Source organism: Schistocerca americana, chromosome 9, assembly GCF_021461395.2.
Source record: "Schistocerca americana isolate TAMUIC-IGC-003095 chromosome 9, iqSchAmer2.1, whole genome shotgun sequence".
Taxonomy (NCBI): domain Eukaryota; kingdom Metazoa; phylum Arthropoda; class Insecta; order Orthoptera; family Acrididae; genus Schistocerca; species Schistocerca americana.
Window position 1 is genome coordinate 47,111,259 of NC_060127.1, and position 288,358 is coordinate 47,399,616.

The 288,358-nt window shown below is 45.1% G+C and overlaps 1 protein-coding gene and 3 non-coding genes across 4 annotated transcripts; 1 reads left to right on the forward strand and 3 right to left on the reverse strand.

Moving 5' to 3' along the window:
• Positions 1 to 3,836: 3,836 nt before the first annotated feature.
• Positions 3,837 to 241,159, reverse strand: LOC124551055 (open rectifier potassium channel protein 1; the record flags this gene model as incomplete). The annotated part of the gene is made up of 10 exons (XM_047125930.1): positions 238,906 to 241,159; positions 107,333 to 107,515; positions 82,685 to 82,806; positions 78,621 to 78,849; positions 73,864 to 74,126; positions 59,801 to 60,092; positions 48,216 to 48,393; positions 39,978 to 40,154; positions 16,734 to 17,025; positions 3,837 to 4,058 (listed from the first exon to the last, which is right to left on the reverse strand). Coding segments are annotated over exons 1-10 (2,100 nt in total), but the record flags the coding sequence as incomplete, so codon positions are not given.
• Positions 241,160 to 262,252: 21,093 nt separating this feature from the next.
• Positions 262,253 to 262,357, reverse strand: LOC124551537. Its single transcript, XR_006967898.1, has one exon. It is a non-coding gene; the product is annotated as a U6 spliceosomal RNA (small nuclear RNA).
• Positions 262,358 to 269,166: 6,809 nt separating this feature from the next.
• Positions 269,167 to 269,240, reverse strand: Trnat-ugu. The gene has a single exon. It is a non-coding gene; the product is annotated as a tRNA-Thr (tRNA).
• Positions 269,241 to 269,670: 430 nt separating this feature from the next.
• Trnat-ugu lies at positions 269,671 to 269,744 on the forward strand. Its single transcript has one exon. It is a non-coding gene; the product is annotated as a tRNA-Thr (tRNA).
• The last annotated feature ends 18,614 nt before the right edge of the window (positions 269,745 to 288,358 follow it).

The following is a 288,358-nucleotide window of genomic DNA, read 5'->3' on the forward strand; positions in this document are numbered from 1 at the left end:
CTCCCTAAGAAACCTTCCAGCACCTGACTAAACGTATGCCTGCTAGAGTGGAAGCTGTCATCAAGGCCAAGGGTGGACCAACAGCATATTGAATTCCAGCATTACCGTTGGAGGGCGCAACGAACTTTTAAGTTCAAAATGGTTCAAATGGCTCTGAGCACTATGGGACTTAACATCTGTGGTCATCAGTCCCCTAGAACTTAGAACTACTTAAACCTAACTAACCTAAAGACATCACACACATCCAAGCCCGAGGCAGGATTCCAACCTGCGACCGTAGCAGTCGCGCGCCTCCGGACTGAGCGCCTAGAACCGCGAGACCACCACGGCCGGCAACTTTTAAGTCATTTGCAGCCAGACGTCCTGATACTTTTGATCACAGTGTACGTTTTGCTGTGAATACTTGAGCCGGCATTGTAGGTGACAATGGACTTCTACCTGGCCATCTGAATGGTCACCTGTCATTGAGGCTCGTGCAAAGAGTTCTACTCGAGTTGTCGGAGCATATACGCTCGGGTGTACGTGAGAGACGTGGATGCAACATGACGGCGCACCACCTCACTTTATTGTGGATGTCCGCAACCATCTCGGTGGTGTATTTCCTAGTCGCTGATTGGAAGGGGAGGTCCCATTCCATGGCCTGCGAGATCACCTGACCTGAATCCCCTCAATTATTCGCTATGCTCGCGCCGAGTGACCACGTGGTTTAAGCCTCCATGTCACGGTTTGCGAGGCCCCTCCCGCTGGAGGTTAGAGTCCTCCCTTGGGCATGGGTGTGTGTGTGTGTGTGTGTGTGTGTGTGTGTGTGTGTGTGTGTGTGTGTTGTTCTTAGTACAAGTTGAACTAACTTACGTATTGAGTTAGTCTAGGGACCGATGAGGCAATGGCCTTGCTGCAGTGGATACACCGGTTCCCGTGAGATCACCTTAGTTAAGCGTTGTCGGCCGTGGCCGGCACTTGGATGGGTGACCATCCGGCCGCCATGCGCTGTTGCCATTTTTCGGGGTGCACTCAGCCTCATGTTGCCAATTGAGGAGCTACTCGACCGAACAGTAGCGGCTCCGGTCGAAGAAAACCATCATAACGACCGGGAGAGTCGTGTGCTGACCACACGCCCCTCCTATCTGCATCCTCAACTGAGGATGACACGGCGGTCGGATGGTCCCGATGGGCCACTTGTGGCCTGAAGACGGAGAACTAGGGACCAATGACCTCAGCAGTTTGGGCCGTTAGGAATTCTCATACATTTGAAAATTTATTTATTTATTTGGTGTGGGGATACCTAAAGTCACTTGTGTATGAGACCCCAGGGGATAGGGAGATGGAATTAGCTGCCATAATTGCAGCTGCCTGTGATGTGCTTCGAAACAGACGAGGTATATTTGTCAGGGTGCGTCATTGAGGTTGACAGCCGTCAGTTTCAGCACGTTTTGTAAGATACAGAACAACTGCTACTTTACTTGTATCAGTGATGGTATTTGCAGTTAACTGTAACTAATATAAATACAAAAGTACACAGTAAAGTGATTATATTTCTTTTTATCTCCTTAAGGTTTCTTCTCTGACCCCAGGTTCCCTACCTCAAACGGTTCAGTGGAGCATCCTCTATATCTTTTTAAGTTTTTGCACCCCGTATACAGGGTGGTCCATTGACAGTGACCGGGCCAAATATATCACGAAATAAGCGTAAACGAAAAAACTAGAAAGAATTAAACTCGTATAGCTTGAAGGGGGAAACGTGATGGCGCTATGGTTGTCCCGCTACATGGCGCTGCCATAGGTCAAACTGATAACAACTGCGTTTTTTATATAGGAACCCCCAGTTTTTATCACACATTCGTGTTGTACGTAAATAAATATGAATGTTTTAGTTGGACCACTTTTTTGGCTTTGTGATAGATGACGCTGTAATAGTCACAAACATTGGCTCACAATTTTAGATGAACAGTTGGTAACAGGTAGGTTTTTTTAAATTAAAATACAAAACTTAGGTTGTTCCAGTGTGATATATGTAACTTTGTGAACTTATCATTCCTGAGAGCGCATGTTGTTACAGTGTGATTATCTGTAAATACCCCATTAATGCAATAAATGCTCAAAATGTGTCCGTCAACCTCAATCCACCTGTCATGAAATATGCTATTCAATACTTGGTGGGTTACTGTATGGCGCGGCATTATGGGAGGAAGGATAATTGGCCCCCATTGTATCAATGGCAATCTAAATGGTGCAATGTATGCTGATTTCCTACGTAATGTTCTACCGATGTTACTACAAGATGTTTCACTGCATGACAGAATGGCGATATACTTCCAACATGATGGATGTTCGGCACAAAGCTCGCATGCGGTTGAAGTGCTATTGAATAGCATATTTCATGACAGGTGGATTGGTCGACGAAGCACCATACCATGGCCCGCACGTTCACCGGATCTGACGTCCCCGGATTTCTTTCTGTGGGGAAAGTTGAAGGATATTTCCTATCGTGATCCACCGACAACGCCTGACAACATTCGTCAGCGAATTGTCAATGCATGTGCGAACATTACGGAAGGCGAACCGCTCGCTGTTGAGAGGAATGTCGTTACACGTATTGCCAAATGCATTGAGGTTGACGGACATCATTTTGAACATTTATTGCATTAATGTGGTATTTACAGATAATCACGATGTAACAGCATGCGTTCTCAGAAATGATAAGTTCACAAAGGTACATGCATCATATTGGAAGAACCGAAATAAAATGTTCAAACGTACCTACGCTCTGTATTTTAATTTAAAAAACCTAACTGTTACCAACTGTTCGTCTAAAATTGTGAGCCATATGTTTCTGACTATTACAGCGCCATCTATCACAAAGCGAAAAAAGTGGTCCAACAACATTCATATTAACAGAATGAGATTTTCACTCTGGAGCGGAGTGTGCGCTGATATGAAACTTCCTGGCAGTTTAAAACTGTGTGCCCGACCGAGACTCGGGACCTTTGCGTTTCGCGGGCAAGTGCTCCACCATCTGAGCTACCGAAGCACGAGTCACGCCCGGTCCCACAGCTTCACTTCTGCCAGTATCTCGTCTCCTACCTTCCAAACTTTACAGAAGCTCTCCTGCGAACCTTGCAGAACTAGCACTCCTGAAAGAAAGGATATTGCGGAGTGAAAATCTCATTCTGGAAACATCCCCCAGGCTGTGGCTAAGCCATGTCTCCGCAATATCTTTTCTTTCAGGAGTGCTAGTTCTGCAAGGTTCGCAGGAGAGCTTCTGTAAAGTTTGGAAGGTAGGAGACGAGATACTGGCAGAAGTGAAGCTGTGGGACAGGGCGTGAGTCGTGCTTCGGTAGCTCAGATGGTGGAGCACTTGCCCGCGAAAGGCAAAGGTCCCGAGTTCGAGTCTCGGTCGGGCACACAGTTTTAATCTGCCAGGAAGTTTCAACATTCATATTTCTTTACGTACTACACGAATATGTAATAAAAATGGGGGTTCCTATTTAAATAAATGCAGTTGATATCCGTTTGACCTATGGCAGCGCCATGTAGCGGGCCAACCATAGCGCCATCTGGTTTTACCCCTTCAAGCTAGACGAGTTTCGTTCTTTGTACTTTTTTGGTTTGATGCTTATTTCGTGAGATATTTGGCCCGGTCACTATCAATGGACCACCCTGTATAAAGTGTGACGGTTCGCCTGTGAATGAAATGGAAGGCGGCGTCGGAGATTGTGGCAGATGCGCTCGGCTTGCGACCCGACGTACGTACCTTGAGCGGGCGTCGGCCAGAGCGAGCCGCGCCGCAGGTGGGCAGCGGGCGGCAGCGTCGGCGGCGGGGGCGGCGGCGGCGCCGGCGCCGGCGAGTGCAGCGACTGCAGGGAGTGGTGGAGCAGCGGCGGCGTGAGCGACGCGGTGCCCATCTTGCGCCGCTTCCGGCAGCCCGGAGACTCGTCGGCGATGCCGGCGACCGCGAACCGGTCGTGCACGGAGGAGAGCGCGCGCAGGAAGTCCGCCAGGGACGTCTCCTCCAGCACGCTGCCCATGTGCTCCGTGTGGCCGCGGGCCTGCGCCGCGCCCTGCGCAACAGCCGGCAACCCTTCAGCGACCTTCACCGGCGGAGGGTACCAATCCAGACCAGCCATTCGGGACGGACTGGCTTTCTCTCGTGGGAGAAGGTAGGGTAAGGTGACGAAGAGTCTAAAGGTCTCCGTAAAGCATTTTGTCAAACTTAACTTTATCAAATATTTGACTATATACATCGAGGTTTGACGCGTTTGTCAAGCACCGATCGTGTTTGACAAAAGGGGAAGGTAGAGTATAGTGACGGTCTAAAAGCCCCCATAAAGCATTTTGTCAAACTTTGTCAAATATTTGACTGTGTACATTTCAGTTTGACGTGTTTGTCAAGCACCGATCGTGTTTGAGAGGGGAAGGTAGGGTAAGGTGACGAAGAGTCTAAAGGCCCCCGTAAACGATCAAGCATTTTGTCTTTGTCAAATATTTGGCAGTGTACATTGCAGTTTGACTTGTTTGTCAAGCACCGATCGTGTTTGAGAGAAATTGTGATTGACAAAAAGTTTGACAAGACGGCGAACGCCGTTTCTGTTAACGTTTCGCCACATTTGTTTATTAAAAAATTCTTTCATTGTGATTTACCTTGCTGTAACGTGAGTTTCCACTACTATGAAAACTACAATCAAGTATGAAAACAAAATAACACTGACAATTACCACAGTGGTAAAGCTATTATATCTTCCCCAGCAATACACACTGAAGATATGATATGGGTTAATAATAGCTCTCTCGATGTTCCAGATGTGAAATTTTTTTTATAATTATGTCAACTACCTAATCGCTCGTAGTTTCATTTCACAAAGGACAAGTCATCAGCGAGAGCCAGTGTACAGAATAAAACAGAATTTGTAGGCCATTCACGAGAATGATACTAAGTTTCCCAACGATTTTGACGCTAGTATTTGCTAGCAGTGGGCTTTCAATTCTAAAAATGAAAATACGGAGAAAAAGAGAGCGAATCTACAGGAGTGTGTGATGTGTTCCGTAAATAAATATATTTTGAAACAGCTCAATACACATATTTTCACATGTATAACCTCTTTTTGTGGTTACCAAATTGGTAAAGTACTGTCTTAATACTTAAGCCTAGTATCTGCAGCAAAAGCCTTGCTGGGTATATGAAATTATCATATAAAAGGTAGTCAACTTTAAATTACTAATGTGTTTGTAAGGTGTCAGGCAAATCCAACACCTTCCATGAAAAACTCTGACATGATAAGCAAATCCAGTAGTATGTCACATAGCTCCGAATAAATCGTGACATTAAATTAACCAAAGTAATACGAGTAACGAGTGAGCAAATGGAATACCACAGCTAACACAAGAATGCCTAAATGCATGTCATACCTTCCCACCGTGAGACAGACGCAGTTCCGAGTGGAGAAACGAGAACAGAAGCCGAGAGCAGAACCGTGTTCAGCTGGAAGGCGCTACGATAAGGTACGAGACACCCACGTCACCAGCTAACCGCTAGGACCCCCCCCCCCCCCCCCCCCCCCGCCCATGTTAAAAGCTAGAGCCCTCCAGAAGAACAGTATAGATCTTACGATAACACTAAAAGGATCACCCCAGCCGCAAGTTTTAGCGTGAGATTTTTTCGCGTCTCTATTACGTCAGGACCATCCCCCAGCCCATGTTAAAAGATAGAGCCCTCCAGAAGAACAGTATAGATGTTACGATAACAACAAAAGGACCACCCCAGCCGCAAGTTTTAGCGTGAGACTTTTTCGCGTCTCTGTTACGTTGCAAACTTTAAAAACATTGCCCCACCACGAAAAGTATAACGTTTCTCATTAGATAGACAGAATTTTTGTAGGCAGAGCTTAAGGTTAACATTGAGACCCTGATTGGTCAGATGAAAACACAGCCAGATAGTTTTTTTAAATCAGCTTCGGAAAATTGTAGTAAGGAGAAGTAAGGAGAGAGTTGCTTCCGAGACGGCGAGGTAAGCGGAGCTGTGCTGCTCGCCGCCCCCTGACGAACACCGACAAGGTAATGAATGCACGCGATGCCGCATAACAGCGCATAAAGCTTCACTCAGAACTGCAGAAGTCTCATCTGTTACCCCCCCCCCCCCCCCTTTTTTTGCGCAATACTAGTGTCGATCGTCAATTAATGCTCATGGTGTCCACATTTGCCACTTGAAGTAAAAATCTGAAACGCGATGATTTTTCTGTTATGTAGTTATTGAGAAGCCACATCAGCCACTGTAATTTACGACAAGTTAGGTAAGTAATTAAAGATAATTGAGGGTCACTGTAGACCATTTTGTTAGTTTTCTCTTTTGTGAAACTTAATTTAAACCTAGATTATAGATGTGATATTGCATAGGTTATCCTTCGATCCATTGTAGAACTTGGAAACCCATTCAGGGAATATTCATTCACATTTTTGTTGAACGCAGTTGGTTTTTACCATCCTGTATTAAAACATTTCCTTTTATCAATAGTGCAATTTATAAACAATGTTTTGTGAGTAGAATAGAATTTACAATGGTAAACTTTGCTTTTTCGACGTTGTTTTACCAGCTAACTAAAAATAGGAAAGCCTTGAACCCCTTCTACTAAATTTAGTTAGTATTAAGATTATTTTACAGGGAGTGCAGTGGAGCTGACGCTGAAATCATTAAGTATTTGGTTATATCATCGCTAGTCTCACTGAAGTCTTCTGAACTCTGCATGTCATGTGTGGTCTGGCGTCTCCTTACCAGCAACAGGTCCCAGGTTCAAACTAGTCAATTCCCTAAAAAACACGCTCAGAGCGTCGTTGCGCGAAAGTGGTAGGGAGGCACGATATAGAACCGACAGACACCACGCAGAATGTTAGATGTTAAGTCAAAAATAAAGTAAAATTTGGTTCCCTTTCAATCTTAGTACGGCGTTTTCATTTCCTCTAAGTGGAATAAAAACACGCAGACAGTCACTGACCATATGTTTTGATTATTTATAGAATTTTTCTGGGTTTGTGACGGCACCGTCAATATGCAAAACCACCCACGCTTCGGTCACACTGAAGAGCCAAAGAAACTGGTACACCTCCGTAATATCGTGTACGGCCCCCGCGAGCACACAGAAGCGCCGCAATATGATGTGGCTTACACTTGACTAATCTCTGAAGTAGTGGTGGTGGGAACTGACACCATGAATCCTGCAGGGCTGTCTGTCCATAAGAGCACGAGGGGGTCGAGATCTCTTCTGAACAGCACGTTGAGGCCATCTCAGATATGCTCAATAATGTTCCTGACTGGGGAGTTTGGTGGCCAGCGGACGTCTTTAATCTCAGAAGAATGTTCCTGGAGTCACTCTGTAGGAATTCTGGACGCGTGGGGGGTCGCATTGTCCTGCTGGAATTGCCCAAGTCCGTCTGAATGCACAATGGACGTGAAAGGATGCACAGGATCAGACAGGATGCTTACGTACGTTTCACCTGTCAGAGTCGTATCTACATGTATCAGGAGTCCCGTATCACTCCAATTTCACACGCCCCACACCATTACAGTGCCTCCACCAGCTTGAACAGTCCTCTGCTGACATGCAGGGTCCATGGATTCGTGAGGTTGTCTCAATACCCATCCATATACGTCCATTCGCTCGATACAATTTGAAACGAGACACGTCCGTCCAGACACCATGTTTCCAGTCAGCAACAGTCCAATGTCTGTGTTTATGAGCCCAGGCGAGGTTTAAAACTTTGTATTGTGCAGTCATCAGGGGTACGCAAGTGGGCCTTCGGCCCCGAAAGCCCATATCGATGATGTTTCGTTGAATGGTTCGCACGGTGACACTCTTTGATGGCCCAGCAATGAAATTCTTAGCAATTTGTGGTAGAGTTGCACTTCTGTCACGTTGAATGAATCTCTTCAGTCGTTGTTGATCCCGTTTTTGGAGGATCTTTTTCCAGCCTCAGCGATGTCGCAGATTTGATGCATTACCGGGTTCCTGATATTCACCGTACATTCGTGAAATGGTCGTACGGGAAAATCCCCACTTCATCGCTACCTCGGAGATGCTGTGTCCCATCGCCCGTGGGTCGATTATAGCACCATGTTCAAACTCTTGATAACCTGCCAGTGCAGCAGCAGTAACCAATCAACAACTGCGCCAGACACTTGTTGTCTTACATAGGCGTTGCCGTCCGCAGCGCCGTATTCTGCCTGTTTACATATCTATGTATTGGAATACGCATGTCTATCTATACCAGTTTCCTTGGCGCTTCAGTATACTACGCATGAAGAGGTTACGAACAAGATCAATGTTTTACGTTTACTGCGACATACAAGTGGAGTGGAATGAAATAAAAGAAACCGAAGTTCTCCAGTTTTTCCACGGACGATGTGGGCTATATACTCCCACATTCCTGTATGTTAATGACCCGTCATTAGAGGACCAAGTAGAAGAGAATAAATTTTCGCACACTTGTGTCTTCTTTTTCAATGTGCGGGTGAAGTAACGCTAAACATGTTGTTATACGTTTCACTGTCCATCCATAATTTTATACTAGCCGATAAGGCGTGGCGCCTTATATAGCTCCTGTCTAGAGCCTGTGTATTGGGAGACGGACTCAATGCGTGTACAGTGACAGATGGTCCGAAGTGGGTTCAGTCGAGTACGTAGTTCTAGTTTTCATCTGCTAGAGGACAGTAGTGCTCAAATACATTGAAGAAACAAGTCAAGAGAATGATTTTGTGCATTGTTATGTTTATTTCTTGAAGGATTTTTGGTTTATTTACAAGAGCAGTTGAACGGAATGGACAGTGTCTTGAAAGGAGGATATAAGATGAACATCAACAAAAGCAAAACGAGGATAATGGAATGTAGTCAAATTAAGTCGGGTGATGCTGAGTGAATTAGATTAGGAAATGAGACACTTAAAGTAGTAAAGGAGTTTTGCTATTTAGGGAGTAAAATAACCGATGATGGTCGAAGTAGAGAGGATATAAAATGTAGACTGGCAATGGCAAGGAAAGCGTTTCTCAAGAAGAGAAACTTGTTAACATCGAGTATAGATTTAAGTGTCAGGAAGTCGTTTATGAAAGTATTTGTGTGGAGTGTAGCCAGGTATGGATGTGAAACATGGACGATAACTAGTTTGGACAAGAAGAGAATAGAAGCTTTCGAAATGTGGTGCTACAGAAGAATGCTGAAGATAAGGTGGGTAGATCACGTAACTAATGAGGAGGTATTGAATAGGATTGGGGAGAAGAGGAGTTTGTGGCACAACTTGACTAGATGAAGGGATCGGTTGGTAGGACATGTTTTGAGGCATCGAGGGATCACAAATTTAGCATTGGAGGGCACCGTGGAGGGTAAAAATCGTAGAGGGAGACCAAGAGATGAATACACTAAGCAAATTCAGAAGGATGTAGGTTGCAGTAGGTACTGGGAGATGAAGAAGCTTGCACAGGATAGAGTAGCATGGAGAGCTGCATCAAACCAGTCTCAGGAATGAAGACCACAACAACAACAACGTTTTTACAGTTTTCTATATGCTTTTAGTAGTGTGAATGATGCGTGAATGTGGTCTAAAGTAAATATGTAGATCATTGTTCTACTGATAAACGCTGTACGAACTAGCGTGAGAAACATTTAAGAGAGTGTGAATGCAGGCGATGGGGAATTTTGCATCATAATATGTTCAGTACGTTTATGATAAAAGGAAAGCTAATTCGAGTGCAAATGAAAATAGTTAATAACGTAAAATATAAACAAAATATCAGAATGTTAAATATTTCTAATGTTCTAATGTGTGTGAAATCTTATGGGACTTAACTGCTAAGGTCATCAGTCCCTAAGCTTACACACTACTTAACGTTAATTATCCGAAGGACAAACACACACACCCATGCCCGAGGGAGGACTCGAACCTCCTCCGGGACCAGACGCACAGTCCATGACTGCAGCGCCTTAGAGTTAAATATTTATTTCGGGAAAAAGTACAGGTCGAAAGTGTGTTATTTGTTGATTGGTTAGTCATGAAAAGCGCGGACTAACGCGGGAGAATAATGCTTTTTTGTTGCCCTTAAGGAAAATCGACCAATCACAATCGAGTGTTCTTCGTGCGTCTTTTCTCCTGGAGATAGAGAATGCTTACAGCAGTCTAAAGTAGTTTGAGCCCAGCCTTTCAATGGTACGGCCGTGTGTAGTATGAGCTCCGAAGGAAGTTGTAATTCGCAGAATGTAGTTCTCCTACATGTTTCAAAAGTGTTTTAAAGTGAAGGCTTATTTATTCCGGTGATTTTTTTTAGAAAGTATGGACTTTTTAAGTAATTTTGTGTATGAAAAAAGACAGTAATCCTGCATGACATATTGAGCAGATCGGTAACTAAAAAGTCACTAGACACCGATAAACTTGATAGTATGGCGAGCATTTTCAAAATGGTTCAAATGGCTCTGAGCACTATGGGACTTAACTTCTGAGGTCATCACTCCCATAGAACTTAGAACTACTTAAACCTAACTAACCTAAAGACATCACACACATCCATGCCCGATTCAGGATTCGAACCTGCGACCGTAACGGTCGCGCAGTTCCAGACTGTAGCGCCTAGAACCGCTCGGCCACTCCAGCCGGTTGATCATTTTCATTTAAGAACAATCGGTCCTTAGTAGCTGCTAAGATTTCGGGAAATACGTTACCATAAACTTGCTAACGTGAATGAAAGGGATTCTGCATGACTGTGCTAAGATTACCGCGGGCTTGGCAGTGCATGTGACCATTATCAAGGTTCAGAATATACCGAATTTTACCATTATTTCCACCTTTCATACAAAATTAAGACTTTTCCCTATTCTTGGAACAGTTACATTGTCCTGGTGCGAGTTGCAGTATGGTAGGTTTCTGCTCGGCTTTCCTACCAGCGATCTGCTGCAACGAGTTCACAGATAGGTGGAGGTAATCTACATCTACATGGATACTCTGCAAATCATATTTAAGTGCCTGGCAGAGGGTTCATCGAACCACCTTCACAATTCTCTATTATTCCAATCTTGTATAGCGCGCGGAAAGAATGAACACCTATATCTTTCCCTACGAGCTCTGATTTCCCTTATTTGATCGTGGTGGTCGTTCCGCCCTATGTAGGTCGGTCACAACAAAATATTTTCGCATTCGGAGGAGAAAGCTGGTGATTGACGACGAAAAACGCCTTTCTTTTAATGATTTCCAGCCCAAATCCTGTATCATTTCTGTGACACTCTCTCTCATATTTCGCGATAGTACAGAGTGTGCTGCCCTTCTTTGAACATTTTCAATGTACTCCGTCAGTCCTGCCTGGTAAGGATCCCACACCGCGCAGCAGTATTCTAAAAGAGGACGGACAAGCGTAGTGTAGGCAGTCTCCTTCGTAAGTCCGCTACATTTTCTAAGTGTCCTGACAATAAAACGCAGCCTTTGGTTAGACTTCCCCACAACATTTTCTATGTGTTCTTTCCAATTTAAGTTGTTCGTAATTGTAATACCTATGTATTTAGTTGAATTTACAGCTTTTAGATTAGACTGATTTGTCGTGTAACCGAAGTTTAACGAGTTCCTTTTAGCACTCATGTGGATGACCTCTCACTTTTCGTTATTTAGGGTCAACTGCCACTTTTCGCACCAGTCAGATATTTTTTGTAAATCGTTTTGCAGTTTGTTTGGATCTTCTGATGACTTTATTAGTCGATAAACGACAGTGTCATCTGCAAACAACAAAAGACGGCTGCTCAGATTGCCTCCCAAATCGTTTATACAGATAAGGAACAGCAAAGGGCCTATAAGACTACCTCGGGGAACACCTGAAATCATTTGTGTTTTACTCGATGACTTTACGTCGATTACTACGAACTGTGACCTCTCTGACAGGAAATCGTCAATCGAGTCACATAACTGAGGCTATATTCTATAAGCACGCAATTTTACTACGAGCCGCTTGTGGGGTACAGTGTCAAAAGCCTTTTGGAAATCCAGGAATACGGAATCGATCTGAAATCCCTTGTCAATAGCACTCAGCACTTTATGTGAATAAAGAGCTAGTTGTGTTTCACAGGAATGATGTTTTCTAAACCAATGTTGACTGTGTGTCAATAGAGCATTTCCTTCGAGGTAATTCATAATGTTCGAACACAACATATGTTCTAAAATCCTGCTGCAAATCGACGTTAGCGATATGGGCCTGTAATTTAGTGGATTACTCCTACTACCTTTCTTGAATATTTGTGTGACCTGTGCAACTTTCCAATCTTTGGGTACGGATCTTTCGTCGAACGAACGGTTGTATATGATTGTTAAGTATGGAGCTAATGCATCAGGATACTCCGAAAGGAACCTAATTGGTATACAGTCTGGACCAGAAGACTTGCTTTTATTAAGGGATTTGAGTTGCTTCACTTCTACGTTACTCATGTTGTTCTCGATTCGAATTCTGGAATATTTGCTTCGTCTTATTTTGTGAAGGCATTTCGGAAGGCTATGTTTAGTAAATCTGCTTTGGCAGCACTGTCTTGGATAGTATCTCCATTGTTATCGCACAGAGAAGGCACTGATTGTTTCTTGCCGCTAACATACTTCACATACGACCAGAATCTCTTTGGATTTTCTGCCAGGTTTCGAAACAAATTTTCGTTGCGGAAACTATTGGGGGCGTCTCGCAATTAACTCCGCGCTAAGTTTCGAGCTTCTGTAAAGGATCGCCAATCTTGGGGATTTTGCGTCTGTTTAAATTTGGCATGTTTGTTTCGTTGTTTCTGCAAGAGTGTTCTAATGGACTAAAGTAACCGCGCCGCCGCACTGCGTCCACGGTCTGGGTGCGTGAGCCCCACACCACACACTGTCCTTTTCCCTTCTGTTTTTGCACAATGAAAACTGCCAGGCGCCTGCACAGGTAGGGTCTGCCACACAATAGCAGTGTGACCACACAGATAGATTACAGAGCCTGTGTACAGAGAGAGTGGCCATAGGTGAAGTTGCCCGTGATTGGTTGATTAGCTTTGGCGCCATTTTTCTGCCAAACGTCTCTCGCGCTTCCTATGTTCGCCGTGCTTTTGAGTTGAAGTTCAGAGGCCTTTTGGAAACGATTAAAAGGTATTTGAATTATTGAGAGGCTTGTTATGCGTTGTGCATGCATGTTCGATTTAGTTGTATATCGTTTTTAGTACGTAATTAGCGTTCGGGATCTTAAATACGAGTTGAAATAATGAAGCGTTTTGTGATGAAGTCGGTAGGCCTACATGTTTGAAGGAAACACGTTACTAATTGTACAGTATTGTTTTTGATATCTATAATTCGTTCTGCAGACGTTCGTAAACGATGCCAGGTTGTGATGCATTTGGTTGTTCCAATAGAGGCGAAGGTGGATTTCGCACGTTAGCATTTCCACGCAATGAAGAAAGACGAAAGCAGTGGGCAGTTTTTTTTTAAAATATTTTTAGTCACGCAAAACAGGTAGGCCTATTACAATATCCTGAATTTTTAAGCTCTTATTTCTTTAACAGTTCGTGCACACTGGTAGCATCACAAGCTTTTCTGGAGCCAATATCTGACGTCCTTGCTGGAAACGGAAAGTTACTGTAATTGTTGTGTCATGCTCATTCGACTTTATAGCGTCAAACTTTATTTCGTTCCGAATCAGAACACTAGGCATTATTTTGGTTTCAGTATTATTGCCTGACTGTTGACGCAGGCAAGTTGTAAGCACGTTTTCCGCAGTAGTCGTGGTTGCTGGAACATTATTCGTAGCAAATAATTGTAGGTACTCTTGAAAGTTTTTAATAGGCGTACTTACTGTGGGGTACAAGGGATACGGTAGTTTTCTTGTTATATTTGGTCGTTATTGCAGTAGCCTACATTTAACATTACTTGATATTTGTAATCTTTTTCGTTTGTTATCTACAAGAGGTTCAAATGGTTCTGAGCACTATGGGACTTAAATGCTGTGGTTATCAGTCCCCTAGAACTTAGAACTACTTAAACCTAACTAACCTAAGGACATCACACACATCCATGCCAGAGGCAGGATTCGAACGTGCGACCGTAGCGGTCGCGCGGTTCCAGACTGTAGCGCCTAGAACCGCTCGGCCACCACGGCCGGCTCTACAAGAGGTATTCAGTATATATCTATATACAGGGTGTTACAAAAAGGTGCGGCCAAACTTTCAGGAAACGTTCCTCACACACAAATAAAGAAAATATGTTATGTGGACATGTGTCCGGAAACGCTTACTTTCCATGTTAGAGCTCATTTTATTACTTCTCTTCAAATCATATTAATCATGGAATGGAAACACACAGCAACAGAACGTACCAGCCTGACTTCAAACACTTTGTTACAGGAAATGTTCAAAATGTCCTCCGTTAGCGAGGATACATGCATCCACCCTCCGTCGCATGGAATCCCTGATGCAGCCCTGGAGAATGGCGTATTGTATCACAGCCGTCCACAATACGCGAACGAAGAGTCTCTACATTTGGTACCGGGGTTGCGTAGACAAGAGCTTTCAAATGTCCCCATAAATGAAAGTCAAGAGGGTTGGGGTCAGGAGAGCGTGGATGCCATGGAATTGGTCCGCCTCTACCAATCCATCGGTCACCGAATCTGTTGTTGAGAAGCGTACGAACACATCGACTGAAATGTGCAGGAGCTCCATCGCGCATGAACCACATGTTGTGTCGTACCTGTAAAGGCACATGTTCTAGCAGCACAGGTAGAGTATCCCGTATGAAATCATGATAACGTGCTCCATTGAGCGTAGGTGGACGAAACTAAAATGAGCTCTAACATGGAAATTAATCGTTTCCGGACACATGTCCACATAACAACTTTTCTTTATCTGTGTGTGAGGAATGTTTCCTGAACGTTTGGCCGTACCTTTTTGTAACACCCTATATATATATATATATATATATATATATATATATATATATATATGAAAGAAAGTCGTAAGCAGTTGTTTACTTGTGAAATGCAAAAAGTTTGAAGACGTGACAAGAAGTACTAATACGTCTCACACTTTTTGCATGTCATAAGTAAACAACTGCTTACGACTTTCATTCATCTGACGTAATACAGGTACGTTAAATCTTTAGCGCTATGCACTTCCGATACAAAACAAATGCTATACACTATATTTTTTTATTTACGTTAGTTTCGTTGCAATATGTCTAGTAAACGAACTTTAAAGGAGGTAAATGCAAGTAACGAATAATTTTTAAAGCCACTGTATCAAATTTCCCTGTGCTGTACGTAGTAGGCTACTATGAGTATATTATAGCTCTAAAGAAGGGCATTTAACGAATTATTTCGCCATATTGTCTTGTGCTTTTGATTCGGTGAGTGTGTACTCCACTACTCCACTACTGACCATTCAAAAGTCCCGCGCGCAGTTTGGCAGAAAAATGGCCGCCGTATCGTCCGGTTGGCCACACTCTCCCTATACAGGCTCTCTGACAAGGGAACCTCCCCATCGCACCCCTCTCAGATTTAGTTATAAGTTGGCACAGTGGATAAGCCTTGAAAAACTGAACACAGATCAATTGAGAAAACAGGAAGAACTTGTGTGGAACTACGAAAAAAAAAGCAAAATATACAAACTGAGTAGTCCATGCGCAAGATAGGCAACATCAAGGATAGTGTGAGTGCAGGAGCGTCGTGGTCCCGTGGTTAGCGTGAGCAGCTGCGGAGCGAGAGGTCCTTGGTTCAAGTCTTTCCTCGAGTGAAAAGTTTACTTTTCTTTATTTTCGCAAAGTTATGATCTGTCCGTTCGTTCATTGACGTCTCTGTTCACTGTAATAAGTTTAGAGTGTCTGAGTTTTGCGACCGCACCGCAAAACCGTGCGATTAGTAGACGAAAGGACGTGCCCCTCCAATGGGAACCGAAACCATTTGATCGCAAGGTCATAGGTCAACCGATTCCTCCACAGGAAAACACGTCTGATATATCCTATACGACACTGGTGACGGCATGTGCGTCGCATGACAGGAATATGTTGTCGACCCACCTAACTTGTACACTTGGCGAATGGGTAAAAAGATTCTTCTACCTTGCCCGATTTAGGTTTTCTTGTGGATGTGACAATCACTCCCAAAAAAGTGATGAAAACATAAGAGTTTGTCACATAAACTGCAACAAATGAATGCAACAGTTTCACAGTCGCACGGTTTTCCCTGTGCTCTGTCAAAACATATCTTTTTAACGTTTTCAAATTTTTCCCGTTGAGGTGTAGCGCCCCAATATTACGGCGCAGTTACCTCGCATCGGACGAACGGACGGACAGATAATAATTGTCTGAAAATAAAATATTAAACTTTTCACTCGAGGAAAGACTTGAACCAAGGACTTCTCGTTCCGCAGCTGCTCACGCTAACCACGGGACCACGGCGCTCCGTAGCTCACAGTATCCTTGATGTTGCCTATGTTGTGCATGGACTACTCAGTTTGTATATTTTGCTTATTTTTTTCATAGTTCCACACAACTTCTTCCTGTTTTCTCGATTGATCTGTGTTCAGTTTTTCAAGGCCTATCCACTGTGCCAACTTATAACTAAATCTGAGTTGGGCGCGATGGGGAGGTTCCCTTGTAAGATAGATCGGTCAGCGGCGCACTCTGTGGGAAACGGCAGGGGGTTGGCGACTTATTTGCCTGGAATGAGTGGGTTAAAGGGCAGTGGGTGATAGCTCTTTATAAGCGGGAGAAGGGGTACTCACGGTGATGGTGACGTACTGCGGCTCGGGCATGAGCGAGCTGCCACGCCGCATGGACAGCAGGTCCGGCGCAGGCAGCGACATGCGCTTCAGCAGTGACGGCCTGGGGGCGGCGCGCGGCTCGCCGTCGACGTCCGCGTCGTCGGTGTTGCGGCGGCCCTGGGCGCGCCGCAAGCGCTGCAGCCACGCCCGCGGCGCCTGGCTGAGGCGCTGCAGCGGCGTCTGCGGGGGCGGCGCGGGGGCGGTGGCCGGCCGAGGCAGCGAGTCCTCCTCCTCCAGCGGCGCCTTCTCCGGTCTGCAGACACGGATGTAGCTAGCTGACCAACTCAGTAGTATCCACACAGTGTGAAGGCCCCCTCTAATGATCAAACACGTCAAATTCGCTATTCTGTATCCACGGCCGGCCGGAGTGGCCGAGCGGTTCTAGGCGCTACAGTCGGGAACCGCGCGACCGCTACGGTCGCGGGTTCAAATCCTGCCTCGGGCATGGATGTGTGTGATGTCCTTGGGTTGCTTAGGTTTAAGTAGTTCGAAGTTCTAGGGGACTGATGACCACAGCAGTTAAGTCCCATAATGCTCAGAGCCATTTGAACCATTTGTATCCATGCTGTTATCAAACAAGCGCACTGACATACCAAACAAAGTATGTCAAACTTCCCTTCCGAAGCAGCTCTTTCACTGTGCGTATTCTCTAGATTGTCGCAAAGATGACAAAATGGTAGATGTCGAAATAGATGACAGAGGGATAGAAAAACAATTACAATCGCTCAAAAGAGGAAAGGCCGCTGGACCTGATGGGGTACAACTTCGATTTTACACACAGTATGCGAAGGAACTTGCCCCCCTACTTGCAGCGGTGTACTGTAGGTCTCTAGAAGAGCATAGCGTTCCAAAGGATTGGAAAAGGTGTAAGTAGGCTGTTTCGGTTTTTATATTGGTAACGCTACGTAGCGCTCTGTATGAAAATCACTGGCTGTGCTGTGTGCAGTCTGTGGCTGGTTTGCATTGTTGGAATTTGCTATTGTAGTGTTGGGCAGTTGGATGTGAACAGCGCGTAGCGTTGCGCAGTTGGAGGTGAGCCGCCAGCAGTGGTGGATGTGGGGAGAGAGATGGCGGAGTTTTGAGAGCGGATGATCTGGACGTGTGTCCATCAGAGACAGTAAATTTGTAAGACTGCATGTCATGAACTGATATATATATATTATGACTTTTGAACACTATTAAGGTAAATACATTGTTTGTTCTTTATCAGAAGCTTTCATTTGCTGACTATGCTTATCAGTAGTTAGTGCCTTCAGTAGTTTGAATCTTTTATTTAGCTGACAGTAGTGGCGCTCACTATATTGCAGTAGTTCGAGTAACGAAGATTTTAGTGAGGTAAGTGATTTGTGAAAGGTATAGGCCATTCTTTTGTAGGGATTTTTGAAAGTCAGATTGCGTTGCGCTAAAAATATTGAGAGTTTAGTGTTGATCAGAATAAGTAAAGAGCGAAATATCTGAGTACGTTCAGTTCTGCTCAGCTGTTTGAAAATCAAATAATGTAAGGGGTTTACCAGCACAGTAATTCAATAATTTATCTAAGGGGACGTTTCAAAGGGCTCAGGTCATTCCCGTTTTCAAGAAGGGACGTCGAACAGATGTGCACAACTATAGACCTATATCTCAAACGTCGATCAGTTGTAGAATTTTGGAACACGTATTATGTTCGAGTATAATGACTTTTCTGGAGACTAGAAACCTACTCTGTAGGAATCAGCATGGGTTTCGAAAAAGACGATCGTTTGAAACCCAGCTCGCGCTATTCGTCCACGAGACTCAGAGGGCCATAGACACTGGTTCCCAGGCAGATGCCGTGTTTCTTGACTTCCGCAAGGCGTTCGATACAGTTCCCCACAGTCGTTTAATGAACAAAGTATTGTGTGATTGGATTGAAGAGTTCCTAGATAACAGAACGCAGCGTGTATTTCTCATTGGAGAGAAGTCTTCCGAAGTAAGAGTGATGTCAGGTGTGCCGCAGGGGAGTGTCGTAGGACCGTTGCTATTCACAATATACATAAATGACCTTGTGGTTGGTTGTTTTGCGGAAGGAGACCAGACAGCGAGGTCATTGGTCCCATCGGATTAGGGAAGGACGGGGAAGGAAGTCGGCCGTGCCCTTTGAAAGGAACCATCCCGGCATTTGCCTGGAGCGATTTAGGGAGATCGCGGAAAACCTAAATCAGGATGGCCGGACAATGACCTTGTGGATGACATCGGAAGTGCACTGAGGCTTTTTGCGGATGATGCTGTAGTAGTATATCGAGACGTTGTAACAATGGAAAATTGTACTGAAATGCAGGAGGATCTGCAACGAATTGACGCATGGTGCACGGAATGGCAATTGAATCTCAATGTAGACAAGTGTAATGTGCTGCGAATACATAGAAAGAAAGATCTTTTATCATATAGCTACAATATAGCAGGACAGCAACTAGAAGCAGGTAATTCCATAAATTATCTGGGAGTACGCATTAGGAGTGATTTAAAATGGAATGATCATATAAAGTTGATCGTCGGTAAAGCAGATGCCAGACTGAGATTCATTGGAAGAATCCTAAGGAAATACAATCCGAAAACAAAGGAAGTAGGTTATAGTACACTTGTTCGCCCACTGCTTGAATATTGCTCACCAGTGTGGGATCCGTACCAGATAGGTTTGATGGAAGAGATAGAGAAGATCCAACGGAGAGCAGCGCGCTTCGTTACAGGATCATTTAGTAATCGCGAAAGCGCTACGGAGATGATAGATAAACTCGAGTGGAAGACTCTGCAACGCTCAGTAGCTCAGTACGGGCTTTTGTTTATGTTTCGAGAACATACCTTCACCGAGGAGTCAAGCAGTATATTGCTCCCTCCTACGTATATCTTGCGAAGAGACCATAAGGATAAAATCAGAGAGATTAGAGCCCACACAGAGGCATACCGACAATCTTTCTTTCCACGAACAATACGAGACTGGAAGAGAAGGGAGAACCGATAAAGGGACTCAAAGTACCCTCCGCCACACACCGTCAGGTGGTTTGCGGAGTATGGATGTGGATGCAGATGTAGATGAAGCCGATAAGTAAACTCCGAGACAAAAAAGACGACGCACCTCAAAGGAATTATCTGATTGGGACGGAAACCGGTAGATGTGATGTACAAGTACACATAACCAAATGAGTACAACTGCAGAAACATTGGATGATTTACTCAAGAGAAAGAGCTTGACAAATTGAGCAAGTGGGTAAAGCGTTGATCCGTGTCTGCCCGTTATGCCAGCAGTTTTTCGGCTTTGCACTGACTGACACAGTTGTTGGACGTCCTCATGCCAAACTCTGTCCAACTGGTGCATTATGTCGTTAATATCCTGAGCTCGTTGGTGGGCCTTACCCATAATGCTCCAAACGTTCTTAATTGGGTCTGGCGACCTTGCTGATCAAGGCACCGTTTGGCAAGGACGAAGAAAATCAGTGGATGGTCGTTATATTTCTGAAATGCAAGCCCAGGATGGCTTGCCATGAAGGGCAACAAAACGAGACGTAGAATATCGTGGATATAGCACTGTGCTCAAGGGTGCCATGGATTACAACCAAAGAGGTCCTGTTACGAAAAGAAATGCCACTCTGGACCACCACTCCTGATTGTCGGGCTGTATGAAGGGCGACCGCTGTCCGAGGCGTCTCCAGACCCCTCTTTGCCCTGCAGTCTCGTTGACTGCAGTAGGATTGTCTTCATTGATGAGTCTCGCTTCGAACTGAGCCTTGATGAGCAGCAAAGATGTGTAGAGATGCCTCTGACAGTGGTGCGATACCAATGTAAGAGCCGCCCACCATAAGGCCTGTCAAGTGCTGGGTGCCATTCCTTTTCATAGCTGGTTGTCATCTGTGGCACCCTAACAGCACAGCAGTAGGTCTACGATATTCTACACCCCGTTTGTTGCCCTTCATGAGAAGCCATCCTGGGCTTACATTTCAGCCAAATAGTCCCCACCTGTATACAGCGAGAGTTTTTACTGTTTCTCTTCGTGCTTGCCAAACCTTTCCTTGGCGAGTAATGTCGCCAGATCTCTCCCCAGTTGAGGACGTTTAGAGCATTATGAGTATTGTCCTCCAACCAGCTCGGGGTTTTGACGATCTACCGCCCCAATTAGGCACAATTTGGCACAATATCTCTCAGGAGAACATCCAACAGCTCTTCAATCAACGCCAAGCCGAATAACTGCTTGTATAAGCACCAGAGATGAACGAACGCATTATTGACGTGCTATGCTTGTGAAGCTCTTTTTCGTGGATAATCATACATTTTCCTGGAACTGGATTTTTTTCCTGTTCATGTGCATTGCCTCTACCTATTTTTCTCCCACTTTTTCTCTGCTCTATACTGTACTTGCTTGACTCCCAGCCACATATTATCGTAATAAAATAAGAGAAATCACAGCCCGCTCGGAACGATTTTGGTGTTCACTTTTCCCACGCTTTATTCGAAAGTAGGCCGGTAAAGAAATGGTTCCCGTGAACCCTCTGTCAAGCAACTATGTGTGAATTGCAGAGTAGTCATGTAGATGTAGATGGAAGAAATAAACGTGGGCATAACAGACTCGTTATCAAACGACACTGAAGGGATGGATGACATTCCTTCAGAATTTCTGGAATCAATTAGGGAAGTGGGAAACTAACGATTATTCAAGTTACTCTGCCGGCATTCCAGAAGACGGCAAGGACAGGTAAATTCGATAACTGTTGCATACCTTCTTAAGAGACTAAGCATCCAAGTAGCTGACAAGAATAATGTGTAGAAGAATCTAAAAGAGAATAGAGAATGTATTACATGAGGATCATTTTGGTTTGAAGTCTTCTTTCTTCCCTGCTGTTCTACTTGTAAAGCGAAGGAATAACGACGAAACTAAAAGAAAGATTCTGGAATGGGATTAAAACTCAGAGCGAAAGAAATGTAATGACAAGGTTTGCTGATGATATTGCTGTGGCAAGAGAAAGTGAGTAATATTTTCGGGACGTACTGAACTGTCTAATGAGCTCACATTATGTTATGAAGAGTAGCAAGGAATTATAGTGAGTGATTAGCTTAACATAATAACTGGGAACCACGCAATAGATGAAATGAAGGAATTCTACTGCCTTAGGAGGGAGACGTGTAACAAAGAGGACATAAAAAGTAGACTAGTAGGGGCAAAGTCGGTGTCTCAGGCCAAACATCGGCTTTAATCTGAAAAGTAAATTTGTGGCAAGGTTCATCTGGAGCATAGCATTGTGTAGTAATGAATTATGGAACGTAGGAATACTGGAAATGAAGAGAAATGAAGTGTTCGAGATGTTATGGTATTGAGAATTAGGTGGCCAGATACAGTAAGAAATCAGGAGGTTCCGCTAGGAATTAGCTAGAAATGGAACATATTGGAAACACTGACAAGAAGAAGAGATGACATGACAGGGCATACGAGGTGTGTGAAAAAAGTAATGAGAGTAACAACACTGCGAGAGATCTGGCAATGCTGTGTTGTTCTGCTTGTGTAGGCCGGTGTATTCACCCCTTCCAGAAGTTCAGTCCTTGTTACAGCTCTGTGCAGCCATCACGTGATTTTCGAACGCACCATCAGTGAAGTTATGTTTTTGTTATGTGTTAAGAAGATAGAACAGCAGAATTTAGAGCAACGTTATGCCATCGGCTTTTGTGTTAAACTTGGGAAATCCACGAGAATCACTTTTTAAAAGGTGAAACACGCCGGCAGGGAACATTCTCGATCAACATCAAAAGTTTTTCGCCGGCACAAATCATTTATAGGAGGCTGAGAGAACGTTGAAGATACACCACACTCACGATAACCTTCAACTTCAAAACCCGACGAAAATGTTGAACTTGTGCATGCTCTTGTGATGTCAGTCCGACATTTAACAATAAGGATGATGAGTGCCCTGTTGAACTTTAAACACTTTCACCGTACATTAAAATGTGACTGAAGTTTTGCACATACGAAAGATTTGCACCGAAATAGTGCCGAAAAACCTCACAAGTGAGGAGAAGAACAATCGAGAAACGTGTGTTGACCGTCTTGCGAGGACTGCCAATGACCCTGTGTGGTTCGGTCGTGTGATCACAGGTGATGAATCCTGGATTTTTGAGTGTGATCCTGAGAAAGCGGCAAAGCGAGGAGTGGTGCACTGGAACATCTCCTCGACTGAGAAAAGCTCTAATCAAAGTTCAAAACAATGCTGCTTTGTTTTGACAGTAGGGGTATTGGGTATAACCAATTTGTTCATCCAGGACAAAATATCACCTGAGTGTTTTAAAAAAGATGTCATTGAAACGCTAAGAAAAAGGGTGAATAGAGTGAGACCAGACGCTGCAGCCAAGTTGATGCTGCAGCATGACAACACTCCATGTCACGTGACCGCTTCCCTCATGGAATTTTTGACCTCAGAAGGTATTCATGTTGTACCAGAGCCTCGCTATTGAGCTGATCTGAGTCCTTGTGACTTTTTACTTTTCCAGAAATTGATTAATGATTTAAAAGGACGCCATTTTGGGAGTCTGGAGGATATTCAAAAGACTCTGACAGACGTGTTAAAGGCCCTATAACTTGAAGCCTTTCAGCGCTGCTGCCAAGCCTGGGAACGAACTCCGCCAGTGTGTAGTTGCCGAAGGGAATTACTTTGGAGGGGACAATACTGTAGAATGAAAAACCCTTTGTTAGATAAAAAATCAGTCTCATTAATTTTTTCGCACACCTCGTATGTTACGGCATCAGGGAATAATTTCCTTAGTAGGAGAGGGAGTTGTGGAGTGTAAAAACTGTAGGGGATGACAGAGACTGGAATACATTCAAACAACAACTGGGGTTCATACCACTTCTAACTGCAAATACTAATCATAAACCCATCCAGGCCATTTTGTAAATTACCCCTCTCAATCACGTGTTCCATTTCCATCATTTCAGTTACTATAATTTCTCTTGTTGTGATAAAAAAATTACTATGTATAATCACAGCTGCATCACTCACCTGCTTAATATCACTATTATATCTTATCTATTTGTAATTTATGGCCTATTAAAGATAGGATTGTTTTGTTCAGTCATATCTTTGGAATATGTCACCAAAGTTATTGTTCAATGATTTTCTTCTATGTACAACTGTTGCAATTTGTTTTTAGTTCGTTAGTTAATGTGTCACCAGTTTTATCGTGGTTAAATGTTACATCGCATTTAGACTGAAATAACCTTGCTTGTTTTATTCTTGTTCTAATATTATCATTTTCATCTCTGGAAATTGAGATACTCTGTAGCTGCACTTGTTTAAAATCTTTGTTTGATCCAACAAAATTTCACTGCACCAAATACTCATCTTTTACCCGATGATGGAGTAATAGCCGAAAACCGCTTCGTGTAACAAATAATAAATAAAGTCGAATATTACACCAGTGTTGTGTTTGTTTCATTGATAATGTACAACATATTCTACTACGAAGCGACGGAACAGTCAATCGATGCAATAACTGAGGAAGTTGGGCGGAAGTACTTCTCTGAGATGAAGACGTTGGTGCAGGTGAGGCGAGCGGCATCAGAAGAGTGAAGAACGCAGACCATACATACAGTGTGTTTGAAACTCTTTGCATCAAACTTCTGGGGTGATAGGTCACTATATGGGAACAATTTTGTTGAAGAAATAAATGTCGTTGAAGCTTCACAGCGATGATAAGCATGTTTTATTACTTGTTACGCCACTGATAGGAAGCAGGGCAAAGCCATGCTGCAACGTCCTAATGCGTTGTGAGTTGCCTACAGTCTAGATATCTGCTCAGTATAAAAGATGGAAAGACGAAAAAAAATTAAATTTAACTTATTCTGCCGTTTGTTCTTCGTACAAAAACATCATCATAAACGAAAAGCACTATATTTCTTATATTCTACAGGATTAACTTATCGAGTAAACCAGTTTTCAGCTCACAAGGCCATAGTCAGACTTCAACTGATTGTTGCCGCCAAAGAAGTTACAATGTCTGTAAACAACATTGGGAAAGACATTATACATCTAGATTGAGGCACAAACTCAAAGTAAGTGAAATCTTTGACACTGTGATGGAAATACAATTTAAAAGGTAAAAATCTGAGCGATAGATAAATATAAAAGGAACAAACAGGAAAAATATTAATACTGAACTGGAAAACTGTGCCTAATTAACAGTTTACATTAATAAACAAATTCATTAAAATAAAATGAAGTTAGTACTCGATGAGACTACTTGAAGAGGTATTAAACATGGCAAGTTATACGGAAACAAAATAAAAGAAAGAATTAACAGTTAGAACTACAGAATATATGGACTACACAGGCACACCTTGTAAAAGAAAAGACAAGAAATCAACAAATACGGGAAAATGGAGGAATATGATGGAACAGAGAGAATGGGAAGCAATGGACAACAATGACGATTTTGTGAAGATTAGAAGAGAGGAAGTATTAAACTGTGTTTCGTCATTTAAGATTAGATTGAAAGGACTGTGGGCTAGATGTTTGTAGTCTTCCACCATTTCCTGCAGGTTGCGTTGGTGGCCTTTGTTTGCTGGACACAGCTAAAGTCTGATGATAGCATTGTAAGCCGAAAACTGTCTAACTCAATAAATTATAGAACATAAACAATAAAATAACTTTTCTGCAGACTCCTAGAACATATTCTCAGTTAGAATATAATAAATTTCCTTGGCAGGGAAAAGCTTCTGTTCAGAAATCATCGTCGTCTTAGAACGCATCGATTGTACGAAACTGAGCCTGCCCTTTTCTCAAATGATATCGCGTGAATTATCGATGAAAGGCAACAGACAGATTCCATATTGCTACATTTCCGAAAAACGTATGACACAGTACCCCACTGCCGGCTTTTAACGAAGGTGCCAGCATAAAGAATAGATTCCCAGACGTGTGAGTGGCTTGGAGCCTCCTTAAATAACGGAGCCCAAAATATAGCCCGCGGCGGTAAGTGTCCATCGGAGACAGGGGTATCGTCAAGAGCCCTCGAGGGAAGTGTGGTAAGACAGCTGTTATTTTGTATACACATAAATGATCTGGCAGACAGGGTAAGCAGCTGCTTGCTGATGATGATGTGGTGTTGATGTGTATGGGAAGGTGCCGTTGTTGAGTCATTCTGGATGATACAAGATAACTGACGCAAAATTGCTAGTTGGTGTGATGAATGGCAGCTACTTCCAGAGGTGGAAAAATGTAAGTTAATTCAGATGAGTAAGAAAAGTAAACCTCTAATGTTCGAATACAGCATTAGCAGCATGCTGCTTGGCACGGTCATGCCAATTAAATGAGATAAAGATATCATGTGAGTTAAATGAGACAGACATTTCATGTACCAAAGTTTTTCTTTTTCTTTTCTAACAACAATAGCCGGCCGGAGTGCCCGTGCGGTTCTAGGCTCTACAGTCTGGAGTCGAGCGTCCGCTACGGTCGCAGGCTCGAATCCTGCCTCGGGCATGGATGTGTGTGATGTCCTTAGGTTAGTTAGGTTTAATTAGTTCTAGGCGACTGATGACCTCAGAAGTTAAGTCGCATACTGCTCCGAGCCATTTGAACCATTTTTAACAACAATATTGGCCTCTTCAAAGCAGTTCCTTTCGGCAGCTATACACTGGCGGAGTCGTCGTTCCCGGTCTTTAAAGCAGCGCTGAAAGGATTCAAGTTGTCTGTCAAATTCTTCTGAATGTCCTCCAGAGGCCCAACTGACGTCCTTTTCAGAAATTTATCGATTTCGGGAAAAGAAACAAGGTCTCAGATCAGTTGAATACAAGAGCTGTGGAACAATAGGAATGCCCTTTGAGATCAAAATTTCCGTGATGGAAGTGGCCGGAACCGCTCGACTGCTACGGTCGCAGGTACGAATCCTGCCTCGGGCATGGATGTGTGTGATGTCCTTAGGTTAGTTAGGTTTAAGTAGTTCTAAGTTCTAGGGGACTGATGGCCACAGATGTTAAGTTATATAGTGCTCAGAACCATTTGAAGTGGCCTTGTGATATGGGGCCTCGTCATGATGCAGCATACACCTGTCTGCAGTGTCCGTTTTTAACTCAGCCTTTTCCTGAGTCTTTCAAGGACATATTTGTAAAACATTTGGTTGACAGTTATCCTCGAGGAACAATCTCACAAGAGCATTCACACGTTCGATGTTTTCGTCGGTTCTTGAAGCTGAAGGTCTCCCTGAGTGAGATGCTTCATCGTCTTCTCAACCTTCCATAAATGCTTTGTACAGAGAAAAACTTGTGCTCTTGATCAGGAAGGTTCTCTGCACGTCCGTTTTAACTTTTTAAAAGGTGACGCTCATGGATTTCCCAAGTTTAACACAAAACATAATGGTGTAACGTTGCTCTAAATTCCGCTGTTCCGTTTTCGTAACTCATAACAAAAACACAACTTCACTGATGGCGCTCTCAGAAATCACGTGATGGTGCCAATGGGTGCGGTAACACTGTACCCAGAATCCCCTGTTTGTGAGCAGTAATCTGTTCACAGATCAGGCTGGATTTACCCGTGACGGTATTTGTAACTACCATAACTGTCACATTTGGGCCGATGTCGATCCTAATGCAACACACGTACCACGACATCAGCAGCGTTATTCGTTGAACGTCTGGGCCGGACTGCTCGGAGACCGCGTAAAGCGACCACACTTCCTACCACTGAGACTAACCGGACAGCAGGACATGCGGTTTCTGAGGACCGGGCTTCCAACTGTACACGATAATGTCCCACTGAACAAACGCCTCAACGTGTGGTTCATGCATGACGGTGCTCCAATATTTTTATTTTCGGGTGCGCCGGTTTCTAACTCGGATATGTGATTAACTTGGGAAAGGTATAGGAGGGTCTGTGCCATGGCCTCCGAGATCTCCAGATTTAAATCCCCTGTATTTCTGTGTGTGTGTGTGTGTGTGTGTGGGGTCATGTCAAAAGTCAGGTGTACGCTACCGAGGTCAGGTCTCTTGAGGAATTACGCTTGCGTATTGAAGCAGCCTTCGAGCATTTACAGAGTTCCCCAGGACTGCCCGAGAGGATTCGCATTCAGACGCATGGACAACATTTCGAACACCGGCTTTAACGTTTAGAGATGCCATGGATTCCTAGACACTGATGAACTACAAAAGAATACATGTTGTATCCCGACAGGGGTTGATTTGTGGACCCGTGTTTATTGGAGCTTTTTAGCTATTTTTGCCCCTTACTTTCCACGTGTAAATTATTGATTGACGGCCTTGCTGCAGTATGCAACGTAATGCGACTCCCATGCGCATGGACATGAAGGCAAGAGATTAATATGGCACTTGTTGAGTTTCCGACGCGTGTGCCGTAAACGCGGAAACGTAAACTCCCATGCGTTCAGTATCTTAATAAAGGCCATGAAGGATGTACGATTCGTTTCGTACGATAACGTGCAGCAGGCAGCTAAGAATTTGTTGACGCATCAGGACACTGTGTATAACAAACGGGTAGCTTCAACGTTATGCATCGGTGAGATGATTGCCTCACTGCTCAACGATATTTTGCCCGAATGGCATATCGTTTCTGGACTGTGCGGCCTTCGAATCGACACGTCTTCATCAGGATACCTCCTAATATTCTGTCCTCCTTTTGCCCGGCGATGGCGTGGCATGGACTCAACAAGTCAGAAGTCCTCTGCAGAAATATTCAGCGATGCTTCCTCTGTAGCTGTCCGTAACTGCAAAATTGGTGCCGGTTTGGAATTTTGTGCACCAACTTCCTTCTCGATATGTCCCACAAATGTTCGATGAGATTCATGTCAGGCAACCTGGGTGGCCAAATCATTCGCTCCAATTGTCCAGAGCGTTCTTCAAACCAATTGTGAACATTTGTACCGGCCGCTGTGGCCGTGTGGTTCTAGGCGCTTCAGTCCGGGACCGCGCTGCTGCTACGGTCGCAGGTTCGAATCCAACCTCTGCCGTGGATGTGTGTGATGTCTTTAGGTTAGTTAGGTTTAATTAGTTCTAAGTCTAGGGGACTGATTACCTCAGAAGTTAAGTAGCTTAGCGCTTAGACCCATTTGAACCACTTGTGAACATTTGTGACGCGGTGACATGGCGCATTGTTACCCGTACAAATTCAGTCGTTGTTTGGGAACATGAAGTCCATGAATGGCTGCCAGTTGTCTCCTAGTAGCCGAACATAGCCATTTTCAGCCAATGATCGGTACAGTTCGACCACAGGATCCAGTCCATTCCATGCAAACGCAGGCCACATCATAATGCAAGTAGCACCAGCTTGCACAGTGTCTTACTGACAACTAGGATCCATGGCTTCGTAGGGTCTGCACCACACTCAAACCCTACCGTCAGCTCTCACCAACTGCCATCTGACAAGGCCAAAGTTTTCCAGTCGTATAGGGTCCAACCCTCGACAATGTAAAATGGTGCGACATGCTTGAAATTCTTAGAAAAAGACAGGTAAGCTATAGGGAGAGTCAAAAGGGAATAATGAAAGGGGACGACCAAGAACGAAGTGCACGGATTAAAAACGGTGTAAGACTGGGATGCAGTCTTTCCCCTCTACTGTTCAAACTGTACATCGAAGAAGCAATGATGGAAATGAAAGAAAGGTTCAGGAGTGGAATTAAAATTCGAGGTGAAAGGATATCAATGTTACCATTCACTTATGACATTGCTATCCCGAGTGAAAGTGAAGAGCAATTACATGGTCTGCTGAGCGTAAATGAGTACAGGACACGGATTGAGTCGAAGAAAGATGAAAGTAATGAGAAGTAGCAGAAACGAGAACAGCGAGAAACTTATCAGGTTTGATGGTCACAAGGTAGATGAAGTGAAGAAATTCAGCTACCTAGGCAGTAAAATAACCAATGACGGACAAGTAAGGAGGACATCAAAAGCAGAATAGCAATGGCAAAAAGGGCATTCCTAGCGAAGAGATGTCTACTAGTATCAAACATAAGCCTTAATTTGAGAAAGGAATTTATGGGAACATACGTCTGGAGTACAGCACCGTAAGATAGTGTAACACGGACTGTGGGAAAAACGTAACAGAAGAGAATCGAAGCATTCGAGATGTGGCGAATGTTGAAAATTAGGTGGACTGATAAAGTAAGAAATGAGGAGGTTCCCTGCAGCATCTGCGAAGAGAAGAACATGTGGAAAACGCTCACAAGAAGAAGGGACAGGATGATAGGACATCTGTTAAGACATCATGGAATAACTTCCTCAGTATTAGCGGGAGCTGTAGAGACTAAAAACTAAAGGGGAAGACAGAGAATGGAATACATCGAACAGATAATTGAGGAAGTAAGTTGCAAGTACTATTCTGAGATGAAGAGATTAGCACAGGAGAGGAATTCGTGCCGAGCCGCATCAAACCAGTCAGAACACTGATGACAAAATAATAATGAAATAAAAAAAATAAAAAAATAATAATAATATCCAACCGATATGGTCACGAGCCGAGGAGAGTCGCTGTAGGTGACACCCCGTTAGCAGAGGCACTCGTGTCGGTCTGCTGCCATAGCCCAGTAACTTGCTTATCTTTTACCACTGACAACTGTACGCAAAGGCCTCTGTTCTCAGTCGTTAAGTGAAGGCCGTCGGCCACTGCTTTGTCTGTGGTGAGAGGCCGTGCTGCCATTTGGTATTCTCTGCAAACTCTTGACAATTGTGGATTTCGGAATTTCGAATTCCCTATCGATTTCCTAAATGGAATGTCCAAATGTGTGTTAATTTCTAAGGGAAAAAACTGCTGAGGTCATGGGTCCCTAGACTTACATACTAACTTATGCTAAGAACAACACACACACCCATGCTCGAGGTAGAACTCGAACCTCCGGCGGAAGGGACCGCGCAGTCCGTGACATGGACCCTCAAACTGCGCGGCCACTCCGCGCGGCGGAATGTCCAACTACCATTCGGTGTTCAAGGTCAGTTAATTGCCATCTTTTGGCCGTAACCACGTAGGAAACTTTTCACATGAATAAACAAAGTAAAAACGGCAGATCCGCCAATGCACTGCCATTTTATACGATGTGTACATGATATTATTGCTATCTGTATATCTACTACACTACTGGCCATTAAAATTGCTACACCACGAAGATGACGTGCTACAGAGGCGAAATTTAGCTGACAGGAAGAAGAAGCTGTGATATGCAAATGATTAGCTTTTCAGAGCATTCACGCAAGGTTGGCGCCGGTGGCGACACCTACAACGTGCTAACGTGAGGAAAGTTTCCAACCGATAACTCATGCACAAACAGCAGTTGACCGGCGTTGCCTGGTGAAACGTTGTTGTGATGCCTCGTGTAGGGAGGAGAAATACATACCACAACGATTCAGACTTTGATAAGGGTCAGATTGTAGCCTATCACGATTGCGGTTTATCGTATCGCGACATTGCTGCTCGCGTTGGTCAAGATCCAATGACTGTTAGCAGAATATGGAATCGGTGGGTTCAGGAGGGTAATACGGAACGCCGTGCTGGACCCCAACGGCCTCGTATCACTAGCAATCGAGATGACAGGCATCTTATCTACCTGGCTGTAACGGATCGTGCAGACACGTCTCGATCCCTGAGTCAACAGATGGGGACGTTAGCAAGAGAACAACCATCTGCACGAACAGTTCGACGACGTTTGCAGCAGCATGGACTGTCAGCTTGAAGAACACGGCTGCGGTTACCCTTGACGCTGCATCACAGACAGCAGCGCCTGCGATGGTGTACTCGACGACGAACCTGGGTGCACGAATGGCAAAACATTTCTTCGGATGAATCCAAGTTCTGTTTACAGCACCATGATGGTCGCATCCGTTTTTGGCGACATCGCGTTGAACGCGCATTGGAAGCGTGTATTCGTCATCGCCACACTGACGTATCAACCGGCGTGGTGGTATGGGGTGCCATTGGTTACGCGTCTCGGTCACCTCTTGTTCGCACTGACGGTACTTTGGACGCTACATTTCAGATGTGTTTTGACCCGTGGCTCTACCCTTCATTCGATCCCTGCGAAACCCTATATTTCAGCAGGATAATGCACGACCGCAGGTTGCAGGTCCTGTACGGGCTTTCCTGGGTACAGAAAATATTCGACTGCTGCTCTAGCCAGCACATTATCCAGATCTCTCACCAATTGAAAACGTCTGGTCAATGGCGGCCGAGCAACGGGCTCGCCACAATACGCCAGTGACTACTCTTGATGAACTGTGGTATCGTGTTGAAGCTGCATGGACAGCTGTACCTTTACACGCTATCCAAGCTCTGTTTGACTCAATGCCCAGGCTATCAAGGCCGTTATTACGGGCAGAGGTGGTTGTTCTGTGTACTGATTTCTCAGGATGTATGCACCCAAATTGCGTGAAAATGTAATCAAAATGGCTCTGAGCACTATGGGACTCAACTGCTGAGGTCATTAGTCCCCTAGAACTTAGAACTAGTTAAACCTAACTAACCTAAGGACATCACAAACATCCATGCCCGAGGCAGGATTCGAACCTGCGACCGTAGCGGTCTTGCGGTTCCAGACTGCAGCGCCTTTAACCGCACGGCCACTTGGGCCGGCAAAATGTATTCACATGTCAGTTCTAGCATAATATGTTTGTCCAATGAATACCCGTTTATCATCTGCATTTCTTCTTGGTGTAGTAATTTTAATGGCCATTTGAGTAGCTCCAACTGCCATTCCACATTCAAGGTCTGTTAATCCCCATCGTGGAGCTTTAATCATGTAGGACAGCTTTTCACACGAATCATCTAGGTACAAACGACACCTCCATCAATCCACTGCCCTTTTATAGCCTGTGTACGCGATACTACCGGGATTCTTGTCATCCCACACATGTTCACTGTGAAAATTTACAATTTGATCACGTTGAAATGAAGCCTCATCCGTAAAGAGAACATTTGCACTGAAATGAGGAGTGACACATTGTTGGCTGATCCATTCGCAGAAGTGTACCCGTGGAGGCCAATCAGCTGCTGATAGTGCCTGCACACGCTGTACATGGTACGGAAACAGCTGGTTCTCCCGTAGCTCTCTCCATACAGTGACGTGGTCAACGTTACCTTGTACAGCAGCAACTTCTCTGACGCTGATATTAGGGTTATCGTCAACTGCACGAAGAATTGCCTCGTCCATTGCAGGTGTCCTCGTCGTTCTAGGTCTTCTCCAGTCGCGAGTCATAGGCTGGAATGTTCCGTGCTCCCTAAGACGCCGATCAATTGCTTCGCAAGTCTTCCTGTCGGGTCACCTTCGTTCTGGAAATCTGTCTCGATACAAACGTACCGCGCCACGGCTATTGCCCCGTGCTAATCCATACATCAAATGGGCATTTGCCAACTCCGCATTTGTAAACATTGCACTGAATGCAAAACCACGTTCGTGATGAACACTAACCTGTTGATGCTACGTACTGATGTGCTTGATGCTAGTACTGTAGAGCAATGAGTCGCATGTCAAGACAAGCACCGAAGTCAACATTACCTTCCTTCAATTGGACCAACTGGCGGTGAATCGAGGAAGTACAGTACATACTGACGAAACTAAAATGAGCTCTAACATGGAAATCAAGCGTTTCCGAACACATGTCCACATAACATCTTTTCTTTATTTGTGTGTGAGGAATGTTTCCTGAACGTTTGGCCGTACCTTTCTGTAACACCCTGTACTTGTCCAATGAATACCCGTTTATAATCTGCATTTCTTCTTGGTGTAGCAATTTTAGTGGCCAGTAGTGTATATCCACCCATGAATTTTCTCATCTCAGTATTTGTGATTCGCAGTTCTCGCTCCACAGTAGATTATGCCCTTCCACATATGCAAAGGAGTTCACGAACAACGTGCAACATGAGTTCGGAGCCACGGTAGGTAACTACTCTGCGGAGCTAATCTCTAAGATTCAGTGAGGATCATTGCGATTGGCCTACTCAGACGCCCTTCACAGTGGAGAGAACTCTTTGATGAGCCGACTACTACTTAATCCCTACGATAAGCCGACTTCTAGTTAACCGCCATCCGTCAGGCGCCACACGGACAGCCATATCGTCGGAGATACTGTCGGAAAGTAGAGCACTTGTAAACGCATTCGATAAGTTCTTGGCGACACAGCGACACTTAATTTTCCATCAAATGGATTCTTATAAAATCTAAATGAGCGACTCATTATTCGATCAATGCCAAAGATACGTGAGGCAGTATATCCGGTGCCCACATCTTCTGAAATAGCGTCGCCACGCTACCATCCACCTACACTGGATACCGAATTGCAGATGATTTTGCATGTACTATGTTGACTTAGAGACAAATCTTGACTTAGAGAAAGCTTTTGACATTGTTGAGTGGAATACTCTCAAATTCTGAAGGTGGCAGTGGTAAAATACAGGGAGCGAAAGACTATTTACAACTTGTACAGAAACCAGATGGCAGTTACAAGAGTCGAGGGGCATGAAAGGGAAGCAGTGATTGCGAAGGGAGTGAGACAGGGTTGTAGCCTCTCCCCGATGTTATTCAATCTGTATATTGAGCAAGCAGTAAAGGAAACAAAAGAAAAATTCGGAGTAGGAGTTAAAATCCAAGTAGAAGAAATGAAAACTTTGAGGTTCGCCGATGACATTGTAATTCTGTCAGAGACAGCAAAGGACTTGGAAGAGCAAATGAACGGAATGGACAGTGTCTTGAAAGGAGGGTATAAGATGAACATTAACAAAAGCAAAACGAGGATAATGGAATGTAGTCGAATTAAGCAGGGCGATGCTGAGGGTATTACATTAAGAAATGAGACACTTAAAGTAGTAGATGAGTTTTGCTATTTGGGGAGCAAAATAACTGTTAATGGTCGAAGTAGAGAGGATGTAAAATGTAGACTGGCAATGGCAAGGAAAGCTTTTCTGAAGAAGAGAAATTTGTTAACATCGAGTATAGATTTAAGTGTCAGGAAGTCGTTTCTGAAAGTATATGTATGGAGTGTAGCCATCTATGGAAGTGAAACATGGAAGATAAATAGTTTAGACAAGAAGAGAATAGAAGCTTTCGAAATGTGGTGCTACAGTTGAATGCTGAAGATTAGATGGGTAAATCACATAACTAATTAGGAGGTATTGATTAGAATTGGGGAGAAGAGGAGTTTGTGGCACAACTTGACTAGAAGAAGGGATCGGTTGGTAGGACATGTTACGAGGCATGAAGAGATCACCAATTTAGCATTGGAGGGCAGCGTGGAGGGTAGAAATCGTAGAGGGAGACCAAGAGATGAATACACTAAACAGATTCAGAAGGATGTAAGTTGCAGTAGGTACTCGGAGATGATGAAGAAGCTTGCACAGGATAGAGTAGCATGGAGAGCTGCATCAAACCAGTCTCTGGACTGAATACCACATCAACAACAACAACAACATGTTGACAGTTGTTATGAGTTTTTTTACATATTTGCTGATAAATTATGATATCGCAATCAAGTAATAAAGCTGTAAGTGCAGGAAACGAAATGGCGTGTCCAAACAATGCATCTGACAATAAAACCATGAACGCTGTTAAACAGTGGTCTCGTTATCTGTTAAGAGGGTGAATCAAATATAAAGAGCAATTTTTGTTTTGCACGGCTTTTTGTAAACGGAGGGCGGCGCGATCTCTGCTCACTGTCACTGTCGTTTCTGAAAGTGAGTGTTCTCTGCAACTAGAACGTTTTGGCACCGTTTCTTTTGTCAGATTTGGAATACCAAAGCCAGAGGTAACCTCGTTTGTTGCGCAACGCATCGTAGACGCCTTTCTCTCAACAGAGGTCGTACAAATGGTCCGAAATTTTGGAAACGATTTGCGGCACAGTTCGGGGACAGCATCATGAGGAAGATTTAAGTGCACGCGTAGTGCAAACAGTTTTTACGAGGAGGAGAAACAGTTGAGAAGGCAGCTCAGCGACGTCGCACGAGGACCAGCGTGACTGAGTGGAGTATTCGCATTGTTAGCCAACTTACTAAAGACGATCGCCGAATAACAGTTGCGGAAACTCCTACTGAGGTTCGAGTAGGCTACGGTGGTGCTCAGGGGATCATTACTGACAACCCTGGATATTGGAAAGTGTCCGCAAAGTGGGAGCCTCATTCTTCTCACGGCAGAGCACAGTTTTTCACCATCTAGAGGTTTGCAAGCGACAACCGATACGCTACCAAACGGAAGAAGAACAGTTTTTGCACAGAACTGTGACCTAAAAGGGACAAATCTGCACCCATCAAAACTAAAAATCATCTCACTGGGGGAAATGTTCTTGCAACGGTATTTTGATATTTAAAGGAATTCTTTTCATCAATTTTCTCCGTGAACATCGTATTGTGTTCGCTGCGTACTATTGTACTATTGCCAACTTCTGGAACAAAACGTGCATTTAGTCAGAAAAAGGCGCTCGTTTCCAAACCGGGATGTGGGTCGTGCTTCATGACAACCATCGACCTCAAATAGCTGTCCGAACTCAACGAAAATTTCAGGAACGCTTCTGGACCACACTAGAACATTCTCTCCATAGCCTACACTTACCTCCCGGCGATTTTCATTTGTTTGTGCCATTAACGGAAGTACTCGGATGACACAGGTTTGACAACGTTGGCATTGTCGAAGTCTCCGCGCGCAACTGGCTGCGGTCACAGCCACGTTCATTTTACGAAAACGAGTTCAAGAAACTACAGCTGGCGCAGGATACAGTGGCTGACGCGCAGAGTGTCTAACATTCGTCCAAACCGCTGGGCGAGTTCATTCGTTTGTCCGAAAGGGGAGGCCGACAGTGTCTGAAACCTTTCGGCCAGTCGGCGGTGATACAACCGAGGCGCGTGCCCTGCGATCTTTCTCAAATGATTTTACAGAAACTATTTGGTAACAAAAATCAGTTTTGCGTTACTTATTGCTGGTAAGTCAGGTTGATGATAACGTGATCATCAACTCATATACGGTCATAGTTATTGTGATATATATGGGTTACTAAGACACGGCGGGAAATTCGGAGAAGTTTGCAATGATAAATAGCAGTCGCTATGATTTTGCGATTGGTGAAAATTACACTACTGGCCATTAAAATTGCTACACCAAGAAGAAATGCAAAGGATAAACAGGCATTCATTGGACAAATATATTATACTAGAACTGACATGTGATTACATTTTCACGCAATTTGGGTGCATACATCTTGAGAAATCAGTACCCAGAACAACCACCTCTGCCCGTAATAACGGCCTTGATAGCCTGGGCATTGAGTCAAACAGAGCTCGGATAGCGTGTAAAGGTACAGCTGTCCATGCAGCTTCAACACGATACCACAGTTCATCAAGAGTAGTCACTGGCGTATTGTGGCGAGCCATTTGCTCGTCCGCCATTGACCAGACGTTTTCAATTGGTGAGAGATCTGGAGAATGTGCTGGCCAGAGCAGCAGTCGAATATTTTCTGTACCCAGGAAGGCCCGTACAGGACCTGCAACCTGCGGTCGTGCATTATCCTGCTGAAATATAGGGTTTCGCAGGGATCGAATGAAGGGTAGAGCTACGGGTCAAAACACATCTGAAATGTGACGTCCACTGTTCAAAGTGCCGTCAGTGCGAGCAAGAGGTGACCGAGACGTGTAACCAATGGCACCCCATACCGTCACACCGGGTGATACGCCAGTATGGCGATGACGAATACACGCTTCCAGCGTGCGTTCACCGCGATGTCGCCAAACACGGATGCGACCATCATGATGCTGTAAACAGAAACTGGATTCATCCGAAAAAATGACGTTTTGCCATTCGTGAACCCAGGTTCGTCGTTGAATACACCATCGCAAACGCTCTTGTCTGTGATCCAGCGTCAAGGGTAACCGCAGCCATGGAGCTGATAGTCCATGCTGCTGCAAACGACGTCAAACTGTTCGTGCAGATGGTTGTTGTCTTGCAAAAGTCCCCATCTGTTGACTCAGGGATCGAGACGTGGCTGCACGATCCGTTACAGCCATGCGGATAAGATGCCTATCATCTCGACTGCTAGTGATACGAGGTCGTTGGGATCCAGCACGGCGTTCCATGTTACCCTCCTGAACCCATCGATTCCTTATTCTGCTAACAGTCATTGGATCTCAACCAACGCGAGCAGCAATGTCGCGATTCGATAATCCGCAATCGCGATAGGCTACAATCCGACCTGTATCAAAGCCGGAAACGTGATGGTGCGCATTTCTCCTCCCTACACGAGGCATCACAACAATGTTTCACCAGGCGACGCCGGTGAACTGCTGTTTGTGTATGACAAATTGGTTGGAAACTTTCCTCGTGTCAGCACGTAGGTGTCACCGCCGGCGCCAACCTTGTGTGAATGCTCTGAAAAGCTAATCATTTGACTATCACAGCATCTTCTTCCTGTCTGTAGCACGTCATATTCGTCGTGTAGCAATTTTAATGGCTAGTAGTGTACATAATATATTGCTGCCTATGAAATTTAGCTAACATATCGAATTTTTCTTTAGACTTAGGTGGAGTTCTCTATCTATCATCAATCTCGAGAAAACTGATCTGATGTAGCACACTGATTTGTGATCACACCGCACCAGCGATAAAGACGGACTGAAATATCCACAACATTTCTCACATTTCATGAACAGTTTGATATTTTGGAAAATGATAGCACACAAAGAGGAGAGTTCCTGAGGGTATTTTTGGTCTGTCGTTGCAACTACAAAAATGCGTGTTTTTTTTTCACCAGACGTGTTTCGCTTTATTGAGTTAAGCATCATCAGTGGTCTGTGATTAAGTTATTCACATTTTAGGTCGAAAACGGTTTGTTCAAATGTGTGTGAAATCTTATGTGACTTAAGTGCTAAGGTCATTATTCCCTAAGCTTACACACTACTTAACCTAAATTAGCCTAAGGACAAACACACACACCCATGCCCGAGGGAGGACTCGAACCTCCGCCGGTACCAGCCGCACAGACCATGACTACAGCGCCTCAGACCGCTTGGCTAATCGCGCACAGCGAAAAACGGTTCGTTAAGAATAGGTTGATTTGTACTTACGGTGATTTTTCAACTGATTTCTCGGTTACAGCGGGAAATGCAGACTGCTAGCACATCTATGTTTTCTGTTTTTGACTCTGATAAATTTCGCTCGGTAGGGGGATGAGGAAATGGAGAGAGAGAGAGAGAGAGAGAGAGAGAGAGAGAGGAGGTGGGCAGAGAGGGAGGGGTGGAGAGACAGAGAAATGGGGAAGGAAAAGATGAGCAGATGGTAGGGGCTGTAGGAGGTGGACAAAGAGAGATGGACTAGTAGAAGGTTGGGAAAAATACATACTCCGGCTTTTTTTATGTAAATAACTGTTTAACCGATGGGCGCAGCTAGTCGTTAAATGAATTTCTGCAATGATCCGGAGAGAAAAGTCGACAGACAATCCCTGAACAAAGGATGCACAATTTCGTTACAATCTGTTGCTATGGAGTAGAGCTACTTTTATAACCAATGCATTGCCGCGTTGTTAACTTCCAGAACAGAAGCAACAAACTGCTTTTCAAGTTTTTACTAAGTTTAATGAAGGCGATGTTGGGCTGATATATTCGACGATGCCCCTTGGCTACACTGACTAAAGGATTCTTCTAAGAAATACCAAATTAAGGTATATGCTCTTTCAATAGTTGATCCATTTATACATGGTTGCAGGTTATCCAAGTCTGCACAACGCGATCGCGTATTTAAGATGTATTTGTTCTGTTTTCTATGCAGATAACCTGAAGATGACTAAATAAGGCGAAACGCGTCTTTGAAAAATAAAAAACTTAAATTGCGACCAAGACTGTTTTTAACCAATACAATATGTCCACATAATACAGGAAGAGGGTATTTTGGCGGTGCTAAGTTCCTTTAGCGTCACGCTGCTGAGGTCATTCGTCCCTAGGCTTACACACTACTTAATCTAACTCAAACTAAGTTACGCTACGAATAACATACACACACGCACACACACACACACACACACACACACACACACACACACACACACACACACACATGTGCCCGAGGGAGGTGTCGAACCTCCGACGGGGGGAGCCGCGCGAACCGTGGCAAGGGGCGAAAGACCACGCGGCTACCTTGCGCGGCAGTGAATTTTGTCTTGTCGCATCTGCCTCATCAGGAAGTGTGAGTATTAAAGAGAGTGTATTTCTTCTAGGTGCTGTGAGAGAGAGGTAGCAAACTGGGACTCACATGGCGGACTTCTGGCGAACGAGCTGGTGCACCCACTTGGAAGGCGGGACACCGCCCCCAGTCCACGTCCACTCTGCGTTGTAGCCGCCGCCCCCGGGGGCCGCGCCGCCCCACGCCGGGATCCGCGCTTCGCTCGCTGCCCGAGCTCGGAACTTCGGCGCCGGCTTGGCCACGCCACTGGATGTGGACGAAATGGTAGTTTCTGATTAATCCTCATCCATCTGCTAACTTCATAAAATGAATACTGCATTATTAGACATAAATATTTCATAGGAAAATAAATAAGCTCTAATGCGCTGTCATGTTGTAAAAATTAAATTGAACATACAGTGACTGATGAGTGCATCGTGTTCCACAATTTGCGATGACCCCAAGTGCGTGGGGACTGGACCAGTGAGGAGTCCTCTCTCGGAATGAGAACAGATCCAGTCTGAGCAGTGATGCTAGATGTACTCTCATACGGAACACACAATGCACTCAGGGACACTGTCTAACATCATCGTTTTGTTTGCCCAGGTGTTATGATGTGGGGAGGGATAATGCTGTATGGGCATACCTATCTTTGAACATAATACACTCATCGGTCACTGTTATTGTGACATTGTACTCCTTCCCCATATGCGTCTTTTCAGAGCTGTTTCGGTCCCTCATTTCTATGGATCACAATGTGCGACCGCATCCAACAGCCCAGCCAGAGGAGCTCTTTGAATAACTGCAATGGACTGGGCTTCCCGTTCCCCCATCGAGCATGTGTGGGACGCGTTAGAGAGCCGTACTGAAGCATGTGCACGTACACCAGGAACCATCCACCAGTAGCCAGTCGCGCTGGTGGAGGGACGCAATGCCCCTACACCATGGTGGTAGCCAGCATGTGGGGACGCTGCAGAGCACGCACTGCCATCCGCGCGATCACACACCCTATTAAGACCGATGTCCCCCTTTTATAATGTCCTGGGACCATCATAAATTGCGATGATTAAAGGACTTGGAAGAGCAGTTGAACGGAATGGATAGTGTCTTGAAAGGAGGATATAAGATGAACATCAACAAAAGCAAAACGAGGATAAGTCGGGTGATGCTAAGGGAATTAGATTAGGAAATGAGACACTTAAAATAGTAAAGGAGTTTTTCTATTTGGGGAGCAAAATAACTGATGTCTTCAGTCCTAAGACTGGTTTGATACAGTTCTCCATGCTACTCTATCCTGTGCAAGCTTCTTCATCTCCCAGTAACTACTGCAACCTACATCCTTCTGAATCTGCTTAGTGTATTCATCTCTTGGTCTCCCTCTACGATTTTTACCCTCCACGCTGCCCTCCAATGCTAAATTGGTGATCCCTCGATGTCGTAGAACATGTCCTACCAACCGGTCCCTTCTTCTCGTCAAGTTGTGCCACAAACTCCTCTTTTCCCCAATTCTATTCAACACCTCCTCATTAGTTATGAGATCTACCCATCTAATCTTCAGCACTCTTCTGTAGCACCACATTTCGAAAGCTTCTATTCTCTTCTTGTCCAAACTATTTATCGTCCATGTTTCACTTCCATACATGGCTACACTCCATACAAATACTTTCAGAAACGACTTTCTGACACTTAAATCTATACTCGATGTTAACAAATATCTCTTCTTCAGAAACGCTTTCCTTGCCATTGTCAGTCTACATTTTATATCCTCTCTACTTCGACCATCATCAGTTATTTTGCTTCCCAAATAGCGAAACTCCTTTACTACATTAAGCGTCACATTTCCTAATCTAATTCCCTCAGCATCACCCGACTTAATTCGACTACATTCCATTATCCTCGTTTTGCTTTTGTTGATGTTCATCTTATATCCTCCTTTCAAGACACTATCCATTCCGTTCATTTGCTCTTCCAAGTTCTTTGCTGTCTCTGACAGAATTACGATGTCATCGGCGAACCTCAAAGTTTTTATTTCTTCTCCATGGACTTTAATACCCACTCCGAATTTTTCTTTTGTTTCCTTCACTGCTTGCTCAATATACAGATTGAACAACATCGGGGACAGGCTACAACCCTGTCTCACTCCCTTCCCAACCACTGCTTCCCTTTCATGCCCCTCGACTCATAACTGCTATCTGGTTTCTGTACAAATTGTAAATAGCCTTTCGCTCCCTGTATTTTACCCCTGCCACCTTCAGAATTTGAAAGAGAGTATTCCAGTCAACATTGTCAAAAGCTTTCTCTAAGTCTACAAATGCTAGAAATGTAGGTTTGCCTTTCCTTAATCTATTTTCTATGATAAGCCGTAGGGTCAGTATTGCCTCACGTGTTCCAACATTTCTGCGGAATCCAAACTGATCTTCGCCGAGGTCGGCTTATACCAGTTTTTCCATTCGTCTGTAAAGAATACGCGTTAGTATTTTGCAGCCGTGGCTTACTAAACTGATAGTTCGGTAATTTTCACATCTGTCAACACCTGCTTTCTTTGGGATTGTAATTATTATATTCTTCTTGAAGTCTGAGGGTATTTCGCCTGTCTCATACATCTTGCTCACCAGATGGCAGAGTTTTGTCGGGACTGGCTCTCCCAAGGCCGTCAGTAGTTCCAGTGGAATGTTGTCTACTCCCGGGGCCTTGTTTCGACTCAGGTCTTTCAGTGCTCTGTCAAACTCTTCACGCAGTATCGTATCTCCAAAATGGCTCTGAGCACTATGGGACTCAACATCTTAGGTCATAAGTCCCCTAGAACTTAGAACTACTTAAACCTAACTAACCTAAGGACATCACACACACCCATGCCCGAGGCAGGATTCGAACCTGCGACCGTAGCAGCCTCGCGGTTCCGGACTGCAGCGCCAGAACCGCACGGCCACCGCGGCCGGCGTCGTATCTCCCATTTCACCTTCATCTACATCCTCTTCCATTTCCATAATATTGTACTCAAGTACATCGCCATTGTATAGACCCTCTATATACTCCTTCCACCTTTCTGCTTTCCCTTCCTTGCTTAGAACTGGGTTTCCATCTGAGCTCTTGATATCCATACAAGTGGCTCTCTTCTCTCCAAAGGTCTCTTTAATTTTCCTGTGGGCAGTATCTATCTTACCCCCTAGTGAGATAAGCCTCTACATCCTTACATTTATCCTCTAGCCATCCCTGCTTAGCCATTTTGCATTCCCTGTCGATCTTGTTTTTGAGACGTTTGTATTCCTTTTTGCCTGCTTCATTTACTGCGTTTTTATATTTTCTCCTTTCATCAATTAAATTCAATATTACTTCTGTTACCCAAGGATTTCTACTAGCCCTCGTCTTTTTACGTACTTGAGCCTCTGCTGCCTTCACTACTTCATCCCTCAGAGCTACCCATTCTTCTTCTATTGTATTTCTTTCCCCCATTCCTGTCAACTGTTGCGTTATGCTCTCCCTGAAACTCAGTACAACCTCTGGTTTAGTCAGTTTATCCAGGTCCCATCTCCTTAAATTCCCACCTTTTTGCAGTTTCTTCAGTTTTAATCTACAGTTCATAACCAATAGATTGTGGTCAGAGTCCACATCTGCCCCTGGAAATGTCTTACAATGTAAAACCTGGTTCCTACATCTCTGTCTTACCATTATAAAATCTATCTGATACCTTCTAGTCTCTCCAGGATTCTTCCATGTATACAACCTGCTTTTATGATTCTTGAGCCAAGTGTTAGCTATAATTAAGTTATGCTCTGTGCAAAATTCTACCAGACGGCTTCCTCTTTCATTTCTCTCCCCCAACCCATATCACCCACTATGTTTCCTTCTCTCCCTTTTCCTACTCTCGAATTCCAGTCAGCCATGACTATTAAATTTTCGTCTCCCTTGACTACCTGAATAATTTCTTTTATCTCATCATACATTTCATCAATGTCTTCATCATCTGCAGAGCTAGTTGGCATATAAACTTGTACTACAGTAGTAGGCATGGGCTTCGTGTCTATCTTGGCCACAATCATGCGTTCACTATGCTGTTGGTGGTAGCTAACCCACACTACATTTTTTTTTATTTATTATTAAACCTACTCCTGCATTACCCCTATTTGGTTTTGTATTTATAACCCTGTATTCACCTGACCAAAAGTCTTGTTCCTCCTGCCACCGAACTTCACTAATTCCCACTATATCTAACTTTAACCTATTTCCCTTTTTAAATTTTCTAACCTACCTTCCCGATTAAGAGATCTGACATTCCACCCTCCGATCCGTAGAACGCCAGTTTTCTTTCTCCTGATAACGACGTCCTCCTGAGCAGTCCCCGCCCGTAGATCCGAATGGGGGACTATTTTACCTCCGGAATATTTTACCCAAGAGGACGCCATCATCTTTTAACCATTCAGTATAGCTGCATGCCCTCGGGAAAAATTACGGCTGTAGTTTCCCCTTGCTTTCAGCCGTTCGCAGTACCAGCACAGCAAGGCCGTTTTGGTTAGTGTTGCAAGGCCAGATCAGTCAATCATTCAGACTGTTGCCCCTGCAACTACTGAAAAGGCTGCTGCCCCTCTTCAGGAACCACACGTTTGTCTGGCCTCTCAACAGATACCCCTCCGCTGTGGTTGGACCTACGGTACGGCCATCTGTATCGCTGAGGCACGCAAGCCTCCCCACCAACGGCAAGGTCCATGGTTCATGGGGGATTACAACAGCAGTATGTGGACCAGCGTTATCCTGTTGAGTATCACACTCTGGGATGCTGTTCATGAGTGGCAGCACAACAGACTGAACCACCATCTTTCATCAGAAAACACAACAGAGCTCCACCCTGCTCTCCAATAATGTCTTGCTTGACAAACTAAAGAGGAAAATGGAGGTGGCTTGGAGTCAGTGAAATCTACGCTACAGGGCATCTGGCTCGGAGCTGTCCCTGAAATAACCGATTTGTAACAGTTGACTGTGTCACTGCGGTGCCAACTGCTGTCAAATTACTGCTGTAGGTACAGTATGATGCACCAGAGACATACACTGAACATGATGATCTTACTTCTTGGTGGAGCCACACGGCCATACGGAGTCCAGACTTCTTTCAGCTGTACAATCTTGCGACTGCTGCTACCAGCAGTCATGTGCAGTGGCTACATTCCTGCCAAGACCTTCTACTGTATCACAGAAGGAACAGTCAGCTACTCGTAGCCCTACTACACGATCTTGTTCAAACTCACCACCAGCCTGATGTTGATAATGGCATCTTTGTCACCTTAAAGGCATTGTTGACTAACACATCTGACCACATTCAATCTCAAAGCTAACTAACGGTCGCGACCCTTACAGCGTGTATTTGAAGCAAATCTGATTTGCATCTTTCAGATGTAGAGCCACGCCTACCAACTTTTCCTTGTCACACAACTCTTTCGTAGTGTTGCAGATTTTTTCCCCCCAGTGTATATATGGTCGACGTTTCATCGAACTACGTTACTTTCTAGTGACTCATCATGTGAAACTTACTTTACTCCATCAGTTTTGCACACCAGTGCATATTAAATTTCTAGTATTTTGCTGGTTAGAGGCGAGATTTTGATAAAACTGTGCCAATGTTCAACACTCTCCCTTACTTAGGAGTGACCCTGTATGAGACGTCTAATGAATCCTGAGTTGTAAAACAGTGTATTCTCATTTTCCAAAACTTTGACCTGACTGACTGATCCGATTTTAAAATACACTGAGGTCACAAAAGTCGTGGGATACCTTCTAACATCGTGTCGGGCCTGCTTTTGTCCGGTGTAGTGTAGCAGCTCCACGTAGCATGGACTCTACAAGTCGTTGGAAATCCCCTGCAGAAATGTGCAGCCATGCTGCCTCTATAGCCGTGCACAGTCACATGTTGCCAGCGCAGGATTTTGTGAACGAACTGAACGCTAGATTACGTTGGGTGGGATTCATGTCGGGCGATGTGAGTGGTCAACTCATTCTCTAGGATTGTCCAAGTCGTGCTATCACATTTAATATTTGGACTTTTATAAAAGTCTGGGTAGAACTGTATCCTTATCTCCTTGCCCTAAGATTAAAACTAACAGTACATGCTATTGGAATATCTATTGTAGGATAAGATGGAAAGAGTTGCGTCTTTAATTAACATCCATACCATTTACCCCACCCTACTTGTGTGATTTGAATAATTACCATCAAATTAGTGGTCTCCAAGGCATTGTGCATTGTCATCCATAAAAATTTGTTGCCAATGGTGACCAAGTAGCCGAACACGACCAATTCCAGTCATTGATCGTTTCAGTTGGACCAGAGGCTCCAGTGAATTCCATGTAAATACGGCGTACACCATTACTGAGCCACCACCAGATTGCAGAGAGCCTTGTTGACAACCTGGGTCCATGGCTACGTGAGCTCTGCACCACACTCGAATCCTATCAACAACTCTTACCAAATGAAATCGGAACCCATCTGAGCAGACCGCTGTTTTACAGTCGTATAGGGTGCAACTGATGTGGTTACGAGACCAGGACAGGCGCCGCAGCCGACGTCATGCTGTTAGCAAAGGTTCTCGCGTCGGTCGTCTGGTACCACAGCCCATGAACGCCAAATTTCGCCGCACAATTCTAAAGGCTACGTTCGCCGTACCTCCCACGTTGATTTCCGCGGATATTTCACGCAGTTGTGCTGGTCTGTTACAACTGATAACTCTAAGCAGGTGCCGACGCTCTGGGTCGTTAAGTGAAGTCCATCGGCCGCTGCGTTGTCCATGGTGAGAGGTAATGGCTGAAGTTTCTTATTGGTGTTATATTGTGGGTTTCGGAATACTGAATTCCCTAATGATTTCCAAAATTGAATGTACCATGCATCTACACTACTGGCCATTAAAATTGCTACATACGCGAAATTTAACAGACAGGAAGAAGATGCTGTGATATGCAAATGATTAGCTTTTCAGATCATTCACACAAGGTTGGCGCCGGTGGTGACACCTACAATGTGCTGACATGAGGAAAGTTTCAAGCCGATTTCTCATACACAGATGACCGGCGTCGCCTGGTGAAACGTTGTTGTGAAGCCTCGTGTAAGGAGGAGAAATGCGTACCACCAAGTTTCCGACTTTGATAAAGGTCGGATTGTAGCCTATCGCGATTGCGGTTTATCGTATCGCGAAATTGCTGCTCACGTTGGTCGAGATCCAATGACTGTTAGCAGAATACGCAATCGGTGGGTTCAGGTGGGTAATACGGAACGCCGTGCTGGACCCCAACGGCCTCGTATCACTAGCAATCGAGATGACAGGCATCTTATCTGCCTGGCTGTAACGGACCGTGCAGCCACGTCTCGATCCCTGAGTCAACAGATGGGGACGTTTGCAAGACAACAACCATCTGCACGAACAGTTCGACGACGTTTGCTCCAGCATGGACTATCATCTGGGAGACCATGGCTGCGGTTACCCTTGACGCTGAATCACAGACAGGAGCGCCTACGATGGTGTACTCAACGACGAACCTGGGTGCACGAATGGCAAAACGTCATTTTTTCGGATGAATCCAGGTTCTGTTCACAGCATCATGATGGTCGCATCCGTATTTGGCGACATCGCGGTGAACGCACATTGGAAGCTTGTATTCGTTATCTCCATACTGGCGTATCACGCAGCGTGGTGGTATGGGGTGCCATTGGTTACACGTCTCTGTCACCTCTTGTTCGCACTGACGGCACTTTGAACAGTGGACGTTATATTTCAGCTGTGTTACGACCCGTGGCTCTACCCTTCATTCGATCCCTGCGAAACACTACATTTTAGTAGGATAATGCGCGACCGCATGTTGCAGGTCGTGTACGGGCCTCTCTGGATACAGAAAATGTTCGACTGGCCAGCACATTCTCCAGATCTCTCATCAGTTGAAAACGTCTGGTCAATGGTGGCCGAGCAACTGGCTCCTCACAATACGCCAGTCACTACTCGTGGTGAACTGTGATATCGTGTTGGAGCTGCATGGGCAGCTGTACCTGTACGCGCCATCCAAGCTCTGTTTGACTCAATGCCCAGGCGTATCGAGGCCGCTATTACGGCCAGAGGTGGTTGTTCTGGGTACTGATTTCTCAGGATCTATGCACCCAAATTGCGTGAAAATGTAATGACATGTCAGTTCTGGTATAATATATTTGTCCAATGAATACCCATTTATCATCTGCATTTCTTCTTGGTGTAGCAATTTTAATGGCCAGTAGTGTAATTTCATGTGCGGTGAGCTGCACCAGGAGAACTCTGGACTGGTGAGTAGAGGTAGCGTACGGCTGTAGAGGGGGACTCACCCGCCGATGCTGAAGCCGCCGACGGTCCATCCGGAGCCGCGCCAGCCGCGCTCAGAGGCCAGGATGTCTTCGTCGCTGAAGCCGTGGACGCCGCCGCCGCCCGTCGGCTCCCTGTCCGCCGGCTGCGTCGCGTCCGAGTCCGTGTCGCTCTCCGGCGAGTCCAGGTGGTGCGAAGACGCTGAGACAACGACGAGAAATGTGCTCAAAATGCGTTCAAATGTGTGTAAAATCTTAAGGGACTTAACTGCTAAGGTCACCAGTCCCTAAGCTTACACACTACTTAAACGAAATTATCGTAAGGACAAAAACACACACCCATGCCCGAGGGAGGACTCGAACCTCCGCCGGGACCAGCCGCACAGTCCATGACTGCAGCGCCTAAGATCGCTTGGCGAATTCCGCGTGGCCAACAACGAGAGAGCCGTCCCAACATTACTGGGCGTTACAACAGTTGTGAGGGTTCGTAGAATGGCTGAGGTGCTAAAATCTTTGTGAAGCACTGATCAGAAACAAAATACACTGAAAGAAACGATTACAATTCTAAAAAAATTGGATGATTTATTTAAGAGAAAGAGCTTTACAAATTCATCAAGTCAATAACGCTACACTCATCCTGAGGAATATCGTGGCAAATTGTGTCCAATTGACAGGTTAGATTGTCAAAATCTCGCTGTAGTTGGAGAGCCCTGCCCGTTATGCTCCAAACTTTCTCAATTGGGCAGAGATCCAGCGACCTTGCTGGCCAAGAGAGGGTTTAGCAAGTACGAGGCGTGGTTTTTTAAGTAAGTACCATTTTGAAATAAAAAAAACGTGCTAAGATATCTCAATAATTTTATTTTTACATGAAAGCCTGTACCTTAATCTACGCACTGATGTCATTACTGTCTGATTCTTCCTTGTTTACGTTGTGTACTGAGTGTTTAAGATGCCTCCGATAATCGTGAGTCCCATCGACTGTGAAGTACGGGTTGTTGTAAGATTTCTTAGTGCTAAGGGCCTAAAAGCGATCGATATTCATCGTGAGATGTGTGCAGTTTACGGAGAAAACATTGTGGGTGATGGAATGGTAAGAAAGTGGGTGAGAGCATTTAAAGATGGCCGCACAAATGTGCATGATGAACAACGGAGTGGGCGTCCTTCGGTCGTTAATGAAAGTTTTGTGCAGGAAGTGGACAATAAGGTGAGAGAAAACAGACGCTTTGCGATTTCCGCCTTGCCGGATTACTTTCCTAATGTTTCTCGTAGTGTTTTGTATGACATTGTGATCGAGCACTTGAATTACCGAAAAATGTGCGCACGTTGGGCACCGAAAATGTTGACGGATGTGCACGAAAACTAAACGTTTAGACAGTGCATTGACTTTCCTTGAGCGGTACCACAACGATGGTGATGATTTCTTAAGCCAAATTGTTACGGGCGATGAAACATAGGTGGCCTGCGTCACACCAGAATCAAAGCAACAGTCCATGGAAGTTGAGCAAGGGCACCGCTTTGCTGCAAGACAATGCCCGTCCCCATGTGGCGAATCAGAGCAAAGATCTGATCACATCTTTTCGATGGAAAACTCTCGATCATCCTCCGTACAGCCCCGATCTTGCGCCCGGTGACTGCCATGTGTTCCTGCACTTGAAGAAACTCCTGCGCGGTCAGCATCTTCAAGACGATGACGAAGTCAAAACAGAGGTGATGCAGTGATTAACAACTCAGGCGGGAGACTTAAATGAGGAGGGTATTCAAAAATTGGTACAATGTTATGACAAGTGGCTCAATATTGACGGAAATTATGTCGAAAAGTAGATTAAGGTACAGGCTTTCATGTAAAAATAAAATTATTAAGATATCTTAGCACGTCTTTTTTTAATTCCAAAACGGTACTTACTTAAAAAACACGCCTCGTACAAAGAGAAGTACTAGGAACGCTGACCAAGTGTGAGCGGGCATTTGCTTGCTGAAATGTAAGCCCTGGCTGGCTTGCCATGAAGGCCAATAAAGCGGGCTGTAGAATATCGCTGGCGTACCCCTGTGCTGTAAGGATGGCATGGATGAGAACCAAAGAGACGCTGTTATGAAAAGAAGTCGGACCCCACACCATCATTCCTTGCTGTTGGGCCGTATGACGACCAAGTCAGGTTGGTATCCCACCACTGACTGGGCCATCTCCAAACACGTCTTTCGGCTGTAATCTCATTCACTGGAGTAGAATTATTTACTTGCATGTCTGGATGAGCAGACACTGATAATGATATAGAGCGATCCGAAATTAATTTGAAATAAATTCGCTGAATGCGAATAGCTTAGCCTCAGATGTGTTTGGTAATAGATGTAATACCTGCTAGTGGCATATGAAAATTTGTGCAGGACCAAGACTCGAACGCTATCAAATGGTTCAAATGGCTCAGCACTATGCGACTTAACTTCTGAGGTCATCAGTCGCCTAGAACTTAGAACTAATTAAACCTAACTAACCTAAGGACACCACACACATCCATGCCCGAGGCAGGATTCGAACGCCACGCGGTTCCAGACTGAAGCGCCTAGAACCGCACGGCCACACCGGCCGGCTCGAACGCAATCATCTAAACCATTAGGCTATCCATGCACACCTCCCAGACTGACCCAAACTTCCATATATCATACTGTCTACATCCCTATACCATAGCCTCCTAGATTCATTTTGGGTGGCTGTATATCGTCATCAATGTTTGCTCATCCAGACATGCAAGTAAATGTTACATTCCGGGGCAGGCAAAGGATATCATAGGCCTCGTTTCCTTATTGTCTCCTTCTGTCTGATTCGCCTAATGCTTAAGATGACCACACGCTAAAAATGGGAAATCTGTGCTTGAGTTCCGATCAGGCACAAATTTACACATGTCTCCAACAGGTAGTACATCCATACCTAGCAACTGAGGCCAAGTTACTTGCATTCAGCAACTTTATTTCGAATTGGTGGAGAACTGTCTAGTGATGTCCACCTTGATAGGAGCCCTGACGACCAGTGAAGGTGTTTCTGGAGACACCCCAGATAGCAGTGGGATATCATCTGTCATTGACGATACAGAGCGACTGATTTGGAGGAGGAGGAGAGGTTAATGTCATTGAGGTCATTAGGGATGGAGCCCAGGCTCGGATAAGGGAAGGATGGGGAAGGAAACAGGCTATGTCCTTTCTAAGGAACCATGCCAGCATTTGCCTGGAGCAATTTACGGAAATCACAGGGAACCTAAATATGGATGGCTGGACCCAGGTGTTAACCGTCTTTATCCTGAATGCGAGTAGACTACTAACCACTACGCCACCTCACTCAGTCCAGCTGAGTTGGAGAGATCAATCTCGTTATACCTTGTAACAGTCAGATGGAAGGCTTTGGGTCTGCCGATTTCACGGACAATTATTCCACAAACTATTTGTCTTTTAAGTAATGTGTGTTACATACTGCAACATATTCAGAAAGTTAAGTAAGGCATACACTTTATTTATCTGTATGGCGTGCTTCTCAAAAGTTACTGTTCGACAGAAGCAGTATGTGTCTGGAATTTGACTGTAGCTTGTTTCACACTAGAGTCTATACGTATACGTAAGTCGTTAGTCGTTACTTTTATGTGCATTGTTCCTGTGAAATTCATAAGTTGCTATTAGATGCAACATACAGGCTATCTGTTACGATGTTCATACTGAGTGTTTCAAAAATGACCGGTATATTTGAAACGGCAATAAAAACCAAACGAGCAGCGATAGAAATACACCGTCTGTTGCAATATGCTTGGGACAACAGTACATTTTCAGGCAGACAAACTTTCGAAATTACAGTAGTTACAATTTTCAACAACAGATGGCGCTGCGGTCTGGGAAACTCTATAGTACGATATTTTCCACATATCCACCATGCGTAGCAATAATATGGCGTAGTCTCTGAATGAAATTACCCGAAACCTTTGACAACGTGTCTGGCGGAATGGCCTCACATGCAGATGAGATGTACTGCTTCAGCTGTTCAATTGTTTCTGGATTCTGGCGGTACACCTGGTCTTCCAAGTGTCCCCACAGAAAGAAGTCACAGTGGTTCATGTCTGGCGAATAGGGAGGCCAATCCACGCCGCCTCCTGTATGTTTCGGATAGCCCAAAGCAATCACACGATCATCGAAATATTCATTCAGGAAATTAAAGACGTCGGCCGTGCGATGTGGCCGGGCACCATCTTGCATAAACCACGAGGTGTTCGCAGTGTCGTCTAAGGCAGTTTGTACCGCCACAAATTCACGAAGAATGTCCAGATAGCGTGATGCAGTAATCGTTTCGGATCTGAAAAATGGGCCAATGATTCATTTGGAAGAAATGGCGGCCCAGACCAGCACTTTTTGAGGATGCAGGGACGATGGGACTGCAACATGGGGCTTTTCGGTTCCCCATATGCGCCAGTTCTGTTTATTGACGAAGCCGTCCAGGTAAAAATAAGCTTCGTCAGTAAACCAAATGCAGCCCACATGCATATCGCCGTCATCAATCCTGTGCACTATATCGTTAGCGAATGTCTCTCGTGCAGCAATGGTAGCGGCGCTGAGGGGTTGCCGTGTTTGAATTTTGTATGGATAGAGGTGTAAACTCTGGCGCATGAGACGATACCTGGACGTTGGCGTCATTTGGACCGCAGCTGCAACACGGCGAACGGAAACCCGAGGCCGCTGTTGGATCACCTGCTGCACTAGCTGTGCGTTGCCCTCTGTGGTTGCCGTACACGGTCGCCCTACCTTTCCAGCACGTTCATCCGTCACGTTCCCAGACCGTTGAAATTTTTCAAACAGATCCTTTATTGTATCGCTTTTCGGTCCTTTGGTTACATTAAACCTCCGTTGAAAACTTCGTCTTGTTGCAACAACACTGTGTTCTAGGCGGTGGAATTCCAACACCAGAAAAATCCTCTGTTCTAAGGAATAAACCATGTTGTCTACAGCACACTTGCACGTTGTGAACAGCACACGCTTACAGCAGAAAGACGACGTACAGAATGGCGCACCCACAGACTGCTTTGTCTTCTATATCTTTCACATCACTTGCAGCGCCATCTGTTGTTGAAAATTGTAACTACTGTAATTTCGAAAGTTTGTCCGCCTGAAAATGTACTGTTGTCCCAAGCATATTGCAACAAACGGTGTATTTCTATCGCTGCTCGTTTAGTTTTTATTGCCGTTTCAAATATACTGGTCATTTTGCAAACACCCTGTATTTACATGGTCACATTTACTTATCATAGTGTATCAACGTTACAGGGTAAATGTGTTCATGGGAATTGTATATTTGAGAATCTACGAATGAGACTGTTATACCGGGTGGTTATAATTAAACTTTCCCTGTTTAACACCTTATAACATGGAAACTAATTACTGTACGAGGACCAAAATTGGTAGCATTAATGTCCAGGGTATGGGGTGCACGAATTCCATGTATAACAGTGCTATGATCGATTTCCAACAATGGCCACCAGGTGCCGTGATCAGTCATCGTCATTCATAGTCTGGCGCACCTGACCAGTCGGACTGCACTTGTTGACATGTAAACATGAGCTTGGACAAATGCAGCAGGACATTGTTGGAGAAATTATATTACCAAAACAACAGTATTGCTGCAGCTGCACTTCGAGAATATCGCCGGCTGAAATGATTACGGAAGGGTCGTCTTTCTCCACCTACTGTGCGGAGCATGGTGAAGAAGTTCGAATTAACTGGAGAACTGGGTGTCGGTCCACGAAGAGGCTGACGACCACTTGCACCACGGGTGGTGATGAAATCGCTGTTGCTATGGCAGACAACGTTGCGCGGAATTCCCGATCGTCAGGCAGTGGGCGTGCTGTGTCACGACAGTTGAACATCCCGTGGTTCACTGTATGGAAGGTGCTTTGCACTGTTCTCAAATGATATCTGTACAAGATCCGTATTGTACAGCAGCTTGAACCACAAGAGGCACAACGACGTGTTGACTTCGCTCTCCACTTTGTCGCAAGGGTTGAAGTTGATGAGGGCTGGCTCTCGACCATCCTATGGACAGGTGAAGCTTATTTTCCTCTGACAGGTGAGGTGTACACACAGAATTGGCGAGTGTGGGGATATTCATCTCCATTCATTGTGCATAAAGTTCCTCTGTATGGTGAACGAGTCACCATGCAGTGCGACTTCAGGGCTACACTCAACATTGGCCTATTCTTGTTTTGAACCAGTTGGCGCTCAAGGACCATGGGAGTGCAGTGTGACTGGCCAGCGTTACTGCGATATGCTTCGCCAGCACGTCATACCCGCCCTACAGGTAAGAGATGCATTTAGCTGAACAGTTTTCATGCAAGCCGGCCGAAGTGGCCGTGCGGTTAAAGGCGCTGCAGTCTGGAACCGCAAGACCGCTACGGTCGCAGGTTCGAATCCTGCCTCGGGCATGGATGTTTGTGATGTCCTTAGGTTAGTTAGGTTTAACTAGTTCTAAGTTCTAGGGGACTAATGACCTCAGCAGTTGAGTCCCATAGTGCTCAGAGCCATTTGAACCATTTTTTCATGCAAAATGGGGCCCACCGCGCAACGCTCATTAAGTTGACCTGCCTCTCCGGAACACATCTGGGAGCGATCGAATCGTCAGCCGATCGTTTCCAAATGCTTGGCCTGCACGATCACCTGATGTTACTCCCTGTGATTTCTGGTTGAGGGTCTACCTGAAGGACACGGTTTACCAGGCAAACATTCACACATGAGCTGATCTGAAGCGCAGTATATAAAGAGAGGTAACCAGCTTACCTATGGACCTGCTTCGTTCTGCCGTGTAGAATGCAATCCTGCGTTTTCAGACTCTTCTGTGTGGCATATTGAGCCCATTTTGCAGCGGCAATGGTGCCGGCATGTAATGGTATGATGTACCATAGCAGCACACTGCATATGAGGCAACGGGTGAGTCGTGGCGCCCCGAAAATATTCTAAGTTGAGAGTTGGCGGCCACTGCTCGGGCCGTTTGGCAAGGCGCGGCTCCTTAGCAACCACATGGTGCCGCACATGGTGCCGCATAACGGCCGGACCACGTGGTCCATCGAGCACATGGCTGGGAATTCCTTGGTGACGCTATGCGCCGGGAGGGCCAAAGATGGCGGACTTAGTGAAACCTTAATGGCAGACATTTCACAGTTCGTATAGAAATTAGTAGTAGCCAGATGAATCATGATACCTCAAAAAGAAACATGTACATTACTATTATCTGCACGACAATTCTGATGGTGTAATCAGATCTTCAATATCTTTATTAGTTTAAAGTTTAGTATCTGACTGTAAATTATACAAGTAACGCCCAGCTACGAATTTCCAAAATCTATACGGGCCATCCGATTTCGTCGATCTACGTGTCGTTAGAAAGCTATTAGTGTAAACCTAAATTGGTATGAATTACAGGCACGTAACTTGAATAGTACATGAGTTATTGGAGGTGAAAGTGACCGATTACTATCGATCGCACCAGGCCATAGGTACTCCACAGTTACACGAAAAAACGGTAGCAGCATGCTTATAAATATATTTATTCATCTATGTCTTTGTTTATGTCCGATATATACTATTCATGAAGAAATTGGTTAAATATTTACTGTGTTTTAGGAAGCACAGAGACCTTACGCGCCGGCCGGAGTGGCCGAGCGGTTAAAGGCGCTACAGTCTGGAACCGCACGACCGCTACGGTCGCAGGTTCGAATCCTGCCTCGGGCATGGATGTGTGTGATGTCCTTAGGTTAGTTAGGTTTAAGTAGTTCTAAGTTCTAGGGGACTTATGACCACAGCAGTTGAGTCCCATAGTGCTCAGAGCCATTTCTTTTTTGAGACCTTACGCTACTGGCCTACCTCTTGTTGCTATTCCTTTGATATACCAGGTGATCAAAAAGTCAGTATAAATTTGAAAACTTAATAAACCACGGAATAATTTAGATAGAGAGGTAAAAATGGACAAACATGCTTGGAATGACATGGGGTCTTATTAGGGGAAAAAAAACAGTATTGCTAGACACATGAAAGATCTGTTGCGCGCGTCGTTTGGCGATGATCGTGTGCTCAGCCGCCACTTTCGGCATGCTTGGCCTCCCAGGTCCCTAGACGTCAGTCCGTGCGATTATTGGCTTTGGGATTACCTGAAGGCGCAAGTGTATCGTGATCGACCGACATCTCTAGGGATGCTGAAAGACAACATCCGACGCCAATGGCTCACCATAACTCCGGACATGCTTTACAGTGCTGTTCACAACATTATTTCTCGACTACAGCTATTGTTGAGGAATGATGGTGGACATATTGCGCATTTCCTTTAAAGGACATCATCTGTGCTTTGTCCTACTTTGTTGAGCTAATTATTGCTATTCTGATCAGATAAAGCGCCATCTGTCGTACATTTTTGAACGTTTGTATTTTTTTGGGTTCTAATAAAACCCCATGTCATTTCAAGCATGTGTGTCAATTTGTACCTCTCTATATACATTATTCCTTGATTTATACAGTTTTCATATTTATACTGACTTTCTGATCACCCGGTATGTTTATTTAATTTGTTTTTGCATCTAATAATGTGTGTTAGAGCGTGTCTATGGTCCAGTCGTAGCAATATTAATTTAATTTCAAGTTATTTAAATGTAACTCCAGTATTTCGTATGTGTTTAAATACACTCCTGGAAATGGAAAAAAGAACACGTTGACACCGGTGTGTCAGACCCACCATACTTGCTCCGGACACTGCGAGAGGGCTGTACAAGCAATGATCACACGCACGGCACAGCGGACACACCAGGAACCGCGGTGTTGGCCGTCGAATGGCGCTAGCTGCGCAGCATTTGTGCACCGCCGCCGTCAGTGTCAGCCAGTTTGCCGTGGCATACGGAGCTCCATCGCTGTCTTTAACACTGGTAGCATGCCACGACAGCGTGGACGTGAACCGTATGTGCAGTTGACGGATTTTGAGCGAGGGCGTATAGTGGGCATGCGGGAGGCCGGGTGGACGTACCGCCGAATTGCTCAACACGTGGGGCGTGAGGTGTCCACAGTACATCGATGTTGTCGCCAGTGGTCGGCGGAAGGTGCACGTGCCCGTCGACCTGGGACCGGACCGCAGCGACGCACGGATGCACGCCAAGACCGTAGGATCCTACGCAGTGCCGTAGGGGACCGCACCGCCACTTCCCAGCAAATTAGGGACACTGTTGCTCCTGGGGTATCGGCGAGGACCATTCGCAACCGTCTCCATGAAGCTGGGCTACGGTCCCGCACACCGTTAGGCCGTCTTCCGCTCACGCCCCAACATCGTGCAGCCCGCCTCCAGTGGTGTCGCGACAGGCGTGAATGGAGGGGCGAATGGAGACGTGTCGTCTTCAGCGATGAGAGTCGCTTCTGCCTTGGTGCCAATGATGGTCGTATGCGTGTTTGGCGCCGTGCAGGTGAGCGCCACAATCAGGACTGCATACGACCGAGGCACACAGGGCCAACACCCGGCATCATGGTGTGGGGAGCGATCTCCTACACTGGCCGTACACCACTGGTGATCGTCGAGGGGACACTGAATAGTGCACGGTACATCCAAACCGTCATCGAACCCATCGTTCTACCATTCCTAGACCGGCAAGGGAACTTGCTGTTCCAACAGGACAATGCACGTCCGCATGTATCCCGTGCCACCCAACGTGCTCTAGAAGCTGTAAGTCAACTACCCTGGCCAGCAAGATCTCCGGATCTGTCCCCCATTGAGCATGTTTGGGACTGGATGAAGCGTCGTCTCACGCGGTCTGCACGTCCAGCACGAACGCTGGTCCAACTGAGGCGCCAGGTGGAAATGGCATGGCAAGCCGTTCCAGAGGACTACATCCAGCATCTCTACGATCGTCTCCATGGGAGAATAGCAGCCTGCATTGCTGCGAAAGGTGGATATACACTGTACTAGTGCCGACATTGTGCATGCTCTGTTGCCTGTGTCTATGTGCCTGTGGTTCTGTCAGTGTGATCATGTGATGTATCTGACCCCAGGAATGTGTCAATAAAGTTTCCCCTTCCTGGGACAATGAATTCACGGTGTTCTTATTTCAATTTCCAGGAGTGTATGTTTGTGAGTGTACGTTGGTTTGAAGACATGGCGCGAGCGCTGTAGACAATCGGGAGACTGGATGGAAGCGAGTTCGGGAGAGGAGGACACTGGGCAGTTCTGGAGGGAACGGCACCGGACACTTGTGACGCCATGTGGGTCACAGGAATATGTTGTCGACCCACTTAACTTGTACACTTGGCGAATGGGTAAAAAGATTCTTCTACCTTGCCCGATTTAGGTTTTCTTGGCTGGCTCTGAGCACTATGGGACTTAACATCTGACGTCATCAGTCCCCTAGAACTTAGAAGTACTTAAACCTAACTAACCTTAAGGACAGCACACACATCCGTGCCGGTTGCAGACTGAAGCGCCTAGAACCGCACGGCCACACCGGGTGGCTTAGGTTTTCTTGTGGATGTGATAATCACTCCCAAAAAAGTGATGAAAACATAAGAGATTGTCACATAAACTGCAACAAATGAATGCAACAGTTTCACAGTCGCACAGGTTTCCCTGTGCTCTGTCAAAGTCACACTGTTTTCCCTGTGCTCTGTCAAAACACATGTTTTTAACGTTTTCAAATTTTTCCGTGTGTAGACTGTCAAATCCTGCATATGTCCAAGCAGATCTGAACATGTCCTGGAATTTTGGAGAGCGAAGTTGATTATGTGTGAGTGCCTGAACTTTGATAATTGTCTGAAAATAAAAAATTAAACTTATCACTGGAGGGAAGACTTGAACCAAGGACCTATCGTTCTGCAGCTGCTCACGCTTACCACGGGACCACGGCGCTCCGGAGCTCACAGTATCCTTGATGTTGCATATCTTGCGCATGGACTACTCAGTTTTTATATTTTGCTTATTTTTTCATAGTTCCACACAACTTCTTCCTGTTTTCTCGATTGATCTGTGTTCAGTTTTTCCAAGGCCTATTCACTGTGCCATCTTATAACTAAATGTGAGGGGGGAGGGGTGGGGGTGCGACGGGGAGGTTCCCTTGTTAGTTGAGGGCCACACCAGCATTTCATACTATTGTTTGAAAGCCGGCACCCATTTGCTCGACATTAATGCTACCAGGTTAGGTACTCATACAGTAATTGGTTTCCGTGTTCTAATGTGTTGTAATGTGTTAAATAGGGGGAAAAAATGGTTCAAATGGCTCTGAGCACTATGGGACTCAACTGCTGAGGTCATTAGTCCCCTAGAACTTAGAACTAGTTAAACCTAACTAACCTAAGGACATCACAAACATCCATGTCCGAGGCAGGATTCGAACCTGCGACCGTAGCGGTCTTGCGGTTCCAGACTGCAGCGCCTTTAACCACACGGCCACTTCGGCCGGCTGTTAAATAGGGAAAGTTTAATTATAACCACCGAGTTATATGCCAAATGAATGTGCATAGACTGGTCTGAAGGTGGCCTTTCTGTGCCAGTGGTCAACATCGTTTCAGCCTCCCCTTCTGGGGGTGGATCTTTTGGGGCTGCGCGGACCCCCGGTCGACGGACTCACCGGCGGCGGCGTTGCTGAGCGCCCCCACGACGCGGGCCAGCAGCTCCGCGGGTCGGATGGCCGCTCCGGCCGTGGCGAACGTGGCGGCGCGGTCGATGCGGCCCAGGTCGGTCTCGGACATCACCCTGGGCAGCCGGCCGCGGCCGCCGCCGGAGCCCACGCCGCCCAGGAAGTCGGAGTTGGCGCGCCGGCGCAGGCCCGGGCTGCCGCCGGCGGTGTGCAGGCAGGGCTCCGAGCTGCTGCGGGTCCGCAGGGCGCGAGCGCACGACAGCTCGTCGTCGCGGTACACCGGCTGTCGGCACACCGCACAGGTACAACACTCTACACTGTACACTGTACACCACCCAGGGCCACCGGCGGAGAGCAACACGTTGTGGGGCCCAAAGTAAACCCAGATTACGCTGTGGTTGACTGTCCGCAGTATCAGTTTACCATATATGGGGCTGGGGCTGTCATCTAATCAGTCTACAGAGAGTTCAACTTAACGTTTTAAGGGGACATTGTACGTCCTATGCCGCCAAAGTTAAATTATCGAATTTTGTGACCCATTATCTTGGAAACTAGTAAGACACTGACTAACGACTTTCCAAAATCATTGAATGCTCTTTCTAGATACACTGAAATGGAATTACTTCTCAAATTGTATTGTGGGGGCATGTTATCTTTTTTCCGAACACTCAATTTTTTGACAGAATTTTGTAAATAAATGAACATAAAAACAAAACAACACAGGATATTTTAATTATTCTACTTCCATGTGTGTTGAATCTCCCACTTGGCATTCTGCGAAAGTTTCATGTCTCTGTCATTAGTACTTTTTTTTAGAAAACCGATCGATTATTACAAATTCGTATAAAGAGTTACATTTCTGCATCTTTTATGCACTAGAATGGCTCTGAGCACTATGGGACTCAACTGCTGAGGTCATCAATCCCCTAGAACTTAGAACTACTTAAACCGAACTAAGCTAAGGGCATTACACACATCCATGCCCGAGGCAGGATTCGAACCTGCGACTGTAGCGGTCGCACGGTTCCACACTGTAGCGTCTAGAACCGCTCGGCCACTCCGGCCGGCTATGCACTAGAATAGTCCTGGCCCATAGTCTGTTTTCTTCAGTTTCACAACAACCCAGTACTTTCATCCTCCTTTTCTTTCTTGCTTATTTTGTCATTTGCTGAGCAGCTAACTCTACTTCACGTTAATGAAGCTCATCCAGTTCCCACAGTCCTTCAAAACCTTAAGTCTTTCATAGTTCCCACCATTAAAAGTTGTTACAGCGTCAGACACTGCTAACGTTAGAGTCATAATGCCGACAAATACATTTTTAGGCACACGGCACAACACAACGTTATTGAAGGACTCATTCACATTCTGGGTCTTCCCAGCACAGGATGTGCCAGATCTCTGTAAATAGGTTTGATGGCCATAATATCATTACTTTTACCACTGTCACTTTCCTTTTGGATGCAGTAGGGGGCGTGGTCACTTCAGAGACATCATCGTGGTTTTCTTCACTGCTAGTGCCTGTGTTTTCAAGTACTACAGAAGAAAATCCAAGTGTCACATATCTGTTATCCGCAAATCTGCGTTTCTTTAAGTTACTTCTACGCTTAGTCATTTTATTTACGTATAAAAAGCAATAGAAGTTAGCTTACTACAAAAATAGCCGACAAACACACTACTTTCAACGAAAACAAATATCAGAAACAAAGGACTGATTCGTTTATTCATAATGCCAACTTCTGAGACGTAGTAGTAGGCACAAAACAAAGCAATTTACAGCCTTCTAGACTGTAGTTCCCAAGATATGACTGCTTAATTGTGGAAGTATGTGCATAGCTGCGAAATTTGACAGCTGAATGCAACATTCAAAATATAATTCGAAGGCCTCACAATTGTCCGATTTTAAAGTATTATACATCAAAATTTTTAGGAAAATCCAAAGTACATTACGGAGTAGAAAACAGAAAATATCAAATTTCAACGAATTTGACATACAATGTCCCCTTAATTAACGTAACAATTCACTTATAGGGTTCCACAAGGCTCAGTCTCAGGCCCATTATTGTTTCTATTATACGTAGACGACGACACATCTAATACACAATAACTAAAATTACCTCTTTTGCGATGACATTAGTATTGTACTGCACCGAAACAAACGTAGAGCAACAGGAAAAAAATGATGAATAATGTCTTAAAAGTATTACTGACGAGAAGAACTTGGCTAGTGCCATCACCTTCCTTCCTAGGAAGCACCTGCCTTGAACAGATGGAGGGTGAGCATGAGAAATCATTCTTACAACACTTTTTGAGAAATGAAGACTTCCTTTCTTAAAGATGAGATACCTCATAACATTATCCATATCACATTATTGAATGAAAACATTCAAAATTCGTCGATTTACTGATTTGCTCCTCCCAAACGTTTTCAACAATTTGAAGCTCATTTTTGGCTGAACTAGGTTGTTTTAGGAGTTCCAAAAAGATTTTTTTCCAGTTTAAATCCGCATCAGTATGGACACCTAAAAATTTCGAAGTTTCCACACTATTGTTGGTTCACCTTTTGTTAGATTTATCATTGCTGTAATACTCCTACATGTTGTTCTAGATGTTGTCCACGAACACACTTCCCTGTAACATCGATATGCTGTGATAAGTAAATGTACCCAAGCGTATGTAACCACCATAACACAACACGGCAAGTGCCATCACTGTGATTCCTACGAATTTCCTCAGTGGAAGAACAGTCAAAGCAAGTGGCTTATGTGAAGCTACTCGACCTTTTCTGAGAAAACGGCGGTTATGGTTTTCGAGATATTTTCGAAGCACTTTATTTGCCTTTTACCGCGCGGTACCCTCGACTCCTCCCTCGGGCATGTGTGTGTGTGTGTGTGTGTGTGTGTGTGTGTGTGTGTGTGTGTGTGTGTGTGCGTGTGTGTGTGTGTGTGTGTGTGTGTGTGTGTGTGTTAGCATTGCGGCTTCTTAATTTTGCGAGCGATTACTGTTTTCATTTATTTCATTTTTATTGTCTTCATTTATCTACACTTGTCCGTAGAAGGTTACTACACTAGTGTTTCTTGTCAGTCTATGAGATATAAGGACGTTACATTAATTGTAAAATTACAGCTGGATTTTACGCTAACGAGGGAAACTCCCCATCGCACTCCCTAGAATTTATTGGTAAGATGGCTCAGTGGATGGCCCGTCAAAAACTGAACATAAATCAAGCATGAAAACAGGAAGAAGGTGTCTGCCACTGTGAAAAAGTAAACAAAATCGAAATAGTGTACGGCTCAAGCACGAGATGTGCAACAACGAGAAAATTTGAATGCCCATGGCGTCGTCGTAATGTGGTCACGGTGTTGTACTGCGAAAGTAGAGGTCCGTGTTCAAATCTCCCACAATTTTTTTCAAAAAATTGTTAGATGTCCGTCTGGTTATTGACGTATCTGTTCGCCGTATTCATATTTGTGTCTGTGTCGTGGTGTAGCGTCCATTTGCAAAAGCGAGATGCAAGGACCTATGTACCACCTACAGTATTTGTTCTACACAAGTACCACGTGTTATGACTCTTGCGTTCCGTTTTGGAAGTTTAGACTCTTGAATTCTTTTGTTGTAACATACAGCAGTTCGCACCCGTTCATTTGTTGGTTTCATTCCTGTGAGAGGTCTACGTGGCATCTCGCCTGCTCTCACTATTCATCATATTTACCTGCGACGGTAAATACGTATATTCTTATCATACGACTCATATTCTGTAACCAATGTATAGTATGACAATTGAAAATAATGACCGACCGGAAAGTTCATAATTTTGTGAATAAAAATGGGGCACGAGGCGGATTTGTACAAGGATCTCCCGCTTCGTAGTCCAACACTGTGGTCACACAACCAGGACGCTGTGATCCTTCCACTTTGTTCGATGTTGCACATCTTAAGCTTGGTCCGCTCACTATTTCGATTTTGCTACTTTTTCCTGTTTTCGGGCTTGATCTGCATTCAGTTTTTGATAGGCTATCCACTGGACCATTTCACCACTAAATCTGAGGGAGGTGCGATGGGGAGTTTATACAAGGTGGTCCACTGATCGCGACCGGGCCAAATATTTCAAGAAATAAGCGTCAAACGAAAAAACTACAAAGACCGAAACTCGTCTAGCTTAAAGGGGGAGAGCAGATGGCGCTATGGTTGGCCCACTAGATAGCACTGCCATAGGTCAAACGGATATCAACTGCGTTTTTTTAATAGGAACCCCCATTTTTATTACATATTCGTGTATTACGCAAAGAAATATGAATATTTTAGTTGCATCACTTTTTTAGCTTTGTGATAGACGGCGCTGTAATAATCACAAACGTATAAGTACGTGGTATCACGTAACATTCCGCCAGTGAGGACTGTATTTGCTTCGTGGTACATTACCCGTCTTAAAATGGACCGTTTACCAATTCCGGAAAAGGTCGATATCGTGTTGATGTATGGCTATTGTGGTCAAAATGCCCAAAGGGCGTGTGCTATGCATGCTGCTCGGTATCCTGGACGACATCATCCAAGTGTCCGGACCATTCGCCGGATATTTACGTTATTTAAGGAAACAGGAAGTGTTCAGCCACATGTGAAACGTCAACCACGACCTGCAACAAGTGACGATGCCCAAGTAGATGCTTTAGCTGGTGTCGCAGCTAATCCGCACATCAGTAGTAGCCAAACCGCGCGAGAATCGGGAATCTAAAAACGTCGGTGTTGAGAATGCTACATCAATATCGATTGCACCCGTACCATATTTCTATGCACCAGGAATTGCATGGCGACGACTTTGAACGTCGTGTACAGTTCTGCCACTGGGCACAAGACAAATTACGGGGCGATGACAGATTTTTTGCACGCGTTCTGTTTAGCGACGAAGCGTTGTTCACCAACAGCGGTAACGTAAACCGGTATAATATGCACTACTGGGCAACGGAAAATCCACGATGGCTGCGACAAGTGGGACATCAGCGACCTTGGCAGCGTAATGTATGGTGCGGCATTATGGGAGGAAGGATAATTGGCCCCCATTTTATCGATGGCAATCTAAATGGTGCAATGTATGCTGATTTCCTACGTAATGCTCTACCGATGTGACTACAAGATGTTTCACTGCATGATAGAATGGCGATGTACTTCCAACATGACGAATGTCCGGCACATAGCTCGCCTGCGGTTGAAGCGGTATTGAATAGCATATTCCATGACAGGTGGATTGGTCGTCGAAGCACCATACCATGACCCGCACGTTCACCGGATCTGACGTCCCCGGATTTCTTTCTGTGGGCATAGTTGAAGGATATCTGCTAAGGTGATTCACCGACAACGCCTCACAACATGCGTCAGCGCATTGTCAATGCATGTGCGAGCATTACGGAAGGCGAGCTATTCGCTGTTGAGAGGAAGGTCGTTACACGTATTGCCAAATGCATTGAGGTTGACGGACATAATTTTGAGCATTTATTGCATTAATGTGGTATTTGCAGGCAATCACGGTGTAACAGCATGCGTTCTCAGAAATGATAATTTCACAAAGGTACATGTATCACATTGGAACAAACGAAATAAAATGTTCAAACGTACCTACCTTCTGTATTTTAATTTAAAAAACCTGCCTGTTACCAACTTTCGTCTAAAATTCTGAGCCATACGTTTGTGACTATTATAGCGCCATCTATCACAAAGCGAAAAAAGTGGTCTAATTAAGACATTCATATTTCTTTACATACTACACGAATATATAATAAAAAAATGGGGGTTCCTACTTTAAAAAACGCAATTGATATCGGTTTGAGCTATGGCAGCGCCATCTAACTGGGCAACCATATCGCCATCTGGTTTCCCCCTTCAAGCTAGACAAGTTTCGTTCTATGTGGTTTTTTCGTTTGACGCATATTTCGTGTCTCATTCAGACACCTGATCCTCAGTCTCTTCTTCCCCGGCCGTACCACTGCCTGCGCCACCATCTGTGTCCCCCCCACTGCCCCTATTCCTTTTTACTTCTTTTCCCACATCAACCGCACCTTCTCCTACGTGACTGTTGTCGACCTCAACATCCACAGTCGCTCCGCCGCCCAGTTACAGTAGTGGTATCAGTTCCTCTCCACCCTCCAAGGTGGCCTTGTTCCCATTCCCCAGCATACCCACCCCGAATCCAATACCACTCCAGATGTCATCCTCTCCTCCCCTAACCTCCTTGGCCGCATAGCGGTGGACGTCCTCGACCCTATTGGTAGACCATCTCCCTATCCTCCTCACTGTTTCAGACGGTCGTCGCCCCTGCCCTGATCCTTGCATCGACCCTCCCCCAAAATACGTCCATGATTATTTCCACGCCGACTGAATGCCTCCTGGGATACCCTCTCTACCCAGGTCGATAGCCACCCCCTCACATACCGCCACCCTGATAACATTACCCACGCTGCCTCATTTCTCCAGCAGACCTTGTCTGAGGCCATGGAGGCCCATTTCCCTACCGTCGCCATCCACCTGCACTGTCCCACTTTACCCCCACAGGCCGTCCTCCTCCTCCGCGAATCCTGCCTTCTCTACCGTGCCTTCCTTCACACGCATGACCGTGACAAACTACGACACCACTGGCAGCTGCAACGACACGTCCGAAACTTGCTTGCAGCTAAGAAACGCCAGGACTGGCGACAGACATGCACCTGTCTTAATGCTACCCTTCCTGTCATCGCGGTCCACGTACTGGTCAGCCTTCCGCCGCCTTACCAGATCTAACCCCCCCCCCCCTCCTACTACCCTCTCCTTCATGGCGACCAACCCATCCCTGACAAGCTTAGTAACGCCAATCACTTTGCCTCCTACCTCTCTGATATCTTTACCCTCCCTGACGATCCCCAGTTCGATTACTCCCTCTTCCCGGATGTCCGCGATCGAACTGACACTGTCCCTCCACTCGCTCCTGGCTTTCAGTACTTTGACAACATTGCACACAACGAACTCAATGCCCCCATCACTACTCAGGATATCATCAATACACTCTGCACGAAACAACATTGTTCCCGGTCACGATCATGTTACCTATTGCCACCTCTGTGAAGCTCACACCTCCTTCCTCTCCAGCATGACCAGGCTGTATTATGTGGTCTTGTCCACTGGCTACTACCCTGACCTGTGGAAAACCTCCCAGATCCTGATGTTCCCCAAGCCTGACAAACCACCACCCACTGTCTCCTCCTACCATCCCATCAGCTTTACCTCAGTCTTCAGCAAGGTCCTGGAATCCATCCTTACCCAATGTATCCACCAGCATCTCCGCCAGCACCGCCTCCTTCGCAACCCAGTGTGGCTTTCGACCATCCTTCTCTGCTGATGACCTTCTGCTTCACCTCACTCATATCCACTCCAAACAGCTCAACTCCTGTCTATCCGCCATCTTCCTCTCCCTTGATCTTGAGTGTGCTTACGACCGTGTATGGCATTCCAGTCTCCTCTTCAAGCTCCAAACCTTCGCCCTTCCTCTCAACTACGTCTGTCTGATCAGATCCTTTCTTTCCCACCGTCCTTCCTATGTCACCATCCATAACACAGATTTCTACACCTTCTTCCCCTCCGCTGGTGTGCCCCAAGGTTCCGTCCTCTCTTGTCTTCTCTACCTTCTGTATACGGCGGACATGCCGCGGCCTTCACCCTTCACTCCTCTCTCCTCTCTCCCCCCCCCCCCCCGTTCACCTTCTCCAGTACACCGATGACACTGCCTTCCTTGCCATCGCCCCCATCCTGCAACGCTCCCAACACCTTCTCCAATCCCATCTTGACCGGTTCACCACTTGGTGTAACCAATGGTTGCTCAAGGTCAATCCCTCCAAGACCCAGGCGATCACTGCAGGCAAAACCACCCCTTCCTTTCGGCTCCGTGACCTGTTTCTCCATTTATGGCCATCCTATCACCCTCACCCCCACCTTCAAGTACCTTGGCGTCACCCTTGACCATCGCCTTTCCTCGACCCCCTATCTCTGACCCCGTCTCCTCAAGCTCCTTTCTGGCCGCACATGGGATCTGGACCTCTCCACCATCCTCCATACCTATAAATCCCTCATCCGCCCTAGCCTCTGCTATGCCCACCCTGCCTGGATCTCCGCCCCTCCTACCTTTTACAAATCACTTCAAATTCTAGAACGCCATGCGCTCTGCCTCGCCTATTGCATCCGTCTCCCGTCCCCCACACGATCCTTCTTCTGTTCCTGCACCTCCTCTTTTTCCTCCAATGGATACGGATCCTCTACACTTCCCGTAAACTTGATCCCCCTCACCCGCTTGCCTCTCCCGTTCTCTCTCATCCTCGTCTGCTGCCGTGCCTGTATTCCCACGTCCCAGCCACTCTCCATCTCTCCACTCTCCATACCCTCGCCCAAGTTGGCTTCCACCAACTATCCCTCCCTGATGATGCCCTCATCTCCTCCATCTAACCCTCCTACCAACTTCGATCCTCCCCTTCCGCCCCCTGTGTTTTTTCCCCAAGGGCACCCTCTCTCCTGTCCCTCCTCCTCCTTCCTCCCTCCCTCCCTCCCTCCCTCCGTCCGTGCTTCCCCTAACTCCCTACCTTCTTGCCTTCCCCTCCCGTCTCCTCTGCCACTGGCATCTACACCCTCACCTCTCTCTCCTCCCCCACCTTTTCCCCTTTTGGCAGGTCCCCAGACTCGTACACATACAGTGAACGTTAGCGCGCCGGAGATCGTCGCCAGTGTTTGTGTGTGCAATCCTGTTAGTGATTCAGTGTTTCGTCGTTTGTGCTCCTTCATTCACAAATGTCATTTCTGTCGTCTCTGTTAGTGTCCGAGTGCTGAAAGTTTGTATTTGGACGCTGCACCAGTGAACGACTTCATGTATTTTAATTTGTGTGTCTCCTGTTGTCTATCCGCCGTGTTGTTTCGTTTTGCGATGTCTCCATTTGTACTGCATGTATTATCTGTGACCGAAGAGCGGCGTAGTATTGCCGCTGCTGGCCTACCTTTATTGAGTGCATTACCTTGGATGACGCCAATTGTAAAAGCTTACGAAATACAGGCTAACTCCATGAGTGTTGTACGAACACTGGTTTGCCACATCAGCGTTTCTTCGTACGAATCTCGCTCGGGAAAGAAATATCGTTAACATTGCTAAAGATTTCACGTGTTCGCAATAATTTCGTGGTCAACCATACGCAGCGGATCACTTTTCCGAAAACTGGCGCTTGAAATTGATTATGAATCGAGATACAATGCAGGAATTTCACCGAAAACAATTTCAAATAATTTTTAAATGCATTCATCTGACATACAGTTAGTACACGAATAAGGTTCAAAATGGCTCTGAGCACTATGGGACTTAACATCTGATGTCATCAGTCCCCTACACTTAAAACTACTTAAACTTAACCAACCTAAAGACAGCAAACATTTCCAAGCCCGAGGCAGGATTCGAACCCGCGACCATAGCAGTAGCGCGGTTCCGGACTGAAGCGCCTAGAACCGCTCGCCCACACCAGCCGGCTCACGAATAAGAACAACATAATATCAATATACACTGGAAAACATTGTTGTAGTAATCTTCTACAGACTTTGGTATATAAATGAGAAACGAAAATAAAAGTAATAATCGAGTTTTGAATACGGGGCGCAAAGTTACTAAGTTGCGACGCTAACAACTACACCACCATTTTGTCTGAGGATATCACCCAGTAAAGGGCACATAAAGTAATTGAAGATACCTCGGAAACTTTGACCGCCGTTTCTTCAGAAATGGTCGAGTACCTAGGATAAGCTGAGTCATGTGTTCACCTATTTAGATCTCTCTTCCATTCAGTGACGTTTCTAGGAAACCGTGTTATGACACTTGCCGTGTTCTCGTCGTGTGTGGTTTCCTGCGAACAGTCTCTCAATTTACAAAAGACTCAACACATTCAGTTCTGCACATCTAGAGGTACTACACCAAGGATAAGTCAAACGCGAGGTGAAGAAACAATATATAGTGTGGAAACTTCAGAATTTTTACGTGTCCACTACAGTACGACTTTAAACTGAAAAAAATAATAATTTTGGAACTCCTAAAACAACCTAGTTCAACCAAATGCGCAATTCAGATTGTTAAAAATCTTTGGGAGGAGCAAATCAGCAAGTTGACGAGTTCTGCATCTTTCCATTCGATAATGTGATTAGATTAATGTAATGGGGTATTTCATCTTTAAGAAAGGAAGTCTTCATTTCTCAAAAACGTGCTACGAGGGTCGTTTAGTAAGTAATGCTGCACTTTATTTAAAAAAAAAAAAGCCATTAATATACGTAGTCGAATGTCCTTGTTGCTGCTGCACATTTCATGTTTGTTCTCTACGCCCGTGAAGTTTCGAACCGTTCTGGCAGATGGCAGAGCGGTAGCACACCGTCAAAATGGCGTATAGGTACGACTCACGCTACAAGCAGCGTGCTGTTATTGAATTCTTGTGTGCAGAAATAGAAACCGTGGTGAACATCCGCAAAAGTTTGTGTGCAGTCTATGGCGAAGCTGCAATTGATAGTACAGTTGGGCGTTGGGTAAAGAAATTTACAGCGTCAGGAAATGCAGAAACAGAGCTCCACGTTCGGCCTCGCTCGAGACGTCCTGTCACAGCCACTGCTCCAGACATGCCGAATCGTGCGGATGCCATTATTCGTTCCAACAGGCGCATCACAACTCGAAAATTGGCTCTACAATTGTCGGTCAGCAGTGTAAGTGCGTCTGCAGTGATTGAGACTCTCGGATATTCAAAGAGATGCTCACAATGGGTTCCAAGAATGCTCACAGGGGAACCAGAGAAAGGCCATCTTGTCTGAATTTTTGGGGCGTTTTGAGACTGACAGAGAGGCCTGTGTCACGCATCGTTACAGGGGTCGAAAGCTGGGAGCACAACTTTGCGCCGGAAACAAAAAGGCAGTCCATAGAGTGGTATCATCCTCATTCACCACAATAGAAGAAATTCAAGACAACCCCCTCTGCTGGAAAAGGCATGGTGACAGTCTTCTGGGGTTTCGACGGCGTCGTTATCTTGGATGTGATGCCAAGACGTGAAGACTATGAATAAACTCAAGATCCGTTTCCGACGTGTTCAGTCGGACAAGAATCCAGCAGAAATCTTGCTCCAATACGATAATGCACACCCACACACAAGTCTGAGAACCCCGGAACACATCGCCAAATTGGGTTCGACATCACTGCCTCATCCACCAGGCAGTCCAGACCATGGCACCCTCGGACTGCCATCTCTTTGGGCCGCTTAAAGATTCTCTATGGGGAACACACTTTCAAGATGACGAGAGTGTCAGTCGTGCAGTGAAAACATGGCTACGCCTACAGGACAAGAGCTTTTACCAGCAGGTTGTACATGCCCTTCCACAACGTTGGCGTACGGGCATAGAACGTGATGGAGACTACGTAGAAAAACAGGACATGGACAGTACGTATTGATGTACATTGTTACCAAATTCTGACTCTTAAAAATAAATATGTACTGAGAAACCAATTTGGGGCATTAATTATTGAACGACCCTCGTATAGCAGACATGATACGTGAATTGGAGTGGCAATCATTGAAACAAAGGCGTTTTTCGTTGCGACGGGATCTTCTCATGAAATTTCAGTCACCAGTTTTCTCCTCTATTGCCAAAACATTCTGTTTCCACCCACCTACATAGGGAGAAATGATCATCACGATAAAATGAAAGAAATCGGGGCTCGCACGGAAACATTTAAGTGCTCGTGTTTCCCGCGTGCCGTCCGAGAGTGGAACGGTAGAGAGACAGCATGAAGATCGTTCATTGAACCCTCTGCCAGGCACTTTATTGTGAATAGCAGACTAATCACGTAGATGTAGATCTGCTATGCTCACCCTTTATTAGCTTGTAGACATCTGTTTAAGGCAGGAGTGTGTAACATTTTTAGCTTACCTGGGTCACACTGGAAGAAGACGAGTATTTTTGGCCGCACATGATACACTTAACAGAAACAGTAACTGCTGAGACAGGAAAAAAGTGAGGGAACATGGAATGATTTTGCCATTGTTTATATGCGATTTCTAAATTTACATATACGGAATGTCATAAATTTTTTACCCGTCGTGTGATAGGTGCTCACTTCTCGGACCACAGTGATACTTGCTTTGGCCCACATGCGGTTCGCCGGCTGGGGGATTTACACCAATGTTTTAAGGACTTTGATATTTACGGTATATTTATTCACTCATGAAGTTTGTTATAAGTAATCTACTGCAATTCAAAAGGAACAATGGCGTACATAATACAATACCAAAAGAAAAAGCGATATTCAGTGCTCCACAATAAGAGAAAGGTCTTGCAGCTTCGTGACGAATTTGCTGTTTTTGCTATTGAGATGCTGGTCTGAATCGGGCAAAATCCCTCTATCTAGCAAACGTCGTTTTCTCTAATGGAGGAGCCTTCCGCACACATTAATCGGCACAACATTCGCATCAGAGATTCAGAACCCCACAAACAGCGGAAAGGTGAAGTTTGTGCTGATGAAAGGCAGCATAGTTGGACCATTCTTCTTCATCGGTTAAACAGTAACAGGAATCGTTTATCTGGACAAGCATGAGCCATTTGCTGTCCTTCAAATTCTTCCCTTTCAATAAAATGTGATCTTCCAGCAGGATCATTGGCCATCTCCACAGGAGTAATGTGGATGCAATAACCCCTATCACCCCCGACCTACTTGTAGCACATGGGTTGCGACAGCATATTTTACCAATTTTATCGATTAAGAAAGGAACCTACGTAGAAGTCTATTAATTGTACAAAACATTTTCAGGTACTTTTCATGATGCCACAGACGGCAAGTATCTATGTCTCTTAGTTCCTTTAATTGCATTTGGAAATCAGAGAGGTTTTTAGACAACTTGTACAACTCTGTCAAAGAAAAAATGCAAGCGTTGAGGGCGCATGGCTCGTGGCTGAGTTCTGTCGTTGGATTATCGAGACCAGAACAACAGTGTACTTGAGGCAGTGTGGCAAAATTTTTTGCCCCATTGTAATGCAGATTACACAGTAGGTATGAGCTAAAGTTGTTGCTATAAATTGCAAGCTGTTTATGTCAATGAAAAGCTTAATACTTTCTGGCCATTCTTGTGCTTGTGGACTGTCTGGACAGAATGAGAATGGACTGAAGTCTTCCTAGAGAACAAAACCCAACATGTTTTCCTTAATGGGAAGATATCAATAGAGGCAACAATAGTGCCAGGTGAAACTCAAGATAGTGTGATTAGATTGTAAATCATCCAACTGCCAGTCTCTGGAGTTGATAGTGATAGTGCATGTCAATCATAGTACGAGGCTGGTTAGGTTGGTGCAATAAATATGGTGGAGATTTTTCACTGGCATTCGAAACTTAATTGAATGTCCTGTCTTTGCCCTAGCGAAAGGCCATCTCTCTCATTTGATTCAAACAACTCTGACAGGGACATCGACGGGACACCAAAAGTACAGGTTATGAGTATCTACTGGGCTCAGCGCTGACCATCTGGGGTGAGAGACTCAGTGACTGCTTCTCCCAAGAAGACAACCTCTGACGGTGGACCAAGGATGATTCAGCTGTAACGTCCTGCAATCAACATGGACACTAGTAGAAATTTGGGGACAGAAACTGGCCGTATCGTTTTTGGTAAAACCATCGCACCACTTGCCTTAAAACGTTTAGACCACCTACAAGAAACCTAAATTTGAATCTTCAAATGGCGATGTGAGATGAAGTCCAGTCCAGTATTCTGCCACTTTACTGCCTCACTCAGTAGTCCCTTAGATATGAACAGAGTGAACAGAATAGAGCCATCCTCAACATAATAAGTGATGTCTTCAGAGAATTATGACAGGACTGTACGTAAAACCTAAAGCAATGTGCCACCTACAGTTCAATGTCAAAACCAGTCAACCATTTAGCTCTGCTTGCTGCTCTGAGTAGAGTGTCAACGAAGGGATCATAGCTCTGGGAGATTAGTGAACATTATTCTTACAAAACACTAGTTGTACCAGAACTGGTGACGAACCTTGAGCTTCTGGAGGTACATCTCGTTGATGACCCTGCGCAGGTAGACGGCGTCCTTGGCGATGCCGTGCCAGAGGCGTGCCTGCGTCACTTTGAGGTTGCGCGCCAGCTTGTGCTCGAGCCGGGCCATCCGCTTGGAGCGCATGGCGCGCGTGATGAAGCCCAGGATCATGACCAGGTAGCCCAGCCCGAAGATCACCCACACCAGCAGCATTATCTGGTACAGCAGGAACCAGCCCGTCTGGAAGCCCATGTTTGTCTGTCCTGCAAAACGGGATGAAGCCAATTGCAACACGAGCATGGGACACATAATGAAGCCTAGTATCATCACCAGATAGTGCGGTTCAGTTAATATTCCACACTAGTAGAACTATCTAATGTAGAGAGAGAGAATCCAAGTGGGCACCCTTTTTCTCCATTCTGGAGGGAACAACTAAAGTTTTGGTAGGCGTTCATCTGGATGCTAACTAGTATTTATCTAGCATATGGCATCTAAACATATTTCAGTGTTGAACTACATGACAGTATTTCTATACACTTAATACTTAATCACAAGCAAACATGCAGTCCCTGTATATACTTGACAGAATTTGGGGTTGCCATTAGAAATTCCTCAAACGCCTCCACATGCTCTTCGCTGATGTGTTGGATAGTTTTGCTCAGTGCGCTGCATTCAACATTTTAGAAGTCTATCTGCATATTTTCCATTACACGTTCCACTCGGTTGAGATGGTCGATCAAACCATGAGACATTCTCAGTAATAAAAGGAAATAACTGGCACGGTTATGAGGTATTTTGAAGCCACTCTCCTCCAGGAACTGGTAATGTTAAGCCCAGTGAGACTGTTTGCAAGTTCAGGAGGAGAATATCTTTAAAGAAGTCTATCGATTCTGAGGTCAGGAATGTCAGAATGCACCGTCGATCCACTGTTTGCTAGGCTCTTTTCGTGTTCCTTGATCAAGGATTCTTTCCTTCGCTATTTTGGGGTTGGTATGTGACTCAGGATAGGCAGTCAGATGGTGGGAGTACACCTAATTGTTCCTGGAATAATACACTCAGCGCTATTAAGTTGGACACAAATTTTGTTTACATGAGTGCTGATCAAACATGTTGGTGCACAGTACTTTGCTGTGGCACGTACCAGGCTCAAAGCAAAAGTCTGCATAGTTTTCGGTTGTGGTCCACATGTAGTTCGATAAGTTTTTGGACGACAGAACTTCTTGTTCTCATGTTAGGGGCAGATTTGTGAGGTGCGATTGAAAGACAGGGATCTATCCAGAGCCATAGTAGTGATGTCAGTATCTATTTGTACTTCATCATCATCCTTGGGTTCTGAAGTATTGAGCTAATAAGGAAGTTGCTCTTTACCTTATACCTGCCCTGCATTTCACTCCCTGACCACCTTGTGATCCGTTTGTTGGGGTCCCCTCACCACTGATGCTCTCGAAAGCCGACTTCCACTGGAATCAGATGTTCAGTACTAGAGCCATTCACTTTCCCCTGAGCCGTGTTTATGCAGCAGATGCTGTGGACAACTGTCATGTGTACCGCCAACCCATACCACGTTCAATTGGCTCTGAGTACTATGGGACTTAACATCTCAGGGTATCAGTTCCCTACACTTAGAACTACTTAGATCTAACTAACCAAAGGACATCACACACATCCATGTCCAAGGCAGGGTTCGAACCTGCGACCGTAGCAGCAGCGCGGTTCCGGACTGAAGCGCCCAGAACCGCTCGGCCACAGCGGCCGGTCCATACCAGGGTCATCGTCGTCTTCTAACACATCTACCCCTTGACTAGGTGCTGAAGAAGTGCTTGTTTGGTTTCCAGAGTGGCAAACACTCTTTTCTGTGCATCAGAGCAGGCATCTTTGCTTCATCAGTGACTTAAGCATGGAGTCGCAAGGGCTGTTCAGTTCATCAGACGCTTCTGTGTTAGAAACATTTTCATCCAGGTTCATCAAAACGCACCGTTCCCCCTCGTTCTCCCAGTGAGGTTGCCCGACAACGTCGGTATCCAGAATGAATTTTCGCTCTGCAGTGGTGAGCACACTGACTTGACACTTCGTTTGCTTTTCGCAATCAAGTGCTTCAGCGACTGAGCCATCTAAGCACGACTCACTGTCCGGACCTCACAACTCCACTTACACCATACCTCTCCTTGTACCTTAGAACTTGCCTGTGAAGGGCAAAGACCTCAAGTTCGAGTCCTGGTCCGACACATTATTTTCATCTGTCAGTAGTTTCAATCCTGAGTGTCTGCACCAAGCTGTCTGAATCTAAAACTGACCTTATGAGCGTATGGCAAATGGAAAGTATTAGCGATCTAGACCATTTTATTCACAAAGGATGAGACAGCGTCACCAGGACAAGAGGTGCACGGAAATGGACAAAGGGCACGTACAAAGAGAAGAGCAGCTCCATTAACGCTTACCACATATGGAGCGATTGATGATGACGGCAACACTGATCGCTGAAATATTACCTGCCAGACATTAGGATCTGGCTGAGAGCCGGTTTTGACTTCAGGCAATATCAGCTTGACAAAAATGGGAGAAGTGAAAACAAGTATGCTACCTCACAATGGAACATAGATGTTGGAAGGCCCAGTCGAGAGAAAGGCTAATGTCGTCTTGACTGTTATTGCACTGAAACTTCCTGGCAGATTGAAACTGTGTGCCGGACCGAGACTCGAACTCGGGACCTTTGCCTTTCGCGGGCAAGTGCTCTACCATCTGAGCTACCCAAGCACGACTCACGCCCCGTCCTCACAGCTCTGCTTCTACCAGTACCTCGTCTCCTACCTTCTAAACTTCTCAGAAGCACTCCCGCGAATCTTGCAGAACTAGCACACAGTTTTAATCTGCCAGGAAGTTTAATATCAGCGCACACTCCGCTGCAGAGTGAAAATCTCATTCCGGTTATTGCATTGTTTAAACAAATGAACCAGAGACAGCTGTTACCAGAACCGGTAGTGCTTCTGTTGCTTCAGAGAATGAACAGATCAGTGTAGCCCTTCATAGTGGCAACATCAGAGCTTGCTCTTGTAATCTGAGTGGCAGTTGGACACAGGATGACACAGGATGGGCAAAGACACGAGATCTTTTTTTGGTCATCCGAGGGCTGAAATAGTAAATGCATTGCGCTCTTCAGTGATCTAATTATCGTTAACTCTACTGGTGTTTTATAGTTATAGAAAATTGGTGCAACATAACACTGTTCTCCAAATTTTGAAAAGTACAGAATTATGATGAACAGATTGTGATTTATTTTTTGGTGGGGAGGGTGATTGGCAAATAACTCAAAAATGATGATGAAAAATACTGACTGGGTTTCGTTTTTGCGATCCAGTATAAAACATCTTAAGAGCATCTCTTTTACACCTCATTTGGACACAGTGTTGCACGAGCAACCCTAACCATGACAGCATTTTTAGTGACACTTTATATTCCAGCTGATCATACAGATGCAACAAATTATCGAGCTGTTCTTTAAAATGTTTTGCTTTGAAGTATCACAGAAAGCAATTTAAAATTTCATCCTTTAGCACTAATTCAATCTGAGTAATTTCAAATATATATATCTGTGTGTGTGTGTGTGTGTGTGTGTGTGTGTGTGTCGCACTGGGTTGTTTGGTTTCCCATCTTCAGATGAGAAATCGTTAGAGCTCGTAGAAATCTTTGAGAAACAAGGAATGCTTCGTTCTGCGAGTGCAGAAAGTATATTGTTGTTAACGGTTCTTTGCTGGCTACAGTTCGAAAAGCTAATATGTGATTCTAATGTCAGTTTCGAATTCAGTGGCACAATATTAAGTCAGTCTCCATAGCATTGTGTGTGCTTAGTGTTAAAACATGATCGGGACGAAAGGCAGTCTAGTAGAACTAAATACATCATATATTAGTTGAATTAGCAAGTTATACCATGGTCTAGAGCTAGCCAGAGGGAGTCTAATGTTTGCATTGGGTTATCTGTTATGCGAGATAACTGAGTCTACACACACTATAAATAATGCTGTCTACATCGTTCTAGGACTTTTCTCATTCTATTGTTTCATGTAATATATTTCGGACTTTGTTAGTTTCAGACCCAAACATAGACTTTCGACATACAGTTCAGCGTCAATACGCAGTCGTCTACTTCTGTACCTAAGTGGTCGACGTGTCTACCATTTGGAGGACCCGAGTTGAATTCCAAGTACTGCCAGGGATTTTTTTCTTGGTGGGAGGGTCGGAACGGGGTGCACTCGGCCTCTTGGTACCATTGGGATAGCTACCTGACTCAGCATTAGTGGCTGCAAGATGTGGCAAGCAGACAATAGGCAAGAGAACTTTGACACAGTGGCCAGTAGGCACTGCATGGTCTTCAGGACCAGAACAGGGAGCTGGCCAGCGTATAGTAAATTGTATGCCAAAGCGAGGTATCAACTGAAGCTCGGGTGGATAGTTACCTGGACTTGGGCTCAACTCACAATAGTGGTAGGGGAAATTTCCTTGAGGGGGTGGGGAGGGGTAGGAGGGGGGGGGGGGAAGAATGGAGTGGAATGCACAAAGTCTTGTGAGGCGAAATGAAAAGATACTGAGAGTGAGAGTGAGATAACGAAAAGTAGCAGCTGCAAGCTCTGGGAAGCCCACACGCAGCCTAGAGAGTCCTATGCTGACAACAAAGACAACACGCCACATGGAAAAGTATGAGACGGCAGCGGGGCGGCTGGTAAAAGTAGAGAAACAGCTGAAGCCGGCGGGTGGATAGTTACCAGCGACGAGGTCGCCGAAGCCGATGGTGGTGAGCGTGACGAAGGCGTAGTAGACGGACATGGCGTAGTCCCAGTCGTCCTCCATGAAGCTGAAGATGGCGGCGGGCAGGAAGATGAAGACGACGACGCCGGGCACCAGGTAGCTCAGCGTGTCCGTGATGAGCCAGGTGCGCGAGTGGTAGCGGTACTGGCTCTCCTTGCTCTTGTAGCGCCGGTGCACCTTCACCAGCTGCAACGACACGGGCCGCCTATAGTCTCTCTCACACACACCCTCCAACAACTGGACACTGAGTTCCAGGACCTGAACCACAAACACTTTGTACGAGGGCTATTTTTTGTTCGGTCTTCAATCGGTCGCGAAATTTAAACCACAGTGAAAACAAAAAATGCTTTATTTGCAACATTTCGCTACAGCTTTCCAGTTACTTCACTACTTAGTTGCTGCTCCGACAGCCGGCCGTAGTGGCCGAGCGGTTCTAGGCGCTACAGTCAGGAACCGTAAGAGCGCTACGGTTGCAGGTTCGAATCGTGCCTCCGGCATGGATGTGTGTGACGTCCTTAGGTTAGTTAGGTTTAAGTAGTTCTAAGTTCTAGGGGACTGATGACCTCAGAAATTTAGTCCCATAGTGCTGACACGGACATTTATCATTGCGTGTTATGAACTTTCCAATACACTTGTCATAGAAGGCATTCCTCACAGTGGTCTGTAGATTGTTGTTTGTGCCAAAATAATGTCCTCGTAGACTATGGTTCATGTGAGCAAAGAGATGAAAGTTTGTTGGTTGTTTCATTTGGGGCAGGGGACTAAGCAGTGAGGTCATTGGTCCCATTGGATTGGGGAAGGAAGTCGGCCTATCAAAGGAACCATCCCAGCATTTGCCTGATTTGGGGAAATCACGGAAAACCTAAACCAGGATGGCCGGATGCTGGTGCACGAATATCTGAGGGAGCCAACTCCGAGCTGTGTGGTGGGTAACCAAACGCTTCCCCTCGAAAATGCTACAGCAGGGTCGTTGTTGCACCTGCAATGTGCGGCTGAGGCTTGTCATAAACGAGGACACACATGACAGTTATGTGGGTTGCATGAAATCAGGCGAAACTCATCAACAGGCAGTTCACACTTGGAGGCAGACACTATTATTGTAGGCATCTCTACATGCACACTGTGCACTCAGATTGACGCGATAGACAGACATACTGGAGACGCTACGCAGCACATCTGTCGACAGTTTCACCGGGTTTTCACTGTGGTTTTAATTTCGCTACCGATCAGAGATTGAAAAAAATAACCCTCTTACGCAGTAGACCACATTTTTTAACGGCCATATAGTTTTCAAGGTGGCCATGCCGAGCATGTGCGAACTGTTCCATTGGGATGTTTTACGCAAAAGGAATCACCAAATTCCAGACAGGAATTTCTGTCGTGCTTACATCACAGTGAAGATCCTCACATAACAGAACGGCTTGGTGATAAGGCTAAACTACGGAATGTCCACTAACACAGTAAAACTTTAAAGGTGGACGTCAACACTTCTTTGCAAAGTTGACCAATGATTCTGCTGTGGTGTGCATACATAAACTCTGAGTCTGAGATACTATTATCGCGAGTAGTAGCGAGCGTACAGTTGTCGAGAGGAGTCGGAAGTGGTCGGACGCAGCTAGGAGTGGAGAGAAACAGCGCGACTCGAGAGGTCGCAGCCTGCCGTGACCGTGCGAGTGGCGCAGGAGGAGACTTTGGTACTAACTGATGAAATGGTTCAAATGGCTCTGAGCACTATGGGACTTAACTTCTGAGGTCATCAGTCCCCTAGAACTTAGAACTATTTAAACCTAACTAACCTAAGGACATCACACACATCCATGCCCGAGGCAGGATTCGAACCTGCGACCGTAGCGGTCGCGCGGTTCCAGACTGTAGCGCCTAGAACAGCTCGGCCACTTAGGCCGGCTTATTAATTGATTTTTTTTCTTTTTTTCTTTTTTTTTTTGTAAATTGCCTTTTCGTTGCACGTAGTTGTTGCTTGCTTGCGCACTGGAGGGATTTTATCACATTTGTGTATGCATACATTGAGAATAATATTCGTATCTTTCCTGTGGCCAGATACTTGTTTATTGAGTACAGACATTGTAGAATAAGTAAGGTCAGTGTAAAGTTTGTCAGTGTTTAAATTATCTGCTTTGCGAAAATAGTAAATTAAAATCTTTACTAGTCTCTTTTTTTCTTTTACACTGTCTAAGGCAAGTTGATTAAACCCATCCACATTATTAAATTTCTATATAAAAGCATATGGCAGTAGTTGATGCAATTATTATGGCCATTCATTGCACTCTGCATGGATCGCAGTATTGCTTTTGAAATAGTTTTAGCATGTTGCTGATCACGCAGTTGCAGCAGCGAGATGAGGTAAGTTGTCTGTTGTGTACAGGAGCAATGCAGAACAGTTGTTACTAGGTGCTAGATAATATTTTTAAACTCACAGTCAAATAATTGAGAACTGATTTCTTTATGATTTAAAGGAAGAGCAATTAATTACTATTTCTACTTGTTCTCAATTAGAATTCTATTATTGTCAAAGATGCAACGTCACATACACTGAAGTGCCAAAGAAGTTAGTGTAAACATGCGTATTCAAAAAATGTTCAAAAGTGTGTGAATTCCTAAGGGACCAAACTGGTGACATCATCGGTTCCCTCACTTACACACTACTTAAACTAACTTATGCCAAGACCAACAGCTGGCCGCTGCAGCCGAGCGGTTCTCAGCACTTCAGTCCGGAACCGCGCGACTGCTACTGTCGCAGGTTCGAATCCTGCCTCGGGCATGGATGTGTGTGATGTTCTTAGGTTAGTTAGGTTCATGTAGTTCTAAGTTCTAGGGGACTGATGAACTCAGATGTTAAGTCCCATAGTGCTCAGAGCCATTTGAACCATTTGATTTGAAGAACACACACACACACACACACACACACACACACACACACACACCTGAGGGAGGACTCGAACCTCCGGCGGGAGTGGTCGCGCAATCCGTGACATGGTGGTTCTAACCACGCGGCTGCGTATTCAAATAGAGAGATACGTAAACAGGCAGAAGACGGCACTGAGGTCGGCAACGCCTATATAAGACAACAAATGTCTGGTATAGTTGTTAGATCGGTTACTGCTGCTACAATGGCAGGTTATCAACATTGAAGTGAGTCTGAACGTGGTGTTCTAGTCGGAGCACGAGCGATGGAACACAGCATCTCCGAGGTAGCGAAGAAGTGGAGATTTTCCCGTTGGACCACTTCACGGGTAAAACATCAGATCTCCGACATCGCTGCTGCCGGAAGAAGAACCCCTCGAAAACGGTTCCAACGACGACCGAAGAGAGTCGTTCAGCATGACAAAAGTGCAAACCTTCCGCAAACTGCTGCAGATTTCAATGCTGGGCCATCAAAAAGTGTCAGCATGCATCGATATGGGTACCCTTGATGGCTGCACGACACAAAGCTTTACGCCTGGTTGGACTCGTCACCACCAATATTGGACTGTTGATGAATGCATACACGTTGAACTCGTTGTCTAGTCGGACGAGTTTCATGTATCGAGGGTGTGGACTAATACAGGTGTGGAGCCAACCTCATGAATCCATGGACCATGCACGTCAACAGAGGATTGTTCAAGCTCTGTAATGGTGTGCGGCGTGTGCAACTGGTGTGATATGGGACGCCTGATACGTATAGATAAGACTCTGACATGTGACACGTACGTAGTAAGCATCCTGTCTGGTCAGCTGTATCCACGGTCTGGCAGCCAGTCGTTGATTCACCTCGGAAGATGATGCCCTCAGTTGGAAACGAATCATCAGGAAGAAGTAGTTTTACTGATAGACCACGACCTGTCAACCCGCAAGTCTTAACTAATCAAGACGCCGGCTTGAAAGCCTATACGTTACGGGTTCCTTGTTAGCCATTTGGTGTTACAGATGGCATTGGTGACGGTGACTGGTTGCTGTTTACAATTCTTTTGTGAGAATTAGCGTGCGGCAGTGGTGTGCGCACGCGGTGCTGTAGGGTACTCACCGCCCTGCTGTAGAAGTCACCCAGCGTGGCCAGCAGGATGCCGTTCATGGGGATGCCGATGAGTGCGTAGAAGATCATCAGCAGCCGGCTGGCGTCCGTCGTGGGCGACAGGTTGCCGTAACCTGCGGACATACGAGAACACCAGCAGTAGCACAGGTTCTAAGTTAACCGATCAGCAACCATTCTCCCTTTTTTGAGACCCAAACATTGTCTATTCTATTTTATTTTCCTGTAATTAACTTGTCTTACGAAAGGAACTACACTACTGTCCATTAAAATTGCTACACCACGAAGGTGACGTGCTACAGACGCGAAATTTAACCGACAAGAAGAAGATGCTGTCATATTCAAATGATTAGCTTTTCAGATCATTCACACAAGATTTGCGCCGGTGGCGACACGTACAACGTGCTGACATGAGGAAAGTTTCCAACCGATTTCTCATACAGAAACAGCAGTTGAGCGGCGCCGCCTGGTGAAACGTTGTTGTGATACCTCGTGTAAGGAGGAGAAATGCGTACCATCACGTTTCCGACTTTGATGAAGGTCGAATTGTTGCCTATCGCGATAGCGGTATATCGTATAGCCACATTGCTGCTCGCGTTGGTCGAGATCCAATGACTGTTAGCAGAATATCGAATTGGTGGGTTCAGGAGGGTAATACGGAAAGCAGTGCTGGATCCCAACGGCCTCGTATCACTGGCAGTCGAGATGACAGGCATCTTATCCGCATGGCTGTAACGGATCGTGCAGCCACGTCTCGATCCCTGAGTCAACAGATGGGAACGTTTGAAAGACAACAACTATCTGCACGAACAGTTCGACATGTTTGTAGCAGCATGGACTATCAGCTCGGAGACCATGTCTGTGGTTACCCTTGACGCTGCATCACAGACAGGAGCACCTGCGATGCTGTACTCAACGACGAACCTGGGTGCACGAATGGCAAAACGTCATTTTTTCGGATGAATCCAGGTCCTGTTTACAGCATCATGATGGTCGCATCCGTGTTTGGCGACATCGTGGTGAAAGCACATTGGAAGCGCGTATTCGTCATCGCCATACTGGCGTATTACCCGGCGTGATGGTATGGGCTTCCAGACGTCTCGGTCACATCTTGTTCGCATTGACGGCACTCTGAACAGTGGATGTTACATTTCAGATGTGTTACAACCCGCGGCTCTACCCTTCATTCGATCCCTGCGAAACCCTACATTTCAGCAGGATAATGCACGACCACATGTTGTAGGTCCTGTACGGGCCTTTCTGGATACAAAAAATTTTCGACTGCTGCCCTGGCCAGCACATTCTCCAGACCTCTCATCAATTGAAAACGTCTGGTCAATGGTGGCCGAGCAACTGGCTCGTCACAATACGCCAGTCACTACTCTTGATGAACTGTGGTATCGTATTGAAGCTGCATGGGCAGCTGTACCTGTACACGCCATCCAAGCTCTGTTTGACTCAATGCCCAGGTGTATCAAGGCCTTTATTACGGCCAGAGGCCGTTGTTCTGGGTACTGATTTCTCAGGATCTATTCACCCAAATTGCGTGAAAATGTAATCAAATGTCAGTTTTAGTATAGCATATTTGCCCAATGAATACCCCTTTATCATCAGCACTTCTTTTTGGTGTACCTATTTTAATGGCCAGTATTGTAGTTTACCTGTTTTCTGTCTCACTTGCCTGCACTGTACGCCTTGATAGTACACGCATGCTCATAAATTAACGATAATGCTGAAACATGGTGAAACAACCCTCTGGTGGGCGGTTTGTGGGTTTAAATCACCTTGGGGTGTGACCATGCGGTGCATTTGACTTGCGGTCGTCGCACGGTGGCGCGGTCAGCAGAGGTGTGTTGGTGCATGCTAGTGTACGGTGTAGCGAGTACGTGTGCAGACGTTTTCAGACCTGCTAATGGCGACTGTTTGTTGGAAATGGCTCAAAGAACACACATTGATGACGTTATGGGGGGTAGAATACTAGGGCGACTGGAGGCTCGCCGAACATAGCAGGTCGTAGCAGGGGCCCTTCGTGCGCCACAAAGTGTGATCTCAAGATTATGGCAACGATTCCAGCAGACAGGGAACGTGTCCAGGCGCTACAGCTCGGGACGTCCACAGTGTACAACACCACAACAAGACCGATATCCCACCACCAGTTCCCGCAGACGGCCACTGAGTACTGCAGGTAGCCATGCTCGGGATGTTAGTGGAGCCACTGGAACAGTTGTGTCGAGACACACAGTCGACAGACGACTGAACAGACATTGTTTACTGGCCCCGAAACCTGCAAGGTCACAGAAGAGGCCGTAAAGCCTGGTGTCAAGAACACAGTGCATGGTCATTGGAACACTGCTCCCAGGTTATGTACACGGACGGGTGGCCGTACAATCTGAACGGTGATTCTCGCAGGGTTTTCATCTGGTGTTAACCAAAAACCCCTTAATGTCCTTGAAAGGGACCTGTATGGAGGTCGTGGTTTGATGCTGTGCGGTCGGATTATGATTGGTGCACGTACACCCCTGCATGTCTTTGACAGAGGAACTTTAACAGGTCATGTGTATCAGGACGTCATTTTGCACCAGTACGTCCGTCTTTTCAGGAGTGCAGTGGGTCCCACCTTTCTCCTGATGGATGATAACGCACGGCCCCACCGAGCTGCCATCGTGGAGGAGTACCTTGAAACAGCAGGCGAATGGAGTGGCCTGCCTGTTCTCCAGACCTAAACCCCATCGAGCACATTTGGGATGCTCTCCGTTGACTTATCGCTGCACGTCTTCAAACCACTAGGACACTTGAGGAGCTCCGACAGGCACTGATGCAAGAATGGGAGACTATACCCCAGCAGCTGCTCGACCACCTGATCCAGGGTATGCCAACCCGTTGAGCGGCCTGTGTAAGTGTGGATGGTGATCATATCCCATATTGATGTCGGGGTACATGCGCAGGAAACAGTGGCGTTTTGTAGCACATGTGTTTCGGGATGGTTTTCTCAACATACTTACAGATCTGTGTCGTGTATGTTCCCTATGTGCCTATGCTATTAGCGCCAGTTTTGTGTAGTGCCACGTTGTGTGGCACCACATTCTGCAGTTATGCTTAATTTATGAGCTTGAGTGTAGTTTCTGTACAACAATGAAATGTGATTTAGTTCTCTGGGTGTGTTTCGTACGAACATACGGATGTCCGTGTAACATACAGTATACACACCATTTCAACTACCAGCTCGGCCAGAAACGAACCCAAAACACATCGCAAGCTGCCGCCGAGACTCGAATTCGGATCGCTGGATTCAAAGTTCAGAGTGCTACACCATGGAACCGCACGCTGCTGCCGCTCTTGAGTCTATCAAAAAGAATCATCCGATTTAGAGAAAATCATAACTATTATGTTATTTGAGATAAGCGCGTGAATAACGTACTGTTGGAAACAGCAAACTATCCAGTTTTACATGGTTCCCGCCAGGTAGCAGCAGTGTGCGTCCACTTCGGTTCTAGTAAAAATGGTGTCGGGACAACAGAAAGCGCTGTGTGTTCTACATTTTGTGCAATGCGGGTCCGTAATAACTGTTCAGCGTGACGTTCGTACTATGTATGGTGTGGGACCTCCTACAGCACAGAGCATTAGACGACGGCATGAAGAATTCCGAGAAACATGTTGCTTGTGTAAAGGCAAATCGCTGGACCGTCCACGAGTGTCTAACACAGACGTTGAAAGCATCTCAAGAGAGAAATCCGTTTGCCGTGCAGCTCGACAGTGCAACATGCCCCCGTTGTCCGTCTGACCTGTGTTGCGTCGACGCTTACACGTGAAACCATACAAAATTCATCTACTGCAAGCTCTTCCTGAAGGTGACTAACAGCAAAGTGAGGAGTTTTGCAATTTCGTTGTTGGCAAGATATGGAGGATAACTTTTCTTCCATGCATTCTATATCCTCGCACAAACGAAAAAATGGCTGACATCGAAATAAGTGTCCAAGGAATAGAAAAGCAACTGAAATCACTCAATAGAAGAAAGTCCACTGGACCTGACGGGATACCAATTCGATTCTACACAGAGTACGCGAAAGAACTTGCCCCCCTTCTAACAGCCGTGTACCGCAAGTCTCTAGAGGAACGGAGGGTTCCAAATGATTGGAAAAGAGCACAGGTAGTCCCAGTCTTCAAGAAGGGTCGTCGAGCAGATGCGCAAAACTATAGACCTATATCTCTTACATCGATCTCTTGTAGAATTTTAGAACATGTTTTTTGCTCGCGTATCATGTCATTTCTGGAAACCCTGAATCTACTATGTAGGAATCAACATGGATTCCGGAAACAGCGATCGTGTGAGACCCAACTCGCCTTATTTGTTCATGAGACCCAGAAAATATTAGATACAGGCTCCCAGGTAGATTCCATTTTCCTTGACTTCCGGAAGGCGTTCGACACAGTTCCGCACTGTCGCCTGATAAACAAAGTAAGAGCCTACGGAATATCAGACCAGCTGTGTGGCTGGATTGAAGAGTTTTTAGCAAACAGAACACAGCATGTTGTTATTAATGGAGAGACGTCTACAGACGTTAAAGTAACCTCTGGCGTGCCACAGGGGAGTGTTATGGGACCATTGCTTTTCACAATATATATAAATGACTTAGTAGATAGTGTCGGAAGTTCCATGCGGCTTTTCGCGGATGATGCTGTAGTATACAGAGAAGTTGCAGCATTAGAAAATTGTAGCGAAATGCAGGAAGATCTGCAGCGAATAGGCACTTGGTGCAGGGAGTGGCAACTGACCCTTAACATAGACAAATGTAATGTATTGTGAATACATAGAAAGAAGGATCCTTTATTGTATGATTATATGATAGCGGAACAAACACTGGTAGCAGTTACTTCTGTAAAATATCTGGGAGTATGCGTGCGGAACGATTTGAAGTGGAATGATCATATAAAATTAATTGTTGGTAAGGCGGGTACCAGGTTGAGATTCATTGGGAGAGTGCTTAGAAAATGTAGTCCATCAACAAAGGAGGCGGCTTACAAAACACTCGTTCGACCTATACTTGAGTATTGCTCATCAGTGTGGGATCCGTACCAGATCGGTCTGACGGAGGAGATAGAGAGGATCCAAAGAAGAGCGGCGCGTTTCGTCACAGGGTTATTTGGTAACAGTGATAGCGTTACGGAGATGTTTAATAAACTCAAGTGGCAGACTCTGCAAGAGAGGCGCTCTGCATCGCGGTGTAGCTTGCTCGCCAGGTTTCGAGAGGGTGCGTTTCTGGATGAGGTATCGAATATATTGCTTCCCCCTACTTATACCTCCCGAGGAGATCACGAATGTAAAATTAGAGAGATTAGAGCGCGCACGGAGGCTTTCAGACAGTCGTTCTTCCCGCGAACCATACGCGACTGGAACAGGAAAGGGAGGTAATGACAGTGGCACGTAAAGTGCCCTCCGCCACACACCGTTGGGTGGCTTGCGGAGTATCAATGTAGATGTAGATGTAGATGTAGAAAGGTGAACCGTCATAATGTGAGAATATGGGCTACGAAACAACCCACATGAAGTTGTACAACATGAGAGGGAGTCTCCAAAACTTAATGTGTTTTGTGCAGTTTCACGGAAAAGGTGAATAACCCATTTTTCTTTGGCGAGAGCACTGTTACAGAAAGCACATATCTCGATATACTTGAGAACTTTCTTTTCCCACAGTTGGAGACTCATTCGAACGACTTCATTTACCAACAGGATGGGACACAGTCAACCTGGCATCTGGAGGTGCGGGAATTTCTAAATCAAAGGATTACTGAACGTAGGATCGGTCGCACTGGACCAAATGATTCAGCTTTACATAACTGGCCTCCAGGGTCATCGGACCTGACTGTATGCGATTATTTCTTGTGGGTGTTTATAAAAGACTCTGTTTATGTACCTCAGTTACCAAGAATGGTGAATGGACTGAGACATCGCATAGCAGTACTGTAACTCAAGACATGTTTGCTGCAGCGTGGGAACAATTTGAATACCGCATTGTCATATGCCGTGCATCTGAAGGGGGGCATACTGAACACCTACGAAGAGGTATAGAAAAAAACTTAAGTTTTCCGTTCATCAAAAAATTAAAATTCATTGTACATGATTATTAGTTTAAGAAATATAGACGTGCCAAATCGGATGATCCTTTTTGATGTACCCTGTATTTCAGATTTCCTGGAGTAAGTTTAAAATCAGTTTATTTTACGTGTCCCAATAACGGAACAATGGCATGTTACATTATCACTCCTTTGTACATGTACTTATTTGCACACTTGTCGTACACAAAAATTATTATTTACATTGCTGAGATCTCCTTTAATTTCGCTGTGTGAGAGTTTCTCCAAGGTAGGTGAACGGAATACTACCTTTCAGATTGTGCGATTGCAGTTGGATAAAAAAAATTGTCGCGTGGATTTACTATTGAAAACGTTCTAGCAGAACTGGAGGGCCCTGAAGAGGCTGAAGACTATGCTAATGGCGTAAAATTGGTGATTATTCCACACAATGTAGGTGAAAGAACAGACGAAGTAGACTGAAGAAAATGCAGCGAACAATTTCAATATTGTACAAAGTGTAGCACGTTCTTTAGAGCTTATAACCAGAAGGGATGAAGCTAATGTTACCGATTTACCTCCAGAAACTAAGAAAAACACAAAAAAAAACAAATGCAAGAAACATAAATGTGAACCAAAGTACACAAATACTATTGAACCAGGAAAAGCAAAGAAAATTATATTGCAGAATGTCTGGGAAATAAGACAGTGTACCAGGTGTCTGAGAAATTTTTTGCCTTACAGCTACGGAATACTACTACAGAACAATACAAATGTATACTTAACAACACTGATTCTAGCCAAAGAAGAACTAAAATCCTTCTAGGCATTCAACTTCTGAGTGGGTATCATAAACTTCCCCATGAGAGTATGTCCTGTGAATAGGTGTTGATGTACTGGACAAGCAGATATCATTTTATAGGACGAGGACATGATCAAAGAAGTGGCCGTTATTTACGCAGATGGTTGATACCTGTATAGTAGACACATGGCGCACGTATCAAACTGATAACCTAAATGAGAAGCTCTCACTTTTGGCTGTCCGAAACGGAATACTGATGTAATTTTCGAATAAAGCAGGATCAGCACGGAAATGCAGAGGACCACGAGGAAGGAAACTGACCCGAGAACGGCTGAACAAAGATGCATGACTAGACCCAGGAAACCACTTTACTGTACAAGTACCACACAGGAGACGTGCAGACTACAAGAAAAAAAAGACAAAAATATGTGGTAGGTGCGCTGTTTGTGTACACAAAAGTGTTTTGTATTACTTCTTACTCTAAATAATGTTACAAACAGTGGTTTTATTTTGTTCATAATGTTTCTCATAGTTCTCTGCATTGACACTGAATTTGGGCATTTTGTTAGCTAATTTTTCCAGTGTTCCAGAAAAGAGACAGACTATAGTTCTTGTACTAATATGCTGATTCTTTTTCAAAATAGTTTTTGTTTCATATATCATTAATGTCAAAAAAGGCGGAAAAAATAAACTACTGAAGTTTTGGCAAGTAATGGGCTAGTGATACCACAAACTTCTCCCCTTCTGCACTCTCACTATGAAAAGGAATATCAGAGCCAGAATGTCTCTCGTTTTAGTAATGCAAGGTGGGGAAAACGAAAACTGCGCGAAAGATATCTATAAGCCTGATGCGGAACTGATGCTTGTTGTTGAACAGGAGAACTGCCCACCACAGGAAAAGCTCCAAACGATGATATCGACGCATCAATCGACTGCTGGCGCATCTCCCGCGTGCATGGCTGTGTCACTACGTTCGAGTGAGTGAGGGCAGCCGACGTGTTTAGTGGCCAGTTGAATGGAACAAAACACGGCGTTCACGTTAAACTGAAACGAAATGTGAACGCGGTTCAGATCGACCTGTCAAAAAAGTATCTGAAAGGACGTGCATGTGCGCCCTTACAAATTCACTGTTTGTTAAAGAGTTAACGCGTCCAGGCAAACTTCCGTGTGTTGTGTTCTGACGATGGTTTCCGTATGACGTGGATTCAGGAGTTCTGGATGCTCAGTTTTTCATTGCGTCATTTGAGGCCCGACTCAGGCTTTCAGGGTACGTCACCTCACTGAACGTTTATCATACGCATAGGAAAATTTGAGCTTCTGAAGAATTCAGTCAATCACAGTGTGTATACGCTGAAGAGCTAAAGACACTGCTACACCTGCCTAATATCGTGCAGGGCCCCCGCTAGCATGCAGTAGTGTCGCAACAGGCCGTGGCATGGACTGGACTAATGTCTGAAGTAGTGCTGGAGGGAACTGACACCATGAATCCTGCAGAGCTGTGCGTAAATCCGTAACGGTACGAGGGGGTGGAGATTTGTTCTGAACTGCACTTTGCAAGGCATCCCAGATATGCTCAATAATGTACATTTCTGGGGATTCTGGTGGCCAGCGGAAGTATTTAAAATTGCCCAAGCGCGTCGCAATGCACAATGGACATAAATGGACGCAGGTGGTCAGACAAGATGCTTACGTATGTGTCACCTGTCAGAGTCGTACCTAGACGTATCAGGGGTCCCATGTCATTCCAACTGCATACACCCCACACCATTACAGAGCCTCCACCAGCTTGAACAGTCCCTGCTGACATGCAGGGTCCATGGATTCATGAGGTTGTCTTCATACCCGTACACATCCATCCGCTTGATTAAATCTGAAACGAACTTGTCCGACCAGGCAACATGTTTCCAGACATCAACAGTCCAATGTCAGTGTTGACGGCCCCAGGCGAGGCGTAAAGCTTTGTGTCGTGCAGTATAAAGGGTACACGAATGGGCCTCCGACTTCGACAGCCCATATCGATGATGCTTCGTTGAATGGTTCGAACCCTGACACTTTTTTTTTGGCCCAGCATTGAAGTCTGCAGCAATTTGCGGAAGGGTTGCACTTCTGTCACGTTGAACGATTCTCTTCAGTCGCCGTTGGTCTCGTTCTAGCAGGATCTTTCTCCGAGCGCAGCGATGTCGGAGATTTGATGTTTCACCGGATTCCTGATAGCCACGGTACACTCGAGAATGGTCGTGCGGGAAAATCCCCACTTCATCGTTACCTCAGAGACGCTGTGTCCCATCGCTCGTGCGTTCGAAGTCGCTTAAATGTTGATAACCGGCCACTGTAGCAGCAGTAACCGTTCTAACAACAGCGCCAGGCACTTGTTGTCTTATATAGGCGTTGCCGACCTCAGCGAGGTATTCTCCCTGTTTACATATCTCTGTATTTGAATATGCATGGCTACACCAGTTTCTTTGGCTCTTCAATGTAAATTTTCTGTGAATGAGTAAACGAGTGAGAAAAAGCCTCATTAAAAACTATGCTCGAGAGGCTGGCGGGAATTGCTAGCTATTTCAGTTCACAGAATGAAGATAATAAATGAGGGGGAAGATACAGGTACAAGTACTTTGTACTGCTTCACTAAATCGGATAAGTGTGGGAAAAGCACCAGCGTCGAAAACTCGACCGGTACACGTCCAAGTGAGACGCGTCTCACTTGGAAGATGGAACAGCGCGCCAAACTCTTCACTGATGAAAGCAGGCCGGCCGTTGTGGCCGAGCGGTTCTAGGCGGTTCAGTCTGGAACCGCGCGACCGCTGCGGTCGCAGGTTCGAATCCTGCCTTGGGCATGGATGTTTGTGACGTCCTTAGGTTAGTTAGGTTTAAGTAGTTCTAAGTTCTCGGGGACTGACGACCTCAGATGTTAAGTCCCAAGGTGCTCAAAGCCATTTGAGTCATTTGATGGAAGCAGATTTAGTCTGCTCGCAACAGACGGTCGTTTGTGCCTTGGACGTAGACCTGGTGAGCGCTGTCTCGTAGAGTATAATCGTCCCAGATACACTGTGGTCTGGTCTGCGATAAGACACTACTCCTTTTTTGGTCTTTCTGGAGGGGACGTTAACCAGAGCTCGGTACGTGCAGAATGTTGTTAGGCCATTTTTTCTCGTTCTTGCAACAACAAGGCAGTGTTTTTCCAACAGGATAATTCTCGCCCACACAGCGCCTGTGAAACTCACCGTGCTCTGTAAGACTTGGAGCAACTTCCCTGGCCAGCACGATGTCTGGATTTGTCTCCAATCGAGCACAATGGGATATGATGGGACGAGAACTGACTCGTGTGCCTTGTCAACCAACAATTCTTACAGAACTACGTGAACAGGTAGGGCAGGCGTGGCATAACATATCCCCAGACAGTATTTGCCATTTGTACGATCGACTGGGTGCCATAGTCAGCGCCTGCATTGTCGCCTGTGGACGCTACACCACGTACTAATATGGGTGTTTCAGCACGGGTCGATACCTGATGCCTCAGAGCCGTTTGTGCTATTGATACATAAATGTAATCATTTAATGTAATCCATAAGCACTGTCACAAGAATAAACCTTCAGTGAATTGGTAAGCTCTAAATGGGTGTACTTCTTTTCTAGCAGCGTTTCTTGGTCATACAGCTAGATGGCAAGATGCAATGGGAAGGGCAATCAGGGAGAGAAAAGTGGACGGCCGAAAACCTAGAGCACTCGCACCGTTGCGGTAGACAGAACAGATCAAGAACCTAACAGGGGTGTGCTTACAGTAAGGAAGTCATCATGCCCAAGAAAGAGCCTCGATGGCGGCCGGTCGCCAAACGGATTACCACGCGATACCTCTGCATAGTTGTGTAGGGTTAGACCAAAAGGGTCGTTTACACACTAGCTGACTGCAGCTTAAAAGTTACACACAAGCTTGGAGGACGAGGACCACCTGGTGAGATGAAGCAGGGAAAGTGCGGCAGTGCAGCGAGGCCGCCTGGCGAACGGACGGCCGAGCCCTCTGCTGTCAAATGGGGCGACGGTCCAGCTCGAGCAGCGGGCAGTGCTGGGGTTCAGGGGTCCAAGGAGTGCAGCGAAGCCGGGTGTGAAGGGCTGTTAGCTGCGGCGCTTTCCTGGGCACGACACTTAGAGCACCGTGAGTGTGGTGTGGTAAGTGCTGGCTGTGTAGTCCATGCTAGTGAGGCAGCGCCGGCCTGCTTAAGCTTAAGCTATTGATTACACTAAGACGCCGCTGCTGGGCCTCGTGTACTCAACCGACAGCTGCAAGAGAGGCAGAGGCCACTCTATATTCTTTTTTGACTATTTTAATTTGATGAGGTCTTCTGCTTCAGAAAACTGGATTCCCACCAAATCCACTACAAATAACTCTTTCCATGAGAAAACCCAAGCATCAGTCTGCTCCAACGCTAAAACATCAGAAGCATTCTTTGTTAACAGCGGTGTAAACAGGGGTGTTTGGAATCTTCTGTTCCTTTTGCTGAGATTTGACACTGAAGACTGTGAGGAGGGAGCGTGTTTACATGCTAGGTCTGATGGAAGTATTTTCCACATTACCCATCTCAAGGTCAAGACCAAAGTAAATAAGGTTGTTATTCATGAGTTCTTATATGCAGACAACCCAGCTCTGGCAGCAAACGCAGAAGATGAACAGCAGTATCTAATTAACATTTTGCTCCTGCAACAAGATCTAAGATTGTTGCAGATTGCCACTGGGCTCTGGTGGAGCTAGGGCAGCCTGTTCCAACCGAGCTCCAGGGAGCCGGAGCGCTCCGGAGCGCTCACTGCGGCAGCTCGGAGCCCGCGTGGATGGGGAAAGCGAACTCACTGCCCCCTGGCCGCATGCAGCCGTAACAATCCGTGCTCAGTGACAGCTATGACTAGCCGCGGGAGCTCTGTACCTCTATTGGAGGATAACTTTCTATTCATTGAGAGGGATGGTCGACCGCAGTGTTTTGTATGTCATAAAGTATTTAATTCTGCGAAGAGGTACAATATACAGAATTAAATACAGTGAGGTAGAAGGCGTTGCACGCAGAGAACTGGCAACCAGGCTTAAGAACGACATACCAGTAGACGTATGTTTAAAAACGGATTCGTAATACGGAGGGTATCAAAACGTGCAACATAGTTCGTGTTCTGTAATGCATCAAGAGGCACTGTGTGCTGAAACAGTAGAGCTAGGTGGCGTATTGAAAGATGTCGTGAAGTGTGTGAATTTTGTGCGTCTTCAAAGGATTCCTGAAAGATGTGGAAGCGGAGTATGGGGATATATCTTACCACAGTACAGTTCGTTGGCTGAGTCGGGGAAAAGTTCTTGATGTTTTCTTTGCCATTAGTGAGGAAATACCCATTTCGAAATGAAAGGGGGAGAAATGCGTTGTCTGAAAGATATAAAATGGATATCAGACCTGGCGTTCCTAGCTGACATAACCATGCATCTGAATAATTTAAATCTGTCATTGCAGGGCAAAGGGCAGCTAATCGTTGGCATGCACGCGACCAGATCAAAGTGTTCATGGAAAAGTTACGTTTATTTGAGAGACAGATGAGTAATGGACATCTAACGTTCTTCAATCATTTGGTTCTTTAAAACTACCTGAAGGTACTACTTTCGGCAATTACCAAGCAAACTTAAAGCAGCTCATCACGTCGTTTGAAACACGATTCCGCGACCTCACTAGTTTGGAAATGGAACTTAAGGTGTTCAGCACTCCTTTTTCAGTTTCCACCGATGACTTGTCATCGTCACTTCAATTGGAGATTATTGATTTGCAAAATTCAACTTTGTTGAACGAGAGGTACTACAAGACGTTGTATTTGTCACGATGGTAGTGTTCATTACAGAAAAAACATTTCCCAAACTTCACAACAATGCCGCTCAGATAATGTGCATGTTTGGATCTACGTTTTGATGTGAGCAGCTTTTCTGAGCAATGAAAACAGTTATAAAGTAAGGAACGATCGCTTCTTCAGGATGCAACAATGAAGGCCATCCTCCGCATTAACGCTGCGAACACTTTGACGCCTGATATTTCCGATCTTGCAATGAAAAGAAAATTACAAACTACAGAGGCCCAATAAATTTAGTATGCAACTTCTTGTAAAACATTTTTTTCTTATTTATTTCCTGAAGATCGTATTTCCTGGTGTAGCACGTCACCACGTCTTAGCAGCTAAGAGTGTGAGGTTGTCGATCTTGTAAGACGCAGCTGGCACATCAAAACGCTTGCCTTGCCGCCTGCCTCAGCCAGCCGTGCCACGTGCCGGCGTGCCGGCCCGCTTGACTGGTCACAGCGAGCGACGCGGCTCCCTGGAGCAGGGAGCGCTCCGCGGTTCACAACGGAGCCCACGAGCTGGAACAGCCTGAGCTAGGGGGAAGCAATAAGGTGTACCTAGTGTGGGTCCCTGGCCACTCAGGGATCTGTGGCAATGAACAAGCCGATAGATTGGATAGGATGGGGGCAACAACTCCATTTATTGGACCGGAACCTGTCTTGACGATCACCAAGGCTATGATGAAATTAGAACTACGGAACTGGCTTACGAAACAGCATGCAGGATATTGGACCAAGGTCCATAAACAAAAACATGGTAAGGTAATGATGCCCAAGCCATGTTTTAAAAGAAGCTCTGTAATCCTGGGATTGAACAGGAAAGAGATCAAACTCATGACTGAACTGATGACCAGCCCTGGGAACTTCAAAAAACACCCACACACAATGGGTATAATGGAAGAGGACCCTAGATATAGGATTTGTGATGAGGGTGAAGAAACTGCATCACACCTAATCTTTGAATGCATAGCATTGGGGAGTAAAAGATACAGAATCTTCGGGACAACTAGACCTGAAGAAATTGTGTCTAAAAAAAAAAACTGGTAGAGGGACTCCTTGCACAATTTAAGGGCCCTGGTTGGCTTTACTAGATATACAGGGAGCGATACCGCACAATAAACCTAGTTTCGGTGCAGACAGTCGGGGGTTAGATCTGAGCTGTTTTAGCTCTCCTGTTCAAATCAATCAAATCAAATCAATCTAATTAACAAATTATGACAAGCATGTGAAAAATTTGGTCTCACCACTAGCCTCGAAAAGACCAAGACCGTGGCGCAGGGAACCACCAACCTTCCATCCATCAGCATTGAAGGCCAGGTATCTGATGACTTTACCCACTTGTCACCTACAATATGTAGCAACTTTATTGAGGATATTCAGCCCAGTTGTCTATCTTGTGGTTACTGCCACAACATGTTTCAGGGCAACAGTATCCCATTTCAAACGCTCAACAGAAGTAAACCAGATAATAATGTTCTGAAACATGTGGCAATAACCACACACGATTGGCAACTGGGATGAATATCCTCAATATTGCTTGAATAACAGCTGTATGATGGCTTCATATCAGTAGTCATGTAACAACATGTCTGTGGACACAGATTACTAACAGAATGGCAAAAGCACCATCTACCACGGCTAGATAGGAAAACACAATATGGAGCAATGGAGTGCCAACAATAACAACTAAATTACAAGTATACAACGCTTGTGTTATCAGAACCCTTCTCTAGAGCTGTGTTACATTAACAGTTCTTTCTAAGTACGAATCTCAACAGAACAGCTTTCATCTCATTGTCTCCAGAGGATCCTTCATATCTCTTGGAGAGATAGACTACCCACACCGAAGTCTTGGAGCTCGCAAGCACAACCAGCATTCAGGCACTCCTGAGCCACGGACGTCTAAGATGGCTGGGACATGTCACGCCCACGGATGCTAAGCGAATACCGAAAAAAGTGCTGTCCAGAGAACTTTAGGAGGCTGTGAGGCAGCGGGAAGGCCGTGCCTTCGCTTCAAAGATGTCTGCAACAGAAACGCGACTAAGACAGATGTTAATCCAAGTTGCTGCGAAAGTACCGCAGATGATCGTGTCACGTAGCGACTATCTGTGCAAAATGGAGTAAAGCGTGAAGAGGAAGAACGCACACTAGTACAAATCAGGAAGAGGACAACACAGAACGGGAGAGCTGCTTCTGTTTGAAGTCGTTCAGGTTCCACGTGCCCACGCCTCAGTAGGGACTGACACTGTCGAGTGGGGCTTCTCAGCAACGGCAGACGTTGCAGACTCTGAACCAACCACGCTACACCATCGTCCTTCGACGATGCACGTATGCCGTTATTCAACGGAGTACTAGCTGAATAGCGTGTGCGTAGTCCGAAGTGCACAGAAGCGCCAAAGAAACTGGTGTACGCATGCCTATTCAAATACAGAGATATGTAAACAGGCACGATACGGCGCTGCAGTCAGCAACGCCTATATAACATAACAAGTAATCAAAATATCCACGGGTATGCTGCCGGTCTATAGTGTCCAATGGGCACAATATTTCGGCGATCAAACATGTCGCCATCATCAGGTGAACTGACGGACTGAGCTCCTGTGAACGTGCCGGCACGGAGATCCGTACGCTATGGCTGCTCAGAGGGAACTGGGTTCGGTCGCGGCGGCGGCCGATTTAAATACCCTCCGCCCGCGGCGCGCTCCCTCCGCCGTCCGCGCCCAGCGCCACGGTCGCGCGGTGGAACAGATTGCGACGGCGTCTGAGATGACGTCGGTGTGATGGCTCTGTCCGCCGTGGTCGTCACAACTATACGTCTGCTCGATTTACTCTTGATTAACCCGATCGCTGGTTCCCAAGCCTTGCTAAGATTATAGCCACAGTCACGGTTTATGAGGTCGTCATTGGTGCGAATTTCGATGGCCTCTCTAACAACGCTGTCCCAGTATCTCGACGTCTGTACCAGAATCCTCGTGCGGTCATACTCCATGGCGTGATTTTCCGACAAACAATGTTCAGCGACCGCCGACTTGCTCGGATACATCAGACGAGTGTGCCTCTGGTGTTCACGGCATCGATCCTCGACGGTACGCATCGTCTGACCAATATACGACATGCCGCACTGACACGGAATCTGGTACACGCCGGGCTTCCTCAAACCGAGGTCATCTTTGGCGCTCCCCACCAGTGCACGAGTTTTATTTGGAGGACAAAACACAGTTCCGACCCGGTGTTTCTTCAGAATGCGGGCGATTTTCCCCGAGAGTGCGCCTGTGTATGGAATAAATGCAGTGCCTACCTCCTCCCTCGTGACTTCATCCATCTCAACAGGTTGTGCTGCAGTGGTTGGGCGGAGAGCACGTTGAATCTGCCACTCTGAGTACCCATTTTTTTCTGAGCAGCCATAGCGTACGGATCTCCGTGCCGGCACGTTCACAGGAGCTCAGTCCGTCAGTTCACCTGATGATGGCGACATGTTTGATCGCCGAAATATTGTGCCCGTTGGACACTATAGACCGGCAGCATACCCGTGGATATTTTGATTATCAAATACGCCGGGAGAAACTCAAGAATCACAACATAACAAGTGTCTGGCGCAATTGTTAGATCGGTTGCTGCTGCTACAATGGCAGGTTATCAACATATAAGAGTTTGAACGTGGTGTTACAGTCGACTCACGAGCGATGGGACACAGCATCTCCGAGGTAGCGATGAAGCGCGGATTTTCCCGTACAATCTTTTCACGAGAGTTCCGTGAATATCAGGAATCCGGTAAAACACCAAATCTCCAACATTGCGGCCAGAAGAAAGTCCTGCAACAACAGGACCGACTGAAGAGAATTTTTCAACGTGAGTGAAGTGCAACCCTTCCGCAAATTGCTGCAGATTTCACTCCTGGGCCACAACAAGTGTCAGCGAGAGAACCATTCAAGGAAACACCATCGATATGGGCTTTCGGAGCTTAAGGCCCTCTCGTGTACTGTCGATGGCCTAATGACACAAAGCTTTACACCTCGCTGGGCCCGTCAACGCCGACATTGGACTGTTGATGACGAACATGTTGCCAGCTCAGACGAGCTTCGTTTGAAATTGCATTGAGCGGACGGACGTCCACGGGTATGGAGACAACCTCATGAATCCATGGACCCTTCATCTCAGGAGGGCAGTCTTCAAGCTGATGGAGGCTCTGTAATGGTGTGCGACGCGTGAAATTGTAGTGATATGGGACCCCTGATACATCTAGATACGACTCTGACAGGTGACACGTACGTAAGTATCAGATGGTTCAAATGGCTCTGAGCACTATGCGACTTAACTTCTGAGGTCATCAGTCGCCTAGAACTTAGAACTAATTAAACCTAACTAACCTAAGGACATCGCACACACTCATGCCCGAGGCGGGCATCGAACCTGCGACCGTAGCGGTCGCTCGGTTCCAGACTGTAGCGCCTAGAACCGCACGGCCACCCCGCCCGGCGTACGTAAGTATCCTGTCTGATCACCTGCATCCATTCATGTCCATTGTGCATTTCCGCTGACTTGGGCAATTCCAGCAGGACAATGCGACACCTCACACGTCCAGAATTGGTACACAGTGGCTCTAGGAACACTCTTCTGAGTTTAAACACTTCCGTTGGCCTTCAAACTCCCCAGACATGTACATTATTGACCGTGTCTGGGATGCCTTGCAACGTGCTGTTGAGAAGAGATCTCCACCCCTTCGCATTCTTACGGATTTACGGACAGTCCTGCAGGATTCATGGTGTCAGTTCCCTCCACCACCACTTGAGACTTTATTTGAGTCCATGCCACGTCCGGTTCTGGCATTTCTGCGTGCTCGTGGAGGTCCTCCACGATACTTTTGCTTGGGTTTCAGATTATCAGTAAAGTTTCTTGGAAGTCAACAAGTGCTACCATTTCTCAAATAGGAATTAAATGTATTCCAGGTAATTTGCGTGCCACTAGTTACTCTGCCTCATGACATGTACAGCGTTTCTGGCTTTAGTACTGGACTTATTGCGTTAAACCTTTAATGTAAGAAATCCACAGTATTTCTGAACTGGGTCTGCCCCTGCTAGCGACGTAATCATTTCTAAATCTGCAGGGTGCATATGAACACACGCTGACCTGCACCTGACTCAAGTCGTTTGTGGAGCCTGCGGCAACACTTCCGTTCTGCGCGTCTGAATGAAAATTGAGAAATTTTAAAATCCCCATAGATTCAAAAATAAGGCAAAAGAATATCTCATCAGCCACTCCTCCTACAACAAATAACAAAATACCTCCAGACGACATTTTCTGTGACCTATCTAAGGCATTTGACTGTTTAATTAAAGTATTCTCCTGGATACCCTGAAGTTTTATGGAATTGATTGTACAACAAACAAATGCATGTCATAAATAAAAAATTGCAGAAAGTTGTACTTAATAATTCAAACTATCTAAGCAAGGGAGATACGTCTGACTAAAGAGAAATCGCTTATGGGATTCCACAAGGCTCAATTGTAGGTCCAGTATTGTTTCTCATATATGTAAACATCACATCAAAATACTTTCGGATGTTCATTGAGAAAATTAAACAAATTAGAGTTGGCCCAAAGGATATTTTAGTCAACCTGGATGTGGTGTGACTGTTCACAAAGGTCCCTGTGGAGGACACATTGAAACCATTGGCACAGTATTTTCCTCCTCAAACGATAAAGTTGTTCTACCATGTTATTACAGCCACCTACTTCTTATACGGCGATAAATTTTATCAAATGACGGGCGGAATGTCTATATGTTCTCCATTGTCTTCAACAAAGGCAACTTTTTTTATGGAACATTTTGAGGACCGGGCATTAAATTTTGCTGATTTGGCTGCACATCGTCAATCTTCATTTTATCCTTATGTTGTCGACATGTTTATGATCTGGCCACATAGGGTATAAGCTTTTGAGCATGCACCCAAGCATCCAGTTCACCGTCGAGACAGAGAGAGAGGGAAGGCTGCTGTCTTTAGATGTTCTGGTATAACGGAAGTCAGATGGACGCCTCGGTCACTCGGTGTACCGTAAGCCGATCCTCACTGATTTATATCTTGGCGCCCAGAGTTTTCATCATCCAGTCCAGAAGACAGCGCCTTTAAATACGCTGGCTGGGCCGGCCGTTGTGACCGAGCGGTTCTAGGCGCTTCAGTCCGGAACCGCGCTGCTGCTACGGTCGCAGGTTCGAATCCTGCCTCTGGCATGGATGTGTGTGATATCCTTAGGTTAGTTAGGTTTAAGTACCTCTAAGTCTAGGGGACTGATGACCTCAGATGTTACGTCCCGTAGTGCTTAGAGCCATTTGAACCATTTTTAAATACGTTGGTACACAGAGCAAAAGCCGGTTCTGACGAGGACCACTTCCATTCCGAAATTAATCATCTGAGGTATGTGTTCCGAAAGAACGGCTATGGGTCACATGATATCAAGTAAGCGTTCTCCAAGAAAATGGAACGTGAAAATGTTGAACAGTCCCTTTTGCAGTGCTACATCCAGACAAATAGGGAGAGTCCTGGGAAGACGAGGTATAACTTCTGCCCTTCTTTCTGTTATTTTAGGGCGCAACACAACTAGGGTCACAAGCATCCATGTCAGAACTGTAGAACACGAAGACAAAGAGAGGAGTTGAAAACGGCTACACTTTAATCTCAATCGACGGAAGAGAAGACAGCTAAAAACAGGGACATGGAGAAAGATCTATAAAATACGTCATAGAGGAACGAAGGTCCTAATCAAATGGCTCCAAGCACTATGGGACTTATCTGAGGTCATCAGTGCCCTAGACTTAGAACTACTTCATCCACATCTACATTTATACTCCGCAAGTCACCCAAGGGAGGTAATGACAGTGGCACTTTACGTGCCACTGTCATTACCTCCCTTTCCTGTTCCAGTCGCGTTTGGTTCGCGGGAAGAACGACTGCCGGAAAGCCTCCGTGCGCGCTCTAATCTCTCTAATTTTACATTCGTGATCTCCTCGGGAGGTATAAGTAGGGGGAAGCAATATATTCGATACCTCATCCAGAAACGCACCCTCTCGAAACCTGGCGAGCAAGCTACACCGCGATGCAGAGCGCCTCTCTTGCAGAGTCTGCCACTTGAGTTTGCTAAACATCTCCGTAACGCTATCACGCTTACCAAATAACCCTGTGACGAAACGCGCCGCTCTTCTTTGGATCTTCTTGGATCTTAAACCTAACTAACCTAAGGACATCACACACTTCCATGCCCGAGACAGGATTCGAACCTGCGACCGTAGCAGCAGCGCGGTTCCGCACTGAAGCGCCTAGAACCGCTCGGCCACAGCGGCCTGCCCGACGAAGGCAAAACGAGCGGCGAGGTCCAAGTGACACCACCTGCTGACAGACGGCAACACAGAGATCATCGGAGGGAGTGGAAGAACTAACGGGCTGGTCACAGGGACTCGAAGCAAATGACGTAGTTCAAAAGCGTGTGTCGCCGGAAGTACTGCGTGGCTTTGAAAGCAGCGTCAGACAGACATGACCAGGAACCCACATAAACATCACAGTGGCTCCATCAAGAGTGAGCAAGTGACAGCTTTCCTGGACCCGTTAGACTAAGGAATGGACGGTGTACGGCACACACAGGATTTGAAGGGCACAGTCGGAGCAAATGACGTAATTGAAAAACGTGTGTCGCCGAATGTACAGAATGGCCTAATATCTACAACTACATCGATACTATGCAATTCACATTTAAGTGCCTGGCATCGAACCACCTTCACAATTCTCTGTTATTCCAACCTTGTATAACGCGCGGAATGAATGAACACCTATATCTTTCCGTACGAGCTCTGATTTCCCTTATTTTATCGTGGTTATCGTTCCTCCCTATGTAGGTCGGTGTCAAAGAAATATTTTCGCTTTCGGAGGAGAAAGTTGGTGATTGGAATTTCCTGAGAAGACTCCGTCACAACGAAAAACGCCTTTCTTTCAATGATTTCCAGCCCAAATCCTGTATAATTTCTGTGACACTCTCTCCCATATTTTGCGATAATACAAAACGTGCTGCCTTTGTTTGAACTTTTTCGATGTATTCCGTCAGTCCTCTCTGGTAAGGATCCCACACCTCGCAGCAGTATTCTAAAAGAGGACGGACAAGCGTAGTGTAGGCAGTCTCCTTAGTAGGTCTGTTACATTTTTCTAAGTGTCCTTCCAATAAAACGCAGCCTTTGGTTAGCCTTCCCCACAACACATTCTGTGTGTTCTTTCCAATTTAAGTTGTTCGTAATTGTAATACCTAGGTATTTAGTTGAATTTACAGCTTTTAGATTAGACTGATTTATCGTGTAACCGAAGTTTAACGAGTTCCTTTTAGAACTCATCTGGATAACCTCACACTTTTCGTTATTTAGGGTCCACTGCCACTTTTCGCACCATTCAGATATTTTTCCTAAATCGTTTTGCAGCTTGTTATGATCTTCTGGTGGCTTTATTAGTCGATAAACGACAGCGTCATCTGCAAAAAACCGAAGACGGCTGCTCAGATTGTCTCCCAAATCGTTTATATAGATAAGGAACAGCTAAGTGCCTATAAGACTACCTTGGGGAACACCTGAAATCACTTGTGTTTTACTCGTTGACTTTCCGTCAATTACTAGGAAACTGTGACCTCTCTGACAGGAAATCGCAAATCCAGTCACATAACAGACGATATTCCATAAGCACGCAATTTCACTACGAGCCGCTTGTGTGGTACAATGTCAAAAGCAGCAATACGGATTCGATCTGAAATCCCTTGTCAAAAGCACTCAGCACTTTATGTGAATAAAGAGCTAGTTGTGTTTCACAGGAACTATGTTTTCTAAACCCATGTTGACTGTGTGTCAATAGACCGTTTCCTTCGAGGTAATTCATAACGTTCGAAACAACATATGTTCTAAAATCCTGTTTCATATCGACGTTAATGATATGGCCCCGTAATTTAGTGGATTACTCCTACTACATTTCTTGAATATTGGTGTGACCTGTGCAACTTTCCAGTCTTTGGGTACGGATCTTTCGTCGAGCGAACGGTTGTATATGATTGTTAAGTATGGAGCTAATGCATCAGCATACTCCGAAAGGAAGCTAATTGGTATACAGTCTGGACCAGAAGACTTGCTTTTATTAAGGGATTTGAGTTGCTTCACTTCTACGTTACTCATGTTGGCAGCTGTTCTCGATTCGAATTCTGGAATATTTACTTAGTCTTCTTTTGTGAAGGAATTTCGGAAGGCTGTGTTTAGTAACTCTGCTTTGGCAGCACTGTCTTCGATAGTATCTCCATTGTTATCGCGCAGAGAAGGCATTGATTGTTTCTCGCCGCTGACATACTTCACATACGACCAGAATCTCTTTGGATTTTCTGCTCTTTGGATTTTCGAGACAAAGTTCCGTTGTGGAAAATTTTATAGGCGTCTGGCATTCAGTACAGGGCGAAGAGCCGTCTTTGGGCTACATAAGGCCACCAATGCAGCTGTTTTGACAGTCAGTTGCTCCTGACCAAGACGACGGTGGATATCGTCGAAAGCTGCAGGTTTTATCCTGAATTGACGCCACAAAAAGTCTTCAGTCTATTAATTAGTGAAACTGTCAGTGTCGCAATAATCATTTATTTAAAAATGATGACCAATTTTGGCCTTTATGTTGGCCATCTACAGATCTACCGTACCATATGGCTGTAATCGGTGGTGCAGGGAACGGTTGAGTGAAGTGAACAACCGTGGCTTCACGTGCCTGCCGCTCGCGCCATAGACTGCAGCCACAGGGTGCTTTAAATATGGAGATGGTGTAACACCCCAATTACAGAAACCCTAATAAAGAACCCCTTGTTGTAAAAGATGTAGGAAAGTTAGTCATCCTGACAGTGACGGCAGCTACTGACCACAAATTTTACACTTGTGATAATTTGATCAACAGGAATGTCATGTGAATAATAATATTTATCGTGAAATAGAGACTGAATGAAATAATCTTATAAGATAAGCAACAAAAACATCAAAGAAAGTATTGCAAAATAAATAATATAGAAGGTTAAAGCCCAGATGGAAAATTGGCCACAGATAACACTTACCATAGAAGAGAGTTGTAGCCGCATCGAAAAGGAAGTTCGATGTGACTACAGTGTAGCTCTGAAATGGAAATGTTAGCTTCAGCTGCTATCTAGTCGCTCCCTAGTACTATTGCGATCGTAGCATCCATGTCAGCGTTACTAGATTGTTTTAAGCCAATCGGAAGTTAGAAAGTTTTGCGATATAGACTGAAGCATTATTCGGAAGTCATACTAAAGCAAAGTCTTCTTTACGTTAGAAAGATAACGGGATACGGAGATTAGCGACGAAGTTAAATCGTCTGAGATTTGTGAAAGGACTTAGCCTTCCTAATACTGAATGAGCACGAACATTCAAGGAGAATGAAACAGAAAGATCGCCGACAGCAAAACAATTACACCACTGGCCATTAAAATTGCTACACCAAGAAGAAATGATGATGATAAACGGGTATTTATTGGACAAATATATTATACTAGAACTGACATGTGATTACATTTTCACGCAATGTGGGTGCGTAGATCCTGAGAAATCAGTACCCAGAACAATCACCTCTGACCGTAATAACGGCCTTGATACGCCTCGGCGTTGAGTGAAACAGGGCTTGGATGGCGTGTACAGGTACAGGTGCCCATGCAGCTTCAACACGATACCACAGTTCATCAAGAGTAGTGACTGCCGCATTGTGACGAGCCAGTTGCTCGGCCACCATTGACCATTGGTGTGAGGTCTGGAGAATGTGCTGGCCAGGGCAGTAATTTAACATTTTCTGTATCCAGAAAGGCCCGCACAGGACCTGCAACATGCGGTTGTGTGTTATCCTGCTGAAATGTTTCGCAGGGATCGAATGAAGGGTAGAACCACGGGTCGTAACACATCTGAAATGTAACGACCACTGTTGAAACTGCCGTCAATGCGAACAAGAGGTGACCGAGACGTGTAACCAATGGCAACCCATACTACCACGCCGGGTGATACGCCAGTATGGCGATGACGAATACACGCTTCTAATGTGCGTTCACCGTGATGTCGCCAAACACGGATGCGACCATCATGATGCTGTAAACAGAATCTGGATTCATCCGGAAAAAAATGACGTTTTGCCATTCGTGCAACCAGGTTCGTCGTCGAGTACACCATCGCAGGCGCTCCTGTCTGTGATGCAGCGTCAAGGGTAACCGCAGCCACAGTCTCTGAGCTGATAGTCCGTGCTGCTGCAAACGTCGTCGAACTGTTCGTGCAGATGGTTGTTGTCTTGGAAACGTCCCCACTCGGGGATCGAGACTTGGCTGCACGATCCGTTACAGCCATGCGGGTAAGATGTCTGTCATCTCGACTGCTAGTGATACGAGGCCGTTGGGATCCAGCACGGCGTTCCTTATTATTCTCCTGAACCCACCGATTCCATATTCTGCTAACAGTCATTGGATCTTGACCAACGCGAGTAGCAATGTCTCGATACGATAAACCGCAATGGCGATAGGCTACATTCCGACCTTTATCAAAGTCGGAAACATGATGGTACGCATTTCTCCTCCTTACACGAGGCATCACAACAACGCTTCACCAGGCAACGCCGGTCAACTGCTGTTTGGATATGAGAAACCGGTTGGGAACTTTCCTCATGTCGGCACGTTGTAGGTGTCGCCTCCGGTGCTAATCTTGTGTGAATGCTCTGAAAAGCTAATCATTTGCATATCACAGCATCTTCTTCCTGTCTGTAGCACGTCATATTCGTGGTGTAGCAATTTTAATGGCCAGTAGTGTAATTATAGCCTTCGGACTGATTTGCTGTTCGTCGCGGTGGCAGGGGTTAAGCGCTTTGCTGCCCACGGGACGAACCTATTGTGCTGACGACGGTGACCACGAAGAAGAAGGAGTTGTAGAAGGTCCACTTCTTGGGCTCCGGGCTGCTCTCCTCCGGGGGCGGATCCGTCATGTCGCGGCCGCAGAAGTCGGACAGGTCCTCCAGGAACAGCCGCTGCGCCGTCTTGTTCTGCGGCCAGTAGTAGTGGTCCACCATGTCTGCAACAACACAGACAAATGTAAAGGATTGCGAACACATAGAAAGAAGGATCCTTTATTGTATTATTATACGATAGCCGAACAAACACTGGTAGCAGTTACTTCTGTACAATATCTGGGAGTATGCGTGCGGATTAAAGGAGTTTTGCTATTTGCGGAGCAAAATAACTGATGATGGCCGGAGTAGAGAGGATATAAAATGTAGACTGACAATGGCAAGGAAAGCGTTTCTGAAGAAGAGATATTTGTTAGCATCGAGTATAGATTTAAGTGTCAGAAAGTCGTTTCTGAAAGTATTTGTATGGAGTGTAGCCATGTATGGAAGTAAAACGTGGACGATAAATAGCTTATACAAGAAGAAAATAGAAGCTTTCGAAATGTGGCGCTACAAAAGAATGCTGAAGATTAGATGGGTAGATCACATAACTAATGAGGAGGTATTGAATAGAATTTGAGAGAAGAGGAGCTTGTGGCACAACTTGACTAGAAGAAGGGATCGGTTGGTAGGATATGTTCTGAGACATCGAGGGATCACCAATTTAGTATTAGAGGGCAGCATGGAGGGTAAAAATCGTAGAGGGAGACCAAGAGATGAATACACTAAGCAGATTCAGAAGGATGTAGGCTGCAGTAGGTACAGGGAGATAATGAAGCTTGCACAGGATAGAGTAGCATGGAGAGCTGCATCAAACCAGTCTCAGGACTGAAGACCACAACAACAACATGCGTGCGGAACGATTTGAAGTGGAATGATCATATAAAATTAATTGTTGGTAAGGCGGGTGCCAGGTTGAGATTCATTGGGAGAGTCCTTAAAAAATGTAGTCCATCAACAAAGGAGGTGGCTTACAAAACACTCGTTCGACCTATACTTGAGTATTGCTCATCAGTGTGGGATCCGTACCAGATCGGTGTGACGGAGGAGATAGATAAGATGCAAAGAAGAGCGGCGCGTTTCGTCACAGGGTTATTTGGTAAGCGTGATAGCGTTACGGAGATGTTTAGCAAACTCAAGTGGCAGACTCTGCAAGAGAGGCGCTCTGCATCGCGGTGTAGCTTGCTCGCCAGGTTTCGAGAGGGTGCGTTTCTGGATGAGGTATCGAATATATTGTTTCTCCCTACTTATACCTCCAGAGGAGATCACGAATGTAAAATTAGAGAGATTCGAGCGCGCACGGAGGCCTTCCGAGAGTCGTTCTTCCCGCGAACCATACGCGACTGGAACAGGAAAGGGTGGTAATGACAGTGGCACGTAAAGTGCCCTCCACCACACACCGTTGCGTGGCTTGCGGAGTATAAATGTAGATGTAGATGTAGAACACCACAGCAAACCTTCACCATACTTCCTGATCATTCCCACTGCAGTAGAGAAGACTCTTCTGCACTACCCTCCGTAAGTTTGGAAACACCTGGTAATTATAGACAGTGGAAAGGAAATACAGTATGAAAATGCATTTTGTTGTTTTCCAAATGTTTATTAAGCTCAAATAATAGAGAGGAAGATGCAACAATTAAATTTTCGATTCCTCAAAATAGCCACTCTTTGTCTTCATCACTGCCTTGCACACTCTCGGCATGGGCTGTATCACGGTATAAGTGTATATAGGGTGCTACAAAAAGGTACGGCCAAACTTTCAGGAAACATTCCTCACACACAAACAAAGAAAATATGTTATGTGGACATATGTCCGAAAACGCTTAATTTCCATGTTAGAGCTCATTTTAGTCCCGTCAGTATGTACTGTACTTCCTCGATTCACCGACAGTTGGCCCAATTGAAGGAAGGTAATGTTGACTTCGGTGCTTGTGTTAACATGCGACTCATTGCTCTACAGTACTAGCACCAAGCACATCAGTACGTAGCATCAACAGGTTAGAGTTCATGACGAACGTAGTTTTGCAGTCAGTGCAATGTTTACAAATGCGGAGTTGGCAGATGCCCATTTGATGTACGGATTAGCACGGAGCAATAGCCGTGGCGCGGTACGTTTGTATCGAGACAGATTTCCAGAACCAGGGTGCCCCGACAGGAAGACGTTGGAAGCAATTAATCGGCGTCTTAGGGAGCACGGAACATTCCAGCCTGTGACTCGCGACTGGGGAAGACCTAGAACGACGAGGACACCTGCAATGGAAGAGGCAATTCTTCGTGCAGTTGACGATAACCCTAATGTCAGCGTCAGAGAAGATGCTGCTGTACAGGGTAACGTTGACCACGTCACTGTATGGAGAGTGCTATGGGAGAACCAGTTGTTTCCGTACCACGTACAGCGTGTGCAGGCACTATCAGCAGCTGATTGGCCTCCACGGGTGCACTTCTGTGAATGGTTCATCCAACAATGTGTTAATCCTCATTTCAGTGCAAATGTTCTCTTTACGGTTCAAATGGCTCTGAGCACTATGGGACTTAACATCTATGGTCATCAGTCCCCTAGAACTTAGAACTACTTAAACTTAACTAACCTAAGGACAGCACGAGGCAGAGAAATTCCCTGACCCCGCCGGGAATCGAACCCGGGAACACGGGCGTGGGAAGCGACAACGCTACCGCACGACCACGAGCTGCGGACTCTCTTTACGGATGAGGCTTCATTCCAACGTGATCAAATTGTAAATTTTCACAATCAACATATGTGGGCTGACAATCCGCACGCAATTGTGCAATCACATCATCAACATGGATTTTCTGTGAACGTTTGGGCAGGCATTGTTGGTGATGTCTTGATTGGACCTCAAGTTCTTCCACCTACACTCAATGGAGCACGTTATCATGATTTCATACGGGATACTCTACCTGTGCTGCTAGAACTTGTGCCTTTACAAGTACGAAACAACATGTGGTTCATGCGCGATGGAGCTCCTGCACATTTCAGTCGAAGTGTTCGTACGCTTCTCAACAACAGATTCGGTGACCGATGGATTGGTAGAGGCGGACCAATTCCATGGCCTCCACGCTCTCCTGACCTCAACCCTCTTCACTTTCATTTATGGGGGCATTTGAAAGCTCTTGTCTACGCAACCCCCGTACCAAATGTACAGACTCTTCGTGCTCGTATTGTGGACGGCTGTGGTATAATACACCATTCTCCAGGGCTGCATCAGGGATTCCATGCGACGGAGGGTGGATGCATGTATCCTCGCTAACTGAGGACATTTTGAACATTTCTTGTAACAAAGTGTTTGAAGTCACGCTGGTACGTTCTGTTGCTGTGTGTTTCCATTCCATGATTAACGTGATTTGAAGAGAAGTAATAAAATGAGCTCTAACATGGAAACTAAGCGTTTCCGGACACATGTCCACATAACATATTTTCTTTCTTTGTGTGTAAGGAATGTTTCCTGAAAGTTTGGCCGTACGTTTTTGTAACACCCTGTATTTATATTTTTATAATTATATATTTTATGATTTTGGTTCGGGTGGCTTTAAATATCGTGGGCGAGCATGAGACTTTTAATTAACTTATACCGTGATAACACTCGTACGGACATCTGCTGCCGCGAAGTGCGGACGATATAATATTTTTTAAACACAGCGCGCGAGTCACGGCCTTCTAATAAATAGTTTACGTGAGCGCTGCTATTTAGAAAAGAAAATATGCGTATTCTTACGCAAACTGTAATTATTAATATGGGTCTCAGGGGCTACTGGTTATTTATGTACCAAATTACATAAATTACATAAAGATTAACTGAGATATTGCGGAATGTAATGATTTGCAATATTTCTTATTCATTATTTGCGAGGCAAAACTGGAGAGAATCTCGTCTACCGTTAGGTGGCCAAAATGACACATACTGAACTCATTCAGTGCTGTGAATTTTGGTAACTGAAATTAATTTTTACTTCGAAATTAGTGAAAGATCAAAACAGAGAAGTCTCTCGAATTTACATTTAATATTATGATATGAAATTTTAATTAAATAATACAGTCAGCGTAAAGGCCGACTAAATCCTGCTAGGGGAGATGAGCTCCCTGCACTATGAAATTCTGTAAAAATTTTGTTAATTATAACTAATGGTTGCGATCATGCGAGGTGGCAAATAAGTCAATAATACACACTTACCACTAACAATTTCTATTGTATTTTTCAAAACTACAGATAAAACTTACGTTAATTATCATACAGCACTACAATGGCGGCCTACCGCTAGACGAAACAAAACAGGAGAGAAAGTTCAATCGGCCGGCCGAGGTGGCCGAGCGGTTCTAGGCGCTACAGTGTGGCGGTCGCAGGTTCGAATCTTGCCTCTGTCATGGATGTGTGTGATGTCCTTAGGTTAGATAGGTTTAAGTACCGTAGTTTTAAGTTATAGGGGACTGATAACCTCAGAAGTGAAGTCCCATAGTGCTCAGAGCCATTTTGATAGTTCAATCAAAGCATTGTCTCTGATCTTCATGGCCTATGTTACACAGAGATTATACCAAAAAAAACTGTGTTTTGTTAATTACATCTATATTTGTGTTTGATAAGAATAACTTACGTTTTTTACTACTTGTTATACATCGTGCACACGTACACAGTCTTGAAATAATTTATAATTCACACGTCTCATAACAAAAACTTCCTTTCCCTTTCTCCAAATGTCCATTTATGAGACGTACCATCACAGCCGCGTCAGTTTTGCCAAGGTTTCGGTTGGAATTAATCTCCATTCTTGCTGCAGGACCTCCCACAATTGTGACCCACTCATAATTTCCCGTTTTCGGACGGACCCAATTCATCCCGTAACAGCTAGACTGGGTTACAATCAGGGGATTGGGGCCGCCATTCTATGTTTTTCAATATTTTACGAACCTCTAGAGACTTCACATAGTTCTGACACAAGCGAGACGTATGTTTCTGGTCGTTGTCTTGCTGCAAGACAAACCCTTTCCCAATCAGACGCTAACCAGATGTCTTAGCATGTCGCTGGAGATTTGCATGATAACCCTTATAGTTCAGTTTTCCATCTATTTTCACCAAATCTCCTACTTTATTCCCTCCAAAGGATCCCCATACCGTCACAGAACCCCCTCCATGCTTTACAGTTGGAATTACACACTGAGGATTCAAGCGTTCATGGGGGTACAAATTGACCGCGTTTACTTCCAAATCTTTCGAACTGGGATTCATCAGTGAATAAGACTGAAATTAAATTTTTACTCTGCAGCGGAGTGTGCGGTGATATTGAAACTTCCTGGCAGATTAAAACTGTGTGCCGGACGGAAACTCGAACTCGGGACCTTTGCCTTATGCGGGCAAGTGCTCTACCAAGCTTTCGAGTTCGAGTCTCGGTCCGGCACACAGTTTTAATTTGCCAGGAAGTTTCAGTGAATAAGACTCTTTCCCAATCCTCCGCTGTCCAATGCTGGCGTGTCTTAGCCCACTGGAGTGCGGCTGCAAGAACATAAAACTTTTTCAAGTTTTCTATACGAAGTGTCGTGTTTTCTGACCATATGTCAGATAATGTAACTACTCTAGATTAGTGAAATCGTTTCAATCATTTATAATGACCATATTTTGAGGGAGGCACCGACATCAGCGACAATTTTACACTGAAATAGTTCAGAGGCGAAAGTTGAAAATTTGTGGCAGATCGGGACGCGAAATCGGATTTCCCGCTTTTTGCTATCAGACGCCTTAACCGAGCATCCTTACTGAAGACATGATGGCAGTCAAGCTTACAGATAGCTACCACAGCGATGTGACAAAAGTAATTCGATAGTGATGTATACATACACAGTTGGCGGTAGTATTTCGTACGTAAGGAATAAAGGGGCATTGTATTGGCGGAGCTGTTATTTGTACTCAGGATATTCATGTGAAAAGATTTCCGACGTGATTACGGCCGTACGACAGGAAGTAACACACTCTGAACGTCGAATGGGTTGGGTTGGTTGGGGGAAGAGACCAAACAGCTAGGTCATCGGTCTTATTGGATTAGGGAAGGACGGGGAAGGAAGTCGGCCGTGCCCTTTCGAAGGAACCATCCCGGTATTTGCCTGTAGCGATTCAGGGAAATCACGGAAAACCTAAGTCGGTATGGCCGGACGCGGGATTGAACCGTCGTCCTCCCGAATGCGAGTAGAGTGTGTTAACCAGTGCGCCACATTTCTCGGTGAACGTGGAATGGGAGATAGACTCATGGGAGATTCCATTTCGGAAATCGTTAGGGAATTCAATATTCAGAGATTCACAGTGTCAAGAGTGTGCCGAGAATAGCAAACTTCATGCGTTGCTTCTCACGACGGATAAAGCAGTGTCCGACGGCATTCTCTTAACGACACAGAGCAGCAGCGTTTGCTTAGAGTTGTCAGTGCTAGTGGTCAAGTAACACTGCTTAACTGTAGAATGTGGGAGGTACGAAGAACTGTATTCTAACATTATGAACCACCTCGAAGGGAACGATCTATTGATACGTAATCAGCATGGTTTCAGAAAACATCGTTCTTGTGCAACGCGGCTAGCTCTTTATTCGCACGAAGTAATGGCCGCTATCGACAGGAGATTTCAAGTTGATTCCGTATTTCTAGATTTCCGGAAAGCTTTTGACACCGTTCCTCACAAGCGACTTCTAATCAAGCTGCGGGCCTATGGGGTATCGTCTCAGTTGTGCGAATGGATTCGTGATTTCCTGTCAGGAAGGTCGCAGTTCGTAGTAATAGACGGCAAATCATCGAGTAAAACTGAAGCGATATCAGTTGTTCCCCAGGGAAGCGTCCTGGGACCTCTGCTGTTCCTGATCTATGTAAGTGACCTGGGTGACAATCTGAGCAGTTCTCTTAGGTTGTTCGCAGATGTTGTAATTTACCGTCAAGTAAGGTCATCCGAAGACCAGTATCAGTTGCAAAGCGATTTAGAAAAGATTGCTGTATGGTGTGGCAGGTGGCAGTTGACGCTAAAGAACGCAAAGTGTGAGGTGATCCACATGAGTTCCAAAAGAAATCCGTTGGAATTCGATTACTCGATAAATAGTACAATTCTCAAGGCTGGCAATTCAACTAAGTACCTGGGTGTGAAAATTACGAACAACTTCAGTTGGAAAGACCACATAGATAATATTGTGAGGAAGGCGAGCCAAAGGTTGTGTTTCATTGGCAGGACACTTAGAAGATGCAACAAGTCCACTAAAGAGACAGCTTATACTACACTCGTTCGTCCTCTGTTAGAATATTGCTGCGCGGTGTGGGGTCCTTAGCAGGTGGGATTGACGGAGGACATCGAAACGGTGCAAAAAAAGGGCAGCTCGTTTTGTATTATCACGTAATAGGGGAGAGAGTGTGGCAGATATGATACGCGAGTTGGGATGGAAGTCATTAAAGCAAAGACGTTTTTCGATGCGGCGAGATCTATTTACGAAATTTCAGTCACCAACTTTCTCTTCCGAATGCGAAAATGTTTTGTTGAGCCCAACATACATAGGTAGGAATGATCATCAAAATAAAATAAGAGAAATAAGAGCTCGAACAGAAAGGTTTACGTGTTCGTTTTTCCCGCACGCTGTTCGGTAGTGGAATGGTAGAGAGATAGTATGATTGTGGTTCGATGAACCCTCTGCCAAGCACTTAAATGTGAATTGCAGAGTAATCATGTAGATGTAGGTGTAGATGTAGATGTAGCTGTAGATGTAGATCAGTTAGGAGTGTGTGTGTGATGGTCTTCAGTCCTGAGACTGGTTTGATGCAGCTCTCCATGCTACTCTATCCTGTGGAAGCTTCTTCATCTCCCAGTACCTACTGCAACCTACATCCTTCTGAATCTGCTTAGTGTATTCATCTCTTGGTCTCCCTCTACGATTTTTACCCTCCACATTGCCCTCCAATGCTAAATTTGTGATCCCTTGATGCCTCAAAACATGTCCTACCAACCGATCCCTTCTTCTAGTCAAGTTGTGCCACAAACTTCTCTTCTCCCCAATCCTATTCAATACCTCCTCATTAGTTATGTGATCTACCCACCTTATTTTCAGCATTCTTCTGTAGCACCACATTTAGAAAGCTTCTATTCTCTTCTTGTCCAAACTGGTTATCGTCCATGTTTCACTTCCATACATGGTTACACTCCATACAAATACTTTCAGAAACGACTTCCTGACACTTAAATCTATACTCGATGTTAACAAATTTCTCTTCTTCAGAAACGATTTCCTTGCCATTGCCAGTCTACATTTTATATCCTCTCTACTTCGACCATCATCAGTTATTTTACTCCCTAAATAGCAAAACTCCTTTACTACTCATTTCCTAATCTAATCCCCTCAGCATCACCCGATTTAATTTGACTACATTCCATTATCCTTGTTTTGCTTTTGTTGATGTTCATCTTATATCCTCCTTTCAAGACACTGTCCATTCCATTCAACTGCTCTTCCAAGTCCTTTGCTGTCTCTGACAGAATTACAATGTCATCGGCGAACCTCAAAGTTTTTATTTCTTCTCCACGGATTTTAATACCTACTCCGAATTTTTCTTTTGTTTCCTTTACTGCTTGCTCAATATACAGATTGAATAACATCGGGGAGAGGCTACAACCCTGTCTCACTCCTTTCCCAACCACTGCTTCCCTTTCATGCCCATCGACTCTTATAACTGCCATCTGGTTTCTGTACAAATTGTAAATAGCCTTTCGCTCCCTGTATTTTACCCCTGCCACCTTCAGAATTTGAAAGAGAGTATTCCAGTTAACGTTGTCAAAAGCTTTCTCTAAGTCTACAAATGCTAGAAATGTAGGTTTGCCTTTCCTTAATCTATTTTCTATGATAAGCCGTAGGCTCAGTATTGCCTCACGTGTTCCAACATTTCTGCGGAATCCAAACTGATCTTCGCCGAGGTCGGCTTATACTAGTTTTTCCATTCGTCTGTAAAGAATACGCGTTAGTATTTTGCAGCTGTGACTTATTAAACTGATAGTTCGGAGAGTGCGACGAAATTGGCCGTCAATGGGCAATGACAGCAGACGACCGACGCGAGTGCCTTTGCTAACAGCACGACATCGCATGCTGCGCCTCTCCTGGATTCGTGACCGTATCGGTTGGATCCTTGACGACTGGAGAACCGTGGCCCCATCAGATGAGTCGCGATTTCAGTTGGTCAGAGCTGATGGTAGGGTTCGAGCGTGGCGCAGAAAGTCATGGGCCCAAGGTGTCAACAAGGCACTGTGCAAGCTGATGGTGGCTCCATAATAATGTCGGATCTGTCTAAACGGAATGGGCGGGGTCCTGTGGGTGTTCGGCTACTTGAAGACCGTTTACAGCTATGCATGGACTTCATGCACCCAGACAACGACGATGTTTTTGTGGATGACAATGCGCCAAGTCACTGGGCCACTACTGTTCGCGACTGATTTGAAGAATATTCTGGACAGTTCGAGCAACTGATTTGGGCAACCAGGCCACCCGACATGAATCCCATCGAACATTTATGAGACATAATCGAGAGGTCAGTTCAAGACAAAATTGTGCACCGGCAACACTTTCGTAATTATGTACGGCTATCGAGGCAGCATAGCTCGATATATCTGCAGGGGTTTCCAAGACTTGTTGCATCCATGCCGACTTGCTGCACTACGCCGGGCAAAAGAAGGTCCGAAACGATATTAGGGGGTATCCCACGACACATCAAAAAAAGTTTTGCATGACCTCGGTTTGCATGACCTCGGTTTCGAGAATTCCGGAACCTGTACAGAAAATTGGAATAGAGAGCAACATATATATCATTTCCGCCCTTATTTATTGCTCATCAAAACCACACATTGAATGTTGTACCACCATACAGTGAGGTGGTGGTCCAGATCGCTGTACACACCTCTACCTCTAATGCCCAGTAGCACGTCCTCTTGCACTGATGCATGCCTGTATTCGTCGAGGCATACTATGCACAAGTTCATCAAGGCACTGTTGGTCCAGATTGTCCCACTCCTCAACGGCGATTCGGCGTAGGTATCTCAGAGTGGTTGGTGGGTCATGTCGTCCATAAACAGCCCTTTTCAATCTATCCCAGGCATGTTCGATAGGGTTCATGTCTGGAGAACATGCTGGCCACTCTAGTCGAGCGATGTCGTTATCCCGTAGGAAGTCATTCACAATATGTGCACGATAGCGCGAATTTTCGTCCATGAAGACGAATGCCTCGCCAACATGCTGCCGATATGGTTGCACTGTCGGTCGGAGGATGGCGTTCACGTATCGTACAGCCGTTACGGCGCCGTCCATGACCGCCAGCGGCGTACGTCGGCCCCACATAATGCCACCCCAAAACAGCAGGGAACCTCCACGTTGCCTGACCGGGTTGCCTCCAAACACGTCTCTGATGATTTTCTGGTTGAAGGCATATGCGACACTCATCGATGAAGAGAACGTGATACCAATCCTGAGCGGTCCATTTTGCATGTTGTTGGGACCATCTGTACCGCACTGCATGGTGTGATTGCAAAGACGGATCTCGTCATGGACGTCGGGAGTGAAGTTGCGCATCATGCAGCCTATCGCACACAGTTTGAGTCGGTAACACGGTCCTGTGGCTGCACGAAGAGGATTATTCAACATGGTGGCGTTGCTGTCAGGGTTCCTCGCAGGCATAATCCGTAGTTATCGGTCATCCACTGCAGTAATAGCCCTTGGGTTGCCTGAGCGAGGCATGTCGTCGACAGTTCCCGTCCCTCTGTATCCCCTGCATACCCGGACAACATTGCTTTGGTTCACTTCGAGACGCCTGGACACTTCCGTCGTTGAGACGCCTTCCCGGCACAAAGTAACAGTGCGGACGCGATCGAACGGCGGTATTGACCGTCTAGACATGGTTGAAATAGAGACAACACGACCCGTGTACTTCCTTCCTGGTGGAATGACTGGAACTGATCGGCTGTCGGACTCCCTCCGTCTAATAGACTCCGCTCATGTTGGTTGTGACATCTTTGGGCGGGTTTAGTGACATCTCTGAACTGTCAGAGAGACTGAAACTTCCTGGCAGATTAAAACTGTGTGCCCGACCGAGATTCGAACTCGGCGTGAGTCGTGCTTCGGTAGCTCAGATGGTAGAGCACTTGCCCGCGAAAGGCAAAGGTCCCGAGTTCGGGCTCTGGCTCTGAGCACTATGGGACTCAACTGCTGAGGTCATAAGTCCCCTAGAACTTACAACTACTTAAACTTAACTAACCTAAGGACAACACACACATCCATGCCCGAGGCAGGATTCGAACCTGCGACCGCAGCGGTCGCGCGGTTCCAGACTGTAGCGCCAGAACCGCTCGGCCACCAGCGGCCGGCTCCCGAGTTCGAATCTCGGTCGGGCACACAGTTTTAATCTGCCAGGAAGTTTCATATCAGCGCACACTCCGCTGCAGAGTGAAAATCTCATTCTGTCAAAGAGACTGTCTGTGATACAATATCCACAATGAACGTCTGTCTTCAGGAGTTCTGGGAAGCGGAGTAATGCAAAACTTTTTGATGTGTGTATACAAAATATTTCTAATACCGCAGTATATATGTGGAGCAGAAACGAATGGTGGGAACATCCTAGCGACATTACGGGCCGCAAATACAGACATCCTCTGACGTAAGTGTCTTTGGCAAAGGTCAGATTGTTATGGCCCGGCGCCTCGGAACAAGCATCTCGGAAACGAAGCTGGTCGGCTATTCACCTATGGAAAGTGGCTGAAGGACGGCGTAACCACGACAACGTGGTGGACGTCCACGGTTCATCTCAGAATTTGGACGCCAGGTTAGAGGGCAGAGTACAGTACTGGCGCGAGCACACGTGATTCCGAGCACGCCGTTCAGCGGTCGTTGTTGACCTTGGGAATCCGCAGCAGACGACAACTTCCGACGTTGCCCCAGCGACATCGTCAGTTGCGATTGTAGAGGGCAAGGACCATCGAGAGTGAGCCGCGGGTTAATGGAAACACGTCCCCTGGTCGGATGAATAACGTTTCTTGTTGCACATGGTTGATGGTGCCGTTCGGATACGCCGTCACCCAGCAGAACGGCTGTTGGAAAACGCACTGCGTGACAGGACTAGACAGGTGTGGAAAGTCTCGTGCTGTGATGGACATTCACCTGGGCCTCCGTGGGACATGTGGCAGTAATCCGAGGCACCGTGAAGGCTGTACACTACGTGAGCATTATTGCCAGCCACGTGCACCCCTTCACGCTTGATGGCTAGCCCGACGATAGAGACATCTTTCGGAAGGATAACTGTCCGTGTCTCAAGGCCAGAATCGTGCTGCACTGCTTTAATGAGCATTATATTGAATTCGCTTTGGCGACTTGGTCACCGAATTCGTGTCACCTGAGCCGGATGGAATACAGCTGAATGCGATTGGGAGCCATCTCCGTCCCCAGAAACGACCGGTCTGTAATCACGTGACCTGTGTGTAGACATCTGGTTCCACATTATTTTCAGAAACCTACCAAGGACTTGTCGAAACCATGACACGCAGAATCGCTGCTATATTGCGTTCCAAACGTGGACCAACACGTTGTTATGTAGGAGGTCACAGTGTTTGGCTCGTTATTGTGTGTGTGTGTGTGTGTGTGTGTGTGTGTGTGTGTGTGTGTGTGCGCGCGTTCCTGTTAGTTCTCTCGATAGGGGTCTCCAGGCACATTAGCCACAGGGATATCATGACCTGTTGGTATTACTTCGTCAAATTGCCGTCAGAATACGCCACCGACCACGGATGTAGATCGCAACAATATCGCAGTCTTTCCACAAAGACGTCAATGCTGTTAAATCGTCGTGGGATTATGGGTGGCCATTTTATGCCTTCTTGTTAGTGAAAGTAAATTTTTCTCACTCAACATATTCTGTATGTGTACTCTAAGACAACGCTCTTAATAAACAAGTAAAATTATAGATTAAAGTCAATACTTAAAAGGTTATTTTGACAATCTTTACAACGATATACGTTGAAAACGTTTTCGTTAACGAACTAAAATAATTCTAATATGACGATGGGGCACAATGGCTCTGTTAAATAGGGGCACGTCGGCCCACGAGGTCAACCTGCCCCGCTGTCTTTTTGTAAGTAAGTACTTATTTAAAATGTACATCTGTAATCAAAGTCTACATAATGTGGAAGGCAAATTTTACGTAATAAAATCGTGCCTTGCATCGATTTTAAACTAGAAACATGAAAACGATTGTGATTTTGATTTCTATTTAATTTTTTTTTTATTTATAGCGATGCCTTGATAGGTAACAGATAGACCTGATGCTAATGCTATTTGTTTTGGCTTGATTTCTGAAACTGGCCCTTCAATTGCTCAACAACACGATGGTGGGCCTATGCTGTCAAAATAACGCCTATTAAGTTGAACGTCGCTTCATATGACCAACCGTGCTAAAAGACGGAGAACTGACTATAAATAACTTGAGCAATACTGACAGACACTCCAGTGAGGTATGCGAACAAGAAGCCTCCACAGACTGAAAGGAAAACATTTTAAAACCAAATATGAAAGTTATGCATAAAAACTTATTTTCTAAAAGAGAGTCCATGATCAGGCTACATCACACGACGAAACGCCACAAAATAAACGTAGTAAGGAAGTGGGCATTTCTGAGAATGCCCTTCAACATGAAGATGAGGACGCGCTACGTATTAGGTGTGTCAAACCATTTTCTCACAGCAATCCAGGTGATGAACGGACTCAATGGACAAGTTGAAAGCGGTGGTCACATTCCTCATGTGTTAAAAATTATGAGAAAGAACTTCTTTTTGCGAACGTTTGAACCAGGAATACTCTATCGGGCATTCAGACGAAGACTGAAAAAAGTTCTGACATACTTTTTGTGGTGTCACCGCCAGACACCACACTTGCTAGGTGCTAGTTTTAAATCGGCCGTGGTCCATTAGTACATATCGGACCCGCGTGTCGCCACTGTGTGATCGCAGACCGAGCGCCACCACAAGGCAGGTCTCGAGAGACGGACTAGCACTCGCCCCAGTTGTACGGACGACTTTGCTAGCGACTACATGACGAAGCCTCGCTCAATTGCAGAGCAGATAGTTAGAATAGCCTTCAGCTAAGTCAATGGCTACGACCTAGCAAGGCGCCATTAGTAACATTGCATGTATCTAAAGAGTCTCACTTGTATCGCCACAATCTCCAGATGTACCAAAAGAATGGATTAAGGTTAAGTATTCCAGAAGCTACGTACTTTTCTTTATAGCATTCATTACGTATCCTGTTTCAGACCTCACGCCATCCTGCTTTAGCTTAGCGCGTGCCTTTCGGCTTCCTCTCATTGTGTCTAGGCTGTCTTGTCTAGACACAACATTTTTCAGTCAAACTGTTATTATAACAATGGTAACGCATATCTAAGTTTTACCATAAAGCTGTAGGAATTTGTATTAAAATAAGCTGTGAGAATTACAGTCAACATACACAGAAGTGCCAAAAAACTAGTATAAGACATGCGTATTCAAATACAGAGATATATAAACAAGCTGAATACGGCGTTGTGGTCGGCAACTCCTATTTAAGACAACAGGTGTCTGGCGCTGTTGTAAGAACGGTTACTGCTGCTACAATGGCAGGTTATCTAGATCTGAGTGAGTTTGAACGTGGTGTTATAGTCGGCGCACGATCTATAGGACACAACATCTCCGAGGTAGCGATGAAGTGGGGACTTTCCCTTACGACCATTTCACGAGTGTACAGTGAATATCAGGAATCCAGTAAAAATCAAATCTCCGACATCGCTGCGGCCGGAAAAAAGACACTGCAAGAACGGCACCAACGACGACTGAAGAGAATCGTACGACGTGACAGAAGCGCAAGCCTTCCGCAGATTGCTGCAGATTTCAGTGCTGGGCCACAAAAAGTGTCAAGGTGCGAACCATTCAACGAAACATCATCGATACGGGCGATTGCAGCCAAAGGCCCACTCGTGTACCCTTGATGACTGCACGACACAAAGCTTTACGACTCGGCTGAGCCCGCCAACACCGAGACTCGACTGTTGATGACTGGAAACATGTAGCGTGGGCGGACGCGTCTCGTTTCAAATTGCATCGAGCGGATGGGCGTGTACCGGTATGGAGACAATTTCATGAATCCACGGATCCTGCATGTCAGCAGGGGCCGGCCGGGGTGGCCGAGCGGTTCTAGGCGCTACAGTCTGGAACCGCGCGACCGGTGCGTTCGCAGGTTCGAATCCTCCCTCGGGCATGGGTGTGTGTGATGTCCTTAAGTTGCTTAGGTTTAAGGGGCTCCGGAACGCCCTATACTTGCAATGTTAAAATAACGCTTATAAATTACATCTTTCCTCACAAAGTACACTCCTGGAAATTGAAATAAGAACACCGTGAATTCATTGTCCCAGGAAGGGGAAACTTTATTGACACATTCCTGGGGTCAGATACATCACATGATCACACTGACAGAACCACAGGCACATAGACACAGGCAACAGAGCATGCACAATGTCGGCACTAGTACAGTGTATATCCACCTTTCGCAGCAATGCAGGCTGCTATTCTCCCATGGAGACGATCGTAGAGATGCTGGATGTAGTCCTGTGGAACGGCTTGCCATGCCATTTCCACCTGACGCCTCAGTTGGACCAGCGTTCGTGCTGGACGTGCAGACCGCGTGAGACGACGCTTCATCCAGTCCCAAACATGCTCAATGGGGGACAGATCCGGAGATCTTGCTGGCCAGGGTAGTTGACTTACACCTTCTAGAGCACGTTGGGTGGCACGGGACACATGCGGACGTGCATTGTCCTGTTGGAACAGCAAGTTCCCTTGCCGGTCTAGGAATGGTAGAACGATGGGTTCGATGACGGTTTGGATGTACCGCGCACTATTCAGTGTCCCCTCGACGATCACCAGTGGTGTACGGCCAGTGTAGCAGACCGCTCCCCACACCATGATGCCGGGTGTTGGCCCTGTGTGCCTCGGTCGTATGCAGTCCTGATTGTGGCGCTCACCTGCACGGCGCCAAACACGCATACGACCATCATTGGCACCAAGGCAGAAGCGACTCTCATCGCTGAAGACGACACGTCTCCATTCGTCCCTCCATTCACGCCTGTCGCGACACCACTGGAGGCGGGCTGCACGATGTTGGGGCGTGAGCGGAAGACGGCCTAACAGTGTGCGAGACCGTAGCCCAGCTTCATGGAGACGGTTGCGAATGGTCCTCGCCGATACCCCAGGAGCAACAGTGTCCCTAATTTGCTGGGAAGTGGCGGTGCGGTCCCCTACGGCACTGCGTAGGATCCTACGGTCTTGGCGTGCATCCGTGCGTCGCTGCGGTCCGGTCCCAGGTCGACGGGCACGTGCACCTTCCGCCGACCACTGGAGACAACATCGATGTACTGTGGAGACCTCACGCCCCACGTGTTGAGCAATTCGGCGGTACGTCCACCCGGCCTCCCGCATGCCCACTATACGCCCTCGCTCAAAGTCCGTCAACTGCTGTCGCGGCATGCTACCAGTGTTAAAGACTGCGATGGAGCTCCGTATGCCACGGCAAACTGGCTGACACTGACGGCGGCGGTGCACAAATGCTGCGCAGCTAGCGCCATTCGACGGCCAACACCGCGGTTCCTGGTGTGTCCGCTGTGCCGTGCGTGTGATCATTTTTGTACAGCCCTCTCGCAGTGTCCGGAGCAAGTATGGTGGGTCTGACACACCGGTGCCAATGTGTTCTTTTTTCCATTTCCAGGAGTGTATTTGAGGTAGGAAGTTGAACTTTTTACAAATTATTTATTGGAATATGGGCTACAACTTAACACAGGGATTTTACAAGATTTTAGTTCAGTTATTAAAGATGATTTTTTTTCAATTGTAATGAAAATTCACAACATTTTTTGCAATTTTTTATTTATATATTCAAAAATATACAGTTTTTTGGAAACAGGCTGTGTTAAATTATGCAGAAGGTACTGTGTAACATTTACTGAAAGTTTGAAACAAATATGTTCGGAAGATCCTTAGAAAACATGTAATTAGTATGAGAAAATAAAAGTTTTGGGAATCGAGCGACAAAGATTGGATTAACTTTTTAGTGCATTCCAGGTCCATAGGATGGATTATCTTCATCCTCTGCAAACTCCTCCTCCAGCTTCCTCTTGTTCCTCCTCCTGTTTACTCTTGCTTGTATTTCTAGACTCTTTACAGCCCTGTCTGCAGCCCGAAGGCGTTCCTTGTCTAAAGCAAGCACCGCTCGTTGTTGTGTTCGTAGATTTTGCTACCATTTTCTTCAGTTGCAGTTACTGCAACACTGTTCCAAAAGGTGGTCATGTATGAACACTTACCACGTTTCAGTTGTATTTCACTAGCAAGTCCTATGTGCTTTATTATGGAGAGTTCAAGACCAACTTCACTACAATGAATACATCTTACACAGTTTGAAAAAATTCCTTTGAGAACAGACATATCAAATATTTCATTCACATCCGATTCGCCCATAAAACATTCATAGTTTTCACTCATTGAACCAAGCTTCTTCTGTGAAGTACTTTCTTTCCCACTTTGACTGCTATGGGCAGGTGTACTTGAGAGGTTAGGTTCACTCTCTTGGTTATCGTCTTTATTGTTTACAGTAGTAACACATACCTTTGGCTTTCCAACATTTCTCCTTTTCTTAAAATTCTTCAGAGGATTTCTAATAACTTTACTTTTGCTCATTATTATACTTCAACAAAACAGAGACTCAAGAAACAGAATTAATTACGAATATTTTCGAGATAATGACAGAGTAAATAAACATGAAACAATCGACAATCACACCAGCGATATATATTGAACCATCGCAGGTTAGCCACAACACATACTTTATCTCACATCACTAAAATGTACCTGATGAACACGGACGTTAATAATAACACCATTTGGCAGCAGTTTAACAGCGCCACAGTGGGTCACGCCCATGTAGAACACATTTCAAAAAAAATTTAAAAATAGTTGTAGTCTTCGGAATTGAATAAATTATATATCTATTAAAAGGTAATAATCTGCAGATTCAGAAAACGCAATAAGGTAAAAATTGAACTTTTCATGATTTTGAGCCTTTCCGGAGCCCCTTAAGTAGTTCTAGGGGACTGATGACCTCAGACGTTAAGTCTCATTGTGCTCACAGCCATTTGAATTTGCGATCAGGGAACTTTTCTAGCTGGTGAAGGCTCTGTAATGGGTTGGGATTTGTGCAGTTGGAGTGATATGGGACCCCTGATACGTCTAGATACGACTTTGACAGGTGACACGTACGTAAACATCATGGTTGATCACCTGCATCCATTCGTGTCCATTCTGCATTCCGACGGACTTGGGCAATTCCAGCAGGACAATGCGACATACCACACGTCGAGTATTGTTACAAAGTGGCTCCAGGAAAGCTTTTCTGAGTTGAAACACTTCCGCTGGCCACCAAACTCCCCAGACATGAACGTTATCGAACATATCAGGGATTCCTTGCAACGTGCTGTTCAGAACAAATCTCCATCCCCTGGTACTCTTACGGATTTATGGACAGCTCTGCAGGATTCGTGGTGTCAGCTCCCCCCATCACTACTTCAGACATTAGTCGAGTCCAAGCCTCGTCGTGCTGCGGCACTTCTGCGTGCTCGTGGTGCGGGGGTGGGGGGGGGGGGGGGGTCTACACGATATTAGCCAGGTCTTTGGCTCTTAAGTGTATTTTCAATTAAATAACCAATGTCGTAAGTAATAGAATGAAAAGATCACGGGGCATAACTTGCCGCAATTACTGGGCCAACTTACCCCAGGATAATGTAGGTCGGCTCGGTGGCTGAGCGGTTCTAGGCCCTTCAGTCTGGAACCGCGCGACTGCTACGGTCGCAGGTTCGAATCCTGTCTCGGGCATGGATGTGTGTGATGTCTTTAGGTTAGTTAGGTTTAAGCATTTCTAAGTTCTAGGGGACTGATGACCTGAGATGTTAAGTCCCATAGTGCTCAGAGCCATTTGAACCATTTGAATGTAGGTCGGCCCCGTGGTATTCCTGTACTAAACATATTTTTATGAACAGACAGCCAGAGAGACGCCATAATTAGTTAGTTGTGAAGGTGCTGAAACAATATACCAGTATTTCCAAATAAAAAGATCAGTGGAAACATTTAAAATACAATTGCTTCGTTTTAAATGATTGTAAATATTAGAAGTTCCTCCACCTGTGGTGTAGGATCTTCCGCAAAAGCTTCATACACCTTTTTGTCTTCCGCTATCTCATAATATTTCGACAAGGCAGATTTTGTGTTAAACTATCAAGCAACTTATTTCTGAGTATTATATTCTCTTCTTTCCTATCAGTGTAGTCACTCTATTACGGTGTTTTGTAATCACAGACCACCAGTGACTGTCCTGTTTATTGCCTCCTCCTCTTTCTAGTGCGATTAAGAGGCTGCAGAACGGAGAGCCTACGAATTGGCCGGTAAAGGTGGTTTATTAGAAGGAAGAGGCTGGACCATAAAAATGTCCAGAGTTCTAGGCTTCGTTTCAGCCCAGATAATCGACACGTCATACACTTCTCCCACCTCCGCACTCCAAGGGATGGATGGGACAACATTCTCCCGAAAGAACAACAAGAAGCCTTTTAGGGACATGAAAAGTCTAGCCAGGTGTCGCTTTCGAAAGGCCAGCGTGAGAAACTCCGTTTGCCTCAGCGGCCACGTAGCAGAATAACGTTGTGTTTAAATTTACAAAACAGAGCGTCGCAATTGGTTCCTAGCATTCCTAGGGTGTGCTTTTCATGTGTGTGTGCGTGGGAGCACTCTTATCGGAACAAACACTGGTAGCAGTTACTTCTGTAAAATATCTGGGAGTATGCGTGCGGAACGATTTGAAGTGGAATGATCATATAAAATTAATTGTTGGTATGGCGGGTACCAGGTTGAGATTCATTGGGAGAGTCCTTAGAAAATGTAGTCCATCAACAAAGGAGGTGGCTTACAAAACACTCGTTCGACCTATACTTGAGTATTGCTCATCAGTGTGGGATCCGTACCAGATCGGGTTGACGGAGGAGATAAGAGAAGATCCAAAGAACAGCGGCGCGTTTCGTCACAGGGGTATTTGGTAAGCGTGATAGCGTTACGGAGATGTTTAGCAAACTCAAGTGGCAGACTCTGCAAAACAGGCGCTCTGCATCGCGGTGTAGCTTGCTCGCCAGGTTTCAAGAGGGTGCGTTTCTGGATGAGGTATCGAATATATTGCTTCCCCCTACTTATACCTCCCGAGGAGATTATGAAGAGATTCGAACGCGCACGGAGGCTTTCCGGCAGTCGTTCTTCCCGCGAACCATACGCGACTGGAACCGGAAAGGGAGGTAATTACAATGGCACCTAAAGTGCCCTCCGCCACACACCGTTGGGTGGCTTGCGGAGTGTAAATTTAGATGTAGATGTAGACGTATCATGGAGTGAGAGGAATCTCCTGGCTTCATACCGACGCGCGAATGGTACTGGTTAATAATAACCTTGTTAATAAAATGTTACTCGACAGAGATCGCAATGTGGGCATCTGCTGGTCGGCGAAATTGACGATCTGACAGACTCCGCCCAGTTTGAGAGCGTTAAGATAGAGAATACTGGGTGCTAGCAGATCGTAGAGTACACAGCCCTGCTACTGGCGAGGCGAGACTTCTTGTCGTGAAGAAGGATGTCTCCACTTGAGTGGTGAGCGCAGAGGGCAGGCTAAACCCGGAGTTTCCATCCGGTACCGCCGCTGCCTCGTCCTGCAGTCACGCTACGCCAGTTTGCTGAGATGGGCCAGCATTCCAAACACTGCTGCAGTAGGAATGTGAAGTTAGATCGCTCCCTTCAGGAGTCAGTTTTACGTTATTAACGCTTCATAGTCAGTTGTTTTCATTATACTCTGAGACAACTAAAGTCATGGGATTTCTCCCAGTGTCGCCTCGGACCAGCCTAGTGCAGCACCTCGACGTGGCATGGACTCAAGTACCTGGAAGTGCTGCTACGGAACATCATGTCACTACATACCGGTACTATCAGTGCTACAAAAGGGGGCTCAATATGGCGCCCATCATTGTCCAAAAGGGTCTCAAAGCGCAGGATTGCATTCTGCACAGCAGAACGAAGCATGTCCGTAGGTTACCGCGCTTTGGATCAGCATGTGTGTGAATGTTCCCCTGGTAAACCCTGTTCTTCAGGTAGCCCCACAATCAGAAAACACAGGGAGTGAGACCAGGTGATCACGTGTTTCGGAGGAGGAGCTGAACTTCACGAGCGATGTGCGGTGGGGTCCCATCGTGCACGAAAATTGTTGGGTTCAATGCGTCTGTGTCCTGTAGAGCGGATTGACATGCTGGCGAAGCATATCGCAATGTCGCTGGACAGTCACACTGCACGTCTTTTGTCTTTGAGCGCCAACCTGTTCAAAAAAGAATGGGCTAATGATGAACTTAGCCGTTTACCATACAGACGAACTTCATGGACAGTAACTGGAGGTGAAGATTCCCACACTCGGCAATTCTATGTGTTCACCTCACCCACCAGAGGAAAACGTCTGTCCAGAGGATGGTCCAGGGTCAGCCCTCGTCAACTTCAATACTTGCGAGAAAGTGGAGAGCGAAGTCAACACGTCGTTGTGCATCCCGTGGTGCAAGGTGCTGTACGATATGCATCTTGTAGGGATATCATTCGAAGCACGTTCCGTACAGTGGACCACCAACTGGCGTGACACAGCACGCGCACTGCCTGACGATCGAGAATTGCGCGCAGCGTTGTTCGCTATAGCAACAGTGATTTCGTCAACCACCTGAGGTGCAAACGGTCGTCGGCCTCTTCCCGGAGCGACGCCCAGTTCTACAGTTTATTTGAACTACTTCTTCATGCCCCGCACAGCAGGTGGAGAAAGAGGACCCTTCCGTAATCCTTTCGGCCGGCGATATTCTCGAAGTGCAGCTGCAGCATTACTGCTGTTTTGATAATAGCTTCACTAACAATGCCCTGATCCTCTTGTCCAAACTAATACTGACACGTCAACATGTGCGCTGCGATTCTGCGGACATTAATGCTACTAAGTTTGGTACTCACGGTAATTAGTTTCCGTGTTGTAACGTGTTAAACAAGGAAATTATAACAGCCCGGTATATGAAATACTACTGCAACCTACATCTATCTCAAACTACTTACTGTTTTCATGTTTTAGTTTCTCTCTACAACTTTACCGCCGCCCACTGCCCCCCCCCCCCCCCCGCCCCCCCCACTACAAAACTCACAGTTGCTTCGTACATTAACATACGAGGGTTGTCCAGAAAGTAAGTTACGATTGATCGCGAAAAGAAAATCACAGTGAAAATCAGAAATGTTTCATTTGTAACAGTTAGCTACACCTTTCAGCTACTTCTCTACGTAGTCGCCGTTCTGACTCAGACATTCGTCGTAGCGTTGTGCCAACTTTCCAATACCCTCATCATAGAAGGCAGCCCCCAGGGCTTTCCGCCAATTCTCTACGCTGGCCTAAAGCTCGTTGTCTGTGCCAAAATGTTGTCTTCATAGCCGGCGGTTCGTTTGAGCAGAGATGAAACTCAGTGGGAGACATTTACGGGCTGTATTGTGGGTAACCAAACATTTCCAATTGAAACGATCCAGGAACATCTTCATTGCCCCTGCAGAGTGAGGCTGAGAATTGTCTTGAAGAAGAAACCGCACGACAGTTATGTAATGTTGGTTGCATAGCTTCAGGGGAAAATTCTCACCATGCCCTCGTAATTGGCGGGAGACACTATTTTCTATACGCGCTCACTAAGAGCTCAGGAATGAAAAGAGCGAGATAATTCTACCTAGAGTCATACTAGAGACACTGCCCAACACATCTTTGCAAAGCTTTATCGGATTTTCATAGTAGTTTCCATTTCGCGACCGATCGTAACTTACTTTCTGGACAGCCCTCGTATTTCTTATCAACCGATCACTTCTTTCAGTCAAATTACGCCATAAATTTCTTTTTTCACTAGTCCGATTCAGTACTTCCTCATTATTACTGTATCTGCTCATCGCACCTTCAGCATTCTTGTTTCGCACTGCATTTCAAAAGCTTATATTCTCTTCCTGTCTGAATTGTTTGTCGTTCACTTTTCACTTTCGTGAAAGGCGACACTCCAGACAAGTACCTTCAGTGAAGACTTTCGAATACCTTTATTTAAATTCATGTTCGCAGGTTTTTGTTTTTCATAAATGCTTACCTTAGTATTGCCAGCTTCCTTATTTTATCCGACGTATTTTGCCATTCACAGGACATGTGGCCTGTGATTGAAGAAGTGTCATGACGACCTCTCCATTGGCAAAAGATTCCGGACCAGTCCCCCTTCGGATCTCCAGAAGAGGACTGCCAGGGGGGAGGTGACCATGGAGTAACCAAAGAAGGGACAACATTCTACGATTCGGAGCGTGGAATGTCAGAAGTTTGAACGTAGTAGGAAAGCTAGAAACTTTCGAAAGGAAAATGCAAAGGTTCCCTCTAGATATAGTGAGAGTCAGTTAAATGAAAAGGAAGGAGGATAAGTATTTCTGCTCGGGCGAGTGTAGGATAACAGCAGTAGAAAATGGTGTAACGGGAGCAGGATTCGCTATGAATAGGGAAGTGGGCAGACAGTAAGCTACTGAGAACAGTTCAGTGACGGGGTTGTTCTCGTCAGGTCCTACGGAAGACCAATGCCAACACTGACAGTTCAAGTGCAGATGTATGTGCCGACGTCGCAAGCAGAAGACGAAGAGCTAGAGAAACTATATGAGGACAGTGAACGGCTAATTCAGTATGTAAAGGGAGATGAACATCTAATAATCACGGTGGACTGGAACGCGGTTTTAGGGGAAGGTATAGAAGGAAGGCTTACGGGACAATACGATATAGGCTAGGCATTGGTAAATAAATGTCGTGTGACTAGGGCCTCCCGTCGGGTAGACCGATCGCCGGGTGCAAGTCTTTCGATTTGACTCCATTTCGGCGACTTGCGCGTCGATGGGGATGAAATGATGATGGTTAGGACAACACAACACCCAGTCCCTGCGCGGAGAAAATCTCCGACCCAGCCGGGACTCGAGCCCGGGCCCTTAGTATTGACATATGTCGCGCTGACCACTCAGCTACCGGGGAGGGGGGGGGGGGGGGAGGGCGAGCTAGTCATTGGTGATTCACAACCTACATAAGCTCGCAGACTACCCCGTCACGTGACGCGATAACAGCGCTCCTGGTGCATAAATTAGGAACTGTAGTGCCTGTGACGTTAAGGCTTGTGGAATAATAAACCGATACGAACGGCACCCCTTTACCGACAAGCCCGGGGCAAAGAATTATGCCTCAAAACCACGCACTTCAGATGTTTACATGTCTTTACGTGCCGCAAACTTTGTTTGTTTACTTACAACTTTTTACAAAACTGTCTTAAAAAGTTTCGTTGCCAACTTCCACAGCGACTCGCGCTATCTCCCACGAATTTCTTCGGCGGCTCGTGTTGAAACCAATCGCTCGTTTGTGGCCTAGGAATGAGAGAGGAGAGAGGCTAATTGAGTTCTGCAATAAATTTCAGGTAGTAATAGCGAATATTCTCTTCGAGAAGGGACGATTGGAAAAGACTCGGAAACACAGGAGTGTTCCACTTGGATTATGTCGTGGCCCGCCAGAGATGCCGAAATCAGGTATTGGATTGTAAACTGTACCTAGGACATATAGGCTAAGGGCGTAACTGAGTAATTATGAAGGATACAATTAAATTTACAAGAATCATATGGAATACTCAGCATGGAAGTACTGACAAATGATCAGAAACGTTTGAAATTCGCTGAAGATGTTTTACAGCGATAAATACACTCCTGGAAATTGAAATAAGAACACCGTGAATTCATTGTCCCAGGAAGGGGAAACTTTATTGACACATTCCTGGGGTCAGATACATCACATGATCACACTGACAGAACCACAGGCACATAGACACAGGCAACAGAGCATGCACAATGTCGGCACTAGTACAGTGTATATCCACCTTTCGCAGCAATGCAGGCTGCTATTCTCCCATGGAGACGATCGTAGAGATGCTGGATGTAGTCCTGTGGAACGGCTTGCCATGCCATTTCCACCTGGCGCCTCAGTTGGACCAGCGTTCGTGCTGGACGTGCAGACCGCGTGAGACGACGCTTCATCCAGTCCCAAACATGCTCAATGGGGGACAGATCCGGAGATCTTGCTGGCCAGGGTAGTTGACTTACACCTTCTAGAGCACGTTGGGTGGCACGGGATACATGCGGACGTGCATTGTCCTGTTGGAACAGCAAGTTCCCTTGCCGGTCTAGGAATGGTAGAACGTTGGGTTCGATGACGGTTTGGATGTACTGTGCACTATTCAGTGTCCCCTCGACGATCACCAGTGGTGTACGGCCAGTGTAGGAGATCGCTCCCCACACCATGATGCCGGGTGTTGGCCCTGTGTGCCTCGGTCGTATGCAGTCCTGATTGTGGCGCTCACCTGCACGGCGCCAAACACGCATACGACCATCATTGGCACCAAGGCAGAAGCGACTCTCATCGCTGAAGACGACACGTCTCCATTCGTGAGCGGAAGACGGCCTAACGGTGTGCGGGACCGTAGCCCAGCTTCATGGAGAAGGTTGCGAATGGTCCTCGCCGATACCCCAGGAGCAACAGTGTCCCTAATGTGCTGGGAAGTGGCGGTGCGGTCCCCTACGGCACTGCGTAGGATCCTACGGTCTTGGCGTGCATCTGTGCGTCGCTGCGGTCCGGTCCCAGGTCGACGGGCACGTGCACCTTCCGCCGACCACTGGCGACAACATCGATGTACTGTGGAGACCTCACACCCCACGTGTTGAGCAATTCGGCGGTACGTCCACCCGGCCTCCCGCATGCCCACTATACGCCCTCGCTCAAAGTCCGTCAACTGCACATACGGTTCACGTCCACGCTGTCGCGGCATGCTACCAGTGTTGAAGACTGCGATGGAGCTCCGTATGCCACGGCAAACTGGCTGACACTGACGGCGGCGGTGCACAAATGCTGCGCAGCTAGCGCCATTCGACGGCCAACACCGCGGTTCCTGGTGTGTCCGCTGTGCCGTGCGTGTGATCATTGCTTGTACAGCCCTCTCGCAGTGTCCGGAGCAAGTATGGTGGGTCTGACACACCGGTGTCAGTGTGTTCTTTTTTCCATTTCCAGGAGTGTATTAACACAGTAGCCCGCCCGGGAAGGAGCGCCTGGTCCCCGACACCAATCCGCCCGGTGGACTTGTGTCGATGTCCGGTGAGCCGGCCAGTCTGTGGATGGTTTTTAGGCGGTTTTCCATCTGTCTCTGAGAATGCCGGCTGGTTCCCCTTATTCTGCCTCAGCTACACTATGTCGGCGATTGCTGCACAAGCAAGTTCTCCATGTACGCGTACACCACCACTACCCTACCACGCAAACATAGGGGTTACACTCGTCTGGTGTGAGACCTTCCCTGAGGGGTGGGGGGGGGGGGCGGGGAGGGGCACCGGGGGCCGAACTGCACAATAACCCAAAGAGTGGTTCGGTGTGGGGTGGCGGATGGGTGAAATGGAGTGCAGTAGTCGTCGTGGGGTTGTGGACCACTGCGGCTGCGGCGGGGACGGAGCCTCTCCGTCGTTTCTAGGCCCCCAGTTAGCATACAATACAATATAATATCACAGTAGGCAGATCAGTTGGAGAGGAGCGGACATCTCTCAAAAAGCAGTCACAGATGTCAGAGTGCCAGCCACCGGTACCAGGAAGAGACTCCGAACAAACCTTGGATAATAGAAGAAATACGTCAACTGATCGACGAAAGGAGAAAGAAGAAAGTAGAAAAATGTTCAGAGAAAGACAGGAATAAAGCAACACAAATCATCAGGAATGAAATAAACAGAATGTGCAGGACAGTCAAGGTGAAATGGCTGCAGCGAAGATGTGAGGAATCGAAAAGGAAACGATTCCCGTCAAGACTGACTCAGCATACAGCAAAATTCAAAACAACTTTAGGTGAAATTAATTGCAAAGGTAGTAACATTAATAGTGCATTGAAACTTTCACTCTTAAACTCATAGACGGAAACAGTACGTTAAAGGTCTCTCTGAGGGGGAGGACTTGTCTCATAACTCGATAGAAGAAGAAACTGGAGGTGGTGAGGAAGAGGTACAGGATTCAGTACTATAGCAGTGTTTGAAAAGATCTGTGAAAGACTCGAGGTCAAATAAATCAGAAGAGACAGATAACATGCCATCGGACACTGTAAAATCATTGGGGGGGAATGGCAACCAAACGACGATTCAGGCTGCTGTGCAGAATCTATGAGAATGGCGAAGCACCAGGAGACTTCTGGGAAAATATCAGCGACACTATTCGGAAGACAGGAAGAGAAGATAAGCGCGAAGACTATCGCACAGTCAGTTTAACAGCTCATGCATCCAAGCTGCTAACGAGAATAATGTACGTAAGAATGGAAAAGAAAATTGTGGATCAATTATACGATGATCGGTTTCACTGTAGGAAAGATAAAGGTATAAGAGAGGCCGTTATAACTTCACGCTTGATAACGGAAGCAAGGAGGTGCGACTATAGGAATCGTCGATCTAGAAAAATTGTTCACCAATGTGAAGTGGTGCAAGATGTTAAAAAAAATGGTTCAAATGGCTCTGAGCACTATGGGACTTAAGATCTGAGGTCATCAGTCCCCTAGAACTTAGAACTACTTAAACTTAAGTAACCTAAGGACATAACACACATCCATGCCCGAGGCAGGATACGAACCTCCGGCCGTAGCGGTCTCGCTGTTCCAGAATGAAGCACCTAGAACCGCTTTGCCACGCAAGATGTTCGAAATTCTGAGAAAAGTACAAGGAGACAGGTAATACATAATATGTACAGGAGCCAAGAGGGGATAACAAGAGTGGACGACCAAAAGCGAAGTGTTCGAATTAAAAAGGGTGTAAGACAGGGATGTAGACTTTCTCCCTCGTTTTCAATCTATACATCCAAGGAGCAACGACACAAATAAAAGAAATGAACAGTCTAATGAGTACAGAATATGGACCGAGAGTAAATCGAAGAAAGACGAAGGTAATGAGATGTAGCAGAAATGAGAACAGCGAGAAACTTAACCCAGGCAGCAAAATAACCCATGGCGAACACAGCAAAGACGACATAAAAAGCAGACTAGTACTGGCAGAAAGGGCGAAGAGAAGTTTACTAGTATAAAAAATAGTCCTTAATTTGAAGGAGAAATTTCTGCAAACGTACGTTTGGAGTACGGCATTGTATGATAGTGAAACAAGGACCGTGGGAAAATCGGAATAGCAGAGAATGGAAGCACTTGATATGTGGTGCTACAGAAGAATGTTGAAAAGAAGGTGGACTGATACGGTAAGAAACGAAGTTCCCTGCAGCATCGGCGAAGAAAAGAAGATGTGGAAAACACAAGAAGAAGAGGCAGGATAGTAGGACATCTTTTAAGACATCAGGGACTAACTTCTACGGTACTAGCGGGAGCTGAAGAGAGTAAGAACTGTAGGGGAAGACAGAGACTGGAATCCACCCAGCAAGAAATTGACGATGTAGGTTGCAAGATGAAGAGGTTGGCCCAAGAGAGAGATTCGTGGCGGATGGCATCAAACCAGCCAGAAAACTGATGACTAAAAGAAACATTTGCCATTGTCAGTTATTTTGTCGCCGAAAATCACAACTCATCTCCTACTTTTTAAATTTTTATTGTCCCATTTCCTAATCTAATTATTTCAGCACTCTGTTGTACTCTTGTTGATGTTCATCTTATAACTTTTTTTTTCACTATCCATTTGGTACACTCGATTTCCTAAGCTCTTTGATCTCTCTTGCAGAATTATGATTTCATTGGCAGATCCCGAAGTTTTCATTTCTTCTCCCTGAACTTTAATTCCCTTTCTAAATTTCTCCCCGATTTCCTTTTAATGCTTGCTCAATGTACAGACTGAATAACAATGGGGATAGGCTACTACCTTGTCCAACTCCCTTCTCAACCACTGTTTCCCATTCATGTGCGTCGACGTTTGCAGCCTGATTTCGTGAACAAACTGTAGAAAACCTTTCGGTTCCTACATTTTATCCTTGTTACTCTCAGAATTGTAGAGTGTGTACCAGTCAACGTTCTCAAAAGCTTTCACTGAGTCTACGAGTGCTATGAGCGAAGGTCTGTCTTTCTCTGCCCTATCATCTAAGGTAAAGCCTAGACTGTGCAGTGTATCCTAGATTTCTCCGGAACGTAAACTGATCTCCTCCGGAGTCGGCTTTTACCAGGCACTATTGGTTAACCGGATCGAATGACCGTCTCTATTGGCTCTGAGCACTATGGGACTTAACATCGGAGGTCATCAGTCCCCTAGAACTTAGAACTACTTAAACCCAACTAACCTAAGGACATCACACATATCCATGCCCGAGGCAGGATTCGAACCTGCGACCGTAGCGGTCACGCGGTTCCATACTGTAGCGCCTTTAACCGGACCGTCTCTGTCACGGCGTCAGGTCTGGAGGTAAGCGAGGTGAGGTTGAAGTGTCCGGTAAGAAGTTTACCGGCGCAGGAAGCGACGTTAAACAAGGGCTGCCCCGTGTTCTGCACGATTACCAGGGCACACGTCTGCGTTTGGCCCGGCACTTAGCGCCCTCTGCGTGTCGGCTCGTTACTTACCGGCTCCACCTGCACTTAGCACAGCCCGAGGCCGCACTTGCCAGCCTGTCTCAGGGAGGCGAGACGCAGCGCGCTCAATTCTAGCAGCACACTGCGCTGCCTTTTTATCCCGATAATCAAAACACGTGAAAGCTTTAAAAAATTCCTAAAGTTCTCTTCCTCCTTTTCGTTACTTTTCAGTTTGTTTATTACTCTGTCTTCCTTTCCGCTCCTGCTGCTCGGCAACAGGACATCAACAAGAAACAGCCGCTGTGACAGAGCGGTTCTAGGCGCTTCAGTCCGGAACAGCGCTGCTGCTACAGTCGCAGGTTCGAATTCTGCCTCGGGCGTGGCCGTGTGTGACGTCCTTAGGTTAGTTAGGTTTAAGTAGTTCTAAGTCTAGGGGACTGATGACCTCAGATGTTAAGTCCCATAGTGCTTAGAGTCATTTTTAAACATCAACAAAAAGAAGCATAAAAATCGAGAAAGAGAAAGAGTGAGAATGAGAACGAGAAACAAACAGAGCAAGAATGCAAACGAGAAAATATAGAGAAGAAATAATCGGTACGAGAAAAGTAAATACATATAAAGAAAGTGAAAAAGAGAGAGAGATAGGGAAGATAATGATGATAGATAAAGGAAGAGATAATGAGGATGAGCAAGCAAGAATCAATCTTTCTGTCTGCCCCCCCCCCCAACCCCACCTCCCTCTCTCTCTCTCTCTCTCTCTCTCTGTTTTATCTCAATTTTCCACTTTATAATTATAATGCTTTTAATTCCCTATCTCTCTGTTTATTTCTGTTCCATTACTTCCTATTTCTCTTTCTCTGTCCTCCTCCTCCTCCTCCTCCTCCTCCTCCTCCTCCTCCTCCTTTTCCTTTATCTCACTTTCTTTCTCCATCTTTCTTGTTGGTTCTTCCTCTTTCCTCATATTTTCCTCCCTCTTTCTCCTTTGCTTTCTTGAACTCCTATTTCTTCAATTCATTCTACCTTTTGCTCTTTATCGATTTTTTTTCTTATTCCTGTTGCTCTCCGATATCTCTATTTCATATTCTCACTCTTCTTGTTTATCTCTTTCTCACAGTTCCTAATATATTTTCTCTTACTCGTTATCTCTCTCTGTTCTCCACACATTCTTCCTATTTCTTATTTTGTATCTTTATCTTACTCGTTCTCATATTTGTTTTCCCTCTTCATCTTAAGAAGTTACCCTTACCAGTTGTTAAATGAATAAAGCAATTTCCGCAACAAAGATTTTCTGAAGTATTTCCTGATCTATTATGGTCTCCCTTCTCCTGTTCTCCCTTCTTCCTGTACTGACTTGCACTTGCCTAATAGTACTTTCATTTATTAGTTCCCTCATTCCAGGTGTTTAGTGTACTCTTAGGATGCCAGCTACCACTTTGTTATTAGCTGATTGTGTCTGCAGCTGGACCTCGTCTAGCCTGCTTCTAGTCCAATTCTAGGTTACCAACAGCAGCAGTTACGTATGTTTTTGCTAGTTTCCGCTCCCAGAAGGGTGCCGCTGCAGTCATGGACTGTGCGGCTGGTCCAGGCGGAGATTCGAGTCCTCCTTCGAGCATGGCTGTGTGTGTTTGTCCTTAGAATAATTTAGGTTAAGTAGTGTGTAAGCTTAGGGACTGATGACCTTAGCAGTTAAGTCCCATATGATTTCACACACATTTGAACATTTTTTTTGAAGGGTGCGCCTAACCATCACTTTTGTATTGTGAATAGGTTTCATCCTATACTTATGAATTTAAAGTCACGAACTTCACAATGTTAGATTGCAAACAATAGACTTCAGTTGCAACAATCAGAGCACCGATATTTTTACATCGTAGGCGCTTCTCCTGGCCTGTCGCCAGACCAGTAACAACCATAAATACCGTAAAAAATGACATAAATGTGTATAAATATTTAATTGATTTGTAATTCAGTTTCTTACTATTTAGTATACCCTTTATACTTATTTTTAGGCATATAATGTTATGACGACTTGATAATAAGTCGAAACCGATGATTAAAACATTTGTGTGACAAGTGAGCTATATAACACGAAAAATTTCGTTCACACGTAGGCTGAACTACATGATGTAACTACCTGTGGGTTAATTTGTTACAGTGGGGCAACAATGGAATGAAATGGACCTAAAAAATTAAATTTACTAACTTTTCGCCAGACAAGTAGGCTATCATTCCGGATATGACGCTCTTAAGCCACCATAAAATATATCATCAGCTGTATAATGGAATGACGACAATGAAAATTTGTGCTGGACCGGGATTCAAACGAGAATTTCGCACTTGACGCAAGCGGTCACCTTACCACCCCCCCCCCCCACCCCCCCGCCGTTTTTTTTATTTTTTTATTTTTTATTTTTACATGAATGTAACTCGAGCCAGCAATTCATCGATTACGGTGCATTTTTTTTCTGAGAAGAGGAAGTCATATCAATGTTATGTACACAATGAGTTCCTTGTGGTAAAAAAACAAAAACAACATTGTACAATAATGAAAAATGGAAATACATCATTCTGCGTAACAAACAAAATGTCCGCACTCCGTATTCATAGTGAAGTTACCTTATCGTGTCCGACGTTTAACTATCGGTGCACGACTCACGGCGAGACCCTTCCTGGTATCGGCGGTTAAATAGAATATTACGCGAAGGAACTTGCCCCCCTTCTTGCAGCGGTGTACCATAGGTATCTAGAAGAGCGTAGCGTTCCAAAGGATTGGAAAAGGGCACAGGTGATCCCCGTTTTCAAGAAGGGACGTCGAACAGATGTGCAGCACTATAGACCTATGTCTCTAACGTCGATCAGTTGTAGAATTTTGGAACACGTATTGTGTTCGAGTATAATGACTTTTCTGGAGATTAGAAATTACTCTGTAGGAATCAGCATGGGTTTCTAAAAAGACGGTCGTGTGAAATACAGCTCGCGCTATTCGTCCACGAGACTCAGAGGGCCATAGACACGGGTTCACAGGTAGATGCCGTGTTTCTTGACTTCCGCAAGGCGTTCGATACAGTTCCCCACAGTCGTTTAATGAACAAAGTAAGAGGATGTGGACTATCAGACCAATTGTGTGATTGGATTGAAGAGTTCCTAGATAACAGAACGCAGCATGTCATTCTCAATGGAGAGAAGTCTTCCGAAGTAAGAGTGATTTCAGGTGTGCCGCAGGGGAGTGTCGTAGGACCGTTGCTATTCACAATATACATAAATGACCTTGTGGATAACATCGGAAGTTCACTGAGGCTTTTTGCGGATGATGCTGTGGTGTATCGAGAGGTTGTAACAATGGAAAATTGTACTGAAATGCAGGAGGATCTGCAGCGAATTGACGCATGGTGCAGGGAATGGCAATTGAATCTCAATGTAGACAAGTGTAATGTGCTGCGAATACACAGAAAGATAGATCCCTTATCATTTAGCTACAATATAGCAGGTCAGCAACTGGAAGCAGTTAATTCCACAAATTATCTGGGAGTACGTATTAGGAGTGATTTAAAATGGAATGATCATATAAAGTTGATCGTCGGTAAGGCAGATGCCAGACAGATTCATTGGAAGAATCCTAAGGAAAAGCAATCCGAAAACAAAGGAAGTAGGTTACTGTACGCTTGTTCGCCCACTGCCTGAATACTGCTCAGCAGTGTGGGATCAGTACCAGATAGGGTTGATAGAAGAGATAGAGAAGATCCAACGGAGAGCAGCGCGCTTCGTTACAGGATCATTTAGTAATCGCGAGAGCGTTACGGAGATGATAACTAAACTCCAGTGGAAGACTCTGCAGGAGAGACGCTCAGTAGCTAGGTACGGGCTTTTGTTGAAGTTTCGAGAACATACCTTCACGGAGGAGTCAAGCAGTATATTGCTCCCTCGTACGTATATCTTGCGAAGAGACCATGAGGATAAAATCAGAGAGATTAGAGCCCACACAGAGACATGCCGACAATCTTCCCTTCCACGAACAAAACGAGACTGGAATAGAAGGGAGAACCGACAGAGGTACTCAAAGTACCCTCCGCCACACACCGTCAGGAGGCTTGCGGAGTATGGATGTAGATGTAGATGTAGTAACAAAGGCACTGTGCAAGTAATTGTATATGAGGCGCGTAAAGATAATCGAGGTTATAGACTAGAAAATGCAGCCTACAGGAATGTTACTAAGAGGTTAACCCGGTTCATGTTGTATGGTGCAAAGTCTCAGTTGCAGGTTGCTTGTCTAACGGCTACCAGGTGCAAAAAAGATGGATTTTAAATATTTCACACAATTACGGAACGAATTTAGTAATTTAAAATGCTGTCACAATCTACTCGTTAAATAGTATAGCAAATGTTATAGTCCTCTATAATTTCAAACCATCACTGAACTGTCTCTCTCTGACATGCACCAACACACAAAATGCGAACAGGAAAAAAGTTCATTGCTTACTACATTATCGCTATTCATGCAATAAAACTTAAGCATCAGACATAACATTTTATTACATATTTGCTATTAACTCTATTTCTAACGTATTTTGCAGACAATATACCACTGAATGTACCTGCAGAATTACAGGGCGTGGGCAAAAATGTAGAAACATGGCGCAAAATACATGCTTGAATTTAATATTTTTTCATAATGCTGGGCCACAGTCATAATATATTTCTTCAAAGTCAGTACCGCCATTAGACTGTTGTTTATTTACAGGTTACAATTACACTTACACGATCATGATTTCGGCTTCAAAGTGCTATAATCAAGTGTTTTAAGTGTTATAAATTGCCTGATATGGCATACTGTCGTATTAAAATACACTAAGACACATTGAGAATCGATATTTCTGGCAGTAGGCTCTTTATTGTTTAGATGAAAAGTAGTTATTTTATGGACTATCAGCAAGCAGCTGATATGATCATTAACACAAATAAGGTTAATACAAGTTCTTACTCACGTTTAAAACCACCACGTCTCGGGTAATTCGGATAAAAAAGACATTTGCTGAAATAGAAGGTTGGGAAATGACAGGAGTGTTAAAAAAAGAGTGGCGAAGTGAAGATCATTTTCAGTGAGGCCACTTGTTCAATAGGTTTTTACTTAGCTTCTTTAGTATAATACCAGTTCAATTATCCCGTGGAAATCTATTAACATGCACTGAAGAGCCAAAGAAACTGGCACATCTGCCTCATACCGTGCAGGGCCTTCTTGAGTACGCAGAAATGCCACAACACGACGTGGCATCGACTCATGCCTGAAGTAGCGCTGGTCGGAACTGATGCCATTAATCCTGCAGGGCTGTCCGTAAATCCATAAGAGTACGAGGGGGTGGAAATCTCTTCTCAACATCGCGCTGTAAGGCACCGCAGATATGCTGAATAATGTTCATGTCTGCGGAGTTTGGTGGCCAGCTAAAGTGTTTAAAGTCAGAAGAGTGTTCCTGGAGCCACTCGCCGGTAGTTCTGGACGTGAGGGGTGTCGCATTGTCCTGCTATAATTTACCAAGTCCGTCGGAAAGCGCAATGGACATGAATGGATGTAGGTGATCAAACAGGATTCTTACGTATATGTCACGTGTCAAGACTCAGGGATCAGTGCAGGGCGGAGGTGTGTTTGAAGTTCACTTTTGGACGTTTTTCTTGAATAACTCGAAAAACATGGCCTCCAGCGAAAAGGCATCCCAGTTCAAAATGCAATTACATTAAATTTCTTAAAAACGGTCCCGTTTATTTTTTCGTTAAGACTAGTAGTTTGCGCGTGGAGAGCTAAGTATAGGAAAATCTCGCGCATTGTGTATGAAGGCCAACTATAAATAACATTGCGGCTTACATAAAACGACAGCTGTAGGAGCATTTGTATCACCCTACATTTGTTCCACGTTAAATATAGTTCAGGAATATGCTCCACGTCTTTGAAAAAAATATTTTTTATCCATGTCTTTAGTTAGTTAGCCATAATGGGCATAACAGCACGTCTTTCCCTCCTCCTGTGATATCTAAACTCAGCTGCCAAGAAAGAGTGTTTGCTAGGAAATGTTTAGAAAAGAGTAATCCCTTCTTTATCAATGCGAAGTTCAGGAGTTAGATTTCTGTTTGAAATAGAAACTAGGCTAAAATTTCACTCATTATTCGGGGAATTTCAGGTACAGGTAGACGATGTTAAGCACTATATTTGCTAGATAAGAAGCTCGTGGCTACGAAAAGTCCTCGTTATAAGCCGAAAGCTAGACCTATCAATGAATTAACTACCGATTTTTACATAGCTAATTAACAGTGGGCGGCTTTTACATAATTTATGTATAAAGTAACCCTGAGATAATTACCATAATTAATTATGAGTGTGAAAATTATCACCAGTCAGCAACAGCTACAGACGCGTCCAGCTATGGTATCTTCAGTCGGTTACTGTGCAATTTGATTCATTCGTTATCGCTAAAAGCTCTCATTCATGATGGAATTTATGCAACACGATGTATGAATGAATGGATTGATTGATTGATGGATGAATGAATGAATGAACATACGAGCGAACGAATGCGCATGATGTACTCTCCGCTATACACTGCACCGTAGATGCAGGTTATACGTTCTAGACTGACAGACCGCGATACAGCCGTAATACAGGCGACGGCCTGTGTACACGGCAGATGCGGTGGAAGGCTGTTCGTTCGCTTTGCGTCACTGGTTGCATAAGTTACAGGATGGACGGCACACGCTGGTATCACTGTACTACTACCGTTTCTTCTTCTTCTTCTTCTTCAGTTACTCTTCTTATCTACTAACTACTACGGTTATCATATATTTATCTATCTTCCACGGCCTCTTCGCATTTTGGTTTGTATTTCTTTCTTTTTACTGGTAAGTTTTTCAGATCTATTCCTTATAAATATTCCTTCCACCTTCCCATTTCTTACTGTAACTGTTCTTTTACGCTGCATATATTTAGCTCATTTCACACATAACCATGACTGATTCTGTGTGTTGTCATTTAGTATTTCTTGCTTTTTGTTTACCACTCATCGTTCAGTTCCATCGTTGTTGGAAAAACAGTGTAATGAAAACACCAATCACATATTTCACTCTTCAGAAATCTGCTCATTGTTTCACAAATATTGATAAACGTGTCCACTTTATTTTGCGTAGCCCACTTCAGCTCTCCTGTTCAACAAGCAAAATTTCGAAGGTTGCTCAGGAATATTTTCTGAGTATTTTGGTACTGGAGTTCCGTAGCCACTGATCGCTCGTTACAGAGTAATGATTCAGTTATGATTTATTCGGTTTGTTACCACAATTGCCTTTTCTTCCTGTGAAAATACTTTCCTACCGAAAGATCTGGTTTTTGTAGGCACCTGTGCAGATTTGCAAAAGTTTGTATTTTATTGCAATCACTTTGCGCCATTATGCCACTTTTCCATTGCATTCAGAGAAACCCAAACACAAGGTACATATTGGCAAAGTCTGCATCAGTAAATGTGTCCATAATGCTGCGTATCACTGTCAGGGTACAGCTAACAATTCCGGAAAATAAAATCTGAAACAGTACTGAATGCAGAGGGCAGAGATTAAAGTACATGTTTGTTTCCAGAAATGACGCACAGTGCATCCGCAAAAATTTTCAGTGCAATACAGTTACGAAGATAAATGGTGGTAAGAAATCTAACTAAATGAAATGAATCTGTAACGAACCACCGAAGATCACTAGTCCCTTACACGAAAATACTAACAAAATATCCCTGAACAACATTCTAAAATTTGTCCGTGGAGTTAGGGTTCACCATGTACATTATTATCGCCCAGTACTTTAGTCATTAGATTCTACATATGGTTTAAGTTGTTTTTTTTCTGGGAGTGTAAATGTTATTCAGATGTTTTTCTTTTACTGCAAGAAAACTTAAAACACCATAAAATAATGGTGTTGAGACAGCAACCAGCCACAAATTTATTTTCAGTTCCTTTATTCACAAGTTACCCTTACCGGTTTCGAAGCACTATGATTCATCTTCAGACGGTTTTCATGCTTTCATTACATGTGGTGCGTTTTTTTACAGATTAATTGTCCTAAAATATAAATAATCATAAGCATGCCACACAGATGGTTGCATTACAGATTTGCAATGAATGTGACTTACGTGAAATATCCGTTTGTAGTGTTTGTTTTCATAGTTTTCGTCCAACAGTTGTGGTGTGCTTATAATTATGTATTATTTATATTTTAGGACCACTAATCTGTAAAAAAAAACTCACCACATGTAATGAAAGCATGAAAACTGTCTGAAGATGAATCGTAATGATTCGAAACCGGTAACGGTACCTTCTGAAAATAAAGTTGTGGATGATTGCTGTCTCAACACCATAAACATTTGTCTTCAAATAACAGCCACGGTCTCCAACCATGTCATCATATGACAAAACTGTATTACAATAAAATAAATCTTGTGACAGTAAATAGCTTTCAATACATAAGACAGCTTTTTATAATTTTGTAGCGCTAACCGTGTAACATTTTTTGTGTTAATTATATCTTCATAATTACATGAAATGTGAGGCTTTAATGTTATAGACATGGAAATCGCCGTTTCAGTTGTAAGGCTTTTGTTTTTAGATTCCCGACCGGTTTCGGGATAACGAATTCTCATCAGTTGCAATTAGTCGTGTGTTGCGAGACTGGGTACGACAGACTGGGTACGACAGAGGCGTCCACAGCAAAAGAGCGCGCTGCACCGCCTCTCACTCGTAGCAGACGACTGGATGACAGGCAACACGCACTGCGTACAAATGTTGCAGGGAGTCTACGTCGTGCGGCCTTTCTGGGGCATAACTTAATCAATATACATAATTGAATAACATTGGGGATAGGCTACAACCCTGTCTCACTCCCTTCCCAACCACTGCTTCCCTTTCGCTCCCCTCGACTTTTAGACTGCCAAGTCGTTTCTGTACAAATTGTAAATAGACTTTCGTTCCCTGTATTTGACCCCTGCCACCTTCAGAATTTGAAAGAGAGTATTCCAGTCAACATTGTCAAAAGCCTTCTCTAAGTCTACAAATGCTGGACCAGAGGTTTGCCATTCCTTAATCCATCTTCTAAGGTAAGTCGTAGGGTCAGCATTGCCTCGCGTTTTCCAACTTTTCTACGGAATCCAAACTGATCCTCCACGAGAGCGGCTTTTACCAGTTTTTCCATTCGTCTGTAAACAATTCGTGATAGTGAATGAAATTTTCACTCTGCACCGGAGTGTGCGCTGGCTTTGAAACTTCCTGGCAGATTAAAACTGTGTGCTGGGCCGAGACTCGAACTCGGGACCTTTGCCTTTCGTGGGCAAGTGCTCTACCATCTGAGCTACTCGGCCACACAATTTTACTTCCGCCAGTACCTCGTCTCCTAGTGCTAGTCCTGCAAGGTTCGCAGGAGAACTTCTGTGAAGTTTGTTACCCAATACACATTAGTACACACAATGGATATCCTACATCCTCATGTGCTACCTGTCATATAACAATACTATGGTGCCAATTTTCAACAGACAGTCCTCGTCTATACATTGCACACGGCACTATGAATTGTCTGCTTGATGTTCAGCTACTCCCTCCGCGCCCAATAGCCACACATCAACTCAGTCTCAGTGACAGTTTGCAGGACCAGTTACAACAGTTGTGGGTTAGCTTACAGCAGGATAGGATACAACGCCTTTTCCATACCCTTAAGAAACGAATTATCGTACGTACACTATGTGATCAACAGTGTCCAGACACCTGGCTGAAAATGCCTTACAAGTTCGTGACGCCCTCCAGCGCTAATGCTGGAATTCAGTATGGTGTTGGCCCATCCTTAGCCTTGATGACAGGTTCCACTCTCGCAGGCATACGTTCAATCAGGTGCTGGAAGGTTTCTTGGGGAATGGCAGCCCATTCCTCACGGAGTGCTGCACTGAGGATCTCGTATCGATGTCGATCGGTGAGGCCTCGCACGAAGTCGGCGTCCCAAAACATACCACAGGTGTCCTGCAGGATTCAGGTCAGGGCTCTGTGCAGGCCAGTCCATTACAGAGATGTTATAGTCATATAACAATCCGCCACAGGTCGTGCATTATGAACTGGTGCTCTATCGTGTTGAAAGATGCAATCGCCATCCCCGAATTGCTCTTGAACAGTGGAAAGCAAGAAGGTGCTTAAAACATCAATGTAGACCCGTATTGTGATAGTGCCACGCAAAACAACAAGGGATGCAAGTCCTCTCCGTGAAAAACACGAACACACCATAACACCACCGCCTCCGACTTTTCCTGTTGGCACTACACACGCTGGAAGATGACGGTCACCGGGCATTCGCCATACCCACACCCTGCCATCGTATCGCCACATTGTGTACCGTGATTCATCACTCCACACGAGATTTTTTGCATTGTTCAATCGTCCAATGTTTACGCTCCTTACACCAATCGAGGAGTCGTTTGCATTTACCGGCGTTATGTGTGGCTTACGAGCAACGGCTAGACCATGAAATCCAAGTTTTGTCACCTCCCTCCTAACTGTCATAGTACTTGCAATGGATCCTGATGCAGTTTAGAATTCCTGTGTGATGGTCTGGATAGATATCTGCCTGTTACACATTACGACCCTCTTCAACTGTCGGCGGTCTCTGTCAGTCAAACGACGAGGTCGCCCTGTACGCTTTTGTGCTGTAGGTGTCACTTTACGTTTCCACTTCACTATCACATCGGAAACAGTGGACCTAGGAATGTTTAAGAGAGTGGTAATCTCGCGTACAGGCGTACGACACAAGTGACACCCAATCACCTGACCACGCTCGAAGTTCGTGAGTTCCGCAGAGCACCACGTTCTGCTCTTTCACAATGTCTAATGATTACTGAGGTCGCTGATATGAAGTACCTGGCAGTAGGTGGCAGCACAATGCACCTCATATGAAAAACGTATGTTTCTGGGGGTGTCCGGATACTGTTAATCACACGGTGTATCTAGGTCAGAGGGTGTACGATTTCATGCTGATTCGTGGTCACAGACGAACCTGTGACGGCGCAATAGCACACCACGGACATCCTACATTCTTATTTTTTACCTGTCATACGGCAGTACTTCCGTGCCAATTTTCAACAGGACAGTCATCGTCTATACACCGCTCATGACACTATGAACTGTCTCATACTACAAAGTTATATGTAAATTTTACTCGATATAGCAACCACTGAAATGATACACCTACACCTGGAGTTATGGGTGAGGTTGGGATTTCGCATGAGAGGAGAAGAGCTTTCGTGGTTATACCACGAACCCTGACTGCAAAATTGTACGTCAGCCTGGTGTTTCGACCTATCGTGCTGCCATTCATGAACAGCATTCCCGGTGGTGTTTTCCAACAGGATAACGCTCGCCCATACCCTCTCAATCCGTTAAGTTTCGACTCCTCCTCCCCTTCTGGGTGCTTCAAATTTTTGTCGGGCAGAATGCATATTACATACAGGGTCTTACAATTTTTATAGCAATTGATTTTTTCCCATTCGACGATCTTTTGAAGCAGCTTTGATTCTCTGTAGTTTGATTAAAAAGTACTGTATAAAATTATTAGCTCGTTATACAACTATGACACGAGACAGACATTTTACTACGTATGTTACTTGGTTTGTTTCTTACCCTTTCTAAATTCTTTTTATGTAATAAGAAATGTATTTGTGGTGTCTGTTCTATCAGACATGTCTGAGAGAACCGACACCATTTTTGATCCAGCAGCTACTATGACTGAAGACACAAACGAATTATTGACATTGGCTGCGAGTGGGTATTGATATAAATCAATGGAGAAAGTTTAATTTTTTCTTCTCAGTACAAATGCTCATAACGGACGAACTCCTATTTGTGCCTCAGTAAGAAATACTCTTATTTTGAACTAGTTTAATTTCATGTTACAGAAACAAATTGTAATACATTCATTAACTGTCTCATTTCAAACTAGGCAAACTAATAATTTTAATTTTTTATTTATTTTTTAGTCTTTTAGAAAGTAATTGGACATTTCAGTTTATATTCAGCACTAAGAAGCGTGCTCTTAATCTAAAATTTTCGTTATGTCACAACTATTACTCTTTCTTATTTTAGTTTAAATGGTGATACGGCATCCCAGGGATGTTTTATAGCGTAATTTCAACGAGTCACGATTTCGATGTTACAAGTTTAACCTGGTATTTTGTCATACACCAACCAGCCAAAACATTATATACAGCTGTTTAATAGCGTGTTGTTCCACTTCTCAAATACAGTACAATTGAGATTCTGCTTGGTATGGATTCTATAAGTCTTGGCTGGATTACAGAAGTATCTGGTAGCAGGTGTCTAAGCACATGTCAAGCAATTGCAGGATGGTGGTTTATGGGCACGCAGCTGGCGGCCGATGTGCCTTCGAATGGGCACAGATCAGGCACATTTGCTGGCCAGGGCATCAGTGTGAGTTCACTGTAATGCCCCTCGAACCACTGTAGCACAATTCTGACCTTGCAACACGGACAGTTATCTTGTTGGAAGTTGTCATTTCTGTTCAAACATTTAATGATGCAGGTGGTCCGCAATGATGTTCACGTTGTTCGATTACCACCACAGATCCCATGGAAGTCCAACTCATTGAGGCCCATAGCATAATTCTGCCCTCACTGACCAGAATCTGTGGCGAGGTGCATATTTCGTGGAGGCATTTGTCTGTGTGACGGCTCACCCATCGACCTGGTGTAACAAGAAATGTGATGCATTCGACAGGCGACGCATTTCTGTCGATCCACGGTGAAAACTCAGTGAGGCTGTGCCCACTGCAATCGTAAATGGCCATGTCTTTGGGTCAACACAGGAACACATAGGGGTCGTGTGACGTGGGGCTCCATGTTCAACAATGACCACCAGCAATTTGCTCTGTCGTCAGATCTGCCACAGATCGCTGCCTATCCTGGGTTACACAGTGGGGGATCCTCCGACATCTACGTTTTGTGATGAGACCTGGCCGTCCAATAGCATTCGGCCTACTTGTTATTCCACCATCCTTTAACCACTTTCCACAGGAGCTCACGAAGGTAGTACGCCAACATGCGACCAGCTTCGCCGTTTCGGAAATTCTCATTTCCAGCCGCAGCGCCATAAGAATGTGCCTTTTGTCAAAACCACTTAGATCAGTGGATTTCCGCATTTGCGGCCCGTATCTTCGCTGTAATGACTGCCCATTCCTCTTACTTCTTTCCTAATTGCATCACACCGCCAGGAGCCATTCAACCTCGCAGTGGTCATAATGGTTTGGCTCATCACTGTAAATGTCTCTGCTTCTCTGTTCGTTCCATTTTGTAAAGTTTTATGTTTATTTATATAACTTTACTTTTAAAAGTACCAATGATTTGAAATATTTGGCTGAAATTTATATAATGAGCTATTTCCGTATGCTCCTCTTTCCTGTGGCCTTTTTGGTACAAATTTGATACCTTCTGTTAAAAACCATATCTGTTCTCTATAGAATCTTAATTATGTGTATAGTTTTCTGTAAGTATTCGTCGTATGGCGATAATGCCTGATATCATAGGTATTACTTACACTAACGCCACCTACTGGTTGAATTGTTAACCTTGTAAAGTGTGCATATCTCGGTTGGGGCTAGTGCTGTTATGGAGTGATAAGAGAATTTACTTTGTATTTATGTCAATATACATTTTCTCCGTTGTTACAAAATTGTTGCAGCTTTATCTATATAATAACTTTTCTTGTATCCTGTATTTCAGAAACAGATCTGACGACGTCTTTTTTTCCGAAACGCCTCATGGGATGATAGATAAAATTATTATGGCGATCAACTGTTTTCCGATTTAGTACATAAATGGTCACAGATCTACTTACTGACCATTCGTCTAAAGTGATGAAACTTGTTGATTATATTCTTGAAACGCATGGTGATATGCAAGCAAAGGGTGCAACAATAACGAAACATAAACAAGTGACACGAATTAACCAAAGTGTAAAATTCACCTTGTTTTTCTATTGGCTGGCTCTGAGCACTATTTGACTTAACTTCTGAGGTCATCAGTCCCCTAGAACATAGAACTACTTAAACCTAACTAACCTAAGGACATCACACACATCCATGCCCGAGGCAGCATTCGAACCTACGACCGTAGCGGTCGCGTGGGTTTTCTATTACTATATGCCGAAAATCACGGTATCTAGTTTTCTGAATGGTTACAAAATATTACGGGCCGATGTGAAATGGGCGCATTATGTGTACGAGATGTTGTGTTAACGCATGGCATGAAACAATGAAGTCAAATCAGTGACGCTGGTAAGCGCGTCAGACGAGGCTATAACCAGGCGAAGGACGGGGCAACAGAACACAACAACATGAAGTCGTGATATAACGAAGTGCCTTCAAAGTGCAGATAAATCTCATCGCACACATGTCTCACATTTCCTTCAAATGAACGTACTTATCTCTGCTTCGAATCGTTTGATTTCTGCCGTCTTTTGATTTAGCCACTGGCGGCTTTCAGTCTATTCAACTGCTGCTTCCTGGTCTCTTATCGCTCAGCAGGTTATATAGTCGGTTTTTCTAATAATAATGAAAGCGGTCTACTGGGGTACACATACACTACTGGCCATTAAAATTTTTACACCAAGAAGAAATGCAGATAAACGGGTATTCATTGGACAAATATATTATACTAGAACTGACATGTGATTATATTTTCACGCAATTTGGGTGCATAGATCCTGAGAAATCAGTATCCAGAACAACCACCTCTGGCCGTAATAAGGGCCTTGACACGCCTGGGCATTGAGTCAAACAGAGCTTGGATGCGTGTACAGGTACAGCTGTCCATGCAGCTTCAACACGATACCACAGTTCATCAAGAGTAGTGACTGGCGTATTGTGACGAGCCAGTTGCTCGGCCACCATTGGCCAGATGTTTTCAGTTGGAGAGAGATCTGGAGAATGTGCTGGCCAGTCGAACATTTTCTGTATGCAGAAAGGCCCGCACAGGACCTGCAACATGCGGTCGTGCATTATCCTGCTGAAATGTAGGGTTTCGCAGGTATCGAATGAAGGGTGGAGTCACGGGTCGTAACACATCTGAAATGTAACGTCCACTGTTCAAAGTGTTGTCAATGCGAACAAGAGGTGACCGAGACGTGTAACCAATGGCATCCCATACCATCACGCCAGGTGATACGCCAGTATGGCGATGACGCATACACGTTTCCAATGAGCGTTCACCAGGATGTCGCCAAACACGGATGCGACCATGACACTGTAAACAGAACCTGGATTCATCCGAAAAAGTGACGTTTTGCTATTTGTGTACCCTGGTTCGTCGTTGAGTACACCATCTCAGGCGCTCCTGTCTGTGATGCAGCGTCAAGGGTAATCGCAGCCATGGCCTCTGAGCTGATAGTCCATGCCTCTGCAAACGTCGTCGAACTGTTCGTGCAGATGGTTGTCTTGCAAACGTCTCCATCTGTTGACTCAGGGATCGAGACGTGGCTTCATCTCGACTGCTAGTGATACGAGGCCGTTGGAATCCGGCACGGCGTTCCGTATTACCCTCCTGAACCCACCGATTCCATATTCTGCTAACAGTCCCTGGATCTCGACCAACGCGAGCAGCAATGTCTCAATACGATAATCCGCAATCGCGATAGGCTACAATCCGACCTTTCAAAAATGGTTCAAATGGCTCTGAGCACTATGGCTGTGGTCATAAGTCCCCTAGAACTTAGAACTACTTAAACCTAACTAACCTAAGGACAGCACACAACACCCAGCCATCACGAGGCAGAGAAAATCCCTGACCCCGCCGGGAATCGAACCAATCCGACCTTTATCAAAGGTTAACGTTTCACCGGGCAACGCCGGTCAACTGCTGTTTGTGTATGAGAAATCGGTTGGCAACTTTCCTCGTGTCAGCACGTTGTAGGTGTCGCCACCGGCGCCAACCTTGTGTGAATGCTCTGAAAAGCTAATCATTTGCATATCGCAGCATCTTCTTCTTGTCGGTTAAATTTCGCGTCTGTAGCACATCTTCGTGGTGTAGCAATTTTAATGGTCAGCGGTGTATATGTGGTACACGAATATTGTAATGATATTAATGTAAACTAAAATGAAACTATTATGCTGTAAGCATTGCATATCTCTGATGGGCTGTATAAAGCGTATAGCTCACTGTGCACGACAGCAGAGCCAAATATGCTGCTTCTGGTCTGAGACTATAGTGCTGGAGTAAGGGTTCGCTTGGTGCACGGGAGCGTGTGTGTATCAGTCTGTGAGCGAAAGAGGATGCAGTAGGCAGTTTTTGGTGCGTGCTCTGTAAAATCACCAAGTGTTAGATTATAATGTAGGAATTTTCTCATACCAACATTTTGTGTAACACCACACGTAAAATAGGTAGTTAAAAATGATGAGAGATTTTGATGAAATGTAAATTTAATTGTGACTAGAAACGATTACTGGATTGATATTACAAAGAAGCTTTACATGTATTTTTGGAAACATAAATGTGGAAGCAGAAGTCTTCCCGCAGTTGAGGTAAAGAAGTTAATTTTCTATTCCTTTCCTTTCTGCCAGTGTGTTAGTGTAAATGAGTTGGCTGATAACACAGACCAACGATGGAAAAAATTTTTTGCTGAAAATACCTTATTCTTATATTTTTTAGGGTGGGATGTTACTTAAAAACCTGTACCACCCACCATTTCTTCACATTTTACGGCTAGATTTATTAAATTAAGCGATTTTTAAAAATTTAACAGCTTTTATATACTTAGAATAATCTAAAAAGGAGGTTAGTGGATGCAGATGATGTTGGTAGTATTGCTGAAAAATATTTGCGGGCAAGAAATGGTCGATTCTATTTTGTGTTAACAGATGGTCTTTTGTTTACTATCAACCTAACCACACTTTACATTCCCTGTACATGTGCTCAGTACAATGTCTAATCGTGATTGTATAAACTCTGCTGACAGTTTGTTATATTTGTGGTGAATTTGTGATCAAAAAACACCAAAGAAACATTACAGACTTTGTGAAAAAGATTTATCTATCATACTTTGGATCTAAACTTGGTCATCAAGATAAATCATGGGCGCTGCATAAGGTATGTTATGTGTGTGTTTAAGATCTGAGAAAATGGTCCAAAAGGAGAAAAAAGCCTTTAGATTTGCTGTTACTATGATGTGGCGGGAGCCAAGAAATCATTCCGATGATTGCTACTTTTGCAGTGTTGGTATTACTGGTCATAATTCGAAAAATAAGATGGTAATAAGCTACCGTAACCTTCCGGCCGCCATCCGACAGGTAGGGCGTGGCATAGATTTGTCGGTTCCTGACCCACCAGATGATTTAAATTCTATTCCAACAGAAGTATTTTCTGATGTACAATCTGATTTAGATGAACCAGATGATGAAGGATTCCATTGTAATACAGAAAGTCTAGATCCCAAATTGTTTCCCAGACCGAACTTAACGATTTGGTTAGGGATCTGGGTTTAACGGAAGAAAAAGCTGAATTGCTTGGCTCCAGCATCATCATGATACCCCGCTAACGAGCCTATTTCGCCAAATCGCCGGTGAAATGCTGTAAACGTTCGCGGGTGTGGGTGGCGTCTTGCTGGGTACCGTTCCTCATATAACCATCGAGCTTCATGCACGTTACCGTCGGCTAGTCCAGAAACAAAAACCGTATCTTGTAGGGAGCACATTGTGCTCATGTGGGAGCGATCTAGGTGCTTGTAAAACAATAACCTGGTAGCCAAAATCGCAGGAATTCTCTTTGTTCCACGGTTACCGGTTTCGGTGAAACTAAAGCCGCCATCATCGGACCTGTATGTGTGGAATAAAAATAATTCCTGCGAGCTTGGCTATATCTTCAAAGGAATGCCGGCCGGGGTGGCCGAGCGGTTCTAGACGCTACAGTCTGGAACCGCGCGACCGCTACGGTAGCAGGTTCGAATCCTGCCTCGGGCATGGATGTGTGTGCTGTCCTTAGGTTAGTTAGGTTAAGTTCTAGGGGACTGATGACCTCGTAAGTTAAAAGTCCCATTGTGCTCAGAGCCATTTTTTTTTTCAAAGGAATGCTGTGCTGCCATGCTTACTGTATGGCTTATTCGCAGGTGACTTGTGTCTCCTCCGAACCGAAGCTTACGTGTGAATACCTCTGATGTCTGGAGTCACATTCGGGAGGACGACGGTTCTATCCCGCGTCCGGCCATCCTGATTTAGGTTTTTCCGTGATTTCACTAAATCGCTCCAGGCAAATGCAGGTGTGGTTCCTCTGAAAGGGCACGGCCGACTTCCTTTCCCGTCCTTCCCTAATCCGATGAGACCGATGACCTCGCTGTTGGGTCTCTTACCCCAAACAACCCAACGCAACCTCTGACGTGAGGCGGAGACAAACAGCAAGACATATTCGACACGTGTGCGTATCACGTAGGGCCAGTGACGGGGCGAGGGACGTTGGTATGTGTGAACCGACAACCACACCGCTGCCCGTCAACCGACGAACGGTGACGGCACGGTAGCTCAGCGTGTTCGGTCAGAGAACCGGTTGGCCTCTGTAATAAAAAACTGAGTGGAAGGATCAACCACCGAACTTGAACAGGATGTCTTGCGACGTCCGCAACGACCAGACACTTCGGAAAAAAAAACCAGCAACAGGGCAATCCCACGGCAAATCGGAGCGCATGGCGCCAATTTTCCGTGGTAATTTTGGTTCCTAGTGGCATCAGCTATCAAGGGTTACAATTTCGTGGCACAGTTTTTCTCCACCCTGTATATAAACGGTCTGGGGGACAGAGCGGGCCTGTCATTGTGGCCGAGCGGTTCTAGGCGCTTCAGTCCGGAACCGTGCTGCTGCTACGGTCGCAGGTTCGAATCCTGCCTCGAGCATGGATGTTTGTGATGTCCTTAGTTAGGTTTAAGTAATTCTAAGTTCTAGGGGACTGATGACCTCAGATGTTAAGTCCTATAATTCTCGGAGCCATTTGAACCATTTTTTTGACAAAGTGGGCAGCAGTTAGTGCGTCTTTGCAATGTGTGTGTGAATTCCTAAGGGACCAAAGTGCTGAGGTCATCGGTCCCTAGACTTACACGCTACTTAAATTAACGTATCCTAAGAACGATACACACATCCATGCCCGACGGAGGACTCGAACCTCAGGCGGAAGGGGCCGCGAAATCCGTGACATGGCAATAACTTTATTTTGGAACTCTTCCATTTGGCCCGTGTTTGCATAGAAAAACAACAATATCAGGAATTGAGTCCACCTTGATGCGAAACATGGCGCCTCAAACCGCGCAGCCACTCCGAGCGGCGCGTGTCTTTGCAGATGACGCTGTGGTGTACAGGAAGGTGCTGTCTTTGAGTGAGTGTAGGATAGGGTGACGAAATTATTTTCGGTGAAAACCGGGACACATTCACCCGGGTGCCAATGGACACCTCATCCCCAGGTTTCTTAATTTTAAATATTGATGTTTTGTTGATACATTTTGTTAACCCGATTATTGTAACTAATAAGAGGATAAAAAAAGATTGATATAATCTAGATTATGTGTATAATTAATGACATTTAATAAACGTATACAGTAATAAAGAAATGTGTTACGATTTTACAAAATTTTACAGCCATTCAACTTTTAATCAATTAATATTAACATGAGCTTTAATATTACTGAGCACTTGTAGATGGAATTGACTGCCCTTGGAGAAAAGGCTATTTTTCACTGCCTCCAGCCTTCTTGATCATGTCTTTGTTCTTTGAGACACAGTGATAAAACTCGGCACAATCCATTTTGTAGTTGTACAGGATCTGCAGGATTGCTTCAAGAGAGTCCACCTCCATTCTGTTTCTTTCACCAGTCCACTGGATATTCATGAACGAAAATATTCTTTCCACTGGTTATCACTGTTAGCACTCAACTGCGATTCTTATACATAAATTTTAACAACGCGTTTCAAGAGACAATGCTCTTATCATCAGGTTGTAAAGTTTCTGTCATGAAATTAAACGGACTAAAAAGACAAAATACCATCACAAATAGTTGGGAAGTCCACAGAGTAAAACAGAATTAAAAGTATATTCGACTGTGGGTCGTCGTCTTACACTGAAGTTGTTGACACAAGTCGATGGCCGTCCCATAGCTACCAAGTATGCTGCCGCACTGTGCCGGCTCGGGAGCTGTTGTGGACTGACGTGCCTAGGTGTTGTGGCGTGGTTACAGCCGTGTGCTTGACGGTAACGCTATGCTATTGGGCGCCTTATTTCCTTATTGCATTGGTCTGCCATCGTTAGCCTCTCGCAACTCCGTCAGTGACATGCTACAAGTTTAAAGTCGCATACCTACCCTAAAATAATTCTAAAAATCCGCTAAAAAATCTCATTTCTTTAAAATTATCTTGTGCATTTAGAATATTGCTTTGTTTTTTTTCATGGATAGCTATCTCGAATTCCTCTAGTAAATCAAGTTTCCTCCCTTTCTTTTCTACATGCAATATTTCTACGTTATCTTCTATGCTATTAAGGGGATGGCCTGTTTCATATATATGGTTCGCAACAACTGATTTGTCATAATTTCCTAACCTGAACGCATCTTTATGTTCTTTATACCGGATCGCGAATGATCTTCCTGTCTGCCCTATATATTTTGCATCACAAGTTCTGCACTTAATCTTATAAACTCCCGATCTTTCAAACTTATTTCTCTTCTCGCCAATATCGTGCTTAAGGCTTTACCTCACTAGGTTATTAGTCTGAAAAGCTATTTTAACATCGTATGGCTTAAAAATATTTGCTATCTTTTGTGAGACTGTTGCGTAGTATGGCATCGTGATAATTTTCTCTTTCTCTCCATCAGGTTTTTTTCTTTTTGCGCTTATTATTTTTCCGTAACAGTTTTTTAACCATATCTATTCTGTAGCCGTTATTCATCGCTATTCTCTTCACGGTATTAATTTCAGTCTCCCTATCTTTTTCGCTCATAGGTATATTGACTGCCCTATGCACGAGACTACGGAAAGCAGCTTCTTTATAAGCCTGCGGATGGCATGAACAACAACTGCTACCTCGACTCAATAACGGATTATACTTTTTAAAAAAAAATATTCTTTCCACATAGCCATTATGGGCTGGGATTGCAAATACATTTCTTGCAATTATTACCAACTCAGAGTAACGCTGAAGACAGTCACAGCTTTTAAAAAACTCACCCACTTCTCATGACATTCCAATGATGAAAAAAAAATCATCATTCCATTTGTGAAGACTTTCTTCAACAAAATTTGTCAGTATGCCGAACTGATCAAAGAGAATGGAATAATCGATTTCAATCTCTTTACTCTTCAAATAAGAAACTCTCTCTTCAACACTTTCCCCATTTTGGCACTCTCTTCAGGAACATCCAATCAAACACCGGCGATGAGGATAAATATGAGGCGCTCCACTTGCTGAGATATTCTACATAAGTGTCATGAAACTTGTTAACTTCTTCTCTAAAACTCTTTTCCGCTGCTTCTGATACTTCAGCTCTTTTAAGGACAGATTTAACATTAAAAGAAATGAACTGCTGTTCTCTCCTCTTAGTAACAGTTTCCAGAGTATTTTTCAAAACATCATTTACCTCTATTACACTTTTCGTGCTTCCCTCAATTTCCTTTGTCCCATGCTGCAAAGTGCTAAGCTGACTGAATGAACCATAAGTAGGCTTCACTTACAGAGTTACTGAAAAATTGAACCAATATTTCGGGGGCTTTGAACCGTTAAAAGATATTTTTCCTAAATAAAGACAAACAGGCGGATTCCTCTTTCAACTGCTGGAAACAGTGATAACCAGCGAGTTTTCGAGTGACACACTACATTCATATATTCAGTTCCCACGTAATCACAGAACTCCTTAAGCCTCACTGTTCTAACAGTACATATGTAAAAGTGTGAGTATACCGTCATGACGATAGTTTCAACATCACAGCTTAAACTATCAGCAGATGTCTGCACACTATTGTGTAAAACATGTGCAGGGCACCCTATGCCTTCAATGTTTTCATGCAAAGTTGCCTATAATTTGGTAAATACGTAGCATTTGCCTTGTCTTTTTAAACCACCAAAGTTTGTGTTGGTGTTGTCTCCACAAAATGCCACACATTTATTTTTCTCAATATCAAACATTTCGATAGTATTCATGCAAAATCTTGAAATTTCGTCAGATGTTTCATTAGGTAGGGAACTCATCTTCAAAAGTTTGGTCTGAATTCCCTGATTAATATCGAAAAACTGAACAACAAACGGAAATATTTTAGTGGCCTTATGATTGCTGGCATCAGTGGATATCCCGTAGAGAGATGACTTTTTGATGTATTCAAGGCTTTCCTTTACACTCTGGGGAGCAATAACTCCTTTCATTACGGCTGACACTTTAGTTCTTGCTGAACTAAACTTTTTTGCAATGGAAGAATCATCGAACATAATGCTGTTAAGCTTATTAGTACAATCACTATATCTATAAGTTTGGTGATGTTTTACCGTGTGGTAGGATAGAGTAAGCTCGGCTGCTCGAACTTTCGTCTCTTCACTTGACTGATGTTTCACAAAATAATTTTGTTGAGTTTTACTGCAGCTCGGTGCACCGTATCTGTTAATGTGTTTCTTTGACCTCATGTGATCAACTATGTCGGAACGTCCACCATGGCTTATACTAATAAAACAGTTACATACGGAACACACTGCTTCGTAATCAAAACGACCTTTCTTAATGAAATTCCATTCCTTGGAACAACAGTCACTGAACTTGCAGGCACGTTTCGGCATTGCGTTTCACGGTACTGCAGCAATAATACCACTAATATGAGAAAAAAACTATTGCAGTTTGTCTGACAAAACATCACCTACTACACTGTTCTGACAATGAGTGTGTAAGTGGCGCGACAATCGGACGGTTTCATAGCTCTTTTACAATAATAAAACTTACTACTTGTTGGCCAAAGTACCGCTCAAAGTAAATTATTGCCTGAGTGTATCAATACTGATACTGTGATTACTAGTGTGGGACAATGGAGGTTTTAGACAAATAAGCTAAAATATATTAATTTCTTGTGTTGTATTTCCTTTAATATAGCGAAATCCCAAAAAGTATCACGAAATGTATTTAAAAACTGAATTCCGGGACTTCTGAGCATCCCGAAACAAATTTTCGGTACACCGGAACACAGGGACGAAAACCGGGACAATCCCGGTTTTCCGGGCCGTTTGATCACCCTAGTGTAGGAGGATAGAGAATGACTTCGACAGAGTTTCTGTGAGGTGTGATGAAAGGCAGCCTGCTCTAAGTGTAGCAAACTTAATTAATAGAGATACGAAAAACAATCCCACTAATGTTCGAACACAATATTAGTGGCATGATAGCTGACACATTCACGTCGATTAAATTTCTAGGCGTGACGCTGCAAAGTGATACAACACGGAACGAGCAGTTAAGGTCTGTTGTAGAGAAGGTAAATGGTTGATTTCCTTTTATTGGGGAAGTTTTAGTAAAGTGTAGCTCGTCTATAAAGGACACCACGTGTAGAACACGAGAGCGACCCATTCTTGTAATACTCTACGATAATGATGGAAACTGAAGAAATGAATTACAGTTTGTGTTGCGTCCCGTGTCTCCTTGCTTACTAGGCAGAAATGCTGACCATTACACCACCCCAGTGCTTGATCTGTAAGACCAGCTGAGGTACAGGACTTCCCCATTACGTCCAACGCTGGGGTGCTGTTCCAGTACCGGAGAGCCCTGGCAATAGTGACAATTTAGGGGGAAAATAAGCTGAAGATATGAATTAAGTTTGTGTTGGGGAGGGCGTTGGGGAGTCCGTGCAGGAATGTTGACCGTAGTACAGAGGTGGTGTAATGGCCAGCATTACTGTTTAGTAAGCAAGGACAGTCAGTTTCGAGTCCCGGCCGCAGCACGTACTTTAATTTATTTCTTCCGCTTCCATCATTATCGCAGATAAAGATGAGAAATGTCCCGGAGAAAATTTAATTATAAGATCTATAACAGTCGAATGTCTGGAATCCACACCAAGTCGGGTTGGAAGACGTCGAAGCAATTCAGAGGGGGCTACTAGATATGTTACCGGTAGCTTCGGGAATTCAAATGGGAATTTTTTTTCGCGAACCACTATTGACAAAATTTAGAGAACAGGTATTTGCACTATAAGTTTACTGTCACCAACGTACACTTCGCTTAAGGACCAGGAGGACATAAGGTGAATCAGGACCAGTACGGAAGAAGCAGACAGTCGTATTTTCTTCGCTGAATTTGCAAGTGGAACACGAAAGAGAATATAAACTTATATGGATATGGTGTCTGTTCTTCCACGAGTTATGGATGTGTTGGGGTGGGACACTACGAATGTAGTGTGTGGACATACAAGGTGGGAATGTGGGTCTCGCGGGAGGCGTGCGTGAGATACTACCTGTAGTCTCACTATCCTCTGTGCCCTCGGTGGCTCAGATGGATAGAGCGTCTCCCATGTAAGCAAGAGATCCCGGGTTCGAGTCCCATTCGGGGCACACATTTTCACCTATCCCCGTTGACATACATCAACGCCAGTCAGCAACTAAAGGTATTAATATAATTATAATTACGAAAGAGAATGGCTAGTGTTGGTACAACTAACGCTCCATGTCTTGCGGAGTTTGTATGTAAACGTAGAAGGAGCCTAAGAAAATGTTTTGTTCGCTGTGCTTATATGTAGGTGTTGGTGCTGCTTATAGGTTCGAACTTTTGGCACATTGTATGACGTGCTAAGCAGTGTAGTTTGTCCTCGTGAGGAAAAGGCTGCATAAACAAAATTGTCCCAGTTTCCTCGGCACACGGAAAGTCGTCGATATCGCCTGTGTGGCGTACTTGGTGATAAGTAATCACGTTGATTCAGAGTTCGTGAAAGAAATGCAACTGGGGCACCGCTTCGAGTCTCCTGCTGTGACGGATGCTATCCATAGAAATGACTCATGGCCCCGAGGCTTTCATGCACCGCTGATAGAAAGCACACCGATGGAAGAACACACCGACTCCTGAGTTACGTTTATGTTCCAGTATCGCAGTTCGCTTCATGGTTCTGTTGTGATCACACAAGGACACTGAAGAATTACGTGAGAAGATGTTCAGATCTAGTTGTGTCCAATGATGATGATGTCATTCTCGTCATAAGAAACAATGTAATCAAACTGCAATCACTAGCACATACTCAATTACCTTCGACACGGTTTTCCAGTGTACTGAAATACGTCTGATAAAGATCAGGAAATTGAGAGAATCGCCCGCCGCAGTCTGAAAACTTGCTGAAGACTGAAGCGCCTGAAATCGCTCGGCTACAGCGGCCGGCAGGAGGGAAGGAAGATTGATTTTAACGTCCCGTCGACATCGAGGTCATTAGAGGGGGAGTAAAAGCTCGGATTGTGTCAAGGGTGGGCAAGTAAATTGGCCATGCCCTTTCAAAGGAAACATCCCGTACGCCTGGAGAGATTTAGGGAAATCATGGAAAACCTAAATCTGGATGACGGGAAGCATTCTAGGTCCCGTGCTGCATTTCCAGTGTTTGTAGGCAAATCATTGTGGCCGTGGTATTCGTTTTTGTAAGTTGTTATTTTGTTTGCCGGAGAAGTGATAAGCGACGAACTGTCGTGGAAAAACTGCTACTGAAACCTATCTTCTAGGAAAATAGGTGACTTTATGAGTGGTTGAAGCGTTCCCAAGATGGCCGAGTAGACGCCCTTCAACATCAAAAACGGATGAAAATATCTAAAAAAATCAGGTAATCTGATTCGATCTGACCGTCGACTGACTATTCGGTGAGTTACTGAAACTGTAGGAATTGACAAAAAAATGCGTACGGAGAATTTTGCATGACCAGCTTAACATGAGAAAAGCGTGTGCGAAACTAGTGCCAAAAATTCTCGCCATAGAAAAGAAAAAGACGCACGTGAAAATGTTTATACCATGACTTTGCATTTCATCGAATATGACCCTAATTTCTTGAAAATGGTGATAAGTGACGAATCTTGATTTTTCAATTATTAGCCATAAACTAAGCGCCAATCCCAGGAATGGAGGGGCGTAACTTCGCCGAATCGCCGAAACGAAGAAAGCTCGGGTGAGGATATCAAGATTCAAAGCGATGATATTCTTTTGATACTCATGCGATTGTGTATTTTCAATGGGTCGCTGAAAATCAAACTATTAATCAGCGTTACTACCCTAGAGCTCTTGCTCAACTCCTCGAGGAAATAAGAAAGATACGAACCCATTGTGGAACAGCAAGTATTGGGTTCTGCGCCGGCCCTGTGACGGAGAGGTTCTAGGCGCTTCAGTCCGGAACCGCACTGCTCCTACGGCCGCAGGTTCGAATCCTGCCTCGGGCATAGATGTGTGTGATGTGCTTAGGTTAGTTAGGATTAATTAGTTCTAAGTCTAGGGGACTGATGACCTCAGATGTTAAGTCCCATAGTGCCATTTGAACTCTTCGTAAGCGATCACAGTGTCTGTAATAGGACTGTTGATATTATTAAGAACATCGGGAATCCGATGTATCGATATTTAAAAACGTTCTTATCGGCCATCAATACATCGAAAAAATAACGATATGTCAAGGAAAATATATCAACGTACTGAGACACATATATATCTCGGTTGCACATTGGAAATATACTGTAGGTTTTAAAGCTGTATATTTAAGTATTGATTTATTATTAGATATTCCGTACATTAACAAGCTAGCAGCCTGATCATCCCGGTTATAACATGAATTTAAAGTAAAACGTTCACGCTTTGCGGTAACCACTTTGCTAACAAAGGTAACTGCATGTAAGTGGCACAATGAAAGGAGTCCGACTGTTCCGTCATACGGTTTCGTCACATATCGGATTTGTCCAGAAAATTTCATGTCGACTTATTTCATTTTTCATTTCTGCAAACGCCAGCGACCTAGCAATTGTAGTGTCAAAATTGCGTGGTGAAGTTAAATGTCGCAGTTTCTGCTGGTAGCGCCGAGCTCCGATTACGTACGTCATCATATCCCCCTCACACGTCCTCGCCAACCACAAAGACCGACCTTATCATATAGATTTTTGTTCATCATTTTCAGCAACTGTTTTTAAAGAATGCCTATGTGAAGAAATAGCACACTTAGTTACGTTAAATATACAGGGTGGTCCAAAAGTCCAGAAACACCCTCATAAAATCCAAATGGAGTAGCAAGCAAGGAAACAGAGTCCCTACACACGAGGAACGGGAAGGGGGAAGCTTTATAGGCTATGACACCAACATGGCGGCCATCTTGAAAGCCGCCATCTTGGATTCAACTCCAAAATTTTAAATGGGAATGTGGTCATGTGACATATAAAACAGAGAATTACACCAGAAAAACAATCCCATTGTTAAAAACTCCCTGGCAGATTAAAACTGTGTCCCCGACCGAGACTCTAACTCGGGACCTTTGCCTTTCGCGGGCAAGTGCTCTACCATCTGAGCTACCGAAGCTCGACTCACACCTCTTCCTCACAGCTTTACTTCTGCCAGTATCTCGTCTCCTACCTTCCAAACTTTACAGAAGCTCTGCTTTGTTCATTCTCGAGTTATAGCCAGTTACATGCGGCAGCAGTGGAACGCTCGGCAGCGTGAGTATTGCGCACTGAGAAGCCATAAAATGGAGTCTGAAACGGTGCAAAGAGACTATCCCATGCCTGATGTATTACATGTGTTTAAATGTTAGGTATCATTCACTCATGCTAACGTTTTAATCGTTATTTCCTTATTTACAGGTTACAAAATGTCCTTAACACATGGTTCAAATGGCTCTGAGCACTATGGGACTTAACGTCCATGGTCATCAGTCCCCTAGAACTTAAAACTACTTAAACCTAACTAACCTAAGGAAATCACACAACACTCAGTCATCACAAGGCAGAGAAAATCTCTGACCCCGCCGGGAATCGAACCCGGGAACCCGGGCGGGAAGCGAGAAAGCTACCGCACGACCACGAGCTTAACACATGAAGAACGCATTGAAATCATCTTGATATCAGGGGAAAGAAGCACACGGGTCATTGCTGAGGATTTCAACAGTCGTCACCCAACCAGACAGCCCATCACCCACAGCGCAGTTGCCACACTTTTGGCCAAATTCCGAGCAGCAGTTTCTGTCGCAGATAAACCTAAGGCTGGAAGACCAAAATCCGCCACCAATGAAGCAACAGTAGTGAGAGTGTTCGCATCATTTAGCAAGAGTCCGCAACGGAGTACTCGTCGCCTGTCACAAGAATGTGGGGTTAGCCGTACCTCCGTACTGCGAATTCTATCGCAGCACAAATGGCACCTGTAAAAAATGCAGCTGCTCCAATACCTCAACGAGGATGATCCAGACCGTCGGGTACAGTTCGCAGAATGGGTGACACAGCAGCTGCAGATAAACCCACTTTTCCCCTATCAGGTGCTGTTCAGAGATGAAGCCAATTTCTTTATCAATGGTGAAGTGAACAAGCGGAATTACAGATACTGGTCCGACACAAATCCGCACTGGATTGATGCTTCCAAAACGGTCGACTCGCTAAAAGTGATGGCCTGGTGTGGTGTGTGGGGTACCAAAGTCATTGAGCCTTTTTGTATTGTTCAAAAAATGTTCAAATGTGTGTGAAATCTTATGGGACTTAACTGCTAAGGTCATCAGTCCCTAAGCTTACGCACTGCTTAACCTAAATTATCGTAAGGACAGACATACACACCCATGCCCGAGGGAGGACTCGAACCTCCGCCGGGACCAGCCGCACAGTCCATGACTGCAGGGCCTTAGACCGCTCGGCTAATCCCGCGCGACGCCTTTTTCTATTGATGGTACGTTAACAGCCGACGCTTATCTGAGGTTATTGGATGAAGAAGTGTTTCCCTCGTTGTTAACGGAGGACGGGACATTTCCGGAATACTTCCAGCATGATGGAGCCCCACCACATTATGGGCACAATGTGCGAGCATACCTGGATGTGCAGTTCTCTCAAAAGTGGATTGGTAGTAGGGGTGCTGTGGAGTGGCCACCACGTTCACCAGATTTGACTCCTTTGGATTTTTATCTTTGGGGGTCATGTCAAAGCACTGGTTTAATCTGTGAAAATACTGGATTTGCATAATCTAAAGCAGTGCATTGTTGATGTGTGTGGTCATATTCAGCCAGATGCGTTGGTCAAAGTTCATCAGGACTAGGTTCGAAGGATAGCAGCCCGCATCTCGTGGTCGTGCGGTAGCGTTCTCGCTTCCCACGCCCGGGTTCCCGGGTTCGATTCCCGGCGGGGTCAGGGATTTTCTCTGCCTCGTGATGGCTGGGTGTTGTGTGCTGTCCTTAGGTTAGTTAGGTTTAAGTAGTTCTAAGTTCTAGGGGACTGATGACCATAGATGTTAAGTCCCATAGTGCTCAGAGCCATTTGAACCATTTGAAGGATAGCATTAACAATCCAACATAATGGACAACATATCGAGCCATTCCTATCACTGTTGGTGGTCTCTCAGGACTGTGTAACATCGGCGTAATGTCTCTTCGGCACGTAACACACATGCTGCAGAGCGTCCCACCGCTGCCCCATGTAACTGGCTATAACCCGAGAAGGAATAAACCTATGTTTAAAATAACAGCGCCATTGTTTTTCTGGTGAAATTCTCTATCTGTTTGATATGTCACATGGCCACATTCCCATTTATAATTTTGGAGTAGAATCCAAGATGGCGGCTTTCAAGATGGCCGCCATGTTGGTGGCATAGACTATAAAGTTTCCCCCTTCCCGTTCCTCGTGTGTAGGCACTCTGTTTCCTTGTTTGCTACTCCATTTGCATTTTATGAGGGTCTTTCCGGACTTTTGGACCATCCTGTGTAACATATATTAGCGTAATGGTGTGCTATTTATTCACGGCGGAAATTTTGTTATTGCAGTCACACCGCCAGCCCCCAGTACGATCAGACTGCTTCTTTGCGCCATCTATGCTTGCCTCACACCGTCAAAGAGAAAGACTGGACGAGATGAAAATTCAAAAAGTAGGAAGAGTCCTTTACGCAGTGAAAGTAAAATTATGTTCTCTACAGTTTCGAAAGAACAATTTCAAATTTTTACCAAAAATAGCGAGGAAATATAATATAAAATTAAAAAAATCGGTTATCAATATTGTCATTTCGGCGAAAAGATATTGCCGTTATATACCGGTGCTTTCTAGAAAAATGTCGATACATCGATATCTTATGAACAGAGCTGGTCTGAAGCAATTGTTGCAACAATGCTGTTTCTAAAGTCGAGTAGTGGTAGAGGAGGCGCGCACGCATGCATGCACGCGCGCGCGCGCACACGCACCCCGCCCCCCCGCCCCCCCCCCGCCCCCCCCCCCACACACACACACACGATCCTTCGTAAAACAAAACAAAAAAGAAAGTGCGTACTGGCAGTGAGTTATGCCAGTAAGTGGCATACTATCCTGCTACCATATAAAGATCTCTGATTCAGCTTCTTCCAGGCGAAGAAACGGTCATAGTTCTAGCACATCAAGATAAGAAACACCAGTTACCGGGAAAGGAAGACTATAAACTTTCCGCTCGAATATGGCACAAAAACTTTCAATTTAGAGAGTTTCGTTGCAGCTGTACCATCTTGTGGGAATTTGCTAACTCCCAGACGCAAACATGTTGTGTGTTCACTTTTCATCTTAAGTCAGGTGCCGATGCATGGCTTAAGGCAACATTATCCATGAAATTTTCATCGTCTTGTAGGAACATTGTGTTTGCAAAGCTGGCACGCAAACGTAGTCTGTAGGCTTTAGAGCTTGTAACAGGTTTACAAACGAATCTGTACGAGTCGCTCATTCATTTGCTGTATTATTTATAACTGTGGTTGAACGTAATAAATGCCACAATGCCATAGAACTGACGTATTCATTTTGAAACGCCCTGTATGATTCACGGAGCATTTCCTCACTTAATTCGACAGCATTCCGTAAGCGTTTCACTTTTGTCGATTCTCGTCTCGTAATCTCTTTCGAAAAAGATAACCCGTTCGACCGTTCTTCCAAGTCCTTGGCCTCTGTGAGTGAACTCTATTGTCTTCGGCAAGTGAACCGCTTTCCTCCGCATAGTGCGTCATATCTCCTGGGAATCCACGGTTGCGTTGGGCAGTGTAGTCTTCGTTCCCGCGGCGTTGTGTGTGAAGCGAAAACGACGCATCATTTTATCTGGAAAATTACCAGTAACCGGAGAGGGGCTGCCTGCCATTGGTTATTTGGTGCTCAGAGAGACACCAATTGCCGTCGCTTCCGCGGACGACAAATCGCATCGGTCGCTACTGACCAGTAAACAGCTTCGAGTGGGGTCTGCCGGTGGTATCTGGTTCGTGCTAGTTACAACTACATCTACACACATATTCAGCAAGCCACCGTACGATGCTTGGCGGAGGATACCTCGTACCCCTTCAAAATGTTCAAATGTGTGTGAAATCTTATGGGACCTAACTGCTAAGGTCATCAGTCCCTAAGCTTACAGACTACTTAACCTAAATTATCCTAAGGACAAACACATACACCCATGCCTGAGGGAGGACTCTAAGCCGGCCGGAGTGGCCGTGCGGTTCTAGGCGCTACAGTCTGGAACTGCGTGACCGCTACGGTCGCAGGTTCGAATCCTGCCTCAGGCATGGTTGTGTGTGGTGTCCTTAGGTTAGTTAGGTTTAAGTAGTTCTAGGGGACCGATGACCACAGCAGTTAAGTCCCATAGTGCTCAGAGCCATTTGAGGACTCTAACCTCCGCCGCGATCAGCCGCACAGTCCATGACTGCAGGGACCCTGACCGCTCGGCTAATCCCGCGCGGCCCTCGTACCACTAGTAGCCATACACTTCCTTGTCCCACCTGCCAGTGGAGCCAGGAAATAGCAACTGTCTGTATGCCTCCACACTAGCCCTGATTTCTCTTGTCTTCGCTGTATTTGCGTGTAAGGTACGTTAGCGGTAGTAAATCAGTCTGCAGTCAGCTGCAAATGCGGTTCCCTAAATTTTCCCAATAGTGTTTCGCGAAAAGAACATCTTCCTTCCACTTGTTTCCATTAGAGTTCAGTAAGCATCACCGTAATATTCACTTGTTGCTCGAACGTTCTGGCAACATACACTGAAGAACCAAACAAACAGGTACACCTGACGTCACATCTTTTAGAGCCCCCGAGAGCACGCAGAAGTACCGCAACAACGACGTGGAATGAACTCGACTAATATCTGATGTAGCGCTGGAGGGAATTGACACCATGAATCCTGCAGGGTGTCCGTAAAGCCGGTGGCTGTGGTCAAGCAGTTCTAGGCGCTTCAGTCTGGAACCACGCGGCTGCTACGGGCGCAGGTTCGAATCCTGCCTCGTGCATGGATGTGTGTGATGTCCTTAGGTTAGTTAGGTTTAAGTAGTTCTAAGTCTAGGGGACTGACGACCTCAGATGTTAAGTCCCATAGTGCCTGGAGCCATTTAAACCATTTGGTGTCCATAAATCCGAGAGAGTACGAGGGGCTACAGACCTCTTCTGAACAGCACGTTGCAAGGCATCCTAGATATGCTCAATAATATTCATGTCAGGGAGTTTGACGGCCAGCGGATGTGTTTAAACTACGAAGAATGTTCCTGGAGCCACTCTGTAGCAACTCTGGATGCGTGGGGTGTCGCACTGCCCTGCTGGAACTGCCCAAGTATGTCGAAACCCACAATGAACATGAATGGATGCAGGTGAACAGACAGGACGCTTAAGTACGTGTCACATGTCAGGGATTGTATCTAGACGTCTCAGGGTTCCCATACAGCTCCAACTGCAGACTCTCCACACCATTACAGAGCCTCCGCCAGCTTGAACAGTGCTCTGCTGATATGCAGGGTCCATGGATTCATGAGATTGTCTCCATACCTGTACACGTCCATCCGCTCGATACAATTTGAAACGAGACTCGTTCGACCAGGCAACATGTTTCCAGTCATCAACAGTCCAATGTCGGTGTTTGCGGGTCCAGGCGAGGCTCAAAACTTTGTGTCGTACAGTCATCAAGGGTACACGAGTGGGCTTTCGGCTCCGAAAGCCCATATCGATGATGTTCCGTTCAGTGGTTCACACGCTGACACTTGTTGATAGGCCACCATTGAAATGTGCAACAAATTGCGGAAGGGCTGCACATCTGTCACATTGAACTATTCTCTTCCGTCGTCGTTGATCCCGTTCTTGCAGGATCTTTTTCCGGCCGCAGCGATTGCGGATATTGGATGTTTTACCGGATTCCTGATGTTCACGGTACACTCGTGAAATGGTCGTACGGGAAAATCCCCAGTTCGTCGCTACCTCGGAGTCACAACGCTCGTGCGCCGACTATAACACCATGTTCAAACTCACTAAAATCTTGATAACCTGCCACTGTAGCAGCATAACCGATCTAACAACTGCGCCAGACACTTGTTGTCTTACATAGGCACTGCCCACCGCAGGGCCGTATTCTGCCTGTTTACATATCTTTGTATTTCAATACGCATGCCAATACCAGTTTCTTTGGCGCTTCAGTGTAAATCGCTCCGTTTCCGAATTACAACGATTGCAGCACTGTTATCCACGTCTTCCCAATCTGCTACACATACCTTCACTGCTAGAGCTGCTTCGGGCTGTCATTGCAAGTTGACGTCGAACATAAGCGACGGTTACGTTTATGTCACAACCATGCATGTGAAACTGAAACTTCCTGGCAGATTGAAACTGTGTGCCGAACCGAGACTCAAACTCCGAACCTTTGCCTTTCGCGGGCAAGTGCTCTACCGACTGAGCTACCCAAGCACGACTCACGCCCCGTCCTCACAGCTTCACTTCCGCCAGTACCTCGTCTCCTACCTTCCAAACTTTACAGAAGCTCTCCTGCGAACCTTGCAGAACTAGCACTCCTGAATGAAAGGATATTGCGGAGACATGGCTTAGCCACAGCCTGGGGGATGTTTCTAGAATGAAATTTTCACTCTACAGGGGAGTGTGGCCGATATGAAACTTCCTGGCAGATTAAAACTGTGTGCGGACCGAGACTCGAACTCGTGACCTTTGCCTTTCGCGGGCAAGTGGTCATTCTACAACCATGCATGTGTTCCTCATGTCCGACACATTTATTGCACTTGTTATGAATGGGCTTTATCCTACGTTATATTGACGATTCCGCCATTTGGTGTGTATTTACACGGAGCTGTTACACAAGTTATATGTGTTATTCTTTCTGTACTTCGTATATTCTGTAAGTTGCTTGATAATGACTACAAAGTCGAAAATGGTCAATACCAAACAACTTGAAAATTACACAGTCCGTAACGGATGATTTCTTTTAAAAATGTATCGATGCTGTGGACCCACGTCCAAACCGAGCGAGGTGGCGCAGTGGTTAGACACTGGACTCGCATTCGGGAGGACGACGGTTCTATCCCGTCTCCGGCCATCCTGATTTAGGTTTTCCGTGATTTCCCTAAATCGCTTCAGGCAAATGCCGGGATGGTTCCTTTGAAAGGGCACGGCCGCTTTCCTTCCCCATCCTTCCCTCACCCGAGCTTGCGCTCCGTCTCTAATGACCTCGTTGTCGACGGGACGTTAAACACTAATCTCCTCCTCCTCCCACGTCCAAACAAAATTGCTGGGATAACTGTTCCCGGAATAGAGAATCTACTAAAATTGCTCTAAAGGGGAGAAGCACCTGATGAAATACGTGTGAGATAATACAGAGATTGTATGGAAGAACTTGCTCCCGTTGTAATGATGGTTAAGGGGAGGTTTACTATCTTTAGCCCGAAAAAAGCATGTTCTTTGAGACTTTTCTTCTCAGGATGTGTTATAGATGTCAATATTAAATTTGGTCAAAATGTTTATTGATATTTCCTCTACAAACTGGAATTTTTTGGACCGAAAATGTCGAAGAGGAAAGGCAAAAGCGCCGTCGGAACGAAACAAAATTTCGATGTCGACCTCCACCCGCGGTATGTCACAGGTCAGCCGGCTCGTCTGAAATCAAAACTGAGTTGACGTTACCGAAGTACGTAAGATTCCTTAGCAGTTGTACCTCGCTTAAGTTATTTGGACCATCAGTCAAAATAGCAAATAAATTTTTGTTACTAGTTTCAGCCACATACAAGACTTCTTCAGACCCACAATAACCTTCTTGATTGGTGTGACTGGCATAAAGGCTCAACACATCGTTATAATCTTTATAAAAAGGACGACATCCATACAGAAAGTATATGTGAAATAACTTTACATTGTTCATAACCAATTATGTAGAAGGAAGATCGTCAAACTAAGGCATTATGACTAACCTGTTTTTACCAGCGTTATTCTCTAGAATGACGAGACACTGGCCTTCCATTCTACGGAAATGTGATTCAACTCTCCCGTTGTCATGCCCCTAAACATCATTTTCGACGACACGTACATTACGATTTCCAAAATACGACCGTGTTTTTTAAGTAAGTACCGTTGAAATTAAAAAAAGACGTTGTAAGATATCTCAATAATTTTATTTTTACATGAAAGCCTGTATCTTAATCTACTTTTCTACATAAGTTCTGTCAATACTGAGGCACTTGCCATAACATTGTACTAGTTTTTGAATACCCTCCTCATAGAAGTCTGCCGCCTGACTTGTTAATCACTGCACCACCACTGTTTTGCCTTCGTCATCGTCTTGAAGACGCTGACCGCCCAGGTGTTTCTTTAAGTGCAGGAACAGATGGTAGTCACTGGGCACAAGATCGGGTCTGTACGGAGGATGATCTGCAGTTTCCCATCGAAAATATGTCATGGTATCTTTGGTCTGATTCGCCACATGCAGACGGGCATTGTCTTGCAGCAAAACGATGCCCTTGTTCAACTTCCATGGACTGTTGCTTTGATTCTGGTGTGAAGTAGGCCACCCATGTTTCATCGCCCGTAACAATTTGGCTTAAGAAATCATCACCGTCGTTGTGGTACCGCTCAAGAAAAGTCAATGCACTGTCTAGACGTTTGGTTTTGTGCACAACCGTCAACATTTTCGGTACCCAACGTGCGCACAATATCCGATAATTCAAGTGCTCGGTCACAGTGCCATACAAAACACTACGGGAAACATTAGGAAAGTCATCCCGCAAGGAGGGTATGGTAAAGCGTCTGTTTTCTCTCACCTTATTCTCCACTTCCTGCACCAAACTTTCATTAACGACAGGACGCTCACTCCGTTGTTCATCATGCATACACTTCTGGAAATGGAAAAAAGAACACATTGACACCGGTGTGTCAGACCTACCATACTTGCTCCGGACACTGCGAGAGGGCTGTACAAGCAATAATCACACGCACGGCACAGCGGACACACCAGGAACCGCGGTGTTGGCCGTCGAATGGCGCTAGCTGCGCAGCATTTGTGCACCGCCGCCGTCAGTGTCAGCCAGTTTGCCGTGGCATACGGAGCTCCATCGCAGTCTTTAACACTGGTAGCATGCCGCGACAGCGTGGACGTGAACCGTATGTGCAGTTGACGGACTTTGAGCGAGGGCGTATAGTGGGCATGCGGGAGGCCGGGTGGACGTACCGCCGAATTGCTCAACACGTGGGGCGTGAGGTCTCCACAGTGCATCGATGTTGTCGCCAGTGGTCGGCGGAAGGTGCACGTGCCCGTCGACCTGGGACCGGACCGCAGCGACGCACGGATGCACGCCAAGACCGTAGGATCCTACGCAGTGCCGTAGGGGACCGCACCGCCACTTCCCAGCAAATTAGGGACACTGTTGCTCCTGGGGTATCGGCGAGGACCATTCGCAACCGTCTCCATGAAGCTGGGCTACGGTCCCGCACACCGTTAGGCCGTCTTCCGCTCACGCCCCAACATCGTGCAGCCCGCCTCCAGTGGTGTCGCGACAGGCGTGAATGGAGGGACGAATGGAGACGTGTCGTCTTCAGCGATGAGAGTCGCTTCTGCCTTGGTGCCAATGATGGTCGTATGCGTGTTTGGCGCCGTGCAGGTGAGCGCCACAATCAGGACTGCATACGACCGAGGCACACAGGGCCAACGCCCGGCATCATGGTGTGGGGAGCGATCTCCTACACTGGCCGTACACCACTGGTGATCGTCGAGGGGACACTGAACAGTGCACGGTACATCCAAACCGTCATCGAACCCATCGTTCTACCATTCCTAGACCGGCAAGGGAACTTGCTGTTCCAACAGGACAATGCACGTCCGCATGTATCCCGTGCCACCCAACGTGCTCTAGAAGGTGTAAGTCAACTACCCTGGCCAACACGATTTCCGGATCTGTCCCCCATTGAGCATGTTTGGGACTGGATGAAGCGTCGTCTCACGCGGTCTGCACGTCCAGCACGAACGCTGGTCCAACTGAGGCGCCAGGTGGAAATGGCATGGCAAGCCGTTCCACAGGACTACATCCAGCATCTCTACGATCGTCTCCATGGGAGAATAGCAGCCTGCATTGCTGCGAAAGGTGGATATACACTGTACTAGTGCCGACATTGTGCATGCTCTGTTGCCTGTGTCTATGTGCCTGTGGTTCTGTCAGTGTGATCATGTGATGTATCTGACCCCAGGAATGTGTCAATAAAGTTTCCCCTCCCTGGGACAATGAATTCACGGTGTTCTTATTTCAATTTCCAGGAGTGTATTTGTGCGGCCATCTTTAAATGCTCTCACCCACTTTCTTACCATCCCATAACTCATAGCGTTTTCTCCGTAAACTGCACAGATCTCACGATGAATATGGATCGCTTTTAGGCCTTTAGCACTAAGAAATCTTATAACAGCCCGTACTTGACAGTCGGCGGGACTCATCGGAGGCATCTTAAACACTCAGTACACAACGTAAACAAGGAAGAATCAGACTGTAATGACATCAGTGCGTAGATTAAAGTACAGGCTTTAATGTAAAAATGAAATTATTGAGATATCTTAGCACGTCTTTTTTTAATTTCAAAACGGTACTTACTTAAAAAACACGCCTCGTACTTTTGATGCTTGTGTTCCGCAGCCTTTTTAAACTACAGAAATGACATCATGCAAGAGCAGCTGAAGGTTTTACATGATGTCATTTTGCAATTAAGATTTCCGTTGCAGCTGTTATCTTTCCGATGATATCTCCACGCACTTGTGATAAGCTGTGGTTTCTATAGCTGGGTCAGTATCGTGTGATGACATTCCTGTAATCATTTCACTGCAGTGATTAAAGATTATCGAAATTTTTATAACCCTGAACCCTTGAAATTTGCGGCGAAATGACCTGATGGAGGAGAGATTTAGTGTGATGATGTAACATCTACATCAGCCAAGGTTGCAGCCTCTCTCCAACACTATTTTGTATATGTATAGAAGAAATAATGAGACAGTGGACAGAATATGTGCATCCTGTAATAAAACACAGCAATATGTACAAAAATACTGCTTATCGCAGATGATCATGTCATCCTACGAGGCGATGAAGATGAGCTTCAGAAATCATTGTACACGGTGTCTCAAGCCTTTTGAGTCAAATTGAAACGTGACAGTGGGTCTACAACCGATTTTATTCAGATAGGGAGCGAATGATCGGAAATGTATGCGTTGCAACGGCTCACGAAAGATCCTGTGTGTCTGTTGTACACTGGAACAGGCAGCGGGTGATAAACAACGTACGTTCCCGATCAGCAAACAGACATACTGTATACACAACTTCGACATAAAAGTTTTCTGGGTACAGTACCGCGTCGTAATGTAAAAACTACTGCTGCTACATTACGACGCGGTACTATACCCAGAAAACTTGGGCCGCGGAAGCCTACGCAATTATATGTATACAACTTAGCTCACAGCACGTGTGTCGTGTGACGACAGCATGTATCACTCCGGCGCAGTGACCTCTGCCGCACGCACATCACTATCCCTGGTGTCAGCTGTCCGCTGCGTCAGACAGCATGTGATGTTAGCACTTTTATTTTCACAAGTCCGTCTTGATCACATATATTTCTTTACACTTTATGACCGGTTTCGGCTTATCGCCATCTTCAGATCGTTAAAGTATTCTGATATATTTCATCGTCAACCTATTTCAACGATCTGAAGAGGGCGATAAGACGAAACCGGTCATAAAGTGTAAAGAAATCTATAAGGCGGACTTGGGAAAATTAAAGTGCTAAAAATATAATGATCGCGGACTCATACGCACACTTTATGTCTTCAATTGATAAGCTTGTCATGTTGCCGTGGTGTGGAGTGTTGCTGCATACAGTGCGTGACGTGTAATCAACGATGGAACGTTACTATTCACGAGAAATGGCAGACATACATTTAATGTACGGCGCGGCAGGTTGTACCGCCCGTAAATTGGCAAAAATATACTTTTGCAATAGGTGTCACGCTAATTGGCACAAGTTTATCTCCATGGATATCAACTTAAGTGGGACGGGGTCGTTCAAGTAACAGACAGTCGGCCAAGATTCGCACCAAAGACACATCCGAACACCAGACTCTGAGGAGAGGGTGTTGGATCGTATGGCCGAACACCCAGCAACAAGCTACTCAACAACTTGCCCGTAAAACGCACACTTCGAAGGATACAGTGTGGAGAGTACCGGTGGAGCAGGTATTACGCAGCAACCACAAAGAACGTGTGCAGGCACTGCGACCAACGGTGGACAATACGAGAGGCCTTCAATAAGTAGTGTAACACATCTTTTTCTCGGCCACTTTCGGTTGAAAGAATGCGGAATTAGTTGTGGGACCTCGTGGAATATTCCTTCAGTCCCTACGGTTTCATGAAGTACCGATACGTGGCGGCACAACTCGTACGCTTCAAAACAGGGTCTGTAACGGAAGTGATACCGTTACGGATATGTTTAGCAAATTCAAGTGGCAAACTCTGCAGGAGAGGCGCTCTGCATCACGGTGTAGCTTGCTGTCCAGGTTTCGAGACGGTGCGTTTCTGGATGAGGTATCGAATATATTGCTTCCCCCTACTTATACCTCCCGAGGAGACCAAGAATGTAAAATTAGAGAGATTCGAGCGCGCACGGAGGCTTTACGGCAGTCGTTCTTCCCGCGAACCATAAGCGACTGGGAGGTAATGACAGTGGCACGTAAAGTGCCCTCCGCCACACACCGTTGGGTGGCTTGCTGAGTGTAAATGTAGATATAGATGTGCATTCCAAGCAGGGAGTCGTCATCGAACTTCTTTTGGCGGAAAACCAGAGCATCGCAGGTATTCATAGGCTCTTGTGAAATGTCTACAGAGACTTGGCAGTGAACAAAACCACGGAGATTCTTTGGGCGAGGCGTCTGTCATCGTATTAACAATGTCGCGCAAATCAGTCCGATCTGTCGCGTGCCAGTCGGCTGTGACGCCTGCAATGCTGGAATGTGCGGACACTCTCATTCGATCTTCGTATATCTATAATTGAAACGGACGACTTGGGACATCAGCTAGTATAAGATATGTTAAAAAATGACGAAATTCCTCCAGCTGTATTAAGGTGTTGGTTTTATTGGCAACTAGTTTCGATGTTGTTACATCATCATCTTCAGGCCCATTCTTGTTGCCAGCAACCGTATATGTCTAACACTAGTACTCAGTGGTGAGATATGAGTGTTCCATGCGGAAGGCAGGTAGTAACTCCAAAGTTACGATCAGACTCCTCACCGTTCAACTGAACGTCTCTGTTGGCATTTCTGACAAACTCGTCCATCAGTTGCGGGACAAGGTACGTACCAGGCCGTTTCCTCGTCGCCTAACATAAGACCATAAAGAACAACGAAGGACCATCTATGCTGAATTGCTTGAGCATTACGAGGCTGATAGCGACAATTTTTGTCGAACATCGCCACCGTCGTGAAACTTGCGTCCGTCACTTCGGACCGGAAATAAAACAGAAATCCATGGAGCGGCGCCAGACAGCGCCTCCTCCAAAAAAAAAAGTTCATAGTCGCTCCCTGATCCGGTAATGTAATGGCGACGATCTTCTGGGAGTCTGAAAGAGTTAATCTGTTTGATCTTCTCCCTCACGATGCAGCTGTTAACTCTGCAGTGTAGTGTTCTACTCTCAGGAAACTGACGACAACGCTTCAGTAGCAAAAGTGCAAACGAACTTATCCAAGAGGACGCAAAGTGTCACAAAAAGCTTGGCACCTGAGAGAGCTCACAACGCCTCAGTGCACTGTTCTTCCTCATCCAACCTCCACGGGATGTAGTGCGTGGATGATGGGGAGGTTATTGATGCAGCAAGACGCTGACTCCAACGTCCACCAGTAGAGTGGAACCATGTGGCGACACAGGCCCAGCGAGTAAGATGGCGTAAGGCCGTCACCTTATACAGAGATTATGTTGAAAAATAGCGTCTGAAGCCAAAAGAGTGGGTAATAATATGGTGTGTTGTAATTCTGAATGTGTTGCATTACTTACTGAACCCCCCTCCTAAAGTACCAAGCCTCGTCCTCATATCATCCTATTGGAAGATATCCCATTATGGAATGGCAGGTAAAATAAGGAATAAAACAGGCTACAGTGTAATCCTGGAAGAGGAAACAAAGTCAGTGTGTTCCGATGTAAAGTCAAGCGCCAGCACGCCAGCATGGAACGGTAGTGCAGAGAGGGCAGTGAGGTGGCATCAGCCAATTACACATTGACCAACCCCTCTCCAAGACGACAATGCAACAATAGCGCCATCTACATGAAGAGGACATAACCGACCCACCACCTAGCCACAGCCCCAGTTCTACAAGCTCTACAGCAACAGGAACTATACAGGGTGAGTCACCTAACATAACCGCTGGATATATTTCGTAAACCACATCAAATACTGACGAATCGATTCCACAGACCGAGCGTGAGGAGAGGGGCTAGTGTAATTGGTTAATACAAACCATAAAAAAATGCACGGAAGTATGTTTTTTAACACAAACCTACGTTTTTATAAATGGAACCCCGTTAGTTTTGTTAGCACATCTGAACATATAAACAAATACGCAATCAGTGCCGTTTGTTGTATTGTAAAATGTTAATTTCATCGGGAGATATTGTAACCTAAAGCTGACGCTTGAGTACCACTCCTCCGCTGTTCGATCGTGTGTATTGGAGAGCACCGAATTACGTAGGGATCCAAAGGGAACGGTGATGGACCTTAGGTACAGAAGAGACTGGAACAGCACATTACGTCCACATGCTATCACCTTTTTATTGGTCTTTTTCACTGACGCACATGTACATTACCATGAGGGGTGAGGTACACGTACACACGGGGCTTCCGTTTTCAATTACGGAGTGGAATAGAGTGTGTCCCGACATGTCAGGCCAATAGATGTTCAATGTGGTGGCCATCATTTGCTGCACACAATTGCAATCTCTGGCGTAATGAATGTCGTACACGCCGCAGTACATTTGGTGTAATGTCGCCGCAGGCTGCCACAATACGTTGTTTCATATCCTCCTGAGATCGACAGGAAGTGCAAAATGGCTAAGCAGGGATGGCTAGAGGACAAATGTAAGGATGTAGAGGCTTGTCTCACTAGGGGTAAGATAGATACTGCCTACAGGAAAATTAAAGAGACCTTTGGAGAGAAGAGAACCACTTGTATGAATATCAAGAGCTCAGATGGCAACCCAGTTCTAAGCAAAGAAGGGAAGGCAGAAAGGTGGAAGGAGTATATAGAGGGTTTATACAAGGGCGATGTACTTGAGGACAATATTATGGAAATGGAAGAGGATATACATGAAGATGAAATGGGAGATACGATACTGCGGGAAGAGTTTGACAGAGCACTGAAAGACCTGAGTCGAAACAAGGCCCCCGGAGTAGACAACATTCCATTAGAACTTCTGACAATCCTGGGAGAGCCAGTCCTGAAAAAACTCTACCATCTGGTGAGCAAGATGTATGAGACAGGCGAAATACCCTCAGACTTCAAGAAGAATATAATAATCCCAATCCCAAAGAAAGCAGGTGTTGACAGATGTGAAAATTACCGAACTATCAGTTTAATAAGTCACAGCTGCAAAATACTAACGCGAATTCTTTACAGACGAATGGAAAAACTGGTAGAAGCGGACCTCGGGGAAGATCAGTTTGGATTCCGTAGAAATGTTGGAACACGTGAGGCAATACTAACCTTACGACTTATCTTAGAAGAAAGATTAAGAAAAGGCAAACCTACGTTTCTAGCATTTGTAGACTTAGAGAAAGCTTTTGACAACGTTAACTGGAATACTCTCTTTCAAATTCTGAAGGTGGCAGGGGTAAAATACAGGGAGCGAAAGGCTATTTACAATTTGTACAGAAACCAGATGGCAGTTATAAGAGTCGAGGGGCATGAAAGGGAAGTAGTGGTTGGGAAAGGAGTGAGACAGGGTTGTAGCCTCTCCCCGATGTTATTCGATCTGTATATTGAGCAAGCAGTAAAGGAAACAAAAGAGAAATTCGGAGTAGGTATTAAAATTCATGGAGAAGAAGTAAAAACTTTGAGGTTCGCCGATGACATTGTAATTCTGTCAGAGACAGCAAAGGACTTGGAAGAGCAGTTGAACGGAATGGACAGTGTCTTGAAAGGAGGATATAAGATGAACATCAACAAAAGCAAAACGAGTATAATGGAATGTAGTCAAATTAAATCGGGTGATGCTGAGGGTATTAGATTAGGAAATGAGACACTTAAAGTAGTAAAGGAGTTTTGCTATTTAGGGAGTAAAATAACTGATGATGGTCGAAGTAGAGAGGATATAAAATGTAGACTGGCAATGGCAAGGAAATCGTTTCTGAAGAAGAGAAATTTGTTAACATCGAGTATAGATTTAAGTGTCAGGAAGTCGTTTCTGAAAGTATTTGTATGGAGTGTAGCCATGTATGGAAGTGAAACATGGACGATAACCAGTTTGGACACGAAGAGAATAGAAGCTTTCGAAATGTGGTGCTACAGAAGAATGCTGAAGATAAGGTGGGTAGATCACGTAACTAATGAGGAGGTATTTAATAGGAATGGGGAGAAGAGAAGTTTGTGGCACAACTGGACTAGAAGAAGGGATCGGTTGGTACGACATGTTTTGAGGCATCAAGGGATCACAATTTAGCATTGGAGGGCAGCGTGGAGGGTAAAAATCGTAGAGGGAGACCAAGAGATGAATACACTAAGCAGATTCAGAATGATGTAGGTTGCAGTAGGTACTGGGAGATGAAGAAGCTTGCACAGGATAGAGTAGCATGGAGAGCTGCATCAAACCAGTCTCAGGACTGAAGACCACAACAACAACAACATATCCTCTGGGGCTGTAGGCACATCACGGTACACATTTCCTTTTAACGTACCCCACAGAAAGAAGTCCAGACGTGTAAGATCAGGAGAACGGGCTGGCCAATTTATGCGTCCTCCACGTCCTATCTAACGCCCGTCGAACGTCCTGTCAAGGGTCAGCCTAGTGTTAATTATGGAATGTGCAGGTGCTCCATCATGCTGATACCACATATGTCGACGCGTTTCCAGTGGGACATTTTCGAGCAAGGTTTGCAGATCATTCTGTCGAAACGCGATGTATGTTGCAGCTGTTTGGGCCCCTGCAATGAAGTGAGGACCAATGAGGTGGTCGCCAATGATTCCGCACCATACATTTACAGTCCACGGTCGCTGTCGCTCTACCTGCCTGAACCAGCGAGGACTGTCCACGGACCAGTAATGCATGTTCCGTAGATTCACTGCCCCGTGGTTTGTGAAACCCGTTTCATCGGTAAACAGGTAGAACTGCAACGCATTCTCTGTTAATGCCCATTGACAGAATTGCACTCGATGATTAAAGTCATCACCATGTAATTGCTGATGTAGCGACACATGAAACGGGTGAAAGCGGTGACGATGGAGTATGCGCATGACACTGCTCGCCGACTGTGGCCCGTGTTTGTTACAACACGCAACTCAAAGTCGGAGGTTTCAAGCGTCAACTTTAGGTTACAATATCTCCGGATGTAATTAATATTTTACAATGCAACAAACGGCACTGATTGCGTATTTGTTTATATGTTCGGATGTGCTAACAAAACTAACGTGGTTCCATTTAAAAAAACGTAGGTTTGTGTTAAAAAACATACTTCCGTGCATTTTTGTGTGGTTTGTATTAAACAATTACACTAGCCCCTCTCCTCACGTTCGGTCTGTGGAATCGGTTCGTCAGTATTTGATGTGGTTTACGAAATATATCCAGCGGTAACGTTAAGTGACTCACCCTGTATACTGAAGAGATCACTTATGTTGTCTGTAGGCCATTGCTTGCGACACCTCGTTGTAAATTTCTCAGGGTTACGTATTGTTTTTTATTTTCTGTAAATAAAATTCAGTAGTACGATTTGCTTGAACTGTTGTTTAGCGATCCAGGAAAGCAGGTTTCCTAGGCACCCCATATTCGTCGAGTAGGCAGGCACAACTCGGTCACTCTGAATCAGCGAGAAGTAATCCATGTGGGCTTACAGCGCAACATGACGCAGTGGTTTAAATTCTGGACTCTCATTCGGGAGGTCGGCATTTGAAATACCCGTACAGCCATCCAGATTCAGATTTTCCGTGGTTTGCCTACATCACGTAGACGCAAATGCCAGGATGATCTCACTGAAAGGACATGTACGATTTGATTGCAAGTCTTCCAAAAGTGAATTAATGTAACGAGTCGTAAATCTCATCCAAATGCCGACAACTTCAAGATTTACTTATGTGCCAGACCTGAATATATGAATAGTGCCATCATCCTGCAGGATGACGATCTGTCTTCAGCGGACAGATGGGTGTAAGAAATATTGGATTTCAAGTAAATGCGAAAAAGCCCTGACTAATTTTAGTATTCGATTAGGAACTAATAAGTCTTGAATTATGCGAACAGTGACTTCCTATTCTTATACATTATAGACAATAGCGTATCAGAAAATGATGAACCTCTCAACTGTGAAGAAAAGTTTCGTGAGAGAAACTGAAATTTTATTTTATCAATTTGATGTCAGTTCTTCTTTCGTAATTTTCATCCTTCCGTAAAATAAAGAACAACCGCCTTCAGTTACAATTTTGATTTCATTTCAATGCACGGTGCCCTGGGAGTCCATCTTTAGGTGCTTTGACATTCCACATCAATATTTTTCCAATTCTAGTCTTGGTAAGATCATATTGGTATATTGCAAAGTGGCACATTGTGAATGCAACTTTACAAAAGTGAGAGAAACAGGAAAACTGCTTACTGTTTCCAGTAGCGGATACATGGTTTTGAAGTTTGGTATGAGTAGACATGTTTATGTACCTATACATATTCCATTATACAGCAATTAGTGAACACATCAAAGAACTTAAAATGTAAATATAGTGCATTTCTATAAATACACATGTTTTTATTTCAAAGAAGACAGAAAGCTGTTATATAATTATACATAACTATCATTCACAAAACAAATATTTGTTAATTTGTCAAATGTGGATATACACTCCTGGAAATGGAAAAAAGAACACATTGACACCGGTGTGTCAGACCCACCATACTTGCTCCGGACACTGCGAGAGGGCTGTACAAGCAATGATCACACGCACGGCACAGCGGACACACCAGGAACCGCGGTGTTGGCCGTCGAATGGCGCTAGCTGCGCAGCATTTGTGCACCGCCGCCGTCAGTGTCAGCCAGTTTGCCGTGGCATACGGAGCTCCATCGCAGTCTTTAACACTGGTAGTATGCCGCGACAGCGTGGACGTGAACCGTATGTGCAGTTGACGGACTTTGAGCGAGGGCGTATAGTGGGCATGCGGGAGGCCGGGTGGACGTACCGCCGAATTGCTCAACACGTGGGGCGTGAGGTCTCCACAGTACATCGATGTTGTCGCCAGTGGTCGGCGGAAGGTGCACGTGCCCGTCGACCAGGGACCGGACCGCAGCGACGCACGGATGCACGCCAAGACCGTAGGATCCTACGCAGTGCCGTAGGGGACCGCACCGCCACATCCCAGCAAATTAGGGACACTGTTGCTCCTGGGGTATCGGCGAGGACCATTCGCAACCGTCTCCATGAAGCTGGGCTACGGTCCCACACACCGTTAGGCCGTCTTCCGCTCACGCCCCAACATCGTGCAGCCCGCCTCCAGTGGTGTCGCGACAGGCGTGAATGGAGGGACGAATGGAGACGTGTCGTCTTCAGCGATGAGAGTCGCTTCTGCCTTGGTGCCAATGATGGTCGTATGAGTGTTTGGCGCCGTACAGGTGAGCGCCACAATCAGGACTGCATACGACCGAGGCACACAGGGCCAACACCCGGCATCATGGTGTGGGGAGCGATCTCCTACACTGGCCGTACACCACTGGTGATCGTCGAGGGGACACTGAACAGTGCACGGTACAACCAAACCGTCATCGAACCCATCGTTCTACCATTCCTAGACCGGCAAGGGAACTTGCTGTTCCAACAGGACAATGCACGTCCGCATGTATCCCGTGCCACCCAACGTGCTCTAGAAGGTGTAAGTCAACTACCCTGGCCAGCAAGATCTCCGGATCTGTCCCCCATTGAGCATGTTTGGGACTGGATGAAGCGTCGTCTCACGCGGTCTGCACGTCCAGCACGAACGCTGGTTCAACTGAGGCGCCAGGTGGAAATGGCATGGCAAGCCGTTCCACAGGACTACATCCAGCATCTCTACGATCGTCTCCATGGTAGAAGAGCAGCCTGCATTGCTGCGAAAGGTGGATATACACTGTACTAGTGCCGACATTGTGCATGCTCTGTTGCCTGTGTCTATGTGCCTGTGGTTCTGTCAGTGTGATCATGTGATGTATCTGACCCCAGGAATGTGTCAATAAAGTTTCCCCTTCCTGGGACAATGAATTCACGGTGTTCTTATTTCAATTTCCAGGAGTGTATGTTATCAAATGGCCACATTACTAAATTTTTTTTAAGCTAAAATAAAATTTAAAAATTACTGAAAAAATTTGGCTGCTAAGATCCGTTTGTTCACTCAACATGATTTCAGAAGCGTTCTCTTTGTGTAAAATGATTTCTAGTTGTGGTAGTAGATATGTTTTTACGAAGGTTTTCTGTGTGGAGCACAGTTAGTGTTGTGTGCGGTGTCTAAGAATCCTGTGTACTTGGTTCGCTAGACACACAAATCAAACAAATCATATTAATGAGTTTTATTTCCTTGACAATTACACAGAAGTGTCACAAGCAAAGGGTGACATAGAAAATAATGAATCTTCTTCAGTATAACAAGTCCAAATCTGTGCTGCATGGACGCACAAACGAGGTAACGAGTGTTGCCGCTTCTGTCCAAGTGTCTAATCGTGAAGCTGCTATTCAACTGGGGCCGCACCATTCGGTCGCGACGCTTATGTCCTCTTCACATAGGGGCCGCTTCTGTCACGTTGTCGTCCTGGAGAGGGTCAGTTCAGCGTGTGATTGGCTAACGTCTTCTCACAGCCATCTCTTTTCTAACGATCCCGACTGGCGTTCTGGCGCCTTGACTTCACGCCATAACATTGTGGATGTCAGTCTGTGTCCATTAAGGTGCATGTGGTTAGCTGCTGTGGATTTGTCAAAGCTGTTATTAAAATATCCTTCTCCACAAACAACAAACTTGGACACGACTTACCTTCTACATAGTAAACACACACATCTCCGTAACTTAATCCTTAATATATAAACTGTATTGCAACAGTTGCCCTGCCTTTTACATGGATGAAACAGGAATAACTTTCCACACACGTATGAAGATCACACTGATGCTTGTAGACTTAACCTCTTTGAAAAAACCACTATAGCTATCCACATGCATGTTAATGGACACAAACTAAGTGACATCAATAACAGCCTAACTGTACTCCACACAGACAACCATAGTAAAAAGGTTGATCAACTAGAAGAGTTAGAAATAATGTCAACTAGAACAGTTAGAAATAATGTCACACAAAGAAAACTCTTCTCATAAAATGTTGAATGAACAGACAGAGTTTACCAGCCACAAGTTTTTCAGTAATTTGTAAAGGTTATTTTCCTAAATAAACAAACATTTCATATTGCAACCATTTGATATTACACTGCCACTTTCGACGTATAAGCAAATATTTGTTTTATACGTGATATCTATGTACGGTTAATAATATAACAGCTAGGTATCTTCCTTCAGTTGCTAACACCTGTGAATTTGTAGAAATGCAATGTCTTCATGTTTTAAATTCTTTGACTTGTTCTGACTTGTGTTAACAAATCTGATGTATAATGGAGTGTGCATACATCTACATAAAAATGTCTATTTTTACTGTTCACCAAAACCATATATGCACTACTGGAAGCAGTACATAATTCGTCGATTTGTCTTAGTTGTGTAAACATATGTTTACAATGTGCCACTTTCATAATACACCAATATATCTTACCAGGATCAAAATTAAGTTAATTTGAAAAAAAAAAAAAAAAAACCGCCCGGTGTGGCCGTGCGGTTAAAGGCGCTTCAGTCTGGAACCGCGTGACCGCTACGGTCGCAGGTTCGAATCCTGCCTCGAGCATGGTTGTGTGTTATTAAACTGACAGTTCGGTAATTTTCACATCTGTCAACACCTGCTATCGCGTTAGTATTTTGCAGGTTCGAATCCTGCCTCGAGCATGGATGTGTGTGATGTCCTTAGGTTAGTTAGGTTTAAGTAGTTCTAAGATCTAGGGGACTGATGACCACAGATGTTAAGTCCCATAGTGCTAACGCGAATTCTTTACAGACGAATGGAAAAACTGGTAGAAGCCGACCTCGAGGAAGATCAGTTTGGATTCCGTAGAAATGTTGGAACACGTGAGGCAATACTGACCTTACGACTTATCTTAGAAGAAAGATTAAGAAAAGGCAAACCTACGTTTCTAGCATTTGTAGACTTAGAGAAAGCTTTTGACAATGTTAACTGGAATACTCTCTTTCAAATTCTGAAGATGGCAGGGGTAAAATACAGGGAGCGAAAGGCTATTTACAATTTGTACAGAAACCAGATGGCAGTTATAAGAGTCGAGGGGCATGAAAGGGAAGCAGTGGTTGGGAAAGGAGTGAGACAGGGTTGTAGCCTTTCCCCGATGTTATTCAATCTGTATATTGAGCAAGCAGTAAAGCAAACAAAAGAAAAATTCGGAGTAGGTATTAAAATTCATGGAGAAGAAGTAAAAACTTTGAGGTTCGCCGATGACATTGTAATTCTGTCAGAGACAGCAAAGGACTTGGAAGAGCAGTTGAACGGAATGGACAGTGTCTTGAAAGGAGGATATAAGATGAACATCAACAAAAGCAAAACGAGGATAATGGAATGTAGTCAGATTAAATCGGGTGAAGCTGAGGGTATTAGATTAGGAAATGAGACACTTAAAGTAGTAAAGGAGTTTTGCTATTTAGGGAGTAAAGTAACTGATGATGATCGAAGTAGAGAGGATATAAAATGTAGACTGGCAATGGCAAGGAAATCATTTCTGAAGAAGAGAAATTTGTTAACATCGAGTATAGATTTAAGTGTCAGGAAGTCATTTCTGAAAGTATTTGTATGGAGTGTAGCCATGTATGGAAGTGAAACATGGACGATAACCAGTTTGGACACGAAGAGAATAGAAGCTTTCGAAATGTGGTGCTACAGAAGAATGCAGAAGATAAGGTGGGTATATCACGTAACTAATGAGGAGGTATTGAATAGGATTGGGGAGAAGAGAAGTTTGTGGCACAACTGGACTAGAAGAAGGGATCGGTTGGTAGGACATGTTTTGAGGCATCAAGGGATCACAATTTAGCATTGGAGGGCAGCGTGGAGGGTAAAAATCGTAGAGGGAGACCAAGAGGTGAATACACTAAGCAGATTCAGAATGATGTAGGTTGCAGTAGGTACTGGGAGATGAAGAAGCTTGCACAGGATAGAGTAGCATGGAGAGCTGCATCAAACCAGTCTCAGGACTGAAGACCACAACAACAACATTGAGCCTTTAGCTGTCCATAATCGTGAGAGTGTTGCCAGTGCAGGATTCAGTGCAAGAAATTGATTCTCGATAATGTCTCAAATGGTCGATGTGATTCATGTCGGGATATCTGGGTGACCAAATCATTCTCTCGAATTGTCCAGTAAGTTCTTCAAACCTATGACAAACAACTGTGGCCCGGTGACATGGCCCATTGTCATCCATTAAATCTCCATAGTTCTTTGGGAACATGACGTCCACAAATGGTTGCCAATGATCTCTAAGTAGCCGAACACCCGGAGAACCCAGTACAGTCTATCTGAACACGGCACACAACACGATGAAGCCACTGTAGGTCTGCCAGTCCCTTGCTGACAATTTGGGTCCATGGCTTCGTGCGGTCTGCGTTACACTCTAACCCTACCATCACGTCTTACCAACTGAAACTGGGACTGGGACTCTTAAGTCAGGCCACGGTTTTCCAGTCGTCTAGGGTCCAGCCGATCTGGTTACTATCCCAGGATGGAAGCGGCAGGCGATGTCGTGACGTTAGCAAAGGCATTCGCCTCGGTCGTTCGCTGTCATAGCCTATTAATGCAAAAGTTCGTCACACGGTCCTAACGGATACGTTTGTGGTACACCCCACATTCATTTCTGCGATTTTTTCACGCAGTGTTGGTTGTCTGTTAGCACTGACAACTCTACGCATGTGACGCTGTTCTTGGTCGTTAAGTGAAGGCCGCCGGCCACTGTATTGTCCGTGGTGAATGGTAATACCTAAAATGTGGTATTGTAGGCATATTTTTGACACTGTGCACCTCGGAATATTGAATTGCCTAACGATATCGGAAATGGAACGTCGCATGTGTCTAGCTCTAACCAACTTGCCACGTCCAGAGTCTGTTAATTTCCGTCGTTCGGCAATAATCATGTCGGAATCCTTTTCACATGAATCATCTCAGTACGAATGACAGCACCAGAAACGCATTGCCCTTTTATACCCTGTGTACGCGGCACACCCTAATCCGCTTATGTAACTTTTGTCATCTCAATACAGACACAGTTTTAACTCTAATATGTTTAACTTTTAAATCTGATCACTAATTATACTAAATACTGTAAATAATTTTTTTGCATCTGGGAACCGTCAAAAAGGCAACCTGCAACTTGGATGAGCGGTGACCTGTTTGGTCGTTGAGTAAGACAGATTTTCACACGATATGAAAGGTGAACGTGTGCAAACACTCGTTACGTCGAATTTCCGCTGTAACCGTGTAATTCGGCGAAGCACGGTCGCTTAAAACTCTAGACGATTGCAACCAATTGTGAATGCTTGTGTCACATGCAAGACACGCTACGGGTATAATTATTATCCTGCACACAGTGAGGAAAGGCGTTAGAATTCATATTCGTGAAGAGTTAGAAATTTTCAAACATCTTTCTGTTGAAACGAAATGCTCGTGTGGCTAGGGTCTCCCGTCAGGTAGACCTGTCGCATGGATGCAAGTCTTTCGAGTTGACGCCACTTCGGCGACCTGCGCGTCGATACGGATCATATGAAGAGGATGAAGACAAAACAACATTCAGACCCTGAGCGAAGAAAATCTCCAACCCAGCCGGGAATCGAACCCGGGCCCCTCTGCATAGCATTCCGTCACTATCTACTTTTTTTTTAAATCTCATTTTGTTCGTTTTCGTTCATTGTATCTGCTCAGGGCGGACGTCGCAAGACATCCGTTTAAGTTCGTTGTTGATCGATTAACTCAGTTTTTTTGTTACAGAGGGCAGCTAACCCTCTGACCGAACACTACTCAGCTATCGAGACTGACATCTTTCTGTTAATGACGGTATGAACTATGTTCCAACATAGGAAATCAAGAGTCAAAACTTCCAAAAGAGAACTCAAGAGTCGTAACATGTGGTACTTGTGTGGAACAAATAGGAGCTACGTACGTCTGGAGGTCTCTTGCTTACACTTTGCTGTTGCAAACGGACGTTACATCACGACACGAACACAAATCTGAATACAGCGAACAGCCACGTGAATGACCGGACCGACAGTTCGCGATTTTGTGGGGAAAAAATTGGGACACGAGTCAGATTTGAGGCAGACACTGTGACCACTGAACCACGACCCCGTGGCTACTCGCATCCGCTCGATGTTGCATACCTAGAGCTTGGGCCGTTCACTGTTACTATTCTGTTTCTTTTTTCACAGTTCCTATGTTCAATTTTTGACGGGCTATCCACTGGGCCATCTTACTACGAAATCTGAAGGGGTTGCGATGAGAAGTTTCCCTTGTGAGCATTCGACAGTACGGTGAACTCGGGACGCTCAAAGTTGGCGTGCGAAAGCACACCCCAATGTGCCACCGCTTAAGGACCCGCAAGTCGGCCAGTTGAAAGACTGGTACCAGACTGTTCAGCCACACGAAAATATTTTACTATCATCCATATACGCACGTAATTACGTTTGTACGGAACCCACAGAGCGCCAGTCCAACTCGCATTTATACGGATCATTCTTTCAGAATGCTTCGACTTTCAACTACTAATAATTTCTGATCGTCCTTGTTTTCTTTCGCCCCGTCAGTGCTCTTTTCGGACACATTTTATGCCAGGATATCCTTTACTGAAGAAATCTTTCTGTGTCTTTGCAAATGTGCTTCGGCCACACTGTGTAATCGTGCTTGTTACGTGTGAAACAGCTTTCACTTCATTCGCTACTGCGTCGTTCTCCATTCTCGATGTTGAGGAAGGTACTATAGTCATTTCTACTGCACTGCATTGGTCGCATTATGAGTAATTCCAGACTCTCTAAAACAACTGTTTGCTGTTCCCCACTCTATGACTGTTAAATACAGCTGGTCACTTGACACTAGACAAATACATCTCTCAGAACATACACTGGTGTCCAAAAATAAAGCGACTAACGGAATTTTGCAAGGTTGCGTTTATTATGCCACAAAACAGTATAAACAGGTGATAGCAACGTAGAAACAACGTAAAGAACGCAGAACGTTAACAACTGCAATATACACAATAATAGACGAAAATGTTCGTTTTTTCCTACGTAAGAGATTTGCGCACACACACATTGCGACAACTGCTTAATGTGCTCACTAACGGTTTTCAAGACCTCTGGCAGCAATAGAGGCCAGACAACGATCCAGCATGCTGTGAGAGGCAATTACGCCCGTTATTTGTGAGGAGTTGCTCGCAAGTCTTGGAGAGTGGTTACTGGATATCGACATGATGCGACCTGTCTCCCTAGAGCATCCCAGACACGCTCAGATCGGGAGAGAGAGCAAGCCACGCCGTGCGTGCAGTACCATCCGTTTCCAAGAAACCATCAGCCACTCGTGCATGAGGTTGAGCATTACCGTCCATCAGTAATAAGTCTGGGCGCACAGCACCTAGCAACAACCATACATGAGGTCCCAAGACCTCGGCACAATACCTGATAGCAGTTAAACGTTTCCGATTCACTCGTACAATTTCATGAAAACATGCTCGAGTGATCAACGTAACCCCTGCCCACACCATTAGTGATTCTCCCGGATATCGGTCTCTCTCCAAGACGTTCGGGTCGAGAAATCGTGTTCCACGTTCTCTTCAGATGCGAATCTGTCGAGAACCACTCTCCAGGCCAAAACGGGTCTCATCTGTGAAAAGAACATTGGCCGACTGTTCGACTGTCCAGGCGGCATGTTGACGACTCCACTCTAGACGATCGCGCTTCTAGGCGCTCAGTCCGGAACTGCGCGACTGCTACGGTCGCAGGTTCGAATCGTGCCTCGGGTATGGATGTGTGTGATGTCATTAGGTTAGTTAGGTTTAAGTAGTGCTAAGTTCTAGGGGACTGATGACCACATATGTTAAGTCCCATAGTGCTCAGAGCCATTTGAACCACTCTAGACGTTCCCATCTGCGAAGACGCGTCAGAGGCACACATACATAGGTCTGTGTCGAATTCTTCTGTACCCCGTTTGCCACGACACAACGCGTCCACTGGATGCTGCGAGGTCAGATGCTGGTTACCGTGCAGTACTAAGGAGGTATCGTCGTGCCCTTACAGCCAAATAACGGTGCACTTCTTGTGATGTCACACGTGGTTCGCCCTGCCCTGGTCAGCGTGATACAGGTTCGGTCTCTATAAACTGTCACCACATTCGAGAAGCAACGGAACGATTCAGGTTAACCCATCGGGCCACATGAATTTGCGGCAGCCCTGCTTCCATTATTCCTATGGCCCTCGACAGCAGGGAGTCTAGTAAGCGCTTTCTCTGTGCCATACTGCACCGTCTGTGACTGTGTACGCAGCGACTGTGGATGTGGGACTACCCAGCAAACACGTCTTCGTTTGATAAGTGTCCTGAGTCATAACTGGCGTGGTTTTCCGTTGACCGAAATGCCAACTTCCGTGCAGAGCACGTTCGTACGGACATCTCTGACGAATGTTTTTTATTCCAGTCTTTGATCACAATATGAAATGTTTAGTAGATGACCGGTTTCGTTCCGTAATGACCATCCTCAGATCATTTTTACACCACGTTATAAGGTGATAAGGCCATAGTAGCATCGTCAAAACATATAAATATAATCAGCATAGCATCGTCATATAGATCTATATATCTATGGTATAGATCTATATGACGATGCTATGCTGATTATATTTATATGTTTTGGCGATGCCATTATGGACTCATCACTTTAGGACATGGTGTAAAAAAGATCTGATGATGGTCATTACGGAACAAAACCGGTCATCTACTAAACATTTCATATTGTGATCAAAGACTGGAATAAAAAACATTTGACACTATTGGAACACTATCATTGTTTGTATACGCGACCATGTCGCAGTTGGTGGAACATCTGCTGGCAGTTTGTATGATCATATCGTGAATCAGACACAGGATGGGGAAATAGTGGTTTGTTGCTATTTCGGACTCCAGTGTAGGTTCGCCCACACCACCACTCCCCCCCCCCCCCCCTCCCCGCCACCCAACCCTGCCGCCACTACACATCCTCTTTCGATAAATGTGACAGGAGAGGTCGGATTATGGGCGACTTTTTGAGAACCATACTTAAACACTGAAAACCGTGTACGTAAAATTCCTCTGGGACTACACTGTTGGAAACAACTACTTATAGATTGTTGAAAATGCAGAAGGGGAAAAAATCCTACCAAAGAATTTGTTATCACCGCCAGCAGAGGCGAAATCTGGCTGAAAGGAGACCCACTGGGACTGTACTCCATGCCAGGCTTCTGTTTGTCCCCATTGTCGCTAGCTCCTGAGTTTTAATCAACAGCTCCTTTTGAGTTCCTTTGTGCAATGGATCACAATACCACCGTCTTTGAACCTCACATCACGCTGCTGCGTTCTAGGTGGATCATTATCGACAACGAGTCGACGTCAGCTAATTATTCGATTCTGCGAATCATTATCGCCGGACATAGCTAGTGCTCTCAGCACGGCGCAGTGCGCTTTTCAAATTCTTCACGAAAGTGTCGCAAACCTCTTTTCTAACTCTTGGCCTCCTTCAAGCATGCGCTTTTCACCTCTTATCATGTACAGAGAGATTCAAAAAGAAAGAACTGATTTCAGTTATTTACTACAAACTATAAAAGATAGGAACACATTGCGCATGTCACTGGATGGAGGAGGGTTGAAAGTTTCGACACAGCTCCGTTGTTATATGTTTGTAGCAACCTGGCAAATACACCATAAGAGAAATCATTTTTTGTGTTGTAGTTCGCGCGAATTCAGTGCATTGTTAAAGTCAAACTACATTCCACCGTAGATTCAGCAAGAAACCGCCTCTGCACAAGCAGATTTATGAGTGGCGTACAAAATTCTTGGAAACTGGTTGCATATGCAAAGGGAAGAGAACCGGTCGCCCATTCGCGTCTGAAAGATCTGAAAGCAAATAAATCACCTGCTTCGGATGGAATCCCAGTTAGGAAGAGTACTCTACGGCATTGGCTCGTTACCTAGCTTGCATTTATCGTGAATCTCTCGCCCCGCACAAACTCCCAAGCGACTGGAAAAAATGCAGGTGGTATATAAGAAGGGTAAAAGAGAGGGCCCGCAAAATTACAGACCAATATCCGTAACTTCTGTTTGCTACAGAATCCTTGAACATATTCTCCGAATGTAATAAAGTTTCTTGAGACAGAGAAGCTTATATCCACGAATCAGCATGGTTTTATAGAGCATCGCTCGTGCAATACTCAGTTTCCCCTTTTCTCACATGATATACAGCGAAGTATGGATGAAGATCAACAAGCAGATTCTTCACCATTATGCTGTACAAATGAAGGCGATATTTTAATTTTAACTACTGACGACGCCTTTGGCACGATCGTTTTATGTATCTCCAATGCAATATGTGATTTTAGTGTATTTTTGCTTCTGATGAAAGTATATTTAGATACACCGAAACCGTGGTCAAGGATTTCAATAAATCTTTATCCTGCAACTGTTTGGCTGTTATCATTTACCCTGAAGATTTTCAACAGTTGCTGCTTCAGCCATGTTTAAAATTTTGAGATTCCATATTTCCATATTTCGGGAAATCATTCGACTTGGTGCTCCTTTGCAGGCAGTTAACGAAGATACGAGCATACGGAATAAGTTCACAGATATGTGACTGGGTTGAAGAGTTCTTAAGTAACAGAACCCAGTACGTCGTCCCCGCCGGTGAGTCTTCATCAGAGACAAGGATATCGTGAGGAGTGCCCCACGGAAGTGCGACAGGACCGGTGTTGTTCTCTGCATACATAAATGATTCGGCGGACAGGGTGGGCAGCAATCTGCAGTTGTTTGTCGATGATGCCGTGGTGTACGGTCAGGTGTTGAAGTTGAGTGAATGTAGAAAGATACAAGACAACTTTGACAAAATTTCCAGTTCGTGTGATGAATGGCAGCTTGCCCCAAATGTGAAAAAATGTATGTTAATGTGGATGAGTAGCAAGATTAAACCTGTAATGTTCCGATACAGTTTTACCAGTGTTGTGCTTCACGGTGTCAAGTCGTTTAAATATCTGGGTGTAACGTTGCAAAGCGATTTGAGGTGGAACGAGCACCTCATATCTGTGGTAGGAAAGGCGAATGGTCGACTTCGGTTCATTGGGAGAATTTTAGGAAAGAGAGGTTCACTTGTAAAGGATACCGCTTATAGGACGCTGGTGCGACCTATTCTTGAGTACTACTCGAGTGTTTGGGATCCGTACCATGTAGGATAGGAGGAAGACGTCAAAGCAGTTCAGAGGCGGACTGCTAGAGTTGTTATCGGTAGGTTCGGACAACACGTTAGCGTTACGGAGATGCTTCGGGAATTCAAATGGGAATACCTGGAGGAAACGTGACGTTCTTTTCGAGAAACACTATTGAGAAAATTTAAAGAAACGGCATTTGAAGCTATCTCCCGAACGATTCTACTGCCGCCAACATACATCGCGCGTAAAGACCACGCAGATAAGATGCGGAAATTAGGGCTCATACGGCGCCCTAAAGGCAGTCGTTTTTCCCTCGCTCTATTAGCGAGTGGAACGGGAAAGGAAATGTCAAGTAGTGGTACAGCGTACCCTCCGCCGAGCACTGTACTGTGGCTTGTGGAGTCGCCAATTCGAATCATACCAATTTAGCGCTAATAAGAAACTTCCTGGCAGATTAAAACTGTGTGCCCGACCGGGACTCGAACTCGGGACCTTTGCCTTTCGCGGGCAAGTGCTCTACCATCTGAGCTACCGAAGCACGACTCACGCCCGGTACTCACAGCTTTACTTCTGCCAGTATCTCGTCTCCTATCAGCGCACACTCCGCTGCAGAGTGAAAATCTCATTCTGGAAACATCCCCCAGGCTGTGGCTAAGCCATGTCTCCGCAGTATCCTTTCTTTCAGGAGTGCTAGTTCTGCAAGGTTCGCAGGAGAGCTTCTGTAAAGTTTGGAAGGTAGGAGACGAGATACTGGCAGAAGTAAAGCTGTGAGTACCGGGCGTGAGTCGTGCTTCGGTAGCTCAGATGGTAGAGCACTTGCCCGCGAAAGGCAAAGGTCCCGAGTTCGAGTCTCGGTCGGGCACACAGTTTTAATCTGCCAGGAAGTTTCATATCAGCGCACACTCTGCTGCAGAGTGAAAATCTCATTCTTAGCGCTAATAGCTGGAAGGTTGCCTGTTTTTGAGCACAAGTGTCGGTAGGTGCTGATTCTGCATGAAAAGCTACCAAAGCTTCTGACAAGCGCTGCATTCTCTTGCATGTTTCGGGTACCGCTCAAGCGCCACTATCTTTGATTTTTATCTTTCACCTACAAGTCTATTCAGGTATAATATTGGATTCCCTAAGTCTTCGATATCGACCCCTATTTCGTTTTGTATCACGTCGTCAGACAAGTCCATCCCTCATGGAGGCTTTCAATGATCTGTTTCCACCCATCCGCTCTCTCATCTGCGCTTAGGAGTCTAATTCCCATTGCACTGTTGATGTTCCTAATTTCACCGGTTTTGATATTTTTCGATTTCTTCACATCTTTCCTGCAGCCATTTCGCTGCACTTCCTATTTATTTAATTCGTAAGTGATTTACAGACTGACCGTTATTGAACTATAAAAGAAAAGTAAATTAGTTACAAACTACTGCGTGCACACACTTTATTCAACATGTAAACGTCGCTACAGATATTCGGATTTAGGTTATGACACGTTCGATATGGCTGGCATCATTGGCGATGATGTGACGCAGACGAATAGCGAAATTCTGCACGACCCGCTGAAGTGTCGTAATACCGATGCTGTCGATGACCTCCTGAATGGCTGTTTCCAGCTCAGAAATGGTTTTGGGGTTATTGCTTACACCTTGCCTTTAATATAGCCCCACAAAAAGGAGTCGCATGTGCTCAGATCCGGATACTATGGCAGCCAATCGTGGCCCATGCCCGTGGCCTCTGAGTACCCCAGAGCCAGAATACGGCCCCCAAACTGCTCCTCTCATGCTTCGATGGGGTCGAGTTCCGTCATGTATGAAGCACATATTGTCGAAATCAGGGTCACTTTGGATAATGGGGGTGAAATCATCTTCCAAAACCTTCACGTACCGTTCGGTAGTCACCGTGCCAACTACGAAAATCGCACCGAATATTCCGTAACTGGACATTGCACACCACACAGTCAACCGTTGAGGAGGAAGAAGAGAGTTCCCCATCGCGAAACGCGGATTCTCCGCCCACCAAATCCGCCAATTTTGCTAACTGACGAAACTATTCAGATGAAGGTGTCCCACAACAACCAGGCGCGCGCGCGTACGCATACTAATTCCTACCACGCCCCGCGCCGTGGCGCAAATCGTTCAGAAGTATTTTTATTTTATTTAATTCAGTAATTATCACCGTGTCTATTGCTACACTCCCGACTTCCTTCTTTCGTCAATCACTTGACGTATTTTTTCTGTTACTCAAGGTTTCTTCAGAGTTATCTTTTTTTGTACCTATGTTCGATTGTCCAACAACTGAGACGGCACTTTTTGGCGGTGTTCCCTTGAATTGAAATGCCTACTCTGGTGTTCCTTATCGCAGTATCGACATCCGTTGCGAATTTTAAACGTGTGTGATCGCCGTACTTCAGTATCGCACTTCCCTTCGCACTGATTCTTCCGGACGGTTCTTTGTTTACTCTTAATCGTCAATAAATATCAGTCTGAGTCTCTATCTCCTCTTGGGTACGCCTTACAATCCAACATCTGCTTTCGGAATCTCTGTCTGCTGCTGTTGATATTACCCAACATTCGTTTGACCAGAAATACTTGTCTTCTTTCCACTTCACTTCACCGACCCCTACTATATCTAGTTTGCGCCTTTACATTTCCCTTTTAAGACTTTCTAGCTTTCTTACAACTTTCAAAGTACTGACATCATGCTCCAACTTGTAGAATACTATCACTATGTTGGTTATTCCATTTTTTTCTCATGGTGTCCTCCCAATGGCATCCCCTTCCCGGAGATCCAAATCGAGGATTTATCCGGAATCTTTTGCCAATGGAGAGATCATCATGACACTTTTTCAGTTATAGGTCACATGTTCTGTGGGTACATGTTACGTTTCTCTAACGCAGTTCTTTCCATTACCCACTGCATCCTCACGCCGTCGATCATTGCTGATTCTTCGACATTTTAGGGCCATTTTTCGACCTCCAGGGCAAGAAAGTCCTCTCAACCTCTGCTTCTCATCCTCCTCTTTGAGAAGGCTGTTGGCAGAGCAAAGGTGATATCTTCTGATGGAAGACGCCTTCGTCCGCTGTTGATGATTTTTATTCAAAGTAGTGGCTGGATTTGAACACAGGACTCTGGACGTTTTGATTGCTACTCAAAGATGCTACCGATTGACAATGGGTGACGAGCAAATACTAAAAGGAAATGAAGAGGAAACGGCGCTGATTAATTTGATAAAGAGAAGAAAAACTAAATAACTGGTAAACCTAATTTGACATGGTGGTTACATGAAAAGGGCTTGAAGGAAAAGAGCTGAGAAAAAAATTAAGAGACAGGCCAATGAACTGCAACGGTCACAACCACGTCCCACAGATGGCTGCATCAAGGCGTTGCCTTTAGCCGATCTACATCTACATCCATAGTCCGCAAGCCGCCTGACAGTGTGTGGCGGAGGGTACTTTGAGTACCTCCATCGGTTCTTCCCTCTATTCCAGTCTCGATGATGATATTTTAAATTTGTAAATAACAACACCAAAGCCTTGCGTTATGTTTGACGTCATTCAGCGGAAAACAAAGCACAGACCACATGGCTCCCCGTCCGTATGGTGTTGCCTTAGTGCTGCCCTCTCCCCAATCGCTAGAACAGTCATCACTCACTTCGCTATATGGTAGCCGGGCTGACTCGCTGGAAACACCACAATTGTCCACCATCTGCTAAGGCTTATTATCGTCTATCTTGACTTAATTCTTATGGCGCCAAAGAAGCCATTAAGACATAATTACAAAGTGTCGTTTAAATCGTAGGCTATGGGTTCTGCCTTTTTGCAAACACATTATCTTTTCTTTCACCCAAACATGTTCCAGCACCTCTGTACCATCATCAATGGGTTTTTGTTTATTAAAAAGTGTAAAAAGTGAAATGTTTGGTTTAATAAAGTGAGACCTAAAGAAAGTTTTTGTTCGTTTTGCCCCTTACCGTCATTTTACGTTATATAATTTTGCAGAACCAACTGCGTGGTATTGTTAAACCAGGTGAACATTTCTACAGTTCCCAAATACACTGATGCCCAACTTGCAGTACGATTCACTGGACCAAATAGTATTCAGGAAGCCTCACAGACTACTGGTTCTGTTTGTGCCGGCCGGAGTGGCCGAGCGGTTAAAGGCGCTACCGTCTCCAAAAAAGTCGTTATACTCGAACATAACAAGTGTTCCAAAATTCTACAACTGATCGACGATAGAGATATAGATCTATAGTTCTGCACATCTGTTCGACGTCCCTTCTTGAAAACGGGAATAACCTGTGCCCTGTAAAACTTTGCACTTCACTTTTTGTTGGAGGTTCGTAATGGTAACACCAACGTGTGTCACCTGTGATTATTTTTTCCATGAAAAGGATTGTCCGCGTTTGGCATTTCAGTCAAGTCGCGACAGGCATGCACGCGTCCTGGGAGTCAAGGTGTGCGGGAGAAATTTTGCACACACACTTTCCTCTCCTTCAAGGCATTATGAGGAGCGCCTTCAATAGATAATTTAGAGATGTTCACTTCGTTTCTCCATTACTGACACAACAACGTTCAGAGACAATGGCGGCTCACCCACTGTTAACACTGCCTGCTCACAACTGACTGGCTGAACGCACATCGGTTGTTCACAGTTGTTAGTTCGAGCTGCCGCCGTAGTTCCTGCGCTGGCGTTGCGTATAATCCAGGAACTTTTTGGGCGGACGGTGTATGGTTAAAGACCAGTCTTGTGATTTGTATATGAACAATATTACGTTTAATTTTCATATTTAATTTTTTGTAGTGATTTTCGTTTTCGATTGTTTCTCTTGTTATGTGTTTTATCCCCGTCACAACCCCATTCAATCAATATATTACAGACATGAATTGGATGCAAACAGAAGCAAATGGCTCTGAGCACTACGGGACTCAACTGCTGTGGTCATAAGTCCCCTAGAACTTAGAACTACTTAAACCTAACTAACCTAAGGACATCACACACATCCATGCCCGAGGCAGGATTCGAACCTGCGACGTAGCGGTCTCGCGGTTCCAGACTGCAGCGCCAGAACCGCGCGGCCACTTCGGCCGGCGCTCATGGTAGGGGTTCGAGTATGGCGCAGAGCCCACGAAGCCGTAGACCGAAGTTCTTAACAAGTCACTGTGTAACCTGGTGGTGGCTCCATAACGGTGTGGGGTGTGTTTAAAAGCAGCGGACTGGTCCAACTGAACCGATCGTAGACTCTAAATGGTTATTTTCAGCTATTTGGTGCTCATTTGCAACCATTCATGGACTTCCTGTTCCGCAGTAACTTTGGAACTTTTGTGGATGACAATGCGCCATCTCACCAGGCCACAACTGTTCACGACTAGTTTGAAGAACATCCTGTACAATTCGAGCGAGTGATTGGGCCACCCAGATCGATCGCTCTACGTTAGTCCCATGGAACATTATGGGACATAATCTAGAGGTGCAGAAATTCCTTCACTGGTTACAGTTTCGCAATTATCGAGGTCTGTAGAGGCAACATAGCTCTACATTTCTGCGGCGGATTTTCGACGACATACTGGGTCCGTGCAACGTCGAGTTGCTGGACTACACCGGGCGAAAGGAGGCCCGACAACATATTTCAAAATATCCCATGCCTTTGTCACTATCCGTAACAATTACAAGTAGTAATCGCACAGTGTAAACAATGAAAATGAGTTATCACAGTACCACAAACTTCTGTACCTTAGCCGTCAAATGTGGCTGAATAGACTTGACCACTGTTTCTACGTTTCGATACAGTGTATCGATACGTGGAACTGTTTCAGTGTTTCGGAACAGCTGCGGTTCACTGTTTCCAAACAGTGGTGTTTCATTCCGCCCCCGTCTCGGATAACAGGACCAGATTCGATCTCGAGCCAGACACAGAAACTGTATCGTTGTTTCAAAATAAGGCTGTTTCAGTCCACCTGTGCTTGGAACGGACTAATTGTATCGAAACAGTGATGTTACATTCCGCTCTGTGTCGGACGAGATTCGGGCTCGGCACAGGTACTGAAACACAACATACCACTTCGTGAAACACTTTCAAGAGTGTCGAAATCTTTTTAACAAGCAATAGCATGAAGCTTAAGATATCCGAAAATAAAGCTTCGTTTCTAGCTGACTGTCCTATTCCGAAATGGCGTAACATCTGCTTTATAAACACTAACCAAACAACAAAACGCATACTATTCACATTCAAAATAACAAATATGTGAAAATCATTCAGTGAAATTAAACTTTTTTATAACACACGCTTCTCTGTTCATGTACAGTAATCATATTAAGAAACGCAAGTAAGCCTACAACATTTTGAATAAAAAAAAAAGGCGCAGAGTGACAGTTATTAGACATATACATAAATTTGATGTAGGTATAATTGCAAGCAATCTGTTTGACATATCACTGATAGTTTAATGGTGAACGGAAAGGGCTGGGAAGCATGGTGAATTTATAGTAACGGTTCGAAACAGCTTGAAAGGCAAAATTTTTTTCTGTTATATTTTGTTATTTATTTGAATTATTTGGCGTTATTTGTGAGTCTATAGTCACTGTGCCTATTATCCACAATGATTCCCTTTGTGTGCATGGAAATTAGCAGGATGTGTATATTACCCATACTAACGGAATGTGGGAATCCCAGTAGCATATCCGCTGTTTCTGCAGTTTGCTCCCACCTCCAGTTCCGTTCGTGGTGGTTCTTGTCTTCAGCTATGGCTGTCCTCAGCTAATTGAAAAGTATGAAAGTCACACGACATGAAAGCAGCGCATTTGCTGCAGGAAATACGAAACTGCCAAGACACCTAAGTGATAGTTTCATGCTTGATAACAAAACACAAACTCTTTCACTGTTTCGAAACAGCGTATCAAAGTATTACATTGTACTGGTTTCATTTGTTTAGAAACAGTTACGTGTTTCAGTTTGCCCACCTCTACTATAAAACATATCTTTGCAAACTTGTGAAAAACTGCTACCAAATTTTTTACATCGGAAAGAAGTACACTTCTGAGACGTATGAAATACATTTTTATTTATGTACGTCTGTCGTTCTTTCACCTGCACGAGAACTTCACCCACGGTGCTCCTGATAACATCGTCAAAACATACGTGAAAATCACTTAACTTTTATTCTGTCATTTCCCCCGTGTCTTCTGCAGGGTGTTCAGAAACAGTCTAAAAAGCTTGTAACGGTGTTGCAGGGTTTGTTGTTCTGAGAAGTAATTTTTAAGAAAAACTTCGATAGTTTGCGCCGTTTCCGATTTAATTGCCGTTGAAGTTAGCCGATCAGATACATGCGGATGCAAATCAAATAGCCTATCAGAGACAAGTGTCGCCAGCCGTGTTCTCCGTTTGGTTCTCTCACACGGAACAAATGTAGCTTAAATTTACCGCTTCCAAAAGGCACATTTTAACCGGTAAGGAGCATTTGAACAAGTGGTAACTCACCAACCCACAAATGTCTGTCCAATACCACACATCAGCCCGTGCAAGAGCAAAACGACGTAGCTCTAATGCCAATTACATTGGAAACGTCGCAGATTATCTAATTTTTTCTTAATTACTATTTCGCAGCACAAACTACCTTGAAAGACCCTTAAAAGGCTGTCAACAGTTTTTTACCACCCTTTATGGTATATCTCGCCCCACTGTCAGCCTTGTCAACGAAACACGTACCAACGAAATATAAAACCAGATACGATATTAAATTGAAAATTTCTTCGCAAACAGGACTCAGCAAATCATTGACTCCACGTTACAAAATATGAATTTAAAGTTTTTGCGTTTAACTGTGATAGGAGCATAACTTTTCGCGACACACAGGGTATTTTGATTCAAGCTGTACACCTCAAAAATTTCCAGGACCAATAAAGGTATCGTAACTCTGTTTTCACCCGCTTCAATCGAAATAGCACCTGCATTAAATTACTTTTAGTCTGCTGTCGTATAAATACTAATTACAGACATGTTGGTATCAGATTTGGTTTTCCAAATGAATGTGTAACAGTTCCTACTGTTAGTGTAGTCAATTTGAATGAAGCGAAATTAGGGCTGTTTCACTCACCAAAATCCAGTACGTTCTGTCGGAGAAATTATAGTATTTAAAAATTGGTATGAGTCACGCAAGCTTTATGTAGTTCAGTGAGGGTAATTACAAGTTCTATTTCGCGGGTGGAAGAAGAAAACTAATCATTTCCTCTCCACCCATCATTTTAACCAGTGTCGCGGTGACGCAGAACGCATCGCTCTTCTTTATTCGGGTATGGAAGCACGTATTTCCACTCTGCACAGCAACCAGTCTGTTGGAAGATAAGTGACAAATCTTAGAAACAGCTGGACAATACAGTGTGTCCGAAAAGTCTTTCCGTGATTACATAAATTGATAACTAAGGCTAGAAGTAAGATACAGATATGAAACTTGTGTCGAAATGTTTACTGCTATCGAAGTTTTTTTCTGTTTTAGGTTCGTAGTACCTAAGTAGTGGATGAGGTGCAGTGCCCAAGAAGCCATGTTAACCAATCAGGAGAAGGCACAGTGCGTCCTGTGGTACCATGAGACACGATCACCAACCACAGTGCAGAGACACTTCCAGACAACATTTGGAAGGAATCCACCTGATGTCAAGAGCATGAAAACCTGGTATGAGAAGTCCAAGAACACAGGATCGGTTGCTGACGATCCGAGGTCTGGTCGACCAAGAACCTCAGCAGACAGGATGGAAGCTGTAAGGCAGTCTTTTCTGCCAAGTCCGAAGAAATCGGTGCGCAGGGCCTCACGTGAATTACAGATGCCAAAAAGCTCTCTCCATGACATTTTACACAAACGTTCATTGTTTCGTGCATACAAAGTGCAAATCGTTCAGGCCTTGTTGCCCAATGACAGTACACGTCGATATGACTTTCCGGTCGAAATGCTATCACGTATTGAGGACGATGATGGTTATCTCAGACGAATTGCCTTTTCCGACGAAGCGACCTTTTTTGTCAGTGGAGTAGTGAATAGCCATAATGTGCGCATTTGGGGTTCACAACCCCATGGCGAGGTCATGGAATGCACCAGAGGCAGTCCAAAGGTGAATGTTTGGTGCGCGCTATTGCACGATCGAATTATCGGGCCATTCTTCATCGCTGAGGCTACCATCACATCTGCAGTGTATCTGCACATGTTGCAACTGTATGCTGTTCCTCAGCTGCTTCAGTATCACCCCGATGTCTCGTTTCAGCAAGGTGGTGCACCGCCCCATTGGAGTTTGGATGTCCGTGCCTATCTCGATATGACGTTTCCTGGGCGATGGATTGGTCGTGGTGGGCCAACGGTTTGTCCTCCACGCTCTCCTGACCTCTTTTTATGGGGTTATGTCAAGGACGAGGTCTACCGAACAAGTGTACCAGATCTTGAAACCCTGCGGTAACGAATAACCACAGTCGTTGAATCGATCCCTCCAGTGATGTTGGCTAATGCGTGGACGGAAACTGAATATCGCCTAAAGGTGCTACGTGCTACCAAGGGTGCTCATGTGGAAGTTTACTGATGTGTGAAAAAAACTTTTATAGTTTGTAAACAATTGGACACCAGTTTCATATTTATATCTTACTTCTAGCCTGACTTATCAATTTATGTAATCAGGGAAAGACTTTTCGGACACCCTGTATTTTAATTGGTTTAATGAGTTGCAGCTCCCTTTAGTTGTGGGTAAACGTAAGAGAATGCTTGTAACAAAAAGAGAGAACGCGGTAGTATCTGATTACAAGAAGCTGGCGAAGAGTTTGAGCACGTCTCGACGTGTAACAAATTATGGGCAACAGTAAATGGTGCTTCTTCCATTTTCTGCCATATTCCTGGCCTTACTCCGTGCCTTCATGGGGTCGGCGTGTTATGCTGGGACTAACTATGTTAGTGGTACGGGCTAGCCGGATGTCGACAAGATGCCCTTCCTCTTGCAATCCCATGTCCTCTCGCTCCCCCGTATCCCGGGTCGGAATTTATGCACCCCCTTTGTCTGCGTCTAGTGTTATCCCGTGTGGGAGCCCTTACGACAGTTTTGAGAGCAGTGTAACTGAGGCGGAAAGAGTGGGTACCAGCCCGTTATTCACCTAGTCGGATGTGGGAAACCGCCTGAAAACCACATGCAGGCTGACGAACAAACCGACTCTCGTCGTTAATTCGCCGGGCGGATGTGATGCGGGACCGGCGCGACTCCCCTAATCCCGAAAGTGGCGTGCTAACGCGCGCCGCTATCCGGGCGGGTCCGATATGAAATGTAACGACCACGGAAAAATCAGTATTAGGGAAGGCGAATGTAAGGCTTAGTCGGAAGGATTCTGGAAAAATGCAACGTGTCTATAGGAACAGCATACATGATGCTGTCATGTATAACTTTGGTATCTGAATCGATTGTGAGCGAGCAGCGATGTTGTAACCTGTATCGCAGAAGTTGAGTGAGTATCTTTGAGCTGCGAGAGGGCGCAGTGGCGCAGACAATGTTTAGCTTTAGAGAAACAGGGTCGAAGTTCGGGTGTGTTAAGAGTCAGGCTGATAATGTTAACCTGTGTTAGTGACGAATCTATGGCAATATAATGATTCAAATTTAATGTCTCAGTTTATCATTTTGTTCAATCAACATGATTATGAAACTGATTTGTGAAGGAAGACATGTAATGGAATGTCAGGTAAATACAATAATGTTATTTTTTTTCACTATTGCTGCGCCATGGAACGAACTTAGTTACTGTACTGAAAGTTGTTAGATTTGAGAGATAGGAGAGAGTACTGTTAGGATGTTGAGAAGTTCATTAAATTTAAAATCTGCCTTGTGCTGGTTTTTTCAATAAAAAAACCAGTGTTGTCATTTATGCACATATTTCATTTTCTACCAACCTCTCTCTTACAATTCTTTTTAATGGATGATCCAATCAAGTATGTTCGATTTGCAATTAACAGAGAACTCATTGCACCTCTCTATTGCCGCTGAGTAGATACAGTAATTTGCAGCTTTAGCGTAGCGGCGCGCAACACAGAGCGGTACTGCAACGCGTTATCCAGATTTGCGCAGAACAGAGGTAAAAAGGAGAGATTACGGTTTTTTGAATTTATTCAATCGGGGCCAGCTTACGATATTCAGAGACAGTTTTTGTGATCAAATTTTGCAAAGCCAACTACTCTTGGTTTCATGTCCAAGTTAATTATTCAGGCAGTTTATACTGTTCAAAATTCTTGCTGTCAGATTGCCGATTTTTACAGTATGAAACACTTCCCTTTTCATCACGACAATTAATTGCTATTACACTGCAGCTTTGCTTTTACAATACGCCACTTTATTATCACAGCTCAGGCTTGCACTCAGAAACAGAGTACTTCAGGCTATAATTTTATTTATTTAGGTAACTTTCAATGCTAATGCGACCAATTCTTGAATACTGTTCAAGTATTTAGAAAACACGACAACAGACTAAAGGAATTTATGAAGAGCTTCTAGGACAGTCACAGGTCTTATAGCCCCTACGGAAGTATGACAGAAATGCTCGGAAAAATTAAAAGAGAATCTGTGGAAGAAAGACGAAGTATCCAGAATGAGATTCTCACTCTGCAGCGGAGTGTGCGCTGATATGAAACTTCCTGGCAGATTAAAACTGTGTGCCCGACCGAGACTCGAACTCGGGACCTGTATTCGGTAGCTCAGATGGTAGAGCACTTGCCCGCGAAAGGCAAAGGTCCCGAGTTCGAGTCTCGGTCGGGCACACAGTTTTAATCTGCCAGGAAGTTTTAAGGACGAAGTACTTTATGCGAAAATTTAGAGAACATGTATTCGAACGTGTCGTTCGACAATTAAGCAGGCACTACCCCATATCTTGCGTGAGGATGAAGAAAAAATAGTTATGTCAGGTTGCGTCATTCTCAAGAAGACAGTCCACAGGGTGACGGGTCACGTGTTGACGAACGTTATCCTGTTGAAAAATGGCACCACCATACTGTCATATGGGAGGTAATAAAGGGCGACGCAGAATATCTGTGACGTACCGTTCTGCAGTCAGAGTTCCCTCATCACAGCCATGGCTTGAAATCATAGACGATGGCTCCCATACCGCAACGCCAGGAGTAATGGCGCTGTGCATCTCTGGATGGCTCTGAGCACTATGGGACTCAACATCTGAGGTCGTCAGTCTCTTAGAACTTCTTAAACCTAACTAACGTATGGACATCACACACATCGATGCCCGAGGCAGGATTCGAACTGCGACCGCAGCAGCAGGGCGGTTCCGAACTGAAGCGCCTAGAACCGCTCGGCCACAGCGGCCGAACAGAGCTGGTCTTATAGACAGTGTTGATATAGAGACAGGGATTAGTGATCGTGATGATATACCGACATGGGTTACCGAACTTAACAAATCGATGAAGAAAGCTAGAAGGGCTTTTATGCTGGGGACAGCAGATATGCAGCTGTCAGAATCCTACTTAGGCAATGAGTGGACGTCATTTAGTTCAAACATGGTGGAGTTAAGGGAAAAGGTTAGACTCACTGCAAATCACGCTCTGGAGAAGGATAAGTCGAACAAGTGTATTGAGGACGGAAAAGATCGACTGGTCTGCCGCTCTCCGAGCTACTATATTCTGTGCATGCCTCACCATCTCCGAGAACCTACTGCAACCTACATCCTTCTGAATGTGCTAAATGTACTCATCTCTTTGTCTCTCTCTATGGTTTTTATCCTCCGCTGCCCTCCAATATTAAACTGGCGATCCCCTGATGCCTCAGAATGTGTCCTACCAACCGATCCCTTCTTCTAGTCAAGTTGTGCCACAAATTGCTCTTCTCCCCAATTCTATTCAGTACCTCCTTATTAGTTACGTGATCTAACCACCTGATCTTCAGCATTTTTCTGTAGCACCACATTTCGGAAGCTTCTATTCTCTTCTTACCTAAACGGTTTATCGTCCATGTCTCACTTCCGTACATGGCTAAACTTCATACAAATACTTTCAGAAAGGACTCCCTGACACTTTCATCTATACTCTACGTTAGCAAATTTGTCATAAATGCATTTTATATCCTCCATACTTCGACCATCCTCAATTATTTTGCTTCCCAAATAGCAAAACTCGTTTACTAGTTTAAGTGTCTCATTTCCTAATCTAATTCTTCAGCATCACTTGATTTAATCGACTACATCCCCTTGAAAATTACCCGTTTAAAAAGTCTTCAAGGAGGAGGATCGTACAGACATACATCCGTTTGACCGTCACTCTGGCTCCTGTATGGAGGGCATAGAAATAGGCACCCCTGGCGTAGAAAAGCAACAGAAAGAACTGAGAACAAGTAGGTCGCCAGGTCCGGAGGGAATCCCAGTTCGGTTCAAGAGAGTATTCTACGCCTGTGGTCCTTTACTTAGCTTGCATTAGTCGCAAATATCCCGGCCAGCACAAACTGCCAGGCAACTGATAAAAAAAGGGCAGGTGGCTCCAGTAAGTAAGAAAGGACCCACAGAATTACAGACGATATCTGTAACACTGCTTTGCTGCAGAATTATTGAACTTATGTGAGCTAGGATGTAATACGCAGAGTGATTCACGAAGACATGCAAGTATCTTAATATGTTATCCTACAAGTAAAACTAAAGAAAAAAGTTCATACACACATATAGGTCGGCAAATGTTTAGTTACGGTGTTACGGCTAATAAAAGATTTTGCCTGAAATTTAAGAATTTCGGCAATATGAAGTCATAGCAAAACTGGAAGAGGTTAAAGTAAAGCACGATTTGCATTTATTTTGTTCTTATTGGTCCGGTGAATGTAATAAAACATGTCCCAGACGTGTATCTGCAGTAAGTTTCCGGGACAGCGATTTTCAGGAGGAGTCTGACAACATAGTACTCACACACACACACACACACACACACACACACACACACACACACCTCGCGTACTGACCACGAGGAGAAAATTCGAGAAATTAGAGTCAATACAGAGGCTTACTGGCAAAGGTTCTTCCCACGAACCATTCGCGTGTCTAACAGGGTTGGTGGGATCAGATAGTGGTACTGAAAGTACCCTCCACCACACACCATTTAATGGCTTGCGGAGTATGATGTAGATGGAGATGTAGATTTAATGTCATAAGATGCCCTCCGCCGTCTACCGTATTGTGCTTTTCGTAGTATCTATGTAAATGTTGATTTAGGTGTTGTGGAGATCTGTGAAAGACATTTACCAGAAGAAGGGACAAGCAATAAGGACAGACGGGTAGCTGGACGGAGCAGTAGCGGGTAAGTGATACTACGGCGGGAAAAGGCTAGAGTATGGAAAAGAAATTATAGAGGATGTTGTGTGTCGTGCTTGCGTGGTGATGTGAGGATTAGCACAAGACAGGAAATGTTGGAAGACACTACGAAAGCAGATGACTCAACAAGAAAAGCGTAACTAGTAAAGTCAACTCGCTGCATGTGAGGTTTCCAAACAAAGTAGGACCAGTAGCCAGCTGGACCGCTTTATGCGTGAGACACGAGGAAGACTTTTAAACACAGGAGCTGGTGGGACGGTGTGGACAGAACAAACCTGTGACGTCAGAGGGGAGCACGCGGCGGGCGCCCGGCCGCTAATGTGGTTATGGAGCGGTTAGAGCCGAGCAGACGTCCGCGTCATTGCTGCTAACAGACGCCGCAAACATCGTCCTGTCTCTGGCGGTCCACGGTCGGCAGCCGCGCTCGGCACTCAGTATCAGCCCATCCGGCACCGCTCCGATTCTCCGTGCCGTCCACGTCTGCATCTCTACTGCGGCCGCCGTCGACGGACCCGTCAGTCTCACCTCCATGTTCAACAACCGATCCCAACCAAAATTTTCCCCAACACCTAGAACTGATCATACACTACTGGCTATTACAATTGCTACACCAAGAAGAAATGCACATGATAAACGGGTATTCATTGGACAAATATTTTATACTACAACTGACATGTGATAACATTTGCACGCAGTTTGGGTGCATAGATCCTGAGAAATCAGTACCCAGAACAACTACCTCTGGCCGTAATAAGGGCCTTGACACGCCTGGGCATTGAGTCAAACAGAGCTTCGATGGCGTGTACAGGTACAGCTGTCCATGCAGCTTCAACACGATACCATAGTTCATCAACAGTAGTGACTGGCGTATTGTGACGAGCCAGTTGCTCGGCCACCATTGACCAGATGTTTTCAGTTGGAGAGAGATCTGGAGAATGTGCTGACCAGGGCAGCAGTCGAACATTTTCTGTATCCAGAAAGGCCCGTACAGGACCTGCAACATGCGGTCGTGCATTATCCTGCTGAAATGTAGGGTTTCGCAGGGATCGAATGAAGGATAGAGCCGCGGGTCGTAACACATCTGAAATGTAACGTCCACTGTTCAAAGTGCCGACAATGCCAACAAGAGGTGACCGAGACCTGTAACCAATGGCACCCCATACCATCACGCCGGAGGATACGGCAGTATGGCGATGACGAATACACGATTCCAATGTGCGTTCACCATCATGATGCTGTGAACAGAACCTGGATTCATCCAAAAAAAATGACGTTTTGCCATTCGTGCACCCAGGTTCGTCGTTGAGTTCACCATCGCAGGCGCTTCTGTCTGTGAGGCAGCGTCAAGGGTAACCGCAGCCGTGGTCTTCGAGCTGATAGTCCATGCTGCTGCAAACGTCGTCGAACTGTTCGTGCAGATGGTTGTTGTCTTTTAAACCTCCCCATCTGTTGACTCAGGGATCGAGACGTGACTGCACGATTCGTTACAGCCATGAGGATAAGATGCCCGTCATCTCGACTGCTAGTGATACGAGGCCGTTGGGATCCAGCACGGCTTTCCGTATTACCCTCCTGAACCCACAGATTTCATATTCTGCTAACAGTCATTGGATCTCGACTAACGCGAGCAGCAATGTCGCGATACGATAAACCGCAATCGCGATAGGCTACAATCCGACCTTTATCAAAGTCGGAAACGTGATGGTACGCATTTCTCCTCCTTACACGAGGCATCACAACAACGTTTCACCAGGCAACGCCGGTCAACTGCTGTTTGTGTATGAGAAATCGGTTGGAAACTTTCCTCATGTCAGCACGTTGTAGGTGTCGCCACCGGCGCCAACCTTGTGTAAATGCTCTGAAAAGCTAATCATTTGCATATCACAGCATCTACTTCCTGTCGGTTAAATTTCGCGTTTGTAGCACGTCATCTTCGTGGTGTAGCAATTTTAATGGCCAGTGGTGTACTACCAGTGTAGATTTCATCCCGACTCTTCGGGGCCAACTTAGGAAATTCCATTATTTTTGTATTTCTAGATTTTATGAAAGCCCACGACCGTGAATGGTTGTTTCACTGATGAAGATCGTATTGTGGTAACTAATTTAAATCGTCGCATGAACCTCAAAACGACAGATAACGAAATACGTGATTAATAGAGTGAAAATCAACTGAAATCGCTCTACAGAGTTAAAGTCATTCAACTTTATAGCAGTTATTTGCGATTCTTTGTAGACTATACGAAAGATATTGGTCGTCTTCTAGCTGTCGTGTACCGTAGGTGATCTGGAGGAAACTATAGGTCATTCCCATTTTGAAGAAGGGTGCTCGAATAGCTCCAAACTATAGGCGTACATGTCTAACATCCGTCTGTTGAAGGATTTTGGAACATGTTTTATGTTCGCGTTTATGACACTGCTGGACGCGAAAATTTCCTCTGTACGAATCGACAGGGTCCGCCCACGTAGTTGAGTGGTCAAGGCGGGTGACCGCCGTGCTGAGAAACTGGTACTGCTAGAGAGCTTTCCTTGGTGTGAGGACTGATACGGGGTGCAGTCGGCCTCCTGAGGCCAGCTTGAAAGCTACTCCACCGACTACTTGTAGTTCCAAGCTCAAGAAACCCGACAACGCCCGGGAGAGTGGTGAGCTGACCACAACCCCTCCATAGTGCACCCAGTGACGCTATTGGAGGAGGATGACAGGGTGGTCGGTCGGACCCGATTTATCAGCTCAGAGCCAGCAAGTAGAGCCTCATCTTTTTTTTTTACGAATCAACACGGATTCGTCACACGACGATCGTGTGAAACCCAGGTCACTCTGTCTGTCCACGAGGCCCAGATGACTGTGGATACCAGCGCCTGGGTCGATAATGTGTTACTTGTCCTCCAGAAGCCACTGGATCCAATTTTGCACTCCCATCTAGTGCACGAAAGACATAACACGAAATATCAAAGCAGCTGTGTGATTAGATTGAAGAGTTCCCAGCAAAGAAACACAGTATGCCATTCTTGATGATGACCAATCTTCAGACGTAAATGTAACTTGGGACGTACTGCAAGGGAGATTTGTACGACCACTACATTTTACAGAATGCAGGGTGATTCGTGATGATGTTACAAACATTCAGGGACTATTGAGAAGTGGAAATTTGAGGTAACACGCACTGGTCTGGAAACAACCGAGTCGAAATTTATAAAAGAAAATCGTTCTAATAAAACTGAAAGCGGACCTCTTCTACTGCAAGCGGTTTCCTGTCTTTATTTTCACATAAGTGAGTATGAACCAAAACAAGAAAGGAAGGTAAGTAAACATTGCCTCTGAAATTCCTAACATAAGATCTGTGAGCATTTATTCATGTTTACTACTGTGAAACACATCTCTTCCATTGGAAAAGTGCTCACAGCTCTCAAAGTATCCGTTTTAGATCCCATATTTACTAAAAAAAATTTCTCGTTTTTGTTCGTACTGTCCCCTCCAAAAACATGGAAAGCAAGAAGCTTGCAGTTGAAGAGGTCCACTGTCAGATGTATCAGAAATACTTTCGCCTATACCTTTCGACTCTGTCGTTTCCGGACGAGGCTATATTACCTCAGACTTATACATTTAACCTTCTCCAGCACCCCTTGTAAGTTCGTAACAACATTAGTGAATCGTCCTGTGTAGAAATGACATGGGGCAGATGATGTCGAAAGTTAGATGTGGCTTTTCTTCAGGTGACGCTGTTACACAAGTCGCAATGCTAGAAATTTATGGCGAAATGCAGGAAGAGCTGCAGTGCATCAACGCTTGGCGCAGACATTAGCAACTGACTTTCAGAATAAACATAAGCGCCGTCGTTGAGTCCGAACACTGGTTTGATGCAGCTCTCCATACCACTCTGTACCCTGGAAGCCTCTCCATCTCCAGGTAATTACTGCAACTTAATCCTTTTGAATCTGTTTCATGTACTCGTCTCTTGGTCTCTAGGATTTTTATCCCCCCACTCCCAAATACTAAGTTGGTGATCCCTTGATGCTCCAGAATGTGTGCTACTAACCGATCCCTTCTTCTAGTCAAGTTGTGTCACAAATCCCTCTTCTCCCCAATTCTATTCAGTATTTTCTCATTAGTTACGTGATCGTTCCACCTAACCTTCAGCATTCTTCTGTAGCACCACACTTCGAAAGCTTCTATTGTCTTTTCGTCCAAACTATTTATCGCCCATGTTTCACTTCCATACATGGCGACACTGCATACAAATACTTTCAGAAACGACTTCCTGACACTTAAATCTACACCCGATGTTAACAAATTTATCTTCTTCAGAAACGCTTTTCTTGCCATTGCCAGTCTACGTTTTTTTTTCTCCCTATTTCAATAGTCATCAGTTATTTTGCTTCCAAAATAGCGAAATTCATTTACTACTTTAAGTGTCTCAGTTCCTAACCTAATTTACTCAGCATCACCTGATTTAATTCGACTACATTGCATTATGTTGATGTTCAACTTATATGCTCCTTTCAATACACTGCTCATTCCGTTCAGTTGCTCTTCCAGGTCCTTTGCTGTCTGACAGAATTACAATGTCGTCGGAAAACCTCAAATTCTTCTCCATGGATTGTATTTCTTACTCCAAACATTTCTTTTTTTCCTTTACTGCTTGCTCACTATAGAGATTGAACATCATCCGGGAGAGGCTACAACCCTGTCTTACTCCCTTCACGACCACTGCTTCCCTTTCGTGCCTCTCGACTCAAACGGCTATCTAGTTTCTGTGCAGATTGTAAATAGCCTTTCGCTCCTTAATTTTACCCCTGCCACCTATAGAATTTGAAAGAGGGTGTTCCTGTCAACATTGTTAAAAGCTCTCTGTAAGTCTACAAATGCTATAAACGTAGGTTTGCCTTTTCTTAGCCTATCTTCTGCGAGATGTCATAGGGTCAGTATTCGCTCGCGTATTCCCACATTTCTCCGCAATCCAAACTGATGTTCCCCGAGGTCAGTTTCAACCAGATTTTCCACTGCTCTGGAAAGAAGAGACAAGAAGGCCCGTTACTGCACTATTAGAAGATTGTAGAACAGTTGCAGGAAAGAGTCACTTTCTTGAAATATCTTGGAGTACAGATACGGAGCGATTTAAAATAAGTCACATAAAACTAATCACGGGAAGGGAACTTCGTCTATTTCGTGAGCATCAATCCTGATGTTAAGTTTGTCGCTGTTCTCATTTGTGATACTTCTCATTACTTTCGTCTTTTTCGATTTACTATCAATCTATATTCTGTACTCATTAGATTGTTCATTCCATTCAGCATATGATGTAATTCTTGTTCACTTTCATTCATGAGAGCAATCGTATCATTGATATCCTTTCACCTTGAATTTTAATTCCACTCCTGAACCTTTGTTTTATTTCCATCATGGCTTCTTCGATGTGCAGATTGAACAGTAGGGGGGAAAGACTACATCCCTGTTTTACACCCTTCTAAATCCGAGACCCTCCTTCTTGGTCGTGAACTCTCATTATTGCCTCTTCTACATATTGTATACTACCCGTCTCGCTACAGCTTACCCCTATTTTTCTCAGAATTTCGAACATCTTGCACCATTGTACATTGTCGAACGCTTTTTCCAGGTCGACAAATCGTATGAAAGTGTCTAGATTTTTCTTTAGTATTGCTTCGATTATCAACCGCAGCGTCAGAATTGCCACTCGGGTGCCTTTATCTTTTCTAAAGCCAAACTATTATTGTCAGCAACTGGAATGCATAAGCTGTTAAACTGATTGTGCGATAATTCTCGCACTTGTCAGCTCTTGCAGTCTTCGTAATTGTGTTGAAGATATTTTCCTGAAAGTCAGATGGTATATCGCGAGACTCCTACATTTTGCACGCCAACGTGAATAGCCGTTTGTTGTCACTTCCCCCAAAGATTTTAGAAATTCTAATGAAATGTCATCTACCTCTTCCGCCTTATTTGGCCTTAAGTCCGCTACAGCTCTCCTAAATTGTGATTCTAATACTGGATCCCCTGTCTCTTGTTACTTCTTCTAATACCTCAGACAAATCTGACCCCTCATAGAGGCCTTCAATGTACTCTTTGCACCTATCCGCTCTCATCTCCGCATTTAACAGTGAAATTCCCGTTGCTCTCTTAATGTTGCTACCCTTGCTTGTAATTTCACCGAAGGTTGTTTTGACTTTCCTATATGCTGAGTCAGTCCTTCTGACAATGTATGTCACATGGTATATCAAACTACACTTGCGCCTGGCTGGAGGACTTCTTGGAAGTGTGGGCGCAGCGTGTTGTTCACATTGTATACTGATAACACGGCTGCATTAGTAACAACAACATCAGAGTTTCTGCAGATGATGGAAATACCTATAATGAAGTACTGTCCGCAAAAATCGGCGGAGATATTCAGCTCTTGATAAGATTTCAAAGCGGTACAAAGATAAACATCATGCAGAAAACAAAGGATGTGGTATCAGAATGAATTGTCACTCTGCAACGGCGTGTGCCCTACTATGAATCTTCCTGACACACCGAGAGAGGTGGCGCAGTGGTTAGCACACTGGACTCGCATTCGGGAGGACGACGGTTCAATCCCGCGTCCAGCCATCCTGATTTAGGGTTTCCGTGATTTCCCAAAATCGCTCCAGGCAAATGCCGGGATGGTTCCTTTCAAACGGCACGGCCGACTTCCTTCCCCATCCTTCCCTAATCCGATGCGACCGGTGACCTCGCTGTTTGGTCTCTTCTCCCAAACAACCCAACCCTCTTCCTGACAGATTAAAACTGTGCCGGACCGGGAACTCGAACCCAGAAGCTTTAGCATCGGCAGACTAGTATTCTATTAGCTGAGCAATCCAAGCACGAGAACCTGCGAAACTTGCGGCTGTCGCTAAGCAATGTCTGCGCGCTATCCTTTCTCCCAGGTGTGCTAGTTTCCGAAGTTTCGCAGGAGAACTTCTGTGAAGTTTGGAAGGTAGGATATCAGGTACTGGCAGAGTAGAGCTGTAAGGACGGGTCGTGATTCGTGCTGGTGTAGCTCCGTTGGTAGAGCACTTGTCTGCGAAAGGCAAAGGTCTTGGTTCGAATTCCGGTACGGCACACTGTCTTAATCTGCCAGCAAGTTTCAAAGGGGGCTGTTTATTCGAGACGGTGCACCTTCTTTATTTCTATGTTTCGTACGAAAGCAGATAACACTAATGTTTCACGACGGAAATCTAGAAGGTCCAGGAGCATGGTCTCACCGTTCACCTCACATTAATCCCTTGGATTCCTGGCTATATGAACGTCTAAAGGCATAGGTGTGTTTTATGGAGAACGTGGACGCGTTACGGAAGCGTGTATAAAATGCATGTATCCAAATCAGAGAAAAGCCCCGTGTGTTTCGAAGTGTTCGTGATTCACCCAGCAGGGCTGAAGAAATTTCGAGAATAAGAGGTAACGTAGTCAGATCTGTTAAAAAAATTTCGGAACATTTGTAATTTCGCGCCAACGGTGCGTTGGAGCGAAATACGGTTGGCATCTCTGCACACGCCTGTCTTTAATGTGTAACTGCCGGAAGTATCATTGTTGTACACTATGTCATCAAAAGTATCCGGACACCCCCAAAAACATACGTTTTTCACATTAGGTGCATTGTGCTGCCACCTACTGCCAGGTACTCCATATCAGCGACCTCAGTAGTCATTAGACATCGTGAGAAAGCAGAATGGTGTTCCCCGTTAGACATCGTGAGAGAGCAGAATCGGGTTCTCCGCGGGGTGGACTTCGAACGTGGTCAGGTGATTGGGTGTCATACGTCTGTACGAGAGATTTCGACACTCTTGAACATCCATAGGTCCACCGTTTCCGATGTGATAGTGAAGTGGAAACGTGACGGTACACGTACAGCACAAAAGCGTACAGGCCGACCTCGTCTGTTGACTGACAGACTGCCGACAGTTGAAGAGGGTCGTAATGTGTAACAAACAGACATCTATCCAGACCATCACACAGGAATTCCAAACTGCATCAGGACCCACTGCGAGTACTATGATAGTTAGGCGGGAGGTGAGAAAACTTGGATTTCGTGGTAGAGCGGCTGCTCATAAGCCTCATATCACGCCGGTAAATGCCAGACGCCCCGCTTAGTGTAAGGAGCGTAAACATTGGACGATTGATCGGTGGAAAAACGTTGTGTGGCGTGACGAATCACGGTACACTATGTGGTGATCCGATGGCGGGGTGTGGGTACGGCAAATGCCCCGTGAACGTCATCTGCCAGTATGGTAAGTGCCAACAGTAAAATTCGGAGGCGGTGGTGCCACGGTGTCGTGTTTTTCATGGAGGAGGCTTGCACCCCTTGTTGTTTTGCGTGGCACTATCAGAGCACAGGCCTACATTGATGTTTTAAGCACCTTTTTGGTTCCCTTTGTTGAAAAGCAATACGGAGATGGCGATTGCATCTTTCAACCTGACCTGAATCATATATAATAGCTTTTGGGATGTTTTGGAACGCCGACTTCGTGCCAAGCCTCACCGACCGACATCGATGCCGCTCCTCACAGCAGCACTCCGTGAAGAATGAGCTGCCATTCCCCAAGATTTGTTACAAGCCAAATGTTTATAGTGCTTACTTTTTCTGGTTTTGAGAAGTACTGTCTCACATAAGAATATGGGGTTTTTGTTTCAATGTGTATCAGGCAGACTAACAGTTTAATTTTGTTAATGATAACAACAGACTAGCGGTAACTGAAAGGGCACATACCCCTCATTGAGTTGAAAATATGAGACACTCAAATAACTGCTGCGTCTGCACTCAGGCGCCATCAAACTGCTGCTTATCTACGACTGCTTACTTAATGTTTAGATGAGTGCATTGATAGCGACAAGGGATAAGGGTTATCAGTGTACTACTGTAAGATTGGTGACCCGTTTGCAACGTGCATTATTACTTGTCACACGCTATACGCGTGTCTAAGCCGTGAGAAACTTGTCAAACGAGTGAGTAACGTCTTTCAATTACCTTTGAATTAGCAGAGATTTATTACTTACTGTCTCATACCTGCCTCTGCGGCAGAATGCATATCTTAAGCAATTTACAAGGGGAGTATCAAATGGCTCTGAGCACTATGGGACTTAACATCTTAGGTCATAAGTCCCCTAGAACTTAGAACTAATTAAACCTAACTAACCTAAGGACATTACACACATCCATGCCCGAGGCAGGATTCGAACCTGCGACCGCAGCAGTCTCGCAGGGGAGTATCCCAGCTAGATATGCTGACAGCGAGTAAAAACGGTATAGATGTAGAGAGAAGCGTCCCGTAAATGTTATTTACCTGTAAAATTTTTCATTTCTGTGCAATGGGTGCCTGAAGGTTGACTAAAGTAAGAACTGGAGAAAACTGGCCGTTATAACCAACAGATTGACAAGAGTTATGGATGAGGTACTAATTAGGAAGGGAAGCTAAATATTTGCTTAAAACACTCTTCAAAAGTGTTCCGACAATGACTTGAGGGCATTAATATGGGATGTGTCAACCCTGCGCATTTATGGTGGCTTGAAGTCTGCTGGGGACCATTTCAGTGAGGTCTCTGAACGTGTGTAAGGAAGGTCAGCCAGTTCTTCCTCAAGAACCGGGACCAAGGAAGGTAGTAACGTAGGTCGCTGGGGTGTCCACCCTTCGCCTTTATGGTGGATTGATCTCTGCTGGGGACCCTTCAACGGTCTGGACGTCTGTGGTGGAGCTGCAGTTAATTCTTCCTCAAAAGCCGGAACCAAGAGAAGGTAGTAATGTAGGACGCTCGAACGCAGAGCAAAGTCCAACTTCTAACTCATCCCAGAGGCGTTCCATTGGGTTCAGATTGTGACTCTGGGAAGGCCAGTTTATTTCAGGAATGTTACTGTCCACAAACAATTGACTATCAGATGCGACAGTCCTCTTCTATGGGCTGTACCTCTGCTCTACGCAGCAGACAGTGTTGTAAAATGTGTTCGTATCCTACCGAATTTAGCGTACCCCTAATCACAATAAGGGCACAACACCCTTACTATGGAAAACAGCCCCATGCCGTACCACCACCTCCATCACAGATGTTTCCTCAAGGTTCCATTGTGCTATGATCACTCTTTTTCTGTGGGGCCCTCTTAAGTAGCGAAGTTAAGCTATGACCACCCTGTACAATTATCAGACCACGTTCAAAGCCACTGGGCTTTGGGCCGCTGTAGCCGAGCGGTTCTAGGCGCTTCAGTCCGGAATCGCGCTGCTGCTGCGGTTGCAGGTTCGAATCCTACCTCGGGCATGGATGTGTGCGATGTCCTTAGGTTAGTTAGGTTTTAGTAGTTTAAGTCTAGGGGACTGGTGACCTCAGATGCTAAGTTCCATTGAATAATGCTTTTTCTGCAGCCACAGGACGTCGTGTTACGACTCAAGCTGTGGGCAATAGGCTGCATGATGCGCTACTTCATCCCCGACGTCCGTGGCGAGGTCCATCCTTCCATCCACAACACCATGCAGCGCGCTACGGATGGGCCCAATAACATGCCGAATGGACCGCTCACGACTGGCATCCCGTTCTCTTCGTCAGTGAGTGTCGCATATGCCTTCAACCAGACAATCGTCGGAGACGCGTTTGGAGGCAACCCGGTCAGGCTGAACGCCTTAGGCACACTGTCCAGCGAGTACAGCAAGGTGGAAGTTCCTCGCTGTTCTGGGGTGGCTGTATGTGGGGCCGATCCACGCCGCCATAACTTCTGTGCGATATGTGAATGACATTCTCCAACCGATAGTGCAACCATATCGGCAGCACATTCGTCTTCATGGACGACAGATCTCGCCCCCAATCGTGCACATCTTGTGAATCACATCGCTCGACTACAGTGGCCAGCATGTTCTCCAGACATGAACCCTATCGAACATGCCTGCGATAGATTGAAAAGGGCTGTTTATGGACTATGCGACCCACCAACCACTCTGAGGGATCTACGCCGAATCGCCGTTGAGCAGTGGGAAAATCTGGACCAAAAGATGTGCAGAACTATACCGCCACACACCGTCAGGTGGCTTCCGGAGTATGGATGTAGATGTAGAACAGTGCCTTGGTGAACTTGTGGATAGTATGCCAGTAGCTCTAACGTCGATCAATTGTAGAATTTTGGAACACGTATTATGTTAGAGTATAATGACTTTTCTGGAGACTCGAAATCTACTCTGTAGGAATCAGCATGGGTTTCGAAAAAGACGATCGTGTGAAACCCAGCTCGCGCTATTCGTCCACGAGACTCAGAGGGCCATAGACACAGGTTCACAGGTAGATGCCGTGTTTCTTGACTTCCGCAAGGCGTTCGATACAGTTCCCCACAGTCGTTTAATGAACAAAGTAAGAGCATATGGACTATCAGACCAATTGTGTGATTGGATTGAAGAGTTCCTAGATAACAGGACGCAGCATGTCATTCTCAATGGAGAGAAGTCTTCCGAAGTAAGAGTGATTTCAGGTGTGCCGCAGGGGAGTGTCATAGGACCGTTGCTATTCACAATCATACATAAATGACCTTGTGCATGACATTGGAAGTTCACTGAGGCTTTTTGCAGATGATGCTGTGGTGTATCGAGAGGTTGTAACAATGGAAAATTGTACTGAAATGCAGGAGGATCTGCAACGCATTGACGCATGGTGCAGGGAATGGCAATTGAATCTCAATGTAGACAAGTACAATGTGCTCTGAATACACAGAAAGATCCCATATCATTTAGCTACAAAATAGCAGGTCAGCAACTAGAAGCAGCTAATTTCATAAATTATCTGGGACTACGCATTAGGAGTGATTTAAAATGGAATGATCATATAAAGTTGATCGTCGGTAAAGCAGATGCCAGACAGATTCATTGGAAGAATCCTAAGGAAATGCAATCTGAAAACAAAGGAAGTAGGTTACAGTACGCTTGTTCGCCCACTGCTTGAATACTGCTCAACAGTGTGGGATTCGTACCAGATAGGGTTGATAGAAGAGAGAGAGAAGATCCAACGGAGAGCAGCGCGCTTCGCTACAGGATCATTTAGTAATCGCGAAAGCGTTACGGAGATGATAGATAAACTCCAGTGGAAGACTCTGCAGGAGAGACGCTCAGTAGGTCGGTACGATCTTTTGTTGAAGTTTCGAGAACATACCTTCACCGAAGAGTCAAGCAGTATATTGCTCCCTCCTACCTATATCTCGCGAAGGGACCATGAGGATAAAATCAGAGAGATTAGAGCCCACACAGAAGCATACCGACAATCCTTCTTTCCACGAACTATACGAGACTGGAATAGAAGGAAGAACCGATAGAGGTACTCAGCGTACCCTCCGCCACACACCGTCAGGTGGCTTGCGGAGTATGGATGTAGATGTAGAACAGTGCCTTGATGAACTTGTGGATAGTATGCCACGACGAATATAGGCATCCATCAATGCGAGAGGACGTGTTACTGGATATTAGAGGTACCGGCGTGTACAGCAAACTGGATCACCATCTCTGAAGGTCTCGCTGTATGGTGGTACAACATGCAATGTGTGGTTTTTATGAGCCAGAAAAAGGGTGGAAATGGTTTACTTTGATCTCTATTCCAATTTTCTGTACAGGTTCCGGAACCGTGGTGATGCAAAACTTTTTTTGATGTGTGTAGTATGTGTTAACGCATGTAGTACAGAATCACATCTCCCAAAATAGAAATCGCTGTTCTGCCTTTTAGTTCTTCCTTTATTCGTCACTGTAGTGAGAATGTGGTGGTTCAGTGGAATGATTTAGGCACAACGAAATGGAACAGCTCGTGCCAAAGGTTTGCGTAATAAGATCGCTTTGGCTTTTGATATTGCACTGCTGCAATGTGCATACACCGAAAATGGTGTTAATTACTTCATTCAGACTTCACATTGGCACTTCGATGATCATCGCAGAAAAATGTACGACAGAACTTCTGAGCGGTTTGCGTTAGGACGTTCAGCCGGCCGCTGTGGCCGAGCAGTTCTAGACGCTTCAGTCCGGAACCACGTGGCTGCTACGGCCGCAGGTCCGAATCCTGCCTCGATCATGGATGTGTGTGATGTCCTTAGGTTAGCTATGTTTAAGTAGTTCTAGGGACATAATGACCTCAGATGTAAAGTCCCATAGTGCTCCGAGCCATTTGAACCATTTTTCAATACTAAATTAAAAACAACTTTTGTAATTATTAGTGACTCGCTTGGGTCTGGCTTGCAGAGAAAAGTTTTTCGAAGGATGGTTTAATATTAGAAATGTTTAGTTCAGATTTGTATTTTATATTTTGTCTTCAAAGCAGCTAACACAGAAAATCCGTTTCAGTAAAGTTAGAATGTTGAAAATAGTAACAGTATACGAAATGATGTCATTTTCATTGCAGAAAACTCATAAATCCACACTGTCTAAAATTCAAACAGCTATTTGCTACATCTTTTGATTGCGCCACTTGCTGTGATGTCTATGAAGACCTGCTTCGGCAAGTTGAGAGACCTTCGGGAGTATATAGGCGCTTTATCTGTCAAAGACAGGGCAACAGAGGGCCAGCGATTTCGGTTTCGTCGATGTACTGAATCGGTGCTGCGAAATAGCAATAAATTTACTTGTTCTTCGCAATTTGTAAGATTTGTAGCTTTGTAGCTTTTGTTTAAAATAGTGTTCATTTTAACTGAAGACATTGAAATATCTCTAAAACTGCACATCGGATCCAAAAAGTTATCATTCCAATTCGTTTGTCTTGGAGAGGTCATCCAACGATACCACACTTGACCCGCCACCCCATCTTCAGTGGGAAACCCCATTTTTTATTGCAGATTGCGATTCAACTGCAAACTGTATATAAGTTTTCTCTCAAGCTTTTTTTCTTTCGTTTCGCACAGATGGCAAGGAATATGGTTAGACAATCGTAATTTAGAACCTGCTGCTCCATGGTTCTTGACTGTGCTGGACTGGGGCAGGTTACAGAGGATTTAGGTTCACTATGTAAAGGCTTTACTAAGGAAGACACCGTGGTTATTGTGGGTGGGCCGGGCAACAGTATTGACAGAGATCCGGGGTACAGCATAGATTGTGACCTGGCAAAGATTACATCAACATCGAGTCATACCAGTGTTGGGTTTGTGTCGGTTCTGGAGCGCCACGACCGACCTCATTTGAGCCCTTCTGTCAGGAGGGATAATTTGGAGTTGGAACAGCTACTTGGATCTGGTGCAGGATCACACATTGGTGTGGTTCCTGTTGATTCACTCTGTAGGTGGGACTATACTAGACATGGCCTACACCTCAACAAGAAAGGGAAGGGTAAACTGACTGGGCTGATAGCAGGATATTTAAAGGGGGGAGGAACTACATCTCATGATGGAAACTCTTTTTTAGTGTAAGATCAGTGTCCAGTGGGAAACTCAGCCAGGCAAGTACTGAAGATGTTCAAAAAGTTCAAGATACTCACAAAAGTAAAGTGAAAAATAATGTTAGTATATTTCATCAAAATATTGGGAGATTGAAGAATACAATTGATGAGCTTCTGCTTTGTTTAGGAGATATAGAAACTGAGAATGTAATAGATGTACTATGCCTGTCTGAGCATCACATTGTCACTGATATGCAAAAGGTTAGCATCAATGGGTACAAATTAGCTGCACATGTAAGTAGAGATAATATGATGAGAGGAGCTTCTACAGTGTAAAAAATTTAGAAACTAAAACATTTGTGTAGAGCAACATATGGAAGCGTGTGCCACTGAACTTAAACTAAATGATGGCACCTTCATAATTGTAACAGTGTATAGGTCCCCCTCAGGGAATTTCCAGCTATTTCCAGGAAACTTGGATGCTTTGTTGTGCTATCTATCAGACAGGGGGAAGCAAATTATCATTTGTGGGGATTTCAATGTTGACTCCCTGAAAGAGTGTAATAGGAAGAATGACCTTGTAGTATTACTCAGTTCTTTCAATTTGAGCTCCGTCATTGATTTTCCTACTCGGATAACAATGAACAGCAGTACATTGATAGATAACTTTTTTATAAACCAAGATAAGTTTAAGGACATAAATGCTTATCCTGTTGGGAATGGTCTTTCAGATCATGGTGCACAGCTAGTTACAGTACATGACATAGCTCCATGCAGTATATCAAATCAGACTTTCAAAGCAGTGCGTTCAATTAACAATATAAATATTGCAAACTTTTGGGGAAGCCTACAGCACCTAGACTGGGATGAAGTGTATAAGGAACCCGATGCAAACTTGAAATGTAACTTATTTCACGATACATTTTTAAGGGTATTTGAAAATTGTTTTCCCAAGAAAATAGTTAAACATAATTCCAAGAAAACGTATAAAAAACCTTGGCTAACTAAAGGAATAAGAATATCTTGCAACCATAAAAGATAACTGTATCTAACAGCAAGAGGGAGTACTGACCCCGAAATTGTTCAATACTATAAAAACTATTGTGCGGTACTAAGAAAAGTTATTAAAAAGTCCAGAAGCATGTGTATCATGTCTGAGATCAGTAACTCTGATAATAAAATTAATGCGATTTGGAATATTATTGAAAGGGAAACAGGGCAACCAAGAGCACAGGAAGATTTTAGTGCCATAAAACTGAATGACAAGTGTACTAACAAACAATCAGAAACTGAAAATATTTTCAATAATCTTTTTTAAATGTTGTGGAGAAAATAGGATCTAGATCTTCACTAGAAGAGGCAAGGCTACTAATAGAAGAGGCCATACCTGTGCAGTTTGAAACAACTGTAATTCCGCCAACCTCTCCCTCTGAAATCAGTAAAATAATAATCTCACTGAAAAGTAAAAGCTCATACAGAATTGATGGCATTTCCAGCAAGGTACTTAAAGCTTGTTCCCCACAGATAAGTAGGATTCTCAGCCACATGTGTGATAGCTCTTTGGAGCAGGGTGTTTTCCCCGATAGACTGAAATATGCCATTGTAAAACCATTGCATAAAAAGGGGGATATGTCGGATGTCAACAACTACCGCCGACTCTCTCTTCTGACAGCTCTATCAAAAATTTTTGAGAAAGTAATGTATTCAAGAACAGCCTCCCATATTTGTAAAAATAAAGTACTAACAAAATGTGTTTGGTTTTCAGAAAGGCTTTTCAACAGAAAATGCTATATAAGCTTTCACTGATCAAATATTAAATGCTCTGAATAATCGGACATCACCCATTGGTATTTTTTGTTATATCTCAAAGGCCTTTGATTGTGTAAATCATGGAATTCTTTTAGATAAGCTAAATCATTATGGTTTGAGTGGGGCAGTGCACAAATGGTTTAATTCATACTTAACTGGAAGAATGCAGGAAGTTGAAATAAGTGGTTCATGTAATGTTAAAACAACAGCTGAGTCCTCAAACTGGGGGAGGGGGGGGGGGGGGGGTGCGCTATCAAGTACGCGGTCCCACAGGGTTCGGTCTTAAGTCCTTTACTGTTCTTGATATACATTAATGACTTACCATTCCACATTGGTGAAGATGCAAAGCTAGTTCTTTTTGCTGATGATACAAGTATAGTAATAACATCCAAAAACCAAGAACTAAGTGATGTAATTGTAAATGATGTTTTTCACAAAATTATTAAGTGGTTCTCAGCAAACAGGCTCTCTTTAAATTTTGATAAAACACAGTATATACAGTTTCGTACAGTAAATGGCACAAGTCCAGTAATAAATATAGACTTTGAACAGAAGTCTGTAGCTAAGGTAGAATTTTCAAAATTTTTAGGTGTGTCCATTGATGAGAGGTTAAACTGGAAGCAACACATTGATGGTCTGCTGAAACGTCTGAGTTCAGATACGTATGCTATTAGGGTTATTGCAAATTTTGGTGGTAAGAATCTCAGTAAATTAGCTTGCTATGCCTACTTTCATTCACTGCTTTCGTATGGCATCATATTCTGGGGTAATTCATCGTTGAGTAGAAAAGTATTCATTGCTCAAAAACGTGTAATCAGAATAATTGCTGGAGCCCACCCACGGTCATCCTGCAGACATCTATTTAAGGATCTAGGGATCCTCACAGTAACCTCACAGTACATATATTCACTTATGAAATTTGTTGTTAATAATCCAACCCAGTTCAAAAGTAATAGCAGTGTGCATAGCTATAACACCAGGAGAAAGGATGATCTTCACTATGCAGGGTTAAATCTGACTTTGGCGCAGACAGGGGTAAATTATGCTGCCACAAAAGTCTTTGGTCATCTACCAAACAGCATCAAAAGTCTGGCAGGTAGCCAACTAACATTTAAAAATAAATTAAAAGAAATTCTAGATGACAACTCCTTCTACTCATTGGCTGAATTTTTAGATATAAATAAAGGGAAAAAAAACCAACTTAAACATTAGTGTCATGCAATATTTTGTGTAATGTAATATTTTCTACAGACATCTTTTATTAACCTGACACGTTCCACATTTTACGAAGTGTCGTATTCATGATTTATGGAACAAGTATTAATCTAATCTAATCTAATGCCACTTGGGACCCCACCTCCACGCTGGTAGGACAGGACAGGACAGGACAGTATTTCGTAACTTCTAATTGGAAACCCCATTCGCAATATTGTATTCCTCCACATATGGAACAAGGGACTATGAGTCACTGCGGCTGTGGCTGGAGCTACTCTACATGTCAAACACGCTGTATAATTTAGGTGAACTGTTGTGTATAACAGATGCTCGCGGATTCCATTATACGTTGTTAAAGAAGCATTTTCTAACCTTTCAGTATTCGCGATACAGTTTGTAGGTAGCGTTTCGATATGAAGTTTATTGATCGTGGCTCTCCCACCCCCCCCCCCTCCCCCTCCCCCTCCGCCATCCACTTGAACCGGTTGGATATTTTTCTGTAGGGATGTTTAATTAATTTGGTGCATTCCAGCCCTGGCGACAGTGCCGAAGGACTACGGGATCGCATTGTGGGTGGCTGTCCATGGATTCGGAACAAGCCTGGGAGGGCATCGATGAAGAGACGTGTTGAAGTTTGCGTTCACATGATCGGTGACCGTGTGGAACACTTGTACTGTGTGTGTTCCCCACGTGCGTATCTACAGCTTGGGTCCATGGTGTCTCTTCCGTAAGGTGTTCATGTACACAGTAGTAATACGTAAGTCATATCGGGGAAAGCATTGCTTTCCGATCGCATGTTTGGTGGAGTTATTTGCTCATTCCATTTTCCGGCACTCGCTCATTTTGTTTGTACGAGTACCTATGACTGTGAAACATCCTATACTGAGATGTAATACTTTTACAATTCTGTTAATATACAGGTAAACGGTCGCATAACGGAACAGCTTTCGGTGGATCAGGACGACGTTTTTGTGTAAAAAAAAAAAATCTTGCATGCACTAACTACATTTCTCTTGCAGAGAATCTCAACGTTGCAACTGCTTTCCGTACAATTTGTCTGATGTGATTATTCCACTTTAGACTGCTCTGCTTAGTCACTCGTAGACGCTCGACGGTAGAAACTGATTCCAGCAATTTGTCGCCGATACTGCAGTCGCGCAGTAGTTTATTACGTCACCTGTTGATGCTTAATAACTCACAATGCCAATTCCAAAGAAAGCAGGTGCCGACAGGTGTGAAAATTGCCGAACTGTTAGTTTAATAAGTCACAGTTTCAAAATACTAACACGAATCCGTTACGGAAGAATGAAGAAACTGGCAGAGGTCGACCTCGGGGAAAATCAGTTTGGGTTCCGAAGAAATGTAGAAACACGCTAGCCGGCCGAAGTGGCCGTGCGGTTAAAGGCGCTGCAGTCTGGAACCGCAAGACCGCTACGGTCGCAGGTTCGAATCCTGCCTCGGGCATGGATGTTTGTGATGTCCTTAGGTTAGTTAGGTTTAACTAGTTCTAAGTTCTAGGGGACTAATGACCTCAGCAGTTGAGTCCCATAGTGCTCAGAGCCATTTGAACCATTTTGAACCAGAAACACGCTAGGCAATACCGACCGTACGACTTCTCATAGAAGGTAAGGGAAGGAAACCAACGTTTATAGCATTTTTAGATTTACCGAAAGATTTCGACAATGTTGACTAGAATACCCTCTTTCAAATTCTAAAGGTGGCAGGGGTAAAATACAGGGGGTGAAAGGCTATTTACAATTTGTACAGAAACAAGGTGGCCGTTGAGTCGAGGGGCACGAAAGGGAAGCAGTGGTTGCGAAGGGACTGAGACAGGTTTGTAACCTGTCCCCGACGTTATTCAATTGTATACTGAGCAAGCAATAAAGGAAACAAAAGAAAAAATTGGAGTAGGAATTAAAGTCCAGGGAGAAGAACTTAAAAAAAATTGATGTTTGCCGATGATATTGTACTTCTGTCAGAGACGCCAAAGGACTTGGAAGAGCAGTTGAACGGAATGGATAATGTCTTGGATATAAGATGAAGATCAACAAAAGCAAAACGGCGATAGTGGACTGTAGTCAAATTCAATCAGATGATTCTGAGGGAATTAAATTAGGAACTAAGGTACTAGTAGTGAACGAATTTTGCTATTTGGGAAGCAAAATAACTGATGATGGTCGAAGTAGGAAGGACATAAAACGTAGACTGGCAATGGCAAGAAAAGCATTTCTGAGAAGATAAATTTGTTAACATCAAGTATAGATCGAAGTTTCAGGAAGTCCTTTCTGAAAGTATTTGTGTGGAATGCCGCGTGTGCCGGCCGGAGTGGCCAAGCGGTTGTAGGTGCTACAGTCTGGAACCGCGCGACCGCTACAGTCGCAAGTTCGAATCCTGCCTCGGTTATGGATGTGTGTGCTGTCCTTAGGTTAGTTATGTTTAAGTAGTTCTAAGTTCTAGGGGACTGATGACCTCAGTAGTCAAGTCCCATAGTGCTCAGAGCCATTTGAACCATTGCCGCATGGAGTGGCCGCGCAGTTTGAGGCGCCAAGTTACGGACTGCGAGGCCCCTCCCGCCGGAGGTCCGAGTCCTCCCTCGGACGTGTGTGTGTGTGTGTGTGTGTGTGTGTGTGTGTGTGTGTGTGTGTGTTTTCTTAGTTTAAGTACAGTGTGCGTCTAGGGACCGATGTCCTCAGCATTGGTCCCTTTAGGAATTCACACACATTTGAACAGTGTTTTGATAAGGAGATCTGAACAGAATTGGGGATAAGATAATTTTGTAGTTCCACCTGACTAAAAGAAGGAATCGGCTGGTAGGACACGTTCTGAGACATCAAGGGATCACCAGTTTATTACTGGAGGGAAACGTGGGGGGTAAAAGTCGTAGAGGGAGGCCAGGAGATGAACACAGTAAGCAGATTCAGAGGGATGTAGGTTGCAGTAGTTATTCAGAAGCGAAGAGGTTCGCGTGGCATAGGGTAGCATGGACATATTTCTCAGCACAGTCTTCGGATTGAAGACCACTATGACAAGAACAACCTTGCAATAACTAACGTCCAAGATAAGTTGCCATTCGCTGCACCAAAAATCGAGTCTCTTCAGAACTTTACGCCATTCGCCGCAGTCCTCTGGTGTTGCTGCCTTCCTGGAAACAAGTGTATCATCTGCCAGCAGCCTAACGGATCTACCATCAATCTACTAGATCATTTGAAGAGTGAAAACGTCAAACGTTCTAACTGCCACTTTTTCACAAAACGCGTTTTCAGTGCTACTACACTGAGGTCAGAAGAGTGGCGGGACGGCGATGTGCACATATACATGTGGTGGTAGTGCCGCAACACAAGGTATAAAAGGGCAGTGCATTGGCTAATAGTCGAGGATATGCGTGCATTCCTCCGTCAGTCACCCCTCCTGAGCCTAGACGAATCCCGTCCATCAAGACAATCCGATCTCTAAGGTTCCCCCACTCTCATATGTCAGGACTTGCAGGCAGAGCACAAGAAGTGATAACACTGCACCCGCGCGTGCCTAAAGATGGCACGTCAAGTCAGCCAGCCAGCCAGCCGGAGCTGTCGTAAGTACTCGGGTCATTCTCGCGAAGAGATTTCCGACGTGGTTATGGCAACACGACGGAAACTAACCGACTTTGGACCTTTGGACCTGGCACTAGTCGCATGGGACATTCCATTTCGGAAATCGTTAGGGCGTTCAGTATTCCGAAATCCACAGTGTCAAGAATGTTCCGAGAATACCATATTTCAGGCATTACCTGTTGTAGTGGGACGAAATTAAGTGTCACCCATCCACCAAAGTCAGCCCAGTTTGCAGGTGACTATAAGTTTAATTTAGTTTTGTTTATGTGTTTTCTTATTATTTGTAATAGATGTGAATTATTGAAAAGTTTTGTATTTTTTTATGTGTTTCATGTACGGAGAGGGCGGCGCAACGAACGGGGACAGCATCTTCGTTGCCGCGACCAGAGAGGAAATTGCTGGCCGCTATACGCCCCGGGTCGACAGCCAAGGAGCAACAGAAGATCCTGGAACCGAGTTGTTGCGTCGTGCTTCTAAAAATTAAAAATGAATTTTTATACTCTTTTTGTACAACAATGACGTCATATAGAGCTTAATCTTATTGAAATGTCAGTCACTAACTCTCAACGCTCAAGTTCACATTTGTATGTGCAGGAAGCTAATAAAATAGTGTATGCTACTAAGGTTGAAACACGTGTTCTGAGGATTTATTTATGAAGAATTATGTGAACGGATTAATAATATATTTGACAAGTTTCGTGATTCTTACGGCGTTCACCGAAACTTTGAATCTAAAAAGTTTATTTAATGTGTGATTCTGATATCGATTAGATCAAAATAACGTGTGTCAATATAATTTCTGAGGAGAAACAAACGAAATTTAAATTCGAAAAAGTTACAAAAACCAATTGGCCCAAGTGATGTAATTCTTTGCACACGACTCAACTGATGTTTTACAGTTTCGTTCAAGAACCATTCTATGACAATTTAAAAGAATATGAATCATTTTTGAAGTGGGTTGTAACTGACGTAGGTGACGAAGTCTGCACATGGTCATACATATATCAAACGAAAAACTAATACGTCGTTACACCACACCGTCACCACGGACAACGCAGTGGCCGCCGGCCTTCACTTAACGACCGAGAGGAGCGGCGATTGCGTAGGGTTCTCGGTGCTACAGACAAGCAACAGTGCGTGAAATAAGCGCAGAAATCAATGCGTGAATTACGGCGTACGTTTCCGTTAGGACAGTGGGGTGACGTTTGTCGTTAACAGATATGACAGTCGACGATTTCTTTCCGAAAAGCGACAGTACAGAGAGTTTTACCGCAAATTTTTCCAACATCTAATCCTAAGAACGGAGTTGTGTAAGAAACAGAAGTCAATGCAGAGAGTTTTTTTTATAAATTGTTATTATCTCGTAAAAAAAGTATTAGAAACAGATTTTATTGACTGCAGTTCTACTAATTAACACATTACTGCTGTATTTCTATACTTGTATTGTCACAAATAAACCGTAGTGGCTCCGTATTAACGGTCCTTTACACGAAAACTTTCTTATTGGCAGCTGGAATCAGTCTGCTCCTGATATGTCAACTAGAACTTTCTTAATAAATTATTTTCTTATTCGCCTCATTATTTTTTTGCAGTAATTCTGTGGTATTACAATATCTTCTGAGTTTTTTGTGTGGTGTCACCGCCAGACACCACACTTGCTAGGTGGTAGCCTTTAAATCGGCCGCGGTCCGTTAGTATACGTCGGACCCGCGTGTCGCCACTATCAGTGATTGCAGACCGAGCGCCGCCACACGGCAGGTCTAGAGAGACTTCCTAGCACTCGCCCCAGTTGTACAGCCGACTTTGCTAGCGATGGTTCACTGACAAAATACGTTCTCATTTGCCGAGACGATAGTTAGCATAGCCTTCAGCTACGTCAATTGCTACGACCTAGCAAGGCGCCACTATCAGTTGCTATTGATATTGTAAAGAATGTACAGACAAGAGCTATGTTCAACATTAATGGATTAAAGTTAAGTATTCCACCATCTGCGTCCGTTTTTCTAAGTTCTCATTTCCTTGTCCTGTTCCAGACCTTACGCCAGCCTGCGTGAGCTTAAACGCGTGCCTTTCGGCTTCCTCTACCATTAGTGGGTTGGCTCATGCCAATCCACAACATTTTGGATACAAGTAAGTTACGTACAAGAAGAGATATTTTTCTTTTTATACTCCCGAGAAATGGCACTTACATCGCGACTGGGCCTTTTTGTCGTCCGTGATTTCGTCCAAATTTGTGGTACGAGATTGCTAGACCAGAAATGATTCTGACAAAAGTGTGAGCGGCCGATGGCGTTTAGAGGAAATAGCATTTTTTCGCAAGGATCCGGAGAGGGAGGAGCCATTCATGTTACCGCAGTTTCCACACAGCGGTTGGCGCAACGGCAATCCGACGATCGTAGGTTCAAGCGCCTGTGCGGGCACATTTTTATTTTCGGTTTTTACGTTACTTACATTGAATCTAAACCGAAATAATACTCATTATATTCTGTTTATTAATATTTTCATGAAAGGCTTGAAAAGGAAAGGGAAAGGAAAAGGAAAATTTCGGAGTGCAAATAAATTTGCACGAAGGGATTGTACTTACAGCGCCCACGACGATTGGCTCTGAGCACTATGGGACTTAACATCTATGGTCATGAGTCCCCTAGAACTTAAAACTACGTAAGCCTAACTAACCTAAGGACATCACACAACACCCAGTCATCACGAGGCAGAGAAAATCCCTGACCCCGCCGGGAATCAAACCCGGGGACCCGGGCGTGGGAAGCGAGAACGTTACCGCTACACCACGAGCTGCGGACCCGACGACGATTCTGCGAATAACTTTCCAAGAAGGGATTATAATTCAGGTGGACAGGACTTCGTCACGCATGGTTTGGTGTCAAACTATGCGATGACAGAACTTCTTATGAAAGTAAACCTCGTTTCTTCTTGTATAGGAAATTTGAAACAGTCATGTCACTTTAAAAATGCGGTGTTTGTAACGCGTGCAACATGCCGATAAAATTACTGCGTTTCTTGTTTTTATAGTGAATATCACTCCAGCGTGTGTAAATCAATTTTAAAGTAATAGAAGTATCTAATTTTTCACACGAAGATCTCGTTTACACCATTTTACTAAAATATTATACAAATCGTCTCTGAAACATGTAAAAAAATAATAAGAAAACACAAATGCTGCTTCTTATTCTAGCAGGTATTGTGGATACCATTCAGAGAATGATAGCCAGTATTGTACGTTATACTTCCGCTACCAAGATTTCGCAGGGATGTTTTGCACAACCCCTTCTGTTTAAAACCTCTGTGAAGCCTCATCAGTTGACTCATTCTGTTTCTAAATTAAATATTAATTTTTTCTTAAAAATCTTCGTTAATCTGAGGTTTTTCTATATTGATAAATACGTTTTCGGTTCTTAAATTTCTTTATAATACATAACATTACTAAAGTCCTTTGACACAGGAACGAAAATTAGAAAAGAATTAAAATGGTGACTACCACATTGCTGGACACATTCGTATTATTTCGGTGTATTTGCAACGTAAGTAACGTGAAAACTGAAAATTAAAGAAACGTTTCCATTGGAAACTAAGCTAACATACATGTCTCGTGCCTTGCCAGACATGTGCGAATTTTTTTTTTCCCTAGACGTTTGGCCGTCTGGACCTCCCACTTCTGCCACTTTCGTTTCTGGACGATCCCGTAAGTTTCGGCGAAATTGATGGTGACGGGCACGCGCCCTTGTTCGAACATTTGACAGTACCACTCTTCATTTAGGTGCATATACCGTAAACAGTTAAGGTCTTAACACACTTCCTTGTAGTACTACTGAAATTACTTTTACATCGATCGATTTCGTTCCGTTAACAGCAACGTATTGAGCTATATGTGCAACGAAGTTTTAAATCCAGTCGAAAATGTGTTCCGATACTCGGCAGCCTGGCATTCTGTTCACTAAACGACAGTGCGAACCTGACCTGCAGTGAAGAATACTTCATGTAAAATGAGAACGGAGCAGAACAGTGAGCAGCAGGCAAAGTACACGCAGCGAGCTGAAACAATAGGTTTTCGGATTTTTTTTTAAACATCAGTTTAACCGGAGTGTTAGAACCGCTCAAAAAAATAAGTGACTCCGGAGATAACCAATTTTCGTTTTTTCTATTCCTATAATTTCCTGAAATAAAAGTAGAAATCGACCACAGACTGAAAAATATTGACTTCCTCAGTGACGAGATTCATAGAATCAAAATATTAAATTCAATAGATAAATAAAGGAAAACTTAGTCCGTCCACTGTTCGCTACTTTCCTCGAAAAGTAATAAGTGGTCGAAGACTACACGGAAAATCACCAGTATTCGCCTATTGATTCCAGTTTTTTGAAACTCTGCTCAAAAATTATGTGATCAGGTATCATGCCACTATTTTCCAACTACGAATAGTCAGTGATAACAGGTGAAAACTGAGGCTAAATAAATCTATTTTGTGTTAATTTGTCAATTTCAAGGGCTACAAGCAGATGAAATCATTTTACGTAGAAACAGGCAGCATATCAACTACTTTCAATTTTTAATGTGAACCATGCAAGAATTGGTAAGTTTCAAGTTTTGTCCACAAGCTTTGTCGCGACGTATGTTGTGGCTCCTTCCATTGAGCACTGTGTGTCACTGATATTGTACTTTGCAAAATACGTCCTCACAACGGTTATTACCATTTGCAATACAATTGATATCCGACAACAAGAGCGAGATACTATAATACACACCATATGGGGCAAGTATTTATACACTGCGTGTGTAAGTATACCATCTAGTAAGCCATGCAACGTGCTAACAGGTACATCGTTGTCTCAGCAATGTTGTAGCAATTATTATGCCACGTCTTTGTTGCTCGTTTCTGCCGCCATTATTATTAAAATAGCACTGTTCGCTGTTCCCATTTTCTTCAATAACACAGCATTTCGAATCAATGAAAATTTTACGAATAAAAATTACTCGTTTTTAAAAAAAAAACAAGGTCTACTAGAAACCAATAATTTTAGCACTACTGCTGTTGATAATTAATATGACGATTTTTTTCTCGTGGTTAGTAAAAAATAAAAATCACCTCTTATAACCGAGACCAAATAAATGCCGAAAGATACCGGGTAGTCCGCAGCTCGTGGTCGTGGGGTAGCGTTCTCGCTTCCCACGCTCGGGTCCCCGGGTTCGATTCCCGGCGGGGTCAGGGATTTTCTGTGCCTCGTGATAACTGGGTGTTGTGTGCTGTCCTTAGGTTAGTTAGGTTTAAGTAGTTCTAAATTCTAGGGGACTGATGACCATAGATGTTAAGTACCATAGTGCTCAGAGCCATTTGAACCATTTTTTTTTTTTTTTTTGATACCGGGTATTCCGAACCAAAATACTGGCATCTCCTGTAACTAGTCGGCTTTTCCATCCGTACAGCAGAGTACAAGCAGCATATCACAGGTACTTCTAATTTTTATTGTAAACTATTAAAGAAAGTTTCAAGTTTTGTACTTAAATGAAGTCGCCAGGTTTGTTGTGGCTCCTGCCGTTTTTAATCTTGTAAAAGAAATGAAGCAGTGTGCATCACTGATATCGCTGTCGTAAAATACGTCCTTACAACGGATGTTACCGTTTGTAATACAACTGATACACGACAACATCGAGAAATTATCGCACATACCAGATGGGACAAGGCTTGTACACTGCAAGTATACGTGTACCATCTAATAGGCCATGCCACACGCTAACAGGTGCATTATGTTTCAGCAATGTTGTACTAGTCCTTACATCACGTGCTTGTTGCTCGCTTCTGTCGCCATTATTATGACAGTAGCACTGTTCATTTTTTCCCCATGTTCTATAAACACACAATATCTCAAATCAATCGAAATTTTACGAATAAAAATTTCTCTTTTTTAAAAAAAAGGTCCACTAAAGTGCGTGTCATTTATGTCGGCGGCCGAGTTTATGTTCGTTCTGCGCATCTGACGTCACAAAACACAGTCAGTCAATGAACAGAGAACGACGTTGCCAGATCTCGACCGCAGTGCAGAGCATGGACGAGTGTCTTCTGTTTTAGAAACGTTCAGTCATAAATAAAGTAACAGAACAAAAGCAATGTCCTGATAGCAGACTTTCTTTTATAGAAAGTTTGGAAAAAGCATTCTGTATACCAATTGCTCCATACTCTATTAAGTAATTAAACCAAACAAGCAATAAGACTCCGAATTCAGGCGATAGCAAGGAAAGGTGTTTGTATCAATCTCACGAACCGCTTTTTCGCAATAAAGAACAGCAGTAATTGTTTATTTCCTATTGTACTTCGACAGAGCGTGAGTAATTGATAGTCATACCAAAAGTGTTTGTCAGTATTTTTCGTGGCTTCTTAGAGGCCTCATGGCGTTGTCTGGTAACACGAGTTGCGATAGCGTAGCGGTTAAGGTGTTACCCTTCTGCGTGAAAGGTTACGAGTTCGAACCCTGTGAGGGGCTTAATATTTTCATTATGTAAAAACAATATCGAAGTGCCTTTCTTCACGAATTATATTCGTTTGAATGCAATTTTTTGAAATTTCTAGTGCTTTGTCTCTTCATTAACCCTTTCGCTGAGGCAGACACGTGCTCTCCGCATTCCGCGCTGTGCGCGATTTTGTCATCACTGCACTGCTCGCCTGTGCTGACACGTGGTGTTCCCACTGCTTTGACACACTTATCATTCGATTTCACAGAAACTATGTGGCCCAAAAATTTGATTTTTACAAGTCTTCTTTACCGGTACCTTCCCCCCATAAATGACTTAATTTTGTTTCGATGTTCAACGCAGTTATTACGCAGCATTAAATGTAGTAAACCGTTGCACGAAATTTTGAAGAGTTTGCAGAGTCCATAGCGTATACTTTCCATATGGTCGATTTTAGTTGCCACAATGTTGAGAATGAAATGTGGACAAGATACCTAAATTTCATATAAAATTTACTGTATAACAATATCTCATTTAATTTAAGTACCACATAGGTATCGTATGTAATATTGAGAAATATTCCGTCTTTCGCGACTGTAATAAAAGTTTTATTTACACCGGACGCGTTTGGCTTTATTTTAAAGCACTTCAATCAATAAAAGGTATGGCACATACACAATGGTACTCATGTTCTCTTTCTTGTTTTTGTTCCACAGTCGCAGTTTTACCAATGGTACTGAAATATATCCCTCTTCTGCAACTGAAATAAGCGACTATTTAGATCAGACGCGTTTCTCTCGTTTGAAGCATCTTCAGTGGACAGTATTTTGTCTCCTCCATTGCCAAGTCACCTTTCGTAGTTTTGTGCTGCAGTAACACAATATTCAACATTTGTGTTGGCTGATCAGTGTTTTAGCAAATAAATGATGTTTGTGTGTGCCACACACAAAAATTATATTTGACATAGCTCAGAGCACTTCACTGATAGACGGGATATTCGAGTCCTAATGTTTCTGTAAGTCCACAGTTTTGTTTAATGTGTTTTGTCTACTTCCTTTTGATTGATTGAAGTGCTTTAAAATAAAGCCAAACGTGCTCAGTGTAAATAAAACTTTTGTTACAGTCTCGAAAGACGGAATATTTCTCAATATTACATACGACACCTATGTGGTACTTAAATGAGATATTGCTATACAGTAAATTTTTTATGAAATTTAGGTATCTTGTCCACATTTTATTCTCAACATTGTGGCAACTAAAATCGATCATACGGAAAGCATACTCTATGGACTTTTACCTCTGCAAACTCTTCAAAATTTCGTGCAATGGTTTACTATATTCAATGCTGCATAATAACTGCGTTGAAGATCGAAACAAAATTAAGTTATTTATGGGGGGAAGGTATCAGTCAAGAAGATGTGTAAAAATCTAATTTTTGGGCCAAATAGTTTTTGTGGAATCGAATGATAAGAGTGTCAAAGCAGTCGGAACACGATGTGTCTGCACAGGCGAGCAGTGCAGTGACAAAATCTCGCACAGCGCGGAATACAGGGAGCACGTCTTTGTAGCAGCGAAAGGGTTAATGCGGCCGTGGTGGCTTTACTTCATGAACTGCGCGCTCCCCCCTAAACGTAAGCTTGCGAACTATGCTGTACTACGGCGCTGCTTCTATTGGCACGTGCGTCGTGTGCAACTGGCAACGCAGCAATCTCCCGCGTCTGGGCGGGCATGCGCGAGCCGCCAAGATAAAAGAATCGAACTATAGAAAAGAATAGTTTTACCACTACTGCTACTGGTCAGTTGTTCCATTCGTACAGCAGTGGGAAGTAGATTAGAGTAGGGAAGGAAGGCGAGAACAAGCGGAGACTCACCGATGATGTGGTCACGCTGCAGGATGTCGGCGGCCCTGGTCACCTTCTCGGCCTGCCGTTCGATGTAGTAGAAGACTCCGGCGCCGAACAGCAGGTACGTGACGAAGAGCAGCAGCAGCGCCAGCCATTGCTTCTCGGACATCTCGCCTCCGGTCACTGCTGACGACGTCTCCACTCGGTGCCGAAACCAAAGTAACACTCGAGTCGGCTGCGGCGGTTGTCCGGATCACCGAACCTCGTCACGCATCTCAGCACAACACAACACTACACTTCCCACCGCGACGTCCAGTACTCCTCACTGAATGCTGCTGGAGTCTCCAGTCACTTGCTGCTTAGCTACTGCAAGCTACAGCACTGCCTGTCGTCCGATGCCGGCGCCATTAAATGTCGAGCCCTTGGAAAGCTCGTTACTGTACAGATTAGGAACTGATCAGATGATAAAAAAAACACCTCCGATACCGCCGAGAGATGTGCGCAAAAACAACCCAGTCTGCCCGCGACGCTTTTCGACCAAATAACAACTGTGCACCGCAGAAAATATCGCAGCTCTAGACTGGCCGAAGAGTGTCCCGTAGGCGGGAAACAGTTTCTGTTAAACAAACAGTATTGAATGTGGAATGTAGCGGTAGCAGTTGCTACGAGGGAATTCTGAGGGAAAGATCATCGAAAGTTGAGTGCACCCTCTGATTAGCCAGCACTCTGCCTGACGCCACGTTATCAAAGTTGTCTCTAGACCGATAAAAATCTCCAGCCGTTCAGATCTCGAGAACCTATCTAATTGTGTACTGTATGTTAACTCGCTGCAGTACAAATAAATTCGTGGCTGAGCAGTATCGGTATGTTCTGCCACCAAACAAAAAAAAGTTTTGTAGATAATATAGAACGATTCGAACAGTACGTAATCTCTCACAAGGAAATGAAAGTCTTCGAGTGCTGAAGGTGGACAAGTACCTCATGTGGTAACCAATACAAATTCTTACAGTGTGTCAGACTAGAAGCAGCAGTCACACTCGAATGAGCTGTAGGCTGTGCGCTTCCTGAGCTGAGAGACCGGATACGTGATGGGCTGTTTGAGTGTTCACATAGCAGAGCACTTCAGTCAGTTTCTTCTGTAGTCACTTTGGTGCTTACTGTTCAGTAACCGTGCTGGCTAACCATAAACAGGACGCTGAGTAGTACACTGACACACGTCTGTCAACACTATAGACGACTCCAAGCGAGTAAACGCAACTACCACGAAATAATCACTCAATAATGTGTACTTTCGTCCTCCTGATTCTATATATGTCAACTGACCAGCTCTTTTCCGTCTGTCTTACAGTACAGCGTACATGAAAATCTATCTGTGCAGCTGTTTGTCACAGAATTTTGATAAGTTTCTCCTTAACCACTAAGATCTTCACTCTGTCTCAACTATTACACACAATGAGTAGCTTAATAACACACGCTTGGCAATGTCGTGAAGTCTACGTTACGAACCTGGTAGGCGAGATCTATCCTGTGCGTTATTACCAGTTACATTTACGCCGTGTTCACTCTTGATGCAGTAAACTGAGATATTCGAATATCCTTGGACATCTGAAGATAGTGTCAAAATACTGGACTCGTTTTTCTATTATTGATAACGACTGTCACACACTTTAAGGTGGCAGTTCTTGAAACGCAACAGATGTCTCAGGCATCCCAAGTACGAAAGTATGATGAGATATGCCACTGGAGGTTAACCTGATGCAGTGGTTGTGTGTTCAGAACTAATTACAACACACGTGTTAATGTGGTCAGTGCAACAATCTGCTCTGGAGATACAGAGGTCGTCTTGAAGCTAGGGACTTACACAGCGATACAAATAGGCATCAAACCCTAGTCACGTTAACTTTGAAATTGGAACACCATCAGCTAAGATCAAATGGGGTGCCACAAGTCAACAGTCAAATGGGGGCACAAAATGTCAACAGTCAAATGGGGCTACAAAATGTCAACAGTCAAATGCGGCTACAAAATGTCAACAGTCAAACGGGGGCACAAAATGTCAACAGTCAAATGGGAAGCCACTTGTCAACAGGCACGTGGGGACGCCACCTGTCACTCCGGCGACAGCTGACGCGTCTACTACCCTCAAGAGAGCGTCCCAGTCCTGCAACAGCCGGACACGGAGTAGCGAAGCTGCGTGCGGCAGCTGGACCTGTGCGCCTGGCTCCAAGTGGCTGAGGCGACCATGGCACTGACGGGCGCCGCCGTCGCCGCCTCCGTCGTCGTTGTCGTCCCTGCTGCTGCCAGCGTCTCCCACTTGGCGGCGCCACTGGGGTGGGGCTTCTGCAGGCTGTGGAGCGGCGCCGCGGCACCTGCCACACACAAAACGGGACCTTGAGGTCGGGAGCACGCGAGCACCTGCATCCATTCTGCCGGCGCCTCTTGTGTCGTACCGAGTTCTAGTATCCACTTCACACCCGCCAGCTGCGCGATCACAAGAGTAAACAATAGCTGAAGCGGGAAAACGGGAAGCTGGCGACGCAGAAACTGCGCAGCTGTGAGCTGCTTGTGTCTGTCTTTTGAATCTTCCTGATCACATGCGAGTAAATAAGATCGACGCTGGAGCAAGGGCACACAGGGTAAGAAGAAAGGAATAGCGCACTTGACTGTCAAGTGCAAGTCACTTGTATCTATCTGGCAAGTTACGCCTCTGTAGTATGTTGTATAGCAGACCTTTTACACACACAAAACTGCTTGAATTATCCTAACTAGCGGTTAACACAAATAATGATAGGCATTCAATGAGAATCGCTACACCCTTTGCAAAAGCAACTACACCAATTCCAGAAGATGTACTGAACGAGGCCCATAGGCTCCTCAGTGGTTTTCAAGACAAACGATAACTGCCTTCATAATATACAAATATCGGCGATTGTGGAGTCCAAAGTCGCTTTGATGTTTCGTTCCTGTGCTCTTGAAACAGGCCACGTGAACTGGTTCCTCGTCGCTCTTAACAGAACCGCTTCTTCTGGACACTACTTTTCTTTCCGTAATGTATGGCCCCAGGACTCACTGCAAACCACATTACAAACGAATAAACCAACAGAGAATGTCCAAAGCGATTCACAGTCTCAATACGAGCAGATCTGTGAAGACTGCACTTTGCGCCTCTGATTTCCATATAGATGGTGGTCCATTGATATTGACCGGGCCAAATATCTCATGAAATAAGCATCAAATGAAGAAACTACAAAGAACGAAACTCGTCTAGCTTGAAGGGGGAAAGCAGATGGCGCTATGGTTGGCCCGCTAGATGGCGCTGCCATATGTGTACGTAAAGAAATATGAATGTTTTAGTTGGACCGCTTTCTTCGCTTTGTGATAGTTGGCGCTGTAATAGTCAGAAACGTATAAGTACGTGGTATCACGTAACATTCCGCCAGTGCGGGCGGTATTTGCTTCGTGATACATTAACTGTGTTGAAATGGACCGTTTACCAATTGCAGAAAAGGTCGATATCGTGTTGATGTATGGGTATTGTGATCAAAATGGCCAACGGGCGTGTGCTATGTATGCTGCTCGGCATCCTGGACGATATCATCCAAGCGTCCGGACCTTTCGCCGGATAGTTACGTTATTTAAGGAAACAGGAAATGTTCAGCCAGATGTGAAACGTCAACCACGACCTGCAACAAGTGATGATGCCCAAGTGGGTGTTTTAGCTGCTGTCGCGGCTAATCCGTACATCAGTAGCAGACAAATTGCGCGAGAACCGGGAATCTCAGAAACGTCGGTGTTGAGAATGCTACATCAACATTGATTGCACCCGTACCATATCTCTATGCACCAGGAATTGCATGGCGACGACTCTGAACGTCGTGTACAGTTCTGGCACTGGGCACAAGAGAAATTACGAGACGACGACAGATATTTTGCACGCGTTCTATTTAGCGACGAAGCATCATTCACCAATAGCGGTATCGTAAATCGGCATAATATGCACTATTGGGCAACGGAAAATCCACGATGGCTGCGACAAGTTGAACATCGGCGACCTTGGCGGGTTAATGTATAGTGCGGCATTATGGGAGGAAGGATAATTTGCCCCCATTTTATCGATGGCAATCTAAATGGTGCGATGTATGCTGATTTCCTACGTAATGTTCTACCGATGTTACTACAAGATGTTTCACTGCATGACAGAATGGCGATGTACTTCCAACATGATGGATGTCCGGTACATAGCTCGCGTGCGGTTTAAGCGGTACTGAGTAGCATGTTTCATGACAGGTAGATTGGTCGTCGAACCACTATACCATGGCCCGCACGTTCACCGGATCTGACGTCCCCGGATTTCTTTCTGTGGGGAAAGGATATTTGCTATGGTGATCCACCAACAACGCCTGACAACATGCGTCAGCGCATTGTCAATACATGTGCGAACATTGCGGAAGGCGAACTACTCGCTCTTGAGAGGAATGTCGTTAGACGTATTGCCAAATGCATTGAGCTTGACGGACATCATTTTGAGCATTTATTGCATTAATGGGGTATTGACAGGTAATCACGCTGTAACAGCATGCGTTCTCAGAAATGATAAGTTCACAAAGGTACATGTTTGGTTGGTTGTTTTGGGGAAGGAGACCAGACAGCGAGGTCATCGGTCCAAAGGTACATGTATAACATTGGAAGAACCGAAATAAAATGTTCAAACGTACCTACTTTGTGTATTTTAATTTAAAAAAACCTACCTGTTATCAACTGTTCGTCTAAATTGTGAGCCATACGTTTGTGACTATTACAGCGCCATCCATCACAAAGCAAGAAAAGTGGTCCAAGTAAAACATTTATATTTCTTTACGTACTACACGAGTATGTAATAAAAAGTGGGGATTCCTATTTTAAAAAACGCAGCTGATATCCGTTTGACCTATGGCAGCGCCATCTAGCAGGCCAACTATAGCGCCATCTGGTTTCCCCCTGCAAGCTAGACAAGTTTCGTTCTTTATAGTTTTTTCGTTTGACGGTTATTTCGTGAGATACACTCCTGGAAATTGAAATAAGAACACCGTGAATTCATTGTCCCAGGAAGGGGAAACTTTATTGACACAATCCTGGGGTCAGATACATCACATGATCACACTGACAGAACCACAGGCACATAGACACAGGCAACAGAGCATGCACAATGTCGGCACTAGTACAGTGTATATCCACCTTTCGCAGCAATGCAGGCTGCTATTCTCCCATGGAGACGATCGTAGAGATGCTGGATGTAGTCCTGTGGAACGGCTTGCCATGCCATTTCCACCTGGCGCCTCAGTTGGACCAGCGTTCGTGCTGGACGTGCAGACCGCGTGAGACGACGCTTCATCCAGTCCCAAACATGCTCAATGGGGGACAGATCCGGAGATCTTGCTGGCCAGGGTAGTTGACTTACACCTTCTAGAGCACGTTGGGTGGCACGGGATACATGCGGACGCGATTTGTCCTGTTGGAACAGCAAGTTCCCTTGCCGGTCTAGGAATGGTAGAACGATGGGTTCGATGACGGTTTGGATGTACCGTGCACTATTCAGTGTCCGCTCGACGATCACCAGTGGTGTACGGCCAGTGTAGGAGATCGCTCCCCACACCATGATGCCGGGTGTTGGCCCTGTGTGCCTCGGTCGTATGCAGTCCTGATTGTGGCGCTCACCTGCACGGCGCCAAAGACGCATACGACCATCATTGGCACCAAGGCAGAAGCGACTCTCATCGCTGAAGACGACACGTCTCCATTCGTCCCTCCATTCACGCCTGTCGCGACACCACTGGAGGCGGGCTGCACGATGTTGAGGCGTGAGCGGAAGACGGTCTAACGGTGTGCGGGACCGTAGCCCAGCTTCATGGAGACGGTTGCGAATGGTCCTCGCCGATACCCCAGGAGCAACAGTGACCCTAATTTGCTGGGAAGTGGCGGTGCGGTCCCCTACGGCACTGCGTAGGATCCTACGGTCTTGGCGTGCATCCGTGCGTCGCTGCGGTCCGGTCCCAGGTCGACGGGCACGTGCACCTTCCGCCGACCACTGGCGACAACATCGATGAACTGTGGAGACCTCACGCCCCACGTGTTGAGCAATTCGGCGGTACGTCCACCCGGCCTCCCGCATGCCCACTATACGCCCTCGCTCAAAGTCCGTCAACTGCACATACGGTTCACGTCCACGCTGTCACGGCATGCTACCAGTGTTAAAGACTGCGATGGAGCTCCGTATGCCACGGCAAACTGGCTGACACTGACGGCGGCGGTGCACAAATGCTGCGCAGCTAGCGCCATTCGACGGCCAACACCGCGGTTCCTGGTGTGTCCGCTGTGCCGTGCGTGTGATCATTGCTTGTACAGCCCTCTCGCAGTGTCCGGAGCAAGTATGGTGGGTCTGACACACCGGTGTCAATGTGTTCTTTTTTCCATTTCCAGGAGTGTATTTGGCCCGGTCACGATCAATGGACCACCCTGTATAGACAGGTCCAGTATGAGGTAGGAGACCCGTCGAATCACGTTACACGTTTCCATTCGTACGAGTCCAGTTTTCGTGTTATTTCCGCATCATCAAGGTCCAGGCACTGCAGAATGCAGCGTACGGCTATCAGCGAACTTCTGTCCTATTCTGTTTGCTAATTGGACGAGGAAAAATGTCGACACGGCTATATAAGCGCACTATTTAATCCTTTTAAGCTACATACGTCGTTAACGTACTACACTTTCTAAGGATTCTTCGAATGAATCTGGCATCTGACTCACCCGTCATTAATTTTATGTGGTCGTTCCACTTTAAACAGCGCCGTACGCATATTCCTAGTTATTTAACAGAAGTGCTTCCAGTGACTGTTCTGCAACTGCTCAGTCATACAATAAAGGGTCTCAATGTCTTTGCATACACAGCACGTTACAGCCGTTTATGTTGGGGGTCAATTACCACACCCTGCACCAAGCGTTCATCCCCTGTAGGTCTTGCGCCGTTTCGCTTCAATTTTGTAGCTCTGTGACTTCTCTGTACACAACAGCATCATCCACGAAAAGCCTCACGGAATTTTCGGCGTTATCTAATAGACCTTGTCTCACTAGGGGTAAGATAGATACTGCCTACAGGAAAATTAAAGAGACCTTTGGAGAGAAGAGAACCACTTGTATGAATATCAAGAACTCAGATGGAAACCCAGTTCTAAGCAAAGAAGGGAAGGCATAAAGGTGGAAGGAGTATATAGAGGGTTTATACAACGGCGATGTGCTTGAGGACAATATTATGGAAATGGAAGAGGATGTAGATGAAGACGAAATGGGAGATAAGATACTGCGTGAAGAGTTTGACAGAACACTGAAAGACCTGAGTCGAAACAAGGCCCTGGGAGTAGACAACATTACATTAGAACTACTGATGGCCTTGGGAGAGCTAGTCATGACAAAACTCTACCATCTGGTGAGCAAGATGTATGAGACAGGCGAAATATCCGCAGACTTCAAGAAGAATATAATAATTCCAATCCCAAAGAAAGCAGGTGTTGACAGATGTGAAAATTACCGAACTATCAGTTTAATAAGTCACAGCTGCAAAATACTAACGCGAATTCTTTACAGACGAATGGAAAAACTGGTAGAAGCGGACCTCGGGGAAGATCAGTTTGGATTCCGCAGAAATGTTGGAACACGTGAGGCAATACTAACCTTACGACTTATCTTAGAAGAAAGGTTAAGGAAAGGCAAACCTACGTTTCTAGCATTTGTAGACTTAGAGAAAGCTTTTGACACTGTTAACTGGAATACTCTCTTTCAAATTCTGAAGGTGGTAGGGGTAAAATTCAGGGAGCGAAAGGCTATTTACAATTTGTACAGAAACCAGATGGCAGTTATAAGAGTCGAGGGGCATGAAAGGGAAGCAGTGGTTGGGAAAGGAGTGAGACAGGGTTGTAGCCTCTCCCGGATGTTATTCAATCTGTATATTGAGCAAGCAGTAAAGGAAGCAAAAGAAAAATTCCCGGGTAGGTATTAAAATTCATGGAGAAGCAGTAAAAACTTTGAGATTCACCGTTGACATTGTAATTCTGTCAGAGACAGCAAAGGACTTGGAAGAGCAGTTGAACGGAATGGACAGTGTCTTGAAAGGAGGATATAAGATGAACATCAACAAAAGCAAAACGAGGATAATGGAATGTAGTCAAATTAAATCGGGTGATGCTGAGGGAATTAGATTAGGAAATGAGACACTTAAAGTAGTAAAGGAGTTTTGCTATTTAGGGAGTAAAATAACTGATGATGGTCGAAGTAGATAGGATATAAAATGTAGACTGGCAATGGCAAGGAAATCGTTTCTGAAGAAGAGAAATTTGTTAAGTGTCAGGAAGTCGTTTCTGAAAGTATTTGTATGGAGTGTAGCCATGTATGAAGTGAAACATGGACGATAACTAGTTTGGACACGAAGAGAATAGAAGCTTTCGAAATGTGGTGCTACAGAAGAATGCTGAAGATTAGATGGGTAGGTCACATAACTAATGAGGAGGTGTTAAATAGGATTGGGGAGAAGAGAATTTTGTGGCACAACTTGACTAGAAGAAGGGATCGGTTGGTAGGACATGTTTTGAGGCATCAAGGGATGCATCAAGGGATCACAAATTTAGCATTGGAGGGCAGCGTGGAGGGTAAAAATCGTAGAGGGAGACCAAGAGATGAATACACTAAGCAGATTCAGAATGATGTAGGTTGCAGTAGGTACTGGGAGATGAAGAAGCTTGCACAGGATAGAGTAGCATGGAGAGCTGCATCAAACCAGTCTCAGGACTGAAGACCACAACAACACAATTTAATAGACCATATGTATACAGGGTGTTAAAAAAGTGTCGACTACCTTGAGAGGTGGTAGTACTTACCGAAACAAGAAAAAAGAAATTGCAGTTTACATGGGTCCGGAAATACATACTTTCCGAGACAAACACGTGCTTATAGGAAGGCCTGCGCGAACTCTTGGTTGCGGATAGTAGCACAGTCGCTGGATTAGCGCCATGTCAAATGTGTGGGCAAAATATGATGTCTTACAGTGCTCTACCTGCCATTAGGTGGTCTGCAGTCAGTTGTGTAGTTGAGGTCGTGTTGTAGTAGTCGTGTTTGTATGCCTTGTTGCACAGTACTGTCAAACCTGTGCACGTATCCTGGTGTTTTACCCACTTCCAATTGCGGATTCACTTATGTGTTTACTGTTACTGAACTATCTGTACATACAAACGGTGAAGTACATTAACATTTTCTCTCTTCCACAACTTGTTAGCAATTGAAGCCTACTTCTCGACAAGAGAAATGGCGGATATCATACGCTGCTTTGGTTTAATAAGTGGACATAGGCTGCAAGCCCGTGTCCTCTACGCTGAAAAATATCCACAGTGTAGTGTGCCCTCTGGTAAGCTGTTTGGCAGCAGCAGCAATTTGGAACATATATTGTGTTCGAACTTTGTGAATTACCTTGAAGAGGTCTATTGGCCGGCCGGAGTGGCCGTGCGGTTCTAGGCGCTACAGTCTGGAACCGAGTGACCACTATGGTCGCAGGTTCGAATCCTGCCTCGGGCAGGTTAGTTAGGTTTAATTACTTCTACGTTCTAGGCGACTGATGACCTCAGAAGTTAAGCCCCATAATGCTCAGAGCCATTTGAAGAACAGTCTATTAACACACAGTCAACATGGATTCAGAACGTATCGTTCTTGTGAAACACAAACAGCTCTTTACTCGCACGAAGGCTCGACTGCTATGAACAAGGGAATTCAGATTCATTCCGTATTTCGAGATTTCCAGAAGGCTTTTGGCCCTGTACCACACGAGCGACTTGTAATCAAATTGCGTGCTGATAGAATATCGTCTCAGTTATGGGCTCAGATTCGCGATTTCCTGTCAGAGACGTCACAGTGCGCAGTAATGAGCGAAACTCATCGAGTAAAACAGTAGTCATTTCTAGCGTTCCACACGGTAATGTTATACGTCGTTTGCTGTTCCTTACCTACATAAACGATTTAGGAGACAATATGAACAACCGTCTTAGGTTTTTTGCAGATCACGCTGTCGTTTATGGTCTATTAAAGAAGATGAACAAAACTAATTGCAAAACGATTTATGTAAGATATCTGTATAGTGCTAAAATTGGCAACCTAAGTACTGAAAAGTGTGAAGTCATCGACATGAGTGCTACAAGGAATCCGCTAAACTGCGGTTACACGATAAATTATTCAAATCTAAAAGCCGTAAATTCAACTAAATACCTAGGAATTACAATTACGAGCATCTTAAATTAGAAAGAACTCACAGAAAATGTTGTGGTGTAGGCGAACCAAAGACTGCGTTCTACTGGCAGAAGATGCAACAGATCTACTAAAGAGACTAGAATGAGATTTTCACTCTGCAGCGGAGTGTGCGCTGAAATGAAACTTCCTGGCAGATTAAAACTGTGTGCCCGACCGAGACTCGAACTCGGGACCTTTGCCTTTCCGGGCAAGTGCTCCATCATCTGAGCTACCGCAGCACGACTCAGGGCCGGTACTCACAGCTTTACTTCTGCCAGTATCTCGCCTCCTACCTTCCAAACTTTACAGAAGCTCTCCTGCGAACCTTGCAGAACTAGCACTCCTGAAAGAAAGGATATAGCGGAGACATGGCTTAGCCACTGCCTGGGGGATGTTTCCAGAATGAGGAGAGCTTCTGTAAAGTTTGGAAGGTAGGAGGCGAGATACTGGCAGAAGTAAAGCTGTGAGTAGCGGGCGTGAGTCGTGCTTCGGTAGCTCAGGTGATAGAGCACTTGGCCGCGAAAGGCAAAGGTCCCGAGTTCGAGTCTCGGTCGGGCACACAGTTTTAATCTGCCAAGAAGTTTTACTAAAGAGACTCCTTACACTATGCTTGTCCGTCCTCTTTTAGAATAATGCTGCACGTTGTGAGATTCTTAGAGATAGGATTAAAGGAATACATCGGGAAAGATCAAAGAAGAGCAGCAAGTTTTGTAATGGCGAGAAATAGGGGAGAGAGTATCACGGGCATCATACAGGATTTGGGACGCACAACATTATAACTAAATTTCATCACTAACTTTCTCCACCGAATATGAAAAGATTTTGTTGACGCCGACCTACAAAGAGAGAAACGATCGTAATAGTAAAACAAGTGAAATCAGAGCCACTATAGAGAGATGTAGGTGTTCGTTTTTTTTCCGCACGCTGTTCGAGAGTGGAATAATGGAGAATTATTGTGAAGGTGTTTCAATTAACCCTCTCCCAGGCACTAAATGTGATTTGGAGAGCATCGATGTAGATGTAGATGAAACGAACGACTGTTCAAGTATCCGTAAGTAAGCAACTAACCGTCTGTAAGAACGACGCGACTGCATCATCTGCCACATACACCGAGGTGACAAGTCATGGGATAGCAACATGCACATATACTGATGGCGGTAGTGTCGCGTACACAAGGTGTAAAAGGGCAGTGCACTGGCGGAGCTGTCATTTAGGTGATTCATGTGAAAAGGTTAACGACTTGATTATGTCGCACGACGGGAATTAACACGCTTCGAACTTGGAATCGTAGTTTGAGCTAGACGCACAGGACATTCCACTTCGGAAATCATTAGGGAATTCAATATTCCGAGATCTACAGTGTCAAGAGTGTGCCAAGAATAGCAATTTAAGGCATTAACTCTCACCACGGACAACGCAAGGGCCGACGGACTTCACTTAACGACAGATAGCAATGGTGTTAGCGTAGAGTTGTGAGTACTAACGGACAGGCAACAATGCGTGAAATAATCGCATAAATCCATGTGTGACGCATGGCGAACATATCCGTTAGGACAGTGCAGCGAAATGTGGCGTTAATGGGCTGTGACAGCAGACGACCGACGCGAGTGCCTTTGCCAACCGTTTCAGGCAAATGCCGGGATGGTTCCTTTGAAAGGGCACGGCCGATTTCCTTCCCAATCCTTCCCTAGCCCGAGCTTGCGCTCCGTCTCTAATGACCTCGCTGTCGACGGGACGTTAAACACTAACCACCACCACCACCACCTTTGCCAACAGCACGACGTCTCCTGCAGCGCCTGTCCTGGGCTCGTGACCATATCGGTTGGATCCTAGACAGCTGGTCAGACCAGTCTCGATTTCAGTTGGTACGAGCTGGTGGTGGCTTTCGAGTATGGCGCAAACCCCACCAAGCCATCGACCCAGGTTGTCCACAATTCACTGTGCAAGCTGGTAATGGCTCAAATGGTTCAAATGGCTCTGAGCACTATGGGACTTAACATCTGAGGTCATCAGTCCCCTAGAACTTAGAACTACTTAAACCTAACTAACCTAAGGACATCACACGCATCCATGCCCGAGGCAGGATTCGAACCTGCGACCGTAGCAGTCCCGCGGTTCCGGACTGAGTGCCCAGAACCGCTAGACCACCGCGGCCGGCTAAGCTGGTGGTGGCTCAGTAATGGTGTGGACTCTGTTTATATGCTACTGGGCGACAATTATTCGTGACTGGTTTGAAGAACGTCCTGGACAATTCGAGCGAACGATTTGGCCACCCATGGAACATTTAAGGGACATATTCGATGGATCAGTTTGTGCACAAACTCTTTCACCGACAACATTTTCGCGGTTATGAACAGCTATGGATGCAGCATGGCTCAATATTCCTTCAAGGACCTTCTACTTGTTATGTCTATGCAACACTACACCGGGCAAAAGGGGGTCCGACACGATTTTAGGAGGTGACCCGTGACTTCTGTCACCTCAGTATACCAATTACCTGTAGAAAGTGGCATGTGTCCCGCATACCACTGGAGCGGTGACTTTGTAGCTCCTGGCCTTTCGTGCACTCTCTAATGCGGCTGTATTTTGGTTTATTTAGGTCCTACGCCGCGGCCGGTGCTTGCAACCTAAGACTGACATACATCAGGTGGTTCTGCCACGAACGGCAGATGTGCTGTCTTTTAACATAGGCATGTACACTTTGTACTGATTTTAGGTATACTCATTGTTGTCTATATACTTTTTGATTCTATCGGCTTTTGTGCTTCTGGTATAGGCCCTCATTTTTCATTTACAGATGCACCTGAAGATGGAGCTGTGATCCCGAAACCATGCTGTGTAAGAATTTACTAATGAATTGTTCGTACAACTGTAACAGATGTTTCAAATATCAGACATTTACATAATGGTTGTGGATGTCCCACTATCAGAAAACTACAGGGTTATAACAAATGACTGAAGCGATTTCACAGCTCTACAATAACTTTATTATTTGAGATATTTTCACAATCTTTTGCACACACATACAAAAACTCAAAAAGTTTTTTTAGGGATTCACAAATTTTCGATATGTGCCCCTTTAGTGATTCGGCAGACATCAAGCCGATAATCAAGTTCCTCCCACACTCGGCGCAGCATGTCCCCATCAATGAGTTCGAAAGCATCGTTGATGCGAGCTCGCAGTTCTGGCACGTTTCTTGGTAGAGGAGGTTGAAACACTGAATCTTTCACATAACCCCACAGAAACAATCGCATGGGGTTAAGTCGGGAGAGCGTGGAGGCCACGACATGAATTGCTGATCATGATCTCCACCACGACCGATCCATCGGTTTTCCAATCTCCTGTTTAAGAAATGCCGAACATCATGATGGAAGTGCGGTGGAGCACCATCCTGTTGAAAGATGAAGTCGGCGCTGTCGGTCTCCAGTTGTGGCATGAGCCAATTTTCCAGCATGTCCAGATACACGTGTCCTGTAACGTTTTTTTCGCAGAAGAAAAAGGGGCCGTAAACTTTAAACCGTGAGATTGCACAAAACACGTTAACTTTTGGTGAATTGCGAATTTGCTGCACGAATGCGTGAGGATTCTCTACCGCCCAGATTCGTACATTGTGTCTGTTCACTTCACCATTAAGAAAAAATTTTGTTTCATCACTGAAAACAAGTTTCGCACTGAACGCATCCTCTTCCATGAGCTGTTGCAACCACGCCGAAAATTCAAAGCGTTTGACTTTGTCATCGGGTGCCAGGGCTTGCAGCAATTGTAAACGGTAAGGCTTCTGCTTTAGCCTTTTGCGTAAGATTTTCCAAACCGTCGGCTGTGGTACGTTTAGCTCCCTGCTTGCTTTATTCGTCGACTCCCGCGGGCTACGCGTGAAACTTGCCCGCACGCGTTCAACAGTTTCTCCGCTCACTGCAGGCTGACCCGTTGATTTCCCCTTACAGAGGCATCCAGAAGCTTTAAACTGCGCATACCATCGCTGAATGGAGTTAGCAGTTGGTGGATCTTTGTTGAACTTCGTCCTGAAGTGTCGTTGCACTGTTATGACTGACTGATGTGAGTGCATCATACGCTTTCTCGGCTCCTGTCGCCCTTTTGTCTCACTGCGCTCTCGAGCGCTCTGGCGGCAGAAACCTGAAGTGCGGCTTCAGCCGAACAAAACTTTATGAGTCTTTCTACGTATCTGTAGTGTGTGATGACCATATGTCAATGAATGGAGCTACAGTGAATTTATGAAATCGCTTCAATCATTTGTAATTGCCCTGTATATTACAGTAACTGTTCTACGTGGGCACCATTCACGTGATACGTGACAGCAGGTGTCAGAGTGTCTCCTTCGTAACTTCTGAACGGTAGCGTCAGGACGTCCAAACCGCATTGTTGGCCGCGGGGCATGAGGGAAATTAGTATGAGCGTGGTATGGTTTGGTTTAGCGACGAAGCCCACTTTCATTTGGATGGGTTCGTCAGTAAGGAAAATTGGCGCATTTGTACGACTGAGAATCCGTATTTCGCAATCGAGGAGCCTCTTCACCCTCAACGGCAGACTACGTGGAGTGCAGTGTCCGGTAACGGAATAATCGGTGCGATATTCCTTGATGGCACAGTGACTACCTGAAGGTTTTGGAAGATGATTCCGCCCCCGTTATCCAAAGCGACCCTGATTTCGACACAATGTCGTTCATGCAAGACGGAGCTCGACTCCATCGGAGCAGGAGTGTGGATCAAATGGCTCTGAGCACTATGGGACTCAACTGCTGTGGTCATAAGTCCCCTAGAACTTAGAACTACTTAAACCTAACTAACCTAAGGACATCACACACATCCATGCCCGAGGCAGGATTCGAACCTGCGACCGTAGTGGTCGTGCGGTTCCAGACTGTAGCGCCTTTAACCGCTCGGCCACTCCGGCCGGCAGCAGGAGTGTGTTCTATGTTCTGGAGGAGCACTTTGGGGACCGCATTCTGGCTCTCGAGTACCCAGAGGCCACTGGCATGGGTCTCGATTGGCCACCGTATTCTCCGAATCTGAACCTGTGCGACTCCTTTTTGTGGGCCTGTATTAAAGACAAGGTGTACAACGACAACGCCAAAACCATTCTAAGCTGAAAACAGCCATTCAGAAGGTCATCGATAGCATCGATATTCCGACACTTCAGTAGGTCATGCAGAATGTCACTATTCGTCTGCGCCTCATCACCAATGATGGCAACATAACGAACATGTCATAATCTAAATCCGAGTATCTATAGTGACGTTTACATATTGAATAAAGTGTGTGCGTGCCGTAGTTTGTAACTAAATTCCTTTTTTCTTCATGTAGTTTAATAATTGTCACCCTGTAAATGGCCGTATCTTTTGATTGCTCTTACAAGCTTAAATTTTTTACATAGTCAAGGGACTATAAACTGTAGTATTTGACCAAATTCAACATAATACCTCAACTCGGACCTGAGACAAAGGAGTCTTAACAGGCGGACGACAACGCGGTCCTGTAAAAGTTTGTACCTATTGGGGAATCGAACCCTTAAAAAATGACTCATGTCAACCAGGATCATGCGAAACCCAACATGCGTTTCTCCCATGACAACCTGAATGCCATGGATCAAAGCATTTGACTCAGTATCACTCCTAATAAGTTTATACGGACGCTACTATCGTACGGGCTATCAAATCACGCACTTCACAAAACGGATTAACGTAGTATCGTATGATCACAGTTGCAATTCGTCAAGTCTTACAGATACGTTGGTGCAATAATTTTTAGGGAGATGAAATGGAACGGTCACAGAGGCTTAGTCGTAGGTAAACACTGTGGTTCACTGACAGGATACTAGAATGCCGTCAGTCTACAAAGGAGACTGCTTACAAACACTTGTGCGACCTACCTTGGAGTGTTTCTCAAGCGCGTGGCACCCGTACCAAATAGGACTAGCGTATATTGAACGTATCAGACAAGGGCAGAACGCAAGATGTCTGGTTTGTTTCACTCGCGGGACAACGTTCTTATTTTGTTATGGTTTTAGGGCGCAAAACTGCTACGGTCAGCGCCAGGTCTGTGGCTTAGGTAAAAAAATCAGCAGCAATGGAAGCGAAACTCAAAAAGTGGGGAAACTAAAATACAGAAGTAAAGTTTAGAAAACCACTATAGAACGGGGGGGGGGGTGTTTTTCCCCAAAAAGAGCTTCAAATGAGCGACGTCATCTCACTGACACTAATAAACTAGGACGCGATCGGCTGAGCTCGTGTCATCTGCTAAAATGGAAGATGTATCAGGCGACAGCTGTAGACGGGACCGTAGCGGAGTAAAATAGGGGCACTCAAGTGAAAGGTGTCTCACCGTCCACAGTTTGGAGCAGTGGGAACAAAGCGGGGGAGGATCGCCACTTAAAAGATGTCGATGGCTAAAAAGACAGTGGCCTATCCGGAGTCTGGTTAAAATTACCTCCTCGCGACGACGAGTTTTGGAGGAAGAGGTCCAAGCGGGACAGCGTGACGGGAACGCTTAAGAAACTGAACTGGCACACGTTCTAGCCCTTTCGTGACCAGCGGGGTACACGTGCCACACGTACAAATTCATTTATCTGAGTTCACAGGCATGTGAACGTCACACATCTGGGTGGTGCTGCGACCTAGCGTTGCTTGTATCAACTGTTAGCAGCAAACAGGCACATTGTTCGGCACCTAATGTGCGAACGTCGGTTAATTGTTTGACTTGTGCATTTTGTGACTTGTGTTTTGAAGGTTTTATGTATTTTTTTTCCTATTTGCAATAGGTAATCTTACTAAAGGTATTTATCGTCTTTTTTGCACTCTTTGCTAGAAATAAACATATTTATCTATGAAACACTTTTAAATCAGTTTAGTGTTCTTGCCTTATGGGTAAGGTTGCCATAATTTGTTACTAGCCAACCGGGAAGTTTCTCTAAAATTAACTGAAAACTGTCGTAATTTGTGAATCATAAACAGGGACATTTCGGGACACTTTTCTTAACCTTAAAAAAAAGTGAAATATTTGTTTAAATTGCTGCTCTATTCAATAGATTTAGTAAAATAAAAAAATAAATGAACATATTATACTGTAATTAATTTAATAAAACCCAAGTGAGGGCATTCAAATCGTAATAACATTTTATAATATTAGTACTGGTAACAAGAATTTTTTTATTTTGAAGCATTAATACGAGACACAAAATAGTCTACTGAAACACTATGTTTAAGTGCAAAGATCACATAATTTGTTATCCTACGGCTCAAATTTATCTGAATTCTGAGCATTGGAGCAAAGATCTTGAGCGCTGTATGATGTATTCATAAAACTTACAGGAACTCGCTTGACAATTAAAAACGCATTTAGTTATTGCTTCAACAGTTGGTACTTCTAATCCGTTTCGTTCCTCAGTCCACTGCACATTCGTGAGAGAAAATATTCGTTCCACGTTTGCATTATGCCCTGGAATAGTGAAGACGAATTCACACAGATTGAGCAACTGAGAATACTGTTCTTCGCATACATGTGGTCGAAAGAAATAGGTCCATTTCCCCTTACATGATTTACTACCCCAGTTATTGCTATTTTTGTTGATTTCTGATTCAGTGAACTGCTTGAGTAAAGAAAACTGGTCAAACGATAAACTATCATCTACTGACACTCTTCTACCTTGTACAAATGTTATTGTCCTTGTCACATTTCCATTCAGAACCTGAGTCCAGCAACATTCATTTAAAAATGAAAAACTCATTGAGATTTGTTGACCATTTTTCTAAATAAGCTATACACGCATCATAAAGCTGTTATACATCAACATGAAATTTTTGAATTTCTCTATTTAATGCAACCTCGCTTTTCCGTAAGAGAGATGTCACTGAGTGGAATAAAAATTTCTTCTTTACGACGTTCTCTGATGCTGCTAGTATTTTCCAAAATCGCAACTACTTCTGTAACATTGCTGTCTGCTTTCTCAAGTTTAAGTATTCGTCTCTGAAACACACTCAACTGACTATGCAGGAACCATCGATATACTTCCGTTAACGGATTCTGGAAGAGGGTTGTCAGAAATTTAGGTGCCTTTTCTTCTTAAGAGGAAGAATGATTTAAGAGTGTCATACAACTTCAGTACTCTCTCTACAGCAACAAAAATAACCACCTTGTTTTTGTACGTGACAACAATGCATTATGCACTGTGTCCATAACCTCACAAAACTCCTGTAGGGGCTCCGTTCGTACTGTGTATATGGAGAAGTAATCGAAAAGTGTAATTATTAGACTTGGCCACTGTTTCTATGTTTCGATACAGTGTATTGATACGTGGAACTGTTTCAGTGTTTCGGAACGGTTGTGGTTCACTGTTTCGAAACGGTGTTTCATTCCGCCCCTGTCTCGGATAACCGGACCAGATTCGATCTCGAGTCAGAAACAGAAACTGTATCGTCGTTTCAAAATAAGGCTGTTTCAGTCCACCTGTGCTTGGAACGGACTAATTGTATCGAAAAAGTGATGTTTCATTCCACTCTGTGTCGGACGAGATTCGGGCTCGGCACAGGTACTGAAACACAACATACCGCTTCATGAAACACTTTCAAGAGTGTCGAAGTCTTTTTGACAAGCAATAGCATGAAGCTTAAGATATCCGAAAATAAAGCTTCGTTTCTAGCTGACTGTCCTATTCCGAAATGGCGTAACATCTGCTTTATAAACACTAACCAAACAGTAATACAACGCATACTATTCACATTCCAAATAATAAATATGTGAAAATCATTCAGTTAAATTACACTTTTTTATAACATACGCTTCTCTGTTCATATGCAGTAATCATATTAAGAAACGCAAGTAAGCCAACAACATTTTGAATAAAGAAAGGCGTAGAGTGACCGTTATTAGACATATACATAAATTTGATGTAGATGTAATTGCAAGCAATCTGTTTGACATGTCACTGATAGTGTAATGGTGAACGGGAAGGACTGGCAAGCATGGTGAATTTTAAGTAACGGCTCGAAACACCTTGAAAGACAAAATTTTTTTCTGTTATATTTTGTTATGTATTCGAATTATTTGGCGTTATTTGTGAGTCTATAGTCACTGTGGCTATTATTCACAATGATTCCCTTTGTGTGCATGGAAATTAGCGGGATGGGTATATTACCCATACTAAGGGAATGTGGGAATGCCAGTAGCATATCCGCTGTTTCTGCAGTTTGCTCCCACCTCCAGTTCCGTTCGTGGTGGTTCTTCCGTCTTCAGCTATGGCTGTCCTCAGCCAATTGAAAAGTATGAAAGTCACACGACACGAAAGCAGCGCATTTGCTGCAGGAAATACGAAACTGCCAAGACGCCTAAGTGATAGTTTCATACTTTCTGCGATATGATTAGCGCTCTCGCATCTCATTTGTGTTTATATGGACATACTTATACAGTAGACATTCAAGATGACAAAATGTGTAGGTTTATTAGATTACAAAACACAGACAGTTTCACTGTTTCGAAACAGCGTATCGAAACATTACATTGTACTGTTTCATTTGTTTCGAAACAGTTACGTGTTTCAGTTTGCCCATCTCTAGTAATTATAAAGATTTCTACGTCAACACTCAACACGTCAGCGGCTGTTATGGCAGCACTGTGTAGTATGTCAGCAGGGCAGCCAACTCCTAAAAGATTTTAGTTTACTTCGATTTTCAGTCTAGCAAATACATTGCTTGTACCTGCTCGTCGCACTGCTCCAAAATTAGTGTCAAGCATTGTCACCGCAAAATGCAGTACACTTACTCTTATCAATTTCATTTTCTTCTAATGCAGTAATTCAGTACGTACTTTCTGTAGTGGCGTTTTCATTTGGCAGCTTTTTTTTTTTTTTTTTTTTTTTTTTGATGGGGTTTAAGGGCGCTCAGCTACTGAGGTCATTAGCGCCCAGTCACTGTTGTTAGAGCACATGGAATCTAGTAAAACTCAAGGGGAAGGGGGGGACACCAGAAGGACCTGACAAAGATGCAGATAAAATAAGTAAAAAGGTTAGATGTCTTTGGACAAGCCAGTCAAAGTTATAAAATGCAGAATACGAGCAGCTGCTCGAGCGTCATCAGCTAAAACATCTGGTAAAGTAGAAGGCAGGGACAGGACAACACGAAATTGACTAAAACAGGGACACGACAATAAAACATGGCGCACTGTTAATGCCTGACCACAAGGGCACTGCGGAGCTGGGTCACCGGAGAGCAGGTAGCGGTTGCTAAACCGGCAATGCCCAATCCGCAACCTGGTCAGAAGGACCTCCTCTCGCCGAGATGGTCGGGAGGAGGTTGTCCAAGCAGTTGGGAGCGGTTTTACTGCCCGGAGCTTGTTTCCTTGAAGGGATGACCAAGCATCCCACCACAACGACACAAGCCTCTTACATACATCCCCACGAACGTCAGATGACGGGACACAATGGGAGGCTGGCCGAGGCAGGAGGACTGCAGCCTTGGCTGCAGCATCCGCAGCCTCATTCCCAGGCACTCCTACATGTTCGGGAAGCCACAGAAAGCTGACAGGAGAACCATTATCAGCGAAAGAATGGAGGGACTGCTGTATCCGTTGAATCAAGGGATGGACCGGATAGGGAGCTCCAAGGGTCTGAAGAGCACTGAGTGAGTCAGAGCAGAGTACATACGATGAATGGCGGTGGCGGCGGGCATACTGAACGGCCTGATGGAGAGCAAAAAGCTCGGCCGTAAAGCTCGAACATTGGTCGAGGAGCCGGTATTTAAAGGTGGCGGCCCCGACGACAAAGGCACAGCCGACACCATCGTCAGTTTTGGAGCCATTGGTGTAAATAAAGGTGTGACCGGCAAGTCGAGCACGAAGTTCGACAAACCGTGAGCAATACACTGCAGCCGGAGTACCCTCCTTCGGGAGTGAGCTGAGGTCGAGATAAATATGAACCGGAGCCTGGAGCCAAGGTGGTGTCGGGCTCTCACCCTCTCTGAAGGTGGTAGGGAGGGCAAAATCCAATTGTCGAAGCAGGCGACGGAAGCGGACTCCGGGGGGCAGCAGGGCAGACACATACAACCCGTACTGACGGTAGAGAGAATCGGCGAAGAAGGACTGGTAAGAGGGGTGGTCGGGCGTAGACAACAGCCGGCTGGCATACCGACACAGCAGTACGTCGCGCCAGTAGGTCAATGGTAATTCGGCAGCTTCAGCATAAAGACTCTCGACAGGACTAGTGTAGAAGGCTCCGGTCGCAAGACGTATCCCCCGATGGTGGATAGAGTTGAGCCGGCGTAAGAGGGATGGCCGAGCGGACGAGTAGACGAAGCTCCCATAATCCAGCTTCGATCGGACTATGGACCGATACAAGCGAAGCAGGACAGTGCGATCCGCTCCCCAAGATGAACCGCTAAGAACTCTGAGGACATTAAGGGAACGTGTACAACGGGCCGCCAAATAAGAGACATGTGGAGACCAACACAGTTTCCTGTCCAACGTGAGCCCTAGAAACTTAGTTGTTTCCACGAATGGGAGAACAACGGGACCGAGATGTAAGGATGGCGGAAGGATCGCTTTATATCGAGAAAAATTGATACAAACCGTCTTCTCTTCAGAGAACCGGAAGCCATTTGCCACGCTCCATGAGTAGAGGCTGTCTAGGCAACGCTGAAGGCAGCGCTCCAGGAGGCATGTTCTCTGGGCACTGCAGTAGATCGCGAAGTCATCGACAAAGAGAGAGCCTGAGACATTAGGTGGAATACAATCCATAATTGGATTGATCGCGATGGCAAAAAGGGCTACGCTCAAGACGGAGCCCTGAGGCACTCCGTTCTCCTGGAGGAAGACGTCGGACAATACGGAACCCACACGTACCCTAAACTTTCGATCCGTTAAAAAGGAATCAATAAAAAGGGGCAGGCGACCGCGTAGGCCCCACCTGTGCGTAGTGCGGAGGATACCTCCTCTCCAACACGTATCATAAGCCTTCTCCAAGTCGAAGAACACGGCTACCGTTTGGCGCCTTCGCAAAAAGTTGTTCATGATGAATGTCGACAAGGTCACAAGGTGGTCAACAGCGGAGCGGCGGCGACGAAAGCCGCATTGGACATTAGTAAGTAGTCGTCGAGATTCAAGAATCCAGACTAACCGAGCATTAACCATGCGCTCCATCACCTTACAGACACAGCTTGTAAGAGAAATGGGGCGGTAACTAGAAGGAAGGTGTCTATCCTTCCCGGGTTTGGGTATAGGAACAACGACGGCGTCACGCCAACGCATGGGGACCTGACCTTCGGTCCAGACGCGATTGTAGGTACGAAGAAGGAAGCTTTTGCCCGCCGGAGAAAGGTGTGCCAGCATCTGAACGTGAATGGCATCTGGCCCCGGAGCAGAGGACCGGGACAGTGCAAGCGCACGTTCGAGTTCCCGCATAGTAAAGGGGGCATTATAAGTTTCCAGATTCAGCGAGTGGAAGGAAGGTCGCCGAGCCTCTTCTGCCTCTTTCCTGGGAAGGAAGGCACGGTGGTAATGGGCGGAGCTTGAAACCTCCGCGAAAAAGCGGCCAAAGGCGTTGGAGACATCCACAGGATCAACAAGGACCTCATTACCTGAGGTCAGGCCAGGTACCGAGGAGTGGGCCTTAATGCCAGACAGCCGGCGCAGGCCACCCCAAACGACGGAAGAGGGAGTAAAACTGTTAAAGAAGCTGGTGAAAGAGGCCCAACAAGCTTTTTTGCTGTCTTTGATGACTCTACGGCATTGCGCTCGGAGTCGTTTGTATTCAATACAATTCGCCAACGTAGGATGGCGGCGAAAGGTGCGTAAAGCACGTCGTCGAGCACGGATAGCGTCTCTACAAGCCTCATTCCACCAGGGGACGGAAATGCGACGTGAAGAAGAGGTAGTGCGAGGAATGGAACGTTCGGCAGCATTGATGATAACAGCCGTGAGGTATTCGACCTGACTGTCACAACTGAGAAAATCGTGGTCCGGAAAGGTCGCCAGGGAGGAGTAAAGTCCCCAGTCAGCTTTCTCTATGTTCCAGCTCGAAGGACGTGGGGATGGGGTGTGGTGCAGGAGACGAACGACACAGGGGAAGTGGTCGCAAAAATATGTGGAACGCTTCACGATTTTGCGTGTCATCCTTGCGCAGGGGCCATGCTAATCTTCTCTGTATCGTTCCAATTTTAGTATATGTACCGCCGAAGCGAGTTGGCAGCGAAACTGAATTCAAGCAATTTAACTTGAATGGTATTCTGACGTGTAAAATATTGAATAACTAATGGAAACATTTTTTCAGCCTTTTGATTACTCGCGTCTGTAGCTATTGAATAACAGCGGACCAGTGAGAGGTCGTCAGATATTTGTCTGACAGTGTCAGGTGCCATAACTGCTCCCGAAAGTGCTGTTGTTTTGCTTCTCCCCAACGTCACACTCTTCGCTGTGATAGAATCGTTACGAAGATGGGAGCTTAGGCTAGAAGTACAATCCACCGATTTCAGACACATATGATATTTTACGGTATGAGAACACATTGTTAATTCCGCTTCAGCTACTGATTGGCTCTGTTTTGATCAGTTTTAAATAAAAAAGTTGTCTATTTTTTAAGTGCTAGCAGAGTACATGTTTGATTTATGCTTTTGGCTGCCTAAATGATCTGTGTTATCTGCCCTTCCTCCATATGAAATGGAAACATAAAACATATTCTACATTCCACTTCATAGTCATGGCTTCCTCCTTTGACGAAAGACCATTCTTCTGCATATTTCTCTTGAAAGGAACACTTTCGCTTTTGCATTTGGAGCTCACTTCATACACAGAGTAAGCCTCGGAAGAGAACCCCGTGGCTGCAACGTCGTTACTGAACGGAATCCCAAAACAAGAGTTTATAATAGAAATAAGCGTTACGCGCAATAAAGGCCATTTAATAGACGCTGGGACGTGCAACAATGAAACAAAAATCATTATTTTGCCTAACAGTGGCAGTTGAAATAAAAATCCACGCCAGCATTTGGGAAGAAATAGACGGTATGAGCGTATTTCTCTGGCATCACAACACCTGTACTAAAAGCCATTTTCGGGACACTCATTTTTTGATCCGAAACCGGGAGTGTCTCGGAAAACCGTGACATCAGGCAAGTCTACTTATGGGTAGTATATGTGAAGTCCTTCTGTATCTACCTTTTGTTCACATTTGCGTCTAAATTTTTACATTTTTATGTTTTATTCGTTGCTTCAATTTTATTTCCCTTGATTTGTATAGAAATGGAAACCTCCATGAACTCCTTGTTTGTTTTTTGCTTTGTATACTTCTAGCTGACAGCTGCCTTACAAGAGCAAGGTGAAAAGAAAACTAGACACATTTTCCTCAATTATTAAAGTTCAAAAATATGGTTCAAATGGCTCTGAGCACTATGGAACTCGGAACATCTGTCATCAGTCCCCTAGAACTTAGAACTACTTAAACCTAACTAACCTAAGGATATGATTCGAACCTGTGACCGTAGCAGTCACGCGGTTCCGGACTGAAGTGCCTAGAACCGCACGGCCACGGCGGCCGGCCATTACAGTTCCACATGATGAAACATGATGAAACGCCCAAATCAAAAAGAAATCGACACCGCCACAATTTCAGTGACTCACTGCCAGTAGCATATTCTTCTCTGTGTGGACCGTACCAATATATAGCTCGCGTAACAGTTGTGAACTCTGCTATGAATGCAGGGCAGGATATAGCTGAGGTTATACCATCTCTATTTTTCTTGTGGCTTTCGGGTGGTGAGCTGTTGACAAAACTATAAATAGCTTATTAGCTTGGAATTTTTGACATAATAATGGAACTTACTTCATTTGTTTTACATATCCTAATCCCTAGTAACAGAAAAAAATATTTTAAGTGAGACGTTTGTGTCCCGCTGGACTAGAGGAGGAATAAATTTAGGAAACCTTTTATTCCTGCTCAAGTGGGACTTATACACCCCCACTTAAAATAATTACAAAACTATAAACAACAATTAAACTTAGAAACATGACGTCACTCAGAATGCTTAACAAAAGCAGAAAACCAGTTTTTACAGTAATAAGTGCAATTTTAATTAATTCAGTGACAAATGAGTAAAGCCTACTAGCAACGTTTCAAGAAATAGAATCGAGTGAAGACTCTAGGAGAATGCACTACTACTCTCCACGTACAGCTCCCGTAAGGGCCGCGACGATAGGACTTACTGCATTTCTAACAGACGCGTGTAAGCAACCACTCATCCTGTGCTCTGTACGGGATCGGAACGGACAGAAACCCTGGTGTAACGACAAACACCCTCTACCATGCACCACGATATGCAGAGCATTTATGTAGATCTAGCTGCTCGTTGTTAGAGTTATTAGGATCTAAGCCTTTAATATCTTTTGCCGTCCTGCTTGATATATTTTGACTGAGTGATTGCTGACGTAGTTAAGTTCCTCTCATGCTCAAAAAACCCAGAAAACATTTTCACGTACTGGCGCTTAAGAACGCTAAAGCATAACAAATCGGAAAAACAGTATATCAAAATTTCGAAGTTTCGGAAAGGAAACACATCAATATGTCCTGCAGATAGAGCAGTAATAATTCAAAATTGGTAAATGATGAACTACTCTAAAAAGAAAAGAACGCACCACGAAGGAATTATCCGAATGGGACAGAAGTCCACAGAGGTGAATTTCATGCACAGACAAACGAATGAATTCAATTTCAGCAAAAATTTCATGGATTTATTCAGAGAAAGAACTTCAAAAAACGAGTAAGTCAGTAACGCGTTGGTCCATCCTTGGCCCTTGTGCAAGCAGTTATTCGGCTTGTCATTGATTGGTTGAGTTGTTGGTGCCCTCTTGAGGGATACCGTGCCAAATTCTGTCCAACTGGCATGTTAGATCGTCAAAATCCCGAGATCGTTATGGGGTCTTCCCCATAATACTCCAAATATTGTGAATTGGGGAGAGATATGGCGACCTTGCTGGCCAAGGTAGGGATTGGCAAGGATGAAAATAAGCAATAGAAACTCTCGCCCTGTACTGGGGGGATATTATGTTGCTGAAATGTGAGCCCAGAAAGATTTCCCATGAAACGCAACAAAACAGGGCGTAGAAATCGTCGACGCAACGTTGTGTTGAAAGAGTGCCGCGGTTTGAACATCAAAGAGGTCCTGCTATGAAACTAAATGGCACCCCGGGCCATCACTCCAGGATCTCGGGTCGTATGGCGAGCAACGGTGGGACTGCTATCCTAAGGATCTCCAGAACGTCTCCAGACATGCTTTCGGCATGGGATTTCACTGAATGGAGTAGGGTTGTCTTCATTGATAAGTCTCGTCTCAAACTGAGCCCCGATGACTAGGAGAGAGATATTTAGAGACGCCTCGTGCAGTGATCAGATACCAACCTGACTGTCCCCCCTATACTGCCCTACAACCACGAATGATGATGTGGGGTGCCATTTCTTCTCATAGCAGGTCCCCTTTGGTTGTCATACGCTGCACCCTTACAGCACATCAGTAAGTTGACGATATTCTACGCCCCATTTTGTTGCCCTTCATGACAAGTCATCCTGAATTTCCCTTTCAGCAAGATAATACCCGCCCACAGACGACGAGAGTTTCTACTGCTTGTCTTTGTTCTTGCCAAACCCTGCCTTTGGCACTAAAGTCGCCGGATCTCTCGCCCCCCCCCCACCCCAATCTGGAGCGTTATGGGCAGGGCCTTCCAACCAGTTCGGCATTCTGATGACCTCACGCGCCAACTGGATAGCAGTTGGCACGACACCTCTGAGGACGCCATAGAGCAACTATCAATGGCAAGGCGGGTTTGGTTGATTTGGGGGAAGAGACCAAACTGCGAGGTCATCGGTCTCATCGGATTCGGGTGGGATGGTGAAGGAAGTCGGCCGTACCCCTTCAAAGGAACCATCCCGGCATTTGCCTGAAGCGATTTAGGGAAATCACGGAAAAGCTAAATCAGGATGGCCGGACGCGGGATTGAACCGTTGTCCTCCCGAATGCGAGTCCAGTGTGCTAACTACAGCGCCACCTCGCTCGGTTAATGCCAAAGCGAATAAGCGCTTGCATAAGGACCAGAAGTGCACCAGTGCATTATTGACTTTCTCAATTTGTGAAGCTCTTTCTGTAAACAAATCACCCAATTTCTTTGTCTGTATGTGTACATCACATCTAACGATTTCCGTCCCCTTCGAATTATTCCTTCGTAGTGCGTCGTTTATTTTTTCTTACGTTATAAAAGTAACAAATTATCCATTGCCCTTCATAAACCGTAACCTATTATTTGCCGTGCGAATAAGAGTAAACAGCAATAATAAAATCACGAATTAGATACTGTAAATTAAATAAACTAGTGACACCAGTGAAGAATGTATCAGCACACACAGACGTAGTGGGGTTGTGGACAAAAGTGTGGAAACATCGCAAGAAATGCAGGCTTCAACATTAACGTAGATGCTTTCCAAGCCTGCAGGTTGCGCTGTTTTATTTGACCACGAAAGGCACGTCTGTAACGTATTCAATACGTTACAAAGTCACTCGCGGTCCGAACACTGTTCTGTGTAAAACTTCCTGGCAGATAAAACTGTGTGCCGGACCGAGACTCGAACTCGAGACCTTTGCCTTTCGCGGCCAAGTGCTCTACCGTCTGAGCTACCCAAGCACGACTCACGCTCCGTCCTCACAGCTTTACTTCTGCCAGTACCTCGTCTCCTACCTTCCAAACTTTACAGAAGCTCTCCTCCGAACCTTGCAGAACTAGCACTCCTGAAAGAAAGGATATTGCGGAGACATGGCTTAGACAGAAGGTAGGTGACGAAATGCTGGCAGAAGTAAAACTGTGAGGACGGGGCGTGAGTCGTGCTTGGGAAGCTCAGATGGTAGAGCACCTGCCCGCGAAAGGCAAAGGTTCCGAGTTCGAGTCTCGGTCCGGCACACAGTTTTAATCTGCCAGGAAGTTTCATATCAGCGCACGCTCCGCTGTAGGGTGAAAATATCATTCTAGAAACATCCCCCAGGCTGTGGCTAAGCCATGTCTCCGCAATATCCTTCGGAACTTTTGAAGGACATACTTGGTGGTATTGTGGACAAATTTGAAATTGTAAAATATGTTGGAGACAATGATAATTACCAGTGTAAAATTCGATGCTCTTTATCTTGTGAAGGATTCAGTCAGGACGACCAGCTAACTGATGAAATGAAAAGATGTTAACAAAATTGCATCAGATATTGTTGATAATGAACCACCTGCTTAAAAACACTAATTTTACGTAAATGTATTATTCTGTTCTTATATGTACCTAGTTATGTTGATTGCCTTATATATGGTATTACATCTTTGAACGTCGTTTTATTTCTATCATCTGTAATCAAAAACACTCAACGACTTCGCGTTTTACTGCCTTTCATCATACACAGGACATGTCCCAAAACAAACACGGGTTTGTAGCGCTCAATCAGTGCTTGTGGTAGTTATAAATCTGTAGACGATTGGAAGACGTGTGCCTTGAATTGAGCACAGGTTTAGAAAGGGAATTACCGCTGAAAACCTTAGCGTGTCCAAGGGCCTGGGAACGGGGAGGGCGGGAGGGGCGCAAGTACCTATGTATGTGGAGGCTAGTGTGTGGGAAGAACAATGTATAACATGCTGGATGGCTCTGAGCACTATGGGACTCAACATCTTAGGTCATAAGTCCCCTAGAACTTAGAACTACTTAAACCTAACTAACCTAAGGACATCACACACACCCATGCCCGAGGCAGGATTCGAACCTGCGACCGTAGCAGTCCCGCGGTTCCGGACTGCAGCGCCAGAACCGCTGGACTACCGCGGCCGGCTATAACATGCTGGACCATCAACGCATAAAAAGTTATGATGATTTTTTTCAACAAGTCTTCATGAGTAGCATTCGACTCTCCTTGAACCAGTTTTTCATTCACCTATTTTTTTCTGGTTTGAACATAATATGTACCTGAAAGAAACACGTAATGAGACGGTTCAGCAGTTTCCCTACTGTAGAACATCCGCTATATTGTGTTTTTCATTTATAAAAAAAATAGTTTTACCCACCAGCACCTCTTGAGATAGTTTGCAGTCAATGTCAAATTTACATTCGGATGCGTCACCTGCTCGATTTGACGTAACGACAGGTAAACACTTTTTTTGTTCCCGCCGAGCAAACCACTTATTTTATTGCGTTTCCGCGGCACACGAGCGTATCTGTCTTTGTGTTCTACGAACTCAGTCACGTGCTATTACCCTCTTACGTCGTGCTCCTCGGGTTTGCACGGGGTCATTAGCTGGATTTCGACATCACTCATCGCGAGGCTTATCGACTCGCAAATGAAATTTGCTGGAGTGTGTTTCAGATATCTCTCGAGAGCGATAATTTACGCACAATTTAACGAGCTTCGCACTCGAGTGGGTCTCGACGATCACTTTTCTGCTGGCAGTGCGTATCTCGTGGACGGTCCGAGTAATTGTTGCAGGGTTTCACTAACAGAGATGTGAAACTACTTGTCGAAGAATCGGTGGTGTCTGAGTCCGCTGCTATGATGCGAAATGGAATATTCAGATTTTACTCATTAAGATATGGAAAATGCTACAGCGAATAAGTATAGTACCTGAGGAAAACAACACTGCTTCAGTACGGTACAATTTTCTGTACACTTCTGCACGTTAAAGGTGGTGATCCGTCGCTTTTGGATGGAATACTGCACACGCCTCTGCAGCGAATTCCGATTTCTTTCGACCATCCCCGGATTCGCTCGTAACTCTTGACAAGGCTGTAGCTTTCGCTGTTTTTGAGATGACCACTTGCTGAAAAATCCAAAGGAATGAGGATAGTGATCTTCAGAAGCTAAGGCAACGACCCTGCTCGACCTATCCATCTCTGAACGTACTGAAGATCTAGCGCGAAATTAGCATGATACATTAATACCTTCAGCTGCTGACGGGTGTTGATATATATCAACGGGGACAGGTGAAAAAGTGTGCCCCGACCGGGACTCGAACCCGGGATCTCATGCTTACATGGCAGACGCTCTATCCATCTGAGCCACCGAGGACACAGAGGACAGTGCGACTGCAGGGATTATCTCGCGCACGCCTGCCGCGAGACCCACATTCTCACCTTATATGTCCAGACACTACATTCGTAGTGTCCTTACCCAACACACTCAGTACTCGTGGAAGATATTCTTACCAAGTCCCGTAAGAGTTCGGGTAATATGTGTGCATCCGCAGAGAAGAGGAAGAACAGACACCAGATCCATATAAGTATATAGTTCTGGTCATACGGGCCGTGTCCTTCTTCTTCTGTGCGGATGTACACATATTACCCGAACTCTTACGGGGCTAGGTAAGAATATCTTCCACGAGTAATGAGTGTGCTGGGTAGGGACACTACGAATGTAGTGTCTGGACATATAAGGTGAGAATGTGGGTCTCGCGACAGGCGTGCGCGAGATAATCCCTGCAGTCGCACTGCCCTCTGTGTCCTCGGTGGCTCAGATGGATAGAGCGTCTGCCATGTAAGCATGAGGTCCCGGGTTCGAGTCCCGGTCGGGGCACACTTTTTCACCTGTCCCCGTTGATATATATCAACGCCCGTCAGCAGCTGAAGGTATTAATATATACACTCCTGGAAATGGAAAAAAGAACACATTGACACCGGTGTGTCAGACCCACCATACTTGCTCCGGACACTGCGAGAGGGCTGTACAAGCAATGATCACACGCACGGCACAGCGGACACACCAGGAACCGCGGTGTTGGCCGTCGAATGGCGCTAGCTGCGCAGCATTTGTGCACCGCCGCCGTCAGTGTCAGCCAGTTTGCCGTGGCATACGGAGCTCCATCGCAGTCTTTAACACTGGTAGCATGCCGCGACAGCGTGGATGTGAACCGTATGTGCAGTTGACGGACTTTGAGCGAGCGCGTATAGTGGGCATGCGGGAGGCCGGGTGGACGTGCCGCCGAATTGCTCAACACGTGGGGCGTGAGGTCTCCACAGTACATCGATGTTGTCGCCAGTGGTCGGCGGAAGGTGCACGTGCCCGTCGACCTGGGACCGGACCGGGACCGCAGCGACGCACGGATGCACGCCAAGACCGTAGGATCCTACGCAGTGCCGTAGGGGACCGCACCGCCACTTCCCAGCAAATTAGGGACACTGTTGCTCCTGGGGTATCGGCGAGGACCATTCGCAACCGTCTCCATGAAGCTGGGCTACGGTCCCGCACACCGTTAGGCCGTCTTCCGCTCACGCCCCAACATCGTGCAGCCCGCCTCGAGTGGTGTCGCGACAGGCGTGAATGGAGGGACGAATGGAGACGTGTCGTCTTCAGCGATGAGAGTCGCTTCTGCCTTGGTGCCAATGATGGTCGTATGCGTGTTTGGCGCCGTGCAGGTGAGCGCCACAATCAGGACTGCATACGACCGAGGCACACAGGGCCATCACCCGGCATCATGGTGTGGGGAGCGATCTCCTACACTGGCCGTACACCACTGGTGATCGTCGAGGGGACACTGAATAGTGCACGGTACATCCAAACCGTCATCGAACCCATCGTTCTACCATTCCTAGACCGGCAAGGGAACTTGCTGTTCCAACAGGACAATGCACGTCCGCATGTATCCCGTGCCACCCAACGTGCTCTAGAAGGTGTAAGTCAACTACCCTGACCAGCAAGATCTCCGGATCTGTCCCCCATTGAGCATGTTTGGGACTGGATGAAGCGTCGTCTCACGCGGTCTGCACGTCCAGCACGAACGCTGGTCCAACTGAGGCGCCAGGTGGAAATGGCATGGCAAGCCGTTCCACAGGACTACATCCAGCATCTCTACGATCGTCTCCATGGGAGAATAGCAGCCTGCATTGCTGCGAAAGGTGGATATACACTGTACTAGTGCCGACATTGTGCATGCTCTGTTGCCTGTGTCTATGTGCCTGTGGTCCTGTCAGTGTGATCATGTGATGTATCTGACCCCAGGAATGTGTCAATAAAGTTTCCCCTTCCTGGGACTATGAATTCACGGTGTTCTTGTTTCAATTTCCAGGAGTGTATTTCTAATTTCCTCCTAGACGAATATAAGTATGAAGACCTAGCGGTCGCCCTGCATCAGCAGAGAAATGTGCCGATGCCCAACCATGCATCCAGTAAATTTAGCAATTCTTGAAGCCCGGTTAAATGTGACTTAAGGCATTTCAAATATCTTGTTACTAACCGCAGCAACACACTGTAAGACAAAAATAAGCAGCACGAATGGATTATCGAAACTGGACGGAATCGGCATTTACACACAATGAAATGATTACAATTTCAGAAAAATTGGATGATTTATTCGAGAGAACGAACTTCACAAATTGAGCAAGTCAGTAACTCGTTGGACGACAACTGGCCCTTATGCAAGCACATTTGGATTTGCACTGACAATCAAAGGGTTCCTAATATGAAACGAAGTGGCACCCCAGACTATCAATTCTGGTTGGCGGATGGTATGGCTAGTGACGGGCTCGTATCCCACCGCTGTCTGGGGAGTACGTCTGCGGTGGTCATCGGGGCTCAACCGGAAGCGGGGTTCATCACTGAAGGCAACTCAACTCCAGTCAACGAGACTCCAGGCCGCGATGACCAGCGAAGACGCTGGAGACGCCCCGGACGGCGGTGGGATACGAACCTGATTGTCACCCGCCTTATGGCTCGACAACGAGGAGTGACGGTCCACAGTGCCATTTCTTTTCCTAGCAGGACGCCTTTGGTTGTCACCGGTGGCACCCTTAAACCACAGCGGTAAGTGGACGACATTCTGCACCCCGTTTTGTTGACCTTGAGGGCAGGCCATCCTGGGCTTAGGTTTCAGGAAACTAATGCCTCCCCCCCCCCCCCCACCCGCACACGGAGAGTTTGTACAGCTTGCCCTCGTGCCTGCCAGACTCTAGGTTAGCCTACAAGATCGCCGGATCTCTCCCCAACTGAGAACGTTTGGAGCTTTACGGGCAGGGCCCTCCAACAAGCTCGGGATTTGACAATCTAACCCGCCGATTGGACAGAGTTGGCACGCTCTCTATCAGGAGGACATCCAACAACTCTGTCAATCAATGCCAAGCCGAATAACTGCTTGCATAAGGGCAAGAAATGGATCAACGCCTTATTATCACTTGCTCAATTTATGAAGCTCTCTCTCTTGAACAAATGATGCACTTTTCTGAAATTTTAATTTTTTTTTTTACTTGTAGATGTTGTTGTAACATTCCTCACACACAAAGAAAGAAAATATGTTAAGTGAACATGTGTCCGGAAACGCTTACTTCCCATGTTAGAGCTCATTTTATTACTTCTCTTCAAATCACGTTAATCATGGAATGGAAACACACAGCAACAGAACGTACCAGCGTGACTTCAAACACTTTGTTACAGGAAATGTTCAAAATGTCCTCCGTTAGCGAGGATACATGCATCCACCCTCCGTCGCATGGAATCCCTGATGCGCTGAAGCAGCCCTGGAGAATGGCGTATTGTATCACAGCCGTCCACAATACGAGCACGAAGAGTCTCTCTACATTTGGTACATTTGGTACCGGGGTTGCGTAGACAAGAGCTTTCAAATGCCCCATAAATGAAAGTCAAGAGGGTTGAGGTCAGGAGAGCGTGGAGGCCATGGAATTGGTCCGCCTGTACCAATCCATCGGTCACCGAATCTGTTGTTGAAAAGAGTACGAACACTTCGACTGAAATGTGCAGGAGCTCCATCGCGCATCAACCACATGTTGTGTCGTACTTGTAAAGGCACATGTTCTAGCAGCACAGGTAGAGTATACCGTATGAAATCATGATAACGTGCTCCATTGAGCGCAGGTGGACGAAACTAAAATGAGCTCTAACATGGAAATTTAGCGTTTCCGGACACATGTCCACATAACATCTTTTCTTTATTTGTGTGTGAGGAATGTTTCCTGAAAGTTTGGCCGTACCTTATATATATATATATATATATATATATATATATATATATATTCAAATCGAGATTGGCAGAAAGATGATCCAGTGGCGACTCCAGACGCGGCGGACGAGGAGAGCTAACCTTTATTGCATCGTAGTCGACGCCCGGCGGCTGGAAGAACCGTTGAAACATCATGTTGACCATTATTAAAATATGTTTTATGTTTTTTTATAATGGTTACCAACTGTTAAATAAACTTCGAGTTGGAAGTTGGAACAGTCAGTTTACTCTGTTGTTACGACATGCATCGTAAATATTACTTATGTGTGAGATTTGCAAGTTATATTAAAATTCGGACTTCTTGAAGAGGTTCTAGCAGGGTTTTGTCGAGAGTGTGGACGATCTTCAATGGTTGGCTGCTTTGAAGTTTTATTGGTGAGAGGTCGACACGTATTGATATTTTGAAAATAATCGATACTGTGAAGTGTGTCAGGATTCTGTTTAGAAACTATATCGGCGATTGTGGTCGGGAGGATCGGTTTTAGAGTGGAATATTTCGTTGAATGAGAACAGGATTGATTCTTTAGTGACAATTATTTGAGGAAAAATCAGAAGAATTTCAATTTATTCTGGCAAAGATATCAAGAGTGTCAGGCCGCACAACGAATATATAGAATCTCTGTGACTTTGTTGAACTGTCAAAAATTTTGTTTTACCATAAAACTTTTCTACAACAGGAACTGGTGAATTTTGATGGGTCTATCCTTATCTTCTAGACTGAATGTGCTACAGCTTAATGTTTTTCTTTATGGAATTTTCAAGTAACTGGGAAAAGAACTTATAATTTGATCTGCGGCGGACCGTCAATGTTGGGTACACGGTTAGGCTGTTGTGAAGCCAGTTGGTTTGCAGACAGCCTTTCTCTCCCCTGCTGCAGACATCGTTGCTGAGTTGCTGCGACAGGATCGGCGGTTCAGAGCAATGTACGTCGCATCCACCGAGTTGCGTCCTTCGGATAGTGCCTTCGTGGCGCGTCGACTTTTTTGCCTTAGAGTGTGTTTCGTACTGATATCAGTATTGGCTCTTAGCCGTACATCGTAGTTATGTGCTTACTGGAACGTTTTTCACCCTAATCCATTTCCACTAATAACTTTGTGTCAGTTGTACACAGTTGTGAAGTTAAGGACCTAAGTAACTTTTACATGACGTTTGACTGCAAAGTAACAAAGTTCGATGAAACTTGGACCATACATAGATACAACTGCTACAGCGCAGTACAGAAGGTAACTCAAAGAAATACGTAATGAAACGAGGAGAGATGGCACTTTTATTCAAAGACAACTATTAGACTGAAGTCAGCGCGATTTGTGATGGTTCACATGTTCAAATGTGTGTGAGTTCTTAAGGAACCAAACTGCAGAGGTCATCGGTCCCTAGGCTTACACACTACTTGAACAAACTTAAACTAACGTATGCTTAGAACAACACACACGCACCCATGCCCGAGGGAGGACTCGAACCTCCGGCGGGAGGAGCCGCGCAGTCCGTGACATGGCGCCTCAAACCGCGCGGCCATTCCGAGCGGCTGTGATGGTCCCCTTGATATTACAAAAGGTCGGGCATGGTTGTTGATACGGTTCGTGATCACCGAGGACAGCAATGCATGTTCTGCTAGGTTGGCAGCTGGTTCTTGTGGTAGGGGATTCAATTACTGCCATCAGCGCTTTGACAAATGCTGCATGACTGTTGGCGTGTCTTGCGATACGTCTTAAGAATTCATTGCACGCTTGCTCGATCGGATTTAATTCGGGAGAAACGGGCAGGACACTATTCGCCGAATATCCAGTCGTTGCAATAGCTCCTTCACCAGCACAGTTCGATGCATTCGCGCATTGTCGTCCGTGAAAATGGACTTAGGGCCGAATGCGCCAGTGTGAAGACGCACATGGGAGTCGCTACAGTGTCACAATAACGTTGACCTGTGGGTGTACCGTGTTCAAGGATTTGTTGATCTCAGTACTGCCCATGCAACATAATTGAGCCGTGCCGCGGCTCGCTTTGGTGCTGTTTGCAGGTTTCCGCCCTCGGCTGGAGGTCAGACGGTATCGTTTAGTTGGCATGGTGGAGGTTGTTTGTCTTCTTCTCGTGTCGACTAGCGCCACTCGGTTTCGCTAGCGTTGCCTGTCTGCGGTTATCAATATGTAGTAACTGTTGCACTATCTCTGGGGTGACGTTGTTTTTCCGGGTCGTGTGAGTGGCTAGTTCGGTTGGGGACTCTTGAGGAGCCAGGTCCGCGCAGTGTGTGAACAGGCCTAGACCACTGGCGGCACGCATGGATTGCCAGATGGAACGACTGTTGTCACGAGGGTGCACGACCTCGTCGTAAAACCGATCCAAACACGCATGCGACCATCATGATGCTGTAAACAGAACCAGCATTCACCCGAAAAAATGACGTCTAGCCATTCGTGCACACAGGTTCGTCGTTGAGTACACCATCGCAGGCGCTCCTGTCTGTGATGCAGCGTCAAGGGTAATCGAAGCCATGGTCTCCGAGCTGATAGTCCATTCTGCTGCAAACGTCGTCGAACTGTTCGTGCAGATGGTTGCTGTCTTGCAAACGTCCGCATCTGTTGACTCAGGGATCGAGACGTGGCTGCGCGATCCGTTACAGCCGTCCGGATAATATGCCTGTCATCTCGGCTGCTAGTGATACGAGGCCGTTGGGATCCAGCACGGTGTTCCGTATTACCCCCCTGAACCCACCGATTCCTTATTCTGCTAACAGTCATTGGATCTCGACCAACGTGAGCAGCAATGTCGCGATACGATAAATCGCAATCGCCATAGGCTCAATCCGACCATTACCAAAGTCGGAAACGTGATGGTACGCATGCTATCTCCTTACACGAGGCATCAAAACAACGTTTAACCAGGCAAAGCCGGTCAACTGCTGTTTGTGTGTGAGAAATCGGTTGGAAACTTTCCTCATGTCAGCACGTTGTAGGTGTCGCCACCGGCGCCCACCTTGTGTGAATGCTCTGAAAAGCTAATCTTTTGCATATCACAGCATCTTATTCCTGTCGGTTAAATTTCGCGTCTGTAGCTCGTCATCTTCGTGGTGTAGCAATTTTAATGGCCACTAGTGCAGAAATACGCATACAATACAGGATGTTCAAAAAGTCTGTCCGCAGTGCCGTGTGATTGATAGCCGCGTGTGCCATATGCCGCAGTGAATATACCGAAATAATACTCCGTGAAATACAAGTTATTAATTTATTGAATATTCAATTTTTCACATTAAATGTTGAAAGTGGCCCCTCTGTTGTTGAATACACGATTTAATTCGTCTAATCATGTTTCCAAACACAAGCTGTAACATTTCTTTTGTAACAGAAGCTGTGAAAGTGGATATTGCAGTTTTCAATTCATCGATGGTTTTTGGACGGTTTTTATAGACAGTTCCTTTCGCTGCACCCCAGAAGAAAAAGTCAGGTATGTTAGGTCAGGCGATTGTGGAGGCCAAGGTCCCTGTGAAATTATGCGATCACCAAAAACATCAGCAAGGAGTGACATTGAAACGTGAGCTGTATGCGCGGTTGACCATTTTATTGAAAATAACCGTTCAGTATTTCACTTAACAGAAGGGGGGGAGGGGGGGGGGTAAAACTGTTTCTGAAATTTTAGCCTCGGGAATGACTCCTAGATGCATTGCAGATATGGGTATTCTTCAAATAATTCTTTGATTTCACTCAAATTGTTGCCTCCTTTGACGCGAGTCCTTGATACAATGCAGTGGAAAATAAATCGTGTCTTAACGGTAACAAATTAATTTTTTCCTTAAGACAACACAATGTGAACGACGTTGTATTGCGTAAAGTAACCGCAGATACTAAATGATTTGCATTACAAAATCTGCACCCCAAATTCATCAAACCTCAATTATAATTTTGTGGTGATGGCGGAAACGAACACAAAGTTAGGTCCGTTTACTCGTAGACGAAAGTAACGGGAAAAACCGATGCTGATACACAGCATTTGTTGCCCTCGACGGCTTCGTTGCAACGTTTCGCTGTCCACTGCTGACAACATCAACGGCGTAGCAGTTGTGGCTTTGAAGCTGCTCGGTATGCGGGTGTTACTGCAAATGAACTATCTGCAACATTTAAACATTAATGCCCTTAGACTGCAGCTCGTGGTCCTCTGGATTACGGGGTCCACTGTTCGATTCCCTGCCGGCTAGGGGATCTTCTCCTCCCGGGGGGCTGGGTGTTTGTGTTGTTCTCTTCATTTCAGCCGCTATCGACAGGGGATCTCAAGTTGATTCCTATTTCTAGATTTCCGGAAAGCTTTTGACACCGTTCCTCGCAAGCGACTTATAATCAAGCTGCGGGCCTATGGGGTATCGTCTCAGCTGTGCGACTGGATTCGTGATTTCCTGTCAGGAAGGTCGCAGTTCGTAGTAATAGACGGCAAATCATCGAGTAAAACTGAAGTGATATCAGGTGTTCCCCAGGAAAGCGTCCTGGGACCTCTGCTGTTCCTGATCTATATAAATGACCTGGGTGACAATCTGAGCAGTTCTCTTAGGTTGTTCGCAGATGATGCTGTAATTTACCGTCTAGTAAGGTCATCCGAAGACCAGTATCAGTTGCAAAGCGATTTAGAAAAGATTGCTGTATCTGTGGCAGGTAGCAGTTGACGCTAAATAACGAAAAGTGTGAGGTGATCCACATGAGTTCCAAAAGAAATCCGTTGGAATTCGATCACTCGATAAATAGTACAATTCTCAAGGCTGTCAATTCAACTAAGTACCTGGGTGTTAAAATTACGAACAGCTTCAGTTGGAAAGACCACATAGATAATATTGTGGGGAAGGCGAGCAAAAGGTTGCGTTTCATTGGCAGGACACTTAGAAGATGCAACAAGTCCACTAAAGAGACAGCTTACGCTACACTCGTTCGTCCTCTGTTAGAATATTTCTGCGCGGTGTGGGATCCTTACCAGGTGGGATTGACCGAGGACATCGAAAGGGTGCAAAAAAGGGCAGCTCGTTTTGTATTATCACGTAATAGGGGAGAGAGTGTGGCAGATATGATACGTGAATTGGGATGGAAGTCATTACAGCAAAGACGTTTTTCGTCGCGGCGAGATCTATTTACGAAATTTCAGTCACCAACTTTCTCTTCCAAATGCGAAAATATTTTGTTGAGCCCAACCTACATAGGTAGGAATGATCATCAAAATAAAATAAGAGAAATCAGAGTTCGAACAGAAAGGTTTAGGTGTTCGTTTTTCCCGCGCGCTGTTCGGGAATGGAATGGTAGGGAGATAGTATGATTGTGGTTCGACGAACCCTCTGCCAAGCACTTAAATGTGAATTGCAGAGTATCCATGTAGATGTAGATCATTCGTGAAAGTGGCGGGTCTGGACTCTGTTAAGCTTGGGAAATTTTGCGGGCAATGATAACCGCGCAGGTGAGCGCCCCACAAATCGATCATCATCATCATCATCATCATCATCATCATCATCATCATGAACGTTCTTAGAATGCGATTTCACGAAATGTTCTTACGTTCTTGTGTCATTTATACCAAAGCACCTGGTCGTTGCGCGTGGTAGAAGTTGGTAGCCCTACAATTTTCGATGTTCAAGTATTGGAGATTTCAATGCGTGACAGAAAGTATCATCAGAGATATGAATAAGAAAGCATCTAATTCCTTGTACCATTCTTAACGGCTAAATACACAGACGTTTTTTTCTATTTGTGCAGATGTACGGTGATGTACCTTTCGAACTTCAAATGGTTCAAATGGCTCTGAGCACTATGGGACTTAACTTCTAAGGTCATCAGTGCCCTAGAACTTAGAACTACTTAAACCTAACTAACCTAAGGACATCACACACATCCATGCCCGAGGCAGGATTCGAACCTGCGACCGTAGCAGTCGCGCGTTGCCAGACTGTAGCGCCTTTAACCGCTTGGCCACTCCGGCCGGCACCTTCAGAACTGTACAAGGTCTCTCGGCCTGCTTGTGTAACTAATATTACAAATCGGTATTGCAATTTTCATTTTCACGTGTTAGTATTATGATGCTGCAGTTCAGGGACAGAACGAAGAGTAGATGGACGGAGAGATGGGGGATGGGGGACGAAATGGACAAAGGGAGGAGCAGCAGGAGGAAGAGGAGAGACAGGGGGTAAGGAAGTTAGGACTCTTTGTATTCTAATTTATTTTTATTCGCATCAGTTTTTCATAGTCACTCAGGCGAGAAGCATCTAACAACCCTACCACAACAAAGGTCAAAAATTAATTATGATTGTAGTGTTGCTCACGCTGCTAAATATTGCATTTTTCGGGCAACAACAAAGTTATATTATGTGGCAGGTGTCATTAGAGCACAGTTAATAAAGTCATTTCTTGAAATAATGGATAAACTAGGCACTCATCTTTTCGTGTTTCCCACGCTGGTCTCGTTGTGAACTCATGGCTGAATCGTCGAAAATCTAGGTAGTGATGATTCCAAGCTCGGATGCAAAGAGGCCTAGGTGTTATTCTGCGATATTCAAAAGTTTTATAGATGTGTTTCATAAACCATTCTTGAAGATTAAACTTTTGCAAGTTAGGACAATGGTGATGTAAAAAAGTAATCAGCACTACGAATTTAAGTTACACTTCTTTTTTATTACTTATGTTGCAGTATCGCGAACTCGTTCCAAAACATCACTTCAGAATATAAAACATACTTGAAAATATCTTGCCCACTGTTTAAGTTCACATTTCATAAACTGACTACAATTTGCGTGTTTTTGACATGACGACCAAAGCTTGACTCTCTAATAACCGCTTACGCGCCCAAAAATCAGAGTTACAAGTACGTCAAAGATCATAGTGACAAAAGAAAGAACACATATAAGAATAATATCATTGCAATATATACATATCGATGTATCGAAGTACCTCTACATCAATGGAATCAAATCTCAATGTTGTCACAGAAATATGTTAACTATTTTACAGGAACACAGTAGAATATTACTGGTATCGAGAGGTTGAGGTGAGGTGCCGTAGTGGTTACGTAATTCAAGTACCATTACAAGCGACAAAGTGCAGGATAGAATTATATACTCAGTCCGTGGCAAGGTGCACTGCTGGCCATCCAAAATGCAACGTTCTGAAGGAAGCGTCCAAATCAGGGGAAGTTTCAGCATTCATTTGCGGTGACGAGCAATGCACACGGTTAGCATTTCAGCGCAGCCGCACATCGCGGGCACCAGCAGCGCGTTTCATGCTGTCTGTGAAGCGCCGTATCTACGTGCAGTGATTGTTCCTTTATGTCTGAGGATGGATAAATTCCGAAACGCGACATATAAACAATCAAGTCATTCCGTGCCAGATGTTTGACTTACCATTGCTACCCAGTCAGCGTAAATAGAGAACTACTGATTGTTATAATAATGATCGCCTGACAGCTGCGCGACTTTGTCACTTTTCTATTATTGAAATTTAAACATTCTCGAAAATCATGGAATTCCTGGCACCGACATCTTGCCAGTATCGGTGTCGGTAACAGACAAAATGGTCGAGATCCTCCATTCACGGAAAGGATGAACTGTCTGTATACATAACTAAGTCAGTACGGAACCCTCAGTATGAGAATCCTACTTGCACCTGCCATTTTTGTTTTCTTTGTGGAGCGGTAAAATCTGTAGTTTCGCTCAATCGCTCTCACACTCTTTGTGACTTCAAAACGTGAGAGACGTACCACAATCAAATCTTCAGAGTCTTCCAGTAAAATTAACGACGTTCAGCCTAGTATAGTCGCCAATGGACATCATTTCCAACATTCGAAGGCTGCCCAGAAAGTGATGCACCGCATTTTTTTCTTCAACAGTTCTTTATTGAACGTAATGAGAAGTACACACACGGAACAATGGTGTTTTATCTACACACCATATTTTTCACGTAATCTCCATCCCGTTCTATGGTCTTCTCCAATGCGAAGCAAGGGCGTGTATGCCCTGTCGGTACCAATCCTTGTCCTGGTGGTGAAGCCAGTGCTTCACTGTGTGAATCACCACCTCATCGTCCTCAAAATGGCTTCCACGAATGGCATCCTTTAAAGGTCGGGACACACATGTCCGGACCGTGTCCGTGCCGAGACACGTCGGAGTATCGGCCGTCACCCGGACAACAAAATGCATCATTAGAACAAACGTAGCGGGCCCCACTTGACCGGGCCGTGCACGTGGAACGTCAACGGGCCGGGGCCGGTCCGGGCGGGATTCGCCGTGTTTAGTTTTTCACATGACGGACACGGCCTGGCGGTAGAAATGTCTTGTGAGCTGTGCAACTGCACAAGACTGTTCTGTGTACAAAACATGGATGTGGAACGACTAATAGAAGAAGTTCGTAAGTTTCCTGTTCTTTACGATCAGGGAAGTGAAAACTACAGGAATATCGAGTACAAATACAGAGTTTGGAAGACAACTGCAACAGATCTACAAGCCAAATGTAAGATAAAAACTATACACGTTTTAATACCCGAAAGATATTTGTTAACTTTTTATTTTACAAACACATATTTGGTTTATGTCATCGTTATATCGCCAAGGCGACATGTTCTTGCCATTCCACAGTCCCTTGTGGAGAATTCAGGAATTTTTTGAGTTGTTCTCGTACAGCAAATTCAGCATCTGTTGATCTCCCACGAATTCGAGGTAGGTTCCGAAGATTTGATGGTCTTCCGGATCCATCAGCAGTTTCCATTCTCTGTTCGGGCACCCTATAACCTTCCATTTTTCGAATAAAGTTGTACAGTACACACGCAGCCATCACAATCATTGTAAGATTATTAGGATCTCCCTGAAGGATTCTTCTAAATATTCGAAATTTCTGCTGCAATATACCGAATGCATTTTCGCATATTCTTCTTGCCCGACTCAAACGATAATTAAATATAGCCTTGTCATTTGTTAAGTTCCTGCCAGGATATGGTCGCATCAGGCATGTTTTGAGAGGAAAAGCTTCATCGCCTACAATTACCATTGGAAGTTCAACATCAGTTCCGGGTAAAGTTTTACTCTTTGGGACGCTAAGCGTATTGTTTGCCTTCGTTCTTTTTCCTCTTCATCTAAAGCAAGTGCTATAAGTCCTAATTCACTATTACGAAAATTAGTGAACATGTTTTACAGCTTTCACAAACAGAAACACAGATCACCGCGTCCGAGTCACTACAAGGAACAACAAAGACACGGACGTGCGCCGGTCATGTGTGGCCCCTGCAGGAACGGACCGGAGCACGGCCGTCACTTTTCCGACGCTCGGCCCTGACACGGCCCGGACGTGTGTGTCCCGACCTTAATGGACCAAACAAGTGGAAGTCCGAGGGGGCTAAGTCGGAGCTGTAAGGTGGATGGGTTAACACTGCCCAACTCCGTTTTGCGATGTCTTCAGCAGTCCTCAGACTTGTGTGGGGCCGAGCGTTATCGTGTTGAAGCAAAACATCTCCTGGGTTGCTGTGGCGCCGAAGTCGCCCGAAGTGCATCTTGAGTATTGTTAGTGTGTTGACATATGCTTCTGAATTAATGGTACCGCCTCTTGGCATCACATCAATCACACCTTCACAGTCCCAGAATACGGTGATAACTACCTTACCGGCGGAAGCAGTTGCTTTGATTTTTTTCTTCTGTGGGGAGTGGGAATCGCTCCATTCCATCGACTGTCTTTTTATTTTGAGCTCAAAATGGTGAATCCGAGTTTCATCAACTGTCACAATCCGGGACAAGGAGGCCACCCATCTACGTGATTATTCTGTTATTCACAATAAAGTGCCTGACAGAGGGTTCAATGAACCACCTTCAAGCTGTCTCTCTACCGTTCCACTCTCGAACGGCACGCGGGAAAAACGAGCACTTAAATTTTTCCGTGCGAGCCCTGATTTATTTTATCCTGATGATCATTTCTCCTTATGTAGGTGGGTGCCAACAGAATGTTTTCGCAATCGGAGGAGAAAACTGCTGATTGAAATTTCATGAGAAGATCCGCTCGCAACGAAAACCGCCTTTGTTTTAATGATTGCCACTCTTATTCACGTATCATGTCTGTGACACTATCTCCCATACTTCGCTATAATACAAAACGATCTGTCCTTCTTTCTACTTTTTCGATGTCATCCGTCTGTCCCACCTGATGCGGATCCCACACCGCACAGCAACACTCCAGAATAGGGCGGACAAGCGTGGTGTCTCTTTAGTAGACCTGTTGCATCTTCTAAGTGTTCTACCAATGAATCGCAGCCTTCGGTTTGCTCTGCCCACAGCATTATCTATGTGATCGTTCCAATTTAGGTTGTTTGTGATTGTAATCCCTAAGTATTTACTTGAATTTACAGCCTTCAGATTTGTGTGACTTATCACGTAATCGAAATTTAGCTGATTTCTTTTAGTATTCATGTGAATAATTTCACACTTTTCTTTATTCAGGGTCAACTGCGACTTTTCGCACCACAGCTAGTAGATAGTGTCGGAAGTTCCATGCGGCTTTTCGCGGATGATGCTGTAGTATACAGAGAAGTTGCAGCATTAGAAAATTGTAGCGAAATGCAGGAAGATCTGCGGCGGATAGGCACTTGGTGCAGGGAGTGGCAACTGACCCTTAACATAGACAAATGTAATGTATTGCGAATACATAGAAACAAGGATCCTTTATTGTATGATTATATGATAGCGGAACAAACACTGGTAGCAGTTACTTCTGTAAAATATCTGGGAGTATGCGTGCGGAACGATTTGAAGTGGAATGATCATATAAAATTAATTGTTGGTAAGGCGGGTACCAGGTTGAGATTCATTGGGAGAGTGCTTAGAAAATGTAGTCCACCAACAAAGGAGGTGGCTTACAAAACACTCGTTCGACCTATACTTGAGTATTGCTCATCAGTGTGGGATCCGTACCAGATCGGTCTGACGGAGGAGATAGAGAAGATCCAAAGAAGAGCGGCGCGTTTCGTCACAGGGTTATTTGGTAACCGTGATAGCGTTACGGAAATGTTTAATAAACTCAAGTGGCAGACTCTGCAAGAGAGGCGCTCTGCATCGCGGTGTAGCTTGCTCGCCAGGTTTCGAGAGGGTGCGTTTCTGGATGAGGTATCGAATATATTGCTTCCCCCTACTTATACCTCCCGAGGAGATCAGGAATGTAAAATTAGAGAGATTAGAGCGCGCAAGGAGGCTTTCAGGCAGTCGTTCTTCCCGCGAACCATACGCGACTGGAATAGGAAAGGGGATGTAATGACAGTGGCACGTAAAGTGCCCTCCGCCACACACCGTTGGGTGGCTTGCGGAGTATAAATGTAGATGTAGATGTAAATCATTTTGCAAGTCGTTTTGATCATTTGATGACTTTACAAGACGGTAAATGACAGCATCATCAGCAAACAATCTAAGACGGCTTCTCAGATTGTCTCCTATGTCGTTAATATAGATCAAGAACAATAGAAGGCCTATAACACTTCCTTCGGGAACGCCGGATATTACTTCTGTTTTACTCCATGACTTTCCGTCTATTACTACGAACTGTGACCCCTCTGATAGGAAATCACGAATCCAGTCGCACAACTGAGGCGATACTCCGTAGGCACGCAGGAGGAACGGTGTCGAAAGCCTTCTGGAAATCTAAAAACATTGAATCAATTTGACATCCCCTGTCGATAACACATATTACTTCATGAGTATAAAGAGCTAGTTGTGTTTCACGATAACGAAATTTTCTGAATCCGTAGTGACTATATGTCAATAAATCGTTTTCTTCGAGTACTTCATAATGTTCGAGCACAGTATATGTTCCGAAACCCTACTGCAGATCGACGTCAGTGATATGGGCTTGTAATTCATCGGATTACTCCTACTTCCCTTTTTGGGTATTGGTGTGACTAGAGCAATTTTCAAGTCTTTACGTACGGATCTTTCTGTGAGCGAGCGGTTGTATATAATTTCTAAATATGGAGCTATTGTATCAGCATATTCTGAAAGGAACCTGACTGGTATACATTCTGACCGGAGGCCTTGCCTTTATTAAGTGATTTAAGCTGCTTTGTTTCTCCGAGGATATCTACTTCTATGTTTCTCATCTTGGCAGTTCTTCTTGATTGGAATTGAGCAATATTTTCTTCGGTGTCTTTGGTGTAGGAGTTTCGGAAAACTGTGTTTATTAACACTGGCCTCAGTGACTTCATCCCCTCAGATTCAAAGTATTGCAACAAATCGAGACAAATGTTTGTTTCTGTGTGATATGTGACCCACCGTCAGACGGCACGGGATCCGTCTTCCACACACTTTTGAATATCCAAGAGTGCGGATAATTCATCTACACTTCCTTTGCCGATTTGCTACTGCCGAGTAGTAGTGCGTCTGTCCTCGCGAATGAGAACATCAGCTCGCTGCAACATGTCAGGTGTGACAGCCGTGGATGGCCTCCCCGACCGCTGCAAATCGTGGAGCTCCGGCGAACCGCCTTCTGATGACCTCAACCTCCGTGCCCAGCGACTCACTGTACTTCTGTCGACAGCAGACGTTCCGTAGACTTTGCACAAGCGTTTGTGAGTATTCCCCACATTTTACTTCTCTGCAGTGACAAATTTAATGACGGCGCGTGGCTTGTAAAGTACATTACCTACAGAGGCCATTTTGGAACTGTGCTGCAGCTATGCTATCCGTCAGACGTGACGGAAACTTTGCGCGCTCAACTTCAAATGATACATACGTAATGTTACGTATTCGTAGCATTGTTTTCGGCTGAGGAAAAAAAAATGCGGTGCATTACTTTCTGGGCAGCCCTCGTATGTTTTAACTGCCATCTAACTTTCCAAACACCCTATACCTTTCTTTGATTCCAGTCTGAGTTTCCCCGACGTAAGCATCTGACAGTTTTCCACTTTTCTGTGGATATTTCGTGTCAGTATTTTATAACCATGACTTATTAAACTGATGGTTCGCTATCATTCACACGTCTGAGCAACTACCTTGTTCGGAATTGGGATTAATTTTGCTAAAGTAATATTAAAGGCTTCCAGTTTCTCATACATGAGATCCTAAACAACTGCCAGGTACGGAGGACGCAAGAAAAAAATGAAGCGTGCGGGAACAGGTTATCGGAAAAATGTTGTCTTTTAACGAGCAACCTCCTAAATGGCTCTTAACTGCTCTCAGCGTCCACAAGTTATAGCTTGTTAAACAAGTAGAACGAATGGTCGTTTGTGTTCGACAGCATCGTCTGGTTTTATGAATAGAAAATACTACTCGCTTTATGGAGGTACTGGCAGCATTGCAACTAAGGGAAGACGAATGGTCGACTTCGGTTCATTGTCAGAATTTGACAAAAGTGTGGTTCATCTGTAAAGAAGACTGCATACAGTACGCAGTTGCGACCTATTCCTGAATACTACTGGAGTGTTTGGGATCCGTACAAGGTCTCCGATTGAAAGAAGACATCAAAGCAATTCAGAGACGGGCAACTAGATTTGTTACCAGTAGGTCCGAACAACACGTATGTGAATCCATGGAGGGAAGGCGATGTTCTTTTCGCAGAACGCTATTGAGGCATTTCAAGCCGGCTGCCGAATGACTACTGATGCCTACATACATTGCGCCTAAGGACCACGAAGATAACATACGAGAAATTACGGCTCATACGGAGGCATATAAATAGTAGTTTTTCCCTCGCTCTACACTCCTGGAAATTGAAATAAGAACACCGTGAATTCATTGTCCCAGGAAGGGGAAACTTTATTGACACATTCCTGGGGTCAGATACATCACATGATCACACTGACAGAACCACAGGCACATAGACACAGGCAACAGAGCATGCACAATGTCGGCACTAGCACAGTGTATATCCACCTTTCGCAGCAATGCAGGCTGCTATTCTCCCATGGAGACGATCGTAGAGATGCTGGATGTAGTCCTGTGGAACGGCTTGCCATGCCATTTCCACCTGGCGCCTCAGTTGGACCAGCGTTCGTGCTGGACGTGCAGACCGCGTGAGACGACGCTTCATCCAGTCCCAAACATGCTCAATGGGGGACAGATCCGGAGATCTTGCTGGCCAGGGTAGTTGACTTACACCTTCTAGAGCACGTTGGGTGGCACGGGATACATGCGGACGTGCATTGTCCTGTTGGAACAGCAAGTTCCCTTGCCGGTGTAGGAATGGTAGAACGATGGGTTCGATGACGGTTTGGATGTACTGTGCACTATTCAGTGTCCCCTCGACGATCACCAGTGGTGTACGGCCAGTGTAGGAGATCGCTCCCCACACCATGATGCCGAGTGTTGGCCCTGTATGCCTCGGTCGTATGCAGTCCTGATTGTGGCGCTCACCTGCACGGCGCCAAACACGCATACGACCATCATTGGCACCAAGGCAGAAGCGACTCTCATCGCTGAAGACGACACGTCTCCATTCGTCCCTCCATTCACGCCTGTCGCGACACCACTGGAGGCGGGCTGCACGATGTTGGGGCGTGAGCGGAAGACGGCCTAACGGTGTGCGGGACCGTAGCCCAGCTTCATGGAGACGGTTGCGAATGGTCCTCGCCGATACCCCAGGAGCAACAGTGTCCCTAATTTGCTGGGAAGTGGCGGCGCGGTCCCCTACGGCACTGCGTAGGATCCTACGGTCTTGGCGTGCATCCGTGCGTCGCTGCGGTCCGGTCCCAGGTCGACGGGCACGTGCACCTTCCACCGACCACTGGCGACAACATCGATGTACTGTGGAGACCTCACGCCCCACGTGTTGAGCAATTCGGCGGTACGTCCACCCGGCCTCCCGCATGCCCACTATACGCCCTCGCTCAAAGTCCGTCAACTGCACATACGGTTCACGTCCACGCTGTCGCGGCATGCTACCAGTGTTAAAGACTGCGATGGAGCTCCGTATGCCATGGCAAACTGGCTGACACTGGCGGCGGCGGTGCACAAATGCTGCGCAGGTAGCGCCATTCGACGGCCAACACCGCGGTTCCTGGTGTGTCCGCTGTGCCGTGCGTGTGATCATTGCTTGTACAGCCCTCTCGCAGTGTCCGGAGCAAGTATGGTGGGTCTGACACACCGGTGTCAATGTGTTCTTTTTTCCATTTCCAGGAGTGTATTTGCGAGTCGTACAGGAAAGGCAATGGCCAGTAGTTTTGCAGGATACCCTCCGTCATTCACCTTACGGTGGCTTCTGGAGTACTGATG